The sequence below is a fragment of the Hypanus sabinus genome, chromosome 24 (genome assembly GCF_030144855.1).
Source record: "Hypanus sabinus isolate sHypSab1 chromosome 24, sHypSab1.hap1, whole genome shotgun sequence".
Lineage (NCBI taxonomy): Eukaryota > Metazoa > Chordata > Chondrichthyes > Myliobatiformes > Dasyatidae > Hypanus > Hypanus sabinus.
The window spans coordinates 14,942,206-15,177,205 of record NC_082729.1 but is presented as its reverse complement, the minus strand read 5'-3'; the positions used below and the strand labels follow the sequence as shown (position 1 = coordinate 15,177,205).

Genomic DNA, 235,000 nt, shown 5'->3' with positions numbered 1-235,000 from the left:
TTACTTATATTTGCATTTTACATAGTTTTTTCCTTCTGTACTCCGTTTGAACACCCAAGTTCAACGGTCGTTCATTATGGGTTATTGTTCTACAGATTTGCTGAGTATGCCCACAAGAAAATGGATCCCAGGGTCGTATATGGTGATATATACGTACTTTGATAATAAAATTCACTTCGACGTCTGACTTAAGAGGATAATAGTCTTGCATTTCTGTGAACATAGTGTCAGAGGCCAGGCGATTGTCTCTGACAAGTGCTTTCTGTCTAGGCGATGTAATGCCTGGTACGTGAGAGGAACTTGCCTCCTGCTCGATTTTGCATTTGTAAACACTCTCCCTCCCCTCGGTGATTAATTGTCAGAAGAACAGGCACTGGGAAGCTTTACAACTGCGGAGGCAGCGTTCCATTAGATGTTCTGGAGGCTGTAACTTTAGAGGCAAGGGAATGGAGTCATGACACCGGTTTCTGCGTCGAACTGCAGCGGCACGGAGGCGCGGCAGGCGGTGCCGTGATCTTCTCAGGAATTTCAAAGATTAGCTTAATTTGTCATGAGTACGTTGAAGCACGCAGGGAAGTATGTCATTTGTGTCAAATCAAATCAGCAAGGAAACGTGCCCCTGGCATCGGCCATCAATTTGCTAACACTAACTCCGACCGTAAACCTTCGCACCGTGGGAGGAATCTGGAGCACTCGGAGGGAAACCGACGCAGTGACGGGGAGAAGGTACAAACTCCTTACAGGCGGCGGGGGGGGACTGAACTCCGATCGCCAATCGGTGGCTCCTGCTGCTCTGGTGGCCTGGGTTCGATCCTGATTCCAGGCGTTCCAGGTTTTGGAGCCAGCTTGCCCTCTCCGCCGTCGCGTGGCGTTCCGCCCGGATGTTCATAAGCAATCGTGAATTCTGCCTAGCACAGGCAAGGGCTAGGAGAGGGAATAAACCGGGAAATGGGCGAGAACATGGAATCGTGAGGATTCATATGAATCGTGAGGATTCAATGGGCCAAACGCCTGTCTACGTCATAAGAAATGTGACAATGGCACAGGCAGAACAATATTTTACAGATAAAATGCTGGAGGAACTCAGCAGGTCAGCATCATCTACATGGTAGGTGAAGACAGGTGAGGAAGGAGCTCCCTTGCCCGCCACGATGCTGAGTTCTTCTTCCATCACCTCAGTCTCTGAGTCTACTTCTTTTTAACGAGTATTTCCCACCTTGCACCAGTGATCCCCTTCTCCCAACTGCAATCCCCACCCCCTCCACCTTTTGTTGGGCCTCTGTTTATTTCCTGACCCTTCGGGTTCTTCCGGGAGTCAAAAACGACGAGCTGTCTGAATTCTAAGGATAGTTTATTTTGGAGTGCCAACAAACACAGAAAATGCTAAACAAGAGAAAGTCCGCAGATGCTGGAAATCGGAGCAACACACACACAAAATGCTGGAGGAACTCAGCAGGCCAGGCAGCACCTGTGGAAGAAGTACAGTCGACGTTTCAGGCTGAAATCCTTTGGCAGGACTTGCTACTAAATACTATGACCACAGATACTAATGTAACTAAATAAAGAGCTGAGAAATGAAAGAGAGGGGTGAAAGAATGAAGAGGAGGTTTACAAGGATGTTGCCTGGATTGGGGAGCATGCCTTATGAGAATAGGTTGAGTGAACTTGGCCTTTTCTCCTTGGAGCGAAGGAAGATGAGGGGTGACCTGATAGAGGTGTACAAGATGATGAGAGGCATTGATCGTGTGGATAGTCAGAGGCTTTTTCCCAGGATTGAAATGGTTGCCACAAGAGGACACAGGTTTAAGGTGCTGGGGAGTAGGTACAGAGGAGATGTCAGGGGTAAGTTTTTTACTCAGAGAGTGGTGAGTGCGTGGAATGGGCTGCCGGCGACGGTGGTGGAGGCGGATGCAATAGGATCTTTTAAGAGGCTTTTACATAGGTACATGGAGGTTAGTAAACTAGGCTATAGGTAAGCCTAGTAATTTCTAAGGTAGGAACATGTTCGGCACAACTTTGTGGGCCGAAGGGCCTGTATTGTGCTGTAGGTTTTCTATGTTTCTATGACAAAAGGATTAAAAATGGTGCCTCTGAAAATCCATCTTTTTTAAAGTTAAGGAAATACCTGAGATAGAGATAAATTACTTAGTAGATGACATAATTAAGACAATTACATCACATGTCTGATGTGCTAATACTTAGCCAATGGAAATTTAGAAAAACAAAGAATCATTAGTTTAGTTGCTATACCGCTTTCTGCCAGTGAGTTGGGATGAACCACCATACACTGTGAAAAATAAATGTTTGTTAAAAACTGCAAAGTATTTTTTTTAAGTAGGTTTCCGACATCCTCTTCTTGGACAACCCATTCTTGTCTTCTGCCCACTCTGGATCTTTTCACCTCTTAACTGCCGATGAGACATCAATCGTCTCGACTTCAGCGCTCTTTTCTCCTCACCTGGCTTCCGTTATCTTCCAGCTTGTCCTCCTTCCCCTCCTCCCTCTTTCATACTCCAGCTTCTACCCCTTTCCTTTCCAGTCCCGATGAAGGATCCCGGCTTGAAACACGGACTGTTCATTCCTCTCCAGAGAGGCTGCCCGATCTGCCGAGTTCCTCCGGCATTTTGTGTGTTTTACTCCAGACTTCCAGCATCTGCAGAACCTCTTGAGTTAATGGTTTCATTGGGCCTGTGCCTCAGCAAGGCCAGAGACAGTGTGATCAGCAAAGGGTTTTTGGTTGAATAATTAGGGAGCATCTGTTTCTACCAATGTAACCAATGGACACATCTTTAGGGTAACTGGCAAAAGACCCAGAGTTTAGTTGAGGGAGGTATTTTCAAACCTTTTGATGTGTTGTACACTGGGGAGGAGGAGCAGAAGGGAAGCTGATATAGCACTGAGCTTCATTCAGTTTGTTTGTTCGTTTTGAATCGTGGTCTTTCCATGACCATGATTAATCTTGGCAAAGTTTTACAGGAGTGATTTGCCATCGCCTTCTTCTGGGCAGTGTCTTTACAAGATGGGTGACCCCCCCCCCCCCCCCAGCCATGATCAATACTCTTCAGAGATTGTCAGTGGTCGCATAACCAGGAGTTGTGATCTGCACCGGCTGCTCATACGACCACCCACCACCTGCTCCCATGGCTTCACGTGACCCTGATCGGGGGACTAAGGGGGTGCTACACCTTGACCTGCAGGCCTTACACCTCCATTCATAGAGACGTATCTCCACCCTGCCATTGGAGCAGCATTAGGCCATTCAGCCCATCGAGTCTCCTCCGCCATTCAATCATGGCTGTTTTATCTTCCTTCTCAATCCCCTCCCCATAACCTTGGATTATCCTGACCATCAATCTCTGCTTCAAACATACCCAATGACTTGCCCTCCGCAGCCATCAGTGGCGGGTTCCACGGACTCGCCACCCTCTGGCTAAAGAAATTCCTCCTCACCTCTCTTCTAAATGGACATCAGCTTCAGCCTATCATGTACATCCAAAGTGAACATCAATATTTAGAGTCACGGGACATCAGGGAATGTGGGAGTTGGGCAGGAGATGGAGTGAGGCAGATCAGACGTGAAGTAGTCAGATGCCGGACTAGGCTCCATATCACAGAGATAAGACCACAAGGTTTTGGAGCAGAATTAGGCCATTTAGCCCATTGAGTCTGCTGTTCATTCAATCATAGATGATCCATTTTTCCCCTCCTCAATCCCACTCCCCTGCCTTCTTCCCATAGCCTTTGATGCCGTGTCCAATCAAGAACCTGTCGATCTCTGCCTTAAATACACCCAACGACCCGGCCTCCACAGCTGCCCGTGGTAACCAATTCCACAAATTCACCACCCTCTGCCTAAAGAAATTTCTCCGCATCTCTGTTTTAAATGGACACCCTCCTAGTAGTGTAAAAATTAAAAGTAGTCAAGTGGGGTTCATGGGTTCAATGTCCATTCAGAAATCGGATGGCAGAGGGGAAGAAGCTGTTCCTGAATCGTTGACTGTGTGTCTTCAGGCTTCTGTCCCTCCTTCCTGATGGTAGCAATGAGAAGAGGGCACGTCCTGGGTGATGGGGGGGGGGGTGGTGGTCCTTAAAGACAGAGGCTGCCTTTTTGAGGCATCGCTCCTTGAAGATGTGCTGGATGTTTCGGAGGCTGGTGCCCATGATGGAGCTGACTGAGTTTGTAGTTCTCTTTAACTTGTCATTCTACTCTTTGCCTCCACTTATAAACTCCAGGGTGCTATCTATTTTGGGGCTTAATCAGTGCCCAATCTTAGAGCGCCTTCTGGCAGCCACCCTCACCAGCATGAGTGAAGGAAAATGGGGTGTGGCTTTGTGCTACGTGAAACTTGGTTTCGGCCCGGAACGTCGACTGTACTCCTTTCCATAGACGCTGCCTGGCCTGCTGAGTTCCTCCAGCATTTTGTGCCCGTTGCTTTGGATGTCCAGCATCTGCAGAATTTTCTCCTGTTTGCGAAGCTTCTCAGACATGATTAATGCTAATGTCCACAACCTCGTACTGCCCGCTTGACCAGACGGCGCGTGCTTTCTTCTCCTCTCACGCCCGCTAAAGCTGAGTTCAAACGTGGCGTCAGTTCCACCCACTGCTACCGTAACATCCCCACTGTGATCGATTGATTGGTAGTCCATTCTATCCGACAGTAACAGCCTAGTTTGTTTGTGAACTGCTCAAAGAAACCCGTGCAGGAGAGTTTTGTAAATGTGGGAGGGCCATCGCGCTCCCCTCTCTCGACCTCGGAATTCCATATCCAGCTGTAACAGTGGTCGTCACAACTGGGATCTTCCTTGCTTATAGTCGATGACCTTGACTCCTTCTGTGCCTTGTCGTGCCCTCCCCTCTCCTCAAAGTGTTGCAGTACCGTCTCCCTGCCCGTTGCGTCTCACTGTTGATCTCTTCTGAAATGTCCGCCAGAGATGTTTGGTCAGGCGTGAGTACGAGGCCCAGCGGCTACACCTATTGAAGCAGTGTCCTGGGCTATGGCCACAGGTGAGAGCTGAGAGTCCGCTGGAGACCCAGAAGTGAGTGAGCTGCCTCAGAATGGACACGACAAGTCCCTTCACCAGAGATGCTCCCTCTCCCTGAACACCCCCTACACCTCAACACTAAAATCAACTGCACAGTTCAGCAAAATATGCATTTCCTTCGCTTCCTGTGCCGGCTGCTGGCGTAGCGGCATCAATGCTGGACTTTGGGGAGGAAGGTCCCGGGTTCAAATCCAGCCGGCTCCCGTGAACGCTTTCCATCCGCGCTGGGTCGATCAGACTGCAGAAGACAACAAACAGTGCAAATGCAAATGTAAATAAATAGCAATAAATAATGAGGTAAAGAGTATTTAAAATGAGATCATTGGTTGTGGAACATCTCAATAGATGGACATGTGAGTGTCGTTATCCTCTTTGTTCAAGGGCCTGATTGTTGTGGGGTAGTAACCGTTCTTGAACCTGGTGGTATGAGTACTGAGGTTCTTGTACCTTCTTCCTGATGGCAGCAGTGAGAGAGAGCATGACCTGGGTGGTGAGGATCTCTGAAGATGGATGCTGCTTTCCTATGACAGCATTTCGTGTAGATGTGCTCAGTGGTTGGGAGGGCCTTACCCACGATGCACTGGGCTGAATCCACTGCCTTTTGGAGGATTTAAAATCTAAAATCCCTATTACGTAAGCCCTACAGCTGGTGCAAAGATTAGTTTGCTAACCAAAGCAACATCAAAAAAGTAATTAAGTATGTAGAAAGGACCCACTTTAAAGACAAACTAACCGCAATAAAGGCTCATCATCCTTGGAACAAAAGCGGCCCTCGGTTTAGAAAGATCGGAGCTTTTCTTTGAAGTGAAGGCTTCAGCTTTCTTTCTATCAAGAATTGCAGCGCAGCGACATTGGTGAAACACAATTCGGTTATGTACTCGTTGAGAGTGATCTGATCACTTTGCGATTTCACTGCAGATGGGCCGCTGGAACAGTCGCAAGTCTGTGTACAACTCAGTCCCAAGAGGTCAGGCTTATGTTCAAAAAACATGGAAACATAGAGTTGAAAGTAAATTTATTATCGAAGTACATAAATGTCACCATAAACAACCCTGAGATTCATTTTCTTGCGGGCACCCTCAATAAATCCATAACATAATAATAGCCACAATAGAGTCAATGAAAGACTGCGCCGATGGAGCAGTCAATCTGAGTGCAAAAGCGCAAAAGACAACTAACTGTGCAAATACAAAAATTAAGTAATAATAATAATAATAAATAAATAAACAATAAATACCAAGAGCATGAGATGAAGCGTCCTTCAAAGTGAGTCCATTGGTTGTGATGGGGCATTTCAGTGATGGGGCAAGTGAAGTTGACCCCTTTGGTTCAAGAGCCTGATGGTCGAGGGGTAATAACAGTTCCTGAACCTGGTGGTGTGAGCCCTGAGGCTCCTGTAGCTTTGTCCTGATGGCAGCAGTGAGAAGAGAGCATGAACTGGGTAATGGGGTAACCCCTGTACCTAATAGAGTGGTGTCAGTGTCAGGGTCCGGTCCGTAATCCGCATTCCGGGTCTAGATCCGGTCCGAGGGCTCCGGATTCCGGGTCCTACAGTTGTCCCTCCCGTCACCCGTGATCTAGTTAGGACCCTCCTGGCTCAAGGAGACACACCTGTAACTCATTGAGCTGCAGGTGTTTATAAGGGGCCTTGGGACTGGGACCAGGCAGGTGGTCGTTTTGTTCTGTTCCCTGTTTCTCTGCCGGCTCCAAACTCTTCTCTGCATTCTGTTATCCTGTCCGGGCTCAGATCTACTCCTCATCATGTTTCTCTGCCCCATAACAGTACTGCCAGGTTGGTCCGCTCCCCCACCTTTCTTCCCATGCGCTGGTCCCGCTTCTCCGCTTGTTTGTTTTGATCGCGCGGTCGCGCTGTCTGCCAGCTGTTGCAGATTTTCCCGTTATCATGACTGTTGTGTTGGTCACCCTGGACCTATGCCCATTCCTACCCCTTGCCTCCATCGGGCAGGTCCGGCTGACCTGCTGCTGCCCGGCAGGGGTTCTGCCCCATCCTCCTCTTCCGCCCAAACCCTGGGATTGTGCCCCACACCCACCTAGGGGTCCGCGTCGTGTCCAGGCCACCGGTATTTCCGCCTGGGAGGCGGCCCTACCCGAGACATATGTGGCCCACCCAGGGAGGGCTCTCCGCCAGCCTATCTAGCCACCTAGACCTGCCTGCCTGCCTGAAGTCCGGGAGCCCGCTCCGCTCTACCTACCTGAACTCCGGGAGCCCGCTCCACTCTGCCTACCTGAACTCCGGGAGCCCGCTCCGCTCCGCTCTACCTACCTGAACTCCGGGAGCCCGCTCCGCTCTACCTACCTGAACTCCGGGAGCCCGCTCCGCTCTACCTACCTGAACTCCGGGAGCCCGCTCCACTCTGCCTACCTGAACCCCGGGAGACCGCTCCACCCTGCCTACCTGAACTCCGGGAGCCCGCTCCGCTCTTCCTACCTGAACTCCGGGAGCCCGCTCCGCTCTGCCTGTCTGACACTCTATCTACCTGAACCCCAGCTCTACCCTTAAAAGACATGACATCCCCATCCTGTCCTCCCCCTAGTACTTCAGTGTCTGTGTCCTGCGTTTGGGTCCATCCGGCCGCATTCCTGACAAGTGGCCACCGAGTGGGTGTTCATGGTCTTCTGCTGCTGTAGCCCGTCCCATTCAAGGTTCGACACGCTGTGCATTCAGAGATGCTTTTCTGCACGCCACTGATGTAACTTGTGGTTATTTGTTATCTTCCCATCAGTATTCCCAGGAGACCAGCCTATCCCAGGAGATATTCAAACCACCCGATCGGGCACCATGGTCAAGGATACTCAGATCACATTTCTTCCCCGGTCTGATGTTTGCTCTGAACAACAACTGAGCCTCTTGGCCGGGTCGGCGTGCTTTTGTGCATTGAGTTGCCACCACACGATTGGATGATGAGTTACCTGCGCCAACGAGCAGGTGCACAGGTGTGCCTGTTTGAGTGTGGGAGAGCACAACACCGAGATACCAGTTCCAAGTAAGCCCATCTCCTGCGTGTGGTCCGCATCCCTCCGTTTCGTCCTGTTCATGGGTCTGTATAAAATTTCCATTGTACCTGCTTTCACCACCTCCCCCAGCAGCACATTCCAGGCACCGACTGCTCTGCGTAAAATAAAAACTTGCTCACAAAACCATTAACTAGCCTCCTCTCACCTTCAAACCAAGTGCATGACATTTCCACCATGGAGGAAAAGACTTGGACCCTCTCCCTTATCACGGCCTCTCATAATTTCATGTACTTTGATCTTCAGCCTCCAACACTTCAGAGAACACCTTTCAAGTTTGTCCGTCCTTCCTTTTAACTGATACTCTCTAATCAGGACATCTCTTCAGCACGTTTTCCAAAGCTTCCACACCTTTTCTGGAACAGTCGGCCTTAACCACACACACACAACTCCAAATGTGGCCTAACCGAAGTTTTACACGTGTAACTCCCTGGGTCGCCTCAGGCTCACTCAGCTCGTTCCCGTCTAGGGGGAGCAGCCTTCGGCCCCGCCAAACTGGGTAATCAGCTGGTGTGGATGCTGTGTGATGTCCCCGCCTCGCCCAAAAACAGACAGTACACCATAAGCGATTAAATGAGTACAATTTATAAAGGTTACTATAACTAAGTGATTAATAACGATACAGTATATATGAAGAGAAAAAAATAAAGAAAAGGCGCCAAACTTATCAAAGTCCAAACCACTTCGTGCACAACCGTTGGAGCTCAATTACTGAAGTCTTCTGGCCACCATTCGATCCCCTCCGAACTCCTCGACTCGCAGCTCAGGACCCTCCGAGTGGTCAACCAAGCACATCTAGCTTCATTCCCCCCTCCTCGGAGTACCTCCTGGCCTCGGACCCCCGCTTGGGGTCCGTTCCTCGCCCAGCTTACAGCATTGCATTCTCTCTCTCAACCCCCTCGCGCCGATCTGCCCAAAAGCCCGTCAACAAAAGCTTACAGACTCAGAAGAAAGAACATTAATCCCCATTTGGTTTACAAAGGAATACAATTCTCGTTATCAGTAAATTTTAACCTAACCAAGCTTCCGGCACTCTCTCGCAACAAAGAAACATTCCTGCTTTTAACAAAACAAAGAAGCCCTTTTGATTACATACACAGTAACAAAGAAAAAAGAAGAAACCCCCTTTACACACGCCTGCGGTGTCACTTGCCAACTTTTATACTCAGCGCGAGTGGGATCGCGATGAAAGCAACTCCGTCACGTGCCTTCCTCACCATCCCGCCTTGAGGCGCGGACATTTGCAGGGACTATGGACTTGCGTCACGTATTCGCTCGGAGAGTTTCCCTTAGCACGTGCAGTTGCTGCTATAATTTAGCTTTGCTTTAGGGATTGAAGATTGAAGAGTGTTTAACGGCATTTGCAGTACACAGGTGTAAAGGAGCGTGAAATAATGACCAAATCAGGTGCAGCACAGATTCATTTCAAGTTTAATTACCATCTAATATAATAATATACATTATTTCTGTTTTTGCATGATTTTAATCTGTTTAATATACATATATTGTGTTTGATTTACTTATTTATTTATTTTTACTTTCTTTCTTCTGTATTACCTATTGCGTTGAACTGCTGCGGCCAAGTCAACAAATTTCACGACACGTGCCGGTGATAATAAACCTGATTCTGATTCTGAACCATGCATGAACACCCATGAAGACATCCGAACGAGACAGCGTTACTCTGGGACCAAGGTGCAAAACACAGTACCATCGGTCACACACGGCACAACGCCTACTAGGTGGCAAGCGCACAGCCACGCAATGGAGGAGTCCGAACTCAAGCCATCAGTCTGCAGTCGGCCACGGTAGAGGTTGCCTTCTGCCAAGCCAACACTGGGGGGCAGCACTGACTCTAGTAGCCTGGGCGCTGCGCCACCCCACCCGCCCCGGCTGCAATGCCTCTCTCAGGCAAGACCACAGCTTGAGGCCCAGTCCTACCTTACACAAGATAACAAGCGCATATAAAATAAGAGTAAAATACGACCGTTCCAAAAATATATAGTCCAGACCCTACTGTCCATTCGGTCAACCACAATACAGCTTGTCTTCTACTGGGGTTCGGGGGCAGATAAAGGACACAATATAAAAACATAACGATTGGAGGGGAGGGACGATCGGAGGGGCGGAAAGCAGAGATGTGGGGAGGGGGGAGACATGCTTGCTGGTGGGATCGCTTGTTCGAACTCCCCACAGATCTCCCTCCTGGCACTTAACCTTGCAAGCGGAACGAATGCTACACCTGCCCCGCTACCTCCTCCCTCACTACCGTTCAGGGTGCGAAACAGACCTTCCGGGTGAGGTGAAACTTCACCTGCGAGCCCGTCGGGGGGTCACTTACTGTGTTCGGTGCTCCTGGTGTGGCCTCTTGTATGTCGGTGAGTCCCGACGTAGATTGGGAGATCACTTCACTGAGCATCTACGCTCCACCCGCCAGAACAAGCGGAATCTCCCAGTGCCTATCTATTTTAATTCCATTTCCCATTTCCGTTCCGATATGTCCATCCATGGCCTTCTCCACTGTTGTGATGAGGCAACACTCAGATTGGAGGAACAACACCTTGTATTCTGTTTGGGTAGCCTCCAACCTGATGGCATGAACATCGATTTCTCAAACTTCTGGTGATGCCCCCCTGCCCCTTCACCTTTCCCCGTCCCCTTTTCCCTCTCTCCTCTTATCTGCTTCCCCAACCATCGCCTCCCTCTGGTGCTCCTCACCCCATTTTCCTTCTTCCATGGCCTTCCTTCTCTCTGTTCCCTCAGAATCAGAATCAGGTTTATTATCACCGGCACGCGTTGTGAAATTTGTTATCTTAGCAGCAGCAGTTCAATGCAATACATAATCTAGAAAAGAGAAAAAAATTAAAATAATAATAATAAATAAATATATACATCTATTACAGTATATGTATATTGAAAAGATTAAATATCATGCAAAAAACAGAAGTACTGTATATTAAAAAAATAGTGAGGTAGTGTTCACGAGTTCAATGTCCATTTAGGAATCTGATGACAGAGAGGAAGAAGCTGTTCTTGAATCACTGAGTGTGTGCCTTCAGGCTCCCGTACCTCCTTCCTGATGGTAACAGTGAGAAAAGGGCATGCCCTGGGTGCTGGGGGTCCTTAATGATGGACGCTGCCTTTCTGAGACACCGCTCCTTGAAGATGTCCTGGGTACTTTGTAGGCTAGTGCCCAAGGTGGAGCTGACTAGATTTACAACCTTCTGCAGCTTCTTTCGGTCCTGTGCAGTAGCCAGCCCCCCCCCCCCCCCATACCTGACAGTGATGCAGCCTGTCAGAATGCTCTCCACGGTACATCTATAGAAGTTTTTGAGTGTATTTGTTGACATGCCAAATCTCTTCAAACTCCTAATGAAGTACAGTCCGCTGTCTTGCTTTCTTTATCACATTATTCTCCTTAAGGCACTTCTTAAGGACATGTCTGAAATTGATTTCTTTCAGAAGGAAGTGGAAGAGTGACTGACCCCCCCCCCCCATATCCTCCAGAAGAGACAGATCAGGGGTCCAATCAGGACTTGTGCTTGATCAGTCACGCACAGGATGATGCCGTTCCCAACACAAACCCCATTTTGGATCACGTGGCAATTGGCCCAAGCTGTCCTGTGGGACCAGCATTGATGTTCCTAAGAAAACAAGGGCAGTGATAGATAGAGCCCTCCAAGGAAAGCCCCCTCAGGTTCTTGGCTCACAATACCAACACCCCATTGTGGTGAACTACATATACCTGTCTGGACACGCCCCCAGCTGACTGCTCCTGTGGCTCCTCCCACAGACCCCTGTGGACACGCCCCCTGCTGACTGCTCCTGTGGCTCCTCCCACAGACCCCTGTGGACACGCCCCCCTGCTGACTGCTCCTGTGGCTCCTCCCACAGACCCCTGTGGACACGCCCCCTGCTGTCTGCTCCTGTGGCTCCTCCCACAGACCCCCATGGACACGCCCCCTGCTGACTGCTCCTGTGGCTCCTCCCACAGACCCCTGTGGACACGCCCCCTGCTGACTGCTCCTGTGGCTCCTCCCACAGACCCCCGTGGACACGCCCCCCTGCTGACTGCTCCTGTGGCTCCTCCCACAGACCCCTGTGGACTCGCCCCCTGCTAACTGCTCCTGTGGCTCCTCCCACAGACCCCTGTGGACACGCCCCCTGCTGACTGCTCCTGTGGCTCCTCCCACAGACCCCGGTATAAAGGCGATTGAGGCCTGAGCCCGGCCTCTCAGTCTCCAGGATGTAGTATGGTGGTCAACCACTGCTTGTTCCTTCTTCCAGTCAATAAAAGCCGATATCTCGCCTTCACGTCTCAGAGAGAGTTATTGATGGTGCATCACCCATCCCCTCCACCATCATAAACCGTAATTCAGACTTTTTTCCCTATCATATATTGCATTGTACTGCTGCCACAAAGAGAATAAATCTCACGACACATGCCAGTGATGTTAAAATCTGATTCTGAAAAGAAGCAAGTCTTTGTTCAGGTCACCCATCTCCTTATAATGGTGGCATTGAAACCACGTTAATTATTTACCTGCTTCGTGAGATATCTTTGACCTTTAGAACCTATCGTGGGTTTACTCAGAGAGGGCTCTGCTCACGGCTGGTTTCTCCTGTCCTATTCAGGACGAGTGAGGGGTGTATACAACATTTGTAGTCAGCCGGGGGCCGGGCAGAGGCAGAGTGGGCTGGGGGAGAAGCACTGGGAAAGAGCATCCTGTCTGGCCTGTGCCTTTCTTTGCCAGGTACCTCACACATTAAACGGTAGAAAAGCCTCCCGCGGCCCCATTCCCCGAAACGCTCCTCTGCGCATTTTTGCTGCTCCATCCCCCCCCCCGGTTACAGTCATCGTCGGCTCAAGCCACAGGCGAAGCAAAGGATATGGCGGCCACTCGCAAGCTGGAGAAAGCCTCCAGCTCTGGAAATTCCAGAGCAACACACACGGAACGCCGGAGGGCCTCAGCAGGTCAGGCAGCATCTGTGGAAAAGAATAAACAGACGTTTCGCAGCCGAGGCCCTTCTTCAGGACGGAGAAGGAAGGGGGAAGGGAAAGAGGCTGGCTGGAAGGTAATCTGTGGTAGCTGGTCTGGGTGAGCGCATGGTCGAAGAGTCTAAATCACGAGATCACAAGACAAAGGAGCAGAAGTAGGCCATTTGGCCCATCGAGTCCGCTCCGCCACTCCACCATGAGCTAAACTATTCTCCCATCTAGTTCCAATTTCCGGCTTTTCCCCCGTATCCCTTGATACCCTGACTAATTAGATACCGGTCAATCTCCTCCTTAAACACCCTCAATGATTGGGCCTCCACAGCTGTATGTGGCAACGCATTCAATAAATCCACGACCCTCTGGCTAAAAAATTTCTCCTCATCTCTGTTTTAAATGGGTACCCTTTAATTCTAAGACTGGGGCCTCTTGTCCTGGACTCACCCACCAAGGGAAACAGCCTTTCCACATCTACTCTGTCCAACCCTTTCAATATTTGTCAAGCTTATTGCTCAAAGGGTCAAGGATCAACTTTAGTTACCATATACATTCACATGTATTAGGAAATTGTCGTGGTGTGTTGCGTAAGGTTGCTACAGCCAGGGATGGTAATGGGGACAAGCTCCCATCACCTATTAAATGCTCCCAATAGTGTGTGTCCTCAAATAGTCTCTGACAACCAAGTCCAGCTCCCGGCCTTCACGTGTGGCTTGGCTACTAATCCCGGTGGGACAGTTTCTACTGACAGGAGAAGGGGCAAAAGAAAGTTGCTGGCACCTTAAAACCAGTCGCTTCGGGCTGAGGGGGCTCGTAGGCCGTGGTCGGCAACTCGTCTAGGAGAAGGAAAACTCTGATCTCAAACCTCCGCTGCCTTGCGGCTGTACCCACTCACGGGGAAGGCTTCGGGAGTGAACCTCGAGGGAGAAATCCGGAGCTGGAGTCCCCGGGGCAGTTTTACATCGAGTCCAGACGGCATCGGCCTCTGCCGTTCCCTTGGGTTCAATAGGTGTGTGGAGAGGAGGAGCCTGCTACCTGGGCAACAGCCCGCTCGCCGTATCGTACTGCCCAGGCTTGCGTATCTAGACAGCTAGGTCAACTCAGACTCAGTTGGCATGACAAATAGAACAACATTCAACAACTCAAAGGAATAAAGTATTGCATAACAATATGTTGAAGTACAGATAAGGAATAAAATGTTCATCAATACTTAAATAGCATACATTTAAAATGTAAACAGCCTTGTACAAAATTGGCTTGAAGCTTTCACAGTGCAGTGTCTGCGATAATAGATGGAGGGAAGAGGCCCAATGTGACTACCTTCCATTATTCCGAACTCCAGGGAATAAACAGGCTTTGTCCTCAGTCAGAAAGACTCCTCCATGGACCGTTCCAGGCCCAGCTGCGAAAGGAGAAGGGTTGGGCTTGGGGCCAGCAACCCCATCCGGTTAAAAACCCAAAGCTACAGAATGCCAGGAGAAGCTCCAAAGACTCATCAGTAGGAGGGGAAGGGTCTTCGAGGAAGAGCTCCACCTGGGAGAATTTGAAAGACAGGCCCAGGATACAGGATTCTGGTGAGCTGCTGTCGGTGGCCTCTGCCCTGGCAGGGCAGCTGGGCTGAAGAAGAAGAAGAAGAATTTATTGAAAGACAAACCAGAGTAGACATCCAAGGTCTTTTGATATCTCCATGGCAACAGCCCCCCCCCCCCAACCCCAATGACTGTTGTTGGCTGGCAGGCTCACGTGGCCCGAGTGTCAGTTTCCAATTATAGTCTGTGGGATATCTGCTGTTGCGGTTGGGCAGGTCAGGCATCACATAGAGTGGGAAAAACAGGTAACTTCTCAGGTTTTACATTTGGATAGACTGGGGTGGCAATGGGGATGTAGGTAACGTGTACCTGGCTGGGTTATATATTACCATGCAGGCAAGAGGGAAAGAGTCTCTCACCACCCGATGCCTCCTCGCCAGAAGATCATATTACATCGGAGCACAATTAAGGCCTTCAGCCGGTTGAGTTTTCTCTATCATTCCCAAATGGCCTCTCAATCCTATTCTCCTGCTTTCTCCCTGTAACCTTTGACACCTCTACTAATCGAGTACCTATCAACCTCAGCTTTAAATATACCCAATGACTCGGCCCCATAGTTGTCTGTGGCAATGCAGTCCACAGATTCACCTTCCTCTGCTAAAGTAATTCCTCCTCATCTTTGTTCTAAAGGGACGTCCTTCTATTCTGGGGCTGTGTCCTGTGGTTCTAGACTCCCACACTATAGGAAACATCCTCTGCATGTCTACTCTAACTAGGCCTTCCAACTTTCGATAGGCTTCAATGAGATTCTCTCTCATTCTTCTAGGTTCCAGTGAGTACAGGCCCAGAGCTGCCAGCTGCTCCTTCTTCGTAACCTTTCATTTCATAGGCTCGTACTTACAAGACACTTAAAAGAGGACGATCCTCCAGGTCACAATAATCACGTGCTACAACCTGGTGTAACGTACAAGTTCAATTAAAGAATAAAGAAAAACACGCTTTCATAATTGAACCTTGTGTTGAACCTGAAGCTGGATCCAGATATTAGACTTTGGATAAAACAGAGCTTTGCCATTGAATTAGTGAGCATACGGAGAGGTGGCGCGAAGTCAAGATGGCGCTAAACAGTGACTCCTTTGCTTGCTTCTTCAGATTGTGCGCTATTTCCATCTCTAATATCTTTATTTCACCCTTTCAGGGTTCTTTTGAAGACCCTGACCTGAAGTTACACGCTGACTACGGTTCTTTGCAGGAATGGGACCCGATCTCGGGTCTTCAGAACTGGCCGTTGTTCGGAATGCCGAGGGTTCGGCCTGAGAGCCTGGCTCAAATTTGGAAGCCTAAGATCTCGGGGCTCTGGAGACGGGTGGAATGAGGATCGGTGTCACGGCAGGAGATCCGTGTGTCGTCTGGGGAGCCGGAAAATCTGCTGTGTGCGCTAAGACGCGGGATCTTTGAGACCTTTGGGTTCAGAGCTCAGGAAAAGTGACCTAACGGACTTTTAACATCACGAGCCAGCGAGTTGCTTGTTATGTCTCCCCACTCGCTGGGAAAAACGGAGACGCCTCCTGCTCCTTTATTGGGGAGAGAGAGAAAATCTGCGGTATGTTGAATGCCAGGTGAAACATTGAGTCTTTGGGGTAGCTGCAAGTCTGTGTCTTTGCTATTGTTTTGCTCGCACTGAGTGCTTGGTGGTGGTACCGATGCCTGGGGGGAGAAGGGATTGTTGCTTGCTGCCGCTTACGCGCGGGAGGGAGGGGAGCTGGGAGAGGGGACTTCGGGGTTCTTACGTTCAACTGCTCTTCATTCCTTGGGGCACTTCTCTGTTTCCGTGGACGCCTGCGAAGAAAAAGCATTTCAGGATGTATACTGTATACATTTCTCTGACGTTAAATTGGATCTTTGAACCTTTTGAACCTTTGGATGTACTGTGATATATGCACTCAGCTCCGGCGGGCTGAGTGGATGAGATCCACTGTGAGGTCCAATAGCTGGGAAGGCGATACTGCGACGCTCCGTGGACAGCGAAGGGCATGACGAGGCACAGAAGGCGTCACAGTCATCCGCTGCGACCGAGGAAGACCCCAGTTAGTGACGCTTGGCCGTACCACTGACTCGGACCGCTGAGGACGAGAGTGCAATGGCTTTAACGGTTCAAAAATTCTCCTGCACGGGTTCCTGTCGTCGTCGACTACCTAATGGCACTGCTCACCACAGCTTCCAGGCAGGGAAGTCATAGACTTGAGTCTCACGACAGAAACCCAAGCCCAGGGGCCGCACCGCTTCTGAGACGCGACACTGACCACAGATCCTGACGCCAGTCAGGTCGACGGAAAACATCTTCTGTTGGGAGGTTTTGGAAGAGCTGGCCAATTCTCCAGGGAAACTGTCACAAAACAGATTAAGGCTATTCTGCTTAAGGAAATTGGCAGTACCCAGGTTGTTTACATTACAAGAAAATTACATGCCAAAAAGAAATTCATGGTTTATAAAACTCTTTGATCGTTTCACAGTCTTAAACCAACAAATAGTCTTTTATCTTTCAGCAGGAATGTGGGGTGTGATCGGATGAGGTCACCAATGAAGACCAACCCTGCTCTCACGTCTACACTCACAGCAATCACCCAGTGTGAACTCTCTCGGAGGCAGAGTTAATTTCTTCCCTTCTAACATAGGGTGCTCTGGCCAATAATAACGCCCTTTTCAGGATTCTACCTGAGCGTTCACCATTGGCACCTCCCTTTCCAGTCCTCCAGTTGAGCTCTGGCCAACAACTGCACCCCTTCCAGTTCTCCCAGCTGAACTCTGCACGGTAGCCTAGTGGTTACCGCAATGGTTTACTGTACTGGCGACCGGGGTTCAATTCCCGCTGCCGCCTGTGAGGAGTTTGTACGTTCTCCCCGTGACCGCGTGAGTTTCCTCCGGGTGCTCCGGTTTCCTCCCACAGTCTAAAGACGTACCGGTTAGTAGGTTAATTGGTCATTGTAAACTGTACCATGATTAGGCTAGGGTTATATTGGGGGATTGTTGGGTGGCGTGGCTCAGAGGCTGGAAGGGGCTATTCGGTGCCGTATCTCAATAAATAAATAAATAGATAGATAGATAAGTCAATAACAACACCCCTTCCTGCACTCTAGCTGAGCTCTAGCCAATAACAAAACCCCTTCCACTCTCCCAACTGAATTCTGGCCAATAACAAAACCCCTTCCAGTCCTTCAGCTCTCTGGTCAATAACAGCACCTCCTACAATTCCCCAGCCGAGCTCTGTCCAGTAACAGCACCTCTTCAAACCCCCAACTGAATTCTGGCCAATAGCAGCATTCCTTCCAGTTCCCCAACTGAATTCTGGCCAATAACATTACACCTACTGGTCCTGGGTCCAATTACAACACCCCTTCCAGTCCTCCTGCTGAGCTCTGGCCAATAACTGCCCCCCTTCCAGTCCTCCTGTTGAGCTCTGGCCAATAACAGCCCCCCTTCCAGTTCTCCAGTTGAGATGATCGTCAGAAGACATCCACCTATCCTGTGGTTACTGAAAGCCTGCATGAGACCCACTTGGCCAGCTTCAGACCTGCACTCTAAATACCTTTCAAATTCATACCAGACACAGCTGACACGTGAAATCGAACACCTTCTGCTTGACTCCTCCTTCATGTTACGTGAAGAGTTCACAGCTAAGACTCCTGTTGGACCATGGACCATGGATATAAACTGGGGTTTCTGACCTTGACCTTCACCTGGTGAGACTTGTGTCATCTATAATGCGTGCAGAACAATGGTTTCTATTTATAAAGCTCCTTTAATGCTCCAGTTAAGTCATTCTAATGTGTTTTGTAATCAATGAAGTAATTCTGAAGCGCAGTCATTGTTGTAGCCCCTTCTATATGAATGTGAGGATATTCTGACTCAGGTAGTTATAAAAACGTTCCTTCATTTTGTGACATTGGTTTGGTGTTGCGCTGTTCGCCGAGCTGAGCTTACAGGCATTTCATCGCCAGTCGAGGTGACATCCTCAATGGACAGTTGTTGTTTTTCTCTGGGAGTGCTCTCACTCCTGATTGGCCACCCCTTCGGTTGACCTTTGAACTCTATTGTCTCGCATGTCTTTGGCTCTTGGCGGTTCGTAGATGGTGTCTGTTTCAAAATGTTTGTTTTCCAAGGTATCAGAAGAGAATCATGCTTCCAGAAATTCTCCTGTTTGCCTGCACCAGAACCTCCGCAGTGTCCCAGTTAAAATGGCGTCCTTCTCAGCCTTCAGCTCCACAGCTTGAACCTCGCAATCACTCCCAAACCAACGGCAACTTTAAGGAAGCTTGTCTCAAGAACCAAGATACCATTGAGGACAACCGACAAAGCCATACGGTGTCCTGGCTCACCTGTGGAGACTGCAACAAGAACTACATCGGCCAGACAGGACAAAGACTCTCAACTCGTTTACGGGGAACACAAGCTGGCAGCACGGAGACACGATCCACTGTCGCTGTCCTCGGTACACGAAGACCGAGAAGGACACCACTTTAACTGGGACGCTGCAGAAGTTCCGGCGCAGGCAAGCACGAAACAAGCACGGGAATTTTTAGAAGCTGATCTTCTGGTAACACTGTGAACAAACAGATCAAGATGGAAGCCATCTATGGACCTCAAAGATGAATGAGCCAGTAGAGTTCAAAGGGCAACAGAAGGGACAGCCAATCAGGACCGAGGTAAGCAAAGGAGGGCCTATATAAACGCGAGCACGCCCGGAGAGAAACACCAACAGTCATCCCCTTGAAATGTCTGCAAGCTACTTGCCAGGATCAGCGAACAGCCAGCATCAAATGCTTTGGCCTGAGCTACCAATGTTCACCACCAACCTAAGTGATATCAGTATTGCTGTGTGATGGCTTATGTGGTCATAAAAGAGTAGGCAACTGGGTAAGGTGGAGTATTAGCACTGATGGGACAATGAACCTGCAAGAGCCTCATCTCTGTGCCAGGAAGGAGAAAACCAAGAGCCAGTGGAAAAAATAAGGGTAAAATGATGAAATAATTACTAAATGTACTACCATTAGTTTACTATCTTCAGTTTTAAATACATAACTACTTTGTAGGATTATTCAAGGGACAACTGTGCCTTTAATGTTGGAGCAAGGCCTTCTGAACAACCTCATTTCCTGTGATCTCATTTCCTGTCTCCTTTTCTGAGCTGATTGCAATGTGTTGCTCTGGCTTTCCCAAATTGTCTGAGTTGCACTGGCACCTCTGTCCAAGTAAAAACCCATGCGCTGAGAGATGCAAGTAGGCTTTCAGCTCTGCAGTGCCCTCCCATCGGGTCGCAGGATTGATATCGCATGTGTGCTGTTGTCACAGGGTTTTGCCCTCACTGATATCACTGCACCTCCATCTGAAGAGGGGCTGAATGCAGGTAAGAAGTGGGCAAGTTGTGCAAGTCTGTATGGATGTGAGGAATTTGGACAAACGTGTCCCCTCTGCCCCTTACCTTTAACCCCTCTCTTGGTGGGTAACACCTCCACATTTTGCTCCGGGACACCGAGCAGCGAATCCAGGCTAATGTTCTTAGGGGTGCACTGTTGTCAGAGATGTCACCTTTCTGATATGACATTAAAGTGAGGCACTACTTACTCCAGCTTTTCCCTGCATCTTTGCACTTTCCGCTCCACTTCACTCCCATTTCTAACTCCCTCAACTCTTTTCTCCCCAATTTTCTTCCTTTCCCTCTTACGTGAAATTTACACCCTTTTCTTCCATCCCAGACTCAAAACTTTAGAATACCTGCATTTAAAGTCATTGCCTTTTTTTTTAAGCTAATACACTGTTGGGGTGGTGAGGTGGAGATACATCTCTACCAATGGAGGTGTAAGGCGCTCCTTCCCTCCGCTAGCCTGCAGGTCACTCTTGGGCAAGGTGTAGCATCTGCATAGTCCCCCCCCGACCCGGGTCACATGAAGCCACAGGAGCAGGTGGTGGATGGTCGTCCGAGCAGCTGATGAATATTCCAAGTCTTAGTTATGCCACCACTGACGCCAGGGGGACAACCTCCAAAGAGTATTGATAATGGCTGGGCTATCTTGTAAAGACACTGCCCAGAAGTAGGCGATGGCAAACCACTTCTGTAGAAAAATTTGCCAAGAACAATCACGGTCATGGAAAGGCCATGACCGCCCATGTCTTACAACATGGCACATAATGATGACATCATATTGCTCGGCACATATTGATGATGTCATATGACACCGCACGTAATGAGTGAACAAGCACTTTTCAGTTCCGGAGGCATTGCATTGGCACACCTGTAGAGGGTTCGGTATCAGAGCCTGTGTGGGCAAATTTCCTACCAGCTCAGGTCCACAACCTAACCACCAGGCCTTTCAGATCACTGGGATCTTCCTGCTTCCATTTGGCCCCCAGAGATGCAGCAGTGTGGGGAATAACCCACTAAAGCACCATGCTGAAGCAGGTAAATATTCTAAAATCAAAGATGGCGACCAGCCGGTGGTATGTTTACCTCAGATTCAGATGTGACACAAGAGGAGCTGGAGGTCTTGAGCAACAAGCACAAAATTCTGGGGGAAATATAATAGCGAGTCCAGCAGCGTCTGTGGAGGGGGTAAACAGTGGACGTTTTGGGCCTGGTAGGACCTCGGCCTGTTTATTATCCTCCACAGGTACTGCCTGACTTGCTGAGTTCCTCCAGCTTTTTGTGCACATTGCTCAGACATGTATGAGCTTTTCCAGAGCTAAACTCCGTGCCTATTGTGACAGTTCAGACACCGCCCTTTTGGTGAGGTATTGACCCAAGGCTTTGTCTAGCCACCCGGCTGTCTGGGCCGATGTTTATCCTACGTCCAATGTCACTCAGAAGTAGATTTTTATAGTGTATGAGACTTCACTGTGTTGTAATTCCCTCATTTCAAAAAAGATTAGCTTCATTTGTCACATGTATATTGAAATGTATCATTGGCACCAATGAAAAACGTTGTCTCGTTCTTACTGTGTACTGTACCAGCCGTTATGGTCGAAATGACAATAAAAAGTGACTTGACTTGAGCAACAGAGTCTGAGATGCGCTGGGGACGGCCTGCAAATATCACTATGCTCCAGTGTCGACATAAATTACTAATCCTAAAACATACATCTTTGGAATGCGGGAGGAAACCGGAGCACCTGGAGAAAATCCATCAGTCACAAGGAGAACGTACAAACTCCTTACAGCCAGAGGTGGGAATTGAACCCCCAATCTTACAGCCGGTGCTGTAAAGAGTTACACTTCTGTGCTGCCCTCTGGGGAAAAGTAACTCGCTGCTGGTGGAGCTCTCTGGGCATCCCGAGGTTCGCTATTGCATAAATTTGCTGATGACACAGCTGCTTTTGGCAGAATTTCAGATGGTGACGAGGGGGCGTGCGGGAGCGAGGTGGATCAGCTGGCTGAGTGGTGTCGCAGCAACAACCTCGCACTCGGCGTCAGTGAAACCAAAGAGATGACTGTGGACTTCCTGAAAGGGGGAGATGAGGGAACGCACAGCACTCCTTATCGAGGGGTCAGAAGTGGAAAGAGTGAGCAGTTTCAAGTTCCTGGGTGTCAACGTCTCCAAGGACCTAACCTGGGCCCAACATATCACCGCAGTTAGAAAGAAGACACGACTGTGGCTGTATTTCATTCAGAGTTTATGTGGCACATCACCAAAAATACTCGCAACTTTCTACAGACGCACCGTGGAGAGCATTCTGACTGGCTGCATCACTATCTGGTATGGGGGGGGGGCATGGTGACAAAGCACAGGATCGGGAAAAGCCACAGAAAGCGATAAATTCTGTTAGCTCCATCATGGGTACTAGCCTCTATAGCGTCCAAGAGACCTTCAACGAGGGAATCGCCAAAAAGGCGGCGACCATCATTAAGGACCCCCATCACCCAGGACATGCCCCCTTCTCATTGCTACCATCAGGGAGGAAGTACAGGAGCCTGAAGACACACACTCAGTGATTCAGGAACAGCTTCTTCCCCTCTGCCATCAGGGAGGAGGTACAGGAGCCTGAAGGCACACACTCAACGATTCAGGAACAGCTTCTTCCCCTCTGCCATCAGGGAGGAGGTACAGGAGCCTTAAGGCACACACTCAACGATTCAGGAACAGCTTCTTCCCCTCTGCCATCAGGGAGGAGGTACAGGAGCCTGAAGACACACACTCAACGATTCAGGAACAGCTTCTTCCCCTCTGCCATCTGATTTCTGAATGGACATTGAACCCATGAACGTGACCTGACTACTTATTGATTTTTACACTACTTATTTAATTTAACTATTTATCTATATATTGTTAAGTACTCCATAACTGGGTCACTTACCAGCAAAGATAGAGAGGTCCATTGAAGTCTGATGGTACTATTTTTAACAGTATTTATTGATAAAAATACACAAAATAATATCAATGCAAACATACAGATAATATACATCAATACCAAATCTAAAAGCGCGGGTATAAGAATAATCAATAAGAAATAGCTCTATTGTTGTCTAGGGGCTAATGTATTGTCCGATGGAAATATAAGAGTCACTTTTAGTTCGTTCAAGCTGCAGCGTTTTGGTTTGAGAGAAAGAAGGGTTAAAACTTGCCCAGTCCTTTTATGATGTCAATCCTTCGAGAGTCGTTGGGAGTTGATTTCCCCGTTGTAAGCTAAAAACAGTTCTTCCATGGTCAAGGCACACTGATTCCAGGGCAAATGGAACCGGACGCACGTGGCCTTCCCATCGGCTTTTGCTATTACGGGATCGCTAGCGTTTCTTCTGGTGCGTCTGAGGGGCTGTTCCCACAGACCCTCTTTTATCCTGACTCACAGGGTCACAGATGTCAATCAGGTTGAGATGATGCATTCCTCCACCAACCCCCCCTCGGTTCATTGCCCGGGGGCTTCGATCCATCTTACAAGATGCAATACACAAGTCCGGCTCCAAGAGATAATAGCCTGTATCAATGGGTCCGCCTCTCGGAGGCCAGGTCACATTCCGATCTTTGTGAATTCTGCATGTCTTTCTCTCATTTCCTGGGTCTCCTAGACTGACTCAATAGTGATCTTGCGATTCTCACAAAGGAGGGGGCTACCCCACACCCTTCGGCCCCTCAGAGCTGTGGTATATTCATAACAATATGTACTACAATTCTCGGTTTTTCCCCTATTATTATTATATATTACATTGTATTGCTGTCGCAGAGTTAACAAATTTCACGACATATGCCAGTGATTTTTTTTATACTTCAGTTTTGTATTATCACGTATTGCAATGTACTGCAACCGCATGACAACAAATTTTACGACGTGTACTGATGGTATTAAACCTGATTCTGTTTCTGAGATGATGAAGTTCCTCCATCGTTACTTGGGTTTGAAAGAACGGAGTGGAGGAAACTTCTGTCACCTCAGAATTTGGAGTGTCGGCAGGGATCACATGACTGAGTCCTGCCAAACTGTCCAATCGTGAGAGTGTTTATCACACCCCTCAGAGCCTTAGAATGTATTCAGTGATGTTCCAGTGCGTGGTGAGACTGGGAAGGGAAACGGTAACTGACCTTTTTTTTATAAAAAATTATTTCATTCTTTTTCTGCTCAGATTCCTGACCTGGGTGACCGAAGGTCATCTGTTCCACTTGATGCTGAGCAGACCGACAGGACGTGGTGTTACAACACAGCGGGTCATTGGGTACCGTAAGTGTCCGGGGATCAGTGATTCCGATGCGGTTTCGCAACAATCTTTGTGGCCACTATTACTAATTTCAGAGAAATGTGCCATGTGGAATCTCAGTTTGTGACTCTGGTATTTTTGGTAATTTTACACTGCTGCACTTTCTTGCAGTTGGACAGTTTCATCCAGATCCTTGATGTCGTGACGTTAGAATCGAGTTTATTATGACTGCCATACAGTATATCATGAAATCAGTTGTCCTGACTGTTGCAATATGCACTTCTGTTCTGTTCCCACCGCTCTGTCTTCTGTCAACCCATCATCATTTCCCCACTTGCACGAGGTCCTATTTGCCTTTCCCCACAGCCCCACACTGGTCTCCGGTTAGCAAGACTTTCATTTTAATCTCTCGTCATTTTTTTTTACAAATCACACCGTGTTTGGCCTTGCCCTTTGTACAGTTTCCTCAAGCACGAGTCCTGCTTGACTGTATACTCTCTTCCGTCGACGCTGGCTGGCCTGCTGAGTCCCTTCAGAGTGTGAGTGTGAGTGTGTGTGTGTGTGTGAGTGTGTGAGAGAGTATGTGTGTGAGTGTGTGAGAGAGTATGTGTGTGAGTGTGTGAGTGAGTGTGTGAGTGAGTGTGTGTGTGTGTGTGAGTGTGTGTGTGAGTGAGTGTGTGAGTGAGTGTGTGAGTGTGTGAGTGTGTGTGTGAGTGTGTGTGTAAGTGAGTGTGTAAGTGAGTGTGTGAGTGAGTGAGTGTGTGAGTGAGTGAGTGTGTGAGTGAGTGTGTGTGTGAGTGAGTGAGTGTGTGAGTGTGTGAGTGAGTGTGTGTGTGTGAGTGTGTGAGTGAGTGAGTGAGTGAGTGTGTGTGTGAGTGAGTGAGTGACTGTGTGTGTGTGTGTGTGTGTGTGTGTGTGTGTGTGTGTGTGTGTGTGTGAGTATGTGTGTGTGCGTTGGATTTCCAGCCTCTGCAGATTTTCTCTCATTTGTAAGAGGTGTTTAAGAGACGTTTAGATCGACACAAGCAGGTGAGGAAGGTGGAGATATATGGACATTGTGTAGGTAGTAGAGGTTAGTTTTTGAGTTTTTTTTTGATTTGCTCTTTAGTTGGCTTAGCATAAACTTGTGGGCCGAAGGGCCTGTTCTTGTGCTGTAATCTTCTGTGTTCTACCATTGTGAGAATGCCTTCCTGCACCATTGCCTCCAGCCAGCCTCTGGGTAAAAATAGTCCCCCTTGGAAACCCCCTCAACCTCTTAGGTTAGATTGTAGAATTGTTATTTTTATTATGGTTTAATTTTCCTGTGCTTATAATCCTTATATAATCACCTTTATGTGTGTAATTGTTCAATGAACTTTCAATTAATTCTTTTGTAGTTGACTCTGAATTTTTCCGAGGTGTTTCCCTGCTCCCTGTATCATGCTGCCAAACGTGAATATTTCATATTTTATTCCTGGGGTGACAGGGTGGGGGATACAACTCTGCCAAAGGAGGTGCAAGACACTCCTTCCCTCCGCTAGCCTGCAGTCACCCTTGGGCAACGTGTAGTGCCTGCTTAGCATTTGATTACGCTGGGCCTGTATCCACTTGATTCTTAACAATGAGGGATGGCCTCATTGAAACATATCAAGTGTTGAAAGGCCTTGACAGAGTGGATGTGGAGAAGATGTTTCCTATGCTGGGAGAGTCAAAGACCAAAAGACACAGCCTCAGAATCCGGGGCGTCCTTTCAGAACAGAGATTTGGAGGAATTTCCTCAGCTAGAGAGTGGGGATTCTTTGCCACAGGCAGCTGTGGAGGCCAAGTCTTTACATATATTTAAGACAGAGGTTGATTGGTCACGGCATAAAGAGATTTGGTGAGAAGGGGGGAGATTGGGGCTGAGAGGGAAGATGGACTAGCCATGAGGAAATGGTGGACCAGATTAGATGGGAAAATGGCCTAATTCTGGTCCTATACCTTACGGTCTTATCATGGGGATATCTTGGCAACTCAGTACTCTGAAATAGTTTTTAGTATAAGACGACAATGACTTCTGTTCTTTATTCTTTCATTGTTCGTCCTTCATTCTTGAAACCCCTAATAAACAGCCATACCCACCAAGCTGTATACCTTATTCTTGACTACCATGGAGACTGAATCACAATATCACTCCGGTTCGACATGCCTTACCCTAAACATCTGCCCTCTAGTTTTGCCACCCATAAAGTTCTTAATAGCTGGATACCAAAAATCAATGAGCACGTCTGACTAAGGCAATGACTATAATAAGTATCAGCAAACAAGTTGCAAGTTCCGGTACATTGCCGTGTTTGCTGCCTTTAAACTAGCACAGTGCCGGGGGCTCTATAATAATTCATGTTTCTTCCTGGTTATGGAAGGAATGTTTCCCTCCCATATCCTTGCTGAGGTGGAGTTCTGTGTCCAACTTGAGGCACTTTGTTTTAACATTGGATATCAATGGTTTGGAGAGGGCGAGCAGATAGTATATTAGATGGGACCAGCGAGAATGGAATGAAGAAAAATGGGAGAAACCAGATTGACCACTTACCCCACTGGCACTGGCAGTGATGAAGGTAGAAACCAGATTACTTGATTTTTTTAAAAAACCAAAAACTTAGCATGTGAAGAAAATCTCTCCTTTGGTGGAGAGTTAATTGAGGGAAATATTGAAGGACTTTAGCAGAGAAATAGGGGAGAATATTTTTGACTCTTCAGGAAAGTTGGTAGCAGGAGGTCAGAAAGTTTTGAACAACTTCATTTGTTACAGGACAAACTTACTTAATTTTGAAAGAGAAATATTTCTATTTTATTTAGAGATACAGCAAGGACTGATCCTTCTGGCTCACTGAGCTGCATTATAGTGCAACCCCCTGAATTAATCCTAGCCTAAACACGGTACAACTTACAATGACCAATTAACATACTACCCAGTATGTCTTTGGACTGTGGGAGGAGACTGGAGAACCATGTGGCCAAAGGGAGAACGTGCAAACTCCTTACAGGCAGCGGTGGAAATTGAACGCTGGTACTGTAAAGCGTCGTGCTGACAATTATACTACCATTGCAGAATTAAAAAGAGATCCTTTATCTTCACAAATTTGAAAAATGTGTACAAATGTACGCTGGCCCATCATGAAAGATGATTTATGCTGAGGTTTGACAATGTATTGAATGACGGTTATTATTTATTGTAATGCTAGTACTATTTTGTGCACTTTATGCAGTCCAGTGTAGGTATGTAGTCTAGTATAGCTTTCTCTGTGGTTTTTTTTTATTATTGCGTAGTTCAGACTAGTTTTTGTACTGTGTCATGTAAACCATGGTCCTGAAAAACGTTGTCTCATTTTTACTATGTACTGTTCCAGCAGTTATGGTTGAAATGACAATAAAAGTTGACTTGACTTAATCATGTGGGGCTGCATGGTGGCACAGCAGTTAGCACTTCACTTTACAGTAATCACAACTCCGGGTTCAATTCCTGCCAGAGTCCGCGAGAAGTTTGTACCTTCGCTCCGTGACCATGTGAGTTTCCTCCCACATCCCAAAGACGTACAGTTAGGATTAGTGAGTTTCGGGCATGCTACACTGCCACCTGAAGCGTGGTGACTCTTGCGGGCTGCCCAGCGTAATCCTCGCTGATTGGATTTGACACAAAACGATGCATTTCACTCTGCGTTTTGAGGTACACGTGGCAAATAAAACTGATCTTTATTTTTATTGTGACATACCTAACCAATTTGGGAGTGGTATTTTCATGAATGTGGGTGCATTACACAGTTCCTTATGTGAATGGGTGCACAGTCATGGTTTGGCATTGTATGTAAACTGGAGTCGAGTTCCGTTGTAAGTGGTGATTGATACCCTGCTTCCATTTCTCATGTTTATGTAGACCAGACTTGGTTCAGTGGTTGGGTTGTCCTTCACCTGCTGTTGTATCATAAACAAAGTCACCGGAGAGACGCAGCTGATAGATATAAAGTAGTTTTTTATTCGACACGCACACACTAACTGACAGCCTTTGAGAGATACACAAGAGAGAGAAGTTCCCCGGTCCAACATTGCAGCACATTTTTATATGTTAAAGAACAAAGCTGAGAGGTCAATTTATATAGTAAACAATGTCCTCCTGATGCTGTGTTTGAATTACATGTGGTTTCCAATTGCCTGGATCTTCCCACACAAAATAAGTGTTGCTTACTGTCGTATACATCCAATGGGATGTTGTCTGCTTTCACACAAGTGCAGACATCTCAGTCAAATGTCTGCTAGTCTACAATTTGGTCTTAGTGCTGTCCACTGAGTGCTATTCATACAATGGGGTTTCAATTGCATTCATGCATATGCAGACTTATCCCAGGTAAGTGGCTGTTTCCCAGTCTGCAACTGACTATTCCGAGCCACATTTTGAATTTAATCTACAATCCATATTCACATCTGAAGGTTGGTTGCTGAAGTCAATATTTACCGTATACACTAACTCCAGAATATGCCCTGATACTGCCTCCAGCAAAGATGCTGCAAGATCTTGTTTATCTCTGAAAAATTTTAGCCTCGAGAGGCCTTCTGTTTCCCATCGGCCTGTTTTAGTTTTCACCAGTTTGGACAAAGCCAGGGTCATTGCATTTATATAGCACCTAATATGATCTTCCAGTGTGCAGTTCAGCCATTGAATGCTTTTTGATGTCCTTTCTGTATATATGTTTGTAATGTTAGAAATACTCAGTGGCCACTTTATTAGGTACACCTGTGCACCTTCTCATAATGCAAGTATCTAATCAGCCAATCGTGTAGGAGCACCTCAACACCTAAAAGCATTCAGACATGGTCAAGAGGTTCAGTTGTTGTTCATGTGATCTAAGTGACTTTGACCGTGGAATGATTGTTGGTGCCAGGCAGGATGGGTTGTGTATCTCAGTAACGGCTGATCTCCTGGGATTTTCATGCACAACTGTCTCCAGAGTTTACAGAGAATGATGTGTAAAACAAAAAGAAAATCCAGTCAGTGGCAGCTCTGCTGGTGAAAATCCCTTGTTCATGAGAGAGGTCAAAGGAGAACGGCCAGAGAGGTTCGAGCTGACAAGAAGATGGCAGCATTGAGTCTTCACGCTCTCCATGGCAGAGCCATTGAAAGAGCAATGGAGAACAGTTGGCCTGCACCTTCCTGAAGACCACGGTCATCTCTTTTGTCTTGTCCACATGGAATCTCGGGTTGCTGGACTCACACCATTTGAGAAGCTTCTCCACCTCCTCCCTGGATGCTGACTCCTCGTTGTTGCTGATGAGGCCGGCCACTGCGGTTTCATCAGTGAACTTGAGGATGTGATTTGAGCTGCGTCTGGCAGTGCGGTCGCGAGTCAGCAGCGGACAGAGCGCACAGCCCTGGGGTGGAGGGGGAGGTGGTACCAGTGCTCAGTGTGATGGAGCTTGAGATGTTGCTGCCAGCTCAGACTGTGTGGGGTTTTTCTGTCAAGAGGTCCAAGATCCAGTTACAGAGAGGGGTGTTGAGTCCCAACGAGGACAGTTTACCCACCAGCCTCTGAAGGATGATCATGTTAAATGCCAAGCTGAAGTCGACGAGCAACATCTTGGCCTGTGAGGCACCATTTTCTAGGCGGGACAGGACAGAGTGGAGAACTAATGCTGTGGCTTCATCAATGGACTGGATTGGGTGGCAGGTGAACTGTAAAGGGTTTAAAGTAGCTGGAAGGTGGGATTTTATATGATCTATTATCAGCTGCTCAAAGCATTTCACCATTGTTGAAGTCAGTTCCTGATCAGTAATCACTTAGGCAAGTTACTGCCATTCTTTTGGGCACCAGAAAGATGGTGGCTACCTCGAAATCTGCAGGGACAGAAGTCGTCGGCAGCTCAGCCGGGAAGGTTTGAAGAAACGGCTGTTGCCCATGCAGCGGGTTTTCCTTCTCCCGGACGGGCTGCTGCCCAAGCCTGTCAAGCCCCACCTGCCCAAAGCAAATGGTTTTGAGGCGCCAGTGGTCCGCCTTTGCCCCTTTTCGTGTCAGTAGAAACAGTTCCGCCAGGCCTGGTAGCTAAGCTACACGTGAAGGCCAAGAGTTGGACTTGGTTGTCAGAGGCTGTTAGAGTCACACGTCATTCGGAGCACTTTACAGGTTATCCCCACTATCATCCCGGCTATGACAACCTTAGGAACCGCAGGGACAGTGGTTTGGTCCAAATAGATATTAAAGATGACTGTTGAGACCTCCGTTAGATGCGATGCACAATCCATTCGTAGCTGACCAGCCACGATTTTCCTTACCTCGGCTGTGGCCTGACAGGGTGCCTGCCGTTAGGAGGAGAGGGGGCTTTCCTTGACATCACAACAAACAACGTGTCAAACTGTAGATAGAGGACATTGAGGAAGGGAGGCATCGCTGACGCAGATGTGCAGGGCGGACTTGTTTTGTATAACTTGCCACATGTGCCATGTGTCCTGGAGTCACAAAGGCATCTGTGGATTTTCCGTGAGGACTTGCGCCTTGCCTACCTGATGGCACGGGAGAGCGCGTCCTGCCCCCCAACCTGAAGGCAGCGTCCCGATTGCGAAGCAGTGCATGAACCCCTGCTGTCAGACATGGCCTCTGGTTTGCCCTGGCCTTGCTGTGTTTAATCACGGTTTAATGTCCTCAATGCATTTTCCCATGTAGCCAGTCACCGATCGCACATATTCATTAATGTTGACACCATGATTGTAGGTGGATGATCGACGTCACCAGCAACAATGAAGACACCATCGGGGTAAGTGGCTTTGAGGCGCCGTAGAGCTCCAGCAGTACTAGCATGGGGGGGGGGGGGGTATGTGAACAGCAACAATTATAATGGCAGTGATCTCCCCTCAATAAGTAGAAGGACCTGCAGTTCAGAGACTATTTCCCAGGGCTGAAATGGCTGACACGAGGGGGCACAGGTTTAAGGTGCTTGGAAGTAGGTATAGAGGAGATGTCAGGGGTAAGTTTTTTTACGCAGAGTGGTGAGTGCGTGGAATGGGCTGCCAGCGATGGTGCTGGAGGTGGAAATGACCACAAGTATTAATATAACTAAATAAAGAGCTGAGAAATGAAAGAGAGGGGTGAAAGAATGAAGAGGAGATTTGCAAGGATGTTGCCTGGACTGGGGAGCATGCCTTATGAGAATAGTGCTGAGTGAACTCGGCCTTTTCTCCTCGGAGCGACGGAGGATGAGAGGTGACCTGATAGAGGTGTACAAGATGATGAGAGGAATTGATCGTGTGGATAGTCAGAGGCTTTTTCCCAGGGATGAAATGGTTGCCACAAGAGGACACAGGTTTAAGGTGCTGGGGAGTTGGTGCAGAGGAGATGTCAGGGGTAAGTTTTTTTTTAACGCAGAGAGTGGTGAGTGCGTGGAATGGGCTGCTGGCGACGGTAGTGGAGGTGGAAACGACAGGGTCTTTTAAAAGACCTCTGGATGGAGCTTAGGTAAATAGGGTGCTATGTGTAACCCTAGGTAATTTCGAAACTAAGTATATGTTCGGCACAGCATTGTGGGCCGAAGGGCCTATATTGTGCTGTAAGTTTTCTATGTTTCACCATTAAAAACTCTGTCTGGGGTGTGCAGTGGGCAGTAATTAGCAATCAGTTTCTTATCTCCTGCTTCCCACTCGGGCCTGTCAGTTTTAACCAGTTTGGACAGAGTGAGGGGCCTTGCATTTACGTAGCATGTAATATGATCTTTGGTGTGCAGTTTAGCTAATGGATACTTTTTGTGTGTGTGTGAGAGAGAGATGTTGGAAATGTGTATTGTTGGATCTCAGATACACATATACTGGGGGAAGTGTCCTGTTGCACAAAACTGGAGAAAAGCTTCAGTGATCTGAGACTTTAAAACCATATTCTAGAAGACACGGTGATTCGAAGTGCTTGCTTTATACTAAACAGTGCATTTGCTGAAGTGTTTCACAGAAGTACCTGAACTTGGTGCAGAAAGTTTTGGTTATCAGAATCAGAATTTATATTAGTTAAATTAAATAAGTAGTGTAAAAATTAAAAAGTAGTGAGGTAGCATTCATGGGTTCAATGCCCATTCAGAAATTGGATGGCAGAGGGGAAGAAGCTGTTCCTGAATCATCAAGTGTGTGCCTTCAGGCTTCTGTACCTCCTCCCTGATGGTAGATATGAGAACAAGGCATGACCTGGATGATGGGGGTCCTTAATGATGGATGCTGCCTTTTTAAAGCATCGCTCCTTGAAGATGCCCTTGATGCTGGGGAGGCTAGTGTTCATGATGGATCTGACTAAGTTTACAACTCTCGGCAGCTTATTTCAATCCTGTGTGGTAGCATTCCCCCCCCCCCCCCACCCCCATCCCCCTACGCCACACCATGTGGTGATGCAGCCAGTTAGAAGGCTCTCCACGGTACATCTGTAGAAATTTGCGAGTGTCTTTGGTGACATACCAAATCTCCTCAAACTCCTAATGAAATATAGCCACTCTCGTGCCTCCTTTGTAGCTGCATCAGTAATTTGGGCCCAAGATAGATCTTTAGAAATATTGATACCCAGGGACTTGAAATTGCTCACCCTTTTCACTTTCGATCCCTCTCAGGACTGGTGTGTTCCCTCCTCTTACCCTTTCTGAAGTCCATAATCAGTTCTTTGGTTTTACTGACATTGAGTGCAAGTTTGGTGCTGCAACACCACTCAACCAGCTGATCTATCTCACTCCTGCACTCCCTCTCGTCACCGTCTGAAACTCTGCCAACAATAGTTGTCATCAGCAAATCTGTGAGTGGAGTTTGAGCTGCGCCTAGCAGCACAGTCATGGGTGTAGAGCGAGATTAGAGCTGTGGGTAAGCACACGTCCCTGTGGTACACCGCTGTTGATTGTCAGGGAGGTGGAGATGTTACTTCCAAACTGCACCGATTGTGGGTTTTCCGCTTTGGGAAGTCGAGGATCCAGTTGCAGAGGGAGGTACAGAGGCCCAGGTTTTGAAGCTTTTGGATCATTACTGTGGGAATGATGGTGTTAAACGCTGAGCTGTAGTCAGTTACTTAAAATAGACAGCGAGTGAGAGATGACCACACCCAAAGGAAACGTGTGGCTTTTACCTGCTGAGTCTGCATTCAGCGGTGAAAGCTTCCCGTGAATTGTCGTTATCCATGATGTAATCTCAATAAACAGGCTAATCTTTAACTCTCGCCACTCCCGGGTTAAAAGGTGTAAGTGCTTACTCACTGTACCCCTTTGCACCGTAACTCTGTCTTTTTCTCCCCACCTGCCAGCCACCGCTTTCAATCTCCCCGTCTTGTCCACTCTGTTTCTGTTGAATGGGCCCCACATCGGACTCTGTGATGGCGGTGGCCACCGCCCTTGTCCAGTGTGGTCATTCCTCAGTCTCACTCCATGAGGGTGGTGAACCTGTGCAATGTATTGCCACAGATGTCCGTGGAGGCCAAGTCGTTGGGTTTTACTTAAATCAGAGATTGATAGGTTCTTAACTGGTAAGAGCGCCAAAGGTTACGGGGAGAAGGCAGGAAAATGGGGTTGAGAGGAACAATAAAACAGCCATGATGGAATGGCAGAATATACTTGATGGGCCAAATGGCCTAGCTCTGCTCCTATGTCTTATGAAGGGTGTCGGGGTGGAGCTAGGTCTCTACCAAAGGAGGTGTAAGGTGCTCCCTCCCTGCACTAGCCTACAGGTCACCCTTGAGCAGGGTATAATACCTGCTTTTCCCCCGATCAGGGTCACGTGAAGCTGTGGGAGCGGGTGGTGGGTGGTCGTATGAGCAGCCGGTGCAGATCACAAGTCCCGGTTACGCGACCACTGACGCCAGGCAGACAATCTCTGAACAGTATTGATAATGGCTGGGGTCACCCATCTTGTAAAGACACTGCCCAGAAGTAGGCAATGACAAACCACTTCTGTAAAGAAAAAATATTGCCAAGAAGAATCATGGTCAAAGACCATGATCGCCCAGGTCACATGACACAGCACATGATGATGATCCCTTGTGGTCTTGTGTCTCTGTTTCCCCCTCCCAACTCATAATTAAGGTTCCCCTTATCAAGTGCCCTTAAATCAGAGAATGGCCCTTCTGCTCGACTTAATGAGCAGGTTATAGTTGGGAATATCTAGCAATTAACCCAGCAATTTAAGATGGATGAGTGAGTTATGAGACTTGTAGTGATTCCATTCTGAAGCCATTTGACCCTTCACCTTTTGGACAGTCAGAGTCACAGGACTGGACATCACTGTCACTGTGAAAAGAAGCTTCCACGCGAGGTTTAGCGTAACCCTATTAACGCGCAAGCAACCCCGGTTCAGTTCTACCGCTATCTATAAGGAGTCTGCGCGCCCTCCCCATCACTGCCTGTATTTTCCTCTGGGTGCTCCAGCTTCCTCCCAGTCCAAAAATGTATGGATTAGTAGGCTAATTAGTCACATGGGTGTGTGATGTCACTGACTCACTGGGCTGAAAGGGCCAGTTATTGCATCATCTGCCTATATTTTAAAAAGGTGACCTTGTATACGAGCATTTCCTGGAGTGGAGGAAATATTGAACATAGAGCCACCTATAGTCTGTTCATCGCCAGACTGAAACCCTCCTCAGACGGTGTTCCTGCTGGATCGAACTCCTGGAACAGGCTGGGAGGCAATCCTTGGCTGCTAGCAGGAATTTCAAACGAGCTCAGAATTCGGTGTGTTCTGTGGTGAGAACTCTGTCTTCCAGCTGTGTACACTGGCTATGCAGTCTTACTCCCCAGAGCAGTTCCACCAGACATGTTTGGCCCGGGTTGGTTCACACAGCTGGCCCTTTTGTGTCAAAGAAGCACATAAGGTGTTTCACCTTGTTTCTAATATTAGACATTAGAAATAATAGAGGGTGAAGAGGGAATACATCAATTCAGATTCTCACCCTTGGTCATAATTCCTTAAAAGTAATGTCACAAGTATACAATAAGAATATGTACTTTATTGATCCCAAGTGGGAGAATATACAGTAGGATCATAACGAGAGCTTTTGGCACATTGACTTTCAGAAATCAAAGTACTGAGTACAGGAGATGGATGTCATCTTGAAGTAGTATAAGACATTGTTGAAGGCAAATAGGGTGTAGTTCTGATCATCCCCCCCCCCCCGGCGCATAGGGAGTGAGGGGAGATTTGATAGAGGTGTTCAGAATTATGAGGGGTTAATGCAAGCAGGCTTTTCTTCTTCCTGAGGTTGGGTGACACTAGAACCAAAGGTCATAGGTTAAGGGTGAAAGGTGAAATATTTAAAGGGAACTTCTTCACTCAGGGGATATTGTGAGTGTTAAACAAGCTGTCTGGGGAAGGCTTGATTCCAACATTTAAGAGAAGTTTGGGCGTCCAGGGGCATGACGGATATAGAGAGCTGTGGGTCGATGGCACTAGGCCGAGTAACAGTTCAGCAGAGACTAAATGGGCCAAAGGGCCTGTTTCTGTGCCGTAGTCCTCTGACTCTACTTATTGCATGACCACAGTCTGCCTAGGCTAAAAAACCCTGCTTAATCTTCATTCACACCCATCTTCTCTCTTGCCTCTGCAAGCTCCTCACCCCGGGGGCATGAGGCCCGCTCTGTTGCTCAGTGATCCTGTAGGTGAATTGAGTTAAGGCCCCACAACCTGGAGATCTTACACTGCGATGGCCTGGATTTATACTTTGTCTGCTTGCTTTTTAATCACCTGCTGGCAGAGGCAGACACATTAGGGGCATTTAAGAAACTCTTTGATGAGCACATGGGTGATAGATAAACCGAGCGCTGCATAGGAGGGAAGGGTTAGATTGATCTTGGTGTAGGTTAAACAGCCATCACATCGTGGGCCGAAGGGCCTGTACTGTGCTGTTACGCTGTGTTTACCCACAGTGCACCAAGGGGAATGAAATCTAATTTCATAAAAACGATAGTTTGGCACTCTTCGCTAACAGGGCGGCAGGGTAGTGTAGCAGTTAGCACATCGCCAGTAGCCGGGGTTCAATACTGTACATCAGTGAGACCCGACGTAGATTGGGAGACTGCTTCGCCGAGAATCTACGCTCCATCTGCCAGAACCAGCGGGATCTCCCAGTGGCCACCCATTTTAATTCCACTTCCCATTCCCATCCTGATATGTTCATCCATGGCCTCTTCCACTGCCGGGATGAGGCCACACTTATGTTCGAGGAACAACACCTTACATCGTTTGGCTGCCTCCAACCTGATGGCATGAACATTGATTTCTCAAACTTCCAGTATTGCCTCCACCCCTCCTTCACCATTTCCTATACCCTTGTCCCTCTCTCAATTTATCTCCTTGCCCGCCCATTGCCTCCATTTGCTTCTCCTTCCCCCCCTTTCGTCCAAGGCCCTCCATCTCTTTCACCGATCACCTTCCTAGCTCTTTGCTTCATCTCCTCCCCCCTTTGTTTCTCTCTCCCCTCACCCACCTTTCAAATCTATTCCTCAGCTTTTTTCCCTCAAGTCTTGCAATAGGGTTTTGGCCCAAAACATCAACTGTACTTTTTTCCATAGATGCTGCCTGGCCCACTGAGTTCCTCCAGCATTTTGAGTGTGTTACTTAGGTTCAATTCTCACCGCTAGTTAATTGAGTCTAAATAGGTGTAATTGGGCAGCATGGGCTTGTTGGACCAGCTCCAAATTAAAAATAAATTAAATTTATAATTAAATATAGTTTGTGATGGCTACGATCCCATTGTCAGAACTTGCCCACACCCTTTATAGCCACAAGGAAAAGTGCATGACAAATCAGTGTTAAATAAATTTTCCATCTTTCATATTTCAGCCAATAAATATCAAAAGACAAGGAAATTATTAAATTACAGGAGTATAGCCCTTTACTACAGTCTGTAAAGAAAATGTAGCCATTCTGTACACAAAATAATGTCTATCAGTGGAACCATAGCAGTCATCTGCTACAACACAAAATACTTCCACTTGTTAACAGAGGTAAGATTTTTTTTTAAGCAAGTTTGAACATTTTCTATAATATATTAATAATATAAAGGAAAATTATGCATTTATCTCATCTCAGAAGGTGTCCGGTGCTTTAAGAATCACGTGAGTAATTTTTAAAAGTGCTGTTTGCTCCGGAAGAAACAAGGCAGCCATAATGTGCACAGCAAGATCCCACGGGGAAAAAAATCAGGTGACCCGTTTTACTTTCAAGTGAAGTTGGCGGGGCGGGGGTGAAACAGTGTTCGGAAGAGAGGATTTACTCCCCACAGCAGCAGGGAATGCTCCCCGCACAGGATCCAGCTGTGGTTGAGGGAGGGGTCCCTCAGTACATCCTCATGAGGATGTCGAACTTCAGTCTCCCCAGTCAAACAGCATCTTCTTTATCGTCAAACTGAGATGCAGTCTCTTCCCCCCCCCCACCCCAGTTAATACCCCCTCCCCTCTCCCCATTGCTTCCTCGGACGGGTTAAGATCTGCGCCCTCTTGCCCTCCTGGGCAGCGTCCGGCCTACATCACTGCGCAGGAACAGCTGAAGCACCCGGGCTCCGCGTCCTTCAGCGTGGCCCGGGTGGCCGTCTCGAACACCTCCCAGACGCCCTCCTTGGTCTTGGCCGAGCACTCCAGGTAGGCGTAGGCGCCGACCTTGTCGGCCACGGCGCGGCCCTCCTCCCAGCGCACCGGCTCCTTCTTGCTGCGGGCCAGCTCCCGCCGGGTCCGCTCGTCGGCGCGCAGGTCCCTCTTGTTGCCCACCAGCAGCACGGGCACGCCGGGGCAGAAGTGCCGCACCTCGGGCACCCACTTCTCCGGGATGTTCCACAGCGAGTCGGGGCTGCCGACCGAGAAGCAGAGCAGGATGACGTGGGTGTCGGGGTAGGAGAGGGGTCGCAGGCGGTCGTAGTCCTCCTGGCCCGCCGTGTCCCACAGCGCCAGCTCCACCTGCCTCTCGTCCACCACGATGTCCGCCACGTAGGTGTCGAAGACGGTGGGGACGTAACCCTCGGGGAACTCGTCCCGGCTCAGGACGAACAGCAGGCTGGTCTTACCGCAGCCCCCGTCTCCCACCACCACCAGCTTCCTCCTTAAGCTCATGGTCGACATGGAAACACCGCTTCCGAAGTACCGCAGGGTCCGATCTGCCCACGGGGCGGGGGGAATCGTCGGGTCAGTTCGGCGACTCCGTGCGCGGGAGCAGGACCATTTGCCCCTCGCTGCCAATCTCCCGAGTATCACAAGGTGCGACTGCCTGCGTTTTATGGGCTCGGCTGGAACGCCGACCTCCCAATCAGGTTCGACTGGTTGCGGGACGGAGCCAACACGGCGAGATGAGTAACCAGGGGAAAATGAAATGTGGAGTGGGCTGTAATCTAACCTTGTGTAAACAGCCTGTCTTCTTAGGTAACTGAGCAGAGGTAATGGTTGATCTAATCATTAATTGCAGAGCGCACGTTTAAGACAAAATCCGTTTCTATATTTAGTTGTGCTGGAACGAATTGGGGTATGAAGTTCGTCGGGTCACGTGCGGCGGCAAGTGCTCGGTCTGAGACGAGGATTAGGGGGCATTTAGCCTCGAGATTCGGGGGAGTAGGTTCAGGACGGAGACGAGGAGGAACTGCCTTTCCCAAACTGGAATTCTCTGCTCAGTAAATGTATTTAAGACGAGGTTGGATAGGTTTTTGATTAGTAGGGGGAATCAAGGTTTCTGGGGAAAAGGCAGGTAGGCGGAGATGAATCCATAGCCAGATCAGCCATGATCTAATTGAATAGTGGAGCAGGCTCCAGGGGCCAGATGTTATGTTTTTATGATAGCGGACCAACTTTGAACTCCAGCAGTGAACCGTCCACCGGGCGGGGGAGAGCTCAGCAGGGCAGGTGGTATCTGTGTGTGTGGGGTGAGGGTCAGGAATTAGGCGCGTTTCAGAACTCCCAGTTCATCCGACCGAGTTCCGCCAGGAGACGGTGTGTTGCTCCAGATTCCGGCATCTGCAGCCTTGAGTCCCTCCTGAACTTCGATCTGTGACTCAGGGCGAGTTTAACTGTTGCCGGGTTCTTAAAAGAGCCTGGCGTCTGATTTACATATTTTGGCCTTTAGTTCTCTTATTGCTAGGAGGACGCTTTTGTTTAAATGGAAAAACCGTGCTTCCTCCTACTCGTGCCCAATGATTATGTGTCGTTATGTCATGTTTAGATTTAGAGAAGATCGGTTGTTCAATTTCTGAATCTCGTCAAGACTTTCAAACATTGTGGGGACCTTTTCTGAATTATTTTCAAAACCTTCAATTTATTATTTAAGCTCAGATGTTGGCTATTATTAATTTTTATTATATAAGAAGGTATTTTCCTCAGTGAACAGCTTCGGTCTTGGTAGGGGTTAGACTCTTTTGTAATAAAGTAGTATAGTTCAATATAACTATTGATTAACTTGTATGAATACGGGGTAATGTAATTGTTATTATGAACAGATATAATGTAACTGGTAGTTTTTTTTATCTTTTCTGACCTTTTATGTATACTTTCTTGTACTCTGTATTCTTCTATGCAGAAACTAATAAAAATATTGGAAAAGAACATTTCAAAATCCCGAGTTTATAATCGGGTCCTCTGCTTTACAGTCCACAAATGAGGGAAAATCTGCAGATGCTGGAAATCCGAGCCGTACATTTTGTGTCCTGTTCTGCTTTACGGTGATGGGTTTGGGTTAATTTTCCGGGCAGTCCCAGTCTGAATGGGAAACACCAGAAATTCTGCAGATGCTGGAAATCCAAAATAACAGGCGCAAAATGCTGGAGGAACTGGCGAAGGGTCTTGGCCTGAAGTGTTGACCGTTTATTCATTTCCGTAGATGCTGCCTGACCTGCTGAGTTCCTCCAGCATTTTGTGTGTGATGCCAGTCTGAGTGGAGATCAGTTTGCCCCAGTGTGGACCAGGTTATCGGCTCAGCCACTTTACAGGTCCTCTTAACACGCGCAAAATGCTGGAGGAACTCGGCGGGTTAGGTAGTACTGATGGGGGGGGGAGAATAAAAAGCAGTTGTTTCGGGCCAAGACCCCTCTTCAAAACTGATTTGCTTATTTTTAATCCCCTCCAGAGATGCCGCCTGACCGGCTGAGTTCCTTCGGCATTTAGTGTGTGCTACTCTGATTTTCCAGTGTCTGCAGAATCCCTTGTGTCTGTGGATTGCCATTACTTTCTTCAGCCTGTCCTTCGGGATGGAGGGTGGCCACCTTCCACTCGAGTTCTGTGGCTCTGAGGTGACTGACGAGGCTCATTGTGACCAGACGTACCAGCAATGGTGTGACTGTCGTGACAGATGGGTGGGTAGTTCACGAGTGGGTGTATTCCTGTTTGGACACTGGGCTTCCATGTGCCGGCTGTCCTTGAGAGCAAATGTGATAACTGTTGACGATCTCGGACCTAGTGGAGAGAGCTTCTGTCCTAAGTTCACAAGCTCATTTTCCATGAGAGAAACTTGCCCAGCGACCTCAGAAATGCTCTGGTGATAAGACAACACTGATTATGGTCACCACATGGGCCTCCTCATCGCCTAAACTGGAAGAGTCGAGATTCAAATTATTTATCACGTGTGCATCGAAACTTGGGAGTAAACTGCGTCCTTTGCATAAACAGCCTAAGGACGTGCTGGGGGCAGCCCGCAAGTGCCACCGCACATTCCCATACCGACGTAGCACGCCCACCATGTTCAGCAGAGAAACCTTCCATCCATGGCTAGAGTTATCCTCCTCCCAGTGGCTGAAGTGGTGCTCCCTATGTCTGCCCCTGATAGAGTGAGTCTTCATATACCTCGCGCAGCCTTTTTAAAACTTTCTTTGGGGCTCTTTGGCTTGCCAGGTGGAATTCTGCATCTTACCGCTGCTCGTAATGTGTGCAGGTAGTGGTGTGGAGCATTGAGCCCCAGTGTGCCCCATCAGATGTGTGGGAATTCCTGGCCCTTGGGTGCTCCTAATTAGGAACCAACAGGCCCCTCAGGAGCATGCAGAAGCCCAATGCATGTACCTGCCTACCCTGCCATAGAATATAAACAATCTACAGCACATTACAGTCCCTTCGGCCCATAATGTTGTGCTGACCATGTAACTACTCTAGAAACTACCTAGAATTACCCTACTGCATAGCCCTCTATCTTTTCCAAGCTCCATGCACCTACCTAAGAGTCTCTTAAAAGACCCTATTGTATCCGGCTCCACCACCGTCACTGGCAGTGCATTCCACACACCCGCCATTCTTTGTGTGAAAAACTTACCCTGACATCCCCTCGGTACCTACTTCCAAGCACCTTAAAACTATGCCCCCTCGTGTTGGCCATTTCAGCCCTGGGGAAAAGCCACTGGCTACCCACACGATCAATGCCTCTCATCACCTTGTACACCTTGATCAGGTCACCTCTCATCCTCCGTCGTTCCAAGGAGAAAAGGCCAAGTTCACTCAACCTGTTCTCACAAGGCACGCTCCCCAATGCGGACAACATCCTTGTAAATCTCCTCTAAACTCTTTCTACAGTACCCGCATCCTTTCATGTCATTGCCCAACCACGACAAGAGTCTGTCTGTCCCGTTGCAGCTTCATCATTTTCGTCCCAAGGATTGCCTAGGAAGAAGAAAAGAAGGCAACAAGGACTGCTGTCTAACCTACCAATCATTCACCAGTGTTGAGAGTATTTGTCCCTGGCTTGTTTTGGGTTCTAGCCCATCCAGAGATGTAAGTTCGTTCTTTACTGTCCTTTTCCATACCTGGAAAAAATATACATTCAGGACAACAAATTACCTTCTTTGGGTCTTTAATTCCTTTTACCTGTTTCAGAGGTTTTAATGCAGAAAGATGGTATGAAAATAAAAACCACAGAATGAATTTTTAAAAAGACACAGTTCGGGCTGTTACAATCTCAGCTTAATTTTGGTCCACGTACTCGTGTATTACTCGGTACGTATGCAGAATGAAAATAAATAAAACAAACTGTACAGAAGCAATACAGTAGTGGCAATTCTGAAAATAATTATAAACAGCATTAGAATCCCACCAATTCTGTACCTTATACACAACATGAAAAATATAAATAAATATATCTCAGTTTAACTAAGAGGTAAACATTGGCAGAGAAGTACTTAACATCCAAACACATACAGCCTAGACCCTGAAATGAATTCTCCTTGCTCAAACTACAAAGCCAATGAGGGACTTTGCCAGACCATGCTCTCCAGCGCCGATAATTTACTCACGAAAATCTTTCCTCACCATGCGTCCTGCAATCCTAGCGCTCGATGTTCATTTTAGGTCATGTTAACTCTTCTTTCCACTCTGCACATGCATAATGGCATCACGTTTTCCCTTAAAGGCACAGGCAGCCATTTTAGGGTGAGAATACATAAGTGCACTTTAACAATAAAAAAAAGTATTCAATGGTGTATTCAGTCCTGACGAAGGGTCTCGGCCTGAAACGTCAACTGTGCTTCTCCCTGTAGATGCTGCCTGGCCTGCAGCGTTCCACCAGCATTTTGTGTGTGTTATTCAATGGTGACCTGGTTACACATAGTTAGATTAAGAATCATAATCAAAGTAACTTTATTATCAAAGTACATATATGTCACCATATACAACCTCGAGATTCATTTTCTTGCGGGCATATTCAATAAATCCGAAATAGAATTATAACCATAATAGAATTGATGAAATTCACTGAATTGCCACTGACATGCGTTGTGAAATTTGTTGATTTGTGGCAGTACACTGTTTCAATAGAAATAAATACATAGTGCAAAAGATGAATAGTGGGGTAGTGTTCATGGACTGTTTAGAACTCTGATGGCAGAGGGGAAGAAGCTGTTCCTAAAACATTGAGTGTGGGTCTTCAGGCTCCTGTACCTCCTCCCTGATGGTAGTAATGAGAAGAGGGCATGTCTATTAGATATAAAGTTCAAAGTATTGGTAATAAGGAGAATTAGGCCATTGTGACTATTCAATTATGGCTGATCAATTATTCACTTAAGACATTCAATTTTTGATTGATTGATGTACAGTGTGGAATAGGCCCTTTTGCCTCTCTAGCGACATCACCAAGAAATCCGCCTATTTAATCCGAGCCTAATTTACAAGATCAATTGCCCCACCAACCGGTACACCTTTGGATTGTGGGAGGAACCCGGAGCACCCAGAGGAAACCCACGCAGTCACAGGGAGAATGTGCAGGCAGCAGTGGGAATTGAACCCGGGAATTGTAAACCCCTGTGCTAACCACTACACTACCGTCCTGCCCCATCCAGCTGAAGAAACTCTTAGCAGTCGACCAAGTTGCTTGGTTTGGTGAGACATAGAGCTCAGTGTACATTGTGAAAGTCCTGCTGAAATGTTTTCGCCCAAAACACTGACTGTACAGAGTTCCTCCGGCATTTTGTGTGTGTTGCTTGGATTTCCAGCATCTACTTTACTTACTTTACTTTATTGTCACCAAACAATAGATACTAGAGCGTACAGTCATCACAGCGATATTTGATTCTGCGCTTTGGGCTCCCTGAAGTACAAATCAAGGTAAATATAATAAAAATTTAAATTATAAATCATAATTAGAAAAGGGAAAGTAAGGTAGTGCAAGTCAGGTCCGGATATTTGGAAGGTACGGCCCAGATCCGGGTCAGGATCCGTTCAGCAGTCTTATCACAGTTGGAAAGAAGCTGTTCCCAAATCTGGCCGTATGAATCTTCATGCTCCTGAACCTTCTCCCGGAGGGAAGAGGGACAAAAAGTGTGTTGGCTGGGTGGGTCTTGTCCGTGATTATCCTGGCAACACTGCTCTGACAGCGTGTCGTGTAAAGTGAGTCCAAGGATGGGAGATTGGTTTGTGTGATGTGCTGGGCTATGTTCACGATCTTCTGCAGCTTTTTCCGGTCTTGGACAGGACAACTTCCATACCAGGTTGTGATGCACCGGAAGCACCTTCCACCGGGAAGTCCTTCCAGGTGAGGCAACACTTCACTTGTGAGTCTGTTGGGGTCATCTATTGCATCTGGTGCACCCTAGAAGAATGCTTTCTATGGTCCACGTATAAAAATTACTGAGGGTTTTAGAGGACAGGCCAAATTCCTGCAGATTTCGTTCCTTGAAAGACAATAGTGAACACTGGGATTTTAGAACAATCTGCTGGTTTCTCAGTTACCATTATGGTAATTTGTATTTTTTTCACATTATTTAACGACGTGTTTTAATTTCCTTGTTACTGTTGTGGGGTTTGAACTCTTACTTCTGGACCAATGTCTGGAACTCTGAATGCTAGAGCTGTATTGAACCCTGGTGCCTGAGATGAATGGACAACCAGCCTGAGTGAGGAGGGGTACTTTTCTGATAGCCTGTGTGCACACAGGTGAATTACGAGCAGCACGGTATCATAGTGTTCCTCAGCAGTCAGTAGTGGGACCACTACCTTTCACATTGTTTGTCAATGATTTGGATAATGGAACTGATGGCTTTGTGGCAAAATTTGTGGATGATATTGTCACGTACACGCAACCCTGTAAAAGTATCAGCAACAATAGGACACACCTGGAGTCTCATTTTGCTGTTAACAAAAAACTACTTTATAGTAACTACGTAATATAGTAACTTAAACCAGGTAATACAAGAGTTAAAGGTATTATGCATATATAGGTGTGAATAACGTTCCCAAACTTCTTCAGGCTCAGGTGGTAAGTGATACAGCCTTACGATGGTAGGTAAGAAAAGTTCAGTTCAGATACGCAGGTTAATTAATGCAAGATGTTTGTAATCCAAAGGTGAATGTTGTGAAAAGGCAATTACGTTGATATTCCACAGGTTCCACGACAGAAATACAGAATAACAATAGCAGTAGGTTTTATCTCCGAAATTGTTCCACTCCACATTCGAAATATCTCCGACGGTGATCTTCAATGAATATCCTTTCAACACAAATGGTGCCACACCCGAATTCAGCTACCGGACATCTCAAAGTGGTGGCCACAGGATACTCAAACAGAATTCACGTGTGGATTATCACCAACAGTACCTTATCACAAAGGGGGACCAGCACCCAGGCAAGGGTTGACACACCGGTAGATTCCACAAGGTTACCCCAATCACACTCAAAGTGATAGCCACTCGTCCAGTTCCATGACATATGAAATAACTTCAACAGTGATTTGCCACAGTGGTGCCTTTTTCAGTGAAATACCACACCCAGATAAAGGGTAACACACACGTCGTATTCACAAAGGATTTCCCCTTACCAGAGAACCCCCCTCCTGTCGATTAACTAAGTGACAATCACACTTTCGTACCCGAATGGAAACAAACTCACCCTCACTTGCTACTCAGAAAAGGGAGTCCAAACATTGAATTCTTTGTCATTAGGTTTCTTCTGTTTCAAACCTTCCTCTGCTCTCTTCTCTTCTCTGTAAACCTTTTCCAGTTGCAGAAAACTTGTGAGAGTCATTTATCAATACTCTGGATCGATCTCAACTCACCCCTTTTGGGCTACTGAAAGTTTAAACCAGTGACCAACTCACTGGTGTCTTTCATTGACCAAATCCATCTCGACTCTGAGTTCTGTGTGTCCTTGAATATTCAAAACAAGCCACAGGAGAAATGTAAACAGTCATTGTCCATCAAATAACTTCTCCCCCGCTCCCCTCCTCCCCCCTCCCTCCCCCCTCTCCCCCTCTCCCTCCCCCCCCCCCCAAACTGTGTCCAAAAGTCAGTCTCATTCTCCTGGCGTGTTAAACTGACAATCCACAGATTAAATAAACCCTGGGGGTACATAACAATATGAAGGTAGGTGGAGGTAGTGCTGAGGAAGCAATGTGATTGCAGCAGGACTTAGACAAATTGGAAGAATGGGCAAAAAGGTGGCAAATGGAATACATTGGCAACACGAGTGAATCGGCAGATGCTGGAAATAAATAAAAACACAAAATGCTGGCAGAACTCAGCAGGCCAGACAGCATCTATGGGAGGAGGTAGTGACGACGTTTCGGGCTGAAACCCTTCATCAGGAGTGAAGTAACATGGGCTGGTCAAGGGGGGGATTAAGAAGTGGATGGAGGGATAAAGTAGGGAGCTGGGAAGTGATAGGTTGGAGGGAAATGGGCTGGGGGAAGGTGGAGAATTATGGGAAATAAAAGAAAGAAAGGTAGGGCTGGGGGGAGATTAGAGTGAGGGGGGAGAAAGAGAGAAAGAGAACTAGACTGAAATAATAGATAGGGATGGGGGTAAGGGGGGGGTTGCAGGGGTATCAATGGAGGTCAGTGAGTTGGATGTTCATGCCGGCAGGTAGGAGGCTACCTAGGCGGGAGATAAGGTATTGCTCCATCGACCAGCGTGTGGCCTCACCTTGACGGTAGAGGAGGCCATGGACAGACATGTCGGAGTGGGAGTGGTCTGTGGAATTGAAGTGTGTGGCCACAGGGAGATCCCGCCACTGCTGGAGGACTGAGCGCCGGTGTTCGGCAAAACAGTGTCCCAGTCTGGGGCGGGTCTCCCCAATGTATAAATGGCCACATCGGGAGCACCGGATACGGTATATCACCCCAGTTGACTCGCAGGTGAAGTGGTGCCTCACCTGAAAGGACTGTCTGGGGCCTGGGATGGTGGTGAGGGAAGAAGTGTCTCACCTGAAAGGTCTGTCTGGAATACAGTGTTGGGAAATATATGATAATGCATTTTGGTAAAACGGCCAATAGTGCTGTCTGTTATCTAAATGGGGAGAAGGTTCAAAGATCAGTGGTGCAAAACAATTTGGGAGTCCTCATGCAATACTCCCAGAAGGTTAATTTACAGGCTGACTCTGTGGTAACGAAGGCAAATGCGATGTTGTCATTTATTTCAAGGGGAGTAGAATATAAAAGCAAAGAGATAATGCTGAGGCTTTTTAAGTCAGGCTGCATTTGGAGTATTGTCAACAGTTCTGGGACCAATATCTCAGAAAGGATGTGTTGTCATTGGAAAGAGTCCGGAGGGGGTTCACGAGGATGATTCCGGGAATGAAGGGGTTAACATATGAGGAGCGTTTGGCAGGTTTGGGCCTGTACTCTCTGGAATTTAGAAGAATGCAGGGGCATCTCATTGAAACCTAGCACATGTTGAAAGGACTAGATAGGGTGGATGTGGAGAGGGTATTTTCTATGGTGGTGGATATCCAGAACTGGTGACCTTTTAGAACAGAGGTAAGGAGTCCCTGCCAGACTTGACAGGAAGCTCAGAGACCTCAGCCTTCACCATTTGTATGGCTGAATCCAAGACTTCCAATCGGATCAGCGGCAGGTAGTAAGGATGGGCTCCCTCACCTCTGCCCCTCAACATGGGTGCCCCCTAGGGTTGTGTCCTGAGTCCCCTCCTCTACTCCCTTTACACCCACGACTGTACTGTCACATTCGGCTCCAATCTGCTGATCAAATTCGCAGATGACACAACTTTGATCGGCCTAATTTCTAACGGTAATGAGACAGCCTACAGAGGAGAGGGTGACACCCTGACACAGTGGTGCCAGGATAACAACCTCTCCCTCAATGTCCAAGAAACAAAAGGGCTGATTGTGGATTACAGGAGGAACAGAGACAGGCTCGGCCCGATCACCATCGAAGGGTCTGCGACTGAGAGGGTGAGTAATTTGAAGTTCCTCGGCATACACATCACCGATGATCTTACACTGGCTGGGTGGCAAAGCAACAGCGTCTCTTCCATCTTTTGCAAATGAAGAAGTTCAGCATTGGCCCCCAGATCCTCAAGACCTTCTACAGGGGCCCTATTGAGGGCATCCTGACTGGCTGTGTCACCACCTGGTACGGGATCTGCACCAACCTCGATCGCTGGGCCCTGCGGCGAGTGGTACGGACAGCCCAGCGCATCTGTGGATGAGTCACCCCAGCCATAAACTGCTTCAGTCGGGCAAACCATAGCACAGAGGTAAAGCCAAGACCAACAGGCTACGGGACAGCTTCTTTCAGTAAGCCATTAGACTTATAAATTCACACGTCTGTACATTGCGACAGAGTCACAACACAAAGATTTTTACTCCCTCACGTTATGGGAAGGATGTGAAATTTAATTAAATCCTGATTTTCTTTTTTTTAGCCAGGGAGTAATGAATCGGTAGAATGTTCTGCCGCAGACTGTGGAGGAGGCCAAGTCTGTGGGTATATTTAAGGTGGAAGATGATCATTTCTTGATTAACATCAAAGGATATGGCAAGAAGGCAGGCGTACGGGGGTGAGTGGAATCCGGGATCAGCCATGATCGAATGTGGAACAGATGTGATGGACTGAATGGCCCAACACTTTACAGTACCAGCGATCCAGGTTCAGTTCACACAGCTGCCTGTGAGGCGTTTGTACGTTCTCCCTGTGATCGTGTGAGTTTTCTCCGGGTGCTCCGGTTTCCTCCCACAGTGCAAAGCTGTACTGGTTGGTCATTGTAAATTTTTAATTAAATGGGGCGACTGCTGGGCTGCATGGCTCGTAAAATAAGAAACACCATGAACGCCTATGTGCCCTCTTCCCACTACCACCATTGAGGAGGAGGTACAGAAGCCTTGGGTCTTACATCACCAGGTTCAGGAACGGGTATTCACAAGACAGAGAAGCAGAAGTAGCCATTCGGCCCATTGAGTCCGCTCCGCCACTCCACCATGAGCTAAACTATTCTCCCGTCTAGTTCCAATTTCCGGCTTTTTCCCCGTATCCCTTGATACCCTGTCTAATTAGATACCTATCAATCTCCTCCTTAAACACCCTCAATGATTGGGCCTCCACAGCTGTATGTGGCAACGAATTCAATAAATCCACGACCCTCTGGCTAAAAAAAATTCTCCTCCTCTCTGTTTTAAATGGGTACATTTAATTCTAAGACTGTGGCCTCTTGTCCTGGACTCACCCACCAAGGGAAACAGCCTTTCCACATCTACTCTGTCCAAACCTTTCAACATTCAAAATGTTTCTATGAGATCCCCTCTCATTCTTCTATACTCTAATGAATACAATCCAAGAGCCAACAAATGCTCCTCATATGTTAGCCCCTACATTCCAGGAATCATCCTCGTGAATCTTCTCTGAATTCTCTCCAACATCAGCACATTCTTTCTAAGATAGGGGGCCCAAAACTGCACACAGTATTCCAAATGGGGTCTCACCAGTGCCCCATAGAGCCCGATCTACACATCCTTACTCTTATACACTATTCCTCGTGAAATGAATGCCAACATAGTGTTCGTTTTCCTTACTGCCAATCCAACCTGGTAGTTAACCTTTAGGGTATCCTGCACTAGGACCCCCAAAGTCCCTTTGCACTTCCGATTTTTGAATTCTCTCCCCATCTAAATAATAATCTGCCTGATTGTTTCTTCTTCCAAAATGTCCAACCGTACATTTCTCAACATTGTATCTCATCTGCCATTTCTTTGCCCACTCTCCTAAACTGACCGAGTCTCTCTGCAACCTTTCCGTTTCCTCAACACTTCCTGCTCCTCTATATTACCCTACAAACATCAGGCTCCTGAACCAGCGTGGATAATTTTATTCAGCACCTCTCTGAACTGATTCTATGACCTACAAGCCCACTTTCATGTCCTCTGTATTATTTATTATTTGCACAGTTCATCTTTTGAACATTGTTTGTCATTCTTTGTGCGTAGTTGCATCTCTTTGTTCTGCCGGGAATGCCTGCAGGAGAATGAATTTCAAGGTGGCAGATACATACTTCAATAAGAAGTTGGCTTTGAACTTTGCGTGTTGGTTATTTCTCAGTCTTTGTCTATTTTTGTGTACTTTATTGTGAATAAAGACGCCTATCATCTTGTGTTTCTCCCTTCCCCACCCCCCACACCTTTTAAATCTGCTCCTCGTCTTTTTCTTTCTCCAGTCCTGCTGAAGGGTCTCGGCCCGATGCCTTTGAGTGGAAAATAATACAAAAGGTGGTGGATTTGGCCCAAGCAACACACACAAAATGCTGGAGGAACTCAGCAGGTCAGGCAGCATCGATGGAAAAGAGTCCAGCCCGGCATCTCTTTCACCCAGCTCTTTCCTTCATCCCTCCCCTTCCCAGTTTCACCTATCACCTTGTGTTTCTCTCTCCCCTCCCCTCACCTTTTAAATCTACTCCTCAGCATTTTTTTCTCTAGACCTGATGAAGGGTCTCAGCCCGAAATGTCGACTCTACTCTTTTCCATAAATGCTCCCTGGCCCGCAGAGTTCCTCCAGTATTTTGTGTGTGTTGCTCGGATTTCCAGCATCTGCAGATTGTCTCTTGTTTGTAAATTATTTGTATTTTTTGCTGTAAACACTTGCAAGGAAATTGATTTCAGATAGTATATAGTACTATACACGTACTTTGAAAATAACTTCTTGTTGAACTATATTTGTGTACACACACACACACACACACGTATAGACTTCACTGCTCACTGTTAGCTCTGAGAGGCAGTGTGTAGCTTCTCCCATTGTGCCCATGCAGCTACAATTTCTTCAAATCGCCTCTTTTATTTCTGGGTTTTTGTGCTGAAGTCCTCGTAGCTGACGATGAGGAGATACGATAAGGGAAAGTCACTGTGGGTGAAACATCTTCTTGGAGTCTGCCCCAATACATGCCCTTCACCATCTCCTCCCCCTACATGCCTTCCCCTCCCCCATATCAACTTCCATCCTCTCCCCCTCCCCCCTCCAATTCCTCTCCCCCTTTCTCCCCTCCCCCCACAATTCCTCTCCCTTTTTCTCTCCTCCCCCCCACAATTCCTCTCCCTCTTTCTCCCCTCCCCCCCACAATTCCTCTCCCCCTTTCTCCCCTCCCCCCCACAATTCCTCTTCCCCTTTCTCCCCTCCCCCCCACAATTCCTCTCTCCCACCCAGACCAAGGGAATGGGACAATTCATTTTGCTTTAATTATGGACTGTTGGTTGTTACATAAACGCCACATCTCCCGGTATGTTACCACACACACACACACACACTCACACACACACACACACACACACACACACCACACACACACACACACACCACACACACACACACACACACACACACACACACACACACACACACACACACACACACACACACACACACACACACACACACACACACACACACACACACACACCAAATACCCTTGAATCCTGAATTTGGAATAAGCCTCTTCTGCCCTCGTATGACCTGCCGCTCCACTGCGGCCCTCTGCCCACTCAACGATCAGGGTAAAATTTGACCTGTTTATAACTGCAACCACTCGTGTGAGCATCTGGAAGAAAGAAACAGGTTGAGGTTGGCGCTCTGTTTATTTCCATATCTCGGGGAACTCCAAACAAAGTGAGATCTCCTTTTTTCCCTCCCGCCGCCATGTAAATTAGTGGCTGTTACCTTAAGATGTGCAAGGGTGCTTTCCTGTTTAGTGCTGGTTGTTGCTTTAGCGGTTAAATTCTGATTTGATGCCAGGTGACTAAGTTTCCCATTCTGACTTTAGATCCTCAACTGTCAACAACTCTTTTGCTTTGTGTCTTTTGGTGATAAATGATAACTCGTTCTTCCCTCCACTTACACCTTCAGATTTTGTTCTGCCTCACGGACTTCCCAAGCTGGTTAGTGGCATAGTGGCATCCGCAACAGACTTCGAGGCAGAAAGTCCCAAGTTTGAAACTGGCCAGCTGCTTGCACGCTTGGTTGAGCGTTGAGCTAGCAATTCGGCCTTGTAAGAAGAACTGCTAAGGGAATGGCAAAAGGCTGCTGCCACAAGACGCGAGGATGAACAGTAACATGGAGTCTACAATTCAACTTCTCAATATTATTCATTGCTTACTTTTTTTTGTATTTGAACGGTTTGTCTTCCTTTGTACGTTGGTTATTTGCCCGTCTTTTGGAGTTTTTCATTGATTCCATTGTGTTTCTTTGTATTTAATATGAATATTTTTCTTTTTGAGCTTATCATCCCTGCTGGGACATAGGCTGCTGACAGCAGCTCGCCACAGTCATAGGACTATAAGACATTGGGGGGCAGAACTAGGCCATTCAGCCCATCGAGTCTGCTCTGTCGTGGCTGATCCCGGATTCCACTCAGCCCCATGCACCTTGCACCTCACCATATCCTGATCAGGAGTCCTTTGTGATCAGCCAGCCTTTCCTTCCTCTCCCGGGAATGAGGTCTTTGGAGCTTCTGTAGCTCTGGGTTTTTGTGCGATAGGTTTGCTAGCCCCACGCCCAACCCTGATAAAGGGTCTTGGCCCGAGTCGTTGACTGTTCACTCTTTTCCACAGACACTGCCGGGTCTGCTGAGTTCCTCCAGCATTTTGTGTGTGTTGCTCAGACTTCCAGCATCTGCAGATTTTCTCCTGTGCCCCACACCCAACCCTCCTTTCTCAAACGTCCACGGCTGAATTATCTACTCTGAATCTCTGCAAGAAAGTTAATCCTCAGCGTGGCAAATATGTACTTTGATAATAAACTTCCTCTGAATTTTGGACTTTGAATCTATTTCCACTTCACCTTCTTGCGATTTGTTTTGACAGGTGAAGTTGGTGGGAAATTCAGGAGCATGACAAGGATACATTTGCTGGCCAGGGGGCCACTGGCTTGTGGCTTCACTTTCCTTCCTCTGGCCCAAGATTTCCAAAATTAGCCGGGTTAGTCCCAGGAATCAGAGGCGATTTAGAAAGATGCAGTTTTCTCATTTGAGTGTCAATGAAGTAAGGATCTTGGTCAGGTGGTGTGCAAGGGGAACGCTTATAGAGCACAGGTGTACAGCACAGGAACAGGCCCTTTGGCCCACAATGTTGTGCAAAAATATCCCCCAAAACCAATCCTTCCTACCTGTGTGTAGGCTCCCGTTAGTCTCGATAGACCATGGATTTGCACCTTGGAAAGTTTCCAGGAAGCAAACCTGGGCAGGGTTGTATGTGAGACCGGCAGTTGCCCAAGCTGCAAGTCTCCCCTCTCCACGCCACCGATGTTGTCCAAGGAAAGGGTATTAGAACCCATACAGCTTGGCACCAGTGTCGTCACAGAGCAATGTGTGGTTAAGTGCCTTGCTCAAGGATACACGCGCAGCCTCAGCCAAGGCTCGAACCAGTGACCTTCAGATAACCTACCTACACAATGTCCATATCCCTCCATCTTCCTCACGTCCATGTGCTTATCTAAACATCTGTTAAATGCCTCTACCACTATACTGGGCAGCGCATTCCAGGCATCCACTATTCTCTGAGTTTAAAAAAAAATTTGCCCCCACATCGCCTTTGAACCTACTCCCTCTCACCTCCAATAAAGTCATTTCTACCCTGGGAATCAGATACTCCCTGTCTACTCTATCTATGCCTCTCATAATCTTATAAACCTCCCTCAGATCTCCCCTCAGTCTCTGCCACTCCAGAGAAAACAACCCATGTTTATCCGACTCTCATTATAGCACGTGCCCTCTAAACAGGCGGGTACCCTGGTAAACCTGAGGACGCTTATCGGCAAAATTAGGATTTTGCTAAATGACTAAATTATATTTATTTAAAAACACAAAATGCTGGCAGAACTCAGCAGGCCAGGCAGCATCTATGGGAGGAGGTAGTGACGACGTTTTGGGCCGAAACCCTTCATCAGGAGTGGTGAATCTCTTTGGCCCTGAAATTATATTTATTTATCTGTTTTGTGAGAAATACAGTGTGTATAAGTATATCTTTCAAATAAGTCAATTACAAATACTTACTTCATTTGTCTAAATGTTTAGATAGGCACATAAATGTGAGGAGGATGGAGAGAACTGGCCACTGTGTAGGTAAGAGGGATTAGTGTTTGGGTTTTATTTTAGTTGACATTTTAGCTGTCTTGGCACAATATTGTGGGCCGAAGGGTCTGTTTTTGTGTACTGTTCTATGCTCTATGTCTGCAGAGAGAGAGAGTGAGAAACGGATGGTGTGTGTAGGTCATGGACATATTTGATAACCTACGATCTAATATTGGTCCAGAAAATAAAATGAATTTGAAAGGTAAGGATTTGTCAGTGTGGCCTTCATTTTCCCCTCAGTGCTCCCTGCCCATTGTTATGTTACTTCTATTTAAACATACCGTGGGTTACCAATTAAGAATCCTATTCTGGAAGAATTAGAGAACTTCTATTTACAGAAATAAGAAAACACGTCTTAACCCCACCACGCACCGAAACGTTCTGGCGAACCCCGCACATGCTCAGTGCTCTCCAATCAGGAACTGGCACATCATTGCGCGTGATATCACCACACCTATCTTCATGCAGTATGAACGAGGTGTCTAAAGTGGTCAGAGGCAGCATCTCCTCCCCCACCCTATCACTCCGGTCGGTACGCTGTTGAAGCTATTTGGTGGAAGGGGTCTTGCAGGAATTATGTTGGAGGTTGTGTACTCCACTGTTACCTGTTTTTTGCCAGTCTGTTGTGGGTCTCCTGCAACGTTCAATGTATTCCGTGCAAGACCCTTTCCAGCTGAATAGGACCCCAGTCAGACCCCACTTGGAGTACCGTGTTCAGTTTTGGTCACCTCACTACAGGAAGGACGTGGATGCTATAGAGAAAGCGCAGAGAAGATTTACAAGGATGTTGCCTGGATTGGAGGGTGTACCTTATGAGAATAGCTTAAGTGAACTTGACCTTTTCTCCTTGGAGTGACAGAGGATGAGAGGTGACCTGATGGAAGTGGATGAGATGATGAGAGGCATTGATCGTGTGGATACTCAGAGGCTTTTTCCCAGGGCTGAAATGGCTAAAAGGGGGCGTAGTTTTAAGGTGCTTGGTTGTAGGTACAGAGGGGATGTCAGAGGTAAGTTTTTTTACACAGAAGGTGGTGGGTGTGTGGAATGCACTGCTGGTAATGATGGTAGAGGCAGTTACAATAGGGTCTTCTAAGAGACTCTTGGATACATGGAGCTTAGTAAAATAGAGGGCTATGTGGGTACGGAAACTCTAGGCAGTTTCTAGAGTGGGTTACATGGTTGGCACAACATTGTGGGCCGAAGGGCCTGTAATGTGCTGTAGATTTCTATGTTCGGGTGGCGATTCTGCTGAGGTGGGCTATATAATATAGAACCATAGAACATTACAGCACAGAAACAGGCCTTTTGGCCCTTTTTGGCTGTGCCGAACCATTTTTCTGCCTATTCCCACTGACCTGCACGTGGACCATATTCCCCCCATACACCTCTCATCCATGTACCTGTCCAAGTTTTTCTTAAATGTTAAAAGTGAGCCCGCATTTACCACTTCATCTGGCAGCTCATTCCATACTCCCACCACTCTCTCTGTGAAGAAGCCCCCCTAATGTTCCCTTTAAACCCTTCACCCTTAACCCATGTCCTCTGGTTTTTTTCTCCCCTAGCCTCAGTGGAAAAAGCCTGCTTGCATTCACTCTATCTATACCCATCATAATTTTATATACCTCTATCAAGTCTCCCGTCATTCTTCTCACGCTCCAGTGTTCCTTATTTTTTCTCTCTCTTTCTGGAGACCTTTCAGTGAGTTGAAAGGGTTAATGATGTCGCAGTTTTTCTTTGTTTCAGATGTAACGGGGAGAGAAGCAATATTGTACATCCCGGCTGGGTAATTCCATTGCTGTGGCAGTGGCAAGAGTTCGGCAAGTGCCCGTGTTCTACCTGCGCCGAGTCTCGCTCCCGAGGAAACACGTCGGTGTCGAGAGACGATCCGAGATCACCAGGTCAGCTTGAAAATGTGACTTGTCAAAGTCAAAGGCCGTATCACCCCCCCCCCCCCCCACAAATACTCCATTAATTCTCAGTAAATAGCTATCTGTAACTTGCCCCAGCTCCACGACTGCTGAGAACTTCTCACACCACCAGTTCCAACCACACACACGCAAAATGCTAGTGGAACACGAGCCAAGACAGGCAGCTACAAATGGAGGGGAGCCAACGGTCGATGCTTCAGGCTGAGACACTTTATCAGGATCGGTGAATGGCCCCGGCCTGAAATGTCGACTGTTTACTCCCTTCAGAAGATGCTGCCTGACTTGGCAGAGCTCCTGCAGCATTTTGTGCGCGTTGCTCAATATTCCCGGCATCTGCAGAATCTCTTGTGTTTGTGATTTCCTTCTCCTGCTTCTGGCCCCTTTGCTCTATTTCCCCACGTTCAACTTTGCCCTGGCATCTGAAAATCTCTGCCCAGACTGCTTATCTTCAGTTTCCTCCGGTTTTTCACTCTGTGATCTCCCGGCGTGACTCAGAGTGCCTGTGCTGAGCACCCCTCCTGATGGTGTTCGACTGTATTACGAGCTCTGCACAAGGGAGAGTGCTTTTGCTGGAATGAGTGTTGGTTGCTGCTTCAGAGTGGTGTCTTTGAACCTCTTCGTGGTTTTGATGTGTTGAGTTTGCAGCTTTAGGGGAGGTTTGAGGGCGTAGAGCTCTAACATCTGAAGTTTAAAGACTGCTGAAGTGCAGATGGCTGGAATTGGTAGAGCAGAGAGATTTCATAGAGTTACAAGCTTGGAGAATGTTACAGGTTCGGGATGTGATGTGAAGACTAAGCGAGTAATTCCATTGGTGTTGGGCGAATAGGACTTGGTGGGAAGGTCATTTCAAGTCCTTCTCCCACTTAAACATGAATTGACTTGACTTAACTTTATTTCTTACATCCTTCACACACAAGAAGAGTAAAAATCTTTATACTTTGTCTAAAAGTGCAATGAGCAAATGATAATAACTTGTAATAAATAGTATGTACAGTAAGATACACAACAGGACAGTCAATATAGCTTAGAAATACAATTGTGTCAGCGTGAATTAATCAGTCTGATGGCCTGGCGGAAGAAGCTGTCCCGGAGCCTGTTGGTCCTGGCTTTATGCTGCGGTACCGTTTCCTGGGTGGTGGTGGCTGGAACAGTTTGTGGTTGGGGTGACTCGGGCCCCCAATGATCCTTCAGGCCCTTTTTACGCACCTGTCACTATAAATGTCCTGAATAGGGGGAATTTTACATCTACAGATGCGCTGGGCTGTCCACACCTCTCTCTGCAGAGTCCTGTGATTGAGGGAAGTACAGTTCCAATACCAGGCAGTGATGCAGCCAGTCAGGATGCTCTCAATCGTGCCCCTGGAGAAAGTCCTTAGGATGTGGGGACTCGTGCCGAACTTCTTCAATCGTCTGATGTGGAAGAGGCGCTGTTGTGCTTCATCCGCCACACAGCTGGTATGTAAAGACCACATGAAGAACTAGGCTGGCAGTCCAGTGTAATAGTGAGAGAGTGCAGAAACGATGGACATATAGTCACCTGGATGAGATATTAAGTTTACTTTAGCCACCTCCTGGAGGCAGTAGTTGACCGCATAGCAGGCCATTTTGAAGTCAGATAGTGGGCGTGACCCATTATTCTGGTCAATATTTATCCTTAAGCGGATATCAGCAATTCAATTCAAGTTTAATTGCCATTCAACCATACATGAATACCCATGAATACAGCCAAACGAGACAGCGATACTCTGGGGCCAAGGTACAAAACACAGTGACCATAGTCACACACAGCACAAAGCACATGTAGCATTGACAAGATAGCAAGCACATAAAGGTATCAGTAAGACACAGCCCACACAATTAAAAAAAAGGCCACATACACACATGTATGTGCATGTATACATATGTGTGTGTGTATATATATATATACACACACACACACACACACACACACGTATAGCCAAGATAATTAAAATTGAATTGATTACCTGATTATGATCAGATTTTGCACAGCAAGATCCCACAGGTTTCATTGTGATAATTGTGTTATCCACATTACAGGAGCAACAATACTTTCCTAAAGTGCTGCCCTCTGGATATTCTGAAATGGACGTGAACGCCCATGTGTAAATGCAAGCCTTTCGCGTCCCAGTGATTAGGCGTGTTTTACAATTCCGTCTAATCTCCTCTCAAATGCTACTGTTTTTAGCTTGTGTCTTCCGGAGAGAGTTTCCTTTTAGGAATGTGCAGGCCATCATTTGTGCCCTCGGCTCCTCCTACACCTCAGTTCAGTCACAAGCTAGAAAATCTGCAGATGCCAGAAGTGAAAGCAACATTCACTAAGTGCCGGAGCAACTCAGCAGGCCAGCCAGTATCTATGGAAAAGAGTAACAGTCGACTCTTCTCCATTCATGCTGCCTGTCCTGCTGAGCTCCTCCATCATTTTGTGCGTACTACCTCAGTTCAGTGCCTGTTTGAAATTTATTGGTCAATGTGGAAATGTAAATGAGCTTAATTGTGTCATTTAGACCACTGTTTTTAGAAGTATTTGCATCTATAGAGAGTGATTCGGAGCAGATTACAGTTAGCCCTCCTTATCTGCGGGGGATTGGTTCCCGGACCCCCCGCGGATACCAAAATTCGTGGATGCTCAGGTCCCTTATTTAACCTGGCTAAGTGCGGTGGTCTTTAGGACCCAGTGGAACCCTGGACTTTATTTAACAGGTCTCCGTCTGGAGGACATTAGGACCCAGCAGCGCAGCTCTGAATCCGCAGTGGTACTGTTCACGAAAATAATCATGATCGCGATTGAAAATAAGGTGGAAGTAATAAAGCGATCGGAAAGAGGTGAAATGCCATCGGTCATTGGAAAAGCGTTAGGCTACAGTCGGTCAATGATCAGAACAGTTTTAATGGAGAATGTGAAAGGCCCTGCCCCGATGAAAGCTACAATTATTACTAAGCAATGCAGAGGTTTAATTATTGAAATACATATGTTTCTTGTGTTTTATATGCATAGAAAGATAAAATATGTACTATATACGAAGAAAAACGTTGAACTAACTGACGCTAAATAATACCGAATGTACTTGTTTGGACTTCAAATCCGACTTAAAGACGGACTCAGGATTTTCTGGGTTTTCCCAATCCGCGGTTGGTTGAATCCGTGCATGCGGAATCTGCGGATAAGGAGGGCCGACTGCATATCCAGGGAGCAGAGAAAGGATTGGAACAATAGGGCTGCTTTCATTAAAAAATCTATGATAACAGGGTGTGTGGCTCAGAGATTTGAAGGATAGCGCAGAAGAGATAAACAGAGATTACAGACGCAGATGAGATTCTGCAGATGCTGGAAATCTTGAGCAGCCCACACAAAACGCTGAGGAACTCAGCAGGTCAGGCCTTTGTCATGATGAATGGTCTCAGCCTGAAATGTCAGCTGTTTATTTAATTATATATACCAGACCCTGGTCAGACCCCACTTGGGTACTCTCCTCAGTTCTGGTCACCTCACTATAGGAAGGATATGGAAACCATAGAAAGGGTGCAGAGGAGATTAACAAGGATGTTGCCTGGATTGGGGAGTATGCCTTATGAGAATAGGTTGAATGAACTCGGCCTTTTCTCCTTGGAGCGACGGAGGATGAGGGGTGACCTGATAGAGGTGTACAAGATGATGAGAGGCATTGATCGTGTGGATAGTCAGAGGCTTTTTCCCAGGGCTGAAATAACTTAACACATGGGGGTACAGTGTTAAGGTGCTTGGAAGTAGGTACAGAGGGGATGTCAGGGGTAAGTTTTTCACACAGAGAGTGGGTGTGTGGAGTGCACTGCCAGCGATGGTGGTCTTTAAGAGGCTCTTAGATAGGTACATGGAGCTTAGAAAAATAGAGGGATATGCGGGAGGGAGATTCTAGGTAGTTTCTGGAGTAGGTTACGTAGTCAGTACAACATTGTGGGCCGAAGGGCCTGTAATGTGCTGTAGATTTCTGTGTTTCTATATTTAAAGATACAGTGCAGAACAGGCCCTTCCAGCCCAATGAGCCAAACTCCCCAGCATCACACCTATTTAACCCTACACTAACCACTGCACCAACTAATTTTCTAATCTCTTCTGGGTGGAAACCGGAGCACCCAGGGGAAAACCCACACACGGTCCGCAGGAGAACGTGCAAACTCTGCGCAGACAGCACCGGAACTGAACTCCGAACTCCACCACACTCCGTGCTGTAATAGCGTTGCGCTAAACACTGTGCTTCCAATGCGCCTCGCAGCGTTTCGGCTCACATCAAGCATCATCTGTTCCTCTCCATAGACGCTGCCTGACTTGCCGTGTGTGTGTGTGTGTGTGTGTGTGTGTGAGAGTGTACACTAGAGTGATGAGAGTGTACAAGTGGCTAAGGAAACATGGATATTGGATTAAGTAGCTGAATCTTAAAATGTATGTGGTTTTACGTTGTAGGTCACCTACCCGCAGGAAAGATGTCAATAACGTTGAAAGAGTACAGAGAAAATCTGCAAGGAAGTTGCCGGTTCTGGAAGACCTGAATGATAAGGAAAGATTGAATACTTTTGGACTTTATTCCTCAGAATGTAGAAGATTGAGAGGAGATTTGATAGAGGTATGAGGGGTGTAGATAGGGTGGTACCTTACAGTTGTTATAGCCGGGGTTAGTATCGGGGACAAGCTCCCGCTACCTATTAAATGCACCTCAAATAGCCCCTGGCAACTAAGTCCAGAGGCCAAGAGCATTCTGTCCTTCATGTGTGGCTTAGCTACTAAACCCGGCAGAATCGTTTCTACTGACAGGAGAAGGGGCAGAGGTGGGTTACTGGCACCTTAAAACCAGTGGCTTTGGGCAGATGGGGCTTGTCAGCCGTGGTTGGCAGCTCATCCAGGAGAAGGAAAACTCTGATCTCAAACCTCCGCTGCCTTGAGGCTACACCCACCCATGGGAAAGGCTTTGGGAGTAAACCCCGAGGGAAAAGTCTGGAGCTGGAGTCCCTGAGGCAGTCCCACATTGAGTTCAATGCTGACTGGCGATTCCTGTGATACTTCTGGTACCAAGCTGTATCGGTCTCTGCTGACCAATTGCGTGGAGAGGTGGAACTTGCTACCTGGGCAACAGCTTGCTCTCCATATCGTACTGCCCAGGCTTGTGTATCTGGACAGCTAGGACACAATATCCATGGTCGACTCTGACCGACAGAGGCCCTGAGCTCACCTCACCTCATAGGTAGGGTAAATACAAGTAGGTTGGGTGGGACTACACCCAGAGGTCATGGGTTAAGGGTGAAAGGTGAAAAGGGGAAGCTTCTTCACTCAGAGGGTGGTGAGAGTATGGAACGAGCTGCCAGCGTAAGTGGTGTATGCGAGCTCACTGTCAGCATTTAAGAGAAGTTTGGCACGTGGCCAAGTGGCTAAGGTGTTGGTCTAGTGATCTGAAGGTCGCTAGTTCGAGCCTCAGGAAGGCAGCGTGTTACAACCCTGAGCAAGGCACTTAACCACACATTGCTCTGCGACGACACCAGTGCCAAGCTGCTTGGGTCCTAGTGCCCTTCCCTTGGACAACATCGGTGCCGTGGAGAGGGGAAGGCTTGAAGCTTGGGCAAATGCCGGTCTCCCACACAACCTTGCCCAGGCCTGCGCCCTGGAAACTTTTCAAGGCACAAATCCATGGTCTCACAAGACTAATGGATGCCTATAGGTGGGGGTATGGAGGGCTATGGTTGATGGGAGTAGGCAGTTTTGGCATGGACCAATGGGCTGAAGGGCCTGATTCTGTGCCGTACTTTTCTATGACTCTACTCTAAATGCACCAATTATTGACCGAAGCAAAGTCTGTGACAGACATCGAGAATAGATTAAAGGAGAATAAAGAGATAAAGGAGAAGAGTAGACCAATGAGATTAGGACTTTCTTCACTTTGAGGATTAACACAAATGTGTGCTGGACCCAGGACATCGGTTGTCCATTTATTCTCGTGGCAGCGGTTGTAAGACTATTCTTGTGCCCAGTGATACTGTGCTTTGTAACTTGACTCTGTGTAGACTGACCTTGCTCCGTACCTTTAGTTAGCAAAATGCTGCTGAGCTCAGATTTAAAGTCACAAATTTCCAATTTGCAAAAGGAGTCCTAATCTTTGACTTCACTCTGTGTGTGGATACAGCACCAAAGTTCACACTGAATGGATAGTTCCTGACCTTTGGGCTGAGGTTGCTATTCCCACTTCCTGCAACAGCCAGATGTGTGGTGCTAATGTTTCCAAAACTACCCCTCATCACTCTTTGACCTTGTGAGCTTCAGGGATTACAGCCTAAAGTTTATAAAATCTGGCCTTGTGATTTGAGTTTTGGAGTTTTGGGTATCATACTGGTAAATTTGCTGCTCTTTAAAGCAAGTTGACCCAAAACTGCTACTATGGCATCAGGTGAAGCTGAACTAGGCTTTTATAACAGCAGCATGTTGCAGCCCTGTGAAGTTCTGTAATTCTCTGGCTTATTTGATCTATTTCCAAAGCTATTCATGTTGCCTCCCACTCTGGGTCACCACTGCAGTTTAAACGAGTTTATGCAGAAATTATAAGATAGAAGTGATCAGGTACAGGAATCATTGTTGTTATATGATGTGGCTGATCATGGTCTTTCCATGACCATGATTGTTCTTGGCAAATTTTTCTACACAAGTGGTTTGCCATCGCCTACTTCTGGGCAGTGTCGTTACAAGATGGGTGACCCCAGCTGTTATCAACACTCTTCAGTGGTCACTGAAGAGTGGTCACTCTTCAGTGGCCAGGCGTCAGTGGTCACGTAACCGGGACTTGTGATGTGCACCAGCTGCTCATACGGCCATCCACCACCCGCTCCCATGGCATCGCGTGGCCCTGATCGCGGTGGGATGGGAGTGCTAAGCAGGTCCCACCCCTTGCCCAAGGGTGACCTGCAGGCTAGCGGAGGTAAGGAGCGCCTTACACCTCCTTTGGTAGAGACGTATCTCCACCCCGCCACCCAACAGGATTAATACCAGATTAATGGTTTTTGGTCTTTTTTAAATTGGGTTATTCAAGTTTCTTGCTTTGTGGCAGCCTGTAAGCAGACAAAATTCAAGGTGTATAATTTATACATTCTTAGATAATAGGTGTGCTTTGAATCTTTGAATATATTCTACCTTTACATTATTTTTGTTTTTGCATGATTTAAATCTATTCAATAAATATATTGTGTAATTTGATTCACTTATTTATTATTATTATTATTTTTTTTTCTTCTTCTAGATTATCTATTGCATTGAACTGCTGCTAAGTTAACAAATTTCACGACGCATGCCACTGGTAATAAACCTGATTCTGATTCTGGCCTTCCCCTGCTGCTGAGGTAAGGATTGTGGAATCTGGTATTTCAAAAGCCAGAGGACACTAGGGAGAAAATGGTTATGTTTAGGAATGAGAGACGAAATCTATGTGTGGAGCCTGGGGATGTGGGAGAGGTCTTAACGAATATTTCCCATCTGTGCGGACAAGGAAGATGCTGAGATGAGAAAGGATGGGCTGATGATCTGTAGCATGTCGGTGTTACGAAGGATAAGGTGTTAGATGCATTCTGAACATTCTGAATTCGATTCATTTATTTATCACACGTACCCTGGGACGTACAGCGAAGTGCATTGATTGTGATGACAACCTGCAGCTGTGCTTGAGGCAGCCCACAAGACACAGCACACGTTCTGGTGCCAACATAGCATGACCACCTTGTTCAGTAGAATAACACAAGCAACAACTGTAACAAAACACCATCGAAACAAGCTCTCGCTTTCTCCATCCCCTCCCCCATCTCCCCTCCATACCCCCCTCCCTCCCCTCACCCCATCTCCCCTCCATACCCCCTCTCCCCTCCCTCCCCTCACCCCCTCTCCCCTCCCTCCCCTCACCCCATCTCCCCTCCATACCCCCTCTCCCCTCCCTCCCCTCACCCCCTCTCCCCTCCCTCCCCTCACCCCATCTCCCCTCCATACCCCCTCTCCCTATCTCCCCTCCATACCCCCTCTCCCCTCTCCCCCACCCCTCTCCTTCACCCCTTCTCCACTCTCCCTCTTCCACCCCACCACCCTCTCTCCCTCCTCCCTCCCCCTCTCCCCCTCTCTTCCCCCTTCTCTCTCCCCCTCCCTCACCCCCATCTTTCACTCTTATCCCCTCAAAGTTAATCAGTAAGCTTCTTGTCCTCAGTACCTCCATGTGCAGTCGGATCCTCGGTTTCCTGACCTGCAGAGCCCCAGTCAGTTTGGATTGGCAACAACATCTGCACAGTCTGCGTCAGCACAGGTGCATCAAGGCTGTGAGCTTCTCACCTGCTCTACTCACTTTGTGTTTATGACCGTCAGGCTCAGCACAGCTCCAAAGCCACGTTCAAGTTTGCTGATGACACCACTGCCATAGGCTGAATCAAACATGGTGACGATCAGCATGCAGGCGGGAGATTGAAAATCTGGTTGAGTGGTGCCACAACAACAACCTCTCACTCAGAACCAAGGAGCTGATTGTTGACTTCAGGAGAAGGAATCCATAGGTCCATGAGCCATTCCTCATTGGGGGATCAGAGGTGGAGAGGGTCATAAACTTTAAATTCCTTAGTGTTATCATTTCACAGGACCTGTCCTGAACCCAGCATGTAAGCACAGTTACGAAGAAACCACAACAGTGCCTCTACTTACTTAGGAATTTCTGAAGATTTGGCATGACATCTAACACTTTGACAAACTTCTATAGATGTGCAGTGGAGGGTATATTGACTGGCTGCATCACAAACTGGTATGGAAGCACCAATGTCCTTGGACAGAAGGTCCTACAAAGAGTAGTGGATACAGCCCAGTCCATTGTGGGTAAAGACCTTCCTACCAATGAGCACATCTGCACAAAATGTTATTGCAGGAAAGCAGCATCCATCATCAGGGACCCTTGTCACCCAGGCCACAGTCTCTTCTCGCTGCTGTCATCAGGAAGAAGGTACAGGAACCTCAGGTCTCACACCACCACGTTCAGGAAGAGTTATTACCCCTCAACCAAAGGGGATAACTTCACTCAATATCACTTGCCTCATCGTTGACGTGTTCCCACAATGGCGTCAAATGAAAGAACCATCCACATACTAGCTGTAACAGTGAACCAGAACTCTGCACGATGCTTCAACTGTGGCCAAACCAAAGTTTTATATTGCTGCAGTGTGGCTTCTCAACACCATAACCAATGAAGGCAAATAATCCAAGTGCCTTCAATCACACCCTATTTACACGTGTTGCCACTTTGCAGAAACTATGGACTTGGACCTCAAAGTTCCTCTTGCAACCTGGCCTTGAAAAATGCAACACCTTACACTTCCCTGAATTAAACTGCCTCTGCCACTTCTTGGCCCATATCGGCTCTTCATCTATATCCTGCCACACTCCTGAGGGTGGAGGCCTGTGTGTTTGTGTGTGGGAGGGCACCTAGGTGCATGAGACTGAGGAAAGAAAAGGGGCTTGTTTTGCTTTTATGGTGGTGTTTGTGTTTTTGTTGTGTTGTTGCTTGTGTCGTATAGTTGCTGTTTGTGTTCTGTTGCTGTTGCTTTTGCTGTGTTCCTGTTTGTGTTGTTAAGTTGTGGTTGCTTGTGGTGTTGTGCTGTTGTTATGTTGTTTTTGTTGCTTGTGTTGTTCTGACCACTGTGGGTATGCTCTGCTGGTGCCAGAATGTGTGGCGACACCCAGCACATCCTCAACTTGTGTTGGTTGTAACACAAACGATACGTTTCACTGTATGCTTCAATGTACGTGTGCTAAATAAATGAACCTGAATCTGAATTATGTAGTATTTAGCCGGGACATACTGATTCCGTGAAATCAGAAATGTACTGACTAGGTGAGAACAACTGCTGACTGAAAATCGAAAATCTATAGATGTCATACATCTGAAATAAAAAAGACACAGAAACACTAGGCAGGGCAGGCAGCATCAGTGGAAAGAGAAACTGAGTTAACAGTTAAAATTTCAGCTTAAAGTCCCTATTAAAACCTGGAACTAAACTGGGCTGGCTGTGATCTGGCATGCTGGCCTTCACTATTGGTTGAGGCATGGCATTCCAGAGAATCAGAATCAGATTTAATATCACTGGTATTTAGCATGAAATTTGTTATTTTGTGGCGGCAGTACATTGTAATCGTCATGGTTTCCATGCCACTGGAATCGGTTGGTTGATTTGTGAAGTACCGTGTGCTTCTTGGAGTGCAACATCAAGTACACGTTAAACAAATACACGCGCAGGCATCTCTGCTCTGTGGAAACGGAACGAAGACCATCATCCTCGACTTCGAGGGATAGCCACGACGATGACGACGACGTTGCAATTGTTGAGGCCCTCTGTCGGTCAGGGTTGACCATGGAGAGTGCGTCCTGGCTGTCTGCACGGTACGCAAACCTGGGCAGTGCGATACGAGAGTGGACTGTTGCCCGTGCAGCAGACTCCCCTCTCCACGCAGCCGATGAATCCAAAGCAACGGCAGAGACCAATACAGTTCGGCACCAGCGGCATCGCAGGAGCTGTCAGTCAACGTTGAGCTAAACGAAGGACTTCATTAGGGACTCCAGCTCTGGATTCTTCCTTGGGCTTCACTCCCCATGAGTGGGTATAGCCACAGGGCAGAGATCATCTCCTAGATGAGCTGCCAACCATGGCTGACCAGTTTAGAGGCGCCAATACTTGCCTTTGCCCCTTTTATAGTAGAAGCAGATCCGGCAGGCTTCGTAACTAAGCCACGTGACATCAGAGCTGGACTTGGTTGTCAGAGGCTATTGGAGATGCACAATATTGGGAGTATATATACACACACACACACACACACACACACACACACACACACACACACACACACACACACACACACACACACACACACACACACATATATATATATATTTCAATGAAAATAAATAAGTAGAGCAAATAGAGAGCACTGAAAGGAAACAAGCAGTGAGGTAACAGAACACAAAATGCTGGTGGAACGCAGCAGGCCAGGCAGCTTCTATAGGAAGAAGTACAGTCGACGTTTCGGGCCGAGATCACTTCCTGACGAAGCGTCTCGGCCCGAAACGTCGACAGTGCTTCTCCCTATAGAAGTGCTTCTCCAAGGATTTGAACCATAATTGCTCCTAGCTGACGTTGGCAAGATTCCGATTCACCATACTAGCGTGTAAGACAAGAGTAGAAGTGACATCCTGCCAATGGCGGTCAGGCTTTTCAAATCATCATTTAAAATTTGAAAGTGAAGTGGACTGAAAGCTACCAGTGGTCGTTGTTGGGATAGGTCCCCCTGGCCCTTCAAGGCGTGCTCCCAATGGTCCCCTATTTAACCCTAGCAATTTACCATGACCAATTAACCTAATAACCGGTAAGTCTTTGGACTGTGGGAGGAATCTGGGCATCTGGTCAAAACCACAGGGAAGAGTGGCAGACTCCTTCCAGATGACATTGGAATTGACCTCTGAACTGTCACACCCTGACCTGTAACTGTGTCACTAACAGCTAGGCCTCAGGTCCCACACCACGAGATTCAGTAACAGTTATCACCCTACAACCATCAGGCTCCAGCGCATTGGTTGTTTCCCGGTTATTGTTTATCTACACTATTTAGCACTAATAGCGTAGTGGTTAGTACAACGGTTTACAGTAGCGGTGACTAGGTTTGATTCCCGCTGCTGCCTGTTCTCCCCATTTTCGTGTGGGTTCCCTCCCACAGTCCAAAGACATTCTGGTTGGTAGGTTAATTGGTCACTGTAAATTGTCCCGTGATTAGGCTAGGATTAAATCGGGGGTTGCTGGGCGGCGCGACTTAAAGGGCCAGAAGGGTCTTTTCCACACTGTATCACAATAAAATAAAAGAAGATGCTGGAGGAACTCAGCAGGTCAGGCAGTATCTATGGAAATGAATAAACAGTCAACGTTTCGAGCTGAGACCCTTCTTCTGGCTGGAATAAGAAAGTAGGGGGAGTGGAAGGAATACAAGCTGGAAGGTGACAGGTGAAGACAAGTGGGTGGTACATTGTTGATATATTTTTTCATAAATTCTTTATTTTCCTGAGAACGCCTGCAGGAAAATGAATCTTAAGGTGGTTCTTTGATAATAAATTGACTTTGCCATTTCTGATGTGTGGCCTAGTTTTTTCAGCTTTTGAATGATACATCATTGCTGGCATAACAGCGGAGCCACCCCCTCCAATCTGACTCCGGGCTCTCTTCGTCGACTGACTCATCCCTTGTGCTTGGCACCACAACATGCTGATCAGGCGTGGTTTTTTCCTAGCGGAATAGGTGTGAAGGCTGAAAAGTGTATCTGTGTTCCTATAGGGGCAGAGGTAGTCAGGAATATAAGAAAATAGGAAACAGGAGCAGGAGTCGGCCATCTGGCCCATTGAGCCTGCCCCGCCATTCAATAAGATCATGGCTGATCTGGCCATGGACTCATCTCCACCTGCTTGCCTTTTCCCCATAAACCTTAATTCCCTGACTATGCAATAATCTACCCAACACTGTCCTAAATATATTTACTGAGGTAGCCTCCACAGCTTTATTGGGTAGAGAATTCCACAGATCCACCAGCCTCTGAGAAAAGCAGTTCCTTCTCATCTCCATCCTAAATATACTCCCCTGAATTCTGAGGCTATTTTTTTTTATTATTATGCAGTCAGGTTGAAAGAGGAATCTTTGAATGTGCTTAGGATCGTAGCCTCAGAATCAGGTCAAAACAAGTTCAATATCAGTGACTTAAGTACTTCTTGAAATCTGTTGTTTTGCGGCAGAACAGTGGCTAGTAAAGATATTGTCTCAAAGCTCCAAAGGTCTAGATTCAATCCTGACCTCAGGTTCCTGTCTGGTGTGGTGTTTCCACATTCTCTCTATGTCTACTTCACTCTCCACTGGGACCCCTGGTTTCCTCCCACACCTTGCAATATGGTGGCGTAGTGGTTAGCACAATGGTTTACAGTGTAGATGACCCGGGTTCAATTCCCGCTGCTGCCTGTAAGGAGTTTGTATGTCCTCCCCGTGACTATGCAGGTTTCTTCCCACAATCCAAAGACATACCGGTTGATAGGTTAATTGGTCATTGTAAATTATCCTGTTATTAGGCTGGGATTAAATCAGAGGATTGCTGAGTGGTGTAATGTATGTCAACAAATGAATAAACCTGAAGGTAGATAGGTCAATTGGCCTCTGTAATTTGTCCCTAGGGTGTAGATAGGGAGAGAATGTTGGGAGAATTAATATAGATTGTGGAAGAACTAGTTGCCCTCCACCAGCAGATTTCTAAATGGCCCATAAAGGTACAGGAGCCTCAGGACTCGCATCACCAGGTTCAGGAATAGTTACTACCCCTGGCTCTTAAACCAAAGGGGATAACCACTCAACTTCACTCGTCACATCATTGAAGTGTTCCCACAATCAAAACTAATCAGTAAACTCCAAGACCTGGGCCTCAATACCCCCTTGTTCAATTAGATCCTGGATTTCCTCACTTCAGAATCCGAATTGGGTTTATTATCACCGGCAGGTGTCGTGAAATTTGTCAACTTAGCAGCAGTTTAATGCAATACCTAATACAGAAGAAAAATAAATAAATTACAGTATATGTATATAGATTAGATTAAAAATCAGGCAAAAAACAGAAATAAAATATGTTTAAAAAGTGAGGTAGTGTTCACAGGTTCAACATCCATTTAGGAATCGGATGGCAGAGGGGAAGAAGCTGTTCCTGAATCGCTGAGTGTGTGCCTTCAGGCTCCTGTACCTCCTCCCTGACGGCAGAGGGGAAGAAGCTGTTCCTGAATCGCTGAGGTTTCTGTACCTCCTACCTGACGGTAACAGTGAGAAAAGGACATGCCCTAGGGATCCTTAATAATGGACGCTGCCTTTCTGAGACACCGCTCCTTGAAGATGTCCTGGATACTTTGTAGGCTGGTACCCAAGATGGAGCCAACTAAATTTATAACCCTCTGCAGCTTCTTTCGGTCCTGTGTAGTACCCTCCCCACACCAGATGCCAGACAGTGATGCAGCCTGTCAGAATGCTCTCCAAGGTATATTTTTGTAAGTTTGAGTGTTTTTGTTTACATACCAAATCCTTTCAAACTCCTAATGTAGTCGCTGTTTTCTGATGACTCTGCCATAGTTGGATGCATCAGCAAGGGAGGTGAGGCTGAGTACAGGGCTACGGTGGGAAACTTTGTCACATGGTGTGAGCAGAATCATCTGCAGTTTAATGTGAAAAAGACTAAGGAGCTGGTGGTGGACCTGAGGAGGGCTAAGGCACTGGTGACCCCTGTTTCCATCCAAGGGGTCAGTGTGGACATGGTGGAGGATTACAAATACCTGGGAATACGAATGGACAATAAAATGGACTGGTCAAAGAACATTGTGGCTGTCTACAAGAAGGGTCAGAGCTGCCTCTATTTCCTGAGGAGATGGAGGTCCTTTAACATTTGCTGGACGATGCTGAGGATGTTCTATGAGTCTGTGGTGGCCAGTGCTATCATGTTTGCTGTTGTGTGCTGGGGCAGCAGGCTGAGGGTAGCAGACACCAACAGAATCAGCAAACTCATACGTAAGGCCAGTGATGTTGTTGGGGTGGAACTGGACTCTCTGACGCTGGTGTCTGAAAAGAGGATGCTGTCCAAGTTGCATGCCATCTTGGACAATGTCTCCCATCCACTCCATAATGTACTGGTTAGGCACAGGAGTACATTCAGCCAGAGACTCATTGCACTGAGATGTAACACTGAGTGTCAGAGGAAATCATTCCTACCTGTGGCCATCAAACTTTACAACTCCTCCCTCGGAGTGTCAGACACCCTGAGCCAATAGGCTGGTCCTGGACTTATCTCCACTTGGCATGATTAACTTATTATTATTTAATTGTTTATGGTTTTATATTGCTATATTTCTTCACTATTCTTGGTTGGTGTGACTGTAACGAAACCCAATTTCCCTCGAGATCAATAAAGTATGTCTGTCTGTGTGTTTTGCCTTCTTTATGACTGCATCGATATATTGGATCCAGGAAAGATCCTCAGAGATCTTGACACCCAGGAACTTGAAGCTGCGCACTCTTTCCACTTCTGATCTCTCTATGAGGATTGGTATGTGTTCCTTTGTCTTGCCCTTCCGGAATTCCACAATCAACTCCCAGTCGGTTCAGATTGGCAAAAATATCTCCTCCACAATCTCTATCAGTGCAGAAATGCGTACTCAGCCTCCTGCTCTACTCACTTTACACCTAAGACTGTGTGGCTAAGTGCAGCTCCAACACCACATTCAAGTTTGCTGCTGACAGTGCTGTTGTGGGCCGTATCAAATGGGGGTGATGAAGGAGATCGAAAATTTGGCTGAGTGTTGTCATAACAACAACCTCTCACTCAATGTCAATAAGACCGAGGAAATAATTGTACACCTCAGGAGAGGGAAACCTCGGGTCCTTGAGCCAGCAACCATCGGAAAATCAGAGGTGGAGAGGGTCGGTAATTTTAAATTCCTGGGTGTCCTGGATCCCTCGTAGAAATGTTATAAAGCACGATAGCACCTTTACTTCCTCAGGAGTCTGCAGAGATTTGGCATGTCTTCAAAAACCTTGGCAAATTTAGACGTGTGGTGGAAAGTGAGCCAACTGGCTGCATTACAGACTGGTATGGGAACACCAATGCCTTTGAGTTGGAAAATCCTACAAAAGGTTGTGGATTCGGCCCAGTACATCACGGATAAAATCCTCCCAACCACTGAGCACTTCTACATGAAACATTACTGCAGAAAATCAACATCCGTCATCAAACTTCCTCACCACCCAAGCTGCCGTCGGGTAGGAGGTCCAAGAGCCTCAGGACTCGCACCACCAGGTTCAAGAACAGCAACTACCCCTCAACCATCAGGCTCTTCAACAAAGGGGATACCTACACTCATTTAAGGACAATTTTATCCTGTTATTTCATACTTGTTACTATTGCTGTTTATTTATTATCTGCCTTTGCACAGTTTGTTTACAGTTTACAGCTCCTGACGTTTACAAATCCTGTTTACAATTACTGTTCTACAGATTTGCCCACAGAAAAAGAATCTGAGGGTTGTACGTGGTGAAATTATGTTCTCTGATAATGAATTTTACTTTGGACTCTAGCTCACTTTCAAGGATTCTTCATCTCATATTTTTGTTATTTCTTGCTTAATTATTTATTATTATTGTTTCTTTTTATACTTGCACAGTTTGTGGTCTCTTGCACGCTGGTTGAACACCCAAGTTGAATTGAATTGACGTGCCTTTCATTGATTCTATTATGGGGTTATTGAGCATGCCCACAAGAAAATGAATTTCTGGGTTGTATGTGGTGACATATGTGTATTTTGATAGTAAAATCTACTTTGAACTTTGAATCAATGAAAAACTACACACAAAGACTGAACAACCAACCAATGTGCAAAGAAGACGAATTGTACAAATACCAAAAAAAAACCCAAGTAATAACAGATAAGTAAATAAGTAACACTGAGAACATGAGTTGTAGAGTCCTTGAAATAAACTTTGCTTCCAGATTAGGAAACTGTGAATTTAATAGGTGTTGTTGTTCAGTGTGGACTCAGTGGGGTCGAAGGGCGTGTTCCCATGCCATTTGTCTCTATGACGACGACCCTTAATAGAAAAGCAAATACCCGGAAATCTAGAATCAAAAACAGAAAATGCTGGAAACGCTCAGCGGGTCAGGCAATGTGTGGAAAGTGAACCAGAGTTAAAGTTTCAAGATGAAGGAAAATGAAGGGTCCTCGCATTGAAATATTGGTTGTTCCTCTGTCCATAGATAATTTTTGTGCTTTCTGCTTCATTTTTAGAGTTTCCTTGATGTCCTGGCCAAAATCAACACCACTAAAAAAAAAACAATTTTATCTTTACTCAAGCCTGTTTTTAAGACTTGCCTGTACTAAAATAGGCTCTGATATTTCTGTATGATATTAATGACATTTCAACAGTTGTCATTTGGTTTTAAAACTCCTAAACGTGCCAAGTTAGTGAAATGTAAGATGTAAGTGTATATTCATTCAATTCAATTTTTTTTTGCAACAAGCAGTTTGTGGGGATAGATTGTTTGAGCTTGTCTCTTGAAATAATTTGGTGTTTGCAAGAGGGATGAACACATGTTGTTGAAGTTCCCGTTGAGGGGGAGAAAAAGGGGAAAAGATTTGTTATAAAGGACTTTTAGCTATCTCACCATGTTTTTTTCAACTAGGGAAGTACTTTTTGAGGTTTAGTTAATAAAGAGGCAACAAATTTTGTGCATGGGAGGTGAAATTTAGATGCAGGGAATTTTTGTTGGTGAGGCCATACCTGAGGACTGGGCACTGGTTTGATCCCACTACCCAAAACAGGATATAGTAACTTCAGATTTAGAGTCATTCTGAAAGTGTTTCATTGAGTTAGTTCCTTGGACGACAGGAATGCCCCATCAAGATGGTTCGGTCTGTATTCTTTGGGGGTGAGGAGGATCTTAATGAAACATCTTAAGATGTTAAGGGGGAAAGGCAGGGGAGATGTCAAGTTGTTCTCCGTAGTTGGAGAGTCTTGACGAGTTATACGAAATTATGAGGTGTTATAGATAGGGGTGAACGCAAGTTTTCCACTGAGGTTGGGTGAAAGTACAACTGGAGGTCATGGGTTAAGGGTGAAAGGTGAAGTGTTTAAGGGGAACATGAGGGGAAACCTCTTCACTCGGAGTGTGGAATGAGATGCCAGTGCAATATGGTCTGGGTGCAGGGTGATGGGACTAGGCAGTTCAAATGGTCCAGCATGGACTAGATGGGCCAAAGAGCATGTTTCTGTGTTATCACATAGCTTCAAGTTAAGTAACCAGCCTTTGAAACTGAAGTATATAGAAATTTCTTAGGGGTTTATGGATCTCCAGAATTCATTATTCCAATGAACTGTGGAGGCTGGCTCTTGTGAAGGGTTTCGTCCCGAAACATCAACTGTACTTTATTTTCCATAGATGCTGCCTGACCTGCTGAGTTCCTCCAGCATTTTTGTGCGTTGCTCGGATTTCCAGCATTTGCAGATTTTCTCTTGTTTGAGGCTAGCTCTTGGCGGCTAGTCAAACAGAAGTTAGATACATTTTTTTTTCAATATTGGGAGATTAAAGTCTCTGGGTGACTGACATGGGGAGTGAGTTGAGGCCTGTACTGAATGACAGGGCAGGCTTCAGGAGTTAGGAAGCCAACATCTGGCTCTTGTTTCTGGTGTGTTTATAGAAAACTCCCACACAGCATTGCGATTCTAAGACAATACCCTGTACCCTTATCATCGATGTTGATTGTCCAAGTCAGTTTTCACATAGTCTTCAAAACAGGAACTTTTCCATGGAGAATCACTAGTTTCTTTTTCATCCAAAATATGCATTATGGGAATTATAACATTCCTGCATTCCGGTCCCAGATTTTTATGTGCTTTGGTCACCAAAGTGGAATTTAAACTCCCAATTTCCTAATCTGGAAGCAAAGGTTACTTCAAGGACTTTACAATTCCTGTTCTTAGCATCATTTATTTACTTATCTGTTATTACTTTTTTTGGTATTTGTAGTTTGTCTTTGCACATTGGTTGTTTGTTCAGTCTCTGTGTATAGTTTTTCATTGATTCAAAGTGCAAAGTAATTTTTAAAAATCTAAATACATGTATGTCACTATATACAACCCCGAGTGTCATTTTCTTCTGTGCATACTCAATAAATCCATAATAGAATAATAACCATAATAGAATCAATTAAAGATTGCACCAACTTGGGGATTCTACCAGTGTGTAAAAGACAAACTGTGCAAATACAAAAAAAAAATTGAATAAATAGGCAATAAAATATCGAGAACATGAGATGAAGAGTCCTTGAAAGTGAGCCCTTTGGTTGAGGGAACAATTCAGTGATGGGGCAAATGAAGTTGAGTGAAGTTATTCCCTTTGGTTCAGGTAATAACTGTTCCTGAACATGGTGGTGTGAGTCCTGACGCTCCTGTACCACCTTCCTGATGGCAGCAGCCAGAAGAGAGCATGGCCTAGGTGATAGGGTACCTGATGTTGGTTGCTGCCTTTCTGAGACAAAGCACTGTGTAGGTGTGCTCTATGGCGGGGAGGGCTTTAGCTGTGCTGGACTGGGCCGTATCCATTATTTTCTAAGGGATTTTCCATTCAAAGCATTGTTTTTTCCATAACAGACTGTGATGCAGCCAGTCAATATACATCTATAGAAGTTTGTCAAAGTTTTAGGTGTCATACCAAGTATAGGAGCAAAGAGGTCCTTCTGCAGTTGTACAGGGCCCTGGTGAGACCACACCTGGAGTATTGTGTTCAGTTTTGGTCACCAATTTTGATGAAGGACATTCTTGCTATTGAGGGAGTGCAACGTAGGTTCACGAGGTTGATTCCCGGGATGGCGGGACTGTCATATGTTGAAAGATTGGAGCAACTGGGCTTGTATACACTGGAATTTAGAAGGATGAGAGGGGATCTGATTGAAACACATAAGATTATTAAGGGATTGGACAAGCTAGAGGCAGGAAACATGTTCCCGATGTTGGGGGAGTCCAGAGCCACAGTTTAAGAATAAGGGGTAGGCCATTTAGAATGGAGTTGAGGAAAAAGTTTTTCACCCAGAGAGTTGTGGATCTATGGAATGCTCTGCCTCAGAAGGCAGTGGAGGCCAATTCTCTGGATGCTTTCAAGAGTTAGATAGAGCTCTTAAAGATAGTGGAGTCAAGGGATATGGGGAGAAGGCAGGAACGGGGTACTGATTGTGGATGATCAGCCACAATCACATTGAATTGCGGTGCTGGCTTGAAGGGCTGAATGACCTATCATGCACCTATTGTCTATTGTCTATCTTTGCAGACTCCTAAGGAAGTAGAGGCACTGCCCTGCTTTCTTCGTAATTTCACTTATGGGCTGAGCCCGGTACAGGTCCTCCGAAATGGTAACACCAAGGAATTTAAAGTTGCTGACCCTCTCCACCTCTGATCCTCTGATGAAGGCTGTCTCGTGGACCTCTGGTTTCCTCTTCCTAAAGTCAATAATCAGCTCCTTGGTCTTGCTGACGTTGAGTGAGAGGTTGTCGTTGTGGCACCACTCAGCCAGATTTTCAATCTCCCTCCTATATGCTGATTTGCCACCTATGATATGGCCTACGACAGTAGCGTCATTAGTAGACTTGGATTTGGCATTGGAGCTGTGCTCCGCCACACAGTCACAGGCGTAAAGTGAGCAGAGCAGGGGGCAAAGCACACAGCCCTGTGGTGCTCCTGTGTTGATGGAGATCGTGGAGGGGAAGTTGGTGCCAGTCTGAACTGACTGGGGCCTGCAAATGAGGAAATCAAGGATTCAGTTGTGAGGGCCAAGGTTGTGAAACTTACTGACTGGTTTTGAGGAGTTGACGGTACTGAATGCTGAGCCATAATTGATGAAGAGCATCCGGATGTATGGATCTTCACTGTCCAGATGTTCCAGGGGTTGAGTGAAGAGCCAATGAGGTGGCACGTATGGCAGACCTGTGCACTGGTAGACAAACTTGAGCAGATCTACGTTGCTTCTCAGGCAGGAATTGAGACGTTTCATCACCAAATTCTCAAAGCACTTCATCAGTGTGGATGTAAGTGTTACTGGAGCACAGTTACCACCTTCTTCTGGGGCACCGGTATGTGAAATCTGCTTGAAGCCGTTGGGTACCTCAGACCGCTGAAGTGAAACATTAAAGATCTCAGTGAACACTCCAGGCATTTGATCAGCACAGGTCTTTATCACTTGACCGTGCATCCCTTTCGGGCTGGACACTTTACGTGTGTTCACCCTCCTGAAGGCTGCTCGCACGTCGTCCTCTGAAACTGAAATCACAGAATTCTATCGCATTCCTTTGTTCCACTGTGAATACCTGTAAGAAAATGAATCTCAGGGTAGTATATGCTGATGTATATGTACTTTGATAATCAACTTACTTTGCAGTTTGAAAGATTTTATTGAGTGAGCTAGGCCTCTTTTCTTTTTCTAGTTGTTTCCTCCCTATTTTCGTTCGCCTCCTCTCTAAGCTTTTTTATCTTACCAATGAGGCATACCCACTGTGAGCAAGTACCTGCCACATGCTGGGCATCTCAGTTTCCTTCTGGCTCCGAGTTATCCATTCCACACCCCCCCCCCCCCCACCATTTGGGTACCGTCCTTCCAACCGCTTCAAATATGCTCTTGCCTCACCACCTCGAACGCATTTTTTCCTCTATTGTAATGGCTGCTTTATATTTTTTTATTTTCGTATATTTTTGTTTCCTGGGTGACAGTTTCTCGCTCACGTTGGAACAAGTTGAGCTTCTGAGTCTCTGAAGGGAATCTAGGCCACCCTGTGATCCAAAACTGCCACAACCATGTATTCTGTGCCACGCGATTATATGTGTATTGTGGTAACTAGTCACATGAATGGAGGGTGTGGTAAAGGCGAAGGGAGTAAGCTTCATATCCCTGCTTAATTTGTGGCAGCTTGTGACCAGCAGAGGTCATAGCCAAAGGGTGGTGAATTTGTGGAATTTGTTGCCACGTGCAGCTGTGGTGGCCAGGTCACTGGGCAGAGATTGATAGGTTCTTGATTGGACATGACATCAAAGGTTACGCGGAGAAAGCCAGGAACTGGGGTTGAGGAGGAGACAGAGAAAAAGGATCAGCCATGATTGAATGGCGGTGCAAACTCGATGGGCCGGGCGGCCTAGTTCTGCTCCTATATCTTATGGTCTTGTATCTGACTGGTTAATATCACTCAATACCGTTTAATGTCGCCTCAAGATTCCATGTTTGCTAATTGCTAATAAAGGATTGGACTCTGGAACAATCATTTCATTGGAGCTGAGGGTGAGTCACGCAAGCATAGCCGCTACAAAAACCTCAAATTTGACTTTCCCATATTCCTTTGCACTATTGATTAACAAAATCTATTAATCTCCAATTTATAATTAACATTCAATCATGCACCAGCTGTCATTTGTCCAGGTTTGTTTTTTTCATCTTGCAATGCTTCTTAATTTCTGAATGGCCTGGCTATAGTTTTTACTTTGGTTCCCCGTCCCACAAAAATAATTTCACTCCATCGATTACACTGAACGTCAACAGAACTTTGATCTAATTAACACCCCCCACCCCATCTTTCTAAATTACAAGGATGACAACTCCTGTTTTGTATAATCTCTCTTTCTAATTTAACGCTTGGAATCCAGGTGGCATTTTGGTAAGTTTGTAGTGCTCTCCCTCCACAGCCACTCTATCTCACCTAAGGTGTAGTGCCCAGAACATCTTTCATTATTTCAGTTGTGGTCTAACCATGCCTATGACATAAGATCTCCTAACTTTGCACAAAGGCCAGCATTCCATTATGAACATGTGGTTGTCAGTCTCTTCACACAGATGTTACCTGACCTGCCGAATATATTTTCAGTTTTATGTTAACATTTATGATTATTTTTGATACCTGAACATTTTACTGGTGTGTCGAGTCTATTTCCAGCTATCTGTCGTTTACAGTTTATATTTTTAAAAACCCGTTTTTTTTAATCTCAGGTGTGGCTTGCTTGGTGGCATCCATCAATAGGTCAGCCGGTTGCAGGTTTAAGACAAGCTCTGGAATGTAAAGTCAAACAGAATCAGGGCAGTGCTGAGGGAGTATTGTGCTATTAAAGGCGCTCTTCTCCCCCCTCCCCATTCTTCATTGTTGAGGATAAAAAGAAAAACACAGGCCTTGAAATGTTCAGCTGAATGAAAAGCATACCACAGCATGACATTGATAAAGAGCAGGGGAGATGTCCCCGATATCTGTGTACATGAAGAAGTCTGCAGATGCTGGAGATCCAGAACACACACTCGCACTCTATAGAAATGAGTAAACAGTCGATGCTTCGGGCCGAGATCCTTCGTCAGGGCTGAGAGGGAGGGGAGGGAGGGGAAGGAGGCTAGCTGGAAGGTGATAGGTGAAGCCAGGTGGGTGGGAAAGGTCAAGGGCTGCAGAGGAAGGAATCTGATAGGAGAAGAGAGTAGAACACAGGAGAAAAGGAAGGAGGAGGGGATCCAGGGCAGGTGAGAAGAGGTGAAAGGACAGAGTGGGGAATAAAGGAAGGTGGGGTGGAATTGTTTACCGGAAGGAGAAATTGATATTCGTGTCCTTCCCCTTCGCCTATGGTCCATTCTCCTCATCTATCAAATTCTTTCATCTCCAGCCCTTGACCTTTCATTCCCTCCTGGTTTCACCTATCACCCTCTGGCTACCCTCCTTCCCTCCCCCCCCCCCCAACTCTTTATTCTGGCATCTTCCCCCTTCCTTCTCAGTCCTGAAGACGGGTCTGGTCCCGAAATGTCGACTGTTTACTCTTTCTCCATAGATGCTGCCTGACCCGCTGAGTTCCTCCAGCATTTTGTGTGTGGTACTTGGGTAATGTCATGATAACAGATGCAGGACTAACTTGTCCATAATTCCTTTGCCCTTCTCGTTCCGCTTTCTTGACTAGTGGAAAGCTAGATGCAATTTTCCAGCTGAGAGGAATACTTCTGTAAGCTACAACATGCTCACTTACTTTAACTGGTGTATAAACCGTATGTTCCAGGGGATTTGTATCATTTTCTTCTTTATTGCACTTAGAGAGCTGTGCAGAAGTCCTAGGTTTTTTAGATGGTTTCAGACGATATACTCCACAGAGCCCGGATCTCAACATTGTCGAGGCTCTCTAGGATTACCTGGAAGAGACAGAAGCAAACGAGACAGCCGAAGTCTGCAGAAGAACTGTGGCAAGTTCTCCGAGATGCTTGGAACAACCTACCAGTCAATTTTCTTATAAAACTGCACGACAGGGTACCTAAGAGAATTGATGCAGTTTTAAAGGCCAAGGGTGGTCACACCAAATATTGTGTTGATTCAGTTCCTTTGACTGTTTACTGCTCTTTTATAGTATCTTATTTTAATAGTTAGAAACTTCTCATTTCATTATTTTTGAAAGCATTTTCACTTCACAGAATCTTTTTTTTACCTGTGCCTAAGACTTTTGCACAGTGCTATATGTTGCTGGAGTGTATTTTGGAGACCAGGATGTCGAGGATATACTACTGTAAGTACTATTGGTCGGGATTGACCATGGATGTTGCATCCCAGCTGTCTACATGATACACAAGCCAATACGCAAACCAGGGCAGTACGATATGGAGAGCAAGCTTTGCCCGTGTAGCAGCCTCCCCTTCTCCATGCAGCTGAAGAACCCAAAGGAACGGCAGAGACCGATGCAGTTTGGCACCGGTGCCAGTTAACACTGAATTCAACCTAGGACTGCCTAAGGGACTCCAGATCCGGAATTTTCCTCGGGTTTTACTCCCGAAGTCTTCATCGTGAGTGGGTGTAGCCGCAAGGCAGCGGAGGTTTGAGATCAGAGTTTTCCTTCTGGATGAGCTGTCAACCATGGCTGACGAGCCCCGTCTGCCCCAAGCGACTGGTTTTCAGGCACCAGCAGCCCGCCTTTGCCCCTTCTCCTGCCAGTAGAAACGGTTCCACATGGCTTGGTAGCTAAGCCACACATGAAGGCCAGGAGCTGGGCTTGGCTGTCGGGGGCTATTTCAATGGATTCAAAGTACATGTAAGTTATACAACCAAGGTTATTCTGCCTACAGACAGCCACAAAGTAAGAATGCGCAGAGAAAGAGAGAGGGGAAAAAACACAAATCATGCAAGTAACAGAAGCAAGCAACAGCATTCAGACCCAGATTCAAGTTTATTATCATGTGTCATGAAATTTGTTAACTTACAACGCAATACATAATAAATTAATTGTAGTACGTATATATGCATATTAGATAGATTAAAAATAGTGCAAAAGAAGAAATTATATTATTAAAGAAGTGAGGTAGTGTTCATGGGCTCAATGTCCATTTGAGGAATCTGGTTCTGAACCAAACTGAGTCTGTAGGCCTGAGTCCAAGGGCAGCTGGAGTAGGCCCAAAGCCTCAGTCTCAGTACACCATATAGCAGGGCAAATCACCGGCAAGATTGCAGACGCGAAGCGTGTACTAGCCAGAGCAGCCGGCTTAGGAGACGCATACAATGAGGAGCATTTAAAAGATAGTGGGAGCTTATCCCCACTGCCACTTCTGACTATAACAAGAAGTTCCTGTAAGGAACCTGTAAATACTGTACAGAGCAAATGTAAATACAGATCTTAAGTAATTATTCAGAATGTTCACCACTTCCATATTTTAAGATGGACTTCAACTCTGCAAAATGAAGATTACCCATTAATACCTCCAGACCAGCTTTTGCCTGCGTGACCTCCTTCATGCCACCATTGATGTCCTTGTCTTCAGCTGTTTGTGAACTCCGAAATCCTCCAGCCTCCTCTGTGTGTCAAGTCTATTGTAATTATTTGCTTGTGAGAGCACAATGTCATTTTTAACTCCGTGTTATTGCTGTGGCAGTGAACAGTCGACGTTTCAGGCCGAGACCCAGTTGATGTTTCGGGCTGAGAGCCTTCATGGTCTCGACCTGAAACGCCGACTGTTTACTCTTTTCCACAGATGCTGCCTGGCCTGCTGAGTTCCTCCGGCATTTTGTGTGCGTTGCTTGGACTTCCAGCATCTGCAGAATTTTCTCTTGTTTATGACTTGGCTAAATATTTTCAACATAGGCCAAGAGTCAAGGGTACACCTCATTCTGAGGCAATCTCCTGGCTTCTATTTATAAAGTTTTTTTTCCCCTTCCCTGTTGGTATTCCAAATTCCGGAATTGACCCTTAGGTTTTCAATCTTCCCTCTTTTATATAGTTCCACTTAGAGAGCTGTTGTAGCAATTGGTATAACTTGTGTGCTGTCAAACTGGGCCGCACAGTAGCCTAGTGGGTAGCACAACAGTTCACAGGTTGCAACCCGGGTTCAATTCCTGCTGCTGCCTGTAGGGTGTCTCCCTGTGACCATGTGGGTTTCCTCTGGTTGTTAAAGTTTCTTCCCACAGTCCAAACCATACTGGTTGGTCAGTTAATTAGTCATTGTATAAATTGCCCCATGACTAGTCTAGGTTTATATTGGGAGATCTGGGCCTCGAAGGGCCTGTATCGGTGGGTCCACGGTAGCACAGTGGTTAGCACAACATTTTACAGTACAGATGACCCGGGTTCAATTCCTGCCACTGTTTTGGGTGGTGTGGCTCGAAGGGCCCATTCCACGCTGTATCTCAATAAAACAATAATAATAAATAAAAATCAAAACTGCTAATTGGACAGTATACTCCTCTGTGGTCATGTTATACTAAAACCTTAGCTGTGGTATGATTTAATATTTTGAGGGAAGGCACGAGTCAGGCTGCTATCTGGGTCCGGGTCTTATCTCTGGAGCTGACATTGTCCTTGGGCCACAAGATATTCTGAAGATGCTGGAAATCTCGAGCAAATCACGCAAAATGATGAGTGACACACGAGACCTGAGGAAGGAGGTCAGACTGGTTTCTTTTCCTCCTCCAGAGATGCTGCCGAGTTCCTTCACTATTTCTTTTTATTGAGGCACGAGGCCTTTCTGGCCCTTTGAGCCTGCGCTTTAACCCGAGCCAACCAGCCAGTACGTCTTTGGACCGTGGGAGGGAAACCCACACGGTCACGGGAAGAACGTACAGAATTGTGTATTTTGTGTGTGTTGCTTGCTCCCAGTGACTGTGTAGGTCTCCTCCAGGTGCTTCAGTTTTCTCTCGCATCCCAAAGACGAAAGTAGGTTAATTCACCACTGTAGATTGCCCCTAGAGCGTGGATGAGAGATAGAAACTGGGGGTGCAGGAGTTGAGGGGTGTAAATGTACGCTTCAAAGTTCTAAGTTAGTTTATTATCAAATTCTGTGTAATTTACACAACCTTGACATTTGTCCCCTTATAGGCCGCCACAAAACAAAGGAACCCAAAGAAAAACCATAAAAAAGACCAACACACAACCAATGAACGGGGGGGGGGGGGGGGGAACACATCAAGCAAACAATAAACGCAAGAAGAAGCGTTCTGAACTGAAGTCCACGAGGAGTTTGTCCACAGTTTGTCTCTAGTTTAGGGCAGAGCCGAGTAAACATCGCATAGCAGCCAGCTGAACCGGCCCATCTCTCGCTTCAGGGCCCTAACACCCTGACCTGTTCAATCTGGCCTGGCACCTAAATCGTCGACCAAGCGTAGGTTTCAGCCATTCTGGTATGTTCTAGGGCCTGGACCCCCCTGCCTTAATTTGGGTTGTACCCGATCTTTCCGATTCGGCCTGACACTTAAATCGATTGGATCTCGGGCCTTCCTTGTTCTCGGCGACCGGCCCACTCCCTTGGTTCTGCCACATCGAATTGCCTCCGAGTCCAAAGGGATTTGATAGTCAGCAGGGACTCGATGGGCCAAAAATCCTGTTCCTAAGCTGCATGGCTTGCTAATTGAAAAGCAAGGCTGTCTGTAACCAAAAACAAATACTTGGCTGTGCAGTAATTTATCAAAACCGCCTATGAATACAGTAGTGCTTTGCAGTACCAGCGACCCGGGTTCAATTCCCGCCGCTGCCCGTAAGGAGTTTATACTTTCTCCCCATGACCGTGTGGGTGTCCACTGGTGCCCCAGTTCCCTCCCACAGTCCAAAGACGAACTGTTTGATTGGTTAATTGGTTGTTGTAAATTGCCCTGTGATTAGGCTAGGGTTAAATTGGGGGACCTATTCCACATTGTACCTTTAAAATAATTAAAACTGTACAATTTCAAAAACCAGCTGCAGTTTCATAGACTTTAACCTTTTGCTTACAAAGTCTGCCTGCAGAACGAATCTGTGGTTTCAGGGATTATATTAACATTTTAAAGGGAGGTCCCAAACACGATAAAGATCTGCAGATGCTGGAAATCCAGATCAATTCACACTGCAAATGCTGGAGGAACTCAGCAGGCCAGGCAGCATTTGTCTTAAAAGGAGGGAGCTTCTCCACCGCACGCGTTGCTTTTGTTGGGCAGGAGGAACTTTGGAGTTTCTTTGCACAGCATTCGGGGGCCTGAAAGTACAGCAGCGAGGGAGGGCATTGCGAGGTTTGGGGAGGGATGCTGTCACCTGTTTGCGAGATCGCTGCAAGTTGGGCGCTGCAAGTGAAACAAAGGCGGAGTGGAGTGGGGGGGGGGGGAGGGAGGCTGCCCTCACCCAGGATGCTTTGCGCTCGAGTGTCCCAGTGTAGCGCCATGTTGTAGAGAGAGAGGGCTGAGAGGGGCCGCAATCCGCTGCAATCCGCCCGCTCTGCCGGTGAGTATCCCGACCTGACCCCGCCAGTCGACAGCTCGGACCCCCGCGCACCCGGCCAGCCCGGTATTGCGGGGCGGCGCGGCGCCGGCGAGGCAGAATTTGCGCGGCGACTTTTCCTCCAGCTCCCTTCTCTGCCCAGTATTTTGGGCTCGGGGGCCATTGTTGTAGTGTGTGTGTGTGTGTATATGTAAGTGTGTGTGTACATGTATGTGTGCGGGTGCGTGTGTTGTAGGAGAGGGCTGGAGGGCAAGGGCTTAGCAGCACCGAAAAGAAGGGGGGGGCATATTTATGTTGGGGTGGGTGGGGGAACAGAGGGTAAATTTTAAGGCCCCCGTCCACCTCTTGCACAAAGCCAGATGGTTAAACTTTGATGGAAAAATTGCTTCTTTCAATTATTTCAGGAAACGAATGGGGAAGGAGGGCTGGTTTCAGTGCACGAAATGCTCGAATTGTTCTCTTCAGTACAAAATATTTACTTTTTAAAAAGGCTTGAAATGCAGATTTGATTTTTTTTTAAAAAAAGGGTTGTGAAATGTGTCCTGTGTTTTCAATGTGGAGGTATTGCAGTTACGCAAAAACAACAAAAGTATTCCCCTGGAAAAATAATTAATGTTGCCACCTCGTGCATTCTTCGGAGAAATAATATTTTTTCTTTTTTTGGATAGGGTATTCAGTTGCTGGGGAATTTTTGTAGAAAGTCTGCTAATAAAGAGAGGGAAGATTGTTACAAATCCGATTTTTATTTCAAACTGGGCTGAAATATTAATGATTAAAAAGAAACTGTGCCCAGAATCAGCAGGATTCTGTATTTCAACATGAAAATTGGGTCTGGGTTTGCTTTAAGTTTAGATATTGTGATTTCCCCCCCCCCCCCCAACTCATGCTGTGTACTGGTGTAGGCCTTAATAAGGAAAGTTGTATGCCTTATGCATATACCCCCAACTGTAGCTGTTTCAGAAGCTTGTTTTTTGCTTTGGAAGTCAATGTAATTTTTTTACTCTCTTGCATGGTTTTATAATATGTACATTTTGCATCAATTAATTTTTTTTTGCTTCAAACAATGTTGAATCTTGTTTCTTCCAAGTGCTTTAGATTCAGCTGAAGGTAATGCTCGTTCTTCACAAACACATTGTTTGAACAAAAAAAATGTCTACTGAGCAACCTAGCTTCATTGTAGTTGTACAGAACAAATATTTGATTGGAACAAGTAAGATGCGAAAAGATCACTGAAATGCATGTGCCCACAGCCTGTTAAAATTTATTTATTGTTGTTGGATGCATTTTCTCCTCTTAACGTGTAAAAACAGCACAGTGGATTGGGCTTTGAATTAAGAGTCAGGGAAGCTTGCATTGAACGGCAAGACAATTTTAGAAAGTGTTTTGATAATGTGGAAAACAAGGATGTTGGGCAGAAGTTGCTAGCTCAGTGTTCAGTTATTTAATACATAAATTTTACATTCAGTGGATATAGTAACATCAGGAAGGCTTGGAATTCCTCATAAGACCAGAATATCCCCACCCAGTACCTTTAATACACACTCTGCATGTTTTCAAAGCTTGGGCCCACTTCTTTGTTGATGCAGCACCAAAGCACACATGGGGGGGGGGGGGGTTAAATGCTCCTTGCTTGTCAAGTAATATTGCTGTATTTTCAAATAGTGCAAACTAAAGCAAGGATATATAAAAATTACCAGTTTAGCACATCAAAGGTGAAATAACATGTTCCTTGTAATTGAAATAGATTAAATATATACCTTTTTTTTTCCTGGCCTGTGCCCCTGAGTTTGTCCATTGTTGATTGATTTTCTGCATTGAGAAACACATGGTGTGTTGGGGATTCACGTGCTCTTCAAACCACGCTTCAGTAAACTATTCCCCTTCGGTGCTGACTTACACTTGTTTAAATCAGGTAATGGGCTGTTACGTTGAAGTATTGCCTTCTGGGAAGGGGGGTGGGGCAAACAGTAAAGGCCTTTCGGCCCACAGTGTTGCGCCAAACCAGCTGAAAAGTAAATTGTTTAAAGAAACTCAAAAACTACCACAGCTGTCTACACAGTGTCTGTATCCTTCCATCTTCATATTCGTGTGCCAATGTAAATGTCTTGGAAAAGCCTCTCCTGTATTTGCCTCTACCACCAACCACAGAAAAAAAGTACAGCACAAACAGAACCTTTGGCCTATCTAGCCAGTACTGCGCAGGCTTTTCATTTCAGAACATTGTACAGGCCCTTCGGCCCACAATGCTGAGCCAGTTAATTTTTAAAAAATCCAAAAAAAGAGCCTTCCTACCCGCTATAAGTCCCTATTCCTCCAACTTCCTTACGTCCATGTGCTTATCCAAACGTCTCTTAAAAGCCTCTGTATTTGCCTCTAACACCATATCTTAGAAAAGTACAGCACAGAAACTAGCCCTTCGGCCCATCTAACCTGTGCTGAGCCAGCTTAACAATTTCAACAGCAGGTCAAAGGCAGCACATGGGGAGCCATCAAACCACTTTTTTAGTGAGAGCAAAGACTGAGTTCTTTAATTTTTTACTGAAAGCAGAATGTTGCACTGGAGATGTTTGTGTAAAGTTGTGTTTTATCCTTTTCTCTTTTTTTCAGGACTAGGTGGGATGGTTGTTCCCTGTGTTTTTAAGGTATGAATGAAGTGCTCTGGCAGGACACCCTCCCCCAGCAGCAGTACCAGCCGCCACCGCCGTCGCCTCAGGACAGTCTCGGTAACAGCGTCGTTCACAACATGCCCGTGGTGCTAACTGGACCCTCCTCCGCCGGCCCCCAGCAGCAGCAGCAGCAGCAGCACGCCGCCTCACAGGCGCTCGCCGCCGCTTCAGTCTCCGCGCAAGGCCCTGGCTCGATGGGGCCCCCCGTGCCGGTGGTGGTGCCGGCCCTGGCGCTGGCCGCGGGCCGCTCGCAGGACGATGCCATGGTGGATTACTTCTTCCAGCGGCAGCCCGGGGAGCACCTGGGAGGAGGCGGAGGCAGTGGAGTTGCAGGGGGCGGTGGTAGTGGCGGGGGCGGAGGAGGTGGCGGCGGTGGCTACAACGGCAAGCACCGCTGGCCGACAGGCGACAGCATCCATGTTGAACATCACCAGGTCAGTGACATTTTCCATAGATCATCTTTAGTAATACTCTGCTGGAGCTTTAAGCCTCGATCTCTTTACAGTCCCAAGTCCTGTATAGAGTCTGGCTCAATTGTTGAATGAAGCTAAAGCAGTAAGTTTCAATCATAATCCAGATCTGCATTATTTTCAGTGTAGATACAGACCAGTCCTGATGAGGGGTCTTGGCCCTGAACACTTCTCTGTAGCTGCAGCCTGGCCTACTAAGTTCCTCCAGCACTTGTGGTGTGTTGCCTGGATTTCCAGCATCTGCTGATTTTTTTCTCCAAGTTTAAGTTGGTTCCCTTTGCTCCTTATCAAACTGTCAGTATATCCTATGCTCTTCTGTTGGACACCTTTGCTTGGAGTGCACACTAGCTGCACCGTGCAGTGAGTTCCAAATCCTTTGGGGGTGTGAAGGATCTCTTAAATAATCCTGCTAAATATAATGGTAGCTGCCCTACATCTCCTTCCTTTGAGGAAATGAAAAGAGTTTCTCCATTTCCTATTGTAAATGTAAACTTGTTACTCATACCACTCAGCTTTATTTTGAGCCTGGCTTGCCTTTCTACTGCATGCAGTTCTGATGAAATCTCTGATACCCCGAACCATCTCCAATGCCTCATTTTCTTTTTAATAATATGGTGACCAGACCTGTGGGCAGTGTCCACACGAGAGGTCTCGAGCAACAGCAGAGAGAGAGAGAAAAAAAAAGTTTATAATTTCTAACAACAGAAACAAAAGTTTATATTATACTTTATTGAATCAAGATATTTTGATACAGTACTAAGTAAATGCATCTTTCTTCATGACAATTTTTCAGGAAGGTGTTAATTGAGGATTCGTTTGGAAATTTAAAACCAACTGAAATTTTGGGAAGTTCAGTGTTCATGCCAAAATTTGCCCTTAATTGCTATGAAAGCAGATTATCTGGTCACCTGTCTTTTTTTTTGATTTGATCTTGTCTGTGAATTGCAGTTGTCTACCTAATGATGCAGAAACTAGGAAAAACAGTTCATTGTAAATGCTTTCAAAGGTTCCAAGTCATAGATCACACTCAGTAAAGACACAGCAACAGTTTTTGGTGGGTGTGTCACTGAAATGTTCCTGTCTTTACAAATTCTCTCGGCAAGTTTTGCACCCGGATTCGCTGGATATAATGCAGAATTAAAATAATAGCTTTTTTAAAACTTTTTAAAAAAAGTCTTCTCCCATTGCCTCAAGACTCCAGGCACAAAGGCTGAAGTAGCATAGGCCAACCGCTACCTTTTCACCAATATTAATAATTGGTAATACATACTTGGCATTGCCCTCTAGTCAAGAGCAATTAAAAAAAAATCAAGTCTGAGCACACCGGGGTTAATTTGGACTGTCCCTCAAGTACCAACCTAATTAAATGTAGATCTGTTGGTCACTCGTGGTCGGTGGCATTTTGGTTTGCATGTCTTTAACCTAGCTGGCAGCAGGGGACACTTTTTTTCCCCCCTCCTGTATATAGAATTGCAAAAATTGCATTTCACTTTGGGTAAGGTCAATAGTACTGTTAAGAATGCATAAAACTAACTTGTAATTCTCAAACAGTAATGCACAGCTTTTGATCTTTGTGCACCTATTTAATTTTCGAATACAGTTCTCTGTATCTTCCCTGCATGTGGTCCTGTTCGTCAGAAACATTGAGTCCAGAACAGACCACTTAATTTGCACGTCTGTTTTAATACGAATTTCATAGTCTGTAATTGAGCAGGAAACTTTCAGTGGATGGGAAGCAAATCTGTTCTACGTCCCGCAAAAAGGCCACTTTCAGGATTCATTTCAACTGTGGAAGCACAACTAATTTTATTGGAGTGAGTAGCCTCTTACCAGCGGCTTTGAAGATGGTTGCAGGAAGGAATAAAATAATAACATCGCATGAAGGCTAACTTGATTTCTTTTTGTTTTAAGCACCTTGTGCTGGGACATTTGGAAGGGATATTTGTTCAAAGCCTCTGTGGTTAAAACAATGCAATGTAGAAACATGCCCCTTTGGCACCCCGAATCTGCACAGTGTGGGGCAGATAGGATGGCTTGTGGGAAGAGAAATGGAGTTAAGTGTTTCAGATATACTTGGTTTATTAACAGCAGTCCTGAATTACAATGAATAATGATGTTGGACAATGGTTAAGACACAGCAACACACACAGAATTTTGGAGGAACTCAGTAGGTCAGGCAGCATCTATGGAGAGGAATCAACAGTTGACATTTCAGGCCAAGACCCTTCTTCAGGACTGATGAAGGATCTTGGCCCGAAACGTCGGCTCTTTATTCGTCTCCATAGGTGCAGCCTGACATGCCGAGTTTCTCTAGCATTTTGTGTGCGTTGCTCTAGATTTTTAGTATCTGCGGACTTTCTTTTGTAAACGAATGCAACAGTTTTGTTCCACCCAGATGCACGTTCCTGTAATCTATGGGCTACTTTACTATGATGAACTTTCTCAGGTTTATTGCCTCGGTGACCATTATGAAATGGTTAGAGCAAAGAGACAAGGAATCTGATCCAAATTTGATAGTTGTGGATATAGTCTCAGCAATTAATGAGGGATTGTACTCAGAGTATTTTTAAAGAACATTCATGCTTAGCTCTGATCTTATCAAGCACAGGTCAGAAATTAAACTGAATCCTTCTGTATTTTGGAACTGTAAAGTTGCTGCCTTTGCCAATTAGTTTGGGGAGTTTGTAATTTTTACTTGTATATTCCTTGAACAAAAACAACCCCAGCATGGGGAGCTGAAGAAATCTAGAAGCTGGGCTTTGCCTATCTCAGTAAATCAGGCTGTATGTGTAATCAATGAGAAAGATCTGCATTTGCTTTGATTTGTGGTGATAGCATGGGGTGGGGGAAAGAGAAAGCAGCTTGGAATTCTAGAGGAAGGATAGGGCTTCACTGTCTCTTATCTGACAACTCTCTAAATTTATCTATATCCTCTTGTCTGCTTGGGGAAGGTATTGTGAGGCTGCTGGTCCTCTTGGGACCAGAAAGAGCAGGTGCTGATGCTTTCATAAGGAGCGAGGGGTTGAGCAAAAATGTAATTACTAACACACATACTGTCTTTTTGTAAATTTTGTCTGCAGATTCTTTTGGTATAAACCTTGCTTAATTGTTTTCAACTTGTTGGTAAGTTAGTGATTATGGATCCTGATTTATAGAGTTGATGCAGCCAAGATAAGCAATTTAGTACAGAATATTCCGGAACACTTCCAAGAAATTGGCAACAGCAAGTTGACATTGCAGTGTTGTACAATTAACCATTGTAAACACGAATTGGAAAGAATACTTCTAAATACTTTTGGTAAATCAGCATGTTTAAGGTTGCATTTAGAATGAAAGTACATGTGAGTTGGCTCACCTTTAAGTCCTGATGCAACAAATGGTTTTTGAAAGTAGCTATCTGTTAAAGATCGCTTTTGGGGTAAATTAATTTTTCTTGATGGGTGTGAAAATATTATCCAGCATGCTGTGTAGTTTGAGGGTGTGGAGAGCAGGGTTATATTCAGTGGCTGTTTAACCATAAGTCTTCAGTTTGGCTGACTTAAAGTAGCAGCCACTGATGGCAATTTCTCTTCACCTCTCATATTCCTGGCCGAGCAAGGGCATCCATTCACCAGTATCATCTTTGCAATTTTAAGTAAAATATTAAAATGTGTAAATTACATGTATTACTATTAATATTAAAAATGTCATTTAATCTCCATGTTCTATAATAAAGAAATGGTAATGGTTTGGGAGCAGGCAGGATAATGGGAACTTTTTGCAGCTTCCCAGCTTGATTGTTCCAACATTGCTCTGAGTGTCGTTCTGCCTGTCTCATTTGTAAGCTAGCATTTCTGAAATTCTCTTTCCTTTGTTCAGTCACTAATACTTTTTGTTCTTCTGCCCTTGCGAATCTCTGTTGCCTTTCGCTCTTTGGTGCTTCTAATGTAAAATTCTCACTGTTGTCTGAATTGATCCAATCTGATAATCATTCTTAAGCCTGTCGCCCCTGCTGGGGAGTAGGCTGCAAACAGCAGCTCACTAGAGTCATCTGTCGTGGGCCAAACGAAGTTGGTCCCGTGGCTTCTGTTTCCACCATTTTATTTCATAAGCCTTCTAGGTGAGGATCAATCTTCTCCCAGGGATGAGATCTTTGGAGCTTCCGTTGGCATTTCTGTAGCTGTGAGATTTTACGAGATGCAGTTGCTAGCCCCATGTCCAACCCTCCTCCATTTGCAGTGGGGCTTGGGTGATGGAGTTCTTATAACCATGTGTTTCATGTTATGATGATGTAACTCCCTCTCCCACCATTTTACCTGTGACCCCACATAAGGAAGCTAGGGAAGTTTAATCAAAGTAGCATGAAAGAGGAATAGGAAATGGCTGGATTGATGGAAGGAACATCACTGAACTTTTCTGGTTTAATAATATCCTGGGTAAGAAATCTGTCACCTTGCCTCTGTACCTCACCAATAACATCTACAGACCTATAAACAAAACTAGGGGTATGCATCCTCCTATTGTTCTTTCGCATCATTCCTGCAATTGTTTGGCATGCTCTTCTGCCATTTCCCTTCTAAATCCTACAATTTTCTGCATTTCCAAAGAAAATCTTTCTTGCTGCTCAAGCTATCAGTCAACACACTTAACACCTCTTTAGGTTCCGTGCCATTTTTTGTTTGAATTATGCCCAAATAAAACTGCTTGATTTATTTCTTCCAAAGTCAAAATCACTTTGACTGAAGCAAGTTATTTTTTACTGGTACAATACCATATAAGAGAGCTTTAGTGCTCTACAATGGAATGGAAGCTAAAACTGATTGAAATTAAAATGGTTTCCCTGTTGAAAAGCGTACCAGTCAACGACTCATGAATTGGTGATCGTCACAAAGTTTATTGCTTAAGATTCTGAAACTAATTTTTTTTCCCAAAGAGTTCAAACCTTGCTTGAAATGAAATTGCGACAGTAGATTGGGTAGCTTATTTGTTGCTTCCAGAAGAAATGAGCATGATTGTAATGTGAATGCTTAAAAACCCTCCAGTAGTTCATATTGCATTAAAGAAGAAGACAATATAGTCCCACAGTTCAAATGTATTGTGACTGATTCTTGAACTCGGTGTCCTACTTCATAACTTTTTTATTATTTAAAAAAGACAGTGATTTCAGATGTGGCCATATTTGGTGACCATTTATTGTCTGTTAAGTGTCCTCTGGGTCAGGAAATATCCCTATTCTGAATAACTTTTTCAAGCATTCTGATTACTGGAAATGTTGACTGTAACCATCCTGTAAATTTGCAGAATTCTTGCTAGGAGGTTTCTTACCCTAGCCTGGTCCTTTAATGTTTTTCAGTCTTGGTGAGAAGTAAAGCAATTGCTATAAAAGACTACCCTCACTATCACTGTGGGAAGAATACCACCACTTGTAGAGCAGGGGTGACCTGGGAGTGCTCACAGCCATCACCTTTGAGAAATGAGCCATTGGCAAAATCAATAGGGAGAAAAAAACATTGGGAGATTTTGAAATGCAGTCTTTTTAACCAGAATTAAGGAGTGAGATCATAATGTTAATTTTAATGTTAAAAAATTACTTGTAAGATTAAGCATGTATTGCTTGATGGATAATCACTTCTGGGAGCTAGAAGGTTTTATTGTGGATCTCTTGAGAACCTACTTGACCCGTTGTACCAGTTCCTTTTTGGAGTGTTAGCTTAACCAATCCAACTGCCTTGTTTTACTCTGGACACCTCTTCCTTGCTTTTAACATCTTCCTAGAAAGATAAATGGCATGTGCCTTATTCATTTTTTGCTGCAAAAGTAGTCCACTCTACAGCAATAAATTTCCGTATCTCACCTCAGTTTAATAAAAAAACAACTAGAGTAAAGTAAAAAAGATTCCTCTTAGTTTGACAATGTTTTGTGATCTTCCTCAACCACCTGCAGATCTTCAGGTAGAAGGGAGTAAAGTTGATAAATATGGTTATTATAGGAAGGTAGTATTGCTTTTGGGTCATTTAACGAGTTGTTGACCAGCTGATCTGCAAATCTTGCAGAAGTTGTAAAAGAGAGAACTAGAATGAACTACCCATGACCAAATTTGGTTCGGAGCTGCAACTCCTGTTTTTTTTTTGGTTCAACCCCATGCAAAGTAGACATTTAACTTATAGTATGTCTTATGTGGTACCGATTCTGAGTAAAGTTCATGTTTTTAAATTTCCCTCAGTGCAGCCGCTCTGCATCTCACAATGCATGTGCAGTAAAAGCTTAAAATGCTGAAAGTACTCAGGCAAGCAAACTGCATCTGTGAAAAGATCTAATGTTTTCAGGATTAAGACATCTGTGCAGTTCTGATTGGAACTGCTGGAAATATTGTTTCTCTTTCCACGTGCTGCCTGACACGCTGAGTTTTTCTAGCATTTTCTGTTCTTATTTCGGATTTCCAAGGACAGTTGCTTAGCTCAAGTGAATAGGTAGGTTTTGAATCTAATCTTCTCCCTGCAATGTAGGTTGCCTTGCCTCTGTGGAAAATCTTTCTAATTTAGTCCTGGCCTTTGCTTTGGCTGCTTGTATGGAGTTTTTAAATGTTAGATTAAGCTATTTCTTGCCAATGTCCCTTGCAAAGAAATGCTGGGATTCTTAATATCAGAGAAGATACTCAATTGGATTTGCCTCTGAAAGCTTACCTTGCCCATCCTAAACCTTGGTTTCTGTTTTGCCTTTAGTCTGTAGACACAAACTAGTTATGTGAATTTGGTTATTCGTATCTGGATAGGTCAGCTGATTTGAAAGGAAAGCATTGGGAGTGTTGTGATTAGGTGTGCGACCAGGGTCGTGAACGTGGGTCAAGCTGCAATTTGGGCTCTTTGAGTGGAGCTGGGTCTGGAATGCTTGTCTCAGTGAATCGGCAAGCTGTGACTTAAAAAGTATAATTTCTGCAGGAGGAGTTAATTGCTGCATGTCATTGCATTCTTGGTTGCAATTGTCAACACCCTTCAGTGGTATCTGCAGGTCCTTTTGTAATCTCCCCATCGCTACTAAGGAGAATTTCAGTTACTTGAAATTTCATCAACAGTTGGCCTTTTAAGTTTTTAAGGAAAAAGGTGTTCTTTTCAGTTTAAGTTTCTTTCTCCACCTTCATGTTGCCATTCCAGGGAACCAGAACCCTGATTTTAGACTTGTGCCATACAGGAATATCTGAATAGTTCACTTGATTAGTTCAGCACAAGGAAGGCAGCTGCAGTTCCTGATGTGCAGATTGATTTTGCTTCTCTGTAAACTCCAGATTCTGGAAAAGGAAAGCAGATTGGTTCCTGTACTTAACTGTTAACCACTTATCATTGGAATCACCATTTGTGGGCTGTCTGAAGTTCAATCAATTGTGAATTCATACTTCATTCTCATTTCAAACAGTTACTTAACTGAGGTGCAGGAAATGCATATTTAGCACAAATCGGCACCTTCAGGAGGTTATTAAGATGAACTTGAAATCAAGCTTCAGGTTAAAGTTGGAAAAGTTTTATTCTCTTGCAAAAATGTTTTTTTTTTGTGATTCTGTTTCCTAGAGATTGTCATTATATCCTATATATTCATTTTGGTTAGAAACTATTCATTGAATAAAGGACCAATTTTTAAAATACAGATTTTAGAAACTGGTGTCCTCAAAGTGATAATTTTTCTGTGGGCTCTTTGAAATAAGTTTAAACAGGTATTTATTTAACTATACAATGCAGAACAGGCTCTTCTGCACCATCCAGTAACACACCTATTTAACACTAGCCTCATGACAGGACTGCTTACAGTGACCAATTATCTAGAGCACCATGGAAACCCACAGTCACTGGGAGAACATACAAACTCATTACAGACAGTGTGGGGCGTTGAACTCTGAACTCTTGACACCCCCAAGCACTAACCCCCATGATGCCCTGCTGGGTATCTGAACCATGGAGAGAAAATCTATTTTGTCTATAATTTATATACAACATATTCACTGTATAAATCTTGCAAATATAAGCATTTTTATGTTTTTCTAGAGTAATCAGAAAAAAGCTATGAATTTTTTTTGACCAGTGAGTGCAAGGAGAAGGAATAGTTCCGTGATTTCCATGTGCTTTATCTTAGCACACACTTGATCTTTTTCGTTGTATTTGGATGAGTGTGGATTTTTGCTGACTAGGCAAGTTATGGTAGTAAGTTTCACGAATAATTTTCATTCCTGGAATACAGTTGTTAGAGAAGCCTGCATTTCTTTCCCATTTCTGGTGACCTTCATTACTGGACCATTTCAAAGAGCTGTTACCATTGTGAACTTTATACCACACTAGCTAAGGGTGGTATAGCAAAACTCATTGAACTGGATAAATGTTTACAACACTACAATCATTTAGTAAGCTCCGATCTAGATCTAAAATGTTCAGCGGCTCAGGTAGAATTTAAGCTTAATTGGTCATTAGTCTAGGCTTCCTGAAAGACTAGTCCAGTAACATAACCCCAACTTTACTGTGCCCCATTAAGATACTGGTGTGGAATTTCTACAGTCCAAGTCATGAATTGTGCCTGCATAGTTCCTGTGTTTATTGGTTACTGAACTAATAACCATGAAGCTGTGGGTGTTAGAGTTATTAGTGTACTTGTCTCGCATGAGTCAGGTTGCCAATCCAAAATACTGAGAATAGCTTATATTAAATAAGTTTCAAGCTTCCTCAGATCCTTACAGCTGCCATTTTGACCGTACTCCTGCCCTCCTGATGAGTTCAGCAGTGTTGCGTTGGGAATCTGCCTAATCGACCTGCGGCAGGTTAGATATGGTGTAGTTTCAGGATTTTCCCCTTTCAATGGAGAGGACTGGCTGTGAGGGGGGAGAAGAGCAAGTTCACCAAATTTATATACAAATAATTGAGTTGAATGTCTTAGCTTCAGTTTTTTCCTTTTTTTTAAAAAAAAACGTCCTTAGTATTTCCATATTTCTAATTTTCTCTGAATCTCAGCCACACAGACTTGGTCTCAATAATTTTGACCGTCAGTAGGCTTGAGAGTGCTGCTTTTCATTTATGGGCTTATAATGGGACAGGCTTCAGGTCTCTGCCATAGAAAGTAGCAAGTGGCAAATGCATTTGGTACATCAAGGGTATATTGGACAAATAATGACCGATTGTTTATGTATGGGTTAACGGTTTTGAGGGTAATAATCCTTCACACTGAATTGATGAAGGCCTTTGAGCAGGCCCGATAATTCCACGTTCACTATACTGATCTGAACGAGATTACAAACACGAGAAAATCTGCAGGTGCTGGAAATCCAAACCATCACACACAAAATGCTGGAGGATCTCAGTAGGCCAGGCAGCATCTGTGGGGAGAAAAAGATGTAAATATTTGATGTTTCAGTCCGAGACCCTTCATCAATCCTGAAAAAGGGTCACGGCCTGAAACGTTGATTTGTTTGTTTATTTCCATAGATGCTGCCTGGACTGTAGAGTTTCTTGAGCAATTTGTGTGCGTAGATGTGAAGCAGTTTAGATCAGTTTTAAGAGGAAGCTACTCATATAAGTTTGGACAGAATTTAACCATTATTTGGATGTTGGTTTTTGGTTGTATGCTTCTCTCCTCCATGGTGCAGGGTTGAGTGTGTGTTGTGCAGTTTTCTGGGATACAGTTAGTATTTAGGATGAGCACATGTCTGGTTCTGTACCCCAGTGGGCTTTATAGTGATTTGAGTAACTACAGGTAGTCTGCTTAGAGGAGGAGAACAGGTTTGTGGAGAAATGTGATGTGTGTTGCCGAAATTGCATTAATGGAAAATTTCAGTAGAGATGATATCATTGTGAAGGTTTTGCAAATGTCCTCCATCACTCTCCTCCCTATTTTTTTTAAGAAAAGGTCTTTGCAGAGACTACTGGTGTTGACTGTAGCTGCGGTCAACTTGGGTCGCAGGGCCCAGGCTGAAAAATAGAATTGAATTTATGTGCTGTATCGCTCTGTCAATTAGCCTTAAGCCATCAGGGAAGCCCTTACAAATTCTAAAGCTCTACATTAACAAATGTTATGATTCTCTTATTAAGGAAATAATTCAATAGCTGTTGGAATGCTGAATGTCCCAGTGCAGTGCCAAATAAGTATACCTCATAGAAAACTGAAGCGATGACTACCAATTTCCTTGTGACCTGTTGTATCTTTTTTTTTAATGTTGCTTTATATTTCTTAGACAAAAGCAAGTAATTCTGATCAGGGTTGTCATAATCCATTGTTTCAATTGCATTTGAAAGAATAGAGGGGGGAAATTGCCCGGCTGCTGCTTTGGTAACATTACACACATTTTTAGAAAAGAAGTCTAGTGAAGACTAATTAAATTGCTATGCTATTGCTGTTTGAACTACTTGTTGATAGAATGTAGATTGAATGCGAGCACTGGATAGTACTTTGAGGCAGTCCCCGGGTTATGTACGAGTTCCGTTCCTGAGTCTGTATGTAAGTCGGAACAAGTACATCCGGTATTATTTAGCGTCAGTTAGTCAAACGGTTGTCTTAGTATATAGTATATATTTTACCTTTCTATGCATATAAAACAAAAAATGTATGTATTCCAATAATTAAACCACTGCTTTGCTTAGTAATAATTGTAGCTTTCATTGGGAAAGGGCCTTTCACATGCTCCATTATTCTAACTTTATCCTTTAAAATTGTTCCAGTCGTTGACCAACTGTAGCCTAATGCTTTTCCAATGACCGATGGCATTTCACTTCTTTCCAAACGCGTTATTATTTCCACTTTATTTTCAATCGTGATCGCTTCCCATCAATGGAACAGAAACATTGCGGGCAGCAGGTCCTGAGCTCCGCTGGCTTCTGAAGTCCACTGGGTCCTAAGGACCACCTCTCTACGACAGGCTAAATGGGACAACTGGGGGCTATGCTGGGTTTGGATATTTGATCCTCCACAATATTCCGTGTGGGAATTTAAACTGGAGGTGGCAGTGTTTTTTTTTGTGTGGTGGAGTTGCGTGCTCGACATCAACCAGGCGCTGCTTGGGAGAGGTCTGTCACTGGATCGAACCTCCGTTCTCCAGCCCGGCGCTGATCTCGTTGTGCCACCAGCGGACCAGAACCGGGGGGGGGGGGTCGGGTCGTCAGGGTGAATCTTACTAAGAAAAATTTAAGCCAAATACAAAGTTAAACACTCAACACAGTGTCAATGACAATGACTTAAAATGGAGGACGGCATCGTGATCTGACTTAAAATGGTGGACGGCGTTCTCCTTCCTCAGTTCATAAGTACGAGTTGTCTGTAAATCTGACATTCGTAACTCGGGGACTATCTAGCCAACTTTTAGAGCACTACAGCACAGAAACAGGCCCTTTGGCCCATCTAGTTTGCAGCCTGCTCTTTAGCCTAGACCAGGGGTGGGCAAACTTTTTGACTTGTGGGCCACAAAGGGTTCTAAAATTTGACGGGGGGGGGGGCCGGACCAGGAGCAGATGGACGGAGTGTTTTGATAATACACCTCATAAGAGAAAATAAAATATCATGGGATATGTAGAAAACATGTGCTTTAGTTTCAATTGAAAATGAACAAATGCATTACAACAAAATATCTGTCTTTGAAGTCCCATGGTATTTAGCTATTTATTGAAATGACTTTTAAATCACTGAAAATTAAATGAATAAAATACAGCTTTTTTAATAGTAACAGTTATTATTTTAAAGCACTGAAAATTCTGTTATCCTTCAAGATATTATCATCATCACTCTCCTCCTGACTGTCTTTATTTCAAAAACGGTAGGAGATGCAGGTCTACTTGTCCTGCTCCTTCTTATTCAATTGTCCCCTGTGCCAAAACTCAACAACGACCAGCACAAGGACAGAACAGTGACAGCGCGCCGGTATGCGGAGCGCGTTATTTGATCTGGAGCGCATTTTTTTTATTTTGAGAACTTACGTGCACCTGCGCACTACTCATGTCCATCACTTAACAGAAATGACATGTAACATGTAAGGCTTATTGAAAAAAATATTTTCAATTGCATTTTTTACATAACACAACGAAGAAACTTATTTTTAATTTCAGTGGGAACAGTGTTGTTGGTCTCCCTTTTTACCCAGCGCTTCAAAGTCTGGATTTAGTTTTGTTGTGGCGATTCTCAGGATGGATCTGAGGTGTTGGTCAGTTAACTTGGATCTGTGGCTGGCTTTGTTGATGTTCATGACGCTGAACGCCTGTTCACACAAATAGGTAGAGCCGAACAAAGAGTAAAGCGCAAATGTGGAGTAATACGCTGCACCTCAACAAAGGTCAATGTATATAGAGTGCGTCATCTACTGGGAAAACGCCAGAATTGTGGGGAAAAAACGTTAAGGTTTATTAATATAATTTAATCAAGTTCTGCGGGTCGGATTAAAAAGCTTAACAGGCCGCATATGGCCCCCGGGCCGTAGTTTGCCCATGCCTGGCCTAGACCTATCAACCTTCATAGTCCTCCATACCTCTCTCCATGTACCTATCCAAATTTCTCTTTGACGTTACAGTTGAACTCACATCTGCCATTTCTAGCTTATGCCTCCTTCTGAGTGAAGAAGTTCCCCTTCAGATTCACCGCATATCAGCCATAATGAATTGATAAAACCGGCTCGATGGGCCAAATGGCCTAATTCTGCTCGTATGGTCTTACAGTGTAAACATTTCAGGTTTCACTGTAAACTTCTAGTTCTAGTCTTGCCCAACCTGAGGGGTACAAGTCAGCAAACATTCAATATATCTATCCCCAATGTGTTCCAACCCTATCATGTGAAGGGCTTTGATGGCAGAAGCAGCAATGCTGTTGAAGGCTGCCCAGCTTTATTGAGCAGTTTATTTTAAACCAACCAAATACTGCAGGGTGAGCTGTAGTGTAGCGGTTAGCACAATACTTTAAAGTTCAGTTCCTGCAACTGCCTGTCAGCTCCCTGTGACCGCGTGGGTTTCCTCTGGGTTCTCTGGTTTCCTCCCACAGTCCAAAGATGTACTGGTTGGTAGGTGAATTGGTAGTTGTAAGTTGTCCTCTAGTTAGGCTAGAGTTAAATCGGGGGATTGCTGTGCAGTGTGGCTATGAGGGCCAATTCTGAACTGTATCTCAATAAATTTCAAAGTAAATTTATTATCAAAGTACGTATATCACCATATATAACACTGAAATTCATTTTCTTGTGGGCATACTCAATAAATCCAAATTAGAATAATAACCATAATGGAATTAATGAAAGACTGAACCAACTTGGGTGTTCAACCAGTGTTCAAAGGATAATTATGCAAATACAAAAAGTAAGAAATAATAAATTAGTAAGCAATAAATATAGAGAACATGAGATGAAAAGTCCTTGAAAGTGAGCCCATAGTTAGTGAGAACATTTCAACTGAAGTTGAGTGAAGTTTCACCCGTTAAGTAATGAAAAGGAGTTTACAGTGAGTTATATAAAGCATCGCATGTTCTCTGTTCTTATTCTTGCTGTTGCCTGTAAGGAGTTAGCATGTTCTCCCCATGACCATGTGGGTTTCTTCTAGGTGCTCCAGTTCTCCCTCCCCCCAGTCCAGAGACAAATTGGTTGGTAGATTACTGGTCGTTGTAAATTACTGTGCGATTAGGCTTGGATTAAATTGGGGGATTGCTGGGCGGTGTGGCTAGAAGGGGTGGAAGGCTGCATCTCAATAAATACATCGATCCACCAGAGCTTCAGTAAATTGTTTTGATACGCACCAAACCTTTGTCCTGTTCTAACTCTCAGTTGGAAACTGAGTTTAAAAATTGACTTGTCTTCTGCAGAGACCACTTAGAATAAACTATGGTGGTTACAACGGAACTTTGGGATAAAGCTTGTTTTAAGATATGTTGTGAGTACTTCAGTGAAACGGTCTTGATCTTAACTATGTTTATGATAAATCTGCGTACAAACAGCATGGGATAAGAACTAGTCTACAAAATTGGTGGGGGGAGTTGCTGGGTTCCATATTAGAAGTTGCATACAATCTTAATGTGATTGTAGAAACCATTGCTCCCTTTTTTTCCCCAAGTTAATTTCGTACTTTCAGTGAAGAGATCTTGTGATGCTAAAAGACCTGAACGGATTAGATATGGAAAGTTATTTCCCATGGTAGGGGATTTCAGGACAAGAGGGCACAACTTCAGGATTGAAGGGCGTCCATTTAGAATTGAGATGTGAAGAAATTACTTTAGTCAGAGGGTGGTGAATCTGTGGAATTTGTTGCCATGAGTGGCTGTGGAGGCCAAGTCATTGGGTGTATTTAATACCATAAGATATAGAAGCAGAAGTAAGCCATTTGGCCCATCGAGACTGCTCCGCCATTCAGTCATGGGCTGATTCAATTCTTCCAGTCACCCCCACTCCCCTGCCTTCCCCACCCTTTGATGTCCTGGCTAATCAAGAACCGATCTATCTCTGCCTTGAATGCACCCAATGACTTGTCTTTCAATCCTGAAGTCGAACCCTCTTGTCCTGGACTCCCCTACCATGGGAAATAACTTTGCCATATCTAATCTGTTAAGGCCTTTTAACATTCAGAATGTTTCTGTGAGATTCTCTTCCCCCACCCTATTCTGAACTCCAGGGAATACAACCCAAGAGCTGCCAGCTGTTTCTCATATGGTAACCCTTTCATTCCTGGAATCATTCTCATGAATCTTCTTTGAATCCTGTCCAATGTCAGTATATCCTTTCTAAAATAAGGAGCCCAGAACTGTGCACAATACTCCCAAGTGTGGTCTCACGAGTGTCTTATAGAGCCTTAACATCACATCCCTGCTCTTATCTTCTGTACCCCTAGAAATGAACGCCAACGTTGCATTTGCCTTCTTCACCACTGGCTCAATCTGGAGGTTAACCTTTAGGGTATCCTGCACAAGGACTCCCAAGTTCCTTTGCATCTCTGCATTTTGAATTCTCTCCCCATCTAAATAATAGCCTGCTTGTTTATTTCTTCCACCAAAGTGCATGACCATACACTTTCCAACATTGTACTTCATTTGCCACTTTGCCCATTCCCCTAAACTATCTTAAGTCTCTCTGCAAGTTCTCTGTTTCCTCAACACCACCCGCTCCTCCACCTATCCTTGTATCATCAGCAAATTTAGCCACAAATCCATTAAACCCATAGTCCAAATTATAGACATTCTAAAAAGCAGTGGTCCCAACACCGATCCCTGTGGAACTCCTTTGGTAACTGGCAGCCAACCAGAATAGGATTCCTTTATTCCCACACTCTGTTCTACCAGGTGCAACTCACAAACTTAAGCTTTAAGGCAGAGATAGATAGGTTCTTGATTAGTCAGGGTATCAGAGGGTATGGGTATGGGATTAAGGTAGGGAAGTGGGGTGACTGGAAGAATTGAATCAGCCCATGATTGGTGGAGCAGATTCAATGGGCCAAATGGCCCACTTCTGCTCCTACATCTTACGATACAATTGTCTCCTTCTCTGTAGCTGAATCCTGAGAATATTCCAGATGTTCTTCTCTGCTGGTGACCTAATTACAGGAGTTACTTTATAAACATTGTGAGCCACGCGGTAGGCAGGAGTAAAATGAACTATGATCGTGTCAGTAACTTGATGCTTCAGCTTTGCATGGTGCCTTTTCTGATGTATTATACTTGCACATAGAATATGGTGTAGGACTCAAGTTTGTCTTTCACGGTAGTGCCACGGTTCAGAATAGTAAAACGGTTAAAAAAGAAAATAAATGATCTTTAGATGAATTAAAGTCTGAAGATTATAAAGATAAAATTAAATAAACTTAAGGAAGGTTGATAGTGTGAACTTTATTTTGTGAGAATCCAGCCAGAAAAGAATTAATGATAAAAGGGAAGTATCACTTGGAATTGTAGATCATTAGTTCAAAGTCACATACAGTTCCTGCTATGTGAACTTGCGGTGTATTAGGTGCCAGCTTGCCCTTAACCTTCAATTCTGTTGGGATGTTCAACCTCCTTGCCTGTTTGGAAGCACCACCTGCTGGTGAAAATATTTTTTAGTGGACAGAAGATGGTTCTTGTGAACTGTGCATATTCTCTAGCTTCACATACGACCCATCTCCAAAGGTTCATGCAGACTTCTCTCAGCAGGGTGAAGTGAGCTGAAAAGTATCTTAATTCACAATGCAGAGCAACACACAAAATGCTGGAGGAACTCTTCAGGTCAGGCAGCATCTGTGAAAATTAATAGATTGTCGACGTTTCGGGCCGAGACCTTTCTTCAGGATGGGAGAAGGGTCTCGGCTTGAAACGCAGACAACCTTTTCATTTCCATAGATGCTGTTTTACCTGCTGAGTTTCTCCAGCACTTTGAGTGAGTTTCCTTCGCACCTGCAGACTTTTTATAATTCACAATACACTTAACCTGTATGACTTCCCAGAATTTTTATGTACAGTTTTTCAAAATGCATATCTTCGCTTCATTCATTCAGCTGTAACACTTTCTGTTTGAAGAGGAAGGTATTTACTGCTAATGTTATAGTCGTACCTGTTGCTTTAGGTAGGGTTTGTTATGTAGGCAGTTCTTGATTTTCTTGCTGTTTCATTAATTGTAGGGGAGATTCAAACGAGAGGACATGATTTGAGAGTTAGGGGGCAGAAGTTTAAGGGAAATACGAGGGGGTATTTCTTTACTCAGAGAGTGTTAGCTGTGTGGAATGAGCTTCCTGTAGAAGTAGTAGAGGCCAGTTCAGTTGTGTCATTTAAGGTAAAATTGGATAGGTATATGGACAGGAAAGGAGTGGAGGGTTATGGGCTGAGTGTGGGTAGGTGGGACTAGGTGAGATTAAGAGTTCGGCACGTACTAGGAGGGCCAAGATGGCCTGTTTCCGTGCTGTGATTGTTTTATGGTTATATGGTTACATGCTTCAGTGTGAAAGTTAAATTGTACTTTTATGTTTTGCATTGACTTAAATAAAAGCTGTCCAGATTTTTGTCATTCCCCAACTATGATGGAGTTGGGAGCTGTGTGATGCTGAATGATGCATTGAAATTAATACAGCTTTGAATGAAATGTGACAATGGTGATGCTTTAGTCATGCTGTTGCAGAGTATTATTATCTTTATAAAGAGAAGGTGAGGGCAAAAGAGGCTAGATAGGCAAAGCAACAGACTTGTGTATATATAGGAGTGTTGGTAAAGCTTGGCCTTGTTTTTACAACAGAATTCTGTGATCACTGTTTACTTTCTAACAATTGACATTTGACATTTTGACAGCTGGGAATCAGATGCAAATTTACAGTAAAAACTTCTCAATTTTGGGGAGGAAAGGTGCTTGAATCGTTTGCAGTGGGAAAAGTGCAAAAAAAAACCCCGCCTGTGCTGGCAATCTGAAATTTAAAAAAACAAATACTAGGTATACTTGTGGGCCAGGAAGCTTATGTAAAGTAACAAATAAGAGTTGAATGTTTCAGGCGGTTGAAGTGAAAATTCATCAAGCCTTGCAGACCTGAATTTTGTTTCTCCATGGAATGCTGCCTGACCTGAGTATTTCCGGTGTTTCTGTTATTTAATCTTTAAAGATATCAACTGTTGTATGCCTGAAGCATGAGATTGTTCCTCTTCCACTTGCTGATCAATTCACTCCATTTTCTTGAATTTTATTTGAGAATTTTTTATGAGCTTTCTCCTGTTAGTTCAGTGCAACAAAATAAGACTACAGCCAGTATAACAAGATTTTTCTGTGATATTTTACTTGTCACTGAAGATTTTGAGCGTTTCCAACTATTCTATGATATATACCAGAACGTATTAAAAGAAAATTTTTTTGGTGTTGCAAATATATTTGCTGTTATACCATTAGATCTTGGAGGATTAGAGAAGTGAAAGAGCTTCTCATGATACCTGGTGGAAAAAGAGTTTGGAAGAACTTTCCTGATTTTTCTCACTAAAGCTTCAGTGAACGCAATGAAGATGTTTTGAAGAGTAATTGGTAGTATGATTGTTGTAAATGCTGGTGGATCTGTTAAAAAGCCTCATTAATTGACCATGGAGAAGTGATGTTTAGTTGCCAAACTTCAGGATAAAGGGGATTTTTTTTAAAGGATGCTAGTAATCCAGAAAATAAGCTTAGAAGACATTTGTTTTCAATTAACAAATGCACGAATTGAGACAGAAGATCTCAGTCTCAATTGCTTATAAAATCAATGATAGAAGTGTTTTTGAAAATTCAAGTTTTATTCTGCAGTGACTCAAGCCATGCATGTTTGAATTTGGTGCTCATTAAACCACAACTTTTTATACTAAAAAAACAGAACCTCCACCCCATAAGCCTCCATTAACTCCCATATCACTTCAGATGCCATTTTGTACTTCTGGCCCTCGGTTGATGCCAGATGGTATCTGTGCTCAGTGTTTGAGCTGATAATATCAGTTAAAATATTGCACGTTCGAGTGCTTTCTTATAGTTGCATGTTGATGAAATGTGTTTAGACTAAATGTGAAGGTACTTAGTGTCTTGAAGTTAACCATTCTAATTTCTCATTTATTTTATTGAATGCTTAATGTACCTCCTGATATCATTAATGACCTCATGTAACCAGTATGAAATGCATCCCTTTTAGACTATACTGGAGTTTAACTATGGATAGTTGTCATTTTCACTGAACCTCACCTATTGTGTGACCAGGCTGCCCTCGTTCCCCACAAACCTGCTGTCTGTGGGTCCATGCATCTGCCACAGATGGGGAGTGTTGGTAAGGATAGTACATTTGTGCATAACCCCCTTCTGTGGGTCTGAATAACCCTGTTCACTTTGAGACTGATTTCGGTTTGCATTGTGATAGCAGGTAGTGAAATATCAATCCGTGCACAGTTATGTTAGGAAAACTGGGAGCTTGAAGTGTTCATTAAAATGTTCAAGTGGAGTAGGGGCCCAAATTCTGGTTCTGAATTACAACTGGAGCTATGCTGGGGAGTACAGGTAGGAGGGTACTCAGGGTGGCAAGGTCGCGGGTAAGTTTGTGGCTGGTACTGGGGTTCCGAGTGGATTTTGTTTAGTTCTGGAAAAAGATGGGACTGGTTTGTAAGTTAAAAGTCCTAAATTTGAGCAAGGCTGATTTTGCTGGCGTTAGACAAGAGCTTGTAAAGATTGATTGGGAGAAGCTGTATGTATAGGGGCATTTGGCATTTCAGAGGCTTTAAAAGTAAGATAAGGAAAGTTCAGCATGTTCCTGTTTGGGTAAAGAGCAAGGCTGGTAGGTTGAATAGCACTATTGAGGCTCGTAGGAGGAAAATTGGGTAGCATGTTGGCATACTCAGCTGGGATCAAGCAAATGCCTTGATGTGTGGGCTGGAGGTGTATACATAAGAAAAAGATCAGGAAGGTTCAAAGGGGACACAAGATAAAGGAGAATCCAAAGAGATTCTCTGAGTGTTGAGCAAAAGTCTAACTAGGAAGTGAAGTGGACCATTTAGAAATGCAAAGCCAAGAGAAGTAGGTGAGGCCTGAAGAAAAAATATCATTTAGCACCTTGGGAACTAGGGAAATCAAGGAAGGGATTGGCAGTGTCTTGAACCATTGATATTGTGAAAGATACTGGCACTCTTGAGGTGCATGAAAGTGGATAAATCCCAAAGTCCTGATCAAGTCTATCTTAGGACATTGCAGGAAGCAAGTGAAGAAATTACTGAGGCCTTGGCAGAGGTTTTTGTATTTTCGTTAGTAGAGGGTGATCCATTGGAAGATGAGGACAGTCATCCTTCAGTGAAGAAGGACAAGCCAGTGAGCCTAACCTTAGTGGTGGGAAAGTTACCGAGAAACAGGATCTATGTATTTGGAGAGTTCAGGGACAGGTTGGGGATAGTCAACGTGGCTTGCTGCAAAGGAAATTGTCTCATGAATTGGAGTAGTTTTTGAAGATGTGACCAAGAAGATAATGAGAGCAGGGCAGTAAATGTGGACTTTAGCGAAGCTTTAGACAAGGTCCCAAATGGTTGACTGATCTGGTGAGTGAATGAGCTGACTGGATGTAAAAATGGCTTGGTTGAAAGAACTGAAGGGATTTTCAGTTTGGAGGCCTGCAACCAGTGGTTTGCCTTAGCGATTAGTGCTGTTGTTCATCACATCTGTTAATAAATTGGTATGATTATCAAGTTTGCAAATGAGACCAAAGTTGATACTGTGAAGATGACTGTCTATAGTTATAACAGGAAAATAGGCCAAGATTAGCAGATGAAATTTAACTTAATGTGTGTGTAGTGATGCTTTTTGGGAAGTTAAACTAGGACAGAACCTGCACAGTAGATCACATTTCTCCAGGGAATGTTGTAAAACAGAGAGACCCATAGCTCATTGAAAGCGGTGGCATGCTGATTGCCTTCATTGGATGGGGCATGAGTACAAAAATAGGGATGTCACATTACAGGTGTACAAGGTGCGGTAATATACAATGCTTTATGGCACCAGCAACCTGGGTTCCATTCCTGCAGCTGTCTATAAGGAGTTTGTACATTCTCCCCGTGACCAAGTGGGTTTCCTCTGGGTGTTTAGATTTCTTCCCACAATCCAAATGCCTATTCATTGGTAATCCCGCTATTCGGCTAGGATTAAATTGGGGATTGCTGGGCGGCGCACCTGAAAGGGGTGATTTCATGCTGTATCCCAATAAATAAATGAAGGTTCATAAGACCTTAACCTGGAATATTGTGTGCATTTGTGCCCACCATACTACAGGTATGATTAATGAGAGAATGCAGGGACGACCCTGCTTTGTTCCTGGGACCACAGGACTGAGGCATCAGAAGAAACTGGATATGCTAGGACTGCTTTTCCATAGTTGAGCTGTGACCTTGGAGTGATTTCTCTTCTCCCCCTCCCGGGGCAAGGTAGGCTAAAGTCAGAGGGCATGGGATTCAGGTGAGTGGAGAAAGGTTTAAAGTGGGCTTATTATCTCCAGAGTGTGCTGCCAGAGGAAGTGGTGGAGGCAAGTACAATTATGTTTGGACACGTTCTTGATTTGAAAACAGTTGCAGAGATACAAGACCAAAGAAGGCAAATAGGATGAGCTTTGGAATGCACCTTGGTCTGCATGAATGACTTTGGCCAAATTTCCATGTTCCTTGAATGCTAGTATCTTTCAAGTTGTAGATTTGTTCTTGTATCTACAAGTCAGGCGAGGGTCATGCCAATTCCACGCGCTCTTCTACAGTGTTCACTCCTCTCTCAGTATGCTGTATCCCAAACTGGTACAAGTGATTTTGTTTGACTGTCCATTTCTCTCTATAGATGCTGTCTGGCTCACCGAGTGCTCCCAGTTCCTTTTGTGTGTAAGAGTTTGTCATAGGTCCCGTTTTTCAATTGATATACTGAAGGCTCTCATAGAATAGTTAAGTTTGCCATTGAATCTAAGTTTTTGTTTTGCTTATCCTTAAGTGTGCATTTGAGTTTGTTCAGTGTTTGAATTAATGGGGCAGTCAGTTCACCAAGGGGTTAGTGGAAGAATATATATTCATTCATAACTTTGGAAAATAGTTTGGCATGTTGTATTGCATAATACCATGAGGTAATTGTTCTATTGTATGCTTTCTTGTGTAAAGAACTGTTGTTTAGCATGGCTTGAATGCAGAGCATATTGATTTGTCTTCCTAAGGCTTCCTTTTATTTGGGTTTTCCTGTGTCTTGCGATCTGCCATTATATGGAAGGTATCTGAGATTTCTTAAGTGTTTTGACTTGTGGCATCAACAAGAGTAAGTGTTTTCTGGCTTTCAAGGCAGTTACTATCATTTCTCTTGACAACTAACCAATTTGTTAGTGTTTGTGTGTCTCTTAATTAGTGGTTTTCTCATTCAATCTAATGAACATAGATGTCATTGGGAATACTAACCATACGTGGATCTTGAGTTGCATTTGAGATTAAAAGGAGCTAGTAGCCTTAAGGACTCCACAACTCTTAAGGCATTGGGGCTAAAGGGTATCTGATCACTCCTTCCCCACCCATATTTAGTTGTTTTTTTCTGTCTCTCTGCCCATCACTCTGCCTGTTCTCCATCTCCCTCTGGTGCTCCCCTCCCCCTTTCTTTCTCCCCAGGCCTCCCGTCCCATGATCCTTTCCCTTCTCCAGCTCTGTATCCCTTTTGCCAATCATCTTTCCAGCTCTCAGCTTCATCCCACCCCCTCCCGTCTTCTCCTGTCATTTCACATTTCCCCCTCCCCTTCCTATTTTCAAATCTCTTAGTATCTTTCCTTTCAGTTAGTCCTGATGAAGGGTCTCGGCCTGAAACGTCGACAGTGCTTTTCCCTATGGATGTTGCCTGGTCTGGTGTGTTCCACCAGCATTTTGTGTGTGTTGTTCGAATTTCTAGCATCTGCAGATTTCCTCGTGTTCCCCACCTAAACTTTCCCATTTGTACTGCTTCGGACTTGCTTTCCAAAGCTGACGAGAATAGGACATGGAACCCAGCTGCCATTTGTACTCCAAAATTCTAGTGTCGTGTGCTGGAACATGTTATGAGCTTTTAAAAGATCTGTCTACAAATTATTAGGGGCATAGTCGGCCAACAGATAATTCTGAACTGTGAGTCACAGTAAAATGAACGTTTATGATGTCATGAGGAAGCTGCTGTGACAGTTCAGTGCGTACTCTGAAGTCATAAACATTTAGGTTTTTCGCTTCAGAATAGGAACTGTGTAAGTTAGGCAATTCGCCAGGATGTGTTTGACTTTTCAGCTTCTCGCCTGAAAACTGAGAGATGGGACTAGGTTTTAAAAAAAGAGATCTGCATTCCTTCTGCATGTGCACTTCTTCAAGCTGGCATGCCTGAGATAGCATAATATTGATGTTCGGTCAGCTGAAAGGTAATTAAACAGAGCACAGTTTAAAGTACCTTAATATCAGAAATTTTCCCAATATTTCACAATAATTTGTGTTTACCTTTATAGTTACAGTTTTATACAATTCTCAGCAGGCAATATTTATCCATGGTCATTGTATAAGTGTGCAACTAATTAGGAGCGAGGGAATGTGTGACCTTGCACCAGCTAAGTGTTGCTTTTTGCATTGGTCTGTTCTGTCAGACTTGGTTCCAATATTATACTTGCAGTAGTTTTCTTGATAATTTGTTAGGAATTCTTGTTGCCCATATTCCCTCTTGCTTTAATTGTTCAGCTCGTGCTCCCTGGTGTTGCTGATTTTACTGTACAAATGCATTATTGAATCATCCATGTTGTGGGGAAAATACTTGTGGGTGGCAGTATCTTTGTATTTATACTTTTTTAGTTACACTTCTTTACTAGCTTGTATTGTCCATGGAGCAGCATGCCACGGTCAGCTTCTCATCTACATCTTGAACTGTAACAGGTTACTTGTCTTCAGATATTGTGAATCTGAAGTATTGCCAATGTGGTTTTGTTTCATTCGTTGGCAAGCCTGAATCGGCATCAAGACTTTGGTAGGTTTGTTCTTGAATCTACAAGCCAGGTGAGGGTTGGGCCAATTTCGTGTGCTCTCCCGCGATATTCATTCCTCTCTCCGCTGCGCTGAGGCTGTGAGGCTGCTCTGGCTGGTACTCGCTTCGTGTCTGTGAATTTCGCCGTGGTTTTCCCTGCCATATGATGAACTGAGGCTTTGGGCCTACTCTCACTGCTCACGTCTATGCTCTTGCTTCTATTGTTTGCATAATTATTTGTGTTTTTTTCCTCTTTCTCTGTGCATTGGGTGTTGGTCTTTTTTTATTGGGTTCTTTAGAGTTTCTAGCTTTGAGGCTGCCTGTTAGCAGACAAATCTCAATGTTGTATAATTTATACATACTTTAATAATAAATGAACCTTGAATCCTTTGAAATATTGGACATGCTGAGGCTTTACACTTTACCATCATCTGTGCCAGGTGGTGTCGTATAGTTTGGTGTGTAAATGAACTTTGGGAAATGTTATGTTGTAGGTGACCCAGGGAACTGTGGAGGAGAGCTCAGGAAGAAACCCAAGGCAGTGTCCTTGAGGCAGACCGGATGGTGCTTTAGGAAAATATTGACCATGGGAACTTTAATGTGCTGCTCAGAAACTGTTCTAACTATATTTGTTGTACCAGGTTCATCTGTTGACATTCAACAGAATAAAAATTATTGCAAAACATGACCGATGTTCAGCCGATGTTGATTGGCCTCTGTCCTGTTACAAGTTGATATCTTGCCAAAGTTGTGTTGGCTCATGTCGATTCCAAACCAGCGCTTGTCTCATGGCAGTTGCTGAAGGAGCCACTTCAGGCTTCAGCAATTGGTGTTGAGATGTGCGAGCTTTTTCCAATTCGATATCTTGACAGTGCTTTGTAATAACCGATGGCTGACAGTGAACTGTTAATTCTTGCCACTGCCTGGAAGGAGTTTGTACGTTCTCCCAGTGATCATGTGACCTCCCACAATTAAACGACGTACCGGTTAGTTGGTCATTATAAGTTTTCCCTTGATTAGGCTAGGGTTAATTTGGGTTGTTGGGCGGCGTATCTTGAGGGCCCTATTTCATGCTATATCTCAATCAATCAATCAATAAAAAAATAAATAAAATTGATCAGTAAAACACCAATGTGAGAATCCGAAAGCAAAACAAACTGCATAGACTGGAAATCTGGGATAAAAGACTGAAATTGTTGGGAACATTGCAATGTATGGAGAGAGAGTGTTTTGGGTTAATAACTTCCAGTGAGAGCAAATAGATTATTGCTCTAAAACATTCTGTTTCTAAGTCTTTCCTCGCTTGATCTGCTGAGTATTTCTTTTTCTGTTTATCTTGATGTGATTGAATTCTGAGAACAAATTTTTAGCCGTTAGCAATGGCAAATTACTGTGATTCACTGCTGTAATATCCTGGCAGAAATTTATGCAGAGAACTTCATAATTGCTGGGCGTGATCACAGTGATGTAGGTGAGAATGTAATGCAGCTGGTGATGGAGAGGCTAAATCAATGGCTTCCATGATACTGGTGTTATTTCCTTGAAGAATTTACAGTTCATGGATCTTTTTTCCTTCTATTTATCCTTCAAGCAAGATTTGGTTAGAGATGTACAGTGGATAGATGTTGATATTAGGTATTGGGTAGAGTTGTTGGAGGAGCTGAAAATGTGGGCGAGCTGAAGTGTTCTTTTTTTTAAATTACAGTCCAGTATATTCCCAGTGCATTTTATTTTGAACATCAAGCTACAGTTTACAAAGTGCTAAGAATGTTATTCTAGAACAGAAAGGATTTCAGTTTTTGAAGAGTAGTGGTTTCAGTTTTTTATTTAGTTGTCTATTAGTTTTCAGCATTTGGATGTTGCTGGTGGGGCCAGTATTTACTGCCCAGCTCTAATTGGCCTTCAGAAGGTGGTAGTGAGCCATCGCTTTGAACTGCTACCATTACTCTGGTGAAGTTTACTATCTGAGTTTAGTACAGCTGCAGTGTGCTCTTCTGTCTATTTTTGTAGTCAGTGGTCTGACTAATGAGCACAAGTACACCTTTGTAACCGCCCTAGTTACCTTAGTTGCCACTTTCAGGGGGTTTTGATCCCTCTGCACAAAGCGAAAAGTGTTGTAAACTGCTGTACTGAGACTTTTCTCTGATAATCAATTCCATCCCACACCCAAAGCATATTGTCTTATCTGGACTAAACTTCAGCTGCTTTCCTGCGATTCATATTTCGAAGTGATTTATATTCTGCTGTATCCTCTGACAGCCTTCCTCACTGTTCATATCCCTGTCAATTTTTCTGCTGTCTGTAAACTTGGAAATCAGCCCTTCTACGTTTTTATCCAAATCACTTGCATGCACCACAAACGGTATCACAGTATTGATTCATTCGTCACAGACCTCCACTCGAGCTTCTATAGAGTTCTGTTTTTTATCTTTTATCTCAGACACTCAGCACGTTATGCACATTCTTATTGATAATGTTGAACATAAAACCAGTCTGCATTCTCCTCCTAACAATACTTCTTTTGAGACAAACAACTTTTAGAGGAGTATAACACTGGAAAAAAACCCTGCAGTCATAGGAATCTAAAACATAAAATAAAATGCTTGGGATGCAAAATTGTAGGGTGCAACTGTGGGGAAATGGGGTGCAATATATCCAAACTCTGATTTTAAAAGTTCTCACCTTAGTTCAGGGGTTCCCAACCTTTATAATGCTGTGGGTCCTTACCATCAACCTGGACTCCAGGTTGGGGCCCTCTGCCATAGAACAGGAATAAATTCTTTCTTTAGCAGTGATGCCTGTCCAGCTCTGTGTTTTCAGCAGTTTCTAGTTCCAGGGACGGTACTGATGGAATAGGCTATTTGTCTTCATTCACTGTTCCTACTGCAACATCTTTGCACGTATGTAGCCATAATGTGTTTCTCTGCCAATGACCTAGTTATATAAATATACCTGAGTATATTTAGCCAACAAGGATAAACTGGAGTCTTCTCACATAAACGAACAGACTGAGGCTCCTGATCAATAAGTGGTTAATTTTGTTCTGGCAGTGGCCGTCTTGAGTTTAAACGTGGGGTGTGGGGTAGTTACTTTTGGGAATATATAATATCAAAGAGAAATTATGGTGAATGAAAGATTAAACATTTTTCTGTTTTTTTTTAAGTGTACACTTGGTACAGGAGAATCAAGATAGTGAAAAACTTAAGGTAACCTTAAGGTAAAACTTAAGATCAGGTAGTATAGAAATTAAAGAGACAAAAACAGCCAATTTGGAGCCTGCTCCTCAGGGCTTTGGTTGGATATGTTGCTGATCTTCCGCATTTCTTTGGTGTCTGGTACTGTCTCAGCAGATTGGAATCTATCAGTACATACTAAGGAGAAAAATCTAGAATCTACGCCAGCAAGCCTGACCCAAATGCTCGAACCTCCTGTTGCGCGTGGGTACAACACGTAATTAGGAAGAGAAGTAGTGAGGTGGAAGGTGGTGGGCTGCAAATTTTACTGAGATTGTTCATGGCTCTTGAGCTCATTTGGTATATATTGATTCACAAGCTTTCATCCCTAGGGGTTAGGGGATTGCATTGTGAGGAAAGATTAAGATAATCTTGTGTCTAATGAAATTTAGAAGAATGAGACTAATAAGTTTTCAATTTATCAGGGCTTTCGTTTCCTTTAGCTGGATACATGACACCAAATAGATACAATACACACCAGGAGCCCCCCACCCATTCCCCTCTCTCACCTATCTCCTTGTCTGCCCATCACCTCCCTCTGCTGCTGCCTCCGCTTTTTCTTTCTTCCATGGCCTTCTGCCCTCTCCTATTAGATTCCCCTTCTCTGCCCCTGTATCTCTTTCACTAATTAACTTACCAACTCTTTATTTCACCCCCCCCCCCCAAAGTTTCACCTGTTACCTTGTGTTTCTCCCTCCCCTCCCCTCCCACCCTCTTACTCTGACTCCTTGTCTCACTTACTCCAGTCCTGTTGCAGGGTCTTGCCCTGAAACATCGACTGTGCTCATTTCCTAGATGCTGCCTGGCCTGCTGAGTTCCTCCAGCATTTTATGTGTGTTACTTGGATTTCCAGCATCTGTAGATTTTCTCGTTTGTTGTTGAGACACCAAGTAGAAGCAGGACTGGGCCACATTGCTGCCAATCATTAACAGACTTGATTTTGGCTTCATCTCTATTCTACTTCCCTGCTTAGTCCTCTAAAGAGGGCAGACCTTCCCATCTCATCCGTCAGTGTTTTTTGCTTCAGAAAGGCAGAGAATTCCAGAGATTTGTGATACTGGAAGAAATTCATCTCTTCACTTTTGAAGCGGCCACCTGTTCTGATCCCTGTGAGGAAAAATTGTATCACCATTGCCCTTCTCAAGCCAATTGAAGAGTTCCTCCAGCGTTTTGTGTGTGTTACCTGGTTCTCCAGCCTCCGCAGAATTTCTCGCTTGTGATTGAGACATCAAGTAGAAGCAGGACTGGGCCACATCACTGCCATTCATTAGCAAAGTTGAGCTCTGCTTTCCTGCCTCTACTAATTTTTCTAAACTCCAATGAGTACACGTAGGCTCAAACTTATAAAAGAGCCCACTTACCCCAGGTGTAAAACATGGAGCATAGGCACATAATGATACGCTGACATTTAAGGCAAGAAATTTGAGGTTTGAATTCTTCATTAAATGTTTAAGGCAGGGGTTTCCACCCATTTTCATGCCTTAGACCAATACAAGGAGTCCATGGACCACAGGCTGGGGACCCCTGATTAGAGGTATAGGATGGAAAGTGGATAAGATGAATTCATGATATTGTGTGGCAAGAGCTGCATAGACAACTTTCTCCGATAATGTCGCTGGAGTTAAACTGAGAATAGGCCATTGACAACACAATGAAAAGAGTACAGAAAGAGAACTTGTACAGTACTGTCCAAAAGCCTTGGGGGGGGGGGGGTTGTGCATGTATATATTCGGGTGCCCAAGACTTTTGCTCAGTATTTATTGGTTAAAATAGGAAGGTGGTTGGGAAACAGAAATAAAAGTACTTGGCTTTGAAATTGTGTATTGCTTCTCTTTCAACAAAATACACTGCAAGCAATTTAAGTATTTCTGAAATTACCATCATAGAGAGATGGAACTGCCAGTGTGATGTAGCAAGGTTCTTTGAAAATAGAGATTTGAGATAATTGTGATACGATACAACCGAGATTTGTGTGACATTGTTAATATCGAAAGAATTCAAAGAAGCTTTAAGCATCAAAGAAGGTAAAGGTAATGATTGTGGTAGGTGAACTGTTATTCAAATTTAAAATAGATATTGGGTCAACTTTTTTTTTGACTTCAACTCTTAAGTACTTTTCCAGACATGGATGTAAACCAGTACAGTGCCTGGCCTCTCATTATTTATACAGCGGATTCTGGTTAATTGGGACATATTGGGACCAGTATGTTTTGACCCAATTAAGCGGCTGTCCCAGTTATCCTGAGTTTCATGGAAATAGTTTAAAAAAAATACAAACTATGGTTTAACAGAGTAACAAATTATGTATTTAAATGAAATACAGAACAAATTAGAACACTTGCAGTATTACTGCTTTACTATACAATTGTGTATAAGATTGTAATGGTTACTGACAGAGATAATTGTTAAATAATTAATTTGCCAAGTGTACTTTGGCACAGTAGTCAATTGGTAAACTATCATTCTTTGCCCCTTAAGGCATTGAGATTTAATGCTTTTCCCAATAATCAACAATTTCCTTTTATCAGTTTCTGACATATTTGAATAACACAACACAGTTATAAGGCATTGTAGATTTCATCTGCACAAAGTTTTTGAAGCGAGCCAGGGAGTTTTGTGGATTTTCCTGTTTCTGCATTTACAGCATCAGCACTACCTTCCTCACCTTGTGCTTTCTTGAATTCAGTGGGACACAACCAACTACCTGTTGCTTTAAAATCTTCATGACCCAGCTTCTTAGCTAGCTCCCACCTCATTCAGTTTCAGGGGAACACTGTTGATTGAGGGCCTCGTTAACATCTGGATCCTTGCCTTCATGATCTTGTTTATGCGATGTTCCTCGGGTAGGCCCATTCTTGCAGTTTACCTTATCAAGTGTGTAATTGTAGATTTTGGCACCCCAGTTATCTCTGCCAGCTGATGACAAGTGGTGTTATGCACATGCCTTTTAATTTGGTCTAGTTGGGTAATTTTTTTTTCAGCTAACATCAAATCTTTTCATGGCAAAGGTCTCACAAGTTTCTGAAATCAAAATGAAAAGAAAACAAAATTATTAGAAACACTGCTTTTTGAATGGATAACATAACACGAGCATGTTAGGCAACTGACAGAACTGTTTGCTCCGAGCCTGGTGTACTGTTTAATGACCACGATGTGACTGTCTCCTGCCCCAATTAAACAGCGTAGTGTCCCAAATAAACAAAAGGAATCCTGGCTCTTTTCTTGAATTGATTTTGTTCTTTAAGAGTTGTCCCAAATAGTCACCTATTAACCAATAATCCACTGTACTTGTATCAGGTCTCTGCTCAGCTTCTGGTGCTCCTTAGAAAACAGTGCAGCAGTTCAGACTACAGTCCAATACACTCTAATCCAAGCAACATCCTTGTAAACCTTTTTAGCACCCTCTCCAAACTGTCCACATCTTGAAATGTGACAGCTGGAACTCCACGTAACACTTCTTTGTGGTGTGACTGAAGTTTAATGCAGCTGCAGCAGCCTTTGGGACTTTTATACTCAGCGCCAAGCATGCTATACAACTTCAGTGAGCCATGAACTTGCAACCCAAGAACCCCATTTACTGTATACTTGACCTTTGCATTTGACTTCCCAAGATTCAACACATTAAACTCTACTGTCATTTCTCTGTCCATATTTAGAACTCATCTAAATCCTGCTGTATCATTTGGCAATCTTCCTTGATTATCCGTTACTTCAATTTATGTCATCTGCAAACTAGGTAATCACCCCACTTAGATTTTCCCTGTATGGAGGAAAGCCTCTGGTCCTGGACTGAGTTGGAGAAGCACCTTGTCATCCATGACCAAGCTGGTTTTGGAGTTGGTTTACCTGCTCACCATGGATCCCATATGACTTAATCTTATACAATCTTGGGTCCACCGTCCCTTGCTTAATGGTATTGGTCCATTGCATAAAAAGGTTGGGATCCTCTGTTCTAGACCAACCCTTGTAAAATGGATCTTGATTAAAGTCTGTTCATAAGTCTGTTCATTGCTCTGCCTTGTGTTTTAAATGTGTTCTCAGACTGGACATTCAAAACGATTTTATAAGCAAAAAATAATAAAGATGTTCTCCTCCCCCCCCCCCCCATATCATTTTTAAGGGTATTCTTTTGCCTGTTCTTTTTATATCAAGCTTGTGGCTTATTGTGGGTATTCCATAAGATATGGGAGCAGAACTAGGCCATTCAATCTATCGAGTCTGCTCTGCCATTTCATCTTGGCTGATCCAACTTTCCTCTCGGCCCCAATCTCCTCCCTTCTCTCTTGATCCCTTGACCAATCAAGAATCTATCAAACTCTGCCTTAAATGTACATAAAGACTTGACCTCTACAGCTGCTTGTGGCAAAGATTTCCACAGGTTCACCACTCTCTGGCTAAAGAAATTCCTCCTCATCTCTGTTCTAAAAGGTCGCCCCCTCTATTCTGAGGCTGCGTCCTCTGGTCTTGAACTCTTCCACCATAGCAAACAGCCACATCCACTCTATATCAAGGCCTTTCACCATTGGATAGGTTTCAATGAGAGGTCACCTCTAATTCTTCTGAACTCTAGTGAATACAAGCCCAGAGCTATGAGATGCTCTTCAAATGATAAGCCATTCAATCCTGGAATCATTTTCGGGAACCTCCTTTGAACCCTCTCCTGTGTCAGCACATCCTTTCTAAGATAAAGGGCCTTAATCTGCTCAGAATACTCCCGAGTGAGGCCTCACCAGTGCTTTATAAAGTTTCAACATTACATGCTTGCGTTTATATTCTAGTTCTGTTGAAATGAATGCTACCATTACATTTACCTCCTCAACTTACAAATAACCTTCAGAGAATCCTGCACAAATACTCCCGCCCCTTTGCACCAGTGTTTTTTTGTATTTTCTCCCCATTTAGAAAATAGTCAACCCTTTCATTTCTTCTACCAAAGTGCGTGACCATACACTTCCTGACACTATTCCATCGCCCATTCTCCTCAACTGTCTTAATTCCTTCAGTAGTCTCTCTACTTCCTCAAAACTACCTGCTCTTCCACCTATCTTCATATCAACTGCAAACTTTGCAACAAGGCCATTCTATCCAAATCATTGACATATAATGTAAAAAGAATCGGTCCCAACACAGACCCTTGTGGAACACCACTAGTCACTGGTAGCCAGTCAGAAAAGGGTCCCTTTATTCCCACTCTTTGCCTCCTGCCAATCGGCCACTGCTCTATCCATGCTAGAATCTTTCCTGTAATGCCATGGGCTTGTTGCTTATTAAGCAGCCTCTTGTGTGGCACCTTGTTAAAGGCCTTAAAATACAAAGTACACAACATCAACTGATTCTCCATTGTCTATCCTGCTAGTTATTTCTTCAAGGAATTCCAATGGATTTGTTAGACAGTATTTTCCCTTGAGGAAACCATACTAACTATGGCCTCCAAGTACCCTGGATCGTCATCCTTAATAATTGACTCCAGCATCTTCCCGACCACTGAGGCCAGACTAACTGGCTTACAGTTTCCTTTCTTCTGCCTCTTTCTCATCTTGAACAGTGGAGTGAAATTTGTAATTTTCCAGTCTTCCGGAACCATTCCAGAATCGAGTGATCTCGAAGGATCATTACTAATGCCTCCATGATCTCTTCAGCCACCTTCTTCAGAACTTCGGGGTGTGCACCATCTTGTCCAGTTTCCCAAGAGTCTGCTTTCTGGGTATGGTAACTTCACACATTTCATGCCCCCGGCACCTGGAATTTCCACCATACTGCTAGTCTCCTCCACAGTGAATGCAGTGTAGCTCTCTGGAAGAAATCCGTTTATATGCCCTTACTATTGAATACAGAGTTGCACATACCATTATTTTAAAACCATTTAAAAAAAATATTGCTGTATTTTGCTTATTCTATATTCATGTGTTTTCTATCATTGCCTATCATGTTTAACACGTGAGTGTAAATAATCGCTGGAGCGTAGACTGAAAGTTACGACTATCAGAGGATGTGAAGAGGCTTTTCAACTCTCCTGACTAGATAGATGAGCAGATTATCATTTGCTGTGTCATTCCTATTGCAGATAAATACAGTGTTCTACGGTGCCATGTTATGCCAGATAAGTACAGTGCCATGTTTTAAACTGTCTCCACTTAGCTGAGCAATATTGGGTATACAATGTTTGTCCTAGCCAGTGTGGGACTATTTCTTGCAAAGCAATTCATTGACTGCAAGGATGTCTGGAGAATAAATAAGCCAAAATCAGCATTCTCTTCTCACTGACCAACTGAATCCTGTTCATCATAACTTGGTGTTTTGAATGTTCTTGGCATTTACCATAAAAGTCTCGGTTTCCAAACGGCTCTTGATAAAAGAGGGTTTATATGGACATTTGAACACCCACTGTTAAGTGAAACCAGCAACTTTACTGCTTTGATGCATTAGGTGTGGCTTTATGCTCAAGTTAGCATTTCCAACACTCGCAATGCATGCTTGATGTGTCTTACTGACTTTCATTTCTTGAATGGTGTACACGCAGAGGTTAAATATCTCCCAGCGAATGAGCAGGCACAATGCAGAGGACCTGCGTGGATAATTATGGGGAGGAAGGTTCTAACCCTTCAGTCCAAATGTGTCTTTAGATTGAGAAAAAATGTTTCCTGGCTGGTGAAAACAATTTTTTTCTCTCAGTGGGGATGTACTTGTCGAAATAATTTATTATAAATAAGGAAGTAACAATCTTGCCCAGTTTTGAGCTCTTTATTGTATAGCAGTTGTGCTACTCTTTTACTGAATTTACATTGTATTTGGGTGGCCAATTATATTGTCTCGTTCAAGAAGTCAATGTTTTGTGTCTCATTCTTCCCAATTGGTGTTTTATTTCTTCAGGTACGGTCCATGGATGAACTGAACCATGACTTTCAAGCGTTGGCATTAGAAGGGAGGAGCATGGGAGAGGTGAGTTTTATATTCAGAATGGACAATGGAAAAATCATGAAGTATTGATGTATATCATTTGACCTTTTTTTGTTCTTCTCTGTTCCCTGTCTCAAACTTATGAATGATTTCTTCCTTCAGTAACTTGGTATTGCAGTCAGAAATGCCTCATGGTTTAAATTGTTTCTGGTGACTTGGATTAGTTGGTTAATTTGTGACTTTACGCTTTATTCTCCATTACTTTGGCTGTGTTGTTCATGAATTCATTTACAAATTACTTTTTTCTTGATGCTGGCTGTGAATGTCTTGTAACAAAAAACTGATCATGGGGTTTGATAGTCACTGAAAGTATTGGTACTTGTAGTTCACTGGAATTGTCTGGTGTGATGCTGAAGTGTACGCGAGGGTTCTGATCCGTGTGCCAAGTTAGCTCATCGTGTTGGTATGGAAGGTCTTCATATTCACTGGGTGGCGAGCTTGGGCTGGTGGGAGACTCTGCTGTTGTGATCTGCACTGGAAAATCCATTTTTGCATCTGCGTCCTCACCAGTCTTCAGGAGGCTGCAGACAGCTGGGACTAGCGTATCCATATTCACATTTTCTTTTACAAATGTACAGTAGAGAGCATCCTAACTAGCTGCATCACTGCTTGATACAGAAACTGCTGTGTGGCGGACAGGAAGGCTCTACAATAGGTAGTCAGATCTGCCTAACGTATCACCAGCACCTGCCATCAAAGGCATGTATACAGAAAGGTGCTGGAAAAGGGCCAGTAGCATCATGAAGGATCCCACATACCATGCTCATGGGCTGTTTGTCCCACCCCCATCAGGGAGGTAGCATCCCTAGCCAGACTACCAGACTCAAAAACAGTTACTTTCCACAAGCAGTAAGACTAATCAACACTTCCACCCAAAACGTTCAATGGCCAATGACTCTACTTATCCGCTATCTGAAGCTGTGCAACAGTATTTGCATTTGAAATGATTCCCTTCAATTTCAAGCTGAGATTGTCCCATATTTTGTTCATGGCCATCTAAATGCATCTGTGTAGTGTTTTGTTTCTTGCCTTAGCACAGTCGTGCGCTTTCTCCTTACGGGGACACCCTGTAAACCTGGTGCCATTCAAAACTTTCTGAATGGGATCAGTGGCTCATTACCCCTGATTTGCAGAGGTTTGTCCTCCTGTTCATTGTAAACGCTCAAATTAATGCTGTACTTCTGTCTGCACGTGTATCCTTAATTTTGCTCAGCACAAAATTCAAAGGTGACTGTGTTACCTCTTTGTTAGCTCCCAAACTCTTCCTCAAACCTTCCTAGTTATCCAGTTATTTTTTTTTAAGGATTTCCTTTATATGTTTGTAGAGTGTATATCTTCCTAATTGCAACCAAATGCCTTCATCCCCAATGTAATCTATTTCTTCCTGCCTTTAGCTGTTTATGATCACAGGTTTCTAATACAGTCGGCCCTCCTTATCCACTGATTCCATGTGCGAGGATTCAACCAACTGTGGATCAGGAAAACCCGGAAGTTCTCTCTGCAGCACTCGTTGTTTGAGCATGTACAGACTATTTATTCTTGTCATTATTCCCTAAACAATACAGTATAACAACTATTTACATAGCATTTACGTTGTATTAGGTATTATAAGTAATCTAGAAATGATTTAACAGTACAGGCAGTCCCCAGGTTATTATCGAGTTCCATTCCCGAGTCCATCTTTAAGTCAGATTTGAAGTCGGAACAGGTACATCCGGTATTATCAGTTAGTCAAACGTTTTTCTTAGTATATAGTACATATTTCACCTTTCTATGCATATAAAACACTTAAGAATCATAACGTATTTCAATAATGAAACCGCTGTGTTGCTTAGTAATAATTGTAGCTTTCATCGGGGCAAGGCCTTTCACATTCTCCATTAAAATTGTTCCGATCGTTGACTGACTGTAGCCTAACGCTTTTCTAATGGCCAATGGCGTTTCACCTCTTCTCGATCACTTTATTACTTCAACCTTATTTTCAATTTCGATCGTGATTATTTTCGTGAACAGAAACTCTGCAGATTCAGAGCTGCACCGCTGGGTCCTAATGTCCTTCACAGTGAGACAGGTTAAATAAAGCCTGGGGTTCTGCTGGGTCCTAAAGACCACCTCACTGAGCTAGATTAAATAAGGGACTTGAGCATCCGCATTTTTTGGTATCCGCGGGGGATCTCAGGACCGATCCCCCGCGGATAAGGAGGGTTGACTGTACTTGCACTTTCTTTTTGATTTCAATTTCTTTATTCCAGCATTTGTCTTAAAACTCATTTGCATGCTATATCAGATTCAGAAATGGTTTAATATCACCAGCGTAACACACACCAAATGCTGGAGGAACGCAGCAGGCCAGGCAGCATCTATGGAAAGAAGTGCAGTCGACGTTTCAGGCCGAGACCCTTTGGTAGGACTGGAGAAGTATCTAGGCCCAAAATGTCAACTGTACTTCTTTCCATAGATGCTGCCTGGCCTGCTGAGCTTCTCCAGCATTTTGTGTGTGTTACTTATGTGTGACAATGCTTCTTTGGCCACTTCGTTTAAAGGAATTTGTATAAATGGGGCTGCTGTGTTAGATCCCTCTGTTACTTGGCATGTACATTCATTCTGCTGGCTGCACGGATCAATAAAGTTTGTTTTGGAATGTACTTGTAATACTCTATAATTAGTTTCTAGGCAGTTGAGTAAGAAAAGCCGACTGCTGTGTGATTTTGGTGATCGATGAGATGTGGTAGAGGATTCCTTAACATGGGGGATAATTGGAAATGATAAGACTCAGGTCCCTTGCCTTTTCAACTGTCCCAATAATAATGCAGTTTTGTTTGTGTGGGAGAGCATTTTGAGCACGTTTACTCTTTGCTGCTATTTTGAATTAGATTACTCATTTTCAATACTGCCATACGCTTCGCGAGTTGTTCATGTGATTCTTTTGTATGTAACAATGCTCATGGGACAAGCATGCTAATGGAGGTCAACAGTTTTTTCTTTAAAAGTTTTTGCACGTGATCAGTCATTTTTCATTTTCTGGGGCAGATGTATCCACTGACACCTAATGCAGTCCTGGTTTAAAACTAGTCTAGTTTTTTTAAGCATCTGATAGACTTCTTTCTGATTCCTAACTTTGTGATTCTGACCCTGTCATTTGCCAAAACTTGACAACAGATTCCTATAGCTTACAGAAGAATGATTAATTAATTAATAGAATTATAGGTGTTTTTTCATCAACTCTTGAAATTCAAATTAATATGCTTATTGTCCAAGTAGGATTCCAGCCTCACTTCATAATTTCAGCACACAGGCTTGTTCTTCAGACAAGATAGCATTCCTTAAGTGGCATCTTTCAAAACAAGTGGTGCTTAATGTTATCTGATGGGGATGGTGGTGAGGGGGCTTCATTTATTGTCTTGACTAGCATTTATCCTTTGGCGATGTTAGAATGCATGGACTTGTGCCTTTCAGATTAATTTTTGTGCTACCGCATTCTGAGACCTTTAGCAACACAAGTGAGTTGCTCTTAAAAACAAAGAAGTCCTTCAGCTGTATTTTGGTCAATCCAAGGACCAAATGCTGGAGATACAACGGTTCAAGGTAGCCCCAAAATTTCAACTCCTCGTCCATGGATTTGCATACAAGTTGATTCGAGTGCATAAAGGATCTGGCACATCTTAATAGCTGATTCCGGGACAATGGACTTGCACTGTGATATAGTGAGCCTTGTTAAATTGCTCTTGAGTAACTTGGGCTATTAAAGTGAGTCCTAAAATTGTAGGACAGTAACGTCTCTGTTATGTGGATTTACTGAACGTTTTGTGCATTTATTTTATATATGCATAATATTTACTATTATTTTATGAAGGATGTGCTTTTTAACTTACGTGATGCCTTTTTGTGTGTGTTCTCTGGGATCCGTATTTTAAAATATTCACAGCATACTGAGTTAAGCGTTACCTCCTTTATCAGCCCTCCTGAGATTATGATCCCAATTTTTCCACTAGGAGCAACTCTTTAGTATCCACCCTGTTGGGCTCTCGGAGCTCCCAAAGTTTCAGGGAATAGTGATACTTGCGCTTTCATTGAGGTCTAATAATTCAGATTAATGATTGTCTTGTGTACTTAACAAGTTGGAGACATGTAGCCTGCCTGTACAGATGGCTGCATTGATAAAAGCCGCTGTAAATGTCAAAAAGAATGAAATGCTCTGCTGGTTTGGTGTTGGAGTGCACAGTATGAGATGGAAAGATTGTCCTGACCCGAACTTGAACGGAATATCAGCAAAGACCTTGCTTCTGATGAGCTTGGAAAGATAGAAGTTCCTGTCGCTGCAGTACCATGTCATGTTTGGATGGTCATGTCTGTAATAGTTACTTGTCAGAGGTTGGAAATGCTCCATGGAGGCTTAGGCAACTCAACCTTTATTCATATCTGGTGAGATTTTCATTAGGTGTGTATTTGGAACTTTGAAGGAGGCATGTTAAATAGTTACAAGGCAGCCTCTCACCAAAACATGCACGCACAAAGTTCACAGAAACAGTCCCAAAACATCTGCTTGTCCTGTTCTTCTAGACCTAGTCTTGGAATTTCTATTAGTGGCTTTTGAAGGATGATTTGAATACTGGAATACTGTCGCTGCTGAATGTGTTTCCTCTCCAGTCAGCTGAACTTTCCTTGTGCTCATAAACTGAGCTCGGCATGTTTGGATATTGGCTTCCATTTTCGATCCAATCTCAGAGATGAGGGGGCAATATTGTACTTGTGCACATTAGCAGGGTGTAAAGTATCGACTATATTGTGGAACTGAAAAGTTGAGGTGATTACTGTTTGTTTCATGTATTGTGTGGTAAAAAAGAAACAGATGATTTGTTTTTGGACAGGATGAAGTACAGGGGCTGTAAAAGACTTGTGCTTTTGTTTCACTCATCTGGAGTCTCTCACATTTTGCAGTGCTGGCTCCTCAAATATCTCATTTAACCAATTGCGACAACAGAAAGTTTACTTGTGCATAAATTTACTTGGGAATTTGAAGCTTTATAGCAAGCTTGCCCTTTGATATTTTGTAATAAACAGTGTAGGTGAATGTCTTTTTCTTTTATTTTTAAACAAAATATAGCCCAAAAAGATTCAGGACGTAAGGGAATTTTAGGTTGATTTGCAATTCATTTTGAATTCTGCAGACCTTGATGGTGTAATCTTAAGCCATTGTAGATAATCCTGTTAATCATTAACTAATCATTTAGATGTGTGGAGAATTTCAGATCATAAGTGGTGTATATAGTATAATTTGTTAATTTTGTTAACTTGTGTTGGTTGTTAATGGACTGTGCTGGAGCTGCAACTGCAGAAACCCGATGTTCATGTTGTTTTTATGTCTATGACAGTCATGAACTTAAAGCATGCCATGTGAAGCAGTACATTAGACATTTGTGTCTGTATGGTGGTGTATTGGTCATCAGTCATTAATAAACTTTGGCTGGATGCGATCCTTTAAGTATCCAGAGGTGTCATTATTAATTATTTTCATATTTTACAGTGCATTTAGAGGTTTTGCTTGGTAAACAAAAGATTAAAATATGACCCAGTACTATTTATCTTAAGTATTTCTATCACCAGCAATTGAGTAAAGTATTCCTGACAGTCTGAAGTATTTACTTTGAACCATCAAAGTGCTATGCCTTTGGAAGGCCATTTGGAAAGATTTCACTAAGGTGTCTTGTTTAGAACATGGAGTGTTACAGCGTAGTACAGAGCCTTTGGCCCACGATGTTGTGGTAACCTACTCTACCTAAACCCTCCCCCTCCGGCATGGTCCTCTATTTTTCTATCATCTAAGAGTTTCTTTAATGCCCGCAATGTATTTATTTACCTCTGCCACCTCCCGTTTGATCTAGTATTTGTGTGGGGCTTTTCTGGAAAACATTGCTTGGTGGTACTGCTCCTTTAAGCAAAGAGATTTTGCATTTGCCGGAAGTTATTCAAAACTGGCAAAACTATTTGATTTCCTTTCCATATTCATGTTTTGTTTCTGCTGTCTGCTATGCACTCAGGAAAGGTCTCTGCTGTTGTAGCTTAGTCACCTTGGGAATGTTGCAACTCAGTGTAAGTTCCTTTAAAGGACCTTGTTTCTCTCCCAATCATTGAGGTAAAAAATCTTGTTCTAATGAATCTGGCTTGCTTTGAAAGAATGAGGAAGGTTAACCTTCTGTGTTTTGTTTATAACTTGTGTACAGTCGGCCCCCCTTATCCACAAGGGATTGGTTCTGAGATCCCTCATGGATACCAAAAAACGCGGATGCTCAAGTCCCTTATTCAACCTGTCTCAGTGCGGTGGACATTAGGACCCAGCAGAACCCCAGACCTTATCTAACTTGTCTCAGTGCGGTGGACATTAGGACCCGGCGGCGGAGCTCTTGAGGCTACATCCACACTAGACCAGATAAATCTGTAACCAAAGCTTTTTCTCTGATTTTACCCTCTGTACACACTAAAACGGTATTTTCATCCCCTGAAAATAGAGATTTTCAGAAATGCTCTCCTAGAGCGTGTAACTTTGAAAATGTCGCTTGGGCAGAGCAGTGGTAACAGGAGAAATCTAAAAACGCTGTCATGATGTGCCGGAACAGATGGTGGCAGCAGCACGGAATTTCATTGTTTTCATGCACGCAATAGAACAATGCGCAGCGGAAATGGAAATAATAAACCACTTCCTCTTCGGTTGTTTTCTGTAGATGAGTCCTGCGCATGCCCAGGAGGAGGGGATTCGCCCAAATAGCCATTTTAATGTGGACAGAGGTATTTTTAAAAACGCCTAGTGTGAACGACTACTGTTTTTACACGAAACCGGCGTTTTCAAAATTATCCGATCTAGTGTGGACGTAGCCTGAATCCGCAGTGATCACGAAAATAATCATGATCATGATTGAAGATAAAGTGGAAATGATAAAGTGATTGGAAAAAGGTGAAACACCATCGGTCTTTGGAAAAGCATTAGGCTATGTCGGTCAACAATTGGAACAATTTTAAAGAATAAAGTGAGAAAGGCTGTGCCCCAATGAAAGCTATAATAAGCAACACAGTGGTTTAATTATTGGGTTTTGGGTTTTTGATCCTTCACATCCACCCGGCAGGGATGGAGAGCGCACTCAGGAGTGATCTGTCACCGGATCGAAATTGGGAACTTCCGCTTCCGAGCCCGGCGCTGATACATACATTCTTAAGCATTTTATATGCATAGAAAGGTAAAATATATACTATATACTAAGACAAACGTTTGAATAACTGATGCTAAATAATACTGGATGTACCTGTTCCGACTTACTTATTAAGAGAACTTCCGATTTTTTTCGATCCCGATCCACAATAACCCACGCATATCCTCCCGTATACTTTAAATCATCTCCAGATCACTTGTAATACCTAATACAATGTAAATGCTATGTAAAATAGTTGTTATACTGAATTGTTTAGGGCACATGCTTGAGCAACAAGTGCTGCAAGAGCACTTCTGGGTTTTCTCGATTCGCGGTTGGTTGAATTCGCGGATGTGGAACTTGCGGATTAGGAGGGCCGACTGTGCATGTTCAGTAACTGCTTTCGTTTCATCAAATGCCCACTTGACACAAGTAAGCTTGTAGAATGATGCATCGTACCATCTTGGACATAATTGAAGATTCCTGGTGAAATACTTATGTCAGGAATAGCTCCCGTTAAACGGCAGCATCACAGTTAGAGTGACAGTATTACGGCTCGACCCATCAGAGTTTAATTCCCATGCTGTCTGTAAGTCTTTCCTGTGAGTATGTGGGGTTTCCTCCCGCAGCCCAAAAACATACCTTTAGAAGGTTAATTAGTCATTGCAAATTGTCCTGTGGTTAAGCTCAGGTTAAATTGGTGGGTTGCTGGGCGGTATGGCTTGTTGGGCTGGAAGGGCATATTCTGCACTGATTATCTAAATAAAATAAGTAAATAGTTTACTAATTGAATATGAAACCTTTTCATCTGCATGGTTTGGTCACTAACCTGGCTTGTAATGACTGCCATTGGAGTATTGTGTACAGTTCTGGTCACTGAATTATAGGAAAGACGTCAACAAAATAGAGCTCAGAGGAGATTTACCAGAATGTTACCTGGGTTTCAGCACCTAAGTTACAGAGAAAGATTGAACAAGTTAAGTCTTTATTTTTTGGAGCGTACAAGGTTGAGGGGAGACTTGATAGAGGTATTTAAAATTATGAGGGGGATAGATAGAGTTGACGTGGATAGGCTTTTTCCTTGAGAGTAGGGGAGATTCAAACAAGGACATGAGTTGAGAGTTAAGGGACAAGAGTTTAGGGGTAACACGGGGCGGGGGGGGGATCTTCTTTACTCAGAGTGGTAGCTTTATGGAACGAGCTTCCAGTAGAAGTTGTAGAGGCAGGTTTGATTTTGTCATTAATAAAATTGGATTGATATATGGACAGGAAAGGAACGGAGGGTTATGGGCCGAGTGCAGGTAGGTGGGACTAGGTGAGAGTAAGCTTTTGGCACAGACTGGAAGGGCCGAGATGGCCTGTTTCCGTGCTGTAATTGTTACATGGTTTGTATTCTTGAAAGATTTTTGGCAAACGGGCTCTCTAGGAGATTAGAGCGTTCTGTTTGCACTTCTGTACACTGGTCAGTTTATAGAATGGAATTTGTTGGCAGCTCTTTTGAGTTCCGATTTCTACATTATGATTGGAACCCGACTTCATTGTATTGGATTTCCTTGAACTTGCTGCATCTTAGTGTGTAACATGCTGTCAGCAGTTGGGGTAGAGTCTGGGTTGAATAATCTCGAAGATCAATGTGTGTGTCTGAATCAAAGAAAAGAATTGTTTGTGGTTTGTAATTGATTTTAGGATTAATGTGTATTGGTCACAATCTTTCTGTTGCCCTTGTGATTTGATATGCACTGAATCTTGCTTGCACTGTGTACTGTCTCAGAAATGCTTTTTGACAAAAACTGTTATTTTCCTCTTGCTTACACAGCAGCTTCTGCCTGGCAAGAAATTCTGGGAGTCTGATGATACAAACAAGGATGGGCCGAAAGGGATATTTCTTGGGGATCAATGGAGAGACAGTGCATGGGGACCTTCAGGTGAGAAGCGTGAGCAAATCGCATTTTTTTAAATATAAAGTATTAATACTAAGTTAATACCTCCAAGCCACTGAGGATTGATGCATACAGTTTGGAAGAGGCATGGCTCAGGTGCTTGAGTTGTTCTCCAATCTGGGCAACTTACTTGCAAACATTTCTTCACCACGTGAGCAGACGCCATCAGTGCCCTGTTGATTGTGGTGTGTCCTCCGAACGCTTGGCCTTTATATACTTTTCAAACACGTTACTGGTTATAAAGTGGCACGACTGACTCTCCCTAGTCCCTACTCATGAAGATAGACGAGCGCAGATTCAACTGGGCATCGATGAAAGTCATGGCATAAGCAAACATTTGACATGCAGGAGAATTCCTAGAAGTGTGGTTTTCTGCGAACAATTCTGTAAAGAAACTCGTAGGCCTCAAACCTATTTATGAACCAATGTGGGCAAAATGCCTGTCCGCAACATACGAAGTTAGCTAATCAGTGACGAGATTCCCTCCCCATGTCACTTGAGTTTCCAAAATGACGTCTGTTCAGCTGATTTAAAAAGTATATGAGGGCCAAGCATTTGGGGGACACACCATAATCATTGGTGCACTGACGATGTCTCCTTGAATCACAATGAGACAGTAAGTAAATTGCCACGATCAGAGAATAACTCCTACCCAACAGTGGATACAAACCGTCTTTCCTGGATTGTCTTTCTTTCGTTGATACTGAAGTGGTCCAGGGCATTTGGAACAGTTGCACAATCTGGACTGTCCAGTTGGAAATCTCTTAAATTTTTATTAGTAAGGGTGCCCTCTTTGCTAAATTGAGACAGCACATTTACATCAGATATGATGACATGCCTTTCTTGATACTTGGTAAATAAGTTATGTTCTTTGCTTTAGTTCTACGTTGAGTCATGGAACTATACCGTGCAGTAATCAGTCCTTTTCGCCCAACTTGTTAGTGCCTAAGTGACCTAGTCCCATTAACCTACATTTGGCCCACCTCTAAACCTTTCCTATCCAAATATTGTTCAAGTGTCTTTTAAACATCTACCACTTCCTCAAGCAGTTTATGCCATCTGTGTTGTACCCTCTGTATGGGGGGAGGGTGTGGAAGCTCCCTTTCAGGTTGCAGTGAGGTGAAAATCAACCTACTGGCAATGACGTGGATCCAGATATTTCATCTGTTTGTCTTACTTGCAGGGAAACTGAGCTTCAGGTGATCCTGTCTCATTTTGATTATTATTTCTAACTCTGCTATTTTCAGGGGTGTGCAGTTCTTGCCTGGAAGTAGCACTGGTGGCTCTCCTAATGTGTGCAGTCATTGCACTCAGACTCTGCTTAATGCTGATGATGTGTTATTTGGAGATGGAGTGCTTTGTAAATCAGTGCCTTGCGGAGTCGTTATTACGTAAATGGTCATGTGTACCTGGTTTAAAAAAAATCAAACGAGATATATGACACATTATTTTATGTTTAACAGTAATCGGTGGAGTAACAAACACACAAATAGTCCTAACCTGTACGTCAGTGGAGCAGCCACACATCGCGGCAGCTGCAGAGGGAAGCAGGTGTTGGTTACATCTTAGAAGAGGGACCAGGCTGAGCATCCTCCTCTCACTTCTTCAAGTAGCGTCGAAATTTGACTGCCTTTTCTCAAGTTTCCTCTCATGAAGCAGGAAATCACGTCGAGAACCCCTCTCTTTGCCTTATTGCTTCACTCTCAGTCAGGGTCATTAGCAATGAACTCCATGATTTGTGTGCTTGTGGTGATGCTAGTGCTGAGGAATTTTGTGGTGAGGTGGATGTTTCCTCTTCCCCAGCTGGGTCCTCAGATTCGGGCTGTTTTGCGGACATTAAAGGTGGGGGGAAATGGAATAATTTGGCGAGGGAGCGAGAACGTTTACACACGCGAGGGAGGCAGAGCGTGAGCTAATACATGATTGGCTGTGAGTGGCTCAGAGCGCATGTAAAGCGCTCTCATTGGCTGAGTGAAAGTTTACTGTAATGGCAGTAAAATTTTAAGTGTTTAGAATGGATTTTGTTCTTAAAAATTTCAATAATGCATTGAATAACCATCTTATAATGAATCAGCACTGTGCAGGGTCTGAGCGTATGAGTAATTGTATTTGCTGTAAGGATTCTCAGAACTGGTATTCGTCTAGAGAAGCTTGAATATGTCTGGACTAGAGTTGATCTTAAAAGGAGAGTATTTTTGAACTACCTTACAATGGCTTTTTGGGTTCCTGTGTGGATGGTGCCACGTTCGGAATTTCCATTTGAAGGGAGCTCCCAGGATTTAATGTTGCAGTTTGCTATTTAAAGATGAACATTTACATTTTGATGCATGCGATTTCACTTGGGGAAACCATCTGTGCATCTAATTTCTAGTAAACTGTAATGTGGCTATGTGGAGCTCTAAAAATCTCTTCAGTTCTGAATTGGTTGTTATAATGGGGACTTGTTCCACTTCTTGCTCAGATCACTCTGTGTCACAACCAATCATGGTGCAGAGACGTCCTGGTCAAGGATTCCACGGCAGCAACGAAGTCAACTCTGTCTTGTCTCCACGTTCTGAGAGTGGTGGGCTTGGTGTCAGCATGGTGGAGTATGTACTGAGCTCATCTCCTGGGGAAAAACTGGAATCCTGCCTCAGAAAAGGGCCATTTGTAAGTATTGGAAATGTTTGATTTTCAATTATACAGATAAAGGAACAATAGGAGATTGTTCAAATTTTGATGATAATGTATTTAACTATGAATGTTGTCTGTTATATATGTTCTTTGTCTCGAGCTTGCCTTGATGGTATCATCTCTCCAGCAGCCTATTGTCAGACAACCTCAAATGTTATCTGTGGTGCCAGCTCAAATCACCATCAATTATTAGCAAGCTGTTTATTGCAAAGTATTCATGCAATAATCCAACATTGTTAATTTTCCAGCGGAGGGGTAGATGGTGATCTATCAGGTATTTACTGCGTGGTTGATCTTAATTGCCCAAGTTGGTATTTTTCTGTTGTCCTATCTGGTTTAGATCAGCTTTATATAAACCTTTTAGGCTTATCTAAGTTAGTATTTTATTAAAACATTTCAGTTTGTTTCCATAAGGATCTATTGTGCAATTGGTAGCCCTATTCACAAAGTAATTCACTGCAGAGAATTTCTTCTGTGATTGGGTGTTACCAGTAAAATTGGTCAAAGCTGTGACTTATTACCTCAGCTATTTAATTTTTGGTTTCACTGGTACATCATCCTGTGTGCAGTGCTAGTGATATCAGAAAGTTAATTGTGCTTCTTTGGAACATCGTGTATGTGCACTTGAGCTCTCCTGGAATCAGGGTAACAGCAGTGACGCTTTCCAATCAGTGCTGAAATCTGTAAAATGCCAGCATGTTAGAATACTGGTAAAATGTCCTTTGCCACATCTTTTTCCTCTGCCTTTGTTTAGGGTTCTGGAGATACTGAGGCTCACAGTGAAAAGGGAGACAAGAAAGGAAAATCTTCATTTGATGGAGATAAGATGGGGGACCTGAAAGAAGTAGAAGATGATGGAATTGACAAAACAAATGGCTTGGTGGTGCAAAATGGCATAGATTCTGATAAAGACTTCAGGTATTTGGTAAAATCTACATGGTTTTTGGTCACAATTACTTTTTCTATAACCACAGATTATGGCGTGTTTTCATTTTGAAGGAGTTTCAACAGTCAACATGTTTAAATGCCCGTCATGACACATTTAAGAAAAATCCTACACTTTCTATCTTGACTTTGTGAGCAGAGCGATTAATAATCTTTTTAATTCTAAACTCACTCAATAACAGAATTATTTCTACTTGCACAATGTAGTCTTCCTGTTAGTGACTTTGTTATGGTTTATAACTGGCTGCTGTCAGTGGGATGGAATTCATTTAGAGCAGGGGCTCCCAACCATGAACCAATACCACTAAGCAAAGAGTCCACGGATCCCAAGTTGGGAATCCCTGACTTAGTGGATCTAAGTGTTTCAAGGTTTTGTTTTGGTCTAAGGCAGTACTTGATACTAGTTACGAACTTTTGCTTTAAAAATCTGAGTGAATTCAAATCTCAGTCAACATTAACTCTGCATGTTCACTTTGAATTTCCTGTGGCCAGCTTGTAGTTGTGTAATTGCTGCTAAACGTGTTTGTCCTTCTTCAGTACGAGGTGTTAGAGCGTTCCTGTGAAACGGTTTGTATCGTAAAATATCGTAAAGGGAAGAAGCAATTACCATTAATTTATATGGGAAAAATTTTTGAATGTTCCCAGATCCCAAAAATAACCTACCAAATCATACCAAATAACACATAAACCTAAAATAACACTAACATATAGTAAAAGCAGGAATGATATGATAAATATACACCTTATATAAAGTAGAAATATTGTAGGTACAGTGTAGTTTCACTTATCAAAATCCGGAAGACAGTGAGCCAAAATCGATTTGGAGAAAAATCGGCACGTACATGCATGTGCACGTACACACCTACACACATGCACGTACATGCATGTGCAAACAACTTGCCCGCACAAGGCTTCACAGTCATTGTAGTCTTTCTCTGGGTGAACGCGCGTATAAAGCAGGTGTCTTTTTTTTCATAAAAGCGAAAATCCTCTTTGGTTAGCGAAAACAGGTACTAATGTAGGTCTTTTGTAACGGTGAGCTGTCATAAAGCGAACGTTGGAAAAATGGGGGGGGGGGGCACCTGTACTTGTGCATATATTCACAAGGAACTTCTGTTTGTGCAGCCGTACCCCTGGCAGCTGTCAGACCTCCCCAAGTGAAGTGGTGGATCTACTTGGACCTAACCAGAACAATTCAGAAAGCCTGACCAACAGCAACAATGTAAAGCCTACAGAAGATTTCAATAACGTAGAGTCACAGAATGTGCCCTTGGATTCTATGGAGCCTGTCGGACTGGATTCGCTTCAGTTTGATTATTCCAGTAGCCAGGTGCAAATGGACTCTGGAACAGCAGCTGTGAGTCTATTCGATTACAGCTCACAACAACAGGTCAGTTTGTCTACTGCGCAACCCAGCTTGTGTTGGAAGATTGCAGAACTTGTCAGATCGTTTCACTTTCCTGAACGGAGAGATTAACGTGTTACTTTCCTAATACAAACTGAGGCATCTCAGTCCCTCTTACCCCTATGCCTTTTTATCCTCTGTCAAATTGTGCAATTTTATTTGAATGGCCAAAGTTACCATTTAAATAGTTTAAAAATACTGAATGTGTTTTCAAATCTCTAGTGGATTGAAACTGAATTATTCTGGTGTCTTGAGGCCCAGAGCAATGGCGAGATTTTGAATAAATATGTTACCTTGGAAATCACAGCCATGAAGTATAGATTAAGGCACTGTTTTGGAGAGAGAGCAATAAGAAGGGCATATTGGACGACTGGTGTAGGGGATGTAAACCGGTCTGAAGACCATGTTTCCTTGTTACAATTTCTTCATAATTGTATATCCCATTCTTTGCCCTTGAAGCTGATGTACTTTTTGCATAGAATATAACAGTCATTTTGCTGTGGTTTACATTTTAGCAATGCCCGATACTGTCTTTCCACAATGTTGGCATTCATGTATCCCTGGAGCATAGCAACAGAGAGTGTGAATACCAGCTGTTTTTCTTTGCCATATTTCGCCTGACCTTTAGTCAGAGTCACACAGTGCGGAAGTGAGTCCTTCAGCATAAAACTAATTGAAGAAAAAACACTGAGCTGGGAGATGTGTCCTCATTTTGTTTTTACTTTTAAGCGAGGCATCCATATGTGACATGGTGGCGTAATGATGTAAGCCATTCGCCTACTGTAACATATAACCTGTAATGAATTATGTCAACAGCAAAGAATGCTTAATCAAACAATATATTTACAATATTACTGAAATATTAAATGCACAGCACAGATCACTACCCAATGCAATGCAGAGTAGAATTTGTAAAGTGGTGCATGCAGTGACTTTGGTGCCAAGACCTTTCGTGTTTTGAATATATTTTAATAACCAATATTACGGTTACCATGGAAATTTGTGGTGTTAGGGTAGTGAGGAAGGTGGTTGAAGGCTACGAGAGGATATATTGCAGATGGAAAGTTTTGCAGAGCATTGGCAGAATTCTGAGAAATGTGAGGTGGTGCATTTTGGAAAGTCCTTAGGGTGTAATTTCAGTAAGTGGTAGGACACCAGTGAATATTGATGACCAGTTAGAGAATGCAAGTTTCAAGTCCATAGTTCATTGAAAGTGGCAAGACAGGTAGGTAGATTCTTGCCATCAATAAGTTGGAGCTTTGAATATTAGAAGCAACAACTTAGGCACATTTGGAGCATTGTGCTTCATGGTAAGAAATGTGATTGTGCTTAAGAGGATGTTGCCTGAATTCGAAGACTTCAGTTAGGGAGTGAGACATGGGCTGGGCATCTTTCTCCTGGACTGAAAGTCTATGGCTGTTGTGATAAGGGTATTATAAGAGGCAATGTGTAGTTTGGCAGAATCTCTTTCATGGTCATCATCATTATGTGTTCTGTTGTATGACATGGGCAGTCTTGGTCTTTCCATGACCATGATTGTTCTTGACCACTTTTTGTACAGAAGTGGTTTGCCATTGCCTTCTGGGCAGTGTCTTTACAAGATGGGTGACCCCAGCCATTATCAGTGCTCTAAAATCGGGTGTCAGTGGATGCATAACCAGTACTTAGAAAATGCACCAGCTGCTCATATGACTATCCACCACCTGCTCCTGTGGTTTCTCAGGGGTTGGCCAAACAGGTGCTACACCTTGCCCAAGGGTGAACTGCAGGCCTGTGTAGGGAAGCAGCACCTTACACCTCCTGTGGTAGAGATAATATCTCCACTCTTAAACCCTGAGTTTTTTTTTCCAGGGTAGTGGTGTCAAAAAACAGGAAGTTTAAGAAGAGGGGGAGGAATTTTAAAGGAGATCTGAGTTTTTCCAGTGTTTGATATCTGCAGTGTTCTGCCAGAGGAGGTGGATACACTCACTGTTTAAACACTGAAAAGGTAAGGGATGGAAGGATGCCAACCTAATAACAGGAAACAGGATTCGTACAGGTGAGCAAAATGGTCAGTATCGATTGGTAAGACGAATGGCCTGCTGATTGTTTTTGAATGCTTACTGTGAGCCTTAAACTTGTAGATCTGGAAGTAATTCAGGCAAGTGCAAATTAACCAAAGATGACAGCTTCAATTAAACTAAGTTTCAGGTTGGATAATATATGGCAGCCAGAAACCGTTTGGAGAATAATTTTAGTTTACTCTCCATGGATTTGGATGATCCTGACTGAGCAATGTGTTGTTCCTAGCATAAGGGAGATTTTCCCATTCAGCATTTTTTTGAGGGCAGGCAGCCCCAAACTGACTTACCTGCCTCTCTCACCCAATTATGCTTCTGTCAGTTTCTTATCGAGAAAGAGTAGTTTTAAAATAAATCGTAATGGGTGGGCAAAGCAGCGGCTGAGTTGGTCTGGTATTGACATAAATATGTTGCATCGGAGTAAAAAAATTCTTTCATTCTGTTTAGCTTTTCCAGAGACAGAATGCATTGACGGTTCAGCAGCTGACAGCTGCACAACAGCAGCAGTATGCACTTGCAGCTGCCCAGCAACCTCACATAGGTAAGGGAAACTTTATATTGAACCTCTTTCAATATCTGTACTGCACCCAGCTAAAAAAATTAACATTTAAAAAATAGTAGCTACGATAATTAACATTTAAAAAATAGTAGCTACGATAATTAACATTAATGCGTGTTAAGTGTGGGACAGTTGACCTGAATCTTTGATGTCAAATTTATTGAGATACAGCGTGGAAAAGGCCTTCCAGCCTTCGAGCTGCGTTGCCTAGCAAACCCTGGGTTTAATCCCAGCCTAATCATAAGGCAATTTACCTACCAACTGGACTGTGGGAGGACACCCACGCAGCCACAGGGAGAACGTACAGTCAGTGGCGGGAATTGAACCCTGGTCGCCTGCATACTGTTAAGTGGTGTGCTAACCATTACCACCCTGCCAAACCTAAATTTAAAGGAAACCTGAAGAGAAAACTTAACCTTGGAGATAATTGGTTACTTAATGTGGAGGGTGGGGAAGAGTAAACAGTATTTAATGTCAAAGGTGACGCCCTATTGTTACTTGGAAGGTAATCCGGTATAATTAGGACCTACATTAATTTATAGTTTCATTGTTTTCAGGAGCCACTGAGGATCCAAGGAGATGAGTCAAATTTGAGCAAAAGTGCTCAAGGGCTCTGTTGAAGTAAAATGTATTAGGTTGGCTCATTATGTAAATTGTTAAGGGATTTCAAAATCAACCTATAACCTTTTACTGGGTACATGTTGAAACAGGTGCACTTGGTTCATCCCAACTGTGTTTAATTACTGTCTGGTAAATAGAAGGAGATGACTTCTGAGACATTGCTGCTTCACTATTAAGACTGCAGCTTTTCCATTTGAGGAAATTTTCTGAATTGAATTATGTTGCCACTTCCTATTAGTTAGGCTACAATCCCTTAAATCATAATCGCAGTGCAGTAGTACTGGGAACACAGAAGGAGCAATGAAATTAGTACTACGGTGCTTGATTAAATAATGTGTTTTTATGCAACTTAATGGATGACCAGCAGGAGAATCCTTGAGTTCGTCGACCATCATTTTATGCGTTTTGCTCATAAGAAGTAATAACATGCATGTCGTGGCTTTGGGAACCTCCTTCAAAAATAGACCAGTGTGATACCACTTAACCTTGATAATATTATAAAGTCTTTTGTTGTCACACAAGCGTTTGGAAGCACCTGGAAGTGATAACATGCTGGAAAGAGTTCTGCATTGAGGGCATTTTGTGTCGTAATGAGATCTCGAATTGTGACTGGTTGGAGTGGGGTTGTTATGAATTTATCGATGTTTGCAGATTCACTCCACAGGATGGCTCTGCAGTCTGTTTTGGAAATGCATCATCCCATACTGTGAGATAGAGGAGCAGACTTGCTGAATTTAACAACCAAAGCGGCGGAAATGTCATTCTTTCTCTATTTTAATTACGAGGGGTGATTGATAAGTTCATGACTTAAGGTAGAAGGAATCAATTTTAGAAAACTTAGCACATTTATTTTTCAATATAGTCCCCTCCTACATTTATGCGCTTAGTCCAGCAGCCGTGGAGCATACGGATCCCTTCCTTGTAGAAGTTGGCGTCTTAGACCTCCAGAAGTGGTCCACAGCAGGGGTGACTGATGTTCATAGCCTAATGTAGAAGGAGATGAGTTATACAGCTCTCGTTAGATCCACATGCAGTTCAACTATTTGACTGCAGAAAGTTTGAAGTTAAAGAAGTGATCTCCTTTTACCTTAGGCCACAAACTTATCAATCACCCCTGCTGTGGACACTTCCTGGAGGTCCAAGATCCGTATGCTCCATGACCGCTGGACTAAGTGTGTAAATGTAGGAGGAGACTATGTTGAAAAATGTGCTAGGTTTTCTAAAATTGACCCCTTCTGCCTTAGGCCATGAACTTAACAATCACCCCTGGTATTCTTGGTTGTAGTACACTTTCATTCAGTCAGTGGTTCAACATTCATGCCACAACAATTGCTGTGAAGCAAATTAGATACAATGTAATAACCTCCATTTGGATCCACTGAAGATCCCAGATACTTAGATTTGATTGCTTCTCCCTCCAAATTGTACATGCTAGGCAAAGTTACCTGCAAGCCCTGTCTCAGCTAAAGCTCTGGGCCCCTGTCTCCACCATTGGCCATGGACCTCTCTTGATATTTCATCCTTGACTGGATCCATGCCTTCAAACCACCAGATCTTCACCTTCCTTGTGTCCAGGAAGGATTGGAAGATTACCTGACTCTGAACTGTGGGTCCCACATTCTCCCACGCCAGTTCTGATGGCTCTTCCCCCCACTTTTTATTTTGGAGTTTTCTCCTTTCCTTTTTAGTTCTGAATGTCAACTAATTATTTCCATAGATGCTGCCTGACCTGCTGAGTTCCTCTAATGTCTTGTGTGTGTTGCTCTGTATTTCCAGAATCAGTGTTTACTATTTAGTAGCCATTCGACTACTACTTAAGCTTGAATAACTCCTGTAGAGTGAACGTGGGTTTCATTTTGCTACATTTTGTGTACCTGTTCCTGAGTTTTTAATTTTTGTTTTTAATGCTTGTAGAAACAGCTTCCTATAATTTTCTAAATGTTTGGTAGTGTGGTTGCACTTGGAATTAATCAGCTTCAGTTTACATTGTTCAAAGTTCATGTAACACACTGAATAATCAGAACCAGAAACAAAGGTAATTGAATAACCCCAGTGATTGTTTAAAACAAGATTTGCAGGTGATTCTACATGATTTTATGTGTTTTATTCTCTTATCACACAGGTATGTTTTCAGCCGGCCTTGCTCCAGCGACATTTGTTCCCAATCCTTACATCATTAGTGCTGCCCCTCCAGGTACAGACCCTTACACTGCTGGGCTTGCTGCTGCTGCAACTCTGGCAGGTAAAACTTTCACAACTGTTTCAGTGATCTGAATGAAGATAATAGCACTACTTTTTTAGTTAGCCCACTCCCTGCAACACCATAGAAGGCAAGGGTAAGGAATGATGTGTAAAGGGGAAAAAAATCAGTTTGTAATAATTTTTCTGGATGGAAAAGGAGATGGAGTGCTGTGAATGGTTTTATCTCATTATGGATACTTTATCTCAGTTGCAATATTATATTGCTAGTCTGGATTTTTCTTGCTTATGCATTTAAATTGATGATGGTCAGCCCATTCAGTGAAGTGTGTTTTGGGGGACGGAGGGTAAATTTGTCAATCAGTTTGAAGAGCAGAAACGTCAGAGTTTGAGAGGTGAATCACCAGAAGAGGCTGTAAAGGCAAATGATGGGAGGAGGTAACATTCAGTTAATGACATTTTAATTAAAATAGAAGTAACTTGAGACCTATCATACAAAGTATTCCTGTAGAGGAATAGATTATTTTGGATCTATGTTGTGGATTTTTTTTTGTCCTTTTTCAGTAGAGTTTATTCATGATCGCCCATCAATTCCATCATCTGTCATCATGTACCAGGATGGTTGAGGCAGAATTAGTTGGCCGTGCCTTTTCGCAAGTAATTTCTTTGATCGTGCTTAAAACAGATGCTGAATGGAAAGGCATATAATCCCATTACCCAGATGTAGTCTTTGAGAAACATGGCATCATATATTTTGTATGATCTTGAAAATGATCTGGGAGGGTAACCCAATAATTGAGAAATTATTATATTTGATAGCTCCTGAGGTAATTAAAACCACCTCATATTACAAGTGCATTTGTGAAGAATACATGTTGTATTTTTAAGTAACTTTTTCTTGTGAATGGAGAGGTTCAGAAAATCGTTACTTAGTCTTGTCTGCAATGTTCTTCAAAGTTAATACTAGTATTTATTGTTATAGTAATAAAATAGCTGCAAGTTAAATTTGTTTTCAGCTTCTTTTTGAACAGGGGCATCAAAGACAATTCGCACCGAAGTCGCACATTGAATGCTTCTGTTATTGTTTATGTTTTGTGGGAAAAGAACTTTGTTTGGGATGGTGGTGAATATTGGCTGCTCAGGTTGAGGAGCTTGATGTTGCGATGTTTGCTGAGTTTGGCAGTTAGCTTGCAGACGTTTCAGCAGCAGTCGAGGTGACATCTTCAGTGCATAGATGTTGGCGTTTCCCTCTGAGAAGGCTCATATTTCTATGGGCTTCCATTTGCTTGCCTCGGCCCTGAAGGGGTGGACAGTCAGGACCGTGACAAGCGAATGGGACCTTCCAGGAAGAACACCAATAACTATCCAGTTAGGGTATCACCTCGACTGGTCCTCAAACTTTGTGAACACTGCCACATCAAACTTCTCTTTGTCTTCAGCTCAGGAAAGATGCAGTGAACTATAGGGTTGATTTGACTTTTGTGTAGTAATATTGGTCTGAATGTGTTTTTACTTACAGCCCATTTTACTGCACATGGCTTTTAGTTCAGAAAAACAGGAAGGATGACTCCCAAAGCCGATGAGACTTCAAGTCTAATGCACAAACTTGAAAATTATTTTCAACACATTCTTCAGAACCTGTTCTATCATAATTGTGGATGTTGGTTGTGGTCAAGGCAAACCTATTCAGTGTGCAGTAGCTAATATCCTTTTCATTAGGTTTACAGACAAGAATTTGCACTTCGTCAGTGCCAAGTTTCCAGTGTTGCAAAACTGGATTCACTGGCATAAAGTAGTTTGCTGCAGAAAGGAAGCAGGCCATTTTATTTTTAAAAAGTGTTAAGAAGGTTAGTCTGGCAATGATGACACACTTGCCCTCACTGAGAAGAATATTCAATAATGAAAACTTAATTCTGTACTCAAATCTGAGCTGGACTAACCATTTAGCTGATGAAGCTCTAAATCAATGTTCTTACTTCTGTTAATAGTTTATTCGTACGGATATCTTGCTAAAGGTGAAGTAGGAATGGAGTTGTATTTGAGGGAAGATTAGAATTTCAGAAATTTGAGGAAAAAATGCTTTTATGTGGGGATGAGAAACTTTTTTTTAATTGATTTGATTTAATTTTGTGCAGCTGGACAATACTCCAACCTTCAGTGTTCCAGGTTTCATTTCAAACATCTGTTTGTGCCTTTGAACCTTCCAAATAGTCGATGGTTACTATATATGCTACCTTAGCATAACAGGTTTTATAGATAGTGATGATTTTGCCAGTTGGAAAGAAACAACATGGTTGTTAGCACAAGGTTGGTTTCTTCCCACTGTCTTCCCAAGTTACACAGCTGAGATCAGATCATCTTCAAGAGAATTTCATTTAAACTGTTTAAATTGTCTACGTAATATGTGTAAAAAAATTAGAAAGGTTGGGTGGGACTCCAACCAGAGGTCATGGGTTAAGGGTAAAGGTGAAAAGTTTAGGGAGGACATGTGGGGAAACTTCTTCACTTAAAAGGCTGTGAGAGGGTGGAACAAACTTCCAGCACAAGTGGTACATGCGAGCTCGATTTCAGTGTTTAAGAGTAGCTTGGATAGGTACGTGAATGTTAGGGGTATGGAGGGCTACGGTCCCAGTGCAGGTCGAAGGGAACAGCAGTTTAAATGGTTTGGCATGGACTAGATGGGCTGAAGGGCTTATTTCTGTGCTGTACTTTTGCCACATTTACTGAACTTTAGGAAGCTATCCTAATGTACTAAATTCAGTGAATCAATACCTGAGTTCATTAAGAAGGCCCAACTCTTATATATTCTTTAAGTAAAAGTTTTGGTATCGGGAACTTTTGCAAGAAACGAATAAGATCTATGGAAATGAAGTCATACAATTTGTGGCTTATTGATTGGACAAGTTGAAATATCTTTAATGAAAGCTCATTTGTGATGTACCTGGGATTTGTGCAATAATGATAAAGTTGAACATTCTGTTTCCGATGCCATTGTTCGCTGTATTAGGTCCTGCAGTGGTCCCACATCAGTACTATGGTGTTCCGTGGGGTGTTTATCCAGCAAATCTCTTCCAACAACAAGCTGCAGCAGCTGCAGCTAACAACTCAGCAAACCAGCAGGCTGCATCACAAGCGCAGCAGGGCCAGCAACAGGCAAGTCACGTGCATATTTACCAGCTCATTGTAAGAGAGCATGACAGTGAATAAGGAAAACTGTGGGGGTGGTAATAGCTGATTTATGATTATGCTGTAGTCCTCCATGATATTATCACTTCTAAGGCATTTTGAGGATTACTAGTCTGTGTTTCAATGATGTGGATCAAATGTATGGTTAAAAGCAGTAACAAGTTGTTTATGCACCCTGACGATTGTGACAAATCTGCCGTCATTATTTGAAGACCTCAGCCCAACTAGAGTACAGTGGTGCCTGAGAAAACCTAATGTGGAAGGCGATCCTGGAATTACTTTTGAAATCTTGGTGATCTTCCTTCATCCAGCAAATAGCTGAAGCATACAAACAAAGTCACCAATTTGATCGTATTGCTTAAGTGAAAAGCTGTTGTTTCAACTTGCAAGCATTTGATTAGGAAATTCAACAGCAGCCAAATTTTGTCCTAATTCTAGTACATCACCCTCTGCCAGGCATGTCAGAATTCAAGAAATAAAAGTAAAGTCAGCAGTTTAAGCTGTTCCACTTTTCACTAATTTTGTGGCTACTCTTTTGCCTATAATGATGCTCCTTAATCAGTGTCAAGAGTGTTAATTCTCTAAAAACTAAATGTTTATCTTAAATATGCTCCAAAGCCCTCTTGGGTAATGATTTATGAACTCCTAGGTAGAGATATTTCTTTTCAATCTCTTCTGATCGGCTGACCTGTTACTTTGAGGCTCCGATTAAAGGTTCTAGGCATGTCAGCCTCATTTGGACATTTACCCTGTTAAACCTCTCGGGGTGTAGAAGATAAATCATTCGTCATTGTGTATCCAGATTCTGACTTGTTCCCGTAGCTGCCTTGTTCATCTGTTTTCTCCATTTGGGTTTCTGATCAATGGTGACCACAGAATGTTGATTAGAAGGCTTGACAATAAGAATGCCATTGCATGTGGTTGGACCTTTGGTAATGGTAGCTTCCTGAGATCTTCTGTGGTGCAAATACTACTTGTTACCTCTAGCCAATGCTTCGTCTGCAGGCAAGGAATGCTTCATTGAGGTTTAAATTTGCAATCATCAAAGACTCCCCAATTTGCCTTTGTGCAACTTTGTGCATCTATTTTCTGATGCTCTTTTAAAATCTTGTTCAACGCGTTGCTTCGTTGGGTGAAGATTTGACGATCCTTTCTTTGTCTTTTATACCAGGTTCTGCGGGCTGGAGCCAATCAGCGGCCTTTGACCCCAAATCAAAGCCAACAAGGCCAACAAGCAGATAGCCTGGTAGCAGCTGCTGCTGTCAACTCAGCTTTAGCTTTTAGCCAAGGACTGGCTACTGGAATGCCAGGTAAGATGCCATTTTACTCTGTCCAGTTATTTGGTGGTTGGTGGTTTGCAAAAAAGATGGCTTTGTAAAGAGGTTAATTATTAGCATTGTCAGAGCATGGTTGTATAGGGCAAATTGTTCATTTCCCTTAAATACTTTTATGACAATTTTCAATAAATAATGCAAAGCAAAGTTTTGTTGCATGATTAAATTGTGACTAGTTTGAAGTTTGTTTTAAGCAATGAAAATCTATGCATATCCTCCTCGATGCTGCAGTTTCTGAGTATCTCACACAGACATTTGAGGTAGAGTTCGTTGTACAGTGTTACTGTTTGATGGCTATGTTATCGTAGTGGCAGAACAGAATCAAAAAGAAGTATAGTTCAAATTTGCACTTTTCAGTCTTAACTCATTTTGGTATCAGCTGGTATCAAGTCCAGCTATAACGATCAATGCCCATTACATTGTTTGCTAACTTTAAAGATGCGGTTTTCATACCAACTGTAGTGTTAACGATATTTTTGGAAGTGTGTTCTTTTAATTTGTCTGGCAATAATGACACACTTGCCCTCACTAAGAATATTGTTCAACCGTGAGGACATCACTTATTCGCGACCTGACCCAGCCAGGGCCTGTGTTATAGGCCAAAGCAGTAACTTGCTTAAAAGACTTTTTAAATGTTATAATAGTTCTCCATATTGAGTCTTTGTACCTATGCTAATGCATACTTTAAATTGATTTCCAGTGGTTTAAAACACACATCCCCTGCACTTGTTATTACTAAATATAGCAAAAGGTTTGTTCTTTAGGCTGTGTGAAAAATTGTTAAAGAGAGTGGCCATTCGTTATATAACAGGGCACTTCAGGAAAGGAATTCAAATGGCAAAGGAAAGAGTGGTAGGGGTAGAGTACAGGATTGCGCCACAGTATAGAATAAATCAGATGCAATAATAGGTTTTGAAATGAAATACTCCGCTGTGTTTTGTGAATAAGATGAGGGCAATGTCAAGAGGGGAATCAAAAAGAAGTGTAGTTCAAATTTGCATAACATTGGTCTTAAGCACTAAGCTTAAGCTTAGCACTAAACTAAGCACTGAGACCAAGGATTTACAAACACGAGATTTTGCAGATGTTGGAAGTCCAGGGAAACACACCATGCTGGAGGACCTTGGCAGGTCGGGTAGAGGATGAAAGAGCTGACGTTTCTGGCCTTCAGTCAAGCAAGGGCGAGGGAGGGAGAAGAGTGTACAGTCTGGCAGGAGATGGGAAAGATAGGTGGGTGGGGAGGTGGAAGGTGACGTAAGAAGCTGCAAGGTGATAGGTGGATGAGGTAAAGGGTTGAATAAGATGTAACCTGATAGGAGAGGGGATTGGACCGGGGAAGGAAAGTAAGTGATTGCAGAATTACATTACAAAGAATTGATGCCAATGAGACCTGGCTGGTGTGTGTGCATGTGTGATGTCAGTGGGCCTTTAACAAGGGCAACAGAGTTGGATGGTGGAAGTGTTGATAGGGCAATGTGGAATTGACAGGAATTGAGGGTTTTAAACCAGATGATTCTCAGCTTGGGTACAGGTAAGGAATTTTCAGCAGTGGCCAGAGGAAGTTCACTTGGAGTTGGAGAGGGCAAGGTGACCCTCCTTCAGCCTTTGTCCCTAGGTCGGTTTCCGTTTGACACTATTGATTGTTAGCAGGCAGTGCTAAGTTATGACCGTAATCATGCTTTATTTCAGGTTATCAAGTGCTTGCTCCAGCCGCTTACTATGATCAGACAGGTGCTCTTGTGGTGAACGCCGGGGCTCGGAATGGCTTGGGGGCTCCTGTGCGCCTCGTTGCTCCAGCACCTGTCATTATAAGTCCATCCGCAGCCCAAGCAGGTAAGGTTGGATTTTTGGGAAGACTGAAAATAGATTTATATCCTTCAATTCTATTTGTTTATAAACCTACGATGTTCACTGCATCTTAAAACCAAATCCTGATAGATCATTTCAGATGTGTAGTGTTTTAAAACAGAACCCTGGTAGGTCATTTCACGTGTGTTTTAATTGAACGATGAACCTGTGAATCCTGTGGTATGACTTGCCGGTAATTTGTGTGCTAGTTCAGTTTTTGATGTTGAATTTTAATTTTTCTCTGGGGTCATAACAGATGAAACTATTGATTCAGCAGAAAAGTTGCACAGCTTCTGAAACACTACCATTTCCTTTCCATTCTCTCACATCCCACCCAAGTGCCTGCAGGTTTCCTAGTTCTACAGTTTACTTGAAAACATTGATTGTTGCATTAATTTGGGTGATCTTGAGATCAGACCTGTTCAGATAACATTCCAAATTTGGGTGTATTTGGTAATTATCCAAGGCATCAGGTGCATTGCGGAAGAAACCTGTCACGCTGGCTATCCTGTAAAGTGTTCTAGACTGCCATGGTAGTAGGTTGTTTGGGAAACTAGCTTCCTCAGCATATCACACGCCTTAAAAACTAATTTATAAAATTCTGTGAAGTTAATAATGTCATAAAACATTACAATGTAATTGTTCAGATTTATGTATAATGTAATTACTTAGTTTGAGGTGCTAGTGTATGAATAGTGTAGGTATAAAAGTTTTCTTTGTGTAATGTACTGATTCCTCAAATGTTCAATTACAAGTTAATGTTCTGTAACCTATTACTGGGCCTTTGCAAAATAGTAAAAAATGTAACATGAGGCATGTTGTAAAACATCAGATTGTAGTGCAGAGCAGATTTTACAATGTTTGTTCCTCCTCAAATCTTGTGGGATTGGTCATGAGCAGAGGCATAATGTCAAGAGCACAAACTGTTTCTTGGGAGGTTGAACCTGACCTGGTTTGCCATCCACATTGCTACAAAGGACGTTCATAATCTGACAAAAGTTGGTAATCTTGCCCTGTTTGGTTGAAATCCCGTTGTCTACATGTTTAGTGCTAGGCTCTTGAATGTATGTTTTGTGTTCCAGCAGTTGCAGCAGCAGCAGCCTCAGCGAATGGAACAGCAAGTGGCTTAGCAGGGACATCAAATGGCTCCTTTCGCCCGATGAGTAATCAGCAGCCTCAACAGCAACCACAGCAACAGCCCACCAACAGTTTGGCCTCAAACTCATTCTATGGTAACAACTCCCTGTCTAGCACTTCACAGAGCAACTCGCTGTTCTCTCAGGGTTCTGGCCAGCCTGGTGGCACCTCCCTGGGCTTTGGAAGCACTAGTTCTCTTGGGGCAACACTCGGATCTGCACTTGGAGGATTTGGATCAGCAGGTATATTTAAACTGTAATAGTACAATGCTAAGTGCACAACTTCATTGTACACGCTCAGTCATTCTGTTTCCCATCAGGCATGTATTTGAGTATTTAAGATAGTAATCCACATTGTACCTACTTGAAGAGCAGAAAGTTAATCTTGTTTCTCCATCAAGAGGTTCCACACTATAATATTAAGTTCTTAAGTAACTTATTTGACATAATAGGTAATGGTACATGCCAAACAAGTAATAATCTGGTACTTCATTCTTGCATTGAGGTATCTTCAGCTTAATTTCAGTTCACTTTCACATTTTAACCAGTTCATTGCAATCCCCATGAGCAACACAACTGCAATAGTCATTATTTTCCACCCTAACAGTTTTTAAAAAATTATCGTTCCAGTCTTGTTTGCAAGGATACGATTTGTATCTACACTGCTGGGTGGTTTATACCGTCATAAGTGAACTTAGCATGGGATTTTACCCACCGCTAAGAGTTGTAGAAATTATAGTCAGAGTATTTTTTAAGGGGATCCTACACAAGAACTCTCTGGGTCTTTTGATCATAACTGGTATAAAGCATTTTTTGACTTTATTTGCTGAGTTGCCTTCAAGAGATTTGTAATTAGCAAGTTGTGTTTATGTACCCAGATAAGATGCTTTTGATGAACTGAAGTCCATCAAAAAATGCCTTTAAAAGGCTTATTTGTGTGGCCTGATAATGTACACAGATGTTGCTATTGTAAAGAATTAAAAATAAACCACTTTAATTCTCTTAAGTTGGCAGCTCAAACACCAGCAGCGGCTCAAGGAGAGACTCGCTGACTGGGAGCTCGGACCTATACAAGCGAACAACCAGCAGTCTCGCTCCTATAGGCCACAACTTTTACAACGGATTGGGCTTCTCATCTTCCCCTGGCCCAGTAGGAATGCCTCTTCCAAACCAAGGACCCAGCCACTCGCTAACACCACCGCCATCATTATCGTCACACGGATCGTCCTCGAGCCTTAATCTGGGTAAGAGGGGTGGGTAACTCTCAGTTAATTTTCTCTTGTTCTCATTATGCCAGGATTTTTTTTTAAGTAACTTGTTATGGATATTTAGCATGATGTTAGCTGACTATTGTGTAATCTTTGTTTTTCTACAGATTGTTAGAATTTCAACAAAAAGCAAAACTTAGTGCAAATAAATAATATAATGGTATTTGGAATTACATGGACAGGGCTGGGAAAAACAAATTGTTAATATATCTTGAATCCACTGGCTTTGGCATACTCCCAGAGCTGTGCCATTCTGTCCTTTTATGGACTTCTGTTTATTCATAGTTATTGATTTCATCATAGAAATTAGTATAAATAAAGTGTTTAAGTATTACTGATTTTATATGAGCTAAAATATATTTTCAAAGGAAACTATATAATAGGAATAGAATGAGGTGAAAGATAAATGTGTGGCTGAGGGAATGGAGCAGGGGCAGGGATTCAGATTTCTGGATCATTGGGACCTCTCTTGGGGTGGGTGTGACCTGTACAAAAAGAATAGGTTGTACTTGAATCCCGGGGGACCAATATCCTGGTGGGCAGGTTTGATAGAGATGTTGGGGAGGGTTTAAGCTTGTTTGGCGGGGGGGGGGGTGGGAATCAGAATGTGAAATGCAGAGATTAAGATAGAAAGACAACGGCATGATGCTAAGAGTTCTGAGTTGATGAGGAAGGACAGGCAGGGGACGAAACATTTCTGTAGGCAGTTAAAGGGGTTGAAATGTATCTATTTCAATGCTAGGAGAATTAGGAACAAGGGGGATGAACTTAGAGCATGGATTAGTATGTGGAACTACGATGTTGTGGCCGTTACTGAAACTTGGTTGGGGGAAGGGCAGGATTCTTAAGGATAGGATCTATGAGCATTTGGAGAAGTACAGTCTACTCATGGATAGTCAACATGGCTTTGTGAAGGGAAGATTGTGCCTCACGAGCCTGAATGAGTTTTTTGAAGAGGTAACAAAAGAACGATGAGGGTAGGGCAGTGGATGTGGTCTACATGGACTTTAACAAGGCATTTGATAAGGTTCCTCACGAGAGACTCATCCAGAAAGTCATGAGGCATGGGATAAGTGGAACCTTGGCTGTTTGGATAAAAAATTGGCTTAAAGGAAGAAAGCAGAGGATAGTTGTGGAAGGAAAGTATTCTGCCCGGAGGTCGATGACTAGTGGAGTGCCGCAGGGATCTGTCCTGGGACTCCTGCTATTTGTGATTTTCATAAATGACCTGGATGTAGAGGCGGAAGGATGGGTGAGTAAGTTTGTGGATGACACGAAGATTGGAGGAGTTATGGATGGAGCTGTAGGTTGTCAAAGGTTGCAAGAGGATATAGGCAGGTCTACAGGGTTGGGCAGAAAAATGGCAGATGGAGTTCATTCCAGATACGTGTGAGGTGATGCATTTTGGAAGGACAAACCAGAAGATTGAGCACAGGATTAATGGTTAGTTACTTAAGAGTGGATGAACAAAAGGACCTTGGGGTTCAAATCCATACATCCCTCAAGGTCGCTCTGTAAGTTGATAAGGTAGTTAAGAAGGCCTATGGGATGCTAGGCTTCATTAACAGGGGGATTGAGTTCAAGAGTAGAGAGGTCAGGTTGCAACTCTACAAATCTCTGGTGAGACCACAGTTGTGTTCAATTCTGGACACCTCATTATAGGAAGGATGTGGAAGCTATGGAGAGGGTGCAAAGGAGATCTACCAGGATGTTGCCTGGTTTGGAGAACAAGTCATATGAAGCAAGGTTAGCAGAGCTAGGACTTTGTTCTTTGGAGCGTAGAAGAATGATGGGACTTGATAGAGGTCTACAAGATTATGAGCGGCATAGATAGGGTGGATGGTCAGTACCTGTTTCCCAGGGCACCAATAGCAAACACCAGAGGGCATATGTACAAAATTAAGGGAGGGAAGTTTAAAGGAGACATCAGGGGTAAGTTTTTTTTTACACAGAGGGTTGTGAGTGTCAGGAATGACTTGCCAGGGATGGTGGTGAGGCTAAAACATTAGGGGTATTTAAGAGCCTCTTACATGGATGAAAGAAAAATAGTGTTATGGGGTAGTGTGGGCTTATTACTTTTTTTAAAGGATTATATGGGTTGGCACAGCATGGAGGACTGAAGGGCCTGTACTGTGCTATAATGTTCTATGGTAAAGCCTGCCCCTTCATACTATTGTATTGTGGAAATGACAATTTTGCTGGAAGTGTTACCTCACTGAAGACAGTGGATGGTCCTTCTCATTGAAAGCTGTTGCTATAATAAGCCTTTAGCATCTCAAAAGCTGTTTCTATCTAAATGTTGCTTTCTTAACAAATACTAATATTTTGTGCTGGTTGCCTCACTGGACATTGGATACATTAAAATCTTGATGCATTTGTGTGACAGGTGGACTTACAAATGGCAGCGGAAGATTTATTTCAGCCGCCCCAGGAGCTGAGGCCAAGTACCGCAGTGTTAACAGTGCCTCCAGTCTGTTCAGCTCCAGCAGTCAATTATTTCCACCATCACGTCTGCGGTACAGCATGTCAGACGTGATGCCGTCGGGCCGCAGCAGACTACTGGAGGACTTCCGTAATAATCGTTATCCAAACCTTCAGCTCCGTGAAATAGCTGGCCACATTATGGAATTCTCTCAGGATCAACATGGTTCAAGGTGGGGAAAGTTGGCGTATCTTGCAGCGTCCAGCATTTAAACAGTGCTTCTGAGCAAAGTCAGGAGGTTTAACCTCGTTAGTGAAGTACTACCATTATTTTTCTGGCTAATTAATTTTTTATAATGTTGCTCTGTTGCACTTGATCAAAGTATGGATAAATAAGCAGCCGTATAATATTAAATGCAAGTTGGTTAGAAGGAAAGTTGCAGAATATTGTGCAAATAAAACCATCAAAGTAACCTTGGCTCCGATGACTTGAATGGGTAAGATTGTTATGAAATCATTTTGACAATTTTGTGGGAAGCCACACAACCGTGTAACAGTTGGCCACTTCATAGCTTGTATTACAGAAGAAAAGCAAATACGTCATATCATCGTAAACAAGTGTAACTTGCAAGTTGATAAGCACGCTTGGGCTGAGTAAAATTTGTACTGATGTTTGGAGCTGGAGATAATATTCTAAAGGATGCAGAAGGCATAGATAATGAAGACCATAATCAGACAGAAGATATTACTTGGTAAAGAGTATAGAATGGGTTCACTGAAATTTCGCAACTTTAAAAATATAGAGATTACTTTATTTGTCACACGCACATTGAAACACGGAGTGAAATGCATCATCAAATCAGTGAGAATTGTACAAGCGTCGCAGTGCTTCGTGTCAAGATAGTATGTCCACAACAACCCTAACCATGCGTCTGGAATATGGGCGGAGAACATATGAACTCCTTCCAGGCAGTGGCAGAAATCGAACTTCATTGTTACAGCTGGCGCTGTAAAGCATGGCGCAAACCACTAACCTACTGTGCCACCCTTCTTTGTAGAATTTTGCAGTTGATGTTTACTGAATATGGTCCATAAACCACTTGGTGTGTACCTCTTGAGAGCTGATGTGCCTACTAGCACCATGATGATTTGCTGCTCTGGGCTGGTATATCAGATCATGTTGAAGTGCCTTTTAACGAGGTCACTGCTTGAACCTCGTAACAGAGTCATAAGAAGTTTTGAGGGAGTTATAGGGATGAGTAACATTTGGTTATTGCTAGGAGAGGGGGATGTTTAGAATTTCTTTCATGAAAGCTGATCTGTGTGCCATTTTCAAAAATAATTCAAGGCATGCAAAGCAGTTGGTATAAACTACAAGACCTTTCTGAACCTTTCTGACTCCTTGAAATATCTTCTGGCCCACAGGTTCATTCAGCTTAAATTGGAACGAGCTACCCCTGCAGAGAGACAGCTGGTCTTCAATGAGATTCTGCAGGCAGCCTATCAGTTGATGGTGGATGTTTTTGGAAATTATGTAATTCAGAAGTTTTTTGAGGTAAGCAGACAAGAGAAAATGGAGATAATAGTTTAAATTTCGTTCTACATTGCTCGTGCTCACAGTGAAAGTTAAGGCCCCTGAAATAAAGAAATCAAAATCAGATGTGAAAAATATATTGATCCATTCTGCCTTTAGTAAACAAGCTTATGATTTTTGCAGTCCCTCTTGGGAATATCTCTGATCTTCAGAATGGGAAGTAAAGCATTCCTGCTGACATACCCCACTTCCTGTATATTTTTGTTTGTTAGATCACCTTGTGGAATACCCAAATTTCCTTATTCCTTGGCCTTGCTAAACATAAATATTTTCCCATTAAGGGTGCCAAGTGCTCAAGAGAATGAATGCTGTCTTTCCCGACTTGGATGAGGGACAAAGGTTGTGCTATGGCACGTAGGGCTCAATGTGTCGATACGATATCTCCTTTCCTGATTTATAAGGGTGTGGTGAACTATGTGCCTGTCGGGACACGCCCCTGCTGACTGCTCCTGTGGCTCCTCCCACAGGCCCCTGTATAAAGGAGACCTGCGGCCTGAAGCTCGGCCTCAGTCTCCAAGACCTTGTATGATAGACACTCACTCCTGGTTCCTTCTTCCAGTCAATAAAAGCCGATATCTCGCCTACGTCTCAGTGTGAGTTATTGATGGTGCATCAAAGGGGCACCAGCTTTCAGTGGGATTTTGTAGATCATGTTTCTTTAATAAAATGTATCGTTGCTGCTGCTTTTGATAAAAAGATTGTTTGGATTTGTTTAATCTTCTGAGAATATATTCAGTCATTGGGGCAAAGTATCCTTACCCTGTGAGTGGTGGAGATGTTACCACTCAGTTTATTTACAGCTGGTGGATTGAAGAAGAAGTGTACAGGGTTGGGTGAGGGAGGGAGATCTGATTAAAGCAAGAAAGGCCTGTATCTGTGTTGTTGTGCTTTCCAGTAAAACGTCTGTGCTCCTTGTCTCTAGTTTGGAAGCTTGGATCAGAAGCTGGCTCTGGCCCAGCGTATCCGTGGGCATGTTCTCTCGTTAGCGCTGCAGATGTATGGCTGTCGTGTGATACAGAAGGCCCTGGAATCCATTCCTCCAGACCAACAGATCATTGTAAGTTTGATTTTATCTTTGGCCCAGCTATTTATTTCAGCCATTTTACACAAGGGAACTTCAAGTTTATTGTCATTCATTCGTATATACATATACCACCATGTACCAAAATGTGTACAATACAGTGCATATAACTCACACACAACACACGAACTTGTACTGCCACCAATAAATTAACAAATAATAAGGTATATTTATAACAAGTTAAAAACAGCACAATATATCGCTATTGGTGCCTTATACGTGTTGAGACCTGGCTGGTGGCAGGGAGATGAGTAGTCTTGTGAAGAAGCTGTTTCCCATCCTAACAGCTCTTGTTCCTCCTGTCTGATGGTAAGAGGTCAGAGAGCTTGTTGGACAGGTGGGAGGGGTTGACAATGCTAAGGGCTGTGCGTGCGCAGTGTTCCTGATAAGTGTCTCTAAAGGATGAAAGAGAGACCGTGCTGATCCTCTCAACAGTCCTCACTGTCATTTGTAGTGGACTTGCAGTTCCCGTATCGGAAGCTGATGAGGACGCTCTCAATAGTGCTCCTGTGAAAATTGGTTGGGGGTGGCGGTATCAGGGAGCCTCACTTGCCTCAGTCTCCTCAGGAAATGGAGATGCTGCTGTGCTTTCTTGACCAAAGAGTTCAAGTTGAGCACACATTGAAAACATGTTTTTCTCTCCATTAAATTAGAATTGGCAGAACATGATTAATGGTGAGTGGGTGTACTTTCACAGTAATGGTAAAATAGAAATCTGTCCTTTATTCACTTTGCATGCTGACCTTGGACTTTTCTTTGTCTTTATAGTACACTCTGTAAAGCTGTTTAGGAAATCACAGTTCGTATATAATTAATACCAATGTGTCCATGAGTGTTACATCGGTAATCTTTATTTGCACTATTTATCTTTGTTTTGTAGATTGTTGTGCCTTTGCACTGCTTTTCTGCTGCAGAGCAGCAAATTTCATGTCCTGTGACAGTGAAATAAAACTGATTCTGAAATTACTTCTGTTTGGAAAATTGACCATTTCAAACTTGGTCAAACTGCAGAGTTAAGCTTAGACAGGGTCCTGCTTTCCAGGAATATAATCATTCTAGGATCTAGAGTACCTTAAGACCGTAAGACATGGGGGCAGAATTAGGCCATTCAGCCCGTTGAGTCAATGCCATTACATCATGGCTGATCGCGCTTTCCACTCCGTTCTCCAACCTTCTCCCTGTAACCTTTGACGCTCTGATTTATCAAGAATCTATCAGCTTCTGCTTTAAAAATACCCAATGGCTTGGACTACACAGCTGTCTGGCAGTGAATTCCATGGATTCACCACCATCTGGCCTCAATTTTGTTTTAAATGGACGTCCCTCTACTGTGAGGCTGTGCCCTTTGGACCTAGATCCCCCACTATAGGAAGCATCCTTTCCATGTCTGTCTAGGCCTTTCAATATCAATATTCGATAGGTTTCAATCCAGCAATCCTTCCAAACTGCAGTGAATACAGGCCCAGCTCCATCAATTGCTCCTCATACGTTCACTCTTCATTCCTGGGAAAATTATAGTGAACCTCCTCTGAACCCTCCCCAGTGCCAGTACAACTTTTCTTAGATAAGGGGACCAAAACTGCTCTCAATACCCCGAGTGGCCTGACCAATGACTAGTAAAACCCCAGTATTACATCGCAAACACGAGGAAAACTGCAGATGCTGGAAATTCAAGCAACGCACACAAAATGCTGGTGCTCCCCTCACCCTTTCTTTCTTCCAAGGTCTCCTGTCCCATGATCCGCGTATCCCTTTTGCCCATCACTTTTCCAGCTCTTAGCTTCACCCCACCCTGTCCTGTCTTCTATCATTTTGGATTTTCCCCCTCCCCCTCCTACTTTCAAATCTCTTACTATCTTTTCTTTCAGTTAGTCCTGACGAAGGGTCTCGGCCTGAAACGTTGACAGTGCTTCTTCCTGTAGATGCTGCCTGGCCTGCTGTGTTCCACCAGCATTTTGTGTGTGTTCCCAGTATTCTTGCTTTTGTGTTCTTCACTGACTCAAACTACAAATTAACCTGTAGGAAATCCTGCTTGAGGACTCCCTAATCCTTCTGCACCTCTGATTTTTGAGTTTTCTCTCCATTTAGAAAAAGGTCAACCCTTTATTTCTTCTGCCAAAGTGCATGACCATCTCTTCCTGACACGGTATTCCACTTGCTGCTTCTTTGCCCATTCCCCTAATCTGCAGACATCTTGCTTCCTCCACCTACCTTGGTATCATCTTCAAACATAGACAGAAAGCCATCAATTCCTTCATCCAAGTCATTGGTGTATAATGTGAAAAGCTGTTTCAACACTGCTACTTGCTGGTAGCCAACCAGAAAAGGTTCCTTTTATCCCCATTGTTTGCCTCCTGCCAGTCAGCCATTCTATCCATGCTGGTATATTTTCTATAGTAACGTGGAGTCTTGTTACGCAGCCTCTTGTATGGCACCTGGCCAAAGGCTTTCTGAAAACCCAAGGAAACAACATTCACTGATTCTGCTTTGTCTCTCCTGCCTCAAAGAATTCCACAGATCTGTCAGGCAAGATTTCCCCTTTAGAAAAAAGGCTTTGGCATGGTTTATCATGTGCCACCAAGCAACCTGTTTAATAGATTACAAAATCTTTCCACTTACTGAGGTTGGGTTAATTAGACTATAATTTCCTTTCTTCTGCTTCCTTCTCCTGTTAAAGCGAGGAGTGACATTTGCTGTCTAACAGTCCTCTGGAACCTAGTGATTCTTGAAAAGTCATTACTAATGCATCCACTATCTTATTTCAGAACCCCGTCTCACTATACACCACATCCAATTGTATACCAATTGCCACCCTCACTCCTATCACTCTGGTTCCCAACCTCTGCTAAATTAGTTTAAATCCACAGCAGGAGCTCCAGCAAACCTAGCTGCAAGGATATTGCCCCCCTCAGGTTCAGGTGTAATCTATCCCTTCTGTATAGGTCATACCTTCCCCCAGTCAATGTTCTAGAAATCTGAAACCCTACCCCCTGCAGCAAGTCTACAGCCACACATTCACCTGCCAAATCATCCTATTCCTCCCTCACTGGTACATGGCACAGGCAGCAGTTCAGAGATTTCTACCCCAGAGGCCCTGCTTTTTAGTTTTCTGCCTAACTCCTTCCCTCATTTGGACTTTCCCAGCACCGCATCCATACAACCAATTTGATCTTACTCCATTTTGTTCCTAATAACTTCATGTTTGATTATGGATTTGTGTGGCATAAAGTCAACCATGTGACCATCAAATCAGCAACAAAGCTGTCTTGTGTTCTCGTTTACCTTCTATGAGAATTCTTTCTAAGCATCGTGCAAACTCCATGCTATCAGCAGCAAGTTTATCATTCAGCTGTCTCTGGCACTGTGAGACAGTGGCTGTCCTAGCTGGGCCACTCTGCCACACTGGGAGAAGTATCGTATCTGGTGTTTGTCAAGTGCTAGTGGTGTGCTGCGATACAATTCTTGATTTCTTTCTCAAGCAGAAAACTAGGCAATGATGGTGGGAGACCATTTTTTGTATTAGTGATTATAATTCAGTTACATTTACATAGTATCAAAAGGAAAGATAGTATTGTGGTTAAGTCAATGAGAAGTGATTTTGTGTAAGTATATTGGAAATAGCTTCAGTATAACAAGTTGGGACAATGACGGTCTTTCAAGAAAATTCTGTGGATTCAGGGTAAGTGTTCTCACAAATTTAATGGGACTTTCAGACCTGGGATCTCTGAGAAGTTTATCAGACACTGAGTACTTAATATACCAGGAAGTCTTGGAGAGTAAAGATAGTGTGGGAGTGAAGACAAGAGAGAATCTAAGAGAACGACAAAAGAGTGAAAAATAAAGGCAAGGAAATTGCAAAGTTGTATTAATATTAGGGAGCTGAAGAAAAATTAGTGGTTAAATACCCCTGTATGTTGTGGTGAACATTGGGCAGTGAGATTCTCGGACATTTCGCAGTCCAGGGAAGAGTGACAAAATTGGCTGGCCAGCTGGGAACACTGGGGGCTGTGAGGTTCACAAGACTTAATACTTTTGATGTATTATTAATTTAGTCCTAAATTGCAAAAGCACGGGCAGAGTTTTCAGATAGTACAGAAGTTAACAGTGCGGTTTACAGTGGGGAAGTTTTTTTGACTTACAGAAGAATCAGATGGCCAGGAGAATGGCAAATGGAATTTATTTAGGGAAGTGGAAGATTATGTTAGGGTGGTGGAATGTGTAAACGTGAGGATATTGAGATGCATGGAAGAAAACCGGGACTTTGCAGACCAATGACTGAACGTATCAGGACATGTCAATAAAGAGATTAAAAAGGTAGATGATACTAACTTTTATGCATTTCATTATAATACTGCATTGTACACACTATCGTTTATAATTACATTATCATTCTACGTGTTACCAACTTGGCCACAATTTGAGTACTGCATGCAATTATTATCACTATTTCAAGAAATATGTGATTGCACAAGAAGAGATGGGTAGTGGGTGGAGATTCGTCTCTACCAAAGGAGGTGTAAAGTGCTCCTTCCCTCCACTAGCCTGCAGGTTACCCTTGGGCAAAAAGTAGCACCAGCTTAGCCCCCCGATCAGGATCGCGCGAAGCCAGGGGAGCAGATGGTGGATGGATGTATGAGCTCATGCTTATATATGCTTGTATGAGCTGATGCTTAACACATCCTGGTTATGCAACCATCCACTGACTTATGAAGATTATTGATAATGGCTGTGGCCATCTGTCTTGTAAAGACACTGCCCAGAAGAAGGCAATGGCAAACCACTTGTGTAGAAATTTTTTTCCCAAGAACAGTTACAGTCATGGATAGAGCATAATTGTGTATGTCATACAACATGGTACATGATAGTGATGACTGCAGAGATCTCAGGGCTGGAAAGTTTTACTGTGAAATGATTGGATAAGCGGAGTTGCCTTTTTTGGAGGAGAGGAAGCTGCGAGGTGATTTAATTGAGAAGATTTCGGGTGCTTAGAGTAAATGGAGGACCTACCTGCAGCTCAGGGGCTAGTAACCAAAGAGATTTAAATATAATTAGACGATTGGAGGAATTATGGCAAAAAGAGGTTTGGGGTCTGAGGTAAAGTCAAAGTTTAAATATGGTGATTTAGGCTGTATGGCTTTTTTCCCTTTATCATGTGCACATGTTGAGACAAGTGGCCTCCTGTGTCAGATTTTCTGTAACTATATGACTAAAGGTTTCTCGCATAACTGTAGTCCTTCATCCCTGATTTGGTTGAGCACAGTATTCCAGATGGAGCCAAGCTATCTTTTTTAAATATTGGCATAGCAAAACTTTCTGGCTTTTGTTCTGAACCGCTCAGCTATTTGTCCTTTTACCTTCAAAAAATTTATGCCTGACAGCTCAAGTTAAAACCCATCGGGATGCTATCTCCTGTGTCATTACTCACCTCATTAAATCCGGAAAAACTCCAATCCATCGCCACCAAACTCACTCTGCACTGCTCATTTCTATCTCTTACCCAAGATCCACAAACCTGACTGGGTAGGCCTCTTGTCTTGCCTGTTCCTGTCCCACTGAACTCAAGTCCTGAAACCTCATTTTGAACCTCCTTGGTTCAGTCCCTTCCCACTTCATGTGCATTCAATCTCAACAACTTCAAATTCCCTGGCCTTGACTGCCTCATTTTTCACCATGTCCCTATACATTTCTATCCTCCCATCAAAAAGGCCTTAAAGCTCTCCACTTCTTTCTTGGCAAAAGACCCAACCAGTTCCCCTCCACCTCTGCCCTCAGTCTGGCAAAACTGATCCTTATCCTCAACAGTTGCTCCTATTTTCTCCCAACTCAAGGGATAGCCGTGGGAATCTGCATGGGATCCAACTACGCCTGCCTTTTCGTTGGCTATGTGGAACAGTCCATGTTCCAAGTCTTCCCTGTTAATGCTCCTCAACTCTTCCTTTGTTACATTTGCAACAACATTGCTGCTGCTAAGCTCATCAGTTTATCCACCCTGCCTTTAAATTCACTTGGCCCATTTCTGACACCCCTCTCCCTTTTCTCAATCTTTCTGCCTCTATCTCTGGCCACAAACTATCTGCCAACATCTTTTATAAACCTACAGATTCCCACGACTATCTTGACTATGCATCTTCCTACCCTGTCTCCTGACATTCCTTTTTGCCTCCCAGTTTTCTTGTCTCCACCGCATCTTTTCCCAGCTTGAGGCTTTGCTTTCCTTTCCTCCACCATTGATACTCCCCTCAGCTCCATTTCCCATACATCTGTGTTCACCCTATCTTACTGCCGCTGTAACAGCAATAAAGGTCTTCTTGTCCTCACCTACCATCCCATGAGCCTCTGCATCCAACATATCATTCTCCGCAACTTCCGCCATCTTCATCATTCCTCCCTCCTGGGCAGAATGATACACCTGCCCGCAGAAATGCTACACCTGCCCGTTCACCACCCCCCTCACTTCCAGGTGAGGCAAGGTTAAGTATACGAATCTGGTGGGGGTCATCTATTATATCCGGTGCCCCTGATGCAGTCGCCTCTACGTTGGTGCAACCCAACATGAATTGGGGGACTGTTTTGACATTCAACTCCTCTCCATCTGCCAAAAGCAGAATTTTGCTATTTTAGTTCCTATCCCCTTTCCCATTCTGGTATGTAGGTCCATGGCTGCCTCTTTTTGCTAAGATAGGCCAGTTTCAGAGTGGAGGAGCTGCGCCTCATTGCGTTGAGGTTGCTTTCAACCTGATGGCATTAAAGTTGATTTCTCCTTCTGATAATTTTCCCCCTTCCCCTTCCCTCTAATACTTCTCACCTGCCTTATCACCTCTCCCGGTGCCCCTCCTTCCCTTTCTCCTATGGTCCACTCTCCTCTCATTTCTTCCTGTCTAGCACTTGACCTTTCTCATCCACCTGGCTTCACCTATCACCTTCTAGCTGACCTCCCCCCCCCCCCCCCCCTTCCCCCCTATCCCCTCACCGCCCTCCCAGCTTTTTATTCTAGTGTCTTGCCCTTCCTTTTAGGTCCTGAGGAAGGGTCTCAGCCTGAACTGTTATTCATTTCCATGGATGCTGTCTCACCTGAGTTCCTCCAGCATTTTGTGTGTGTTATTCTGGATTTCCAGCATCTGCAGAATCTCTTATGTTTGACATTTGTTTGTAATCTGTTCTTTTCCCTTCTTCCCATTGAAATGATATTCTTGTACTTCTGCATTGCCCTACCTCTGTCCCTTGCATTGCACGTTCCCAGCCCATCTGCTTTTCTGTCCTCTTGTGACCCATTTACAAGTTTCATGTCATCTGCATGTCTTAGGGTTCCAAACTCCTTCCAAACTAAATTGGTAACATTCAGATTTCAAAAATTGATACCTTCTTCCTTGGTTTTGTGCATTGCTGTTTAAGCTGTTGGTTGATGCAGCAAATTACTGTGTGAAGTTCATTTCTCACATTCTCAAGAACATTCCTACTTCCTTGATCTCACGATAAAGGTGCACAGTGAGCAAATGTTTAATTTCCCCCACCAGTAAGCAGGATTTAATTTGTTGGCAATGGCTGAGCCATTGAGATAGTTTTTAAAAAAAAGGAAACCGAATATTAAAAAAACTCTGCAGAAACTTGCTGAAGAAAATCTGCATGTAATTTGTATGTGAAAGGGAATGATTTGGATAGTTTGCATGGTTTCCGGCTTAAAATGTAACTCAATCAGTGCTCATTCTTGCATTTCCCTTCTGGTTTTCAGAATGAGATGGTTAAAGAACTTGATGGGCATGTCCTGAAATGTGTCAAGGATCAGAATGGAAACCACGTTGTGCAGAAGTGCATTGAATGTGTTCAGCCACAGTCGCTGCAGTTCATCATTGATGCTTTCCAAGGGCAGGTAGGACCTGATTCCCTCTATCACCACCAAACACGGCGGCTTCCGCGGGGCTGCATCTCGGCCAAGTAAAATTGATCTTTGCATTTTATCTCAAGTAGTTTAGATGTTAGTAATGGTCATTATGATTGTCCACACTAGCAGCAAGGAAGGGAAACCCCATAGTTGGTTGTAGAAGTAGGATCAGTTTTCTCGGCTGACTTGAAATCGAGTCTCAAGATCAAAACTGGTTCCTTAACATGGAGCCTTGCTTTCCTTCAACATAGAACATTACAATCCCTGTAGGAAAATTAATGAATTAATTTAAAACAGAATGAATTATTTACTGATGTGGTTATTGGTAAAGATGAGTTATTTGAACATTCTGTTCGTGGATTCATACGGCAATACACTGTGGTTACAGACCCTTTGGCCCATCCCTGATGTGGTGTTGGATATGAGTGGGGGTGCAGAGCACACACCAGCTCGCAGGCTATCCTTTATTGGTAACACTGCTGCTGCAAAACATCAGTTCTTCCCACGTGGGAGTAACTGAGCAGCACAGGATTAACACATTAACTACCACAACAGACGGCGCCTCACAGCTGGCCCCAGTTTCTGTGTTTGCCCCATACCCCTCATTGACCCTAAATGTACCTATCCAAGTACTGCTTGTACTCAGCTGAACAACTTCCAGTCATTCATTCCATATGCTGTGGAAATAGGGTGACTCTCAAGTCCCTCTTAAATATTTCCCCTCCTATGTTCTCTATGTCTCCTAGTTCTGGTCAGTCCTACACTGTGGCAAAGACTGTTCCTGTCCACCTTAGCTATGTTACTGACATTTAAACATTTCTATAAGCTCACCCCTCATTCTGCTATGTTCTAAGCAGTAAAGATCTAGCCTGGCTGTTCTATATTTGGGGAGCGCAGTACCATAGCACACCGGGGTTCATTTCCTGCCGCTGTCCGTAAGGAGTTTATACATTCTCCCCGTGACCACGTGGGTTTCCTCCCACAGACCAAAGACATACTGATTGGTAGGTTAATTGGTCATTGTAAATCGTCCTGTGATTAGGTGAGGGATAAATGGGGGGGGGGGGTTTGCTGGGCAGCACGGCTCAAAGAGCTGAAAGGGCCTGTTCCACGAAGTATCTCAGTTTTAGAATAATGCAGGCATCTAGTCCTGAAAACATCCTCAAACCTTTTTCTATACTCTCTCCAACTTCATACCATCTTGCTCATAACAAGGTGACAAAAACTATCCAAATTTATAATAACCCATCTCTATACTCGGCTCCCTGACTGATAAAGGCCAGTGTGCTTAACACCCTTTTCACTGCCTGGTCTACCTATGATGCCCCTTTCAATGAACTATGCATGCGTATTTCTAGTCACTCTGTTCTGTTACACTCTTAATACTATTATAAAACCAGTTCTACGCTGGTTTGACTTTCCAAAATGAAAGATACCCGAGAGATGATCAACCTGTATATAAACCAGGAGTGGAGAAAATGACAGGAAAGCTAGAACGTGCAAGTTATTTGAATGGCAAATTTGTGTTGTACCAGATTGCAAAACATTCCCAGTTTAACACATTTTTTACTACTTTTAAAATGTAAAATTGACCTGTTGGTTAAGCTGTTCTATTTTTGCTAAAGGTTTTTGCTCTATCGACTCATCCATATGGGTGTCGTGTTATCCAGCGGATTTTGGAGCACTGCATGCCTGAGCAGACCCTGCCTATCTTAGAGGAACTACATCAACACACAGAACAGTTGGTTCAGGTATGTGTCTTTGTATACTCATGCAACTGTCTTTGTGTTACTATCATTCTATGATTTGGAGACGTGGAATACGAAGCAAGCCTCACTACTGGCTCTTATGTGTAGTGCCTCTAAACCCTGAGATTCTGCCTTTTTATTCTAACCCAAGGGTTCCCAACCTCAGGTCCATGGACCCCTTGATTAATAGTAGGCGTTCATGGCTTAAAGAAGTTTGTTCTAGACAGTGCAATGAGGACTTCTTAAAGGGGGTTGGGTAGAGATTTCCAGTCTCTTAAGAATTTTCTTTTTAAATAATATTCCCAGTCTTAAGTTTCAGGAAGGTATATTTAATCTGTTTTACTCAAGGAAAATCTTTCTGACAGTGAAATCAGCTTGATGCAGCACCATGTTGCCTTTACAAAAAGAGACTAAAACTTTTGCACACAATGGTGTGTTATAGTAATCGTGTAACAGCTTAAGACATCACTCGTGCAATCCTTTTTTTAAATTAAGATCAACATACCTTCTAAATTACTTGCTGCGTACTTTGCCACATTTATACAACAGTGCGGGTTCTGTGTGCCCACAATTCCCAATCTCTCGTGAGTTTGATAACATATTTTGTGCTTTCCCAACAAGGTGGGTGCGTGAAATGCACTGCCAGCAAAGATGGTAGAGGGAGATGCTTAGGATCTTTTAGGAACCTCTTAGATAGGTAAATGGAGCTTAGAAAAATAGAGGGCTATGCGGTAGGGAAATTCTAGGCAGTTTCTAGAGTAGGTTACGTGGTCGGCACATCGTGGGCTGAAGGCCTGTAATGTGCGGTAGATTTCTATGTTTCTAAGGCGGATAATTTGATATTTTACATTATATGAAATAAAATTTGGCTCATTTACTCGCGTGCCCACTCTACTACCCAGGTCTGATAACCTGGCATGTTTGGGTTTGGGGCCGAATGAATAGATGGTCTGGACAATTAGATGCTATTTATTCTGATACTTAATGATTAAACCCAGCACATTTGTTGTACATCTTTTAAGATGTTCTACAATATAACATAATGTTCTACAATTCCCTCATGCACCCAATAATGACTACAATTACATTAATTAATTTTTGTACAACTGAGATTTCTGGAATCTTAAAGGGAACAACATGTGAAAATCGAGCTTGAGTTTGAAAAACAAACACAAGGATTAGGCTGATGACTCAAAGGCGAGCCTGGTAAACATATGGTGAGTCAGGTATCAAAACATTTGCTCTCTGAATGGTTGCATATTATGGACTGCTGTAGTTTTTATTTAGCTCCATATTCCTGTAGAGCGGGAATCCAGTTACTTTCTGAATGCCTTGGGCCCTTACTATTATCCAAGGGGTCTATAAACCCCAGCTTGGGGACCCCTCCCCTAGAGCCTTTTTCAACTCCCTTGTAGCTTTCAAGGTTTCAAAGGTACATTTAATGTCAGAGAAATGTATACAATATACATCCTGAAATGCTTTTTCTTCACAACCATCCATGAAAACTGAGGAGTGCCCCCAAAGAGTGAATGACAGTTAAATGTTAGAACCCCACAGCTCCCCCCTCCCACATGTAAGCTGCAACAAAGCAACGATTCCTCCCTCCCCACCAGCAAAAAAAAAAGCATCAGCACCCACCACCAAGCACTCAAGCGTGCAGCAAAGACAGACCTTACTCGTTCACCCGGTATTTTGACATGCCACAAGGCTCACTCTCTCCCTAATAAGGGAGAAAGAGATGTCTCCTTTGTATAGTGAGAGGGGAGACATGACATAAACAACTCGCTGATTTATGATGTTAAAAGTCTGTTGTGTCGCTTTTTCCCAGCTCTGTGCCCAACAATCTCGGCTCTCTGAGCACACAGCCAGAGATCTCCCGTCTCCCACAACACACCAATTTCCTGCTGGGACACCGGCCTTGAGTCCACCTGTCTCCAGAACCTCGGGATCCCAGAACTCCGTAGGCGAGCTAATCTCTTAGGCCGCATCCTTGGATATCGGATAACGGCCAGTTGTGAAACCCAGAGAGCCGATCCCAATCCCGCAAAGAATCAAAGTCAACGTGTAACTCCAGGTCAGAGTCTTCATTAGAACCCTGAAAGGAAAAAATAGGGATAGTAAAGATGAAAGTAGAGCTGTTTCCGAAGATGCAAGCAAAGGAGTTGCTGCTAGGCGCCATTGTCTCCTCCTAAGCTGCTGCACCCTTTGAAATAATCAAGAATATAAATATGTTACACTTGTAATACTCAACTAAAGTATTGATTTAGATTTTAACCTAGTTGAGGCCCAAGTCTTTGGGGACAGTTCACTGAAGCATTTTTTTATCCAGTTTTTTTACTAAAGAGCAGACCAGTCTTCCAGTTTTTCCTCTGAAATTTTATACAGATAACCACTCTGTTTAATCGTGGTTCATCTGGAAAAGCAGTTGGTGCAATTGATCAATGGAAAACTTATCTAGATATAAATCATGTTTGCTTAAAAATATTACCAAGCTTACTGAAATTGAACGTGGATGTGGAAAGCAATGGACTTCAATTAATCTTTTTGAAACCTTCTGCAAGATTATGGAACTCCTAGTTGGTTTTCTAACAAATACTTTAATGTAGTTGTTATTCTAATCTGACAGTTGTGATTTTGCAAGGTCCCACCATCAGCATTGGTGACTACACATCTTAAAGGATTCCGAATGATCCTCTTCCCATTTGAACTGCGCCATGGCTGCTTTTGAATCTTTCTGAATGGGAGGTGACTCCCAGGCTTTGGGTTTCTGCTCAGAGGCGATGCCTTGTGATTGTGGCTTGAGTCTGTACTAAATTGCCATTCTGGAGGTAGCTTTTTTGTAGAAAATATCTTGACTAATCTGCATAATTTTTAACACATGTTTTGTTTTCTAGGGACAAATAGATCTTGCATTTTCATTCTGCTCTTTTTGTTTGTGGCTGTAATTCTATCTCTGCACAGTATTTGAACCTGTGATCACTGATTGGTAGTGCCATGGGCCAAGCAACTGTGCTATAGCAAATCCTTGTGATAACTGGAACTTCTCAGCATCGGACACTGAGCTGTTTTTTTAAACGCAAGGGACATGTGTACGATGTGTGGCTCAGAATCACTTGGTGTTGCAGTTGCAAATAAATTGCTGGCGTTATATGGGACATGCTACTGTGGAGGAAAAGGCATCACCATGTGATCTTTGATCAACAACTTGCCAATTATTCTTCCACAATTGAGGCTGTGCGCTCAATTCCGATATATTGCAATAATTGCTTCCTGATTTTAATTCAGATCCGCAAAGCAGAATGATGCATTTCTCTTGCAAGGGATACTGAAAATCTAGAGCTATCCACACAAGGTGGCGGAGGAGCTCAGCAGGCCAGGTAGCATCTCTGGGCAGAGTTTAGAGTTTACAGTCTATGGCCGAGGCCCTTCATCAGGATGTTGGTGCAGGGTCTCGGCCCGAAACATTGACTGTTTATTTCCGCCCATAGATGCTGTATGGCCTGCTGAGCTCCTCCAGCACATTGTGATGCGTTTTGCTATTTTTGTTTCGCATTTTCTTTGCTTAAAAAGCAAAGAAGCAGCAGAAAGTAATGCCAGCTCCTTCAGCAGAAAGTACTGTCAAAGCAGTTATCTTTTTTAAAAGCAGCTGAAGGAAGGCTGTAATTTAATTGTAATAATAAGAGAGAGCATATTAATCATGCCCTTCAATAACAACAAATGTGTTTCATAATTAAAATTTACATAGACTTTTATAAATGCAGAATTAAGACATATACTTAATTTAGGTTGTTTATACCCAAGGATGCCTTGTAGTCAGAAAGTGCAAATGTTGGCTTTTGAATGATCCTAATATCCACCATGTATGCCCCAATTTCGTTAACCTGCTGAATTCAAAATGAATTCCATATTCTGTTATGTGTAACACATGAAGCAAAAATTCTCTAAAACGTAATGTAAAATACAGAGTAAAACCTTTTGGAATGTTATAGGCTTTGTCAAGTATTCTTGAACTATTAAACAATTTGAGTTAATTAGGATTTGTTGGGCGATATTCGTCAAACTCACCAGAATGAATACACTGTCTCACCAGCAGCGGAAGCTGAGGAGAATGTTCCTGGCATGAGTGGTGCTCACTTGTGCAGTACTGTGGCAAATGTCACATCTCACTGGCTTTGGGATATGGGTGCTTGTTGCCGATTGTGACGATTATACCATTGGAACCGAGAACAGTCAGCTGGAAACTGAATGTGTGTAGGTGAGGTGAAGGAAATTGGAGTTGTGCAAGAATAGGTAGACCTGAGTGTTGTTCTGGATGAACATCAGACCACATTTTGTGAGTAATTAATGCAGAAAATGACATAATTTCAAAGGGTTCACACTTTTCCTTGCAATTGTACATGTATGTTTTCATATGCTCCCCTGAGAGATTCGCTCTCCTACGGGCATGCTCAGCAAATCTGTAGAATAATACTTATAACAGGATCAATGAAAGATCAACCAGAGTGCAGAAGACAGCAGACTGTGGAAATAGAAATATAGTTGGCCCTCCTTATCCGCAGGGGATTGGTTCCGGGGCCCCCGGCGGATACCAAAAAACGCAGATGCTCGTCCCTTATTTAACCTGTCTCAGTGCGATGGACTTTAGGGCCCAGCGGAGCTCTGGACCTTATTTAACCTGGTTTAGTGCAGTGGACTTTAGGACCCAGCGGAGCTCTGTCAGTGTTTCTGCTCACGAAAATGATCACAATTGAAAATAAAGTGGAAGTAATAAAGCGATTGGAAAGAAGTGAAACGCCATCAGTCATTGGAAAAGTGTTAGGCTACAGTCGATCAACATTCAGAACAATTTTAAAGGATAAATTGAGAAAGGCCCTGCCCCGATGAAAGCTACAATTATTACTGAGCAACACAGTGGTTTAATTATTGAAATACATACGTTTCTTGTGTTTTATATGCATAGAAAGGTAAAATATATACTAAGGAAAATATTTGAATAACTGATGCTAAATAATACCGGATGTATCTGTTCCGACTTACTTAATAAGAGAACTTACGGGTTTTTTTTTCAATCCCGATCCACAATAAGCTACGCACATCCTCCCGTATACTTTAAATCATCTCTACATTACTTATAATACCTAATACAATGTAAATGCTATGTAAATAGTTGTTATACTGCATTGTTTAGGGAGTAATGATAAGAGAAAAAAGTCTATACATGCTCGAACAACAAGTGCTGGAAGAACACTTCCAGGTTTTCTCGATTTGCGGTTGGTTGAATTTGCGCATGTGGAACTAGCAGATAAGGAGGGCCAACTGTATAAATAAATAGCAGTAAATAACGAGGACACGAGATAGAGAGTCCTTAAAGTGAAATCATTGGTGGTGGGAACATTTCAATGTAGTTAACTCCCTTTGTTCAAGTGCCGGATGGTTGAGGGGTAGTAATTGTTCTTGCACCTAGTGGTGCAAGGTCTGAGGCTCCTGTACCTTCTGCCTAATGACAGCAGTGAGAAGAGAGCACGGCCCGGGCAGTGAGGATCTCTGATGATGGATGCTGCTTTCCACCTACAGCATTTCGTGTGGATGTGCTCAGCTGTTGGAAGGGCTTTCCTGTGATGTACTGGTCCAAATCCACCACCTATTGTAAGACTTCCCGTTCAAAGGCATTGGTGCTTCTGTACCAAGCCATGATGCAGCCAGTCAATATTCTCTCTAATAAACAACTGTAGAAGTTGGTGTGTATGAAAAATAAAACTGTTTCAAAGCTCTGAGTAGGTACTTTGATGATATATAATATTCTTCAAACCAGCAATCAAAAAACACTTAATGATACTTTGTGTATTTAGTGGGATCCACCTTGAGTTTGTGAATATCTGGTTGCATCTTGATTAAAGTTAGTTGAAGATCCCCTCTTTTGACTACATCAAGATGGTTAGGACCTTCTGATAAACCTTAAATAAAACCAAGTCCAATTAAAAATAATTGCTTTCTTCCAGAGCTGTGGGAACTTGTTTTGAATATCACCAGTTAACCAGAAATTTTGCTTGTCATGCTTGAATTTTGCTGGAACTGTTATGTCACTCTGGTAGGCTTCACACATTCTTGCCCCTCTGCAGTTTAGCCGTTTCTGGTAGATGACCCCTCTGCAGGATAACTTTGGCCTTCATGTCACGTTTAATAGTATTATAACACACACGGGTCAGTGGAAGGCAAACAGAACCAGCTGCACACTCGCTGCTGATAGCCCCCACCCATTCTGCAGGGGATGGGTGTGGATTAGGACTCAGCGGGCTGGGTGTGAATGGTAATTCGTGTGAATTGTTAAGCAGGAGCAGAGATAATGCTGCACCCCACACACACAAATCTGTTCTGCTGCCTCATTTACATCATCAAACATATTTTTCCATTAATTTCATTCAGAATTCCAATTACATAGATTTATTTATTTTTGTTTATTTATGTTAGTAATACCATTCAGGAACTCCTATGGCTGTCAGTCTCTTGTTTTATTTTCTCGTGGCCCCTACAAAATCCAGCGTGGCCCATGGGGGAAGGGTTCAGATGAAGTCGTGGGGGAGTGGGAGCAGAGGGTGGATGTAGCTGGTAACCTCTCACATCTCCCAATTCCATCCTCCTCGCTCAGACAAATGGAGGCGTGTCAAAGTTTGTTCCTTTCGCAGTGTTTGTTTTTACCCCCACATCAATTCTGTGAGAGTGAATTTCAGTCCTGATATCAAGTATATTGGTAATGATATGAATTCCACTTACGTGACTTTATAACTGGCACAGCTGTGATGAGGGGCTTGCCGGTACAGAGAAGAGAAAGTCCTCTTAGATTTTTGCTCATGAGAATTTTTAATTGCCATTAGGGATTTTAAGGCAGGGTTTTTCCATTGAACTGATAATTGACATTCATGTTTATAATCATAATTAGCTCAGTTAATTTTTCTACTTTTTCTCATTTTCTAACTGCAACTGCTTAACTGGTGTTGGGGGAAATCATTGGTTTTCGTGAATGTATGAGAAACTTCTCCCTTTGTATCGACAGTACATTGGGAGTGAGAACCTTGATTCTTCCCCCCACCCCCACTGGTGATTTTGTGTGGCCTTGACTGCAAGTGCTATTGCTAGCTGGTGCTGCAAATAATTCTGCACCTGAGCAGCCATTCCAGGCCAGGCTCGTAGTGTTACTGTTGACTGGCATTCAGTGTAACTGCTTGTGCGCAGAGGGAACTCCCCATCTGTTCCTATTGTTCTTTTAGCTGATACCTGCAATCTTGAGATTTCTTTTCTGCTTTATCATTGTAAGTTTGCAGTAAACATTGGAAACTATTCTAGTTGAGGAAAAAATGTACTGGCTTTGGAGAGGGACCAGAGGACGCTCACAAGAATGATTCAGGGAATGAACTGGTTAATTTAAGAGGAGCGTTTGATTGCTCTGGGCCTATACTCACTAGAATTTAAAAGGATGGGGACACGTGGGATCTCATTGAAACCCTATCGCAAGACACAGATAGAGTGGAAATGGAGAAGATGTTTCTTACCGTGGTGGAGACTAGTAAAGAGGGGCACAGCCTCAGACTAGAGGATCATTCCTTTAGTACAGAGATGAGCAAGAATTTCTTTAGCCAGAGGATGGTGAATCTGTTGAATTCATTGGCACAGGCAGCTCTGGAGGCCGGTCGTTGGGTATGTTTAAAGTGGTGGTTGATGAGGTGAGAATGGTACAGCTGATGCCATGAACAACGATTTCTCGAATTTTCAGTATCTTCCCCCCCCCCCCAATCATTCCCATACACTTTTCCCTCTTAACTTATCTCCTTACCTGCCTATCACCTCCCTCTGGTGCTCCTCCCCATTTTTTTTCTTCCTTGGCATTCAGTCCTCTCACAGCAGATTCCTCCTTCTCCAGCCCTGTATCTCTTTCACCAATCAACTTCCCAGCTCTTTACTTCACCCCTTCCTGTTCCAACTCCCATCACCTTCTGTTTCTTCATCCTCTGCCCCCACTTTCATGCTCTCTGACTCCTTTTTCCAGTCCAGATGAAGGGTCTCTGCCAGAAACGCTGACTGTCCACAGATGCTGCCTGGCCGGCTGAGTTCCGCCAGCATTTTGTGTGTGATACGTTTAGTTTACCTTATTGGTTCATACTGCAGAGCTTGTACTCGCGATGGCTGTTTTATTTCAGTGTGCAACACCCTGGAATATAACGATTTATGAGGCAGCACTGTATTTTGAATGTACAGAGGTGAGGAATAGGGTTATTGAGGAAGAATAGATTTTCTCAAAGAGGGCCATCACCCAAAGCATTTTCTGCTTTCTGTTCTAATTCCAGAGCTACTCATTAAATGGAAAATGATGTCAGTGTTTTCTTAAATAATCCTCTGATCAACAGTATGTTAAGTGTTGATGACTGATTGTGTAATTAGCATGGGGTGATGTTTACTTAATCACTGTTATGCATTTTGTACCTCCCAGTTGAATAAGTGCCTTATCTTTGCAAGCATCTTTGTACAAATCAGAGTCCTTAAAATGTTGAAGTACTTGGTATGTTAATGATTTTGGATCCATTGTTACTTTAATTTTATTCGTTTACTTACAGGATCAGTACGGGAATTACGTCATTCAGCACGTTCTGGAGCATGGCCGGCCCGAGGACAAGAGTAAGATCGTGTCCGAAATCCGAGGAAATGTCCTGGCTTTGAGCCAGCATAAGTTTGCCAGGTATGGCTAGCGACACTCAGTTGAATTAGCGGAACTGGAATCTACCTTTATGTTGGCGGTGTGATCTTTTGTACATTGGAGCTCCTATTTTATGTCCTCAGGCCCATGTTGCAATGCATTGCGGGGGTGCACAACCGAGCAGCCGGACAATGCTGAGGATGTTCTACGCGGCTGTGGTGGCCAGTACTATCATGTTTGCTGTTGTGTGCTGGGGCAGCAGACTGAGGGTAGCAGACACCAACAGAGTCAACAAACTCATTCGTAAGGCCAGTGATGTTGTGGGGGTGGAACTGGACTCTCTGACAGTGGTGTCTGAAAGGAGGATGCTGTCCAAGTTGCATGCCATCTTGGACAATGTCTCCCATGCACTCCATAATGTACTGGTTAGGCACAGGAGTACATTCAGCCAGAGACTCATTCCACCGAGATGTAACACTGAGCGTCATAGGAAGTCATTCTTAACTGTGGCCATCAAACTTTACAACTCCTCCCTCGGAGTGTTAGACACCCTGAGCCAATAGGCTGGTCCTGGACTTATTTCCACTTGGCGTGATTAACTTACTATTAGTTAATTATTTATGGTTTTATGTTGCTGTATTTCTACACTATTCCTGGTTGGTGCGGCTGTAACGAAACCCAATTTCCCTCGGGATCAATGAAGTGTGTCTGTCAGTAGCTGAAATGCTCCTGCGCACATAGCCTTCATTGCCATGCAGCTGGAATTTTCTTTTATATGAAGTGTTATTAAAGTGCTGCACAGTTTTCAGTCTGTGTATAAAATATATAAATAAATACTTCCTGGTCAGAGCAATGGTTGTTCACAACTGTAAAAACAAATTTGAAGGAACATCGTTGCAGTGAAAGGACGGTCTGGTTTACAATTTGAGAATTCAGGATTTTTTTTTATTAAGAGATTGGATACTTTTGGGGGAAAGTTTTTAAAAAAATGTATTTTTCATTCAAGCCAGCTAAATTGCTATTTGTGTTCCAAGTTTTTTAACCCCTTTCAGTCAACTTGAGGCCTGGATCATCTATGAGCTTTGGATACAGCTTTCTACTCTCAAATCTTGATCGTTCATAAAGAATGTGAAGAATCGAAATAAATTCCAAGGGTTTGAATTTAAATATTGATTTAAGTGCTGATCTCAATTGAAGCATTATTGAACTTCACAGACAGCATCATCCTGTTCAGTATAGTGCGCCTGGGACATCTGGTTGCTACTCAGTAGAGTGCTGTACCTTTAGTTGAATTGTGAGTTTGTGAACAGTTTGGTGTTTTTATGCTTAAAAGGGCTAAGTGAGTCTCCCTTTTACAGAATCTTAAAGTACAGACAGAAGCCATTCAGTCTGTTCTGATCCTTTCGTCTTTATTGAGCTGAGCAATTAAGTCCCATAATCCAGCAAAAAGGTTTGTCTTCTGTGAAATACCTCATGATTATTTCTATGGGACCTGAATCTGCTGTTCTTTCCGGTAGAGTTATAACAATATGGTTAATGATTGGGTTGAAAGATCGCCGAGAAAATATATAAGGATTTTGCTGTGACTAAGTTATAGGGGAAAGTTCAATAGGTTAGAACTTTCCACCCTCATTTTCCCATGCTCCAAGGAATATAGGAGAAACCTGTAAGGAGTTCCTATGTTCTCGTGACTGCGTGGTTTCCTCCCTCAGGTTAATTTGGTCATTCTAAGTTGTCCCGTGATTAGGCGAGGATTATGTTGGGATTGCTGGGCGGCACGCCTCAAAGGGCATATTCCATGCTGCATCTCTATAAATAAATAGAATTTGTGAGGATGGAGGGGTAGATACGTGCAGCCCCCGAGATTGGGTGAGACTAAAACTGGAGGTTATTAGTTTAAGGTGAAAGGTCAAATATTTTAGGGGAAACTCGGGGGGGGGGAGGTGAAATTTCTTCACTCAGGGTGGTGTGATTGTGGAACAAGCTGCCAGTGGAAGTGGTGGCCATGGTCCAGGTTCTGGTAGATGGGCCACAGGGCCTGATTCCACGCTGCAGTGCTCTATGGCTCTGAAATAAACGGTCTCTTTTTCCTCCTGCATTGGTGTTCACCGTATTTGAAGGGTGATCCCATTTGGTTCAAGAAGAGAGCTCCTCATCCGGTGCCCTGTTAAATGTCTGCTCTTTTGATTCCCAAACAGCACCCAGTGGCCACAGCAGCTGGAGTGCCAAGTCTGATTTTTCTTTTCCCATTGATACTTCAGCTTCAATAATGTTGAGCTAATTTCATGTCTTACAGCCCCCCATGTAAGGCCTTGTCACACCCAGTCTTGATAGCGATTGCTGCAAGATCTTTGATTTTACATCTGACCCCTGGTTGGCTGTCAGCTTAGGATTCTCCATTTCGCTATATTAAAACGTAGCTTAATTTGGAGTAGTTATTTTTAGTCACTGAACTTGTCAGCTGTCACAAGCGTGGATGCCTTTGTTTTCCAGCAATGTTGTCGAGAAATGTGTGACCCATGCCTCTCGTGCTGAGCGTGCTCTGCTGATTGATGAAGTGTGCAGTATTAACGACGGTCCTCACAGTGCCTTATACACTATGATGAAGGATCAGTATGCAAACTATGTGGTGCAGAAGATGATTGATGTGGCAGAGCCAGCCCAGCGCAAGATTGTGATGCATAAGGTAGGTTGGATATGACACTAGTGTATTTTCAGTTTGATAAAGGGAAAAGCTTTATTTGTCACGTTACGTCGAAGCCTATGGTGAAATCCATTGGTGGTGCCGAATCAAATCAGCGAGGAGTTTTGCTGCGCAGCGCACAGGTGTCAGCATGCTTCTGGTCCCCACTTAGCACGTTACCAACAACTTGCAAGCGCCGACTGTAATCTTTGGAATGTGGGAGGAAACCGGAGCACTTGAATGAAATCCACAGTAACGCTAACAGCCATGGTACCGTTCTGCCCCCAGGTGACCCGTTTGTCAAAATCTCCAGGTTGCCAGAGGTCAAACGCACTTAAATCTTAATTTTTTTTAATGTAATATCTTTTACTTCTGCATCTAACACAAAGTATATAAATAGTTTCTCAATGAAAACTCAGTCCCCAAAGTTCTTGTAAAAAATATCCTGGACCAAATCTACAGGGGTGTCCACACCCAGCTTAACAGGCAAAATATTTTGTGCGTTGCGATTCTGAAGTGATAAATTCCAGAGTGTAAGCTTCGATTGTGAAACTGGTGCAATGGTGCTTGTACTCTTGCTGCCTCTCCCCTGTGACACTCTGGTTCCATTACTGCAGCCTAATCACGCTTTGCATCAGCTGGAGGTTTCTTTATTAAATGATGTATGGGGTGACGACAGTGAAGCAGTGACTCTCCTGACAGACAAAGAAATGTTCAGTGCATTGAGTTATAAATGAAAGTTTGTAATATCTGCCCGTGGGGAGTTCCAAGGGCACAATCTTGCACTCTCAAATCTTGAGAATGTTGTTTACCTGGTACTGCAGTTTTTCTCCTCCCTCCTCTCCACATCGAAGTTCTGATGTTTCTTTCGGCTCTTTCCCCGAACTAATGCTGGTTTTCTAGATTCAATCCAACTTTCTTGCACCCTTGACCCATCTCCTACACCTCAGGCCTTTGGCCACCTACTGCTTGTGCATGCTGTTGCTGCCCCTGCCCCTGCCCCACAGCTGGCAAAATCCTCCAACAAGGGCTCATAAATTCCAGCAATTGTTAGTTACCATCTCCTTTTCCTTTCTAAAGTCCCTGAGCATCATGTTTATTTGTGTTTAGAGATACACCATGGTAATGTGCCGTTCCAGCCCAACAACCCTGCACTGCCCAATTATGCATGAGTGTCCAATTAACCTATCAACCTGTGCGTCTTTGGAATGTGAGAAGGAACCCACACAGTCACGGGGAGATCATACAAGCACTGTGCGCACTGCAGCAGTTTTGAACCCACGTCACTAATGCTGTAATAGCATTACCCTAACTGCTACACTATCATGCTGCCCAGTATTGCTGCGGATTCCAGCCTTTGCAGTCACTCGTGCCTCATTTGTTGGAAACAAAGAATCAGTCATGTTATCTGGGCATCTTGTGATCTGATCCATCTTCCCTGCAGTTCGTGGCTTTAATCCCTCATTGTACTTTGTGCCCAAGCTGCACTACCCTTACCTGTTTCTATAATCTTTTGTGTCCTCTGTACCTTCTACAGGACTTGAAGGCTCCTGAATTACTTAAGAAGTGTTGACAGCCAATCTGCCCTCAAAGTTTCAACTAAAACCTTTTAACCTCTGTGGAGGGAAACATTCCTTAGTACTCTCAAGATAGTTACTGAGATAGACTGAGTAATGGGCAGCACTTTACTCCTACTAATGACTGGAAAGTCTTGCGGGTTTGTGATTACGATCATAATCATCTCTGGTAGCTGTTCGAAGGTGAACCGGACCATTCACAACCACGTTGTGTTTTGACTTCCAATAGATGCTGACTGCGAAATTTACTGCCCATTTTTATTGTGAATGGCATACTCAATTCCTTTCCTGCTTTATTTTCTTCAGAAATATTCATTCTTCCCTTTTCCCTTGGAGGGTGGGGGGGAAGGCAGGAGAAAGGGTTGATTGGGAAAGTGAATCGACTATATGATCACATGGTAGGGCAGATTCGATGGGCTGAGTGGCCTAATTCTGCTCCCGTGTCTGTGGTCTTTTGGACCTTGATGACCTGACTTATATAAGTGTTGCTCTGACCAGTTTGTATCTCCTCCCCAAACTTCCTTCTGTATAAACCCATCCAACTCAAACTGCCCATCTGTTCAAAGTCCTGGCCATCTGATCAGTCTGGTACAGTCAGTGCAGTCTTCCAGATTTGGTTTCAAATCTTCATCCCTGTTTTCAAATACATATATAACCTCAGCTTATTTGTGTCTGGGACAGCCTTTACTGCTGAATATCTTTGAGATTTCTGGTCTGTTTCAAATCTGATCTGTTACACAAATGAATTAGAATTTTTAATTTGCTTTATAAGCTGATAAGATGCTGAAGCTATTCGACCCACTATTCTCGTGGCTGATTTATTATTCCTCCCAACACTATTCTCTTGCCTTCTCCCTGTAACACTTGATGCCCCATGAACTTTTTTAAATATACCCAATCCCTTGGCTTCCACAGCTGCCTGTGGCAAAGAAGTCCACAGATTTACCACTCTCTGGCTAAAGAAATTCCTCCTCATCTCTTAAAGAGAGTCCTTGTATTCGGAGGTGGTTCTCCCACCCCTAGACTTCCCATACCATTGGAAATAGAAACATCTGGTCCATGTCCTAACTATCTAGGGCTTTCAGTACTCGATATGTTTCACTGAGATCCTGTCCTTTGAGCTGCCTTGACCCAAAAATCGTCCCACCTCTCAAAACCTACCAATCTGTCCAAGCCTCTTGCATTTCATCTCGCTCTGACTCATTCCAAACATATTTAATTGGAAGTAGCTAAAATTACATTGAACTATGTCAACACAAGTCGTTGAATCATGGGTCACTGGTATGAGCAATATTAAAAGGGTATATGCAGGTAACAGTTGGATAGGATTACAGCCAGAGGTCGTGGGTTGTGTATAAGGGGAACATGAGGGGAAATTTCACTCAGAGAGTCAAGAGAGTGCCGAACAAGCTGCCTGCAGAAGTGCATACGAGCTTGATTTCAATATTTAAGAGAAGTTTGGATAGGTGCATGGATAGTAGGGGTATGGTCCCTACTATAGGTTGATGGGAGTGGGCAGTTTAAATGGCTCAGCATGGATTGGATGGGCTGAAGGGCCTGTTTCTGTACTGTTCTTCTCAGTGACACTTGGGCTGTATTGTGAGTGAAATAAACAACTTTTCTTGCCACAGCAAATGTTTACCAGTGGGAGGGGTATGGGGGCTATCACCCAAGTGATAGGTTTAGGCAGAATAATAGTTTTGCACAGACTAGATGGGCTGAACGGTCTGGTTCAGTGTGGCTGTGACAATCCTCCATCTTAAGGGTGGCTTGTATCAGACTGTCACACCATCTGTGTGTCATCTTCCCTTCTGCCGGTTTCTGAATGGACAATGAGCCCATGAATACTACCTCAATACTTTTTATTTCCATTTTTGCTCTACTTAAATTACAGCATATGTATAAAATAGTTAAATTATGTTTTTTTTTCTATTATGTATAATACTGCTGCTGCAAAGTCAACATATTTCACGACATGTGCTGGTGATGCTAAACCTGATTGTGTTTCTGCTTCAGTGGGGGAGGATAGTTTGAGGATTGGTCTGTATTAATGAATTGGAAGGTATGTTGTTAGGAACTAGTCTTATGTCGGGACTGGCACATAACGCATGGCTGTGGACAAAAAAATCAGGCAGCACGATTGCAGCACTGGCTGATTTGTTCTGCCTTAAGCATGTTTCCTGGTCTTGTTATTAGCAGTAGCACACTGAGAGACCCACTCTTACTCTTGTTCAACATTTCTTTACAGATCAGGCCTCACATTGCAACCCTTCGCAAGTACACCTACGGAAAACACATCTTGGCCAAACTTGAAAAATATTACATGAAGAATGGAGTGGACCTAGGCCCCATTGGTGGACCGCCGAATGGAATGCTGTAAATGTGAAATTTTTAAAGCGGAATTATTCCTCCCAACATCCCTTTCCTGGGGGGACTGAAACGTGATTGACTGACGTGATAACCAGCAGCCTAATTCTCCACCTCTGCAGGCTCATAGCAAACAAAACACCTTGATTTTAGGTTGCCATACCATGCTAGCAAAAAGCAAACCAATTTAGTTTCTTCAGTGAAAGCATTTATAAATTTTATTTTGTCTGTTATGTATATATTATATATGATGCTTAGCAATTCTCAAAGTCCTATTTTTTCCAGGAGATGTTCACACTTTTTTTGGTTAATTTTTTAGAAATGATCACTGCCCTGCTTTTCTACCTTGTCTCAGTGATGTATAGGAATAGTGTACATAAGGTTTAAGATAAAGAAAATACATCAAAATTGTGATATTTTAGCCATCCCATTATATGTACAAAAAGTAGAAAAGTTCAGGGTGCTTTTTAGTGAAATTGGGCTTGTGTTAAATGCAGATTTGGCTCAATATACTCCTGCTGTGACAGTAAGATATCCAAGAAGTTGAAATCTACTTGTAATTATCTTTTTTTCTCATTATGGACATGAGCTTTTCAGCAATCATTTGACAAATTTATATTTAAATCAGTTACACAGGTTTTCAAAATGTATGACAATTAACTTTAAAATGAAAGTTATTATGTAAAAAAAATTGAAACAGGCCCCACGGGTGTCCTTTTTTTTCATAATTTTCCCTAACCTGTGGGTGTTTTTAATACCTGCTGTTTTTATGATTTGCATTGACTGCTCAGCCCCAGCTTTCTGGCCTACTCAAATTCCAGGTCTGCTGTTTGGTTCTATCAACCATGGAACACAGTTTCTGTTTGTGTGTGTGCTCCCTCTGCGGGTGTGCCACTTGCCTCCTATTCCTTCACAGGTAGGTGTGTACAATAAAATGTAGAACCTAGAGGACTGATGTTTAATGAATTTCAGCCTGAGGAAGACAAAATTAAATCCAACCAAATGTTTGGTCTTGCTTATAAATATGTAGTGTATAATTGTTGTAGACTTTGCATATATATTTGTAGGTTTTTTTCCTTTTTGGCAATTTGATGTCTATCTGTATCTAAAATGTACCCTAGTAGTGGAGCATAATTTGACTGTACAATTGTACATTTGTAAACCTCTATAATGTAAATGTGGAAAGTTTGAACCAACTTTAACCCTTTGAAAACAAAAATGAGACTGTGCATTTCAGTGTATATTCACATTTTTTTCCTTTTGTCGTTAGCATATAGTATTGTACAATGTAAATTCTCAATCAGAAGTAAATTTTTGAAGGAAAATGTTCTATCTTTATACAGCTTAGGGAATGTAAAACACTTACTTTCTTTTTAATCTGTCACTTGATGGAACAGTAGTCTTTATAAATGTTGTGGAAAATTAATAATCTTCACATAGAACTTTTACAAATATTGTAATGTTTTTTTTGTTGTGACAGTAAAAGAAATTGTGCATAGCAACAGAACCCCTAGTTACCATGGAAACGAAACTTCCTGTTCATCTTGTAAAGTGTGGACCTTACCCCCCTTTTGTACAGAAGATACCTGTATTTTGCATTTTTTGTCTACTTGTAAGTGAATGTATGATACTGTCAATTTTCTTGGTTTGAATATAGAAATGTAACACTACATTCATGATGTACATTTACAGAAAGCCTTGTGTATATTTCCAGAAGAACTTTTGCAAGTACACCTGTAACCATATGTGTATAATTAACAAACCTGTGTATGCTTGGCCTCTGCAAATATTTTTTGTAACTTTTTTCTTGTGTAGATTGTCTCTAAAAACAATGCGTGCTCTTTATTTTGAAAAGAAAAGTACTTTAAAATCTGTACTTGTGTTTTAAAAAAACTCTGGGTGGTTTGGTTAGACATTTTTGGAAAACGTCATTAAAAGAGCTAGTAATTCAATCATTCTATGGTAGCTATTTTATATCTAGTTGTACTTTCCGCATTTTAGTAGCTTGGGATTTTCTGCCTCTTTTTATACCGTAAAGGGGTTTTTCTGTCTTGAACTGATGACACATACCCTGGTACACAGCTCCATCTGTTCCTTTGCCTCCCTTTTTCTGCCTGAGCTTGACTGTTAGTGACAGACTCGATCGTGGGTGTAGAGCAGATGCCTGCATTCCCTACCTGGCCCCGGTCACTCAGTGTCATCCCCCGTTGACGCCTCTTGCACAGGGATACAGTTGCTGAGCTTGGTGAACTGCCGAGATCCAGCGTGGGCTGTGGCCAGATTCTGCCCGGCTCAGTTGTAGGTGGGTGGGAGGAAGAACACTGTTCCTATCCTTAATCTGTAGAAATCCTCATAACCTTACCAAGTTCTACATCTGTGAAATATGTATCAAAATCTTGAATGTAAAAGTGTTGTATATCTTCTACATTTGTAGTCAGCGTTGAAATTATTTAATGTTTTGCAATCAAGTCGTGTTTTTAAATTTTGTGAAAAGATATCTATTAAATCTATCCTTTTCAAAAAAGATTGGATAAAGAATAGAACTTTCTGAAATGAGCATTTTTTTTTACCAGGAGGGTTGTATTTGCTGAACTGTTAGCATCAGGCTTCCCAGTAAAAGTAAGGTTTGTTGATAACTGGCGTGCATTTTTAAACTACTGATTAAGCTAAGCCACTGTTACTCGTTTGTGTGAATTTATCCGCCTGGCTTTTGAAAATCTGGTATACTTGTTAATCAGAATCTCTCGCCCCTCGTGTTCTTGGCCAGAATCATAGCTTGGTTTGCAATGATGAAAGATGCCGCAGAGCGGGCTCGTTAGGTGGAATTAGTTACTGCCCCGTTTGGGGCAGCGGTGTTCAGCACTTCCTTCATCGTGTCAGTAGCTTCCTCTCAATTAGGAAGAGTAGGGGGTGGGAAACAGCTCTGCCAGCTGAAGCAAGTCGGCAGCGTTTTCCTGAAATTCCAACAGCCTGCAGATGCTGGATCTCTTTAAATTTACTGGAAGTACGTTTTCAGTCATCTCTCTAGGGCAATGTAAGGGCTGGCTGGACAGTGGGTCCTGGAAAGCAAAACGTGTGCCAGTGAGCAAAGAAACGCCAGGCATGAGAGCCAATTTCAATTTTGATCACCATAATGGCTCTCTCAAATTCTCTTCCTGCCTTGGAAACCATTGCCGTACAACGTAAGTCGAACGTGGGAGCCCTTGAGCATCCTGTGTCATACCAGCTCTTTCCGGGAGTCTCCAAGACGGCATAAACTTCAGGAGCCTCCTGAAGTTTTTTCCAGAAAAAGTGACTGGAAGAAAACAATTTGATTACTTCCAGCCCCCCAGCAGGAGTTCATTTGGTGCTGCGGACGTGGATAAGGTACTGCTGTCCAACGCTGCCTCCAGGTTTGAGAAGCAGGTATGCGGCAACGTTAGTTAATGCAAAACTTCACATGGCCAGAGTCAAATAACATGGATAAGTACCAGGAACAGATCCCTCCCGCCAGAGAATTGCATGTTGTACTGGAAATGCACACGTTTTAAAAAGATGGTCGATGCACAGTCCGCGGCCCCTCTTATATTGACGTCCTGGGTATAATTGGTAATTGAAAATTGTCTTGTGATGAGGTTAGTGTTAATTTGGGTTGCTGGGGCAACCGCAAAGAGCCGGAACGGCCTACCCTGTACTGTATCGTTAAATAAATACTTTTGCTCCTGGGGATGGACATAATACACCTGAGTTTATACTATGGTGATTGAGACAGGAAGGGAATGAAAAGTACTTCATGAAGGAGGTGAGTTCCAACCAGAGTGCTAGTTTTTTTCTGAATGGTTTGGACACACAGTTGGCCCCAGTTTGTTCCTGGACCCCACACCGTTCTAGTATCAGGTGCCTGCCGCTGGGTTGGAGCATTTGAAGATGAAAATCTATCCCGTGTTCCACCATTGTCAATCTTGTGTGGTTCATTCCTGTGCTTTCTGATATTTATTGGCAGACTCTGAAACAAGCCCGAAGCAGAGTGCAGTGTATCTGCATAAGTGAATGAAGATTTAGAAAAAAAAACTAGCCGCTGGAGATCTGAAAAAGTTGGAAAGGAGGCGGTTGACATTCATCAGGACCGAGAGGGAATCCAGTGGTGGAAGAGAACAATAGGTGAAAGAGATTCCGCCCGTGCTGGAATCGAGAGCAGTAATCTGCCCAAGGAACTCGGGGCTGAGCGGTGTCTGCGAGGGTGAAAGGCGTTGCCAAAGTTTCCACCTGATGGGGTGAAGTAATTGCCGATGAGCGGCCATTTAACGTTAAGATTCATCTACATTAACGCCCTCGCGTTCAGCGTTCACAGTGTGATCCCTCAACGCTGGAGCAGCTAAATGCAGATAGGGTGACTGTGCAGTGTGACCCCGAACGTCTGGTAGCATGCCGTGTTCATCAATCATCCCATTCCGGCCTGCAACGGAGCTAACCTGAAAGATGGCATCTCATCTCATCTGTGCGCAGGTGCAGCCTTCAGGACTCAAACGAGTTCAGGTAACTCGGTCGTTCAGTCTGTGCTGGACCAGACATTACACAAACAAAACAGGAAGCAAAAAAGCTCCCCCATTATTTCACCAGTGCGAGAAATTCCCTTTGTCCGCCCACTTCATTCCGCCTCCCAGTTTGTCTTTTGGATATGAATATCGATTCACGAACAAGAGGGAATCCAGCAACACGCACACACAATGCTGGAGGAACTCAGCAGGCCATCGAGGAAAGGAGAACAGTCGACGTCTCGGGCCGAGACCCCTCAAAAGGACTTTATCCTTTCAGTTAAATAATCCCCCCCACCCCCGTTCTATTCTTCATTCTGGTCTCTTACCTCTTTTCACTTGCCAGTCACCTCCCCCCCGTTCTCCTATAGGCCGCTCTTTCTGATTAGGTTTCTTCCTCTCCAGCCCTTTACCTGTCACATTCTAGATATCCTCCTTCCACCTTTTTATTTTGCCCTCCCCACCCCCTTTCCGGTCCTGAAGAAGGATTTCGTTCTGAAACGTCCTCTGTTTATTCATTTCCATAGGTGCTGTCTGATCTGCTGAGTTCCTCAAGTATTTTGTGTGTGTTACTCAGGAATTCTAGCAACCTGCGAAATTTGTCTGCCTGTCTCTCTTTCTCTCTCCCTCTCTCCCCTCTCTCTCCCCTCCCTTCTCTCTCCTCTCTCTGTCTGTCTCCCCCTCTCCCTCCCCTCTTGCTCGCTGTCTGTCTCTCTCTCTCTCTCACTCCCTCCCTTTCTCTCTCTCCCTCCCTCCCTCCCCCCTCCCTCACCCCTCTCCCCTCTCTCCTCCCCCTCTCTCTCCTCTCCCCCTCTCTCTCCTCTCCCCCTCTCTCTCCTCTCCCCCTCCCTCACCCCTCTCTCTCCCCCTCCCTCACCCCTCTCTCTCCCCCTCTCTCGTGAAGGTGCTCAGGCCTGCATTGTTAACCCTCTCTCCTCCCTCCTCCCTCTTTCCCTCCCCCCTCTCTCCCTCACCCCTCTCCCTCCCCCTCCCTCACCCCTCTCTCTCTCCCCCTCTTTCGTGAAGGCGCTCAGGCCCACACTGTTAACCCTCTCTCCTCCCTCCTCCCTCTTTCCCTCCTCCTTTCCCTCCCCCTCTCCCTCCCCCCTCTCTCTCCCCCCTCTCCCTCCCCTTCTCTCTCCCTCCCCCCTCTCCCCCTCTCCTCTCTCCCCCTCTCCCTCTCCCCCCTCTCTCTCTCCCCCCCTCTCTCTCTCTCCCCTCTCTCTCTCGTGAAGGCGCTCAGGCCCGCACTGTTAACCCTCTCTCCACAGAGGCTGCTTGACCTGCTGCGGTTTTCCAGCATGTTCTGTCCACTATTTTCCCTCAACTGAGCGCAGATTCCCCTCTCTGGCAGCTCACCACTGCCCCCTGCTGTGTCCAGCAGGTATTTCCACCGTTGTCCAGTGTGGACTCTTGGTTAGGAAGCAGATGGGCTTAAGGTCAGATGAGAAAAATTGCAGATGTCCATCATCATTAGTCACTGGTGTAAAGGGGTCATAGAACACTGCAACACAGAAACAGACCCTTCAGCCCATCTAATTATGCTGGATTATTATTCTGCCTAGTCCTATCAACCTGCAACTGGACCATTTGTATGCTTATCCAAGCCATTCTTCAGACTTGAAATCAACCATTTCCACTAGCAGCTCGTTCCACTCTCTGAATGAAGAAATCTCCCTGCTGTTAAACAGCTTACATTTCACCTGTAACCTATGAATATTATTAGTCTCACCCAGTTTCAATGGGGGGGGGGAACCACTCCCTCCCTCCCTGTGCCCCTCATAATTTTGTATACCTCTATCAAATCTCCCCTCATTTAATAGGTATCAACTATGGACAACCATTAAACACAACTGTTGCTTCACATGGCACTGAGGGGAACCCGAAGACCAAGTCAGCGTTTTGTCATTGGTTAGATACCTCCACGTAAAATCATCTCAACTTTCCAAAGTAGATTCCTCAACCATCTGTCCAGGAAGATGGAAGAGAGTTAGCTCAAGACCCCAAGACACTGGAAGAGAAATAATCCTCTTAAGGCCTAAGATGTAACAAGAGCTGTCTGTGACTAACTCTGTCCACAAAGCAGCCAACTACGCCAAGCTGCTGCACAGGTTATTTATTAGACACGGTCTGACCCCGAGCCACATACGGAGTGAACACCATGAGATGCAGGAGCAGAATTAGACCATTGAATTCCAGCAGCACACACCCACGATGCTGGAGGGACTCAGCAGGCAGCATCTGTGGGGAAAAAAGTACAATACAGTTGATATTTCGGGATGAGACCCTTCATCAGGACTGCTGACGGGTCTCGGCCCGAAACGTCGACTGTACTCCTTTCCAGAGATGCTGCCTGGCCTGCTGAGTTCCCCCAGTATTTTGTGTGTGTTGCTCGGATTTCCAGCATCTGCAGATTTTCTCTTGTTTGTCATTTTAATTCTAGTCTGCTCCGCCAATCCATCATGGCTGTTGTTTTTTAACCCTGTCAGCACCATCCTCGTACCTTCTCCCCATGACCTTTGACACCCTTACTAATCAAAAACCCATCATGCTCCACTCTAAAGCCATTCAGTTGGTTATTTAATTTAAAAGATCCATTTAACTGGGTTTTCAGTGCTCTGTGAAACAATGGGTGTGTTTAATAGGTGCACTCAAGAAATTCCACAGCTGAGGAAATTCCTCCTCATCTCTGTTGTAAAGGGACGCCCCTCTGTTCCGAGGCTGTGCCCCGTGGTCCTGGAATCCCACACTATTGAAAGCGTCCTCTCCTCATCCGGATCAACATTCGCCCCTCAGCCAGTCAACAAGTGCAGCCTCAGAAACCGCCCGTTGTATCTGCTGCTGTTATGGGTTTCATCGTTTACACTTGCTGTGAATCACTGCTGAGTCGGTGGGGATCCCAGACTGAGAGCTGTAACTTAACTGCAGAGAGATTTGCAATATCCTGAGGCCCTGACTACGATTATCAAACAATAACCTGCGCTGGTAACTGTTGTCAAGGCTGAAAGGTCACGTGTATCAGCCCCCTTGTGATCATCCAGCCAGGCTTCTACAAATATGTGTGCCTGTTACCTTTCTCGAGGATATTTTTTATTTGTGTTAACAAGAAACATTACAGCCCTTTGGCCCGCAATGTTGTGCTGAACCGCTAAAAAGCAAATTAAAAAAAAACACCCAAGCACTAATCCCTCCATCCGACACCATGTCCATACCCCTCCATCTTCCTTACATCCATGTGCAACTGCCGGTCTTCCATACTACCTTGCCCAGGCCTCAGTCAGCATCGAAAATTGATGGGCAGCCGATGAAGAAGATCCATGTGCCTATCCAAAAGTCTCTCAAAAGCCTCCAATGTATCTGCCTCTACCACCGTCCCAGACATCCACCACTCTAAAAAACTTCCCCCTTAGATCCCCCGTGAACCAACTGCCTCTCACATCCGTTGCATGCCCTCTATTAGGCATTTCAGCCCTGGGAAACAGACACTCCCTGTCCACTCTATCTAGGACTCTCTATCAGATCTCCCCTCAGCCTCCGGCGCTCCAGAGAAAACACCCACGTTTATCCAGCCTCTCGTGCCCTCTAAACCAGGCAGCATCCAGGTAAACCCCTTCTGCCCCCTCTCCAAAGCCTCAACAACCTTCCTATAGTGGGGCGACCAGAAATGTACGCAATACTCCAGATGTGGCCTAACCAGAGTTTTATAAAGTTGCAGCCTAACCTCTTGAGCTTTGAAGTCAGTGCCTCGACTAATAAGAGCAAGCATTTCATAAGCCTTCTTAATCACCCTATCGCCACCCTCAAGGAGCTATGAACTTTGACCTCTGTTGCTGGAGTGAACTCCTGCAACTCAGCAGCCATACTTTGAGGCTGGTAGGTCAATTGGTCACATGGGTGCGATTAGGCAGCCCTCGTTTACTGGGCAGGAGGGTCTGTGTTGGCCAGCTCGGGCCGGCCATTCAGCCAGCAAACAAACTTGTCTTCCCGTTTGTAAAGAGAGACCTCCATCCACCCCCTCATTCCTCAGCCACCCCTGTGGACGCTGCTGGGACTCGGAGGTCTGAGTTACGGAGCGGGGACGAGCAGGCTAGGAATTGATTAATCGGCGCGAAGAAGAGTTGGTATTATAAAGGTGTATAAAATCACATGGGGCATAGGCAGAGTGAACGCACACAGTCTATCCCCAGGGCTGGGGAATCAGGAACCAGAGGGCACGGGTTTAGAGTGAGATTTTATCCTCTTCTGCTTGTCGAATGATTGCATTTCTTACATTAATGGCTAGAAGATCTATTTTGTTGAATTGGAAAGAAATTAATCCTCCTACCGTATTTCATTGGTTTTCTCAAACTATGTTATGTCTAAATTTAGAAAAAATTAGAAGTGTTGTATTTGATACTTCTATTAAATTTGAAAAGATATGGAGACCATTTATTCAATATTTTCATATGATGTAATATGACCCTGTTCCAAGCCTATTTGATTTTCCAGTTTTGATTTTATATATGTTGAGAGGATCGGAGTTGACGACACTGATGATTTTGTATTTTTGTGAGATATTATAAACAGCCCTTTTTTTTCATTTTTTCTTTTTCCCTTTTTTCTTTTTTGGTTTTTTTTCTTATTAGTTATTAGATTGTTAGATTAGTTTTTTTGCATAATTTTTTTTTCTTTTTCTGTTTTCTGTTTTTTAAAATACATATTACGATATACCTAGGTTTGCCTTGTTTATTGGTTACTTGTATCGTCCATGATTTGGGAATACTCATTTATACTGTAACTATTGCTTACGTATTCTTTCATGTTCAGTTGAAATGTGTATGTTTGTATTCCCATTATCTATGTATCAATCTTATTATGTTGATATTAATAATAATAATAAAAAGATTGAAAAAGGAAAAGGAAAAGCGATTTAATAGGAACCTGATGGATAGCTTTTCCACCTGGAAGATGGTCAGTATGGGGAACAGTTGCCAGATGAAGAGGTTGACGTAGATGCATTAACAATGTTTTTAAGACCACTGGAGAGCTACCCTATCTCTATCTATACTATAGGAAAAGTTTCAATGGAGATGGACCAAACGCAGATAGATGGGATGAGTTTATCTGGCGCCACAGGTGGATAGGGTCGTAAAGAGAGCTTTTGGTACATTGGCCTTTATAAATCAAAGCATTGAGTATAAGAGTTGGAATGTTATGGTGAGGTTGTATAAGGCATTGGTGAGGCTGAATTTGGAGTATTGTGTGCGGTTTTGGTCACTGAATTACAGAAAGGAGGTTGAAAGATTGCAGAGAAGGTTTACAAGGATGTTGCCGGGACTTGAGAAACTGAGTTACAGAGAAAGGTTGAATAGGTTAGGACTTTATTCCCTGGAGCGTAGAAGAATGAGGGGAGATTTGACAGAGGTATATAAAATTATGATGGGTATAGATAGAGTGAATGCAAGCAGGCTTTTTCCACTGAGGCTAGGGGAGAAAAAAAACCAGAGGACATGGGTCATGGGTCAAGGGTGAAGGGGGAAAAGTTTAAAGGGAACGTTGGGGGGGGGGGCGGTTTCTTCACACAGAGTGTGGAATGAGCTGCCAGATGAGGTGGTAAATGCGGGCTCACTTTTAACATTTAAGAAAAACTTGGACAGGTACATGGACGAGAGGGGTATGGAGGGATATGGGCCAGGTGCAGGTCAGTGGGATGAGGCAGAAAAATGGTTCAGCACAGCCAAGAAGGGCCAGAAGGCTGGTTTCTGTGCTGGAACGTTCTCTGGTTCTATGGAATTCGGGGCGGCACGATACCATGGCGGCCAGCACGATGCTTCACAGCACCAGCAACTCGGGCTCAATTCCCACCGCTGTCCGTAAGGAGTTTGTACATTCTCGCTGTGACGGGGTTTCCTCCGGGTGTGCCGGTTTCCTCCCGCAGTCCAAAGACGTATGGGCTAGTAGGTTCATTACTCACATGGGCGGCATGGCCTTTATGGGCCAGGACGTTCTGTTAGCCCACTGTATCTCTCAGGGATCTTGGACGTGTTACATGCCCCGTAACGGGTTAAAAGAACCAGCAGAAGTGGAACACGCCCGGAGCCTGGTTTCGCCACAAACAAAACACTGTTCATTAGTATCTATGCAAATCAGTAATAAACCCAGATAAATCGAACAAGTTAGCAGAGTTTATGCATATATAAGTGTGTAAATATAAAACCCCAAATTTCTCCAAGCTCAGTCTTACGATGGTATGGGAATGAAGTCAATTCAGTTTGTGATATTGAGTTGAGTAGATTGAGGAGTGAGAGAGAGAGAGAGGTGATTTGTTTCCCGAGTAAGCCGCTGCCATCGATTTTACCACATCGTCCTCCGAAGTCCTGTTGAAGTCACGACTGTGACCCCACAAAATGGACCGTCTTCATGCGGTGAAGCTATCAACCCAGGCAAGGGTTAAGCACACCGATAGCTTCCCACCGGGCACCCCGTTTCCACACTGCGGGCAAAACCCACCCTTTCGTAGACACACAAAGCTCCAGTGTCTATTTCTCTGTGTCTCCTGTGTGTCTTGTCTGGAAAGCCATCTGACCTTGCATATATCCCAAACATGCTGAACGCCAGCTGTCCATCATGTAGCTCCGCCCTGCCGTAACCGTGGCAACTCACGGGCTGTTCGGTACTCTCTCTCTGAATCAGTACACACACACACTCTCTCTCTCTCTTTTTAAAGGAACAGTCCATATTGAATAAACCTTAAGATCTTGTCACAGACAGTACGCAGCAGTCGGGCTGAAGGGTCAGTTTTCATGCTGTACAACCGTATGTATGGTGTGGTACCATGAATGGGATGATCCCAGCGTCAAATAAGATATGACGCTGAGTCAGCCACACACAGAACTAAGTCACATGTGCCCAGAACCTTGGCTAAAGTTTCACTGGACGTTTCAAAGGAGGCAAGCAAGGCAACAAGGGGTAAGGAGCAGATTACAGACCACGAGGCTGAAAACTAGGCATGAGTAGCCAAAGGCGATGAAAAGTGAATGTGTACAAGAGGTAGGAGCTCCGACTGGGAGAAAGAAGCTTCTTCAATGCCGTAGTAATGAAGGACAGGTCAAGTTCAAGTCACAGCAGAGCACAAAGCAGAATAGAAATCACCCACCCCTCCCCACACACATGGCTAGGATTTGACAAAGGCTTCACAGCAGCAGGTCATGGGTTAAGGGTGAAAGGTGAAATGGTTAAGGGGAACGTGAGGGGAAACTGCTTCACTCGGCGGCTGGGGAGACCGTGGAACGAACTGCCGGCACAAGTGGCGGATGCGATTGCGATTTCAACGTTTAAGAGAAGTTTGGATAGACTGTACTCCCCAAATCTTCCTCCGCTGCATCGAAGACTCGTCAACTTCACCCGCCCTGCTCCTAAGTTCACTTGGTCCGTCTCTGACACCTCCCTCCCTTTTCTCGCGCTCTCTGTCTCCATCTCTGGAGACAAACGGCCAACTGACATCTTTTATGAACCTATTGATTCTCATGGCGATCTTGACCATATCTTCTCCCACCCTGTCTCCTGTGAAAATCAAATCATTTTCTTCAGCTCCACCGCATCGGTTCAACATGCAGATCTCCAAACCAGGACATCCTCTCTCCTCTATCGATGCTGCCCTCACCTGCATGTCCTCCATTTCCTGTGTATCGGCGCTCACCCCATCTTCCCGCCACCGTAAGATCCCTCTAGTCCTTACCTACCACCCCATCAGCTTCCACATCCAAAACATTATCCTCTGCAACTTCTGCCATCTCCAAAGGGAGCCTCCCACTAAACTTAGCTGTATGTTCCCCCTCCTCTCCACCTTCTCTGACTCCCTTGTCAGTTTGCCCCTCCCCACGGATCTCCCTCCTGGTACTTATCCCTGCAAGCGGCCAAAGAGATACACCTGCCCACTCACCTCCGTACAGAGCCTCAAACAGTCCTTCCAGGTGAGGCTGCACTTCACCTGTGAATCTGCTGGGGTGGTCTATTGCGTCTGGGGCTCCCAGTGCAGCCTCCTCCTCATCGGTGAGACCCATCTCCAAATGGGGGACCGCTTCGCCGGGCACCCCCGCTCCTTCCGCCACAGGTGGGACTTCCTGGTGCCCAAACATTTCAGTTCCCATTCTGACGTGTCAGTCTATGGCCTCTTGTGCCAAAATGAGGTCACCCTCAGGGTGGAGGACCAACATCTTGTATCCCGTCTGGGCAGCCTCCAACATGATGGCATGAATATTGATTTCTCCCTCCAGTGAACACATTTCCCCCGCCCCACCCCCCCAGTTCCCCCACTCTGACCTTTCACTGCTTCTCACCTGCCTATTACCTCCCTCTGGGTCCCTTCCTTCCCTTTCTCCCACTGTCCACTCTCCTCTCCTCTCCTCTCAGAGTCCTTCCTCTCCAGCCCTTGACCTTTCCCACCCACCTGGCTTCACCTATCACCCTCCAGCTAACTTCTTTCCCTTCCAACCCTCCCATCTCTTGATTCTGGAATCCTGCCCCCTCCCTTCTCAGTCCTGAGGAAGGGTCTCGGCCCAAATCGTCGACTGTCCACTCTTCCCCAACGATGCTGCCTGACCTGCTGAGTTGCTCCAGTGTTTTGTGAGCGCTGGTTTGCATAGGGAGGTGGAGGGGAGGGATATGGAGGGAGGGCTATGGTCTGGGACTAGACAGTTTAGATGGGCCGAAGGGCCTGTTTCTGTGCTGTAGTTTTCTATGACTCTAATTAAGTGTGACGGACTTTTGATGGTTGTCAGTATAACAAGGTAGATGGAATTAAGGTCAGACAGACATTACAGCTGCTCCTGATTCATCCCGGTCAGTGTACTCTCTGACAGGACTGTAAAACCATCCAGGAACTGTAAATCACTGGCAAATCCTTCGAGTTTAAGCCATTGCCACTGGAGGGATCGTCTCACAGAACGCATTCCTTCACCTTTAACACTGGTAACTTAATCTGCAGGATTCATTCGCCAAATAACTCCAGCGTTCATAGAATCCGCCAAAGATTCTTCACTTGATTGCTCTGGCCTTGCATGGTTTTGCATCAACTGACAGACAGGCCCTTTTGGGATGGGGAACGAGTTAATTCCACTCTGATCCGGAGCAGAGGAAGGTATCTGTGTGATTATTCCTAACTGGGGTGACCGATTCACAGCTGATTCCACGCCAACTTGACAGAAGCCTGGTCTAGTGGATGACTGGAGACCAGGGCTACCTGCTGCACAGTATTAATGCCACTGCTCCCCTAATCTGCATGGGCGTGCGGCCGCACTGTAACCGAAATGCTTCCGCGCACACAGCCTTCGTTGCCAAGCAGGTGGAGTTTTCTTTTATAAAATATTAACATAATTTTGAAATTGTGCTAATATAATTTTGGAATCTATGCTAATATAACTCTGAACTGGCCTGGAATTAATAACACATTATTAACATTATCCATAAATCTTATGAATAATAAACATACCCATTCTTTACTTTGGAACATTTCAGAGCTTCAATGTATTTACACTGTCAGTGTTTCAAGTTACAACACTGTTACAAATTGTAACGGTAAACACTGAATGGAAGTCGGTAGCTCATAAGCTGCCAGCCTGATGAATGCCAACGCCATCTAGCCAAAACATTCTACTTTTGCCATTGTATCTGTCCGTTGTGGATGGTCAGCCATGATCACATTGAATGGCGGTGCTGGTTCGAAGGGCCGAATGGCCTACTCCTGCACCTATTGTCTATTGTTCTGAGTGTTTCTGATGTGAAATTAACCTGGTTAGTGTTTATAGACAATGGTTTTGTACTAAAGACAGACACAAAAAAGTTCATTAAACATGAAAGTTTTTCTTTGTTGTACTGTATATTGTTATATTCTTCAACTAATAAATAAAATAAAAAGTATCCGATTGTTTTCAGTTTTCATTCTAATTATTCATAGTATACATATTACAAAAAAAAAACATTTGAAGTGCCACACAGTTTTCAGGACGTGTAAAAATTTCCTGCTGAGAGCAATAATTGGTCCACGCAGCCGTAACAAGAGCATTAGGGGAAATATTATAAAGCACACTTTTCATCAAGGCCCAAATTAGAATTGGTCATCTCACTCACCTTCCTCTGTCCTCCCAGACCCTGCAGCCCAGCCCTGAGAGAGGTGCATATTCAGATTAATCCTGAGAAAGATGTTGAGATGTAAAACGTTCACAAGCACTGTTTTCTTCAGATTCAGTGTGGATAAAAATACACAAAGTTGCAGAGATTAATGATCTTATGAGTCCAAATGTGGCAGGTCCTTGTATACTCAGCAGCTTAGAGTACCTTAAAAGCTTTACTCCTCAGAAATGACCAAAAATTAAATATTTCCATAATGTAAAAAAAACTAACCAATAAACTTGGGCTGGTAAAAGCGAACGGGTTGAAATCAGTACAGACAAGTTGCGCCGTTTACGCATTATACAACTCTATGCCATTATGACAGCAACCACAAGATGGCAGTATGTCTCCATTTTTACGGTCAGTATCTTCTTTGCATCAATTGTATTAAATTTAAAGGGGTATCATCCCTGAATATAATCCCTCCATGAATGCATCTATTGATCGGTACATGTTGTTGCTTTGGACGATGATTACTACCTAAACTAAAGGGTTTACGTAAAGGATTTTTTGCATATTCAAGTAGCACTTCTATGTATACATAGTGGCCTCGCATTTTAATTCCACGTCCCATTCCCATTCTGATATGTCTATCCATGGCCTCCTCTACTGTCAAGATGAAGCCACACTCAGGTTGGAGGAACAACATCTTATATACCGGCTGGGTAGCTTCCAACCAGTTGGCATAAACATTGATTTGTCTAACTTCTGTTAATGCCCCTCCTCCCCTTCTTATCCCTATCCCTTACTTATTTATTATCCCCCCCTTTTTCCCTCTCCTTTTATTTCTCTCTCTGTCCCTCTCACAATCACTCCTTGCCTGCTCTCCATCTCCCTCTGGTGCTCCCCTCCCCTTTTCTTTCTCCCTAGGCCTCCCGTCCCATGATCCTTTCCTTGGCAATAATCTGCCAAGAACGGGAAGGCAGATTATTATCTGAACGGTGTAGAGTTAGGTAAGGGAGAAATACAAAGAGATCTCGGAGTCCTTGTTCATCAGTCACTGAAGGTGAATGAGCAAGTGCAGCAGGCAGTGAAGAAGGCTAATGGAATGTTGGCCTTTATTACAAAGGGAATCGAGTACAAGAGCAAGGAAATCCTCTTGCATTTGTACAGAGCCCTGGTGAGACCACACCTGGAGTATTGTGTACAGTTTTGGTCTCCAGGGTTAAGGAAGGACATCCTGGCTGTAGAGGAAGTGCAGCGTAGATTCACGAGGTTAATTCCTGGGATGTCTGGACTGTCTTACGCAGAGAGGTTTGAGAGACTGGGCTTGTACACGCTGGAATTAAGGAGATTGAGAGGGGATCTGATTGAAACATATAAGATTATTAAGGGATTGGACAAGATAGAGGCAGGAAATATGTTCCAGATGCTGGGAGAGTCCAGTACCAGAGGGCATGGTTTTAGAATAAGGGATAGGTCATTTAGGACAGAGTTAAGGAAAAACTTCTTCTCCCAGAGAGTTGTGGAGGTGTGGAATGCACTGCCTCGGAAGGCAGTGGAGGCCAATTCTCTGGATGCTTTCAAGAAGGAGCTAGATAGGTATCTTATGGATAGGGGAATCAAGGGATATGGGGACAAGGCAGGAACCGGGTATTGATAGTAGATGATCAGCCATGATTTCAAAATGGCGGTGCAGGTTCAAAGGGCCGAATGGTCTACTTCTGCACCTATTGTCTATTGTCTCCTGCTCTTAGCTTCATCCTTCTCCCTCCAACTTTCAAATCTCTTACTATCTTTCCTTTCAGTTAGTCCTGACGAAGGATCTCGGCCCGAAACGTCGACAGTGCATCTCCATATAGATGCTGCCTGGCCTGCTGCGTTCCACCAGCGTTTTGTGTGTGTGGCTTATACATACATAGTATTGGTATTGGTTTATTATTGTCACGCGTACCAAGATTCTGCGAAAAGCTTGTCTGGCACACTGTTTATACAGATCAAATCATTACACAGCACACTGAGCCAGAATAAAGCAAAGCAGTAACAATGCAAGAGGTCAGAATCAGAAACAAGAGAGAGTCTGCGGACGCTGGAAATCCGAGCCACACACGCAAAATGCTGGAGGAACTCAGCAGGCCAGGCAGCATCCGTGGAAAAGAGTAAACCGTCGATGTGGCAGAAGTACACTGCCATAGGTAATAATAGAGAAAAAACTGTGAATTGTGAGTATATATAAATTGATAGTTAAATTAAATAACTGGAGCAAAAATAGAAGTGAAAAGGTAGCGAGGCAGTGGTCATTCAGAAATCGGATCATAAGACATAGGAGCAGAATTAGGCCATTCAGCCCATCGAGTCCACTCTATCTCATCATGGCTGATCCCATTCAACCCCCATATACCTCCCCTATCATCATATCCCTTGATGCTCTGACCAATCGGGAATCTGTGAACCTCCGCTTTAAATGTACCCAGGGACTTGGCCTCCAGCGCAGTCTGTGGCAGAGCATTCCGCCGATTTCCCCACCCTTCCGCTGAAAACATTCCTCCTTTCTTCCGTCTGAGGAGGAAGGAGCTGCTCCTGGATGGCTGAGCGTGTGCCTTCGGGCTTCCGTCCCTCCTTCCTGTTGGTAGCAACGAGAAGAGGGCACGTCCTGGGTGACGGGCGTCTCTAATGATGGACCCCGCCTTTTTGAGCCATCGATCCTCGAAGATGTTCTGGATCCCAAATTCCGGATCTCTGTGCGACAGGCGAACACACATCATAGTACAACAGTGTCTGAATTATCATTTCACACATTATTAATGTGTACATTATTATTCTGTTCTTAATAATTAGTTAATAATATTATTATTTATTAATAATGCTAAGCGCGTTTTTAAATGTTGTTGCTGTAACCAAAGTAATTTCTAACTTGGGATCAATAGAGTACTTATTACTATTATTATTAATTACTAATTGACTGAGCTTCCAACTTACTTCGATCCTGTGTATTAACCCCCTCCATACCAGTCACCAATGCCACCGGTTAGAATGCTCCCCGCGGTCCATCTGTCGGAAGGTTCCCGGGTTTGTGGTGACGCACCGGAAGAACGATCCCCTCAAGAGTCTGATAACAGCGGGGTGGAAGCGGTCTTTGGGACCTGCCTTCAGGCCGTTTTCCCTTCCGCCCGACGGGAGAGGGGAGACGAGGGAACGTGTCCGAAGCGTCTGGGGTCTCCGATTCGGTCGGCAACCGGAGGAGTTGGCGCGACGGACAGAGGGGAGGCTGGCTCGTGCGACGGGCCGAGTGCACGGACGGTGTTTGGCCCTGAAGATCTCGGAGGTCACAGATTCTAACCTCAGCCTGACTTGAGTCACTTACTCTCGCCTGGTTCTTTCACGGATTGCGAGGTCCTCTGCCCCCACTCATTGCCCGGTCCCTGACACTGGTGAGCCAGTCTTCTTGTAACCCCACTGCAGCTTACAGCGGGAGGGGGCAGGGGGCGGGCGTTGATCATACCGACAGGTAGTTACCGAGCTCCAGAATCACATTTCTCCAGGCAGTGACAAATGGCAGATTTTTTCCCGTGTATTTTTTTCACCTCCTGACCACTGAGGAGTGGTAGAATCGGTTTAAGAATCATCGTTTAAAGAGCACCTTTGTCTTTATATATGTATCGATTTCAACTGCAGCTACATTGTTTAAAGTTCAAAGTAAATTTAGTATTAAAGTACATATATGTGACCATATAGACCCTTGAGGCCTATATGACCCTTGACCCTTTTCTTGCAGGAATTTACAGGAAAAGACAGAAATGCTAAAGAATTTATGAATAAAGAACTATACGTAACAAAGAGTGACAAACAGCCAATGTGCAAAAGAGGGCAAATTATGCTAATAATTAAAAAAACCTAAATAATCCGGAGAGCACGAGCTGCAGAGGACATCCCGGGTAAAGCCCCCCCCCCCCCCCCCCGCCATTGAACACGTCAGCACGAAGCGTTGTTGCGAGAACGCAGCATCCATAATCAGGACCCACCACTCGGGTCACGCTCTCTTCTCGCTGCTGCTATCACAACGAAAGGTGCAGGAGCCTCAGGACTCACATCCTGAACCAGGTTCAGGAACAGTTATCACCCCTCAGCCATCAGGCTCTTGAACCGAAGGAGAAAACATCACTCAACATCACTCGCCCCATCACTGAACTGTTCCCACAACCTATGGACTCACTTCTACGGACTCGTCACCTCATGTTCCTGATATTTATTGCTTATTTATTTATTTTTATTCTTTCTTTCTTTATTCACGGAGTCTGTTGTCTTTTGCACACTGGATGGGTACCCAATGTCTTTCATTGATTCTATTATGGTCATTATTCTATTCTGGATTTATTGAGTATGCCCACAAGAAATTGAATCTCAGGTTGACACTTGCGTCCTCTGATAATAAATTTACTTGGAACTTTGAAAGTGAGTCTGTAAGTAGAGATTTTACTGAATATTAGGTGCTGTTACATTACAAACTGTACGGAAAACAACTGCTTCAGTCACCAGGAACAGGTTCACACTGAAGATTGGTGTGAATTGGTCTCCTCTCACTCTGATACCAGCATTACCGAGCGTACGTTAAACATCCCATCCTCTGCCCAACAACTCCGTAAGGAAGCAGGCGAGAGATTCCACTCCCAGGTGAAAACAGCACTCTGCCCGGGGCGCACCGAGTCCCAACTGCGAGCGACATCTTGGTGTTCCGTCTGGGCAACCGCCAGCGTGACGGCATGAATATCAATTACTCCTTCCGGTTTAAAAATAAATTCCTCCCCTCTTCTTCTATTCCCCACTCTGACCTGCCTATCACCTCCCCCGGTACCCCTCCTCCTTCCCTTTCTCCTGCGGTCCACTCTCCTCTCCAGCCCTTTACCTTTCATCCTCCATCCCCTCCCACAAACTTTTCATTCTGGCATCTTCCCTCTTCCTTTTCAGTCCTGAAGAAGGGTCTCGGCCCAAATCGTCGACTGTTAATTCATTTCCATAGAGGCTCCCTGGCCTGTGGAGTTCCTCCAGCACTTTGTGTGTGTGTGTTACTACAAATTACACTTATGACTACAGCTTTCCTAACCGACTTAAACCAGTTTGCTTTGACTATTGCATCCGCTGCTCCCGGTGCAGCCTCCTCTACATCGGTGAGACCCGACGCAGATTGGGGGACCGCTTCATCGAGCACCTCCACTCCGTCCACCACAACAGACAGGATCTCCCAGTTGCCACCCACTTCAACTCTGCTTCACATTCCCATTCAGATATGTCCATACATGGCCTCCTCTACTGCCATGATGAGGCTAAACTCAGGTTGGAGGAACAACATCTCATCTACCATCTGGGTAGTCTCCAGCCCCTTGGTATGGACATCGAATTCTCCAACTTCCGGTAATTCCCTCCCTCTCCCTTCCCCCATCCCACTTTCACTCTGCCTCCTCCTCCAGCTGCCTATCACCTCTCTCATGACTCTGCCTTCTTCTACTACCCATAGTGCTTTCCCCTTACACTCCTTCTTCACTTCTCCTGCCTATCCCCTCCCTGCTTCCCCTCCCCCACCCCACGATCTTTCCTCTGATTGGTTTTCCACCCTCCCCCCCGCCTTCTTTATGGGGCCCCTGCCCCCTCTTCAGTCGTGATGAAGGGTCTCGGCCCGAAATGTTGACTGCTCGTTTCCACGGATGCTGCCCGACCTGCTGATTTCATCCAGCGTGTTGTACGTGTTGATTTGACTCTCCTTCAGAGAGAGCAATTTGCCTGTTTTTACCCCAATTCAGTGCCAGTAATTTTCTCTATCTCTGTGTTTGACATAGTTCTGTCAAAGCTGGTATCCTGTCTCCAGAGTTGTGAAGAATAGCTCTGCTGTTACACAATGTCAAGGGCAAATCACCATCTGGTGTGGGGTTTGGGGGGGGGGGGTGCTTGATGCACCATCAACAACTCTCTCTGAGACGTAAAGGCGAGATATCGGCTTTTATTGACTGGAAGAAGGAACCAGCAGTGAGTGACCACCATACTACATCCTGGAGACAGAGAGGCCAGGCTCAGGCCTCGATCACCTTTATACCAGGGCCTGTGGGAGGAGCCACAGGAGCAGTCAGCAGGGGGCGTGTCCACAGGGGTCTGTGGGAGGAGCCACAGGAGCAGTCAGCAGGGGGCGTGTCCACAGGGGTCTGTGGGAGGAGCCACAGGAGCAGTCAGCAGGGGGGCGTGCCCACAGGGGTCTGTGGGAGGAGCCACAGGAGCAGTCAGCAGGGGGCGTGTCCACAGGGGTCTGTGGGAGGAGCCACAGGAGCAGTCAGCAGGGGGCGTGTCCACAGGGGTCTGTGGGAGGAGCCACAGGAGCAGTCAGCAGGGGGCGTGTCCACAGGGGTCTGTGGGAGGAGCCACAGGAGCAGTCAGCAGGGGGCGTGTCCACAGGGGTCTGTGGGAGGAGCCACAGGAGCAGTCAGCAGGGGGCGTGTCCACAGGGGTCTGTGGGAGGAGCCACAGGAGCAGTCAGCTGGGGGCGTGTCCACAGGGGTCTGTGGGAGGAGCCACAGGAGCAGTCAGCAGGGGGCGTGTCCACAGGGGTCTGTGGGAGGAGCCACAGGAGCAGTCAGCAGGGGGCGTGTCCACAGGGGTCTGTGGGAGGAGCCACAGGAGCAGTCAGCAGGGGGCGTGTCCACAGGGGTCTGTGGGAGGAGCCACAGGAGCAGTCAGCAGGGGGCGTGTCCACAGGGGTCTGTGGGAGGAGCCACAGGAGCAGTCAGCAGGGGGCGTGTCCACAGGGGTCTGTGGGAGGAGCCACAGGAGCAGTCAGCAGGGGGCGTGTCCACAGGGGTCTGTGGGAGGAGCCACAGGAGCAGTCAGCAGGGGGCGTGTCCAGACAGGTATATGTAGTTCACCACATTCTGTGCTACTGCACAAGAAAGCTGAAAGCTGTGGAGAGTTGTAACATTAGTCAGCTCCATCATGGGCACTAACTTCCACAGCATCCAGGACAACTTCAAGGAGCGATGCCTCAGAAAGGCAGAGTCCATCATTACGGACCCCCACCACCACCACCATGCCCTCTTCTCACTGTTACCATCAGGGAGGAGGTACAGGAGCCTGAAGGCACACACTCAACGATTCAGGAACAGCTTCTTCCCCTCTGCCATCAGGGAGGAGGTACAGGAGCCTGAAGACACACACTCAATGATTCAGGAACAGCTTCTTCCCCTCTGCCATCAGGGAGGAGGTACGGGAGCCTGAAGACACACACTCAGCGATTCAGGAACAGCTTCTTCCCCTCTGCCATCCAATTCCTAAATGGACATTGAACCCATGAATGTTACCTCACATTTTTTAAAAAAAATTTCTGTTTTTGCAGTACTTATTTAATTTACACACACACACACACAGTATAATTCAGCATTTTTTTTTCTATATTTATTTCTATATGTGGCATTGAACTGCTGCTGCTAAGTTAACAAATTTCAGGTCACATGCCGGTGATAATAAACCTGATTCTGATTCCGAAGCTTGTCATCCGCACAGGTACAGGAAGGTACAGGAGCGATGGAAAACTTGCTTGTAGCAACATTCACAGGAAAAACATAAATAAATTATAGACATAGACTTTTAAAACAAGAGAACATGATTAAAACAAAAAAAAGAGGCACATTAATTTTAGCGTGAAGTAATCAGTATTGATAAACTGCAGTGATCCTCACTTTACCAGTTTATTCAAGAACAGGATGGTTGAACACAAGCAGGAGAATATCTCTGAGGATCTAACCTGGTCCCAACATATCGATGCAGCTATAGAGAAGGCAAGACAGTGGCTATGTTTCATTAGGAGTTTGACGAGATTTGGTTTGTCACCTAAAACATGCGCAAATCTCTACAGACGTACCCCGGAGAGCTTTCTGACTGGCTGCATCACCATCTGGTATGGGGGCTGGGGCTACTGTACAGGGTGGAAGAGAGCTACAGACTCCATCATGGGCACCGGCCTCCGTAGTACCCAGGACATCTTCAAGGAGCGATGCCTCAGAAAGGCGGCATCCATCATTACGGACCCCCCCACCCAGGACATGCCCTCTTCTCATTGCTACCATCAGGGAGGAGGTACAGGAGTCTGAAGACACACACTCAGCGATTCAGGAACAGCTTCTTCCCCTCTGCCATCAGGGAGGAGGTACAGAAGCCTGAAGACACACACTCAGCGATTCAGGAACAGCTTCTTCCCCTCTGCCATCAGGGAGGAGGTACAGAAGCCTGAAGACACACACTCAGCGATTCAGGAACAGCTTCTTCCCCTCTGCCATCAGGGAGGAGGTACAGGAGCCTGAAGACACACACTCAGCGATTCAGGAACAGCTTCTTCCCCTCTGCCATCAGGGAGGAGGTACAGGAGCCTGAAGACACACACTCAGTGATTCAGGAACAGCTTCTTCCCCTCTGCCATCAGGGAGGAGGTACAGAAGCCTGAAGACACACACTCAGCGATTCAGGAACAGCTTCTTCCCCTCTGCCATCAGGGAGGAGGTACAGGAGTCCGAAGACACACACTCAGTGATTCAGGAACAGCTTCTTCCCCTCCGCCATCAGGGAGGAGGTACAGGAGCCTGAAGACACACACTCAGCGATTCAGGAACAGCTTCTTCCCCTCCGCCATCAGGGAGGAGGTACGGGAGCCTGAAGACACACACTCAGTGATTCAGGAACAGCTTCTTCCCCGATTTCTGACGGGACACTGAACCCGCGAGCACCACCTCACCACGTTGTTGTTAATTTCTGTTTTTATGCTACTTATCTCAATTTAACCTTTTAATAAATATACATACTCAGTGTAGTTCAGGGTCTTTCTGTGACTCTGTATGGCGTTGCTCTGCAGTCGCAAGGTTAACGAATCTCGCGACGTACGCCGATGGTGTCGAAGCAGATTCTGATTCTGCTCTTCAACCTGGTCGTGTGGGATTGCAGGATTCTCCTCCTCCTGCCCCATGACGCACCATCAATAACCCTCCGAGACGTGAGGCGAGATGTAGGCTTTTACTGGCTGGAAGGAAGAACAAGCAGCAAGTGACCACCACACTACATCCTGGAGACTGAGGCCGGGGCTGTGTCTCCAATCGCCTTTATACCGGGGTCCGTGGGAGGAGCCACAGTCAGTGGGAGGAGCCACAGTCAATAGGAGGAGCCATGGTCAGTGGGAGGAGCCATAGTCAGTGGGAGGAGCCACAGTCAATAGAAGGAGCCATGGTCAGTGGGAGGAGCCATAGTCAGTGGGAGGAGCCACATGAGCAGCCAGTAGGAGGAGCCATGGTCTGTAGGAGGAGCCATAGTCTGTGGGAGGAGCCACATGAGCAGTCAGTGGGGGGAGGGCGTGTCCAGACAGGTCTATGTAGTTCACCACACCCCATAGCTGTGAGAAGGTGGCCTGGTCCGGATAGTGGGGATCTTTGGTGTCAGATGATGCCTTTTGAAGAGCGCCTCCTGTAGGTAACTAGTGGACATTGCTGCAATTCCTGTCCTTCGGAGAAAGTCCTTCTAGGGCAGGGGGTCCCAACCTTTTCTCATGCCATGGACCAAAACCGTTCAGCAATAGGTCCATTGACCCCTGATCTAGGGTAACACCTTTGGCCACAGGTCCATCAGGCAGTGGTCAGCTCTGAGGGGCAGTTCCCCGAGCAGGGTATTTAAGTCAACTGGCAGGGCTCCTCGTCGCTGGATTGCTCCAAAACCTTGCTTGGATGGCGGCCTGTGGTGGGGGAGGAGACTGTGGACTTGCTAGGAGGCCCTTGTCACAGCTTGTCCTGAGCAGCCGGAGAACGGAAGGCTCCCTGAGCCACTGGCCCTTCCCAGCGGACGTCAAGTACCAGCTTGGCCCCACCGAAACTTGCCGGATCACCAGCCCGGCGAGATTTCCGTACTCGGTGCTGGGGCCTTGTGTTGGAGAGCGTCCCTGACTAGGCCCTTTCCGCCGCTGGACGTTGAGGGGGTCTGACTCTCTGCCATCACTGATCAGTCTTTCCTTAGGATAGATTTCGAGGCTTTGGAGAGGGTGCCGAAGAGGATCCACTAGGACGCTGCCCGGTTTAGAGGGCGAGTGCTATCACGGGAGGCTGGATAAACTTCAGTCCACTGTTATACATCTGACTTTAGCTTCTCCTTAAGCTGGAGGGTGAATTCTATCACAGTATGATCACTGGCCCCGAAGGGTTCCTTTACCTTAAACTCCCTAATCAGTTGCAGTTCATTGCCCAACACTCAATCCAGAATAGCCGATCCCCTAGTGGGCTTAACCATGCTCTATAAAGCCACTTTGTTGGCATTCTACGAACTCCCCCCCTTAGGCGCCAACACTAACCTACCTTTCCCAATCTCCCCGCATATTGAAATCCCCCAATGGCTATCAGAACATTACCCGTTAGACACGTATTTTCTAAATCCCTGGTAATTTGTAACCCACATCCTTGCTACTGTTCGTGGGGGGGTGTATATAACCCCCATCAGGGTCTTTGTACACTTACCCTTTCTTAGTTCTACCCACAAGGATTCTACATCCTGGAGATCTGATCGAGGTTTACAAGATTATGAGAGGCATAGATAGAGTGGGGTGAGAGGGGGTAGGTTCAAGGGGGATGTGAGGGGTGAGTGGGCTCAGAGAGTGGTAGGTGCCTGGGATGCTCTGGCTGGTATGAAGTGTAGTGTTACCCTCCATTACTCTTGGTAGACCATGGATTTGCACCTTGGAAGGTTTCCAGGGCGCAGGCCTGGGCAGGGTTGTATGGGAGACTAGCAGCTGCCCAAGCTGCAAGCCTTCCCCTCTCCACGCCACCGATGTTGTCCAAGGGAAGGGTATTAGGACCCAAGCAGCTTGGCACCGGTGTTGTCGCAGAGCAATGTGTTGTTAAGTGCCTTGCTCAAGGACACAACACACTGCCTCAGCTGAGGCTCGAACCAGTGACCTTCAGATCACTAGACGAACGCCTTAACCACTTGGCCACGCACCAACACAGTACAGGCTAATACATTAGAGGCCTTTAGAGACGTTTTGGATAGAGGCGTGAATGTAAGGAAGATGGAGGGATACGGACATTGCAGATAGGAGCGATTTGTGTTTGGGTGTTTTTTAATTTGCTTTCCAGCCGGTTTGGCACAACATTGTGGGCTGAATGGACTGTTCCCGTGCTGTACTGTTCTATGCTCTAAGCTCTTTCCTTCCCTCCACATTCGCGCTCTGTTTCTGGCACTGAAATTACCCTGTATTAATCATCTATTTCTTGAAATACAGAGCTGAATAGATACTGACCTTTGAGTCGAGTCAGCCAGCATTCCCCCGATTTAATCCTCGACTAATCACAGAACAATTCACAACGACCAACGAACCTACCGACCGGTGCGTCTTTGGGCTGTGGGAGGAAACCGGAGCACCCGGAGGAAACCCACGCGGTCAGAGGGAAAACATGCAAACTCCTCACAGCCATTATTGACAATTAATGATGATACGGCTTTTATAGGTTCTCCTCTTACTCCAGGTCGCACTAAAGCTCACGCAGCTACCACAGAAACTTTGTGTGGCACGACCTCGATCGATGGCCCTCGCTCACTGAAACCCCTGTGGGAACCCCTCAGCCCACTTCAAAGTTCAAGGTAAATTTATTATCAAAGTACATAGACAACCCTGAGATTCATTTCCTTGTGGGCAGGCTCAATAAATCTACAGAATAATAACCATAACAGAATTAATGAAAGACCGGGCAACTAGGGCGTTCAACCAGAGAGCAGAAAACAATAAACTGTGCAAATAAAAAAAGAAAGAACTAACAATAATAAATAAATAAGCAATAAGTATTGAGAAAATGAGGTGAAGAGTCCTTGAAAATGAATCCATTGGTTGTGGGGTCATTTCACTGACAGGGTGAGTCATGTTTATGGAATATGCATAGTGTAAGGAAGCTTGTATCATAAACATACAGGGAGGGGTAAGGGTAAGCCAATTGACCATGTTGTCACGAAGGACCCCAGACTTGTGGTGCTTTAAAATCGTGATGTTTGTTATTTTCAGACTTGTCACATGTATTGCGTGGCAGGGTAGAGATATGTCTCTACCAAAGAAGGTGTAAGGCGCTCCTTCCCTCCGCCAGCCTTGCTCACCCTTGGTCACCCTTGACCAAGGTATAACACCTGCTTAGCCCCCCCGATCAGGGTCATGTGAAGCCCTGGGAGCGAGTGGTGGCTGGTTGTGTGAGCAGCCGGTGCAAGTCTCGAGTCCTGGTTATGTGACCACTGACGCCAGGCAGACAATCTCTGAGGAGTGTTGTTAATGAGTCTTGTAGTCACTGCCCAGAAGAAGGCAATGGGAAACCACTTCTGCAGAAAAATTTGCCCAGAACAATCATGGTCATGGAAAGACTGTGATCGCCCACGTCATACGACACAGAGCATAACAAACGAAGGAACTCTTTTTCTCTACATGCCATTCACACAGCTTATCCACTCCTACCACAGACACTGAGGTAGGTTATCCACCCCTACCACAGACACTGAGGTAGGTTATCCACTCCTACCCCAGACACTGAGGTAGGTTATCCACTCCTACCACAGACACTGAGGTAGGTTATCCACCCCTACCACAGACACTGAGGTAGGTTATCCACCCCTACCACAGACACTGAGGTAGGTTATCCACTCCTACCACAGACACTGAGGTAGGTTATCCACTCCTACCACAGACACTGAGGTAGGTTATCCACTCCTACCACAGACTCTGAGGTAGGTTATCCACTCCTACCCCAGACACTGAGGTAGGTTATCCACTCCTACCACAGACACTGAGGTAGGTTATCCACTCCTACCACAGACACTGAGGTAGGTTATCCACCCCTACCACAGATACTGAGGTAGGTTATCCACTCCTACCACAGACACTGAGGTAGGTTATCCACCCCTACCACAGACACTGAGGTAGGTTATCCACTCCTACCACAGACTCTGAGGTAGGTTATCCACTCCTACCCCAGACACTGAGGTAGGTTATCCACTCCTACCACAGACACTGAGGTAGGTTATCCACCCCTACCACAGACACTGAGGTAGGTTATCCACTCCTACCACAGACACTGAGGTAGGTTATCCACCCCTACCACAGACACTGAGGTAGGTTATCCACTCCTACCACAGACACTGAGGTAGGTTATCCACCCCTACCACAGACACTGAGGTAGGTTATCCACCCCTACCACAGACACTGAGGTAGGTTATCCACTCCTACCACAGACACTGAGGTAGGTTATCCACCCCTACCACAGACACTGAGGTAGGTTATCCACCCCTACCACAGACACTGAGGTAGGTTATCCACTCCTACCACAGACACTGAGGTAGGTTATCCACTCCTACCACAGACACTGAGGTAGGTTATCCACCCCTGCCACAGACACTGAGGTAGGTTATCCACTCCTACCACAGACACTGAGGTAGGTTATCCACCCCTACCACAGACACTGAGGTAGGTTATCCACCCCTACCACAGACACTGAGGTAGGTTATCCACTCCTACCACAGACACTGAGGTAGGTTATCCACTCCTACCACAGACACTGAGGTAGGTTATCCACCCCTACCACAGACACTGAGGTAGGTTATCCACTCCTACCACAGACACTGAGGTAGGTTATCCACCCCTACCACAGACACTGAGGTAGGTTATCCACTCCTACCACAGACACTGAGGTAGGTTATCCACCCCTACCACAGACACTGAGGTAGGTTATCCACCCCTACCACAGACACTGTGGTAGGTTATCCACTCCTACCACAGACTCTGAGGTAGGTTATCCACTCCTACCACAGACACTGAGGTAGGTTATCCACCCCTACCACAGACACTGAGGTAGGTTATCCACCCCTGCCACAGACACTGAGGTAGGTTATCCACCCCTGCCACAGACACTGAGGTAGGTTATCCACTCCTACCACAGACACTGAGGTAGGTTATCCACTCCTACCACTGACACTGAGGTAGGTTATCCACCCCTACCACAGACACTGAGGTAGGTTATCCACTCCTACCACAGACACTGAGGTAGGTTATCCACTCCTACCACAGACACTGAGGTAGGTTATCCACTCCTACCACAGACACTGAGGTAGGTTATCCACTCCTACCACAGACACTGAGGTAGGTTATCCACTCCTACCACAGACTCTGAGGTAGTTAAAAAGAGAACGGAATGCAGACTATAGACCGTAGAAGAGTGCGGGACAGAAGCAGGCCCCTCGGCCCACTATGTTATGCCACAATAATTAAATTAATAACCAACGTAGAAACATAGAAAACCTGCAGCACAATACGGGCCCTTCAGCCCACAAAGTTGTGCCGAGCATGTCCCTACCTTAGAAATCACTAGGCTTACTAGGCCATAAAACCCATTCTTTTGAAACTATCGATGTCCATTTCTTTCCATTTCCTGCAGATGCAACAGCCTCTTGAACTATCTACCTGCACCCCAGTACATGCTGAGCACCCACCACTTGTAGTATTAAAAAATTTGCCCCGCACATCTCCTTTGAACCTACCCACCCTCCCCCCTGCATTAAGTGTTTCATCCCTGGGAAAAAGCTGCTGGCTGTGCACACTATTTAGCCCTCTAATGATCTTATGAACTTCTACAACCTTGTCGTTGGGTTTGGAGGCTTGTGTGCCTCAACGACCTGGCGAGTTATGTTGGCTGGAGTCAGGGCTTTACACTTTGGCCCTTGGTGGGGTCACCCATGCCAAACAGGTCAAAGGGTAGAGGCCAGACTAAGAGTGGTCCACCGGTCCCCCAGGTTCGGGGGTTCAGCTCACCCTGACTGGTGAAATAAATGGCAACGAAGAATCCTTAGAGGAGCCTCATTGTGGCTCCAAACTCTGAAAGTGTAATGGGCAGTAAAAAGAAATGAAATCTTATAAACTTCTACCAAATCTCCCCTCAGGCTCCATTGCTCCAGAGAAAGCAATCCAAATACAGTTCTACAGCTTCAGAGGAAGTGCAGTGCAGGAAGACCAATGAAGTGTAGGGCCGTGACCATGGGTGGCCAAGAGTTCACCTTTTAGCACCTGACAAGTCCGTTCAAGAGTGTGATGACAAACATTCACTCTTCCTCAGACATCCACAAGACGTGGTGAAGCGTTGGAGATGATGTGGATTTGATCATCGGCGTCTTCCTTCCTCGAGGGACGCCTCCAAATGAAAGGGCCTCCTCTTGTGGTGGACCTTCCCAACCGGATGCAGATTGGCAGGAGCTGCAGATAGCTGAGCGCAGGGACACGTCCCCGCTTCCCAGTGGAATGGGCTGGCGATGATTCGGAGTTCAGCCCCTTGACTTCGACTCAGATGGGTACCTCAAAACACTGGAGAGGCTTTGGCGCTATTTTCATAAACGTGTCCACAGGTAGAATGAGCGAGCCAGCTTCAGTCTAGACTACTCTTAGAGCTGGGAGTCCCCTTATAACACAGACAGCTTTGATGGGCAGGCCACATTGTTTGCACGGCCAAAAGAAGATCTTCTGAAACCTTCATTTGTTGGATCCTGATCCTGATGGATCTTCAGAAGACAAGAATGAGGCAAACCCTTGTTGTTGATGGTCATTTTCCTCCAAGAGGACCACAGACTCGTCGTTGGGTTTGGGGGCTTGCGTGCCTCAATGACCCGGAGAGCTACGTTGGCTGGAGTTTGGCTCTTGGTAGGGCCACTCAAGCCAAACAGGTAGAGGCCGGACTAAGAGTGGTCCACCGGTCCTCCAGGTTCGGTGTGGGGTGGTGGGGGGGGGGAGGTTCAGCTCAGGGCTAACAACCCTGACTGGTCAAACAAAATTGTTACAGAAACAGCAATGACGAATCCTTCTACATCTGAGTGTGACGGTATTCCTGAGTCTGCACCCAGGACTTGCATGACTGACTGTAGCGAAAACCGGGAGGAAGCTATTACACGATGAAGGAAGCCCTGAACACCGCCAGAGATGGAGGACCTTCTTTGCTGCCCTAAACGCCAGCGGCGTAACAGGGGGCAAAAATTAGTTGTTTCATTGCACTTTACAGAAACTTAGGGCGAATAGAGAGGGAGAGGGAGCAAGGAAAGATAAAGGAAAGTGCAGTTGTGGTTATTTCATACTCAGACCAGAGATAACGAAAATCTCTGCGATAATAATTAATCTATAAAATAGCCAGGTTTAAACCACTACAGAAAACTAAGAACTTTCTAGAAAAATTCAGAAGCACCTATACTGTAATTGCTGGAAAATTCACTGAACAATTACTTGTATATAGATGATAAGGCAAAAATACAAACAAAAATAGGAAAGTTGAACTGCAAGAGAAAAAATAACAGTTCTACATCCCCAATGCCGCACACTCTACCCTGAGATCCATCACAGGACCAGGTGAATAAAGGGAATAATTTTTTATTTATTGAAGTACAGTGCAGAATGGGCCCTTTCGGCACTTCGAGCTGGACCGCCCAGCAATCCTCTGATTTAATCCGAGCCTAATTACGGGACAATTTACAATGACCTATTAACCTACGTCTTTGGACTGTGGGGGGAAACCCACACAGTCATTGGGAGAATGTAGGAATCCCTGACAGGCAGCGGCAGGAATTGAACTGGTACTGTACTGTAAAGCTGGTACTGTAAAGCTTTGTGCTAACCACTATGCTACCGTGCCAATAATTCAAAGGTGTTCCCAAAACTTCCTTGATATCTTAACATCTGAACATCTCCACGAGTCCTGGCCTCCAGCTTCTTCACTGGGAACATGTGGAAGCCCAAGGAAAGCGCCAACTCATAAATTACCCACTCTGTCAATCCCCTCCTGCCCCACCTGTGTGTGTATCCTACATTGTTGGTTAAACCATTGTCATAAACATTAGGGGAAAAATTAATTCCTTGCCCACGTGAAGTTCACAGAATAGACAGCATACACCAACAAGCATGCACAAAACAATGGAAGGTACAACGCAAAGTACAGCAATGCAAACCAGAACAATTCAAAATAAAACGCTGAAATAGCCACAGCAGATTGGTAGAATTAAGGGTTTAAGAACATGGCAACGCCCCCAGGAAGGGGATGTGAGAGAGGTGATTGGCTTAGAAGTCTGATAGCAGTCAGGAAGACACTTTTGTGGAAAAGTACTCGTAGTAACAAAACACCATTTTTATCTGTAACAAAATGGAACCTGTATTGCACCAGAGTGCTTTGCTAATAGTGTTTGTGCAACATTATGCCGATGGAACTTTGACAAACTGTGGACAGACAAATGGATATGGTTATTAGAAGAATGATTAAGTGGTTGAACAGAATATATAATGTCTTTGAACTTGTGTATAAAGGAGTGACAATTTCTGTTTTTGAAGCTATCAGCAGCTCTTGGGCAGTGCTAGTCTTCCCTTGCTGCACGTAAAATAAACACGCTATGATTGATCCAGTCTGTTATAACACGTAGTGAAAAGCTGATCGACATTGTTCTTGAGTCTGGTTATTTGGACTTCCAGTCTCCTGTATCTTCTAAAAGGAAGATGAGCGAAAGGCATTCTTTACAACACAGCTAGCCTTCTTGATGCAACGCAATGTGAAGTTGGAACAGGAAGTGCCCACGACTCTCTGCAGGGTCTGTCAGTCCAGAGCAGAGCCGTTCCCATACTGGGATGAGAAGCAATCCATCTGGATACTTTCTATCGCACAGTTGGAAGTCTGAGAGACCCCTGCTCTCTGCCTCACCATTGTCATTGATCCGGCTGAATACAGGGGTGCCAGGGGCGACCTTTAACATTGAGCTGGCTTTGTATTTGGTCATGGGCATGCAAGCTGTAGAGCAGGTTCTCACCAGCCACCACAGAACCCTAGGACTGCAGTTTTCCTCAATCCCTAGGGATTGCCATAGAATCATAGAGCACAGAAACAGGCCATTCAGCCCATCTAGTCTATGCCATCTATGTAATTCTGCCTAGTCCCATTGACCTGCCCCTGGGCCATAGCCCTCCATATGCCTCTCATCCAGGTAGCTATCCGAACTTGGCTTAAATATCGTGATCAGACCCATGTCCACCACTTCCCTGAGCAGCTCATTCCACACTTGTGAAGGAGATCTCCCTCAGGTTCCCCTTAAATATTTCACCTTTCACCCTTGACCTACGACTTCTGGCTCTCGTCTCACTCAGACTCAGTGGAAAAAGCCTGCTTGCATTTTGCCCTATCTATACCCCTCAAAATTTTATACAGCTCTATCTAATCTCTTTTCTTTCTCCTACACTCCAGGGATTAAAGCCCTAACTTAGATAACCTTTCCCTATAATTCATAAGAACATAGGAAACAGGAGCAGGAGTCGGCCATCTGGCCCATCGAGCCTGCTCCGTCATTCAACGAGATCATGGCTGATCTGACCATGGACTCATCTCCACCTACCTGCCTTTTCCCCATAACCCTACTATGCAAAAATCTACCTAACCTCGTCTTAAATGTATTTACTGAGGTAGCCTCAACTGCCTCATTGGGCAGAGAATTCCACAGATTCACCACTCTCTGGGAAAAGCAGTTCCTCCTCATCTCCGTCCTAAATAGAACCCCCCCCCCCCCCGACTCGGGAGGCTATGTCCCCTCTCGGGCCCTCAACATCTTTGTAGATTTTTCTCTGGGCTCTGTTAACCTTGTTGATGCCTTTCCTTGAGGTTAGGTGTCCAGGAGGAAAAGGTGCACCAACTTGACCGAGCTAAATGGATTCCTGAGAAGGTCGACATCTGTATTCTACAGCAAACGAGCGAGGGACAAGGAGAAAACAAGAGAAAATCTGCAGATGCTGGAAATCCAAGCAACACACACAAAATGCTGGAGGAACTCAGCCGGCCAGGAAAGGTAATTGGCTCATTCTCTCACAGGGGTACAGTGGACTGATGAGGGGCCTCTTTCTCTATGCTAAGGTGCTGTGAGTACCTCCCCATCACTTCCTCCTTTCACTCCACACCTGTCTGTCAAGTGCTTCGGGGCAGCTTTTGAAACTTGATTGGGTCTGTGCAACAAATGAATAGGTCCCGCCACCCCCACTGTTCCGGCATCTCAATTACATTGTTAGCTTGTGTTCCGCAGTTAATTACCCCGTTTATTGGCAGCCTTGATCTCTTTGAAGTTCGCCCCTCTCTGCTTTGACACATCTCCTGTGACCTAGCTATTTCTTGCAGTGCGTTCTTCCACATATCCTTGCATGGAACTACTGGTAGATGTTGGGTGAACAGCCTTGCTTGTTTTATAACAGTTAACAAAAGGACCAACAATTAAAGCACCTTCGCGATGTGATCACGCGAGTCGAGTATGATGTTCTCCTAAGAGGTGGGTGCTCGTGTGCCTGTAGGACACAGTCCGAGATCCAGCCATTCTGGTGCAGTGTTGGCTGTGGTGAGTGGTCAGATCTTTGGGTGACTCTGTCAGCTTTCTCAGCTGCTGCTCGTTCTCTGGGACATGGTGGAGATTGTTCTCTGGGACAGGGTGGAGACTGTTCTCTGGGACAGGGTGGAGTTCGTTCTCTGGGACAGGGTGGAGTTCGTTCTCTGGGACAGGGTGGAGATGGTTCTCTGGGACAGGGTGGAGATTGTTCTCTGGGACAGGGTGGAGATTGTTCTTTGTGACAGGGTGGAGATTGTTCTCTGGGACAAGGTGGAGATTGTTCTCTGGGACAGGGTGGAGACTGTTCTCTGGGTCAGGGTGGGGATCATTCTCTGGGACAGGGTGGAGATTGTTCTCTGGGACAGGGTGGAGATCGTTCTCTGGGACAGGGTGGAGATTGTTCTTTGGGACAGAGTGGAGATCGTTCTCTGGGACAGGGTGGAGATCGTTCTCTGTGACAGGGTGGAGATTGTTCTCTGGGACACGGTGGAGATTGTTCTCTGGGACACGGTGGAGACTGTTCTCTGGGACAGGGTGGAGATTGTTCTCTGGGACACGGTGGAGATTGTTCTCTGGGACACGGTGGAGATCGTTCTCTGGGACAGGGTGGAGATCGTTCTCTGTGACAGGGTGGAGATTGTTCTCTGTGACAGGGTGGAGACTGTTCTCTGTGACAGGGTGGAGACTGTTCTCTGTGACAGAGTGGAGATCGTTCTCTGTGACAGAGTGGAGATCGTTCTCTGTGACAGAGTGGAGATCGTTCTCTGTGACAGAGTGGAGATTGTTCTCTGGGACAGGGTGGAGATTGTTCTCTGGGACAGGGTGGAGATTGTTCTCTGTGACAGGGTGGGGATCGTTCTCTGGGACAGGGTGGGGATCGTTCTCTGTGACAGAGTGGAGATTGTTCTCTGGGACAGGGTGGAGATTGTTCTCTGGGACACGGTGGAGATTGTTCTCTGGGACAAGGTGGGGATCATTCTCTGGGACAGGGTGGAGATCGTTCTCTGGGACAGGGTGGAGACTGTTCTCTGGGACACGGTGGAGACTGTTCTCTGGGACAGGGTGGAGATCGTTCTCTGGGACAGGGTGGAGATCGTTCTCTGTGACAGAGTGGAGACTGTTCTCTGTGACAGGGTGGAGATTGTTCTCTGTGACAGAGTGGAGATCGTTCTCTGTGACACGGTGGAGACTGTTCTCTGGGACAGGGTGGAGATCGTTCTCTGGGACACGGTGGAGACTGTTCTCTGGGACAGGGTGGAGACTGTTCTCTGGGACAGGGTGGAGATCGTTCCCTGGGACAGGGTGGAGATTGTTCTCTGGGACAGGGTGGAGATCGTTCCCTGGGACAGGGTGGAGATTGTTCTCTGGGACAGGGTGGAGACTGTTCTCTGGGACAGGGTGGAGATCGTTCCCTGGGACAGGGTGGAGATTGTTCTCTGGGACAGGGTGGAGATCGTTCTCTGGGACAGGGTGGAGACTGTTCTCTGTGACAGAGTGGAGATCGTTCTCTGTGACACGGTGGAGACTGTTCTCTGGGACAGGGTGGAGATCGTTCTCTGGGACAGGGTGGAGATCGTTCCCTGGGACAGGGTGGAGATTGTTCTCTGGGACAGGGTGGAGACTGTTCTCTGGGACAGGGTGGAGATCGTTCTCTGGGACAGGGTGGAGATCGTTCCCTGGGACAGGGTGGAGATTGTTCTCTGGGACAGGGTGGAGATCGTTCTCTGGGACAGGGTGGAGACTGTTCTCTGGGACAGGGTGGAGATCGTTCCCTGGGACAGGGTGGAGATTGTTCTCTGGGACAGGGTGGAGATTGTTCTCTGGGACAGGGTGGAGATCGTTCCCTGGGACAGGGTGGAGATTGTTCTCTGGGACAGGGTGGAGACTGTTCTCTGGGACAGGGTGGAGATCGTTCTCTGGGACAGGGTGGAGATCGTTCTCTGGAACAGGGTGGACACTGTTCTCTGGAACAGGGTGGAGACTGTTCTCTGGGACAGGGTGGAGATTGTTCTCTGGGACAGGGTGGAGACTGTTCTCTGTGACAGAGTGGAGATCGTTCTCTGTGACAGGGTGGAGATTGTTCTCTGTGAGAGGGTGGGGATCGTTCTCTGGGACAGGGTGGGGATCGTTCTCTGTGACAGAGTGGAGATCGTTCTCTGGGACACGGTGGGGATTGTTCTCTGTGACAGAGTGGAGTTCGTTCTCTGTGACACGGTGGAGACTGTTCTCTGGGACAGGGTGGGGATTGTTCTCTGTGACAGAGTGGAGTTCGTTCTCTGTGACACGGTGGAGACTGTTCTCTGGGACAGGGTGGAGATCGTTCTCTGGGACAGGGTGGAGACTGTTCTCTGTGACAGAGTGGAGATCGTTCCCTGGGACAGGGTGGAGATTGTTCTCTGGGACAGGGTGGAGTTCGTTCTCTGGGACACGGTGGAGACTGTTCTCTGTGACAGGGTGGAGATTGTTCTCTGGGACACGGTGGAGACTGTTCTCTGGGACAGGGTGGAGATTGTTCTCTGGGACACGGTGGAGATTGTTCTCTGGGACATGGTGGAGATTGTTCTCTGGGACAGGGTGGAGACTGTTCTCTGGGACAGGGTGGAGATTGTTCTCTGGGACACGGTGGAGATTGTTCTCTGGGACAGGGTGGAGACTGTTCTCTGTGACAGAGTGGAGATCGTACTCTGGGACAGGGTGGAGATCGTTCTCTGGGACACATCCTTCCTGTAGTAAAGTGACCAGAACTGAGAACAGTACTCCAAGTGTGGTCTGACCAGGGTCCTATAAAGCTGTCACATTACCTCTTGGCTCTTAAACTCAATCCCATGGTTGATGAATGCCAATGCACTGTATGCCTTCTTAACCACAGTCATCCTGCACAGCAGCTATGAGTGTCCTATGGACTCAGACCCCAAGATCCCTCTGATCCTCCACACTGCCAAGAGTCTTACCATTAATGCTATATTAATGCTATTTGATCTACCAAAATGAACCACCTCACACTTATCTGGGTTGAACTCCATCTGCCACTTCTCAGCCCAGTTTTGCATCCTATCAATGTCCCTCTGTAACCTCTGACAGCCCTCCACACTATCCACAACACCTCCAACCTTTATGTCATCAACCATTGTGACTCTCTTAGGCAAACAATCATAGATGGCCTTGTGTTTGTCATAGGTGGTTGCCCAGTTAATTTTACGTGTAGGACTGACAGATTTTGCTTAACCAGAGACATTAAGAGATACAGTTAACTAGGGGGTTGGGCCGTAGATCCCATGTGATCTCAGAATCGGAATCAGATTTACCACTTCCATAGAGTACAGTGGAAAACTCTTTGGCTCGTATCTATAGTTGGGGTGCCGAAGACTTTTGCACAGTACTGTAGTAATTTTAATGTATTGCACTGTACTGCTGTCGCAAAAATAAAATTCAGGACGTGTGTGAGTGATAATAAACCTGATTCTGATATGGATCTCTGTTGTGGACTGGGGGTGGGAAGGGGGCAGGGAGAGGGGAATCATGGTTGGGAAAAGGGGAATGGAGAAGGGAATAGTGGTTGGGAAAAGGGGAAGGGAGGGAAGAATCGTGGTTGGGAAAAGGGGAAGGGAGAAGGGAATCGTGGTTGGGAAAAGGGGAAGGGAGAAGGGAATCGTGGTTGGGAAAAGGGGAAGGGAGAGAGGAATCGTGGTTGGGAAAAGGGGAAGGGAGAAGGGAATCGTGGTTGGGAAAAGGGGAAGGGAGAGAGGAATCGTGGTTGGGAAAAGGGGAAGGGAGAAGGGAATCGTGGTTGGGAAAAGGGGAAGGGAGAGAGGAATCGTGGTTGGGAAAAGGGGAAGGGAGAGAGGAATCGTGGTTGGGAAAAGGGGAAGGGAGAAGGGAATCGTGGTTGGGAAAAGCGGAAGGGAGAAGGGAATAGTGATTGGGAAAAGGGGAAGGGAGAGAGGAATCGTGGTTGGGAAAAGGGGAAGGGAGAGAGGAATCGTGGTTGGGAAAAGGGGAAGGGAGAAGGGAATAGTGATTGGGAAAAGGGGAAGGGAGAGAGGAATCGTGGTTGGGAAAAGGGGAAGGGAGAGAGGAATCGTGGTTGGGAAAAGGGGAAGGGAGAAGGGAATAGTGGTTGGGAAAAGGGGAAGGGAGAGAGGAATCGTGGTTGGGAAAAGGGGAAGGGAAAGGGGAGGGAGCAGGGAGCACTGGAGAGACATCCTGTAATGATCAATAAACCAGTTGTTTGGAATCAAATGGCCTTGGTGTCTCGGGGCTGGGGTGTGTCTGCACCTGTGACACCCCTCCGACCCCCACTCCCGCAGTCCCCGGCACCCCTTCCCTGCCAACTGACCCACACCCCTCCCGCGGCACACCACCCTCACCATCCCCTGGTCTCGCCAGATTTACAAACTTGCTCTACACTGTACACTGTAACAAATACAGTATGTGCAAAAGTCTTAGGCACGCTAGTTTGATATATATATATATGCCTAAGACTTTTGCATGGTACTGTATGCCATGTAAAAGTATAAATTTTGCAGCAGAAGAATAGCGCTAAGGTTCCAAGATTGTCAAGCCGAGGAGTGGCAGTGGGGACAAGCTCCCACTACCTAAAAGTGCTCCCCACGGCATCGGACTCGAATAGCCTCTGACAACCAAGTCCAACTCCTGGTCTTCTTGTGCGGCTTAGCCTCTAAGCCCAGTGGAACTGTTTCTACTGACAGGAGAAGGGGCGAAGGCAGGCCCCAGCGCCTTAAAACCAGTGCTTCGAGTAGATGGAGCTCGTCAGCCTGGGAAGGCAGTCCATCTAAGAGAGGGAAAACTCTGATCTCAAACCTCTGCTGCCTTGTGGCCATACCCACTCGTGGGAAAGGCTTCGGGAGTAAACCCTGGGGACAAATCTGGAGCTGGAGTCCCTAAGGGAGTCTGACCTCGCTCTGGCATCTCCTGCGACGACACCGGTGCCAAGCTGTATCGGCCCTTGCCCTTCCCTTGGACAACATCGGTGGCGTGGAGAGGGGAGACTTGCATCTTGGGAAACTGCCGGTCTCCCATACAACCCTGCCCAGGCCTGCGCCCTGGAGGCGACACTCTCAAGTCTTTCGAGGCGCAGATCCATGGTCTCGCGAGTGACGGTGTCCATGGGCTCAGAAATCAGTGGATGGGACAGAAGTTGTTCCTAAAATGCTGAGTGTGGGTCTTCAGGCTTTTGTCCCTCCTCCCTGATGGCAGAAGAGAGCATGTCTGGGCAGTGAGGGTCTCTCCTGACGAAAGTCACCTGCCTGAGGCATCACCTCAACTGCTTTGCCTGTCGTTGTATTGCCTTGATTTTAACGTTCTGGCTTGCTGAGTTCCTCCAGCATTGTGCGTATGTGCTGCCTTTAACATTCTTACTTCTTCTTAACAAATACCCCTCTAATCTTCTACCTTTCTGTAGAGCCATGGAGTCATAGAGAAGTACAGCGCAGAAACAAGCCCTTCGGCCCATCTAACCCATGCCGAAACACTTGAAACTGCCTAGTCCCTGCATCGACCTGCACCGGCACCATAGCCCTCCATACCCCTGGCCATCCATGCACTTATCCAAACTTCTCTTAGATGTTCAAATCGAGCTCGCGTGCACCACTTCTACTGGCAGCTCATTCCACACTCTCACCAGCCTCTGAGTGAACAAGTTACCCCTCGTGTTCCCCTTAAACTTTTCACCTATCACCCTTAAACCATGACCCCCCAGTTGTAAGTCCCACCAAACCTCAGTGGAAAAAGTCTGCTTGCATTCACCCAATCTATAACCCTCATAATTTTACCTCTATCAAACCTCCTCTCAATCTTCTACATTCCAAGGAATAAAGTCCTAACCTATTCAATCTTTCCTTATAACCCAGGACCCCCAGACTCAACCACATCCTTCTAAATTTGATCTGTACTCTTTCAATCTTATTTACATCTTTCCTGTCGGTAGGTGACCAAAACCGCACAATACTCCAAATTAGACCTCACCATTGTCTCATACAACTTCAACATAACATCCCATCTCCTGTACTCAATACATTGATTTATGAACGCCAATGTGCCAAATGCTCTCTTTATGACCCTATATACCAGTGATACCACTTTTAGAATCACGTTTAAAATCACCTGCATATGTTGGGAAGTTTGTTAACTTAGCAGCAGCTATATTTTAAATGAATTTCAGTAAGTATATATGTATATTAAATAGTTAAATTACTAATGCCCTTCCCTTGGACAACATCAGTGGCATGGAGAGGGGAGACTTGCAGCTTGGGCAACTGCCGGTCTCACATACAACCCTGCCCAGGCCTGCGTCCTGGAAAAACTTTCCAAGGTGCAAATCCATGATCTATTGAGACTAACGGAGGCCTACCTACCTAGTTAAATTAAATAGGTAGTGCAAAAACAGAAATAATAAAAAAGTAGTGAGGTAGTGTTGACGAAGGGTCTCGGCCCGAAACATCGACAGTGTTTCTCCCTGTAGATGCTGCCTGGCCTGCTGCGCTCCACCAGCATTTTGTGTGCGTTGTTGTGAGGTAGTGTTCATGGGTTCAATGAACCCATGAGGTAGTGTTCATGGGTTCATGGGTTCAATCCGATTCAGAAATCGGATGGCAGAGGGGAAGTAGCTGTTCCAGAGTCGTTGAGTGTGTGCCTTCAGGCTCCTGTACCTCCTTTCTGATGGTAACAGTGAGAACAAGGTGTGATCTCAGTGATGGGGTTCCTTAATAATGGACGCTGCCTTTTTGAGGATGCCTTTGAGCAGGAAGATTTGAAATGGATTTTGTGGGCATTTCCACACACAGAGTGATGAGGCTGGGCAAACTTGGTTTGCTTTCTCTGGAGTGCTGAGGGGAGATCCGACAGAGGTTTATCAGATTATCAGAGGCATGGATAGAGTGGACGGGGAGTATCTGTTTCCCAGGGCTGAAATGTCTAATAGAGGGCATGCATTGAAGGTGAGAGGGGGCAGGTTCAAGGGGGATGTGAGGGGTAAGTTTTTCTACTCAGAGAGAGGTGGATGCTTGAATGCGCTGCCTGATGTAGTGGTAGAGGCAAATACATTCGAGGCTTTTAATGGGCAAGAAGGGGAGGGTAAGCCCCACCCCTGGGTTGTACCTGTGCTGATGGAGATTGTGGAGTAGATAGTCTTGCCAATCCAAACTGACTGGGGTCTACGAGCGAGGAAATGCAGAATCTAATTGCACAAGGGGGTGTTCAGGGCAAGGTCCTGGAGCTTATTGATTAGTTTTGAGGGAATGTTATTAAATGCTGAGCTGTAGTTGATTAAGAGCATCCTGATGTCTGCACCTTTGCTGTCCACATGTTCCAGGGTTGAGGGAAGAGCCAACGACATGGTTCCTGCTGTGGCCCTCTTGTTCTGGTAGGCAAATTGAAGCGAATCCACGGCCCCCTCTCAGGCAGGAAGTGACACGTTTCATCACCAACCTCTCAAAACACTCCACTCTCTGTTTCGATGTACGTGACAAATAAAGCTCTCCAAGGCATATGAGTTAACACCAAGCACAATTTCACCCCTTAATTAAAGATTAGTTGGAATGATGATAAAAAAGCAAAATGGTTGGACCTGCAGACAATATTTGTTAATCCTGAGGTAGAAAGATTACAACCTATTTTATTCAATAATAGTTTATTATGAATTTAATATTATAGTATAATTTATATATAGTATAGTATAATTGATATATTATTTACGTTCTTCCCCTCTGCCACCTGATTCTTAAACAGACATTGAACCCATGAACATTACCTCACTTTTTAAATATATATTATTTCTGTTTTTTGCACGTTTTAATCTATTCAATCATTTATTAATTATTATTATTATTTTCTTTTATATTATGCATTGCAATGACCTGCCGCTGCTAAGTTAACAAATTTCACGATACATGCCGGAGATAATAAACCTGATTCTGACTCTGTGCGGACTTCAGGAAGGGTAGGTCGAGGGAAAACACACCAGAGGGATCGGGAGTGGAGCGAGTGTGCAGCTTCAAGTTCTTGGGTGTCGACATCTCTGAGGATCTATCCTGGGCCCAACGTATCGATGCAGTTATGAAGGAGGTAAGACAGTGGCGTTGTTTCATTGTGAGTTGGAGGAGATTTGGAATGCCACCTAAGACTGTTGCAAATTTCCACAGTTGTGCGGCGGAGAGCATTCTGACAGGCTGCATCACTGTCTGGTATGGGGGGGGGGTGTTGGGGGGCTACTGCTCAGGACCGGAAGAGACTGCAGAGAGTTGTAAACTCAGTCAGCACCAGTGTGGGCACTAGCCTCCCCACCATCGAGGAACGGTACCTCAGAAAGGTGCCACCCATCACTAAGGACCCGCACCACCCAGGTCAGGCCCTGTTCTCATTGTTACCATCAGAGAGGAGGTACAGGAGCCTGAAGGCTCACACTCAATGATTCAGGAACAGCTTCTTCCCCTCTGCCATCAGATTTCTGAATGGCCATTGATCTCATACACACTACCTCACTACTTTTTTAATTTCTATTTATGCACTACTTATTTAACTATTTAATATACACGCATACCTACTGTAAACCTTCGTCAGGTCTACTCCCTATAGATGCTGCCTGGCCTGCTGTGTTCTACCAGCATTTTGTGTGTGTTGTTGTTTGAATTTCCAGCATCTGCAGATTTCCTCGTGTTTGCTACTTACTGTAATCCACATTTTCCCTATTATTAGGTATATGGCGTTGTACTGCTGCCCAAGGGAAAGACAAGAAAATTTCGTGACATGTGCCGGTGATATTAAACCTGACTCGGATTGTCTGCATCTGAGAGCCTCTGCGATGTGGCTGCAGTCAAGTTTTCATCGCACCTCTACCTCAGCACATGACAATGCAACTGGACTTCAATTCCCCCCGTCACCTGCCCCCGGTGAAAATCCGAACTGGACCCATAAAAAAAATGCTGGGGCAAAAAAAAAAATGTTGGATGAACGCAGAGGTGGTGGGGCTTTTCGGGTCGAGACCCTTCCTGAGGGCAGAAGAATGCGGGTCATTCCTGCTGACAGCGGGGCTGCAAACCCGGCTTGTGCGGTGCCTGTAGGGGGCGGGTTGGATTGTGTTTAAATTCATTTCTTGGCGCTCTCCCTCTCTCTCTCTCTCTCCCTCTCCCTGTCTCTATATCTAGAGAGTGAGCTAGGGGCGGATCGGTACAGTTTCCCAGCACAGAGAAATAGAGAGAGAGAGAGAGAGAGGGAGGGAGGGAGAGAGAGAGAGAGAGAGGGGGAGAGAGAGAGAGAGAGTGAGAGAGTGAGAGAGAGAGAAATCTCAAACCCGGAGCGCTGCCGGCCGCGGAGCGCCGAAGCTGATCAGGAGAGGTGAGGGACTCTTTCCAGCCCGCTACCGGAGAGGCCATCAGCTCGGATACCGACCCAGCGCTCCATACCCCCCTTTCCCCACCATGGCCAAGCTCTCGGTGCTCCTGCTGTGCCTGCTGATACCCAGCCTGTGCGACATTGTATCGGTAAGTGTCAGACCAGCATTGTTGCAAAGCGAAATGTTACTGCGGGAGGACGAGGAATTGAGACTCGCCGCTGGCGGCTGCTCAGCTTATGAGGAATTGCCGTATCAAATATTTTAAGGAAAGTGTGTGTGATGGTACTCATTTTGCAAACTGTTAACAGTGCGTTGCGTCCGTGATACCAGAGGCTTATTGGAAGCATTTTGATTTGTATTTTAATTTGCCTTGGAACAGAATCCCAGGGGGGGATCTACTGGCGCCGTCAGGTAGGGTGCTCTCCAGGTGCCGGTGGGGAGCGTTTGGGAATTATTTTTTTCCAACGTGGAGTACTTTAGAGAGGAATTATTTTTTTTGGAGGGGTTGATTCCATCTCCAGGCAGTTACGTCACCTGCCCCTCCCGTCCTTTCTTGTCCACTCTTCCCGGTCCCATTCTTTCCTCTTCCTCGCTCCTCTTCCCCCCCCGCCAGGCTCTCTGTCAACCCTCTTCTTCCCTCCCAGACCCCGCAGCATCTCGCCCGGCCCTTTCCATCCCCAAATCCCGGGCTGATCTGCTTGCTTTCCCATCTTCCATTCCTGGTTCAACCCACCCCTCAATCGACTCACCCTCCCACCTTTATCACGGGCCTCTCCATCCACTCACCTTTATCACGGGCACCATTGGATGCTGGTTATTTCAGCCGTGCTCAGAGTTCAGGGGTGCGAAAATCAAAGGACGCGGGGTCCCTCCGCTCTGGCTGAAGTGAATGTTATTTCGTTTGCTGCTGATGAACTGATTTTTGTCGCAGGTGACCTCATAGCCTGCAGGCTTTGTGGATGTTGACCCTCGGGTTGTCTAGCTGAAGATGTACGTGGTGCCGATCTGTAATAAAAATAATGTGCGGTGGGTTCAAAAAAATGTTGGACATCAAATTTATGGTGAATTTTGGGTCACGCTCGTGGTGCTGTGGTTTCTCTTGAGGGTTGGAGGTTGTGGATTCGCACCTCTGGAGGTGCGATCCTCGGATCTTGCCTGATAACTTAGAGTCCGCAGGGGTCACACAGATCCAGTGATACACCGTGGCCGTGTCTGCTCGCTGAATTAGGACCGATCTGCAGAAGACCCCCCACCCCGTGCCGCGCCGCCCTCTTCTCATGTTGTGGGAGCTTACTGCGGGGCAGGCGCTTCAAAGTTTGGGACTTCATCGGGCGTGAAATATTTTTCCAAGGTCACGATTAACAAATGCGAAGTTTCTTTTTTTTATATAAAAAATTTCAAAGCAAGAAGACCCGCCCATCTCACCAGCAAAGCCGGAGAACGTTAAACACTATTTTGAAACAAATAGATAATCTGGGATAATCAGTGCTTGAATCTCAGATTCCTGTGGGGCAGAGAAATCTTCACTTGATTGGAAATCAACACATTCGATTCAAATTGCTGTCTCTTGTTGAGACTAAATAGTCCATTGCAAGTTTCTTAATTAAAGTCCAACCAATTCCCAGTTGAGTGAGTGACGCCATTATTCTCGGGACTTGTGATGTAAGGCGCAGATATCTTGGTTGTGTGTGTGTGTGTGTGTGTAGAAGTTAATTTGGGATCATAACTCCGGTCTCTCTCTTTCATCGCTGACTGATTCATGTCTGAGGAAGTTCAGCCACAATCGAGCTGGCACCGGTCCAGACTCGCTGTACTCCCAGTTGACTTCGGCAACCTACAGTTTATGAACATGTGTGCGCTTTATGTGGTGTCTGCATTTCGGCCTCCCCCCTCCTTCCACTTTGTAAAGGGATCAAAACGTTTTCATCATATCTGTAGTAACCGACCAAAGCAAAAAAAAAAATCTGTGATGCACAGGAAGTCCATTAACTTATTCCAAAGCTCCTCTGGTATGGGAATGGCCTGCTCCATTACTAGTAAATTGGTTAATCAATGATGGGTCCCACTGCACTGACCCAGGGGCCCACTTTAAGAGGTATTGTAGATTGCGCTGGGTTCTTCTCTCTCACTGTCTAGTTATTGATAAAGCCTCTGTATTGAATCAAGCAAAGGTACTCGGGATAAAAAGTGCTTTGTGTGAATGGCTGCTGCTGATGCAGGCCAGTCATTTGAAAGCACAGAGCCGAGTCTGAGGTGCTAGAGTTATCACCGAGGGCTCGGTAATTCTGGGATGCCAGCCAGCATATTGTTTGAATGAATATTTTCAGCCCGCTGTGTGGGGGAAGAATTAACGCACACGAAATGCTGGAGGAACTCGAGAGGTCAAGCAGTGTCTATGAAAAGGAATAACTCTGTCAATGTGGAATGTGTGTGTGTGTGTGTGTGTGCGCGCAGGGTGTCTTGGTGCAGGAGTGACATTCTGTTAAGCAAACCCTTCTTATTTTATTTCCAGAAGCATGGTAAAGGTACCAGTTAACTTCATTCCTCCCCCTTTTCTGAAGACGTTGCTAAAATTTCCCACGGCACCCTCTGGAGGAAAGTACAATGCTGTATAGTGTTCCTGTAAAAATAATCTTGTGGCATTTATACTGACCAAAGTGACCAATAACAGATTTCTTCCTAGGAGTTATAACCAATCCGGATCGGGTGTTGGAGCGCATCTGTTGTAAAACCGGTCGTTGGATTGTTGCTGGGGGAGTGACACGGGTTAGCTTTGGCCTGGCTTTGAGAGGGTGCCCTAGCCCATTCTACATGCTCCTGCACTAACCTGGGCCAAGGCCAGCCAGCACGTTGTAGGCATTTCGGGGAGCGACACGCTGCAAATCTTCGGCCAGGTGCTGTTTCTTGGTGTCTAGCGGCAGGGGCTTCTCATGTTGTAGGAGCTGTGCTGGGGCCCCGGGGCCAGAAAACTGGGAGCACAAACCCCAGCGCAGAACTTGTGGATCTGGTCTGGAACGTCTCAGGTGCACTGAAGATCTGCAACGTCAGAGAGGCACTGAGATACTAAACCAGAGATACCTCATGAGTGGGAATGAAAGATCTACTCTAGGTAGATGTTTCCTACGCTGGGGTAGTGTAAGACCAGAGGGTGCAGCCTAAGAATAGAAGGATGTCCCTTTAAAGATTCAAAGTGAATTTATTATCAAAGTTTGTGTACAGAATACAACTCTTGAGATTCGTCCTCCTGCAGGCGGCCACGAAACAAAGAAATACCATGGAACCCGTTCAAGAAGACATCTCACTTAAGAGCAAGGAATTTCTTTAGCCAGAGGATGGTGAATCTATGGAATTCATTGCCACAGGCAGATGTGAAGGCCAAGTACTTGGGCATATTTATAGGTTATTGATTCGTAAGGGCATCAGAGGTTACATAGAGAAGGCAGAAGAATAGGGTCCCTGCCCCCTCCTCCTTCAGTCCTGACAAAGGCTCTTGACCCGAAACGTTGACTGCTCCTTTCAATGGATGCTGCCTGACCTGCTGAGTTCAACCAGCTTTTTTTGTACGTCTTGATTTGACCACAGCATCTGCAGTGCGCTTTGTGTTCAGAAATGATGGAATGGCAGAACAGACTCAATGGGCTGAATGGCCGAGCTTTGCTCCTGTGTCTTATCCGACTGCAGTGTTTCATTGTCCCCAGCATCGAGGCCTTGCTCGGCAGCGCAGATTATCTGCTCAATATTTCAAACATCACAGTTAAATGTTGTTATCAAAGTGCATCTATGTCACCACATACAACCCTGAGGTCCATTTTCCCGCGGGCGTACTCAACAAATCCATAGAACAGTAACCGTAACAGAATAAAGGAAATATTAACTAGAGTGCAGGGGTCAACAAACTGTGCAAATGCAAATATACATAAATAGCAATAAATAACGAGAACATGAGATAAGGAGATAAAGAGTCCTTAAAGTCAGATCATTGTGGGAACATCTCAATGATGGGACAAGTTCAATGGCTACATTCAATGTCAGAGAAATGAATACAATATACAACCTGAAATGCTTTTTCTTCACAAACATCCACGAAAACGGAGGAGTGCCCCGAAGAATGAGTGACAGGTAAATGTTAGAACCCCAAAGACCCCCCCCCCCCAACTCCCCCCTCCCACACACAAACAGCAGCAAAGCTATGACCCCCCCCCACATCCCCCACCAGCAAAAAAAGCATCGGCGCCCCCCCACCGAGCCCTCGAGCGTGCAGCAAAGCATCAGTAAAGACACAGACTTGCAGTACCCCAGAGGCTACAAGTGAAGTTGAGTTTAGTTATCCCCTTTTATTCAAGAGTCTGTAGGTTGAGGGGTAATAGCTGTTCTTAAAGCCGGTGGTTCATCGCTATTCCTGAGAGTCCGTTACATGCAAGCGGGCTGCTAGGTTTCTAAGGTGACCATACTTCGACGCCCTTACTAAATGTACCCAATGACTTGGCCTCCACAGCTACCTGTGGCACCAAATTCCACACATTCACCACTCTCTAATGAAAGAAATTCTCCTTAATCTCTGTCCAAAATGGACGTCCTTCTATTCTGGGGCGGTGCCGTCTGGCCCTAGACTTCTGCAGTATAGGAAACATCTCGCCACATTATTTCTCCCCAGGCCTCTTGATATACAATAGGTTTTACCAAGGTCTCCCCTCATTCTTCTAAATTCCAGCGATCACATGCCCAGGGCCATTAGATGGTCCTCATACGTTAACTATAGCAACAGTGCTGTCCCTCGCCAGTTAATCCTGTCGGCTCTAAGGCACTTTGGGAGCGTCATGAGATGATGAGAGGCTCCTGAAGAAAAAACTTGGGGTGCTGTTGAAAGTTGAGACTTAATCGAGCGGAGAGTTTACACCAATGGTGGCAAGTTAGAAACATTAAGCCAAATTGCATTAAGGTATTGATTTGTGTGCGCTGCAGATGGACTGAATGCCTGTAGGGACAGGCCCCGGAGGTGTGGCAATCAGTACAAATGGAAAGAGAGGAGAAGCAGACGAGTTCTTCTGCGAGAGAGCTGCTGTAATTCATTAATGGCCCGATATTCCCTTTGATTTAGGCCTGTATTTATGTATAACTGCAAATGCCTTAGGTGGGGGGGGGGGGGGGAAGGGAAAATCAATCTAAACCTTCCCGGGATTAAATTAGCAGAACCCTTGATCCTCATTAGGTCTTCAACTTTGCAAACTCACGTCTTCGTCTTGCCGCGTTGCTGAATGGTAAGTTGGGTACATCCACCTTTTTTTTACCCAGCGGACTCTCACTTGTAAAGTAGACTCTGCATTGATGAATATTTCCTTTAAAGATGTTGCTACGGCAACCACTTGACTTTAAACGCCTGTTTCCAAAACTCTGCCTTCTATCTCCATTATCAGCTTTTTGGCATGCCAGAGTCGGAATCTAGTTTAATATCGTCGGCATATATTGTGAAATTTGTGTCTTTGTGGCAGCAGTGCAATGTAATACATAATAATAGAGAAAAATGTGAATTACACTAAATTTATGTATATGTGATATAGACACACACATATGTATATACATACACACATTATACAAGTATAATATATATATTTATTTATATACTTATATAATGTGTGTATGTGTATATATATACATACTTATATATATATGTATATAAGTATATATACATACACACATTATATAAGTATACAAACACACATGTATACATTTATTTTTTTATACACACACACACACACACACACACATATCAAAGATTCAATTTAATGTCAGAGAAATGTATACAATATACATCCTGAAATGCTTTCTCTTTGCAAAACATCCACCAGAACAGAGAGGTGCCCCAAAGAATGAATGAAAGTGAAACACGAGAACCCCAAAGTCCCCCCCAGCTCCCCCCCGCGCGTAAGCATACCCCCCCCAGCAAAAAAAAAGCACACCCGGTATCAAGCACGAGCGTTAATAGTTAATATAGTAGTTAAATTTAGTAACTAGTGCAAATTAGAAATAAAAAAGTAGTGAGGTTGTGTTCATGGGTTCAATGTCCATTCAGAAATCGGACGGTGAATTGTTGCCATACACACACCACGCTGGAGGAAATCAGCAGGCCAGGCAGCGACTATGGAACACAGTATTGTCGACGTTTTGGGCCGAGACACTTCAGCAGGGCTGGAGAAAGAAAGCTGGCTTAACTTCAAATGTGGGGGAGGGGAGACAGAATCTGATAGGCGAAACCCAAAGGGGGGGGGATGAAGTGAAGAGCTGGGATGTCGATAGGTGGAAGAGACAGGAGACCATGGCAGAAAGAAAAGGGGGGAGGAGCACCAGAGGGAGTCGGTGGGCAGGCAAGGTGAGAGGGGGAAAATAGGATGGAAAATGGTGTAGGGGGAGGGGTGGGGGGCATTACTGGAGGAATAATTTCTTGAGCCTGCTGCTCTCCTGAATGGTTGAGTGTGTGCCTCCTGTACCTCCTCCCTGATGGTAGCAATGAGAAGAGCACCCGTCCTAGGTGATGGGGTTCTTAATGATGGACGCCGCCCTTTTGAGGCATTGTTCCCTGAAGATGTCCTGGATACAATGGAGGCTGGTGCCCGTGATGGAGCTGACTGAGTTTACGACTCTCTGCAGCTTACTTCGACCCTGGTCAGTGTTTGCAGGTCCGCACACTTGCCTCCAAATTCCTCAGACTTCCTTCGTTGGGGTGACACCGTAGCCTAGCCGTTAGCCCCATGCTATTACAACAGTGGTAGCTGAAGTTCAATTCCGCTGCTGTTGGTAAAACGTTTGTACGCTCCCCCAGTGACTGCGTGGGCTTCTTCTGGTTTCCAACCGCATTCCGAAGATGTACCGCTAATTGGCCAGATGGGTGTAATTGGGATTGATGGGCTGAAGGGCCTGTTATTGTGCTGTACCTGAGAACTAAATAAGTGATACATTACCTTGGATTGAATTGACTTTATTACTTACATCCTTCATATACATGAGGAGTAAAAATCTTTGTTACATCTCCATCTAAATGTGCAATTCATTGTAATTTATAATAAATAATATTGGGGGCATCTGTTAGTCTCCTGAGTCCATGGATTTGCACCTTGGAAGGTTTCCAGGGTGCAGGCCTGGGCAGGGTTGTATGGGAGACCGGCAGTTGCTCATGCAGCAAGTCTCCCCTCCCCACGCCACCGATGTTGTCCAAGGGAAGGACAAGGGCCGATACAGCTTGGCACCAGTGTCATTGCAGGAGTTGCCAGAATGAGGTTGAAGGCAACGTCGGACTGCCTTAGGGACTCCAGCTCCGGATTTGTCCTCAGGGTTTACTCCCGAAGCCTTTCCCATGAGTGGGAATGGCCGCAAGACAGCAGAGGTTTGAAATCAGAGTTTTCCCTCTCTCAGATGGACTGCCTTCCCAGGCTGACGAGCTCCATCTACTCGAAGCACTGGTCTTAAGGTGCTGGGGCCTGCCTTCGCCCCTTCTCCTGTCAGTAGAAACAGTTCCGCCGGGCTTAGAGGCTGCCACACGAGAATAAATAGTCTGCGCAACAATACAACATAGAAATACAATTGTGTCAGCATGAATTAATCAGTCTGATGGCCTGGTGGAAGAAGCTGTCCCTGGAGCCTGTTGGTCCTGGCTTTTATGCTGCGGTACCGTTTCCCGGATGGGAGCAGCTGGAATAGATTGTGGTTGGGGTGACTCAGGTCCCCAGTGATCCTTCGGGCCCTTTTTACACACCTGTCTTTGTAAATGTCCTGAATCGTGGGACACTAGTGAATTACCAATTCAACTCCCTTTATATTTGGTTTCCCAGGTAGTTAAGGTGAGACTTCCTCTGAGGTAGGGAGCAGCTGCCTGGGCAGGTATCTTGAGGGCTCAACGTTCCTCTGTACTCTTGAGGTTCTCCAAGCCACCCACACTCTTCCCAACTCTTTTGGGACTTCAGACCATCCTTATCAATGTTTCTACCATTCTACGGGGGTTTCTTGTTTTGTGGTTGTCTGTGAAGAGTAAGACTTTCAGGCTGCAGTCTGTATCTAATCTGAGACTAAATTGAGCATTTGAACCTTTTTCCATGGTTAGAACTTGGAATGCAGCATCTGGGGGCTGAGGATGTGTCTGAGGTAAGTGGGTGGCTGGCCTTGTGAGGGCGTTGGCCTGAGAGAGGAGTTTCACCGTCCTCTCATCGAACTTGGTGGCACTCGGGCGCCTCTCCCTTGACTTCCTTTAAACTCTCTGTGTTTCTTTGTTCAGGGCACTTCCTTTTACTGTTGGTGACCTCAGCCGCTCTCTCTCTCTCTCTAATTACCACCTTGAACTTCTTACCCCTCTACCGCTCCCCCTGGTGAAGATGCACAGGTTAGCGTGTCACTGCTCGAAGAGGTAAGGGAAGGCCAGAGGCTGAGGTGAGCCTGGATTTTGCAGAAGTCCCATCTAAAAGGTTAGTGAGTGAAGTGTGTGGTATAGGGCAGGGGTTCCCATGGACCCCTACCATTAACTGTGGACCCTAGGTTGAGAAACCCTGTTATAGGAACTCATGTAATGGCTTTCATTGCGAGTGGGAGAAGGAATAAATGGATCTTTCCTGGTGTGAATGATAGACCAACTGATTCATCTGCATTGGTTAAAGTAGCAGAGTTCGTCACCTAGGAGTTTTGTCATCAATTACCTAAGATGTTAAACTCTGCCAACATTGATGCATTAATACATCTGGGCCAAATCAACTAATTAATGGAATAGGGCACTCTGCCCTCCTCTGCTGCTATCCCACTCCTTCAGGTTCCTGCTAAGTCTTCTTTAAAACTCTCCGGTATATCGATACTTTGTATCGTACCATGTAAATTTAATAATCTAATTCAGAACTTAGACCTTGGCTGTTTGTCATAGAAACATAGGTTCATAGAAAAGTATAGCAACAAAACAGGCCCTTCAGCCCATCTAGTCCATGCCAAACCATTTAAACTGCCTACTCCCATCGACTTGCCCTCCACACCCCTACCATCCATGTACCTATCCAAACTTCACTTAAGCATTGAAATCAAGCTCGCCTGCACCACTTATGCAGGCAGCTCGTTCCACACTCTCACCCCCCTCTGAATGAAGAAGCTTCACCTCATGTTCCCCTTAAAGTTTTCACCTTTCACTCTTAACCCATGACCTCTGGTTGTCACGTCATGGAGCTCAATGGAAAACGCTGCCTTGCATTCACCCTATCTACACCCCTCATAATTTTGTATAGCTCTATCAAATCTCCTCTCAATCTTCTACACTCCAAGGAATAAAATCTTAATCTATTCAATCTTTCTTCATAACCCGGGTCCTCCAGACCCGGCAACGTCCTTGTAGATTTTCTCTGGACACTTTCAAACTTATTTACATCTTTCCAGTCGGTGGGTGACCAAAACTGCACACAATCCTCCAAATTAGGCCTGAACAATGTCTTATACAACTTCAACATAACATCCCATCTCCTGCACTCAGTACTTTGATTTCTGAAAGGCAAAGCTTTCTTTATGACCCGATCTGCCTGCGATGCCACTTTCAATGAATTTTGGGTCTGTATTTGAATAGGGTGAGGGAAGAGACCGGAAGAGCTCAAAAGCTGGCAGCCACACTAAACTGTGTGGGATCGTGAACACAAGAAAGCTTCAGGGAGGGTTGGATGGACCGACTAAGTGGAGATGCAGAACAACAGGGATAAGAATGGTGTTATCCTCTTGGATGGGGACAGCAGGAAGGTAGTGCTGATGTACAAGAAGACTTGGACAGACACTCTCGAACACTGATCACTGAGCGCAAAACCGTCGGTGCAGCGGGCAGTAGTGTAGCGGTTAACGCATCGCTTTGCCACGCCGGTGGCGGCCGATCGGGTTTCAGTTCCTGCTGCTGCCTGCAGGGAGTCTGCCCATTTTCCCCAAGACCAGTCAGCTTTCCTCTGCGAGCTCTGGTTTCCTCCCACATTCCAAAGATGTACGGTCAGGATCAGTGAGCTGTGGGCATGCTCTGATAGCACTGGAAGCACAGCGACCATGGCGGGCTCGCCGATTTGACTTGGCGCAAGCAATGCTTTCACTGCACGTTTCTAAGTTCGAAGTATGCGTACGTTGTACGACTTTGAGATTCGTCTCCTTACAGGCAGCCACTGGACAAAGAGACCCAGTGGAACCCATTTAACAAAAAAAGGAAGATCGTCAAACACCCAATGTGCAGAGAGTGAAAAAAAATCAAATTGTGCAGCAATAAAAGTAAGCAAGTAGCTTTCAGAACGAAGGCGAGTCCATAGACATGGAGCCTGGAGCAGGCCTCGGCCTCAGCCTCCGTTCACTGCAGAGCCGAATAAACATCCCAGAGCCCAGAGCAGGCCTCGGCCTCACACTCCGTTCAGAACAGGGCCGAGTAAACATCCCAGAGCCCAGACTAGGCTTCGGCCTCAGCCTCTGTTCACCACAGAGCCGAGTAATCATTGTGGAGCCCTCAGACATGGAGCCTGGAGCAGGCCACAGCCTCAGCTTCCCTTCAGCACAGGGCCGAGTAAACATCCCAGAGACCAGAGTAGGCCTTGGCCTCAGCCTTGATGTCTATTCAAAGTGTGTGTACAGAATCCATCTCTGAGATTCGCCCCCCCCCGCAGGCAGCCACAAAACAAGGAAACGCTATGGAACCCGTTTAAGGAAACGTCAGACGCCCAACACGCGAGGGAAGGACAAATCCCACAAGTGGCAAGAAGCGAGCGAACCACACGTAGAATATCAAACAGGGAATACATGACAAGTGAAGCCAATCTCCCAAGCAGTTGAGAAGGCCGTTGGCACCTTGACTTCACAGTGAGTACAGGAGGAACTACAACTAATATGGAGGCTCTGTAAGCCCTCCCTGGAGTTTTGGTCTCTGTCCCAAACGAACGGATGCACCCTGCTGTAAAAGGGGGGCAGACTGACTCCTGGGGTGCACTGCCTCTGGGGAAGGGGTTACCTTGACCAGATCAGAATCTGCCAGAGCTCAGAAGAGTGAGTGGGTGTCTAGTTAGAACTTGTGAAATCCTGACCGAGGCTGGGAGAGCTAGAAAGGGGATCGCCATCTTAGCTTGCTTGTCAAGAAAGTTAATACTGGAATGAGGATAGATTTCTTCACTTGGACGCTGAAGATGTTTAAGAAGGAGAAGTCAATTAAGTATGGGGAAGAGCAGGAAACAGGATCAAATAGAATGATGGAGCAGGGTCAGAGGGCTGAATTGCCTCTAATTTCCTATGTTTTTATGGACTATAATTTTTATAGCCAATGGCCAAAGCCTGTAAATTCCTAGGAACGTGCTGAGGAAGTTGAGGCCCATTGTCAGTGAATCTACAAGTCCGCTGGAGGCCAAAGATGGTGTGTGTGGATGGGAGGGAGGGACGTGGCTTGTTGTGCTGCTCTTGTTTTGTTGCTCGTCCTGTTCTGCCGAGCATTGTGGGTACGCGAGGCTGGCGCCGGAACGTGTGGCGACTCTCGGGGGCTGCCCCCACCTCACCCTCCGGGGTGTGTTGGTCGTCAATGCGATCGGCATCCTTTGATAAATAAAGGACCTGAACGCCTCTGGACCTTCCGGCCAGCTGGCTGAACAATCTCCCGACGCCAGATTCCGGTCCGCGCGCTCCTCCGCTGCACCCGAGCCAACTTCCCGCGGCGGAGCGATACTTAAAACTTTGCAGGTGGCACACGGGGCACGGCAATCTGGTTCCCAGGGCAGCTCTGAGTGAGGAGCGCGGAAGGAGTTCGAAAGTAGGCTGTCGAGCTCCGAAGGATTCGTTCCCCATCGGGGAACGGGGCGGATTTGTGGGTGGGGAAGGTGGAATACATCTTGGGCTCGCACTCCCGGGAGGGTGGAGAGCTGAAGGATGTCAATACAGCAAATTATCATTCAAGTTTAAATTGAAATGTGCTTATCATATGAACATTTAAAGGTACAGCCAAGTGTGTCATTTGCACTCACATCTAACACATCTGGGTGTGTGCTGGGGGCAGTCCGCAAGTGTGGCCACGTATTCCGGTGTCGACGCAGCAGGCCCACAATGCTTAGCAGGAAACAACAAACAACAAAACAAGCCCTGGTCCATCCACACACACACACACACACACACACACACACACACACACACACACACACACACACACACACACACACACACACACACACACACACACACACACACACACACACCCTCCAACCCCAGAACAGGCTGTCTCCAGCCTCCGAAGGACTCAGACTTTGGCGTGCAGTCATTGGATTTTGACCTCCCCAGGGACT

The 235,000-nt window shown here is 44.9% G+C and overlaps 3 protein-coding genes, 1 long non-coding RNA gene and 3 other non-coding genes across 14 annotated transcripts in view; 5 read left to right on the top strand and 2 right to left on the bottom strand.

Moving 5' to 3' along the window:
* Window positions 1-35,212: 35,212 nt before the first annotated feature.
* LOC132380493 (ras-like GTP-binding protein RHO) lies at window positions 35,213-38,603 on the bottom strand. The gene has a single exon (XM_059949351.1). It carries the CDS (start codon window positions 38,333-38,335, stop codon window positions 37,745-37,747), a length of 591 nt encoding a protein of 196 aa, XP_059805334.1. The 5' UTR covers window positions 38,336-38,603; the 3' UTR covers window positions 35,213-37,744.
* Window positions 38,604-55,711: 17,108 nt separating this feature from the next.
* pum1 (pumilio RNA-binding family member 1) lies at window positions 55,712-180,339 on the top strand. 8 transcript variants are annotated; one of them, XM_059949345.1, is made up of 24 exons: window positions 55,712-55,904; window positions 60,394-60,553; window positions 63,206-63,305; window positions 86,856-87,348; window positions 120,868-120,936; window positions 129,955-130,060; window positions 132,537-132,724; window positions 133,503-133,666; window positions 134,819-135,083; window positions 137,606-137,699; window positions 140,461-140,580; window positions 143,545-143,690; window positions 144,895-145,033; window positions 146,747-146,890; window positions 147,991-148,284; window positions 149,049-149,294; window positions 151,696-151,963; window positions 153,156-153,285; window positions 154,247-154,381; window positions 162,135-162,272; window positions 163,910-164,035; window positions 172,639-172,760; window positions 175,212-175,404; window positions 179,227-180,339. In XM_059949345.1, exons 4-24 carry the CDS (start codon window positions 86,893-86,895, stop codon window positions 179,356-179,358), a joined length of 3,675 nt encoding a protein of 1,224 aa, XP_059805328.1. In that variant the 5' UTR covers window positions 55,712-55,904; window positions 60,394-60,553; window positions 63,206-63,305; window positions 86,856-86,892; the 3' UTR covers window positions 179,359-180,339. The 8 variants fall into 8 exon arrangements, with proteins under 8 accessions (XP_059805328.1, XP_059805327.1, XP_059805326.1 ...); XM_059949344.1 differs by having other exon boundaries at window positions 55,713-55,904; window positions 129,952-130,060; XM_059949343.1 differs by having other exon boundaries at window positions 55,714-55,904; window positions 147,988-148,284.
* On the top strand, window positions 142,390-142,472 carry LOC132380790 (small nucleolar RNA SNORD103/SNORD85). Its single transcript, XR_009507862.1, has one exon. It is a non-coding gene; the product is annotated as a small nucleolar RNA SNORD103/SNORD85 (small nucleolar RNA).
* LOC132380791 (small nucleolar RNA SNORD103/SNORD85) lies at window positions 145,558-145,642 on the top strand. The gene has a single exon (XR_009507863.1). It is a non-coding gene; the product is annotated as a small nucleolar RNA SNORD103/SNORD85 (small nucleolar RNA).
* LOC132380794 (small nucleolar RNA SNORA50) lies at window positions 166,986-167,121 on the top strand. The gene has a single exon (XR_009507866.1). It is a non-coding gene; the product is annotated as a small nucleolar RNA SNORA50 (small nucleolar RNA).
* A 20,888-nt stretch (window positions 180,340-201,227) lies between the features above and the next one.
* Window positions 201,228-225,248, bottom strand: LOC132380494 (uncharacterized). The gene is made up of 3 exons (XR_009507792.1): window positions 223,494-225,248; window positions 202,780-202,994; window positions 201,228-201,255 (listed from the first exon to the last, which is right to left on the bottom strand). It is a non-coding gene; the product is annotated as an uncharacterized LOC132380494 (long non-coding RNA).
* LOC132380492 (syndecan-3-like) overlaps window positions 222,567-235,000 on the top strand; it is a 287,981-nt gene continuing 275,547 nt past the window's right edge. Inside the window, exon 1 of the mRNA XM_059949350.1 lies at window positions 222,567-222,855. Within this exon, the coding sequence (XP_059805333.1) occupies window positions 222,793-222,855 (63 nt within the window). The 5' untranslated portion in view covers window positions 222,567-222,792. The remainder of the gene's footprint in view (window positions 222,856-235,000) is intronic.

Excerpts from the sequence above, each read along its gene's own strand:
- LOC132380493 (XM_059949351.1), bottom strand. The coding sequence starts at position 38,335 with ATGTCGACCATGAGCTTAAGGAGGAAGCTGGTGGTGGTGGGAGACGGG.
- pum1 (XM_059949341.1), top strand. The coding sequence starts at position 86,893 with ATGAATGAAGTGCTCTGGCAGGACACCCTCCCCCAGCAGCAGTACCAG. Across the intron at positions 143,691-144,894 it reads CGCAGCAGGGCCAGCAACAG|GTTCTGCGGGCTGGAGCCAA; the intron begins GCAAGTCACGTG and ends CTTTTATACCAG. Across the intron at positions 145,034-146,746 it reads ACTGGCTACTGGAATGCCAG|GTTATCAAGTGCTTGCTCCA; the intron begins GTAAGATGCCAT and ends GCTTTATTTCAG.